Source organism: Hordeum vulgare, chromosome 7H (assembly GCF_904849725.1).
Source record: "Hordeum vulgare subsp. vulgare chromosome 7H, MorexV3_pseudomolecules_assembly, whole genome shotgun sequence".
Lineage (NCBI taxonomy): Eukaryota > Viridiplantae > Streptophyta > Magnoliopsida > Poales > Poaceae > Hordeum > Hordeum vulgare.
The window spans coordinates 116,020,217-116,308,574 of NC_058524.1; positions in this window are offsets into that span (position 1 = coordinate 116,020,217).

Here is a 288,358-nt window from a genome sequence, read left to right on the forward strand (position 1 = left end):
ACCCCCCTTGATCATTCTTATATCGCCTATGTCTTTCTTCCTACTGCTTGCATTAGTATTTTGCTACTGTTGTAGTTAGCTGATTTGTCAGATGCATAGCCTATTTTTCATGAAATGCTAATTTCAGTACTGTACCTTTAATCTGCTTAGTATATGTGGAGCAGTCATCCCTTCTGACCCCGTAGTCTAGTTGCCCCGCTTGTTTTTAAATCTCGATCCCTGATCAACGAGCCATACCCGACACAGCACATACACCCCCCTTAGTTGGACGATGCTACAGAGATACTATCGGGTACCGAGGGTGACACCTCGCTAAGTACTCCTGATGATATCTCTGTAGTATAGCTAGTCGGTCATGGTTATCGAGGGTGATTCCTCTTTCACCATTCCCGGCGATGCCTCTGTCGTGCAACCCCTCAAGTGTGGGACCCCTGAGGGTGATTCCTCTAAGCCCACCTTGACGGATACATCGTTCGGAATCCAACGAGGGTGATACCTCGGATTCCCCTCGATGTTACTACCACACAGTTACTCGACCATGTTACCCGGATCATTGGTGATTAGTTGTTAAGACGGGTCGATTCCCGCGAGATTTTGTCGATGGCCTAACTAAAATTATAATGGATTTGGGTATTTGATATGGGTTGGTCGGAGAACTTTTCGCACTAACCGGCTACGCGGGAATAATTATGGGTACTCGGCGTCGCTGTATCAGCCGAAGCTTTTCACATGTCAGCAACGTAGCGGCGCACACCCGAGTGGTCCCAAGATGCATCGCGCTTGTGATTAAGGGATGCTAGGACTGACGTCGGCCGCCCACGCATCGTGCAGGAGCACGGAGGGGAACTGGGCCCATGAACCCTTTGTGCTTAGGATTTAGACCTACGGGCTGGCCTCTCTGTTGAGTCTTAGGTGGGTCAGTGACGTGTCGATATTCTGAGGCCAGGCAGGACCCAGAAAAGTGTGTACGGCCACAGTGTTATCGAGCATGACGGGACATGTGGTGCACCCCTGCAGGGATGAAAATTAACTATTCGGATAGCTGTGTCCACGGTTACAGTACTTTGGATACCGATGCATACTTAGAATAGTTATGATGTAAGACTTGCGAGTACTTTGGATGAGTACTCACCACTGCTTTTCTCCCCTATGCCCCCTTGATTCGTGCTGCGACCAGATGATGGAGCCCAGGAGATGGAGGTCCCCACCGACGACGACTGCTACCCCGGCGATGCCTACTACTACGTGCAGGCCGCTGATGACCAGGAGTAGTTAGGAGGTTCCCAGGCAGGAGGCCTCGCCTCATTCGATCGTTGTATCTTTTGTGCTAGCCTTCTCTAAGGCACCCCATGTTTTATGTTTGTACTCAGATATTGTTGCTTCCGTTGACTCGTGTGTTTATTGAGCTTCCGCATTCTAGGCCTCGAGGCCCTTGGCTTGTAATATGAAGCTGACATTGTTTTATTTGTGTCTAGAGTTGTGTTGTGATATCTTCCCATGAGTCCTTGGGTTTGATCGTACGCATTTGCGTGTATGATTAGCGTACGATCAAACCGAGGGCGTCACATTCTGTTAATATGGTTAAACCTAGTCAATGTTCTATTCTTGATGGATGTAGTAGTAATGGAATTTGTGTCCATCTAATCTCAAAAAATAGAAAGGAAAGGTGTAAAAGAAGCATCCGTTCAACAACATTTTATAATGTTCATAAGAGGATCTCATGAACAATCAAATAGTATCATGAAACATTATATGGAAAGTAATGAATCTACCTTTTCCACCAATAGTTTGCAAATTCACTCTAGAAATATAACACAACACATAAAGCCTATTTCACTCCTTCTCGTTTTCCCTCCTTTTTCTTATATGGGTAACATTGCTTGATATCATATTAGAAAATCTTCAGATAATTACATCAGTCTTACACGAAAATTAAATATAGAATGGAATTATGAAATTGAAATATCATCGAGTCTCTAGCCAAAACAATAGTGATGGTCTAAATTACAATGATAACCATACTGCTTATGTCAGCAAAACCAAAATATCTGATCTATGCGATCCTCTCATCTTTAGCGAGGGCTTCAATGGCCACCTCCATCAGCCTTGTAGTGTCTTGGAATAGAGCAAACATGGTCCATTCTCCATTATTTTTATCGGTTATCATCTAATTTTGTTATTACAAAAAATGTCATGTACATTTTTTGATACACATGATAGTTTTAGTTGTCACAAACTTTTTTAGAACAAACATTAAACAGTTTACTAATGCATGATAGATATTTTCATTTTTTCTGTGTAAATTGTTCTTCTTAATGGCACAAGTGATAGACCTAAAATGAGAATTCGTATTACATACAAGGAGAAACTTGTGATAGTCGAGGGGTAGATTCTGCTAACCAAATTCCCATCACTAAGACCATCAAGCAAATGTACTATTTTTCCAAGCTTGCCAAATAATTTGTAGCAAGTTAGATAACATCGAAAAAACTCAAGTTCGACGGAAATGATGTCCTTGTGGACGACAAGGAATGGAAATGTACTAACCCATTCATGCTTATAAACTACTACGAGCTGCAACTTCGTTATAATCCCACCACATGAAATAGATGCATGGAAGGAACAGGGTTCCAGTAGCATTCTCATGCTTGTCGAAATTCTGGTAATATGGTTTAACCTAGTTAATGTTCTAGTTGTGATGAATGTAGTAGTAATTGGATCTATTCCCATGTAATCTCCAAAACTAGATTGGAAATGTGTAAAAAACAACATCAATCCAACAACATTTTATACTACTCATAAGAGTATCACATGAAGAAATCAAATAGGATCATAACTCATTATATGGAAACTAACGAAACATCCTTTCCACTAATTGCTTCCGGATCCACCCAAGAAATATAACATAACACATAATAAAGCCTATTTCACCCCTGCCATTTTTTATTTCCTTTGTCTTATATGGGTAACATCGCTTGATATATTAGAGAATCATCACATCATTACATCTGTGTGACATAAAAATTTAATATAGAATGGAAATAAGAAGTTGAGATATGCTCTAGTCTCTAGCCAAATAACTAAAAGAGATGACCAAAATGAATATGATAACTATCTTTAGTGCCCTTTCTACATGGCAAGGGCTTTAGTGGCAACCACCATCATCTTATAGTCTCATGAAAGAGAACAAACATCTTCCATTCTCAATTATTTTTATAAGCTATCATCTTGTGTTCTCTTTTAGAAAACATCTTGTACATATTTTTATATGCACGACATTTTTGTTTTCACAATTGTTTTAGAATTGGCATTGAACATTTTACAAATGCATGATAGATATTTGAATATTTTCTAAGTGAAGTTTTGTCAATAATGGCACAAGTGATCGGCCTCACAATGAGGATTATAATTCCATAGAAGGAGAAAATTGTGATAGGACCAAGGAGGATTGTGCTAACCGAATTCACATCACTAAGATCATCAAGCCAGTGCATTATTTTTGCGAGCTTGCTAGATGATGTGCAACAAGTTTTGATCATCAAGCTTGTACACTATTTTTGCTAGCTGGCTAGATGATATGAAACAAGTTTCTATAAAATCTAGATAAATCGGATCTGATGAGAAGGCGTTTCTCGTGGAAGGTGAGGAATTGAAATATACTAACCCATTGTTACTTATAAACTACTATGGGCTGCACCTTCTTTATAGTCCCACCTCTTAAAATAGATGCATGGAAAGTAGTGGGTTGGAGTAGCATTCTTATGCTTGTAGAAATTCCAACAATATGGTTTAACCTAGTAAACGTTCTAGTTTTGATGAATGTAGTAGTAATACAATGTGTGCCCATCAAATCTACAAAACTAGAATGTAAACATGTAGAAATAGGATCAATCAAACAACAATTTTTACTACATATAAGAGTATCTCATGAAGACGTGAAATAAGATCATGAAACATTATATGGAAAGTAATGAAATTACCTTTTCCACCAAGTTACTAGATTCACTCAAGAAATATAACATAACGCAACGATAAAGTGTATTTCACTCTCTACACTTTTTCTTTGAGTTCTATTATAAGTGAAACATTGTTTGATATCATATTCGAGAATCATCAGATCGTTACATTGGTTTGACACGATAATTAAATATGGAATGGAAATATGATATTGGCACCTCATCCTGTCTCTAGCAAGATAACTAGTAGATGAAAAACATAGTTATGATAACCATCTTGGTTATATTAGAAAAATCAAAATATGAGACCCATGCGATCGTCCCTCTCATCAATTCCCATTCTACATGGAGAAGGTTGCAATAGATACCTCCATCGGTGTTGTTGTCTCACAGAAGAGAGCAAATATCTTCCATTATCCATACTTTTTAAAGGCTATCATCTTATTTTAGTCTTTCAAAAAATGTCATGTACATGTTTTGAAGTGCATGACAGTTTTAATTGACACAAACATTTTAAGAACATACGTTGAACATTTCACTAATGCATGATGGATATTTTGCATTTTATATTTTTTTGTAATGGCACAAATGATAGGCCCCACAATGAGCATTCTCATTCCAAACAAGGAGAAATTATTTCTTAGTCCAAGGGGGGTCTATGTTAACCGAATTTGCATTACTAAGATCATCAAGCAAGTGTACTATTTTTGTGAGCTTGCTAGATGATGTCCAACTAGTTTTGATAACATCCATAAAACTCGGGTCTCATGGAATGGAGGTTCTTGTGGATGACAAGCAATTGAAATATACTAACCAATTGGTGCTTATGAACTACTATGATTTACACCTTCGTTATAGTCCCACCTCGTGAAACACATGCATGGAAGGTACTGGGTTGAAGTAGCATTATTGTGCTTGTATAAATTCTGACAATATGATTTAACCTAGTCAATATTCTAGTTTTGATGAATTTAGTAATGGAATTGGTGCCCATCTAATATCCAAAACTAGAATGGGAAGGTGTAAGAAAGAATCGATCCAACAACATTTTATGCTGCTCATAAGAGTATCTCATGAAGCAATCAAATAGGGTCATGAAATATAATATGGAATGTAAGGGATATACCATATCAACCACTAGTTACAGGTTTCAATCATGATATATAACACAACACAACACAATGATAAAGCATATTTCAATCCCTTCCCTTTTCTTTCCCTTTCCTTATATAGGTAACATCGTTTGATGTCATTTTAGAGAACCTTTATATCATTACATCAGTCTGACACGAAAATTAAATATAGAACAAAAGTACGAAATTGACATATCCTGCACTCTCTAGCCGAAAATTAATAGAGATGAACTAAATGAATATGATAACCATGGTGGTTATGTCAGAAAAACAAAATATCGGACACATGTAATCCTTGCCATATTTCTTGCCCATTTTACATGGCGAGGGCTTCAATTAATGGCAATCTCCATTAGCCTTGCAGTGTCATGGAAGAGACAAAATATCTTCCATTCTCCATTATTTTTATGGGTTATCATCTTATTTTGTTCTTTTAGAAAATGTCATGTACATTTTTTATACGTGTGACATTTTTAATTGTCACAATCATTTGTAGAACATATATTGAACATGTTACTAATGCATGATAGATATTTTCAGTTTTTAACATAAATTGTTTTTTATAGTCCAAGAGTGGATTTTTGAAATCGAATTTGCATCACTAAAACCATCAAGCCAGTGTACTTTTTTGCGAGCTTGCCCGATGATTTGTAGTAAGTTTCAATAACGTACAAATAACTCGGTTCGATGGAAAGAAGGTTCTTGTGGATTACAAGGAATTGAAATGTAGTAACCCATTAGTGCTTATAAAGGACTATGAGTTGCACCTTCGTTATAGTCCTACCTCATGAAATAGATGCATGGAAGGTACTGGGGTGCAACAACATTCTTATGCTTGTGGAAATTCCAGTAATATCGTTTAACCTAGTTAATGTTTTTGTTTTGATGAATGTAGTAGTAATGTAAGGAGTTGATGCATCTCCATCGTATCTACTTTTCCAAACTCTTTTGCCCTTGTTTTGGACTCTAATTTGCATGATTTGAATGGAACTAACCTGGATTGACGCTGTTTTCAACAGATTTGCCTTGGTGTTATTTTTGTGCAGAAATCAAAGTTCTCCAAACGTCCTAAAAATCTACGGGGAGCAGTTTTGGAAAATATAAAAAATATCTGCGCCAAGTTCCACCCCCTAGTGGCGGTGGGCAGGTTTGTGGGGCCCACACGGCTCTGCCGCCCCCAACCTCAGGTCTATAAGTCCCCTTTCATCCCAGAAAAAATAAAAAGAGAAGTTTTCATCGCGATTACGATACGGAGGCGCCACCACCACCTGTTCTTCATCTGGAGGGCAGATCTGGAGTCCGTCTTGGGCTCCGGAGAGGGGAAATCATCGCCATCGTCATCATCAACCTTCTTCCCTCGCCAATTCCATGAAGCTCTTCGTCGTTCGTGAGTAATCTATTCGTAGGCTCGCTGGGCGGTGATGAGTTGGATGAGATCTATCATGTAATCGAGTTAGTTTTGATGGGGATAGATCCCTAGTATCCACTATGTTCCGAGATTGATGTTGCTAGTACTTTGCCATGCTTAATGCTTGTCACTTGGGCCCGAGTGCCATGATTTCAAATCTGAAATTATTATGTTGTCACCAATATATGTGTGTTCTATATCCGATCTCGCAAGTTGTAGTTACCTACTATGTATTTTGATCCGGCAACCCCGGAGTGACAATAACCGGAACCACTCCCGGTGATGACCATAGTTTGAGGAGTTCATGTTTTCACCAAGTGCTAATGCGTTGGTCTGGTTCTTTATTAAAAGGAGAACCTTAATATCCCGTAGTTTCCTTTTGGACCCCGCTGCCACGGGAGGGATGGACAATAGATGTCATGCAAGTTCTTTTCCCTAAGCACGTATGACGACACAGAGAATGCATGCCTACATCACATTGACGAACGGGAGCTAGCCACATATTTCTCCATGTTATAACTGTTGCATGATGAATATCATCCAAACAAATCACCGACCCATTGCCTACGAGTTTGTCCTACTGTTGCTACTGCTGTTACATGTCTTGCTCTGCTGCTGCTACTACTGTTGCTACTGCTGTTACTTGTCTTGCTCTGCTGCTGCTACTACTGTTGCTACTGCTGTTACTTGTCTTGCTCTGCTGCTACTATTGCTACTACTATCGCTTGCTACTGTTGCTACTTGCTACTATTGTCACTACTGCTTTTCCTTGCCGCTTCTATTCCTCGTTACACTGCCGTTACTCGCTACTTTGCTGTTACTACTTTGCTTGCAGATACTAATCTTTCAGGTGTGGTTGAATCTGACAATTCAACTGCTAATACTTGAGAGTATTCTCTCACCTCCCGTCGTGCGAATCAACAAATTTGGGTTGAATACTCTACCCTCGAAAACTGCTGCGATCCCATGCGCTTGTGGGCCGTCAACAACATTATTCTAGTTTCGATTGCCGGAGAGTGCTAGTAGCATTCTTCTGGTGCCGTTGCAAAGGGGAAGAACAGTTGAAATCAAGCATTTTTCTGGCGCCGTTGCCGGGGAGGTATTCCTATATTCTCTGAGTCACGTGGGATTTAGATCTGCTGATCACTATGAAGAATCTGAAGGATCCGAAGACCAAAGTCTTGCCCTCAATTACGAGGGGAGGTAAGGAATTGCCATCTAGCTCCGCACTTGATTCACCTTCAGTTATGAGTAAGTTTGCGACATCACCTCCTGCTAGAAATCTTGATATGTCGCCTGTGCTTGATGATGCTTATGATGCTACTTCTAGAGATGCTATGCTTGATACTATGCCTGATGATGCTATGCTTGATACTATGCCTGATGCTATGCCTGATACTGCTAGAGATGCTATGCTTGATACTGCTTTGCCTGATGATGCTAGAGATGCTATTTTGCGTGATGATGCTATGCTTGATACTGATAGAGATACTACTTTGCCTGATGTTCCACTAGGAGTTTTCCTTGATGCTCATATTGCTAGGGTTACTGCCAATGCTCGTGATGCTTCTGAAACTACCGATACTATTGAGATAGAACCTGCTTTTGCTCCTGCTAGATCTAGCTCTCCTAGATATGAATTGCTTGATATACCTGAGGGTTACGTTATGGAGGGAGAGATAGCTGAGGATTTTCTTTTGTGTAAGGATGCCTATGACGCTGAGAAATTACTTCTCAAGTGGAAGGAAAAATCTTGGGAAGCTAAGATGAAATATGACCCGAAGTTTGCCACTTCACCTATCTTTATCACCGATAAGGATTATGAATTCTCTCTCGATCCTGAGATAATCTCTCTAGTCGAATCTGATCCTTTTCACGGTTATGAGTCTGAGACGGTCATAGCCCATCTTGCCAAACTACACGATATAGCCAACCTTTTCACTAATGAGGAGAAGATCCGCCACTACTATATCCTTAAGCTGTTTCCTTTCTCTCTAAAGGATGATGCTAAATCCTGGTTCACCTCTCTTGCTCCCGGATGTGTGAGTAGTCCCCAGGAGATGGTCTATTACTTCTGTGAGAAATATTTCCCTGCCCATAAGAAGCAAGCTGCCTTGCAGGAAATATACAACTTTGCTCAACTCCAAGAAGAGAGTCTTCCACAAGCTTGGGGGAGGCTCGTCTATCTACAGAATGCTTTGCCTAATCACCCTCCTAAGAAGAACGAGATACTTGATATCCTCTATAATGGACTTACCGATGCCTCTAGAGAACACCTAGATAGTTGTGCCGGTTGTGTTTTTAGGGAATGAACTGTAGAACAAGATGAGACCCTACTGAATAACATCTTGATCAACGATAATGTTTGGACTATTCCCGAACCACCTCCTAAGCCAACTCCTAAGAAAAGAGGTATTCTATTCCTCAGTCCCGAAGATATGCAAGAAGCCAATAAATCTATGCAAGAGACAGGCATTAGATCTGAATGTCACATCCCTGACACCTTAAGCAAGTTAGTCTTGTGCTCATGTCTTCTTTGCATTTGCATCTAAGAATTTTCCAACAAGAACAAGAAAGTGGTAAAGGAAAAAAAACCCAAACCCTAACCACTTCTTTAAACAAAGGAAATCTCAAACTAGTTAAAATCAATGAACCCAAAATGGCCTCAAGAAATGTTCAAACTTTTTGATAAATCATGAAAGTAAATGAGCATTGGAGAAAACTATTTTCTTGACACTTTAAGCATTTTAAATAAATGCAAAAGCTACTGGTTTCAAGTTTTAAATTTGAAATCAGAAACTTTAAATTTTCAAAAATGTTGAAAACTTTGGAAATAGTTGGAAATATTCCAACAAATATTCTAGGGTGCTCAACATAGCTTTTACAATTTATTTGGGAGTTGAAATAAATAGAAAATCAGTGAAATAGCAAAACAGAAACAAAAGCAGAAAAAAGGGAAAAGAAGTTACCTGTCGCTCACCTGGCCCGGCCCATCTCAACTCCTGTTGTCTTCCTCCCCGCGCCAGTGGGCAGCAGGAGGTGGCCGCCGCGTTCTCCGGCGCGGCCACACACCTGTGCGCCTGCCTGGCCGCCGCCTCGCGCTGGCAAGGCCGGGGATAAGCTCCCCGAGCCCGTGGCTATCCATTCCCAGCGCCAGTTCTCCCCCTCCTCTCGGATCTCTCCTCCCTCCTTCTGCCGCCATTGGAGCCCAAGCAGAGCTCGAGCTCGTCGTCGTTCTAGCCGACCTCCCTTCCTTCTGAGCCGCGCATTAGCTCCGCCGCAACCCCCTGAAGCTTCCTAGCCATGAGCCCGACGCCCAGATGCAGTGAATCGACGCGCAACAGTCGTCTTCTTCGTCGGGTGACCGAAGATCGCCGCCGACGTTCTCCGTCTCCAGGCCGTCCCCGAGCAAGCTAGCGCCACCAATGCACTCCCCGTGAGCATGCGGTCTTTTCCCCTAAGATCTCCCCGTCGATCCCCTCCTCTAGCCCTAGTTTCACCGGAGCCCGACAAGATCTGCCGCTGCAGCTCGTCGCCGGTAGCCCTCCGGTGATCAGCTCGTCCTTCCGAGGGCACCAGCAGCTTCAGGCCGTCGCGTAGATGCTGTAGGAGCTAAGAACCGTGCGTAGTTCCCTCTGTATCGATGACCTCGATGACACCCGAACCTTGGCCGCCGCCAAGCTCGTCGCCGGCGTCATCTCCGGCCAGATCAGCTCCGGCTAAGTGTAGAAATGGAGCCGCGGGAGAAGTGTCGTTCTTCTGATGCTCTCCGCGCGGCGTTTGGCCCCCTGTGCGCCGTTTTCGAGCCCCTCCGCCGTTCTGGTGGTCGACGGAGGCTCCCCGCCGGCGAGGACGACCTCGGCTGGCCTGAGACAGTGACTGGTGGGGCCAGCCTCTGGCAAGATTAAAGATAATAAAAATAAATCAGATAAGTTAATAAGTCACTGACATGTGGGACCTGTAAGTTTAATCAACTAATTAAGTTTAAAATTAATCTAAAATTGACCAGAGAGACTGACCAGTGGGTCCCGCTGGTCAGGTTTGACTTTCAACGGCCAGATGGACCTGCTGATGTCATGCTGATGCAATAAAAGTATTTTCCAGTATAAAAATAATTCGAGAAATGTTTAAAACTTCAAAAATTCATAGAAATTAATCTGTAACTCCAATGAAAATAATTTATATATGAAAAAGTATCAGAAAAATTCAAGTAATCTGAATATGCTATTTTCAATCTTGTTTGAAAAAGTTACAGAACCCTAACATGTAGAATAATGAATAAGTCAATTCTTATAATTACTTTATAAATGGAATTTGGAAAATAATTAAATTTCATTATGCTTGACATGATCAAACATTAATCTGATAACAAACCAGTACCTTAACATGACATCTCATGCATGCTAACATCAAGTTGATCTGAGCATCAGGTCGAATCAATTAAATCGGTATCCGAGAATACCTCGTTTGAATTGATATTCGAATGTGATTCAAATCAACTCTAAACCTAATACATGTTGATTATATTAGTTTATCACCAAGTATTCTCATGCCATGCTCATGCATCATCCTTCTTGCATACGATTGTTATTGATTGTTGCCATTCATTTCGGTAGGCTCCGCACCCCCGGATTCCACCGAATATCCGTCTGACGGATATTGTCCCTCCTCTGAGCAACAAGGCAAGCAACCCTTTTGATCATCCCGATAATTCCATGTTCTTGCTCCTGCACTTCTTTATTGCATTAGGATCAAATGCTTCAACTGCTTTTGCCACGTTAGTTGAACCCACTTCCTTTGCATGACCTAACCTTGTCACAGTAAATAGCCGAACCTTGCAACCTAGCATACCTGGTAGTTTCTTGAGCTATGATGTGCCTTATCCTGCTATGCATGCTATGCTTAGAGTTGTGTATGGTCTGTCATCTGGGAGATGAACAGAATTGTGAGAATGTGTTCGGTAAGCAAAGGTTGTGTGTTGAACCTGACTTGGTAAAGGTACCGGTGAAAAGCTGTGTAGGAGTACATGGCGGGTTGTTTCATTGGAACCGTCCATAGGAACTGAGTTCCGTGTATGTAATCCAAGACTAGATACTACCACATGCCGGGCCCTGAAATATGACCCCGCTCGGCCTATTAATCGCTTAGTACTCGGTCCAGGAGTTGCAAGTAGTTTCTGGTGTTTATAGTAATGCTGGAGGCCGTGCATGGTGCTTACCTGAGAGGTAGGCCGTGATGCGGTAGGCAGTGGCACGGTGTACCAAGTGGCACCCGGATGGTGGGCTTGGGAACCCTGCGCACATCGCTTGAGGCCGTGGCGGAAACCTCGGCCGGACTTCCGTACGGGTTACTCTCAGATAGGCAATAAACCGAGACTAGGTACTAGTGTGGTTAACGGTCATGGCCGACTCCCTCGCTGGGCTTCCGCTTGAAGGTTGCCGAGGTGCATGACGTGCACATGGCGATAAGTGGCGAGAGTGTGTGTGACGAAGTACACCCCTGCAGGGTTATGATCTATTCGAATAGCCGCGTCCGCGTATATGGACTACTTGGAGACATATGTTGTTCATAGATAACTTCAATGGCTACTCATAAAATTGCCAAGATAAGCGTGAGTGTCGTGGACGGCATTTCTGTATGGAGACGGAATGATTCCACGATGGTGTATTGTTGTGGTGTTAGTGGACTCGTGTGCGAGAAATCAAGTTGTCAAAATTATTTAAAAATGCAAGTTGTCTAGCCACGAGTCAGATGCTGCCTTTCTGCATGAAACCCCACAATACCTTTTTGATACCTTGCATGAGTAGTTAGTTATCCTAAAGTCTTGCTGAGTACCTTCGTACTCATGTTTTCTTAATAAATGTTGCAGAGGTTGCTAATTACCCTAATGGAGGGTTCTTCGTAGACATCGACGACGACGAGTAGCTGGTGTCCCAGCTACGATCTGGCCCTACGTTGGGTCTGTAGTATAGTCAGGCGATGTGCCTTCTAGTTGCCCTGTCTGTACTCAGAAAGTTTAAACTCTTCCGCTGGCTTGTAACTGAATGACTGCTATTATGGGTCGTGAGACCCTTAATGTGTAATATTATGTGTGTAGCTCTTCCGAGCCTCTTAAATAAAGCTTGTATGTTTACGGTTATGTTGTGATGCCATCGATGTATCTATACATATCGGTATGCCATGCGTACGTGTGTCGTACTTGATATGTATGGGGTTCGATTACCTAGTCGTGAACTTTAGTAGCATTCCTTACAAGGAAATGCCCATTTGTGATCCAACGAGCCTTGGTTGCTCGCTACTGCTCCGGACACATTGGTTGACCGACATGTGTCCTTCTTAGCTGATGTGTCTGTCCTCTTTGGGGAAATGTCACGCGATGTAATGGAGTCCTTGTAGCTTGCTGCGACTCGTCTACACTCGCTGGTGACCGACACCTGCTTTGTTGGGTCATGTATGCCTGTCCTTGTGCGGTACTGCCACTTTGGTTTATGACTAGACATGTCGATCCGGGTTCTTTGACATTGGAATGCTAGCGACACTATTGCATACGTGACGCAAAAGACGCAAACGGTCCCGGCTAAGGTAAGGCTGCAGCCGTGGAGTTAACCGTGCGTGAGACCGCAAAGGGATGCGATGTGTTACAGGCTGGATTCCTATGGCTTAGGATCGGGGTCCCGACACTGAAGATGTCGAAAATCTACCACCTATCGAAGAGATCCATGGTCTCGATAACCCGATACGGGTAGTGGAAGTGAATTCGCTGCGTAGGTTTGATGAGAGTGATATTCCTTTTGATAAACCTGCTAGCCTATGCTTTGATGAATTTGACAACTTTGTTGCCAAACAACAGAGTTTCAATGATTATGTTAGCAGACATTTGGAACAAAGTACTCGTATGCTTAGCCATGTAAGTGCTTGCGTAGACAGAAATGTCAATGATCTGAAGCTTCTAAGTAAACATGCCTCTATGATTACTACTCAGGTAGAGCAAGTACTTAAAGCTCAGAATGACTTGCTCAATGAATTAAATGACACTTCTGTCAGAGTCATTACTAGAGGAGGCAAAATGACTCAGGAACCTTTGTATCCTGAAGGTCATCCTAAGAGAATTGATCAAGATTCTCAAGGAATCAATGCTGATACATCTAGTCATCCTAAGGAGAAGAAGAAGGATGATAGAAGCCTACACGCCAGTTCACCAAGTACTATCACACCTGAAGAACCTAATGATATTTCTATGTCTGATGCAGAAACACAATCTGGTGATGAACATGAACCCGGTGACAATATGGACAGTGATGTTCATAATAATGCTCAACCTAGCAATGATGAGGGTGTGGAGATTGAACCTATGGTTAATCCTGATAACCCACAACCTAAGAAGTACGATGAGAACGACTTCATTGCTAGGAAGCATGGTAAAGAAAGAGAACCATGGGTTCAGAGACCTATGCCCTTCCCTCCTAAGCCATCCAAGAAAAAGGATGATGAGGATTTTGAGCGTTTCGTTGGACATTAAGCTAGTGCTGGAAACTTTTAAGACATTGTCTTCATGTCTATTCATGAGGTATATGTTAGGTGTAAGAAGTGACTTCCTCTAATTCATGTGCACCTGATGCAAGTTGCCGCCGTGAATTCGAGAAAAGTTAATTTGTTTCTTCGGAATCATTCCAAGTCAATCATGCAAGTGCGAAGTATTCTATGGTTTGATAGACTGATCATCTGCACTCCATATGTATATCCTAGCACACCAAGCCACTGATTGATTTGTTCAAGGAAAAGAAGTTAGGTGTCATTCCCGAAGGGCCCAGACGGAGTTGCACATGGCTTCGATATCCGGAATGATGCTTCCCAAATCAGAACTCAGTAGTGTTTTGTTGTAAGACTTTTTCATGTGCTCATCATTGTCTTGGGCAGAGTGTTCACGTGGGTCTTGCAATCCAGATCATGTTTTGGAGATGTCTTCCGTAGTTCATTCCTGAGAGTCTCGCAATGTTATCTCGTCAATTTGTGTCGCAAACCTTCTTTTCGGACATGCTGAGTCTGAAGCATCGTGTCACCAACCAGAGCTGAATCTCAGGCCGTTATAATGGTTGGAAGTTTCCCCAAGAATTATAATATTGGTCTCTATGTAACCCGGTAAAGTGATGTAATGGCTAACACACCTAGCCGGAAGACATAATATTATAATATCTTGTATCAGCAACCTTAGCCATCTCCCCGTGAAGACTATGTATGACTTATTTCAGAAGTTGTACCTCATGGACCTTTTGAGTCCCGAAGTCCGACCTATACTTGATGTGCTAAATATCAAGCATGATCTATAATTGGGTTGTGCTAGTACATCAAGGAGAACATTAGAAGAGGAGTGCTAAATGTCTCTCTATCGATCAACCATATTTCGTTCCCTTGGCACAGCTAAGGTGAAATCTGAGGAAGTGTTGTCTTCCTTTGCATCTGCATCCTCCATCTCTGTTCATCATAGTAGTAGGTTGTGTCACCAAGATCTTGGCACAGATATTGGTAAAACTTTGATGAATATGGAAATGCTCAAGTTCTTGAGAGCACGCTCAGACACTAGGTTATATCCTCGGTAATAATTGGAATGTGCCTTCCTGTCACATCCCTGACCCCTTAAGCAAGTAAGCTTGCGCTCAAGTTTTCTTTGCATTGCATCTAAGAATTTCTCAACAAGAACAAAGCAAATGATGAAGGAAAATGCTAAAACCCTAGCCACTTCTTAAAGTGAGGGAAAATTCAAACTAGTCAAAATCAATGAACCCAAAATGGCCTCAAGAAAAGTTCAATCTTTCTGATAAATCATGAAAGTAAATGAGCAATGAAGAAAACCATTTTCTTAACATCTTAAGCATTTTAAATAAATGCAAAAAGCTACTGGTTTCAAGTTTTAAATTTGAAATCAGAAACTTTAAACTTTCAAAAATGTTGAAAACTTTAGGAATGGTTGGAAATTTTCCAACAAATATTCTAGGGTGCCTAACATAATTTTTACAAACCATTTGGGAGCTGAAATAAATAGTAGATCAATTTCAGTATTTAAAACAAAAACAAAACAGAAAAAAAACGAGAAAACCTTACCTGTCACTCACCTCAGCCCGGCCCAGCTGCTCCTGTCGTCTTCCTCCCCGCCAGTGGGCAGCAGGAGGTGGCTGCCGCGTACTCCGGCGCGGCCACACACCTGTGCGCCTGCCTGGCCGCCGCTTCGCGCTGGCAAGCACGGGGATAACCTCCCCGAGCTCGTAGCTATCCATCCCCGCGCTCATTCCTCCCCCTCTGCCTCGTTTCTTTCTGCCGCCATTGGAGCCCGAGCAGAGCTCGAGCTCGCCGTCGTTCTAGCCTTCCCTCCTTCCTTCTGAGCCGCGCATTAGCTCCGCCGCAACTCCCAGAAGCTCCCTAGCCACGAGCCCGACGCCCAGATGCAGTGAAATGACGAGAAGCAGTCGTCTTCTTCCTCGGGTCACCGAAGTTCGTCGCCGGCGTTCTCCCTCTCCAGGCCGTCCCCGAGCAAACTAGCGCCACCACTGCACTCCTCGTGAGCTTGCGCTTCTTTCCCCCAAGATCTCCCCGTCGATCCCCTCCTCTAGGCCTAGTTCCATCAGAGCCCGACGAGATCTGCTGCAGGAGCTCGTCGCCGGTATCCCTCCGGTGATCAGCTCGTCCATCTGAGGCCACCAGTAGCTTCAGGCTGTCGCGTAGGTGCTGTAGGAGCTGAGACCCGTGCGTAGTTCCCCCTGTATCTAAGACCCCGATGACGCCCGAACCTTGGCCGCCGCCAAGCTCGTCGCCGGCGTCATCTCCGGCCAGATCAGCCCCGGCTAAGTGCAGAAATGGAACCGCGGGAGAAGTGTCGTTCTTCTGATGCTCTCCGCGCGGCGTTTGGCCCTCTGTGCGCCGTTTCCGAGCCCCCCCGACGTTCTGGTGCTCGCCGGAGGCTCCCCACCGGTGAGGACGACCTCGCCGCCGGTGGATCTCAGTTGGCCTGAGCCACTTACGGGTGGGGCCAGCCTCTGGATAGTTTAGAGATAATAAAAATAAATCAGATAAATTAATAAGACACTGACATGTGGGTCCAGTGAGTTTAATTAACTAAATAAGATTAATCCTAATCTAAAATAGACCAGAGACACTGACGAGTGGGTCCCACTGGTCAGGTTTGACTTTCAACGGCCAGTTGGACCTGCTGATGTCATGCTGATGCAGTAAAAGTATTTTCCAGTATAGAAATAATTCCAGAAATGTTTAAAACTTCAAAAATTCATAGAAATTAATCTGTAACTCCAATGAAAATAATTTATATAGGAAAAAGTATCAGAAAAATCCAAGGAATCTGAATATGCTATTTTCAATCATGTTTGGAAAGTTACAGAACCCAAACATGTAGATTAATGAATAAGTCAATTCTTATAAATACTTTATAAATGGAATTTGGAAAATATTTAAATTTCATTATGAATGACATGATCACACACTGTTCCAATTACAAACCAGCAACTTAGCATGTCATCCCATGCATGTTAACATCAAGTTGATCTGAGCATCAGGTCGAATCAATTAAAACGGTATCTGAGAATACCTCGTTTGAAGTGATATTTGAATTTGATTCAAATCAACTTCAAACCTAATACATGTTGGCTATATTAGTTTATCACCTTGCATTCTCATGCCATGCTCATGCATCATCTTGTTTCCATATGATTGTTATTGATTGTTGTCATTCCTTTCGGTAGGCTCCGCTCCCCCGGATTCCACCGAATATCCGTCTGACGGATATTGTCCCTCCTCTGAGCAACAAGGCAAGCAACCATTTTGATCATCCCGATAAATCCCATGTTCTTGCTCCTGCACTTACTTATTGCATTAGGATCAAATGCTTCAACTGCTTTTGCCACGTTAGTTGAACCCACTTCCTTTGCATGACCTATCCTTGTCACAGTAAATAGCCGAACCTTGCAACCTAGCATACCTGGTAGTTGCTTGAGCCATGATATGCCTTATCCTGCTATGCATGCTATGCTTAGAGTTGTGTATGGTCTATCATCTGGGAGATGAACAGAATTGTGAGAATGCGTTCGGTAAGCAAAGGTTGTGTGTTGAATCTGATTTGGTAAAGGTACCGATGAAAGGCTGTGTAGGAGTACATGGCGGGTTGTTTCATTGGAACCGTCCTTAGGAACTGAGTTCCGTGTATGTAATCCAGGACTAGATACTACCACATGCTGGGCCCTGAAATATGACCCCGCTCGGCCTATTAATCGCCTAGTACTCGGTCCAGGAGTTGCAAGTAGTTTCTGGTGTTTATTGTAATGCTGGAGGCCGTGCATGGTGCTGACCTGAGAGGTGGGCCGTGATGCGGTAGGCAGTGGCACGGTGTACCAAGTGGCACTCGGATGGTGGGCTTGCGAACCCTGCGCACATTGTTTGAGGCCGTGGTAGAAACCTCGGTCGGACTTCCGTACGGGTTACTCTTAGATAGGCGATAAACCTGGACTAGGTACTAGTGTGGTTAACGGTCGTGGCCGACTCCCTCGCTAGGCTTTCGCTTGAAGGTTGCCGAGGTGCATGACGTGCACATGGCGATAAGTGGCGAGAGCGTGTGTGACGAACTACACCCCTGCAGGGTTATGATCTATTCGAATAGCCGCGTCCGCGGATATGGACTACTTGGAGACATATGTTGTTCATAGATAACTTAAATGGCTACTCATAAAATTGTCAAGATAAGCGTGAGTGTCGTGGACGGCATTTCCGTATGGAGATGGGATGATTCCACGATGGTGTATTGTTGTGGTGTTAGTGGACTCGTGTGCGAGAAATCAAGTTGTCAAAATTATTTAAAAATGCAAGTTGTCTAGCCACGAGTCAAATGCTGGCTTTCCGCATGAAACCCCACCATACCTTGTTCATACATTGCATGAGTAGTTAGTTATCCTAAAGTCTTGCTGAGTACCTCCTAACTCACGTTTGCTTAATAAATGTTGCAGAGGTTGCTAATGACCCTAATGGAGGGTTCTTCGTAGACATCGACGACGACGAGTAGCTGGTGTCCCAGCTACGATCTGGCCCTACGTTGGGTCTGTAGTATAGTCAGGCCATGTGCCTTCTAGTTGCACCTGTGTGTACTCAGACAGTTTTAAACTCTTCCGCTGGCTTGTAACTGAATGAGTGCTATTATGGGTCGTGAGACCCTTAATGTGTAATATTATGTGTGTGGCTCTTCCAAGCCTCTTAAATAAAGTTTGTATGTTTATGGTTATGTTGTGATGCCATCGATGTATCTATACATATCGGTATGCCATGCGTACGTGTGTCGTACTTGATATGTATGGGGTTCGATTACCTAGTCGTGAACTTTAGTAGCACTCCTTACAAGGAAATGCCCCTTTGTGATCCAACGAGCCTTGGTAGTTCGCTACTGCTCCGGGCACATTGGTTGACCGGCATGTGTCCTTCTTAGCTGCTGTGTCTGTCCCCCTTGGGGAAATGTCACCCGATGTAATGGAGTCCCTGTAGCTTGCTACGACTCATCTACACTCGCTGGTGACCGACACCTGCTTTGTTGGGTCATGTATGCCTGTCCTTGTGCGGTACTGCCACTTTGGTTTGTGACTAGACTTGTCGATCCAGGTTCTTTGACATTGGAATGCTAGCGACACTATTGCATACGTGTATCAAAAGACGCAAACGGTCCCGATTAAGGTAAGGTTGCAGTCGTGGAGTTAACCGTGCGTGAGACCGCAAAGAGATGCGATGTGTTACAGGCTGGATTCCTATGACTTAGGATCGGGGTCCCGACACTTTCGTTCGCTGAGTTGTTCTATAACCCTAGTTTCTTTCCAACTAAGTATGCCATTCTTTCAAATTCATCCAACAATCATTTGTGAATTGCCTTACCCTGGTATGAAGAGTTTCAATGATCTTAGGATCAAAAGTAATTCTTTTTGCCACTTGAGGGGAATAACTCTAAGAGTCACCTTCCTAAGGTGCCCCGTTGTGGTATGAAGGGCAACTTAATCCTTGCTACTTTGAAACCTCGCCAGCATCTGTTTTAAGCCTGGATTTGTTGCCTACCAATTGAACCTCTGTCATATGTCTCATTTCCTCATCCGTGTTATGTGTGTTGTGTCTCAGCTCAAGGGACGTTCCTACGTCTCATTCTATGAGTAGATCTTGAGTTGCTCGATCTTCGAGGAGATCGAATCTTATGTCGTCTCCCTGTTCTTTTGTCGTCAAGCTAGATGAAGACCTCAAGGACAAAGATGTCAAGATCAACATGGTGCCATGAATCAACGTCCTCGGGAGGAGCAAATGAATCGTGAAGATTGTGATAGTTTAGTGTCCCCTCTTCCTCCTCCCGACTACGCTTGAATCTCGGGACGAGATTCTTGTTTAGTGGGGGTGAGTTGTCACAGCCCCAGACCCAGAATTGTTTGTCATTGCATCTCATGCATGCATTCCTATTTTTTTCTTTTGGAAATAAAATGAGGAGTGATAAAGCCTCATCATTTAAAATTTTGTCAAACAAGCAACATAAATATTGCTTCAAATTGATTCAAGGAAATGTCCCTGATTTTCCAATAAAATACTGGACTGAAATAAAAATGTCAACCAATATTTTGGATCACAGAAACTTTTTTATATTGGATTTTTGAATTAATCAAACAACTATTTTAAATGGAATTATATTTTCTATATATAAAATATAGCTTTATAAACATTGAAACTATTATGTGGTATTGGAAATTTATATTTATGCCACATAAAAATAATATAAGGATTTTGCAAAATGATTTGGATTTATTTTCAAATCAACACAAATGTTAGCAAATAGAAAACAGAAAAGAATAAAGAGAAGAAAAAAAAAGAAAGGCTTACCTGTCGCCTAGCCCAGCCCACCACGGGCTTAGGCGTCTTCTTCCACCTGCCAGAAGGCAGAGGAGAAGCTCGCCACGGCGCATGGCCAGCGGCGCCAAGCGTCGTGCCTGCCTGGCCTCCCCGCCGACCTGGTGGCTAGGATAGGCTCGGGAGAGCCGTCTCGATCCCCTCCTCCTCTCCATTTCTCCCTCTCTTCTGTGTTTCCTCTCTTCTCTCATCGCCATTGCCGAGCTCTGCTCAAGTTCGTCGCCGTCGACCCCGGCCACCCCTCGCTTCCCTGTCGCGCTCCACACCTCCGCCTCGACGAGCTGCTTCTCTCCATCAACTCCTCCGAGCTCCCGAGCCCCCGCAGCATCGCCATCGTCGCCGTTTCTCCCTCCGGTCACCGGATCCACCGCCGTCGATTCGGCCTGCTCCTAGCCTCCCCTTCGTCGCCGATGCCAGAAATGGAGCCGCCGTGAGCTCCTGCTCCTCCTCCTATGCTCTCCCCCTCCGTTCCTGCCCTCTAGCGCCAACCCCCACCATGGCCGACTCCGGCCACCGCCCGAGGTTGTCGCCGGCCTCGCTCCAGCCACCTTCTGGCCGGTGTCTTAGTCGGAACGGATGCTGCGCTTCATCAGCTAGCCGTAGAGCCAAACTGCGACCGAAATGGATGCCGGTAGGGATTTTCCGATGAGCTCCGCCGCGTCTGTAGTCGCGGGCATTCAGCCGCCGGTGGTCTTGACTCCCTGTGACCGTGGGTTGACTCCCCTGAGTCACAGACAGGTGGGGCCCAGCCCTGTTTAACTTAAGTCAATCACAAAATTAACTAACCAGATTAACTAACCTAAAGACTCACTGACAGAGGGCCCTACGATTCTAAAACAGGAATTAAAACTAATCTAACCCTCTTAATTAACCTCTGTCAGTGACGTGTGGACCCCACACGTCAGGTTTGACTCTGACCAAGCCAGTTGACTGCTGACGTAGTAATTGATTTTCAATTATAACATAAATCCAGGAAACTGCTAAAACTTGTAAAAATCATAGAAATTAAAATATAACTCGGATGAAAATAATTTATATATGAAAAAGGATCAGAAAAATCCAAAGAATCTGATTATGGCATTTGCATGCATGTTGGAAAAAGTTAACATCACCAAATAGGCAAAATGGTGTATAGGATAAATTTCATATTTAGTTTGGAGATGGAATTTGATACTTATTTGAATTCCACTTCAATTACTATGATCAAACATTAGTCAATGCAAATCAGTACCTCAAAATACTAACTCCATACATGTTGGAACAATTTGTTATGAGCATCAGGTCGAATCAATTATAAGGGTACTTGGAAAAATAACCGGCTTGAAGTGATGTTTGAATCCTAATTCAAACCAACTTCAACTTAAGAAATGATAGACACATTAGCCCTGCCACCTTTCGTTTCATGTCTTGAGCATGCATCATAGTGTTGCATTTTCGTGAAGTGATTGTTGTTCCTTCTTGTTTGTCGGTGTTGTTCCCTCCCGGTAGACGATGTTTCCGATGATGTGATCGTTGACATTGATGAAGACTCATTGCTATCTTCAGACGTGTCAGGCTAGCAAACCCCCCTTGAGCATATTGATATAAACCCACTCTCTCGCTCCTGCTCTCTTTTACTGCATTGGGACAGACACGATTCAACTGTACATGTTATCGTTAGTTGAACCCATTCCTTTGCATGACCTGATTTTGTCACAGTAAATAGCTTAAACCACTTAGCATGAGTAGCAACTGCTTGAGCCTTGTTGTGCTTACTCATCCATGCTTGTTTACAATGCTTGTTTTGCTTAGAGTCGTGCCGGGTCTGATCCATCTGGATGATGAATCGGAATGGTTGTGATCATGTTCTATAGTGTGAGAGTAAAAGTGTGAATCCGATTTGGTAAAGGTAGCGATGAGAGGCCATGTAGGAGTACATGGTGGGTTGTCTCATTGGGACCGTCCTTAAGAACTGAGTTCTGTGTATGTTATCCAAGACAAGATACTACCACACATTGGGATACTTAATTGACCCTCTTGGCTTATTAATCGCCTAGATCTCTGTCCAGGAGTTGCAACCAGTTTCTGGTGTTTGTAGGAAAAGTGTTGGCGGCCGTGTTTAGCTCTGCCCGACGGGGTAGGCTTCTTTGCGGTAGATACAAAGTGGCATGGTGTACCAAGTGGCACCCGAATGGTGGGCTTGGGAACCCTGCGCACATCATTTGGGGCGGTAGAGGAAACCTCGGCCGGACTTCCTTGCGGGTTCAGTCTCAAATAGGCGATAAACCTGGACTAGAGTCTTGTGTGGTTAACGGTCGTGGCCGACACCCACGCCAGTGCTTCCGCTTGAAGGTTGCCGAGATGCATGACGTGCATATGGTGTTAAGTGGTGAGAGCATGTGTGAAGAAGTATACCCCTGCAGGGTGATTTAATCTGTTCGAATAGTTGCGTCCTCGGATATGGACTACTTGGAAACATTACGTGGTACATAGACAATTTAAATGGATACTGTAAAACATGCAAGATAAGTGTGAGTGCTATGGAAGGCCTTCTCGTAGGGAGACGAGAGTGGATCCATAGTGGTGTATTGAATTGGTGAATATGTGGAGTCGTGTGCGCTATCCCACCTCAAAGAAAGAACTTGTAGTCATAGTACATGTTAGCCAAGAGTCAAAGATGGCTTGCTGCAATCAAACCCCACAATCCTTTCATTGAAACATGATGTATATGTAGATAGTTCTGATGTAAGACTTGCTGAGTACGTTGGTACTCACGGTTGCTTTATTTATGTTTTTGCAGAGAAGACTTAGACTCATTAAAAGGTTCTACGCAATGTGTTTGATGTTGACCGGAATAGCTTGGTAATCCCAGACAGAGGTCTGGCTCCTTTGGTAGGGTCGTAGTAGCTTTTCAGGCTCTTCCAGCCACTTTTAGTAGATGTCTGTACCCAGACATGAATTGCTCCGCTTGTGGTTTGTATGACTTGAGTGTCGGGTCACGAGACCCCTGTTTGTAATATCATACTATGTTGACTCTTATGAGTCTTTAATAAATGCTTGAGTCATAGAGTTATGTTGTGATGCCATGTTGTATCTACACATATCGTGCATAATGTGTGTATGTTTGAAATGCATTTTATGTGTGGGATTCGACACCTAGTTGTTTGCCTTTAGTAGTACTCTTTACAGGGAAATGCCTCTTTGTGTTTCCATCGGGCCTTGGTAGCTTGCTACTGCTCGGAACACATTGATTGACCGGCATGTATCCTTCTTTGCTGCTGTGTCTGTCCCCTCGGGGAAATGTCACGCGGTGTAATGGAGCCCTTGTAGCTTGCTACGACTCGTCTACACACGCTGATGACCGACACATGCTTTGCTGGGTTATGTATGCCTGTCCCTGTACGGATGTACCGCTTGGGTTTATAACTATTCATGTCGACCCGGGTTCTTGCCGTTTGAATGCTAGCGACACATTCATATACGTGAGCCAAAAGACGCAAACGGTCCCGGCCAAGGTAAGGTGGCGGCCGTGGAGTTTACCGTGCGTGATGCCGCAAAGTGATGTGATGTGTTACAGGCTGGGTTCTTATGACCTACGATCGGGGTCCTGACATAGTCCCACCTTGTGAAAGAGATGCATGGAATGTACTAGTTTTTAGTAGCATTCTTATGCTTGTGAAAATTCCAGTAATATGGTTTAATCTACTTAATGGTCTAGTTTTGACGAATGCAAATGTAATGGAATGCCTTCTTAATTAATCTGCAAAACAAGAAGGGAAAGGTGTAAAAAACAACAATAATCCGCCAACATTTTATACTTCTCATAAGATTATCTCTTGAGGCAATCAAGTATGATCATGAAACATTGTATGGAAACTAATCAAACTACCTTTCCATCAATATTTACTGGATTGACTCAAGAAATATAACATAAATAATAGAGATGAACTAAATGATTGTGATAACCATTTTGGTTATGTCAGCAAAACAAAAATATCAGACTCATGTGATCCTCCCCATGTTTAGTGCCCATTCTACATGGCGAAGGATTCAATGGCGATCTCCATCACACTTTTAGTCTCATGGAAGAGAGCAAACATCTTTCATTCTCCTTACTTTTTATAGGTTATCATCTTGTTTTGTTCATTCAGAAAACATCATGTACATATTTTTAAACAAATGGCATTTTTAATTATAAAAAATAGAACAAACATTCATCATTTTACTAATGCATGATAGATATTTTAATTTTTTCTATGTATAGTTTTCTTCATAACGGCACAAGTTATAGGCCTCATAATGATGATTCTAATTCCATACATGGAGAAACTTGTGGTAGTCCAAGAGGGGATTGTGCTAACCGAATTCGCGTCACTAAGATCATCAAGCCAGTGCACTATTTTGAGAGCTTGATCGATGATGTGCAACAAGTTTCAATAACATCAAAATAACTTGGGTTCGATCTGAATGAAATTTTTGTGGATGGCAAGGAAATGAAATCTACTAATCCATTGGTTCTTATGAAGTACTATGAGTTGAATCTTTGTTATAGTCCCACCTTGTGAAATAGATGCATGGAAGGCACTGGGCTGCAGTAGCATTCAACCTTGGAACCATTTCCCACGCGCATCGTCACTTCATCCTTTGCCAGCCTTCGCTTATTCCGCAGTTCCTGTTTCGAGTTGCAAATACGAGCAACAGAACCGGTATCGAATACCCACACACTACTACGAGAGCTTGTCAATTACACATCAATAACATGTATATCAAATATACCTGATTTTTCTTTGGCCGCCTTCTTATGAGCCAGATACTTGGGGCAGTTGCGCTTCCAGTGACCCATACCCTTGCAATAATAGCACTCTGTTTCAGGCTTAGGTCCAGCTTTGGGTTTCTTCGTCGTATTGGCAACAGGCTTGCCGCTCTTCTTCGAATTAGCCTTCTTTCCTTTGCCGTTTCTCTTGAAACTAGTGGTCTTATTCACCATCAACACTTGATGCTCTGTACGGAGTTCTGACTCTTTGACTTTCAGCATCGCGAATAACTCGTCGGGTGACTTGTTCATCCCTTGCATGTTATAGTTCAACACAAAGCTCTTATAGCTTGGTGGGAGTGATTGAAGAATTCTGTCAGTGATAGCCTCTTGCTGGAGTTCAATCCCCAGCTCAGCTAGACGGTTTGAGTACCTAGACATTTTGAGCACATGTTCACTCACAGATGAATTCTCCTCCACTTTGCAAGCATAGAATTTATCAGAGGTCTCATACCTCTCGATCCGGGCGTTCTTCTGAAAGATAAACTTCAACTCCTGGAACATCTCATATGCTCCATGACGCTCAAAGCGACGTTGAAGTCCCGACTCTAAGCCATACAAGACTGCACATTGAACTACTGAGTAGTCCTCCTTGCGTGCTAACCAAGCGTTCTTAGCATCTTGATCAGCGGCGGCGGGTGGTCCATCTCCTAGCGCGGCATTAAGGACATAATCCTTCTTCCCAGCTTGCAGTAGCAACTTAAGATTACGAGCCCAGTCAACAAAGTTGCTTCCATCATCTTTCAACTTAGCTTTCTCTAGGAACGTATTAAAATTCAAGGTGACTGTCGCGTGAGCCATTGATCTACAACACAAATATTTTCAAAGTGGACTTAGGCTACATTCAAGATAATTAGATTTTAACTAATCAAATTACTTGCTAAACTCCCACTCAAAAAGTACATCTCTCTAGTCATTTGAGTGGTACAAGATCCAATTCCACTAGCTCAATTTTGATCATCACGTGAGTTGATGATAGTTTCAGTGGTAAGCATCCCTATGGTAATCATATCAACTATATGATTCATGATTGACCTTTTGATCTCATGTGTTTCGAGGGCATGTCTGCACATCCTAGGCTCGTCAAGCTTAACCCGAGTGTTCTGCGTGTGCAACTATTTTGCACACGTTGTATGTGAACGTTGAGTCTATCACACCCAATCATCACGTGGTGTCTCAAAACGACGAACTGTAGCAATGGTGCACAGTCGGGGCGAACACAATTTTGTCTTGAAATTTTTAGTGAGAGATCACCTCATAATGCTACCGTCGTTCTAAGCAAAGTAAGGTGCATAAAAGGATTAACATCACATGCAATTCATAAGTGACATGATATGGCCATCATCATGTGCTTCTTGATCTCCATCACCAAAGCACCGACACAATCTTCTTGTCACCGGCACCACACCATGATCTCCATCATCATGATCTCCATCAACGTGTCGCCATCGGGGTTGTCGTGCTACTAATGCTATTACTACTAAAGCTACGTCCTAGCAATATAGAAAACACATATGCAAGCACAAACGTTAGTTTAAAGACAACCCTATGGCTCCTGCCGGTTGCCGTACCATCGACGTGCAAGTCGATATTAACTATTACAACATGTTCATCTCATACATCCAATATATCACATCACGTCATTGGCCATATCATATCACAAACATACCTTGCAAAAACAAGTTAGACGTCCTCTAATTGTTGTTGCATGTTTTACGTGGTTGCAATGGGTATCTAGTAGATCGCATCTTACTTACGCAAAAACCACACCGAAGATGTGCAAATTGCTATTTAACCTCTCCAAGGACCGCCTTGGTCAAAACCAATTCAACTAAAGTCGAAGAAATCGACACCCGTCAGTCATCTTTATGCAACGAGGTTGCATGTCAAGAGATGAAACCAGTCTTTCGTATGTGTACGAATAATGTCGTCCGGGCCGCTTCAATCCAACAATACCGCTGAATTGAGAAAAGACTAAGGAGGGCAGCAAATCGAACATCACCATCCACAAAACCCTTTGTGTTCTACTCGAGATTACATCTACGCATGAACCAAGCTCATGATGACACTGTTGGGGAAAGTCGCATGGGAAACAAAAAATTTCCTACGCGCACGAAGACCTATCATGGTGATGTCCATCTATGAGAGGAGATTTGGATCTACGTACCCTTGTAGATCGCACAGCAAGAAGCGTTAATAAACACGGTTGATGTAGTGGAACGTCCTCACGTCCCTCGATCCGCCCCGCAAACCGTCCCGCGATCCGTCCCACGATCCACTCCGATCTAGTGCCGAACGGACGTCACCTCCTCATTCAACACACGTACAGGTCGACGATGATCTCGGCCTTCTTGATCCAGCAAGCAAGACGGAGAAGTAGATGAGTTCTCTCGCAGCGTGACGGAGCTCTGGTGGTGGTGAAGGATCTACTCCTGCAGGGCTCCGCCCGAGCTCCGCAGAAATACGATCTAGAAGAAAAACCGTGGTGTTTGTGGTCCGGCTGCCGTGGCAAAAGTTGTCTCAAATCAGCCCTAAAACTCCACTATATATAGGAGGAGGGCAGGGGAGGATTGCCTTGGGGTCCAAGACCCCAAGGGTGCGCCGGCCAAGGAGGTGGAGGAGTCCACCTCCAATCTTAGTCCAACTAGGATTGGAAGGTGGAGTCCTTCCCTTCCTTCCCACCTCTTTTTTTTTGTTTTCTCTTTGATTTTGTTATCTCTTGCGCATAGGCCTTATTGGGCTGTCCCACCAGCCCACCAAGGGCTGGTGCGCCACCCCTAGGGCCTATGGTCTCCCTCGGGTGGGTTGGCCCCCTCCCGGTGAACATCTGGAACCCATTCGCCACTCCCGGTACATTCCCGGTAATGCCCGAAAACCTTCCGACAATCAAATGAGGTCATCCTATACATCAATCTTCGTCTCCGAACCATTCCGGAAACCCTCACAACGTCCGTGATCTCATCCGGGACTCCGAGCAACATTCGGTAACCACACATATAACTCAACTATACTAAAACATCGCCAAACCTTAAGTGTGCAGACCCTGCGGGTTCGAGAACTATGCAGACATGCCCCAAGGTACTCCTCGGTCAATATCCAGTAGTGGGACCTGGATGACCATATTTGATCCTACATATTCTCCGAATAACTTATCAGTTGAACCTCAGTGTCAAGGATTCTGGCAATCCCGTATGTCATTCCCTTTGTCCTTCGGTATGTTACTTGCCCGAGATTCGATCGCCACTATCCGCATACCTATTTCAATCTCGTTACTGGCAAGTCTCTTTTCTCGTGCCGTAATACAAGATCCCATGACTTACACTTTTCACATTTCTTGCAAGGCTTGTGTGTGATGTTGTATTACCGAGTGGGCCCCGAGATACCTCTCCGTCACACGGAGTGACAAATCCCAGTCTTGATCCATACTAACCCAACGGACACCTTCGGATATACTTGTAGAGCACCTTTATAGTCACCTAGTTACGTTGCGACGTTTGATACACACAAGGTATTCCTCCGGTGCAAGTGGGTTATATGATCTCATGGTCATGGATACAAATACTTGACACGTAGAAAACAATAGCAATAAAACGACATGATCAATATGCTACGTTCATAGTTTGGGTCTAGTCCATCACATGATTCCCCTAATGATGTGATCCAGTTATCAAGAAACAACACTTTGTACATAGTCAGAAAACCTTGACTATCCTTGATCAACTGGCTAGCCAATTAGAGGCTTGCCAGGGACATTGTTGTGTTTATGTATCCACACATGTATCTATGATTTCATTCAATACAATTATAGCATGTATAATAAACGATTATCTTTAAACAAGAAATATAATAATAACTATTTATCATTGCCTCTAGGGCATATTTCCAATAATAAGATCAGGAAACATTATATGGAAAATAATGAAACTACCTTTTCCACCAATTGTTACATGATTCACTCAAAAATATAACAGAATGCAACAATAAAGCCTATTTGACTCTCTGTGCTTTTTCTTATGTGTGTAACACTTCTTGATATAATGCTAGAGAATCATCACATCATTACATCGGTGACATGAAAATTAAATATAAAATATAAATATGAAACTGACATATCCTCGAGTCTATAGAAAAATAACAAACACATGAACTACATAATTAGGATAACCATCTTGGTTATAGCAGCAAAATCAAAACAACTAGACTCATGCGATCCCCCCATCTTCACTAGCCTTTTTACGTTGAGAAGGCTTCAATAGAGACCTTCATTAGCCTTGTAGTATCATGGAAGTGAGAAATAATCTTCCATTATTCATACTCTTTATAGCCTGTCATCTTATTTTATTTTTTAGAAAATATCATGTACATTTTTTGAAATGCATGACATTTTTAGTCGACAAAAAAATTTCTAGGACATAGATTAAAGATTTCACTAATGCATGATGGATATTTTTCATAATTCTATGTAAATTGTTTTTGACAATGGAGCAAGTGATAGGTCCCAGAATGAGGATTTTGATTCCATACAAGGAAAAAATTGTGATGGTTCAAGGGGTGATTCTACTAACCGAATTCGCATCCTAAGATCGTTAAGCTAGTGTACTATTTTTGTGGCTTGCTAGCTGATGTGCAACTAGTTCTAATAATATCCAAATAACTCGTGTCCGACGGAATGGAGGTTCTTGTGGACGACAAGGAATTGAAATCTATTAAACCAATGGTGCTTATGAACTACTAGGAGTTGCACCATAGTTATAGTCCCACCTCGTGGAATAGAAGCATGAAAGGTACTGGATTGCAATAGCAATCTTATTCTTGTGCAAATTCTGGTAATATGGTTTAACCTAGTCAATGTACTAGTTTTGTTGAATGTAGTGTTGGGGAACGTCGCATGGGAAACAAAAATTTCCTACGCGCACGAAGACCTATCATGGTGATGTCCATCTACGAGAGGGGATGAGTGATCTACGTACCCTTGTAGATCGTACAGCAGAAGCGTTAGTGAACGCGGTTGATGTAGTGGAACGTCCTCACGTCCCTCGATCCGCCCCGCGAACAATCCCGCGATCAGTCCCACGATCTAGTGCCGAACGGACGGCACCTCCCCGTTCAGCACACGTACAGCTCGACGATGATCTCGGCCTTCTTGATCCAGCAAGAGAGATGGAGAGGTAGAAGAGTTCTCCGGCAGCGTGACGGCGCTCCGGAGGTTGGTGATGACCTTGTCTCAGCAGGGCTCCGCCCGAGCTCCGCAGAAACGCGATCTAGAGGAAAAACCGTGGAGGTATGTGGTCGGGCTGCCGTGGAAAAGTCGTCTCAAATCAGCCCTAAAACCTCCGTATATATAGGTGGGAGGGAGGGGAGGAGGCAGCCTCAAAACCTAAAGGTTTAGCCGAAATTGGAGGTGGAGGAGTCCTACTCCAATCCTACTTGGAGTAGGATTCCACCTTCCCACTTGGAAACTCTTTCCACCTTGTGTTTTTTCCTTCTCAAACCTTATGGGCCTTAGTGGGAACTTATTCCAGCCCACTAGGGGCTGGTTTATCTCTTCCCATAGCCCATGAGACCCCTTGGGGCGTGACACCCCTCCCGATGGTCCCCGGCACCCCTCCCGGGACTCCCGGTACACTACCGATGACCCCGAAACTTTTCCGGTAATGCACGAAAACCTTCCGGTAACCAAATGAGGTCATCCTATATATCAATCTTCGTTTCCGAACCATTCCGGAAACCCTCGTGACGTCCGTGATCTCATCCGGGACTCCGAACAACATTCGGTAACCAACCATATAACTCAAATACGCATAAAACAACGTCGAACCTTAAGTGTGCAGACCCTGCGGGTTCGAGAACTATGTAGACATGACCCGAGAGACTCCTCGGTCAATATCCAATAGCGGGACCTGGATGCCCATATTGGATCCTACATATTCTACGAAGTCTTATCGTTTGAACCTCAGTGCCAAGGATTCATATAATCCCGTATGTCATTCCCTTTGTCCTTCGGTATGTTACTTGCCCGAGATTCGATCGTTAGCATCCGCATACCTATTTCAATCTCGTTTACCGGCAAGTCTCTTTACTCGTTCCGTAATACAAGATCCCGCAACTTACATTAAGTTACATTGCTTGCAAGGCTTGTGTGTGATGTTGTATTACCGAGTGGGCCCCGAGATACCTCTCCGTCACACGGAGTGACAAATCCCAGTCTCGATCCATACTAACTCAACGAACACCTTCGGAGATACCTGTAGAGCATCTTTATAGTCACCCAGTTACGTTGCGACGTTTGATACACACAAAGCATTCCTCCGGTGTCCGTGAGTTATATGATCTCATGGTCATAGGAACAAATACTTGACACGCAGAAAACAGTAGCAACAAAATGACACGATCAACATGCTACGTCTATTAGTTTGGGTCTAGTCCATCACATGATTCTCCTAATGATGTGATCCCGTTATCACGTGACAACACTTGCCTATGGCCAGGAAACCTTGACCATCTTTGATCAACGAGCTAGTCAACTAGAGGCTTACTAGGGACAGTGTTTTGTCTATGTATCCACACAAGTATTGTGTTTCCAATCAATACAATTATAGCATGGATAATAGACGATTATCATGAACTAAGAAATATAATAATAACTAATTTATTATTGCCTCTAGGGCATATTTCCAACAGTCTCCCACTTGCACTAGAGTCAATAATCTAGTTCACATCACCATGTGATTCCAACGAATCCAACACCCATATAGTTATGGGGTCTGATCACGTCTTGCTCGTGAGAGAGGTTTCAGTCAACGGTTCTGAAACTTTCAGATCCGTGCGTTCTTTACAAATCTTTATGTCATCTTATAGATGCTGCTACTATGTGCTATTCGGAAAAGCTCCAAATATCTACTCTACTATATGAATCCGTTTCACTACTCATAGTTATTCGGATTAGTGTCAAAGCTTGCATCAACGTAACCCTTTACGACGAACTCTTTAACCACCTCCATAATTGAGAAAAAATTCCTTAGTCCATCAGTTATTAAGGATAAATTTTGACCGCTGCTAGTGATTCAATCATGGATCACTCTCTGTACCTCTCAACATACTTTGAGTCAAGGCACACATCAGGTGCGGTACAAAGCATGGCATACTTTAGATTCTACAGCTAAGGCATAGAAGACGACCTTCGTCTATTCTCTTTATTCTGCCGGGGTCGGGTTTTGAGTCTTACTCAAATTCACACCTCACAACGCAACCAAGAACTCCTTCTTTGCTGATCTATTTTGAACTCCTTTCAAAAACTTGTCAAGGCATGCATCTTGTTGAAAACTTCCATTAAGCGCTTTTCGATCTATCTCCATAGATCTTTGATGCTCAACGTTCAAGTAGCGTAATCCAGGTACTCCTTTGAAAACTTCTTTCAAAACAACCTTGTATGCTTTACAGAAATTCTACATTACTTCTGATCCACAATATGTCAACCACATATACCTATCAGAAATTCTATAGTGCTCCCACTCACTTCTTTGGAAATACAAGTTTCTCATAAACCTTGTACAAACCCAAAATCCTTGATCATCTCATCAAAGTGTATATTCCAACTCCGAGATGCTTGCACCAGTCCATTGAAGGATCACTGGAGCTTGCATACTTGCTAGTATCTTTAGGATCGACAAAACCTTCTGGTTGTATCACATACAATGTTTGCTCAAGGAAACCGTCGAGGAAACAATGTTTTGACATCCTACGTGCAATATTTCATAAATAATGCATCAACAACTAACATAATTCTAACAGACCTTTAGCATCGCTACGAGTGAGAAAGTCTCATCATAGTCAACTGTTTGATCTTGTCGAAAACATCTTTGCGACAAGTCGAGCTTTTCTTAATAGTGACTTATCACCTATCATCGTCTGTCTTCTTTTAAAGATCCATCTTTACTCAATAGTCCTATGACCATCAAGTAATTCTTCCAAAGTCTACACTTTGGTTTCATACATGGATCCTTTCTCGGATTTCATGGCTTCCAGCCATTTGTCGGAATCCGGGCCCACCATCGGTTTCTCCATAACTCGTAGGTTCACTGTTGCTCAACAACATGACCTCCAAGACAGGGTTACCGTACCACTCTGCAGCAGTACGCGACCTTGTCGACCTACGAGGTTTGTAGTAACTTGATTCGAAGCTCAATGATCATCGTCATCAGCTTCCACTTCAATTGGTGTAGGCGCCAAATGAACAACTTCCTGCGCCCTGCTACACACTGGTTGAAGTGATGGTTCAATAACCTCATCAAGTTCTACTACCCTCCCACTCAATTCTTTTGAGAGAAACCTTTCCACGAGAAAGGATCCGTTTCTAGAAACAAACACTTTGCTTTTGGATCTGAGATAGGAGATGTACCCAACTGTTTTGGATATCCTATGAAGATGCATTTATCCGCTTTGGGTTCGAGCTTATCAGACTGAAACTTTTTCACATAAGTGTCGAAACCCCAAACTTTCAAGAAACGACAGTTTAGATTTCTCTAAACCTCAGTCTATACTGTGTCATCTCAACGGAAATACGCGGTGCCCTATTTAAAGTGAGTGCGGTTGTCTCTAATGCATAACCCATAAACGATAGTGATAATTCGATAAGAGACATCATAGTATGCATCATACCAAATAGTGCGTGGCTATGATGTTCAGACACATCATCACACTATGATGTTCCAGGTGGCATGAACTGCGAAACAACTTCCACATTGTCTTAACTGCGTACCAAAACTCGTAACTCAGATATTCATTTCTATGATCATATCGTAGACAGTTTATCCTCTTGTTACGACGAACTTCACTCTGAAACAGAATTGAACCTTTCAATATTTCAGACTTGTGATTCATTAAGTAAATACTCTAGTATCTACTCAAATCGTCAGTGAAGTAAGAACATAATGATATCCACTGCGTGCCTCAGCACCCATTGGACTGCATACATCAAAATGTATCACTTCCAACAAGTTACTATCTTATTTCATCTCAATGAAAACAAGGCCTTGCTCACGTGGTATGATTTGCATGTCACTAGTGATTCGAAATCAGGTGAGTACAAAGATCCATCAGCATGGAGCCTCTTCATGCAATTTATACTAACATGACTCAAGCGGCAGTTCCACAAGTAAGTGGTACTATCATTATTAACTCGTATCTTTTGGCACCAATGTGTAACACTACAATCGAGATTCAATAAACCATTGAAGGTGATCATTCAAGCAAATAGAGTAACCATTATTCTCTTTGAATGAATAATCGTATTGCAATAAACACGATCCAATCATGTTCACGCTTAACGCAAACACAAAATAACAATTATTTAGGTTCAACACCAATCCCGATGGTAGAGGGAGCGTGTGACGTTTGATTATATCAACCTTGGAAACACTTCCAACACGTATCGTCACCTCGTCTTTCGCTAGTCTCCGTTTATGCCGTAGCTTTCATTTCGCATTACTAATCACTTAGCAACCGAACCGGTATCCAATACCCTCGTGCTACTAGGAGTACTTGTAAAGTACACATCAACATTATGTATATCAAATATACTTCTCTCGACTTTTGCCAGCCTTCTTATCCACCAAGTATCTAGAGTTGCTCCGCCTCAGTGACTGTTCCCCTTATTACAGAAGCACTTAGTCTCGGGTTTTGGGTTTAATCTTGGGTCTCTTCATTAGTGCAGCAACTGTTTTTCCGTTTCACGAAGTATCCCTTCTAGCCCTTGCCTTTCTTGAAACTTAGTGGTTTTACTAACCATCAACTATTGATGCTCCTTCTTGATTTCTACTTTCGCAGTGTCAAACATCGCGAATCACTCAAAAGATCATAGTATCTATCCTTGATATGTTATAGTTCATCACGAAGCTCTCATAGCTTGGTGGCAGTGACTTTGGAGAACCATCACTATCTCATCTGGAAGATTAACTCCCACTTGATTCAAGCGATTGTCGTACTCAGACAATCTGAGCACATGCTCAACGATTGAGCTTTTCTCCTTTACTTTGTGGACAAAGAATCTTGTTTGGAGGTCTCGTACCTCTTAACAAGGGCACAAGCATGAAATCACAATTTCATCTCTTCGGAACATCACTTATGTTCCGTGACGTTTTACAACGTTTTCGGCGCCTTGCTTCCAAGCCATCAAGTATCTTGCACTGAACTATCGTGTAGTCATCAGTAACGTGTATGTCGGATGTTCATAGCATCCACAGACGACGCTCGAGGTGCAGCACACCGAGTGGTGCATTAAGGACATAAGCCTTCTGCGTAGCAACGAGGACAATCCTCGGTTTTACAGACTCAGTCTGCAAAGGTTGCTACTATCAATTTTCAACTAAATTTTCTCTAGGAACATATAAAAACAGTAGAGCTATAGCGCAAGCTACATCGTAATTCGCAAAGACCATTAGACTATGTTCATGACAATTAGTTCAATTAATCATATTACTTAAGAACTCCCACTCAAAAAGTACATCTCTCTAGTCATTTGAGTGGTACATGATCCAAATTCGCTATCTCAAGTCCGATCATCACGTGAGTCGAGAATAGTTTCAGTGGTAAGCATCCCTATGCTAATCATATCAACTATACGATTCATGCTCGACCTTTCGGTCTCATGTGTTCCGAGGCCATGTCTGCACATGCTAGGCTCGTCAAGCTTAACCCGAGTGTTCCGCGTGTGCAACTGTTTTGCACCCGTTGTATGTGAACGTTGAGTCTATCACACCCGATCATCACGTGGTGTCTCGAAACGAAGAACTGTCGCAACGGTGCACAGTCGGGGAGAACACAATTTCGTCTTGAAATTTTAGTGAGAGATCACCTCATAATGCTACCGTCGTTCTAAGCAAAATAAGGTGCATAAAAGGATTAACATCACATGCAATTCATAAGTGACATGATATGGCCATCATCACGTGCTTCTTGATCTCCATCACCAAAGCACCGGCACGATCTTCTTGTCACCGGCGCCACACCATGATCATCCATCAACGTGTTGCCATCGGGGTTGTCGTGCTACTTATGCTATTACTACTAAAGCTACATCCTAGCAAAATAGTAAACGCATCTGCAAGCACATATGTTAGTATAAAGACAACCCTATGGCTCCTGCCGGTTGCCGTACCATCGACGTGCAAGTCGATATTTCTATTACAACATGATCATCTCATACATCCAATATATCACATCACATCATTGGCCATATCACATCACAATCATACCCTGCAAAAACAAGTTAGACGTCCTCTAATTTTGTTGTTGCATGTTTTACGTGGTGACCAAGGGTATCTAGTAGGATCGCATCTTACTTACGCAAACACCACAACGGAGATATATGAATTGCTATTTAACCTCATCCAAGGACCTCCTCGGTCAAATCCGATTCAACTAAAGTTGGAGAAACCGTCACTTGCCAGTCATCTTTGAGCAAAGGGGGTTACTCGTAACGATGAAACCAGTCTCTCGTAAGCGTACGAGTAATGTCGGTCCAAGCCGCTTCAATCCAACAATACCGCGGAATCAAGAAAAGACTAAGGAGGGCAGCAAAACGCACATCACCGCCCACAAAACCTTTTGTGTTCTACTCGAGAAGACATCTACGCATGAACCTGGCTCTGATACCACTGTTGGGGAACGTCGCATGGGAAACAAAAATTTCCTACGCGCACGAAGACCTATCATGGTGATGTCCATCTACGAGAGGGGATGAGTGATCTACGTACCCTTGTAGATCGTACAGCAGAAGCGTTAGTGAATGCGGTTGATGTAGTGGAACGTCCTCACGTCCCTCGATCCGCCCCGCGAACAATCCCGCGATCAGTCCCACGATCTAGTGCCGAACGGACGGCACCTCCGCGTTAAGCACACGTACAGCTCGACGATGATCTCGGCCTTCTTGATCCAGCAAGAGAGATGGAGAGGTAGAAGAGTTCTCCGGCAGCGTGACGGCGCTCCGGAGGTTGGTGATGACCTTGTCTCAGCAGGGCTCCGCCCGAGCTCCGCAGAAACGCGATCTAGAGGAAAAACCGTGGAGGTATGTGGTCGGGCTGCCGTGGAAAAGTCGTCTCAAATCAGCCCTAAAACCTCCGTATATATAGGCGGGAGGGAGGGGAGGAGGCAGCCTCAAAACCTAAAGGTTTGGCCGAAATTGGAGGTGGAGGAGTCCTACTCCAATCCTACTTGGAGTAGGATTCCACCTTCCCACTTGGAAACTCTTTCCACCTTGTGTTTTTTCCTTCTCAAACCTTATGGGCCTTAGTGGGAACTTATTCCAGCCCACTAGGGGCTGGTTTATCTCTTCCCATAGCCCATGAGACCCCTTGGGGCGTGACACCCCTCCCGATGGTCCCCGGCACCCCTCCCGGGACTCCCGGTACACTACCGATGACCCCGAAACTTTTCCGGTAATGCACGAAAACCTTCCGGTAACCAAATGAGGTCATCCTATATATCAATCTTCGTTTCCGAACCATTCCGGAAACCCTCGTGACGTCCGTGATCTCATCCGGGACTCCGAACAACATTCGGTAACCAACCATATAACTCAAATACGCATAAAACAACGTCGAACCTTAAGTGTGCAGACCCTGCGGGTTCGAGAACTATGTAGACATGACCCGAGAGACTCCTCGGTCAATATCCAATAGCGGGACCTGGATGCCCATATTGGATCCTACATATTCCACGAAGTCTTATCGTTTGAACCTCAGTGCCAAGGATTCATATAATCCCGTATGTCATTCCCTTTGTCCTTCGGTATGTTACTTGCCCGAGATTCGATCGTTAGCATCCGCATACCTATTTCAATCTCGTTTACCGGCAAGTCTCTTTACTCGTTCCGTAATACAAGATCCCGCAACTTACATTAAGTTACATTGCTTGCAAGGCTTGTGTGTGATGTTGTATTACCGAGTGGGCCCCGAGATACCTCTCCGTCACACGGAGTGACAAATCCCAGTCTCAATCCATACTAACTCAACGAACACCTTCGGAGATACCTGTAGAGCATCTTTATAGTCACCCAGTTACGTTGCGACGTTTGATACACACAAAGCATTCCTCCGGTGTCCGTGAGTTATATGATCTCATGGTCATAGGAACAAATACTTGACACGCAGAAAACAGTAGCAACAAAATGACACGATCAACATGCTACGTCTATTAGTTTGGGTCTAGTCCATCACATGATTCTCCTAATGATGTGATCCCGTTATCACGTGACAACACTTGCCTATGGCCAGGAAACCTTGACCATCTTTGATCAACGAGCTAGTCAACTAGAGGCTTACTAGGGACAGTGTTTTGTCTATGTATCCACACAAGTATTGTGTTTCCAATCAATACAATTATAGCATGGATAATAGACGATTATCATGAACTAAGAAATATAATAATAACTAATTTATTATTGCCTCTAGGGCATATTTCCAACATGTAGTAGTAATATAAAGTGTGCCCATCTAATCTCCAAAACTAGAATGGAAATGTGTAAAAAAGCATCAATCCAACATCATTTTATACTTCTCATAAGAGTATATCATGAAGCAATGAAATAACATTATATAGAAAGTAATGAACCTATATTTTCCACCAATGGTTACTAATTTGACTCAATAAATATAACATAACACAACACAACAATAAATCATATTTCACTGCCTCTCCATTTACTTCCCGTTTTCTTATATGTTTAACATCACTTGATATCATATCAGAGAATCTTCACATAACTATATGAATCTAAGAAGAAATTTAATATCAAATGGAAATATGTGATTGGCATATCCTCCGGTCTCTAGACAAAAAACCAATATATATGAACTAAATGAATATGATGACCTTCTTGATTATGTGAACAAAACAAAAATATCGTACGCATGTGATCCTCCCCATCTTTAGTGCCCATTATACATAGCGAGGGCTTCAATGGCAACGTCCAACAGCCTTGTAGTCTCATGGAACATAGCATACATCTTCCATTCTCCATTCTTTTTATAGGTTATCATCTTATTTTTTTCTTTTACAAGACGTAATTTACATATTTTGAAATGCATGGTATTTTACTTGTCACAAGTATTTTTAGACATGCATTGAATATTTTACTAATGCATGATAGTTATTTTATTTTTACTAAGTAAGTCTTTTTTCATAATGACAGAAGTGATAGGCCTCACAATGAGGATTCTGATTCCATAGAAGGAGAAACTTGTGATAGTACGAAGGGGCATTGTGCTAACCGAATTCACATCACTAAATACATCAAGCTAGTACACTATTTTTGAAAGCTTGCTAGAAGATGTGTAACAAATTATAATAACATCCAAATAACTCGCGTCAGAAGGGAAGGAGGTTCTTTTGGACGACAAGGAAATTAAATATACAAACCCATTGGTGGTTATAAACTACTACAAGCTGCACCTTTGTTATAGTCCCACCTCCTGAAATAGATGCATGGAAGGTAGTTGGTTGCAGTAGAATTCTTATGCTTCTAGAAATTCCGGTAATATGGTTTAACCTAGAAAATGATCTACTTTTGATGAATGTAGTAGCAATTGAATGTGTTCTGATCTAATCTCCAAAACAAGCAAGGAAAGGTGTAAAAATTAGCATCAATCCAACAACATTTTATAGTACAGATAAGAGTATCTTATGAAGCCATGAAATAAGATCTTAAAACATCATATGGAAAGTAACGAAATTACCTTTTCCACCTATAGTTACCGGATTCACTTGAGAAATATAATATAAGACAATGATAATTTCTATTTCACTCCCTCCCCATTCTCTTTATTTTTCTTATATGTGTAATGTTGCTTGATATCATATTAATTAGAGAGTCATCATATCATTATGTTGGTCTAACACAGAAATTACATATATAATAGAAATATGAAATTGAAATATCCTCAAGTATCTAGAAAAATAACTAACATACATATGAACTAGATGAATATGATAACCATCTTGGTTATAGCAACAAAATCAAAATACCAAACCTATTGATACTCTCCATCTTTAGTGCCCATTCTACATGGACAAGGCTTTAATAGCAACCTCCATCAACATTGTAGTATCATGGAAGAGAACAACAATCATCCATTATCCACACTTTTCATAAGCTATCATCTTAGTTTGTTCGTTTAGAAAATGTCTTGTACATTTTTTAAGTGCATGACATTTTTATTTCTTATAACCATTTTTAGAACATACATTGAACATTTCACTAATGCATGATACATATTTTAATATTTTCAATGTAACTTTTTTCATAATGGCACAAGTGTGGCCCCACAATGAGGATTATGATTCCATACAAGCAGAAACTTGTGATAGTCCAAGGGGGATTTTGCTAGCCGAATTTGCATCACTAAGAACATCACACAAGAGTATTATAATTGTGAGCTTGCTAAATGATATGAAACAAGTTTCCATTACATCCAAATAACTCAGGTCCAATGGAAGGAGGTTTTTGTGGATGAGAAGGAATTGAAATCTACTAACCCATTGGTGCTTATAAACTACTACGAGCTACACCTTCACATATAGTACCACATCATGAATTACGTGCATGGAAGGTACTGGATTGGAGTAGCATTCTTACAATTGTGGAAATTCCGACAATAGGGTTTAAATTTGTAAATATTCTAGTTTTGATGAATATAGTAGTAATTGAATGTGTACCCATCTAATCCCAAAACTAGAAAGGAAAGGTGTAAAAAACAACATCAATCCAACAACACTTTATACTACCCATAAGAGTATATCATTAAGCCATCGAATAAGATCATGAAACATTATATGGAAAGTAAGATAACCACCATTTTCATCTATAGTTACCGGTTTCACTCGAGAAATATAACATAATGCAATGACAATTTCTATTTCACTCCCCCCCTTTTTATTTGATTTTTTTCCTATATGTGTCACATATTGCTTGATATCATATTAGATAATTATCACATCATTACATGGGTCTGACACAAAAATTAAATATAGAATGGAAATATTAAATTTACATATCCTAAAATCTCTAGGAAAATAGCAAACAAATGAACTACAAGAATATGATGACCATCTTGTTTATATAAGCAAAACCAAAATATCATACCCATCGATCCTACCGATCTTTAGTGCCCATTCTATATGGACAAGGCTTCAATAGCAACCTCGGCCATCATTGTAGTCTCATGGAAGAGAGCAAAAATCTTCCATTATCCATAATTTTTACAAGCTATCATCTTAGTTTGTTGTTTTGTAAAATGTCTTGTACATTTTTTTAAGTGCATGCCATTTTTAATTTTATAACCATTTTTAGAACATACATTGAACATTTCACTAATGCGTGATACATATTTTAATATTTTCTATGTAAAGTTTTTCATAATGGCACAAGTGAGGCCCCACAATGAGGATTCTGATTCCATACAAGCAGAAACTTGTGATAGTACAAGGGGGATTTTGGTAACCGAATTTACTTCACTAAGAACATCATGCAACAGTATTATATTTGTGAGCTTGCTACATGATATGAAACAAGTTTCTATTACATCCAAATAACTCGGCTCTGATGGAAAAGAGGTTTTTATGGATGATAAAGAATTGAAATCTACTAATCCATTGGTGCTTATAAACTACTACGAGCTACACCTTCGCATATATTACCACCTCGTGAAATAGGTGCATGGAAGGTACTGGGTTGGAGTAGCATTCTTATGCTTGTGGAAATTTTGATAATAGGTATTAAATTTGTAAATATTCTAGTTTTTATGAACGTAGTAGTAAGTGAATGTGTGCCTATAATCCCAAAACTAGAAAGGAACGGTGTAATAAACAGCATCAATCCAACAACACTTTATACTACCCATAAGAGTATATCATGAAGAAGTCGAAAAAGATCATGAAACATTATATGGAAAATAAGGAAACTACCATTTCCACCTATAGTTACCAGATTCAGTCAAGAAATATAACATAATGCAATGACAATTTCTATTTCACTCCCTCCCCTTTTTATTTGAATTTTCTATATGTGTAACATTGCTTGATATCATATTAGATAACTATCAGATCATTACATGGGTCTCACATGAAAATTAAATATAGAATGGAAATATTAAATTGACATATCCTCAAGTCTCTAAAAAAATAGCAAAGAAATCAACTACAAGAATATGATGACCATCTTGTTTATATAAGAAAAACCAAAATATAATGCCCATCGATCCTCCCCATCTTTAGTGCCCATTCTATCTGGACAAGGCTTCAATAGCAACGTCGATCAACATTGTAGTCTCATGGAAGAGAGCAAAAATCTTCCATTATCCATACTTTATACAGGCTATCATCCTAGTTTATTCTTTTATAAAATGTCATGTACATTTTTTAAATGAATGACATTTTTAATTAACATAAACATTTCTAGAACAAATATTGAACATTTCACTAATGCGTGATATATATTATAATATTTTCTATGTATTTCTTTTAGTAATGGCACAAGTGATAGCCCCACAATGAGTATTCTCATTCCGTGCAAGGGGAAACTTGCGATAGTCCAAGGGGGTTTTCTTCTAACCGAAATTGCATCACCAAAATCATCAAGCGAGGGTACTATTGAGGGAGTCTGGGATTAAGGGGTTCACGGGCCGCTTATTCATTCTTATGGGCCGTACTCCTTGGCCGCTCGATCATCATTAGTGATATTAAAATCAAGATGGACTCTTCCTAAGACTTGGTCTTCAACCAAAGGCCACATGGTGATCTGCATATTCCTTTCCATGATGTAATCGATGTCGTGTAAACACTAGCACCCATAATATCTATATAAGCCAAGGGGCCATAGTTCATAGGAAAAATTAAGCTCATGTGATTAGGGTTTTAGACCGCAACATCCGATCTCGAGGTAGATCAACTTTGTACTCTATACTACGCCCAATACAAAAAAGAGCATGACATAGGGTTTTACGTCCATTAAGAGGGCCCAAACCTGGTTAAATATCGTCTCCCTCATCCCATGTTACCCATCAATCCAAGATCCACGGTTCGTATCCCCTACTCAAGATTAGCCGGTTTTGACACTCAAATTGGTGCTTTCATTGAGAGCCCGTTGTGAAACTACCGAAGGATAAATGGTCTGTCTCTTCGTCAATGGCGACATTGCACTTGGAAATTTTTCATTCCCGGGCCAATCTTCGCGTTCAGAGGCATTGTGTTGCATGCCAATCCAACAGGTCCCTTAGACCGAATTGGAAACTTTGGGCCCGATCAGGAAATCAGGGTCGGGAACTTAGAATTCGTCACCGACTCCAGGGGAGACCTTATTTGGACAACACCTTTTACCCTCGAGGCCTTGACATTGGAGGAGTCGGATCTCGTCCTCGAGGCGAATCTCGTCCAAGCTCTCGCCTCGAGGCCCGAGCCGGATGGTATATGCGGACCATCTTCGGGTGAACACAGCTCCAACACAACTCCGAATATTCTGATAATAGTGGCACCACGGGTTGACCCCATGGATTCTAAAAACATGGACGCCGTGAATGTCATGGAATTATAAGAGTTGCTTGGTCGAATCCAAACCATGGGATTATCCCACAACCAATCGTCACTCTAAAACCAGATGGGGATCAAACCCAACGACAGGGAAATCCACATCCCACCTATCAAGCACTTGATTGCCACCATTGAGAAACCAACGGAAGGTTCGCCCTCTCGACCATCGAAACTCAAAACCGTCTATATCCCGGTATCAAGATAATCCAGACTCCCCTGGTAGTCCGGCAATCGAGCTATGCCCCGAACTCAATACGGGACTCGAGTAGTCATGTATAGCCAGCCGACCAGGTCATGAACCCGGTGTGCCGTACTCTTCAATGGTGTCGGATGAAATTGACAATACCAAAGACTCGTGTTCTGTTGAAGCACCGAGTTTTTTCACACCCACCTCCCAATCTAGGTGCCTCATAACCCACAAGTATAGGGGATCATTTGAAGCCCTTTTCGGTAAATAAAAGTGTCGAACCCAATGAGGAGCAAAAGGTAGAACAAATATTCTCTCAAGTTCTATCGACCACCAATACAACTCTACACACACTTAACGTTTGCTTTACCTAAAACAAGAAGACAACTAGAAGTACTTAGTAGGTGTAGTAGATAGGTTTGCAAGATAATAAAGAACAAGTAAATGAAATTGAGGTGTTGTTTTGCAAGAAAATACAGAGCATGGAAATAAAAGTTAGGGGTTGTTTAGTAGAACGAATTTTGTGTAACTCAAGAAAAAGATTGTCCATAGGCAATTGAATATAACATGATAGATACTTATCATGTGCAATGAGGGAGAGGCATACGCTAATACACTTTCCGTACTTGGATCATATGCACTTATGATTGGACATCTAGCAAGCATCCACAACTACTAGAAATCATTACGGTAAACCCAACCATGGCATCAAACATTAAGTCCTCTTTAGTCCCATACAAGCGCAACTCCCTTACTCGGGTGTAAGTTTATGTCACTCTCGCTACCAACTATAAGCGAATCATGAACATATCGCAAACCCTCCAGCGTGTATCCTTCACGTGTGCGCCTCATGGAAGGAACCTTAGGACAACAACATATCAACACACAACTCATATCAATAACATCATATCACAATTAACCCGTAGGACAAAATGGATCTACTCAAACCTCTTAGGATAGCCACATATCATTGGGAAATAGTATATAGTGTTGAGAACCATTTTTAAGTAGAGATTTACAACGTGAAAAGATATATTACACTGCTGCATAGAGGGGGAGAGACTTGGTGTTGACGATGACAAGATTGTTGATGTAGATCGTCGTCATGCTCCATGACATCACGACAGTCTAGCTCGACCGAGAGAGAGAGGGAGAGAGACCGGTCGTGGGAATGACCCTGTCAATAGTACCAGGGGTACGAACTAAGGGGTGAAGTCTAGATAGGTGCATCAAATGCACTCGGATTTATGATTACAGGCCCCACTCGGAAGTGGGAATAGCCCTATGTCTCGAGCCCTAATGCTCGTGTTTACTTATGGGGGGTGTAAAAGATTACAAGTGCTGAACCATTGAGCTGGAGCCCCGGGAGTGGCTTATATAGAAGTTGCGACGACCGGCGGATCTCCATTACAAGTCAATTAATGGTAACTAGTCGTCAACCCGTGCAATTGCACGGGCTAGTTATTTGGACAAAAGGTTAAAGAATGCCTTTGGTAAGTATTGGATATATGTAAAATAAGAAACCAATTATGAAATTAGACATGCTACGAAGCTCCTAACAGTTTATTAGTTAAAATGACATTTTTCATTTAATTATATGTTTAAAAAATATAATATAGTTAAAATCATGAAAATTTATTTGCATACCGAGGACCATATGAATATTTTTGTGGACATGAGCCAAACTCTCAAGAAGAAACAAAAATGATGGAAATTCTTTGCTTCCGAAAAAGTTCCTCCATTTGGTAGCTCTCCTACGTGAATTGTAAACAATTTTTTAGGGAAACCAAAAGATAACTGTTGCAATAGATATTATGTAAAAGTTCACAAACAACGACAATAAAACTACACAATAATTTCTCAAATATATAGTGATAATGACAGGATGACAAAAGGAGCAACATGATATGTATATATTGATGACATTCCAAAGAGCTAAATAAGCATGAGCCCATGAGCTAATATATTTTTTATTTTCAGAAACACATGTCATCGTGCATACCCTTGCTATATATATTTTCCAAGTGGAATCACCGGAAGGTAGTACAGACTAAACATCACAAAAACAATGAGTCTCCATGTGTTCTCTTCCAAATAAATTGACTTAAGGACGCTATATATTGCACCTTCAATTATAACTACGAAATTAAATCTAGTGTAGAATACTAGTGAAATATTCAGCAATTGTTAAAAAATCACAAACAAATACAAACTCACACAAACCTATCATCTCTTCTCTGAATACACCGGTAGCAGCCAATGAAATAATCTCTATTCCCATCAATTCAATGATAGTATTATCAAAACATTCAGAATGTTATGAAGATCAGACGCATCAAGGTGAACTCGTGTCATGAGATGCACACCACATCATAAACTATTAAACAAAGCTGGCCCATATAGGAGAAAGAATGAGAGATGGAACAGGTGAAGATCTATGTAATATTTAAAGTAGTTTGAGAAACAGTTTTTCCTTGAAACACTCGCCCAAAATCTCATTCTTGTTTTTCTCTGTAAAAAGGAGAAACGAAAAACTTTGTTGTACAAAAAATATCGTAGTAAAATACCTGTCGGATACCTTAGTAACTTCCGAGAAGTAACAGTCTTAGCATACAAAAAAGGTGTACCAAAATGCACCTCCTCCCAATATAAAACGTATGAACAACTTCTATATATAGGCCACTATTCTAGTTTTGTAGTGAGATGTTGATGTTCCTGGAAAGAAAATAAATAGGCACTTACTAACTAATTTAATCAATAGTAATTGTGTGCTATAGAACATATAATAAGGAGTAGTTCGTACACGTGCATAACAGAATAGTCTATGTGTCTACCATTTAACAAAAGACTACATTATCCTTGCCCGACTCTTTTTCATGTATGCAATGACCACTTCACAGACATGTAGAAGATCAAGCAACTAATTTCTAGACTTGTTTAATATAACCAACAAACTATTTGGTAATCCCTGTTCTTCACATTGCTCTAGTGATAGACTGATCTTCAAGAATTGTAAACACGAAGTTTCAAGATGAAAAACATCCTTACACCAAGAAAATGATAAAGAAAATTAGCCATTTGAAGATGTCTTTCTCGTATGTATATGTTATGACGTCTAAACTCTAAGGCTCAAAATAGTCATACATAATTTAATAATATAATGATTTTTTTAAGCAAATAATGTGCACATCAACATAAGTTTCAAGATCAAAGAAACTTTAAAAGGAATAATAATTAAGTAAATCATGTTGTGTCAAGCTGGCGGTAAAGTATCAACATAATCTACTTGTGTGTCCTGGTAACATTTTCATTACTATTAAGAAAGCAAATATATGGATTTATTTTTAAAATGTACAGGAAGTGGTCATAATTAAGAAATCCAGAAACTCTTTCAACGCAGGTTCGGGAGGCAAATATTCCAGGTTTTCGACGGGAGCTGAAATTCCCACATCACCAATAAAGAAACATGTTTCTCTCATTGGTTCCCTTAATATAGTGATTTAATAATTCTACATTGGCATTCTTTGCTGACATCCCTTTTTGCAACACAATTAATTTTAGGTTGCTCACAACCACCTTTTTTCATCAAAGTAGCTACCTAAAATAAATAAAAAGAAGGCATGTGCAAAACTGCATGGAGTACCTACGACACAAAATAAATAATGTAATCAAAATAAATGATATGCACATGAAAGTCAATAATTGATTTTGTCACTTGTTTCCTGAAAATACAGTGTTCTAACACACTTGGTGAAAGCTGAAACGATTATATATGAACCCCAAAGACATTGTTCATGGGAGAACCTTAAATGTGTAACTGCAAAATTAAAGATGTAATAATTCGGACATACTTTCAAAACCTACGTATCACTGTAGACGATTTATTCATAAAAGAGTGTAGACAATTATGTTTTCCATCGAGGTTGTATAAATCGCTGTTTGATGGCGCTAGTCAGATTGACTAATGGGTGTGCTCATTGGTTTGTGTACGTACCACGAGAGATACTATTTCAGGCCATTAGCAAGTCGTACATGCACAAATGACAACGGCTTGGCACATCTACATTGTATTAGAGCAGTAAGTTCATCATCGATGTGTCTAACAAAACCATTCTCGATCTTAGTTGCTAATTAGATAGTTTAGTTGAACTAATTTATAATTATTCAATGAAATAATCAAGAATACTTACATACATATGGTAATCTGTTTGTAGGCATCATCACAAACGCACTGTATGGGATGCAGACAGAGACAAGACATGGGATGTCATCGGCTCTCCGGCGCCGGTGCTGCTGCCGTAGCGCATGTAGTCAAACCTAGTTTGGGTTGTGACTTCTCATGCTGCCAATCCATTATACCGCCCTGACATAGGTCCGTTGCTAGCCGTCGTTGGCTGGGTACGTACCTCCCTGCCAGCAGTCAGCGAGGCTAGCTATTTGTGAGATTGGGTCATGCTTTTGGATTGATGATTGCCCCTGCCAGTAGTCAGCGATGCTAGCTATGTGTGAGATTGGGTCATGCTTTTGGATTGATGATTGCAGCGCGCCGATGAATCTTGATTACTGGATGTCAAGGATAGCAAGAAGGCATCTGTAGACGTAAAGAAAGATGAACACTGGCGCTAGGGCTGGCAGACCTGCGAGGCGATGTTTCTCAGATTCCCACGGCAGAAGAGTTCTTTGTTAAGACGGTCACATGTGGGATACCTAGAGAGCACTCCATGATAACCTTCATTGCATACTTTTTTTTGCAGGGCAGATACACGGATTAATCTCCACCGTAATAACTCGGTCCCACCGAAGATTAGTGGCTCTTAATTTCTAATTAATGCGAGAATTTCTTGAGAGTCTCTAATTAGTATATCTATAGATAGACAAATAAGGAAGCTACTAGAAACGGCAGCCTTAACCCTGGGTGTTACTGGTAATGTGGGTCTTCACTACACTTCACTACACTTCAAATTAACGAAGAGGTGGAACGCTTGAAGGCTCAGGCATGGCGGCTTGAGTGTCAGCGAGTCGCATCTTATGCGGTGCACTAGAGGAGGCATCACAGTTGTATTCTAGCGAATCTTAATCCCACTCGCTTATTTGATAACTCACATACGCCTGGTGCGGAGTATAACCCGCCTCGTCTGACTAATCAATAGGTCGAGTTCGTTCAGCAGCCGGCTAAGCCTCCGCCGATCCAACAGGCGGCTCAGCGTTTTCAAATGCCACAGGGCCACTTCTCCAACCCCGTAGATAATGTGATGGCTTCTACCCGCCACTTGGAGTCTCTCCCTATTCGTGGAAACACCATACTTGACGCGGAAGCAACGAACACCATCGAGATGCTGAAGACGGTGGTGGTTCATCTGACATCCTCAACTTTTGCTACAGTGTTGAATGTAATTAAGCTACAGTGATCACACGCTAATAATGCCACATCACCGTGATTCCCTATCGTTGATCTCGCGTTAGTTCAAAACAATTCAAGTTCGAAATTCAAAAATAAAATCAAACGGGAAAAGTTGTCGAATGTGAAATTAAAGATTTCGGGTGAGTTATGAAAATCCCGTAATGATTTATAAAGTTATATCGGGCATTCTTAAAATTTAGTTGGAACCACATATATATAAAACAGAAATAATAAAAGAATATAAAAAACAAGAAAAAGAAAAAAACCGACCCAACTGGGCCTAGTGGCCCAGCCGGCCACCCCCCATTCGGCCCACCTGATGGGCGGTTGAATAAAGCCCCCCCCACCAGGGGCAACCCTAGCCACCCCATCCACAACTCCCCTGCCCGCCGCCGCCACTAACCCGATCCCCTCGTCAGCCACCCCCACCTCCCCCTCGTTACCGAACCCAGCCCCCCCACGTCGCTCGCTCCCATCCCCACCTCCCACGCGCCTCACTCCCTCACGAGGCCACCGCCTCCGAGATCCACCCCGCTCGCCCCCGAGCTCCCTCCTTCCCTTGCGCCACCGCGCCTCCCTCACCCTCTCGCGCCTTCTCTCCCGGTGACCTCCCGATCCCCACTACGCCTCCACCTCACCCCCACGGCCTCCCTCACCCCCGTCACCCCCATCGGTTGGAGCCCCTCCCTCAACCAGCGTCAGCTCGCTCCTCACCTCCTCCCGTGCTTATCCCCCCAGCACCCTTGGCTGGGGCCCCGCCGGCCATGTCGGCCCCCGCCTCCGGATCCTCTCCCAGCGAGCCCTTTCCCTCCCGCCGACCGGAGCTCCCCACGACGGCCCCGCCACCGGGCCCCTCCCCACCGGTCGCCTCTCCAATGTCGCCACCACCACCGGGAGCTCCTCCACGCCGGAACCGCGCCGCCACCCCGTCGACGTCCTCCTCACCTCTTCCCCAACGGCTCCATCAAGCCTCGCCAAACCCGCCCCCTACAATGTGGATGAGAACGCCCCTCTCCCTCTCCCGGTTCCATTCCGGCGATCGCCGCTGTGTTCCGGCGCCATTAGGCCCCTGTTGGTGGAGGTGGAGTTTTCCTCCTCTCTCTGTGTTGAGAGGTTCGTGTGACACACAAGGATGTTAGGAGATAGAAAAGAGAGTTAGAAGAAAAGAAAAGTGAGAAATGAATGTATTATACGTATGTATGTATCATGTATGTATGTGTGTATGTATTGTGTATGCATGCATGTATGTAGAAGAGAAAATACATTATGTGTATGTACATGTGTGTGTATTAGACCGTATGCCACTTACCGGTGGGGCCAAACCCCCACTCCCACTGACAGGGAGGCCCCACACTCGCTGTTAAAAATAATAATAATATAAAAATATGTTCTTATTAAATAAATAAATAAATAGATATATTATTCAATTAATTAGTTAATTAAGTAAATAGATTAATTAGATAATCTATTAATTAGGATAATTAAATTATCCTATTACACTATGACACATGGGCCCCCACTAAATTAATCTAATTAATTAATAATTAACCCTAATTAAAAAAACTGAGTCTATGACGCATGGGACCCAGTGGTCAGTTGACCAGTCAACGGCTGATGTGAGCATGACATCATGCTGATGTCATAATAGCATTTAATTAAATTAATTAAATCTATTTTTAATTCCTAAATATTAATAAAACATTAAAAATTAATATAAAATAATCCGTAAGTTAGATCAAAATATGTTCAACATGAAAGTTGATCAGCACAGCGAGACAAACCCGGATACACGGTCCATTTGTCTGTCACCCATCCCTAGCATAGCAAAAGTGGAACTTTTCCATCGTTTTCAGTTTGGCCGGTAGTAGCCAAAGACCCGGGAAATATCATCCGATATTTTCTTGACCCGTCTATGATGGATGTTACTGCGTTCGCTCATGCCTAGCCTGCATATTGCCATGTCATGCTTAGTGTTGCACCTGTTGCTATTATTTATTGTTTCACCCCCTCTTACCGGTAGACCCCGAGACTGACGCTGTTGCCTGGTACATCTACGATCCTGCCGACCAGCCCTTTGCCGTAGAGCAACAAGGCAAGCAAACCCCCCTTGATCATTCCTATATCGCCTATGTCTTTCTTCCTACTGCTTGCATTAGAATTTTGCTACTGTTGTAGTTAGCTCCTATATCTGATGCATAGCCTAATTTTGATGAACTGCTACTTTAGTACTGTACTTTTAATCTGTTTAGTATAGGTGGAGCAGTCATCCCCTCTGACCCCGTAGTCCAGTTGCCCCGCTTTGTTTTCAAGTGTCGAACCCTGATTGACGAGCCAGACCAGACACATCACTTACACCCCCCTCTTAGTGTGCGGCGCTACAGAGCTACTATCGGGTACCGAGGGTGACACCTCGCGAAGTACTCCTGATGATATCTCTATAGTACATCTAGTCGGTCGTAGTTATCGAGGGTGATTCCTCTTTCACCATTCCCGACGATGCCTCTGTCGTGCAACCCCTCAAGTATGGGACCCTCGAGGGTGATTCCTCTAAGTCCACCTTGACGGATTACATTGTTCGGACTCCAAAGAGGGTGATACCTCGGATTCCCCCCGATGTTACAACCACACAGTTACTTGACCATGTTACTGGGATCGTTGATGAATAGATGTTAGGCGGGTGGATTCCCGCATGTTTGTGTCGATGAATTAATTAAAGTGATAATGGATTTGGGTATTTGGTGTGGGTTGGTCGGAAGGCCTTATTACAATTTAACTGTGTGCATGGGAAGAATTATGGGTACTCGATGTTGCGGAATCAGCCGAAGCTCTTCGGACGTCAGTGATGTAGCGGCGCGCGCTTGAGTGGTCCCGAGATGCATCGCTCTTGTATTAAGGGGTGCTAGGACTAACATCGGCCGCCCTCGCATCGTGCAGGAGCACGGAGGGAAAGTGGGCCCACGAACCCTCTGTGCTTAGGAGTTAGATCGACGGGCTGGCCTCACTGCTGAGCTTAGGTGGGGCTGTGACGTGTCGATACTCCGAGGCCGGGTAGGACCCAGAAAAGTGTGTCCAGCCAGAGTGTTATCTAGCGCGTCAGGGAATATGTTGTGCACCCCTGTAGGGAAGAACTTACCTATTCGAATAGCCGGGTCCACGGTTATAGGACGACTTGGAGTTGTGCACTGATCTTATACAACTACAATTGTTACTTAACTGGAATTAGTTGCCCCGGGATTGCTTCCTCGCAGGGAGTGGAGGAAGGATCTCTGGGCGTGACCTTATATTAATATTGCTGCAACAATATGACTATTAATTGTGTTACCTTGCTTTACTCTCGTCTATTGCTACAAGACCCCTGAAGATGCTAGTCTTCGATAGGACTAGGCCTTCTCTCTCTTTCTCGCATTGCTGCAGTCAGTTCACATATAAACCCCTTCTTTTATACCGAAGCATACTTAGCATAGTTCTGATGTAAGACTGGCGAGAACTTTGGATGAGTACTCGCCGTTGCTTTGCTCCCACTTTGCCCCTTGATCCGTTGCTGCGACCAGATGATGGAGCTGAGGAGATGTTGTTTCCTGCCGACGCCTGCCACCCCGATGGTGACTTCTTCGTGGAGGCCGCTGAAGACCAGGAATAGTTTAGGAGGTTCCTAGGCAGGAGGCCTCGCCTCGTTTGATCGTGTTTTTTTGTGATAGCCTTCTCTAAGTCACCCCATGTTTCTGTCTATACTCAGATATTGTTGCTTCCGCTGACTCGTGTGCTTATCGAGCTTCTGTATTCTAGCCCTCGAGGCCCCTGGCTTGTAATATGAAGCTGATATTGTTTTATTTGTGTCTAGAGTTGTGTTGTGATATCTTCCTGTGGGTCCTTGAGTTTGATAGTACGCATTTGCGTGTATGGTTAGCGTACGATAAAATCGAGGGAGTCACATTTCAACACGCGCAGTTTTCCTACAGTGCTGATCAACAGCACTCCACACCTCATGCTAGTCACACCAAGAGTCGCCATGACGATCCCCCAGCGGTTTCCAGTATTGGTCGTCGACAGTAGCCTGAAGCCAGCCCGTCCGAGCTGCCAACGTCGAACACTCACGAGCTTGTGAATTCATCTCGAGTTGCCGGACATGCAAAGGAACAGGCGGCGGCAGTGAAGGCGGGTCAGGTAGTTCCGACTTATGCCCAACCGGCACCTGCGGACAGTGGATCAGAAGGAAGAAACATAGGCGTCCCCTGCTTGTCATTTTCTCTTTGCAATGAGCGCCTGCCGAGAGATTCCAAAGGCCCTCGCAAGGTGCCCAATTACAGACCAGATCTTGAGCTAGGTGCGTGGCTTGAGAGTTATGAGCTGGCTATGGATATGCTTGATGCTAGTGATGTAGTTTGCGCCAAGTACTTCACTAAAATGTTGGAGGGGTTGGCTCATACATGGTTGAAAAATTTACCACCCAAGTCCATCAACAGCTGGGCAGAATTGAAGGAGCGATTCATTAATAACTTTCGTGGAACTTGCAAATGCCCAATGACGATTGTAGATCTACAACATTGCGTTCAGCGGATGGATTCGTCCGCCCACCATTAGACACAGCTGGTTGCGGAGATTATCCATTCATCGGATGGCATCCAGACAGCTCTAGCTGTGTTGATCTTGGAGAAGAACTGCCACTTTCAACCCATGGTATTGAAGCTCAGTCGTCTTAAGCGGAATGTGCATGATATGGGAAAATTGGTGGATACCCTCACCAGGTATGCCGAGTCAGAAGACACGAAGGATGCTGGCTCCAATGATGATAAGGTCAGGGTAGTCAAGAAAGGATACGGTACCAAGGGTCACCTCTAAGGTCAAGGACGTAATGGCAACTAGGGAGGTCAACTAAAGAGAAGGCAGCAAGACGACACATCTAATTTTGATGCCAACACCAGCAATGGGACAAGAAACTAGCATCGGAACACTGGTCCAGATCGGGGCTTCAGTGGAAAAAAAGCCACGTAATTATGAGGAGCTGCTCAAGGGGCCTTGTCCTAGGAATAGTACCCCGGATGCCCCGTCTAACCACTCTTGTGAAAACTTCTTCGTGATGCAGGACTTTCGTCTTCAAGCATCCAGAAATCATCAAGGGGGAAATGGCGGCGGACATCCGGGTCAGTTTGGTCCTGGCGGATCACGAGGGGTTCATTAGGTGGCTTCCCTAGTTCTGGCCCTTAGGGGCAAGGCGGCTCAAATAATAATGGTGGACATCAGTGTGGTTAGGGTAATGAACATCACAACAACCAGGGAGGCTTTCAGCAGCAAAACAACCAAGGCGGGTTTCAGCAGCCAAATAACCAAGGCGGTTTTCAGAGCAACCCTAAGCAGGTGAACAATGGCCAGTATCATATTTTCACCACTAACACCTACAAAAGGGACAATAAAATCAAACTAAGGGCGACCAACATGGCTGAGCCGTGGTCCCAGATATCTCAATTGGTCTGAACAACCCATCACATGGAGTAGAGCTGAACATCCGCCTCAGGTTGATAATCCTTGCGACTTGGCATTGCTTGTGGCACCCTAGGTTGGAAGATATACCCTATGTAACGTCCTCATTGATGGAGGTAGCAACATCAACATCTTGTACTACGATACCTTCCGACGGATGAATTTTTCTGAGAACGATTTGATGCCCTCGACTATGGTCTTACACGACATCGTCCCTGGCAAGTCGGTGTACCCGGTTGGGCGGATCAAGTTGAATGTGGCTTTTGGCGACGAAAACAAATACAGGAGTGAGGCTCTGATGTTTAAGGAGGTCAAGATCAAGAGTCCCTACCACGCTCTGTTCGGATGGCCAGATTACGCCTGCTTCATGGATCGTCCTTGCTATGTGTAACTCAAGCTCAAAATGCATGGTCTTAAATGTACCATCATAGTCAATGGGGACCAAAAGCTAGCGCAGGAATGCGAAGAAGAAGACGCCGCATATGCTAAGTTGGCATGCACTACGGAAGAGTTGAAGTTACACAAGGCCAATGTGGACCCGACCAACATGAGCCCGCTTAAAAAACCAACCATTGATTATGAGCCGCCCCACAAGTTTAAGCCGGCAGATGACACCAAGTAGATTGATTTCACCCCCGGCGACTCTTCTAAGCAATTCACTATTGGGACAGACCTGGATCCCAAAGAAGAAGGCGCGCTCATCGAATTTATTTGTGAGAATCGGGACATCTTTGCATGAACGTCTTCTATCATGTGAGGAGTACCGAGAGAATTCGTTGAGCACCATCTCAATGTACATCCCAAGATAAAGCCGGTTTGATAGTACCTCCATTGTTTTAACGAGGAGAGACGCGAGGAAATTGGGGAAGAAGTTGCCCGGCTCTTGGCCACCGGTTCATCATCGAGGTTTTTCATCATTTTGTTTGGACTGATGCAACTAACGAAGCTTTTGAAGCCATAAGTAGCAACTTTCAGAGCCACCTGTGTTAGCCGCCCTGACTGATAAGGAAGCAATGCTCCTTTACATTGCTGCTAACTCTAAAGTAGTCAGTGTGGCGGTGGTGGTTGAGTGCAAGGAAGAAGGCAAAGAATATCTGGTTCAGTGGCCGGTGTATTTTGTTAGTGAGGTGTTAACTACGTCTAAGCAGCAATACCCACAATGGCAGAAGTTGGTCTTTGGGATTTTTATGGCAAGCCGGAAGCTGAAGCATTACTTCCAGGAGCACCTTATCACTAAGGTCAGTTCGGCGCCAATTGGTGATATCATACAGAACCGCGAAGCCACTGGGCGGATTGCGAAGTGGGCAATCGAGCTTGGTCCTCACCATGTGAAATATATGCTTGGCATGGACATCAATACTCAAGCTTTGGTGGATTTCATCAACGATTGGACTGAGTTGCAGATCCCAGAAGATAGGCCTGATAACACATACTGGACTATTCACTTTGACGGTTCTAGGCAGTTGGAAGGCTCAAGAGCTGGTGTGGTGTTATCTTCCCCACGAGGTGACAAATTTTTCTATGTTCCACGACTCATGTTTCCTTGCACAAACAACGCGGCTGAGTATGAGGCCCTACTCCATGGGCTCAGGATAGCTAAGGAGATGAACCTCAGCTGGGTCAGATGTTTGGGCGACTCAGATTTAGTGGCTCAACAAGTCTCTGGAACTTGGGACTCCAAAGATCCACTGATGGGGGCTTACACGCGTGTAGTAACCGAGGTGGCGGTTCATTTTAACGGCTACCAGGTTGATCATATTGATCGGCGATAGAATGAGGCGTTTGATGCTTTATCATGACTCCGATCCCCATCGCCAGCTTGTTCCTCCCAGTGTGTTCCTGGATGTCTTGCATAATCCTTCTGTGAAGTTTCATTATGAGGAGGACATAGCCATTCCTAACCTGGAATCACAACTCGTGACGGCTCTCCGGGTGGTTCATGACTGGACGGTTCCTTATACGACTTATCTGACCAAGGCGACTTGCCAACTGATGAAATCTTTGCTCAGCAGAAAGGGAAACGGCATGTATGTATCGTTTCTATTAAGGATAACTAGATGGGGGTCTATTTCTAAATAAATAGATCTCGTCTACATCATGTCATCGTTCTTATTGCATTACTCCGTTTTTCCATGAACTTAATACACTAGATGCATGATGGATAGCGGTCGATGTGTGGAGTAATAGTAGTAGATGCAGGCAGGAGTCGGTCTACTAATCTTGGACGTGATGCCTATATAATGATCATTGCCTGGATATCGTCATGATTATTTGAAGTTCTATCAATTCCCACCATTAAATGTTTTCCCATCGTTTGTTGTTTTTCTCGGGAGAAGCCACTTGTGAAACCTCCGGCCTCCGGGTCTCTTTTCATCATATTTGCCTTTGCAATCTATTTTCCTTTCAAATCTATTAAATTAAAAATACAAAAATACCTTTATGCAATTTATTTATTCCGTGATCTATTTATCTACCCCTTTTACCTCACGTTATTTGCCTATCTTTAGGCGCCGTACCCGAAAGGGATTGACAACCCCTTTAACACGTCGGGTTGCGAGTATTTGTTATTTGTGTGCACGTGTTGTTTACATGGTGTGAGGAGGTTCTCCTACTGGTTCGATAACCTTGGTCTCATCACCGAGGGAAATACCTACCATCACTATATTGCATCATCCCCTCCTCTTTGGGGAAATACCGACATAGTTCTAGCAAACATCAGGTATTAGGTTGCAATAGCATTCTTATGCTTGTGGAAATTCTGTTAATATGGTTAAACCTAGTCAATGTTCTAGTCTTGATAGATGTAGTAGTAATGGAATTTGTGTCCATCTAATCTCAAAAAATAGAAATGAAAGGTGTAAAAGAAGCATCCGTTCAACAACATTTTATAATGCTCATAAGAGTATCTCATGAAGCAATCAAATAGTATCATGAAACATTATATGAAAAGTAATGAATCTACCTTTTCCACCAATACTTAGCAGATTCACTCTAGAAATATAACACAACACAATGATAAAGCCTATTTCACTCCTTCCCCTTTTCCCTCTTTTTTCTTATATGGGTAACATTGCTTGATATCATATTAGAAAAGTCTTCACATAATTACATCAGTCTTACATGAAAATTAAATATAGAATGGAATGATGAAATTGACATATCATCGAGTCTCTAGCCAAAAAAAAAATAGTGATGGACTAAAGTACAATGATAACCATACTGCTTATGTCAGCAAAGTGAAAATATCTGATCTATGCGATCCTCTCATCTTCAGGGAGGGCTTCAATGGCCACCTCCATCAGCCTTGTAGTGTCCTGGAATAGAGCAAACATGTTCCATTCTCCATTATTTTATAGGTTATCATCTTATTTTGTTATTATAAAAAATGTCATGTACATTTTTTGATACACATGATAGTTTTAATTTTCACAAACTTTTTTAAACAAACATTAAACAGTTTATAATGCATGATAGATATTTTCATTTCTTATGTACTTGTTCTTCATAATGACACAAGTGATAGACCTAAAATGAGAATTCGTATTACATACAAGGAGAAACTTGTAATAGTTGAGGGGTAGATTCTGCTAACCAAATTCGTATCACTAAGACCATCAAGCCAATGTACTATTTTTGCAAGCTTGCCAAATAATTTGTAGTAAGTTTGATAACATCAAAAAAACTCAAGTTCGATGGAAATGATGTCCTAGTGGACGACAAGGAATGGAAATGTACTAACCCATTTGTGCTTATAAACTACTACGAGCTGGACCTTCGTTATAGTCCCACCACATGAAATAGATGCATGGAAGGAAGAGGGTTCCACTAGCATTCTCATGCTTGTGCAAATTCTGGTAATATGGTTTAAACTAGTTAATGTTCTAGTTGTGACGAATGTAGTAGTAATTGTATTTATTCCCATGTAATCTCCAAAACTAGAGTGGAAAGGTGTAAAAAACAACATCAATCCAACAACATTTTATACTACTCATAAGAGTATGACACGAAGAAATCAAATAGGATCATAACTCATTATATGGAAACTAACAAAACTTCCTTTTCCACTAATAGTTTCCAAATTCACTCAAGAAATATAACATAACACATAATAAAGCCTATGTCACCCCTACCATTTTTATTTCCTTTGTCTTATACGGGTAACATTGCTTGACATCCTATTAGATAATCATCACATCATTACATCTCTGTGACATAAAAATTAAATATAGAATGGATATAAGAAATTGAGATATGCTCTAGTGTGACATCCTCAGTTTTTGCTACAGTAATGTATGTAATTAAGCTATAGTGATCCCACACTAATGATGCCACGTCACTGTGAATTATATCGTTGTTCTCATGTTAGTTGAAACCGAGTCAAAATTCGAAATTTAAAAATATAGTCGAATGAGAAAAGTTTTTTTAATGTTAAGATAAAAATGTCGGAGGAGTTATAAAAATTCCCTAATTAATTATGAAAGTGAATCGGGCATTTTTGAAATTAGTTAAAACCCTATATATTTAAAACAGAAACAAAAATAAAATAAAAAAATGAAAATAATAATAACTAAACGAAAGATATAAAAAAAGAAAAAAAATCCCCTGGCCCAACTGGGCCAAATGGCACAGCTGGCCGAATCCCCCCACAACCCATTTCGCCTCGGGGTATAAGACCCCCAGGGGGGAACCCTAGCGCTCGGTCCTCCCCAGTCCCACAACCGCCACCACCCTCCCTACTGTTGGAATTATGCCCTAGAGGCAATGATAAATAAGGTATTATTATAATTCCTGTATCAAGATAATCGTTTATTATCCATGCTATAATTGTATTGAATGAAGAGTTAGATACATATGTGGATACATAGACAAAACACTGTCCCTAGCAAGCCTCTAGTTGGCTAGCCAGTTGATCAAGGATAGTCAGGGTCTTGTGACTATGTACAAGCTGTTGTTGCTTGATAACTAGATCACATCATTGGGAGAATCATGTGATGGACTAGACCCACACTACTAGACGTAGCATGTTGATCGTGTCATTTTGTTGCTATTGTTTTCTGCATGTCAAGTATTTATTCCTATGACCATGAGATCATATAACTCACTGACACCGGAGGAATGCTTTATGTGTATCAAATGTCGCAACGTAACTGGGTGACTATAAAGATGATCTACATGTATCTCCGAAGGTGTTCGTTGAGTTAGTATGGATCGAGACTAGGATTTGTCACTCCGTGTGACGGAGAGGTATCTTGGGGCCCACTTGGTACTACAACAACACACACAAGCCTTGCAAGCAATGTGACTTAGTGTAAGTTATGGGATCTTGTATTACGGAACGAGTAAAGAGACTTGCCGGTAAACGAGATTGAAATAGGTATGCGGATACTGACGATCGAATCTCGGGCAAGTAACATACCGAAGGACAAAGGGAATGACATACGGGATTATATGAATCCTTGGCAGTGAGGTTCAAACGATAAGATCTTCGTAGAATATGTAGGATCCAATATGGGCATCCAGGTCCCGCTATTGGATATTGACCGAGGAGTCCCTCGGGTCATGTCTACATAGTTCTCGAACCCGCAGGGTCTGCACACTTAAGGTTCGACATTGTTTTATGCGTATTTGAGTTATATGGTTGGTTACCGAATGTTGTTCAGAGTCCCGGATGAGATCACGGACGTCACGAGGGTTTCCGGAATGATCCGGAGACGAAGATTGATATATAGGATGACCTCATATGATTACCGGAAAGTTTTCGGTATTACCGGGAATGTACCGGGAGTGACGAATGGGTTCCGGATGTTCTGCATAGGCCTTAGGGGTGCCGCACCATCCCTTAGTGGGCTGGTGGGCAATCCTAAGAAGGCCCCTGCGCAGGATAAGGAAAAATCAAAGAGAAAAAAAAGGGGAAGTGGGAAGGAAGGGAAGGACTCCACCTTGCAATCCTAGTTGGACTAGGATTGGAGGAGGATTCCTCCCCCCCCCCTTCGGTCGACCCCCTTGGGGCTCCTTGATCCTCAAGGCAAGGCCCCTCCCCTCCCACCTATATATATGGAGTTATTAGGGCTGATTCGAGACAACTTTGCCACGGCAGCCCGACCACATACCTCCACAGTTTTTCCTCTAGATCGCGTTTCTGCGGAGCTCGGGCGGAGCCCTGCTGAGATTAGATCACCACCAACCTCTGGTGCTCCGTCACGCTGCAGGAGAACTCATCTACCTCTCCGTCTCTCTTGATGGATCAAGAAGGCCGAGATCATCGTCGAGCTGTACGTGTGCTGAACGCGGAGGTGGCGTCCGTTCGGCACTAGAACGGAGCATATCGTGGGACGGATCGCGGGACGGTTCGTGGGACGGTTCGCGGGGCGGATCGAGGGACGTGAGGACGTTCCACTACATCAACCGCGTTTATTAACACTTCCGCTGTGCGATCTACAAGGGTACGTAGATCTGAAATCCCCCTCGTAGATGGACATCACCATGATAGGTCTTCGTGCGCGTAGGAAATTTTTTGTTTCCCATGCGACGTTACCCAACAGTGGCATCATGAGCTAGGTTCATGCGTAGATGTCATCTCGAGTAGAACACAAAAGTTTTTGTGGGCGGTGATGTGCAATTTTCTTCCCTCCTTAGTCTTTTCTTGATTCCGCGGTATTGTTGGATCGAAGCGGCTCGGACCGACATTACTCGTACGCTTACGAGAGACTGGTTTCATCGCTACGAGCAACTCCGTTGCTCAAAGATGACTGGCGAGTGTCGGTTTCTCCAACTTTAGTTGAATCGGATTTGACCGAGGAGGTCCTTGCATGAGGTTAAATAGCAATTCACATATCTCCGTTGTGGTGTTTGCGTAAGTAAGATGCGATCCTACTAGATACCCATGGTCACCACGTAAGACATGCAACCACAATTAGAGGACGTCTAACTTGTTTTTGCAGGGTATGCTTCCGATGTGATATGGCCAACGATGTGATGTGATATACTAGATGTATGAGATGATCATGTTGTAATAGTTAATATCGACTTACACGTCGATGGTACGGCAACCGGCAGGAGCCATAGGGTTGTCTTTAAACTAATGATTGTGCTTGCAGATGCGTTTACTGTATTGCTAGGATGTAGCTTTAGTAGTAATAGCATGAGTAGCACGACAAGCCTGATGGCGACACGTTGATGGATATCATGGTGTGGTGCCGTTGACAAAGAAGATCGTGCCGGTGCTTTGGTGATGGAGATCAAGAAGCACATGATGATGGCCATATCATGTCACTTATGAATTGCATGTGATGTTAATCCTTTTATGCACCTTATTTTTCTTAGAACGACGGTAGCATTATGAGGTGATCTCTCACTAAAATTTCAAGACGAAATTGTGTTCTCCCCGACTGTGCACCGTTGCTACAGTTCGTCGTTTCGAGACACCACGTGATGATCGGGTGTGATAGACTCAACGTTCACATACAACGGGTGCAAAACAGTTGCACACGCGGAACACTCGGGTTAAGCTTGATGAGCCTAGCATGTGCAGACATGGCCTCAGAACACATGAGACCGAAAGGTCGATCTTGAATCATATAGCTGACATGATTAGCATAGGGATGCTTACCACTAAAACTATCCTCAACTCACGTGATGATTGGACTTGAGCTAGTGGAATTGGATCATGAACCACTCAAATGACTAGAGAGATGTACTTTTTGAGTGGGAGTTTAGCAACTAATTTGATTGAGTTAAACTCTAATTATCTTGAACATAGTCTAAGTCCACTTTGAATATATTTGTGTTGTAGATCATGGGTCACGCGACAATCACCCTGAATTTTAATACGTTCCTAGAGAAAGCTAAGTTGAAAGATGATGGAAGCAACTTTTTAGACTGGGCGCGTAATCTTAAGTTGCTCCTGCAAGCTGGGAAGAAGGATTATGTCCTTAATGTTGCGCTAGGAGATGAACCACCCTCTACGGCTGACCAAGATGTTAAGAACGCTTGGTTAACACGTAAGGAGGACTACTCAGTAGTTCAATGTGCAGTCTTGTATGGCTTAGACCGGGACTTCAACGTCGCTTTGAGCATCATGGAGCATATGAGATGTTCCAGGAGTTGAAGTTTATCTTTCAGAAGAACACCTGGATCGAGAGGTATGTGACCTCCGATAAATTATATGCTTGCAAGATGGAGGAGAATTCGTCTGTCAGTGAACATGTGCTCAAAATGTCTGGGTACTCAAACCGACTAGCTAAGCTAGGGATTGAACTCCCGCAAGGGGCTATCACTGACAGAATTCTTCAATCACTGCCGCCAAGCTATAAGGGCTTTGTGTTGAGCTACAACATGCAAGGGATGAACAAGTCACACGGCGAGTTGTTCGCGATGCTGAATGTCGCAGAGTGAGAACTCCGGAAAGAGCATCAAGTGTTGATGGTGAATAAGACCACTAGTTTCAAGAGAAACAGCAATGGAAAGAAGGGTAATTCGAACAAGAGTGGCTAGCCTGTTGCCAATCCGACGAAGAAACTCAATGCTAGACCTAAGCCTGAAACCGAGTGCTATTATTGCAAGGGTATGGGTCACTGGAAGCGCAACTGCCCAAGTATCTGGCTGATAAGAAGGCGGCCAAAGAAAAATCAGGTATATTTGATATACATGTTATTGATGTGTACTTGGCCACCTCTCGTAGTAGTGCCTAGGTATTCAATATCGGTTCTGTTGCTCATATTTGCAACTCGAAACAGGAACTGCGGAATAAGCGAAGGCTGGCAAAGGATGAAGTGACGATGCGCGTGGGAAATGGTTCCAAGGTTGATGCAATCACCGTCGGCACAGTTTCAGTTCAGTTACCATCAGGATTAGTTATGAACTTAAATAATTGTTATTTAGTGCCTGCGTTAAGCATGAACATTATATATGGATCTTGTTTATTGCGAGACGGTTACTCGTTTAAGTCAGAGAATAATGGTTGTTCTATTTCTATGAGTAATATCTTTTATGGTCATGCACCCAATGTGAGAGGATTGTTCATATTTAATCTTGATAGTGATAATACACATATACATAACATTGAGACCAAAAGAGTTAGAGTTAACAATGATAGCGCCATGTTTTTATGGCACTGCCGCTTAGGTCATATTGGTGTAATGCGCATGAAGAAACTCCATCCCGATGGACTTTTGGAGTCACTTGACTTTGATTCACTTGACACGTGCGAACCATGCCTCATGGGCAAGATGACTTAAACTCCGTTCTCCGGAACAATGGAGCGTGCAAGTGACTTGTTGGAAATCATACATACCGATGTGTGTGGTCCGATAAGTGTGGAGGCACGCGGCGGATATCGTTATTTTCTCACCTTCAGTGACAATTTGAGTAGATATGGTTATGTCTACTTGATGAAGCACAAGTCTGAAACATTTGAAAAGTTCAAGCAATTTCAGACTGAAGTTTAAAATCATCGTAACAAGAAGATCAAGTTCCTACGGTCTGATCGTGGGGGTGAATATCTGAGTTTCGAGTTTGGTGCTCACTTAAGACAATGTGGAATTGTTTCACAGTTGACACCGCGTGGAACACCACAGCGTAATGGTGTGTCTAAACGTCGTAATCGTACTTTATTCGAGATGGTGCGATCTATGATGTCTCTTACTGTTTGCCTTTATCGTTTTGGGGTTATGCATTAGAAACAGCTGCATTCACTTTAAATAGGGCATGATCAAAATGCGTTGATACGACACCATACGAACTGTGGTATGGCAAAAGACCAAAGTTGTCGTTTCTTAAAGTTTGCGGATGTGATGCTTATGTCAAAAAGCTTCAGCCTGAAAAGCTGGAACCCAAAGCGGAAAAGTGCATTTTCATAGGTTACCGAAAAGAGACAATTGGGTATACCTTCTATCTCAAATCCGATGGCAAAGTCTTTGTTGCTAAGAACGAAGCTTTTCTCGAGAAGGAGTTTCTCTCGAGAGAATTGACTGGGAGGAAGATAGAACTAGATGAGGTTGTCGAACCTCTCGTCCCTCTGGATGGTGGCGCAGGGCTAGGGGAAACCCATGTCGTTGCGACGCCGGTTGAGGAGGAAGTTAATGATGATGATCATGATACTCCGGATCAAGTTCCTGTCGAACCTCGCAGGTCGACGAGACCACGTACTACTCGAGAGTGGTACGGTAATCCCGTCTTATCAATAATGTTGTTGGGCAACAATGAGCCTGCGAATTATGAAGAAGCAATGGTGGGCTCGGATTCCAACAATTGGCTGGAGGCCATGAAGTCTGAGATAGGATCTATGTATGAAAACAAAGTGTGTACTTTGGAAGTACTACCTGAAGGCCGCAAGGCTATTCAGAACAAATGTATCTTTAAGAAGAAGACGGACGCTGACGGTAATGTGACCGTTTATAAAGCTCGACTTGTGGCAAAGGGTTTTTCACAAGTTCAAGAGTTGACTACGATGAGACGTTCTCACCCGTAGCGATGCTTAAGTCCGTCTGAATCATGTTAGCAATAGCTACATTTTTCGATTATGAAATCTCGCAGATGGATGTCAAAATGGCGTTCCGTAACGGTTTCCTTAAGGCAGAGTTTTATATGATGCAACCCGAAGGTTTTGTCGATCCTAAAAATGCTAACAAAGTGTGCAAGCTCCAGCGATCCATTTATGGACTGGTGCAAGCATCTCGGAGTTGGAATAAACGCTTTGATGAGGTGATCAAAGCATTTGGGTTTATACAAATGGTTGGAGAATCTTGTATTTGCAAGAAAGTGAGTGGGAGCTCTGTGGCGTTTCTAATATTATATGTGGATGACATATTGCTGATTGGAAACAACGTGGAGTTTTTGGAGAGAATAAAGGATTACTTGAATAAAAGTTTCTCTATGAAGGACCTAGGAGAAGCTGCTTACATTCTAGGCATAAAGATCTATAGGGATAGATCAAAACGCCTGATAGGACTTTCACAAAGCACATACCTTGATAAAGTTTTGAAGAGGTTCAAAGTGGAACAGTCCAAGAAGGGGTTCTTGCCAGTTTTACAAGGTACGAGATTGAGTAAGACTCAGTGCCCAGCAACTGATAAAGATAGAGAGCATATGAGCACCGTCCCCTATGCTTCAGCCATAGGTTCTATCATGTATGCAATGCTGTGCACAAGACCGTACGTTAGTCTGGCCATAAGTATGGCAGGCAGGTTCCAGAGTAATCCAGGAGTGGATCACTTGACGGCCGTCAAGAATATCCTGGAGTACCTGAAACGGACTAAGGAGATGTTTCTCGTGTATGGAGGTGACGAAGAGCTTGCCGTAAAAGGTTACGTCGATGCAAGCTTTGACACAGATCCGGACGACTCTAAGTCACAGACCGGATTCGTATTTATTCTTAATGGGGGTGTGGTAAGCTGGTACAGTTCCAAGCAAAGCGTCGTAGCTGATTCTACATGTGAAGCGGAGTACATGGCTGCCTCGGAAGCGGCTAAGGAGGGTGTCTGGATGAAGCAGTTCATGACGGATCTTGGACTCGTGTCGAGCGCACTGAATCCAATAACCCTGTTTTGTGACGACACGGGTGCCATTGCCTTAGCAAAGGAACCACGGTTTCACAAGAAGACCAGACACATCAAACGACGCTTCAACCTCATCCGCGACTACGTCGAAGGGGAGGACGTAAATATATGCAAAGTGCACACGGATCTGAATGTGGCAGACCCGCTGACTAAACCTCTTCCATGGGCAAAGCATGATCAACACCAGAACTGTATGGGTGTTAGATTTATTGCAATGTAATTCGCATGGAGATGTGAGGGCTAGATTATTGACTCTAGTGCAAGTGGGAGACTGTTGGAATTATGCCCTAGAGGCAATGATAAATAAGTTATTATTATAATTCCTGTATCAAGATAATCGTTTATTATCCATGCTATAATTGTATTGAATGAAGACTTAGATACATGTGTGGATACATAGAAAAAACAATGTCCCTAGCAAGCCTCTAGTTGGCTAGCCAGTTGATCAAGGATATTCAGAGTCTTCTGACTATGTACAAGGTGTTGTTGCTTGATAACTGGATCACATCATTGGGACAATCATGTGATGGACTAGACCCAAACTAACAGACGTAGCATGTTGATCGTGTCATTTTGTTGCTACTGTTTTCTGCGTGTCAAGTATTTATTCCTATGACCATGAGATCATATAACTCACTGACACCGGAGGAATGCTTTGTGTGTATCAAACGTCTCAACATAAGTGGGTGACTATAAAGATGCTCTACAGGTATCTCCGAAGGTGTTCGTTGACTTAGTATGGATCGAGACTGGGATTTGTCACTCCGTGTGACGGAGAGGTATCTCGCGGCCCACTCGGTAATACAACATCACACACAAGCCTTGCAATCAATGTGACTTAGTGTAAGTTACGGGATCTTGTATTACGGAACGAGTAAAGAGACTTGCGGGTAAACGAGATTGAAATAGGTATGCGGATACTGACAATCGAATCTCGGGCAAGTAACATACCGAAGGACAAAGGGAATGACATACGGGATTATATGAATCCTTGGCACTGAGGTTCAAACAATAAGATCTTCGTAGAATATGTAGGATCCAATATGGGCATCCAGGTCCCGCTATTGGATATTGACCGAGGATTCCCTCGGGCCATGTCTACATAGTTCTCGAACCCGCAGGGTCTGCACACTTAAGGTTCGACGTTGTTTTATACATATTTTCGTTATATGGTTGGTTATCGAATGTTGTTCTCCCGGATGAGATCACGGACGTCACAAGGGTTTCCGGAATTGTCCGGAGACGAAGATTGATATATTGGATGACCTCATTTGATTACCAGAAATTTTCGGCATTACCGGGAATGTACCGGGAGTGACCAATGGGTTCTGGATGTTCACCGGGGGGGCAACCCACCTCGGGGAAGCCCATAGGCCTTAGGGGTGCCGCACCAGCCCTTAGTGGGCTGGTGGGCAAGCCCAAGAAGGCCCCTGCGCAGGATAGGGAAAAATCAAAGAGAAAAGAAAAAAAGGGGAAGTGGGAAGGAAGGGAAGGACTCCACCTTCCAATCCTAGTTGGACTAGGATTGGAGGAGTATTCCTCCTCACCCCTTTCGGCCGACCCCCTTGGGGCTTGTTGGGCCTCAAGGCAAGGCCCCTCCCCTCCCACCTATATATATGGAGGTATTAGGGCTGATTTGAGACAACTTTGCCACAACAACCCGACCACATACCTCCACGATTTTTCCTCTAGATCACGTTTCTTCGGAGCTCGGACGGAGCCCTGCTGAGATTAGATCACCACCAACCTATAGAGCGCCGTCACGCTGCCGGAGAACTCATCTACCTCTCCATATCTCTTGCTAGATCAAGAAGGCCGAGATCATCGTCGAGCTGTACGTGTGCTGAACGCGGAGGTGTCGTCCGTTTGGCACTAGATCGGAGTGGATCGTGGGAGGGATCATGGGACGGTTCGTGGGATGGTTCGCGGGGCGGATCGAGAGACGTGAGGACGTTCCACTACATCAACCGCGTTTATTAACACATCTGCTGTGCGATATACAAGGGTACGAAGATCTGAAATCCCCCTCATAGATGGACATCACCATGATAGGTCTTCGTGCGCGTAGGAAATTTTTTGTTTCCCATGCGACGTTACCCAACACCTCCACCCCTTGCTACCAGGCCCTCCCAGCGCCTCCCGCTCGCCCGTCTAGATCCTACCACCCCATGATCTCCCTCTCCCACATGCGAGCGAGCCACCCACCCCCCCCCCCCCGCCCCACACACACACCAAACCGAGCTCCCAACGCATTGTCTTGATCTCCCTCTCCCTCCTCCAGTGCCACTCCACCTCACCCCCGCTCCCTGCCACACGGTGCCGGCCCACACTGCCTCTCCCCTCATCGCATCACCCTCCGCCGTCGGGCCCCTCCACCGTGCCACCCTCCTCCTCAGGCCGACCCCGCAGCCAACCAGCCGGCCCTTCGGCGGCCCTTCACCGGCAGCCTCCCTCCTCCACGGTGCCACCTCGCCCCGGACAGCCCCTTCACTGCGCCACCCCGCGGACTGCATCGGCCCGGTGCCACCTTTACCTCAGTGGAACCGCTCCTCCTCCCCTCATCGCCGGCCTCCTCGCCCCTCCCCGGGAAATCCGGCTACACCGTGCTACCTCTTGAGCTTGCGTTGGTTTTTCCCTTGAAGAGGAAAGGGTGATGCAGTACAGTAGCATTAAGTATTTCCCTCAGTTTGAAAACCAAGGTATTAATCCAGTAGGAGTATCAAGATGAGGCACCAATGTACCTGCACTAAAACAAACAAACTTGCACCCAACGCTATAAAGGGATTGTCAATCCCTTCACGATTATTTGCAAGGTGAGATCTGAAGGTGCAAAGTGCAACAAAGTAAAAGTGTAGATGTGAAAATATGATGTGAAGTAGATTCGGGGCCCATAGTGTTTACTAGAGGCTTCTCTCATGAAAGAAAGTATTACGGTGGCTGAAAGAATTACTCTCGAGCAACTGATAGAATCGCGCAAAGTCATCATGATATCTAAGGCAATGATCATACATATAGGCATCACGTCCGAGACAAGTAGACCGATACTATCTGCATCTACTTCTATTACTCCACACATCAACCGCTATCCAGCATGCATCTAGTGTATTAAGTTCATAACAAACGGAGTAACGCCTTAAGAAAGATGACATGATGTAGAGGGATACATTCATGCAATATGATATAAGCCCCATATTTTTACCCTTGATGGCAACAACATGATGCGTGCCTGGCTACCCCTTCTGTCACTAGGTGAGGACACCGCACGGTATGAACCCAAAACCAAGCACTTCTCCCATTGCAAGAATTATAGATCATGTTGGCCAAACAAAACCCACAACTCGAAGAGAATTACAAGGATAAGAAATCATCCATATAAGAGATCAGAGGAGACTCAAATAATATTCACAGATAATCTGATCATAAATCGACAATTCATCGGATCCTGACAAACAAATGCAAAAGAAGATTACATCGGATAGATTTCCATGAAGATCATGGAGAAGTTTCTATTGAAGATCCAAGAGAGAGACGAAGCCATCTAGCTACTAGCTATGGACCCGAAGGTCTGTGGTGAACTACTCACGCATCATCGGGGAGAAAATTGTGTTGATGAAGAAGCCCTCCGTGTCCGAATCCCCCTCCGGCAGGGCACCAGAACATGCCCCAGATGGGATCTTGCGGAGACAAAAGCTTGCGGCGGCGGAAAAGTATTTTCGTGGCTCTCTCTCGTGGTTTTGGATTTTTTGAGAATTTATAGGCGGAAGAAGTAGGGCAAAGGAGCCAGCGGGGCCCACAAGCCTGCTAGGCGCGACTCCCCAGGCCGCGGCTAGGGGTCTTGTGACCTCCCCCAAGGTTCTTTGCCTTGATTCTCAAGTCCCCTGCGTATCTTCTATTATGGAAAAAATCATTCCGCAGGTTTTATTCCGTTTGGACTCCGTTTAATATTCGTCTCTGAAAAAGGTCAAAAACACAGAAAAAAACAGAAACTAGCACTTGGCACTGAGTTAACAGGTTAGTCCCAAAAAAGATATAGAACAACATAATCATGCATACAAAACATCCAAAGTTGACAAGATAATAGCATGGAACCATAAAAAATTATAGATACGTTGGAGACGTATCAAGCATCCCCAAGCTTAACTCCTGCTCGTCCTCGAGTAGGGAAGTGATAAAGACTGGATTTTTGATGTGGAATTCTACCTAACATTTTTGTCCTTTGTAACTTCTTTCTTGTGGCATGAATGTTGAGATCCGTAAGATTCAAAACAATAGACCACTATTGACATGAAAACAATAATACTTCAAGCTTACTAGCAAAGTGATCATGAACTTTTGAAGTAACAAGGCCAAAGAAAGTTATCCCTACAAAATCATATAGTCTGGCTATGCTCCATCATCCCCACACAATGAATTTAAATAATACACAACCTCGGTATTGGCCAAGTAATTGTTTTCGCACTCTTAATTTCTCAAACCTTTTCGACTCTTACACAATACATGAGCATTAGCCATGGATATAACGCTATAGGTGGAATAGAGTGTGGTGGAGGTTGTGAGGCAAAAAGGAGGAGATGGTCACATTGACTTGGCGTATTAATGGGCTATGGAGATGCCCATCAATAGATATCAATGTGAATGTGTAGGGATCACCATGCAACGGATGCACTTAGAGCTATAACTGTGAAGGCTCAAAAGGAGAACTAGTGGGTGTGCACCCAACTTGCTTGCTCACGAAGACCTAGGGAAATTTTGAGGAAGCCCCTCATTGGAATATACAAGCCAAGTTATATAATGAAAATTCCCACTAGTATATGGAAGTTTCAAAACAAGAGACTCTCTATCATGAAGAACATGGTGCTATTTTGAAGCACAAGTGTGGAAACAGATAGTAGCATTGTCCCTTCTCTCTTTTTCTCTGTTTTTTTGTTTGGGCTCTTTGGCCTCTTTTTATTTTTTTGGTGGGCATCTTTGGCCTCTTTTTTTTTATTTCCTCACATGGGAAAATGCTCTAATAATGATGATCATCACACTTTTATTTACTCACAACTCAATACTTAGAGCAATGATGACTCTATAGGAAATGCCTCCAGCAGTGTACCGGGGTGTGCAACGATCTAGCTTAGCGTATGACGTTGAAACATCTCGCTAGCTATCTTATGATCATGCAATGGCAATTTGAAAGCGACGACACAAGTCATGAGATGGAACAGTGGGAGTTGCATGGCAATGTATCTCGAACTGGCTATGAAAATTCCATAATAGGTAGGTATGGTGGCTGTTTTGAGAAAGTTATATGGTGGGTTTGTGCACCGGCGAAAGTTGCGCGGCACTAGAGAGGCTAGCAGTGCTGGAATGTGAAAGTGCATCTATACCATGGACTCACATTAGTCATGAAGAACTCATATACTTATTGCGAAAGTTTTATTAGTAATTGAAACAAAGTGCTAAACGCATACTCCTAGGGGAAGGGTTGGTCGGTGTTAACCATCGCGCGATTCCGACCGCCACACAAAGGATGACAATCAATAAATCAATTATGCTCCGACTTCCTAAAATAGCAGTTCACCATACGTGCATGCTACGGGAACCACTAACTTCAACACAAGTATTTCTAGATTCACAACATCCTACTAACATAACTCTAATATTACCAAATCTATATCTCAAAACTTAATTGTTAGGAATCAAACTTTTCTTACTAATCAATGCACTTGAATATGGAAGTTTTTATTATATCTTCTTTGGATGCCTATCATCTTTAGGACTACTTTCATAGCACAAGCCAATTACCAAGTTACTTAGAGAGAGCACTCTCAAAAAGATATAAGTGCAGATCGAGAGTTTTTATTTCTTTAAAATATGACGCCGCCGTGCTCTAAAAAGATTTAAGTGAAGCACTAGAGCAAAATTGCCTAACTCAAAAGATATAAGCGAAGCTCAATGAGTATTCTAGCAAATGCACGATGAGTGCATGTCCCTCTCAAAAAGGTGTGAAGCAAGGATGATTGCGACAAAACAAAAATAAAAATACTCCTATAATAGACGACGTTGCAAGCAAACCACATATCATGTGGTGAATAAAAATATACCTCCAAGTAACATTACAGATGGATTGAAGACGAAAGAAGGGATGCCTTCCCGGGGCATCCCCAAGCTTAGGCTTTTTGGTGTCCTTTAATTTGGCTTGGGATTCCTTGGGCATCCCCAAGCTTAAGCTCTTTCCACTCTTTCTCCCATTGTCCATGAGAACATCACCCAAAACTTGAAAACTTCACAACACAAAACTTAAACAGAAACTCGTGATATCATTAGCATAAGAAAAAAATCTACCAACTCTTTAGATACTGTAATAAACTTGATTTCTATTTAGATTGATGTTAGATTACTGTATTATCACTTTTCCATGGCTAGTACCCCCCCCCCCCCCCCCCCCGATACTATCCATAGTTTCATCAAAATAAGCAATCAACACAACAAAAAACAAAATCTGTGAAAAACAGACCACTCTGTAGAAATTTGTATACTTCGTATACTTCTGGTATCCCAAAAGTTCTGAAAAATTATGAAAATTAGGGCAATTTGAATATCAACCAGAATCAACTCAAAATCTCTTTCTGGATAGGAATTAAAAATAATTTCGTGAGCACAAAGTTTGTGTCTTTTTCAGCATGATCAAACAACCATCACCAAAACTAATCATAAAGGTTTTACTTGGCACAAACACGAAAAGAAACACAAAAAACACAATAATAAAATAATTATGATGTTGTGGACACAACAAAACAGAAAGTAAAAAAGCAAAGATAAATTCATTGGGTTGCCTCCCAACAAGCGCTATTGTTTAACGCTCTTAGCTAGGCATAAGGCGATAGAATCAAGTGTCGTCGTCTTTGGTGCTCAAACCATAAGTAGCCCTCATCATGGCTTCATAAGGCAGTCTTATTTTATTTCTAGGAAAGTGTTCCATGCCCTTCTTTAATGGAAATTGAAATCTAATATTCCCTTCCTTCATATCGATGACAACACCAATAGTCCTAAGGAAATGTCTACCAAGAATGATGGGACATTTCGGATGGCAATCAATATCAAGCACAATGAAATGTACGGGTACATAGTGTCGGGACCCCGATCCTAAGCCACAGGAATCCAGCATGTAACACATCGCATCCCTTTGTGGTCTCACGCACGGTTAACCCCACGGCTGCAGCCTTACCTTAGCCGGGACCGTTTGCGCCTTTTGACTCACGTATGCAATTGTGTCGCTAGCAATCCAATGACAAAGAACCCGGATCGACATGTCTAGTCATAAATCAAAGTGGCAGTTCCGCACAGGAACACGCATTCATGACCCAGCAAAGCAGGTGTCGGTCACCAGCGAATGTAGACGAGTCGTAGCAAGCTACAAGGACTCCATTACATCGCGTGACATTTCCCCAGAGGGGACAGACACAGCAGCTAAGAAGGACACATGCCGGTCAACCAATGTGTCCTGAGCAGTAGCGAAATACCACGGCTCGTTGGATCACAAAGGGGCATTTCCCTGTAAGGAGTGCTACTAAAGTTTACGGCTAGGTAATCGAACCCCATACATATCAAGTACGACACACATACGCATGGCATACAGATATGTATAGATACATCGATGGCATCACAACATAACCATAAACATACAAGCTTTATTTAAAAGGCTCGGAAGAGCCACACACATAATATTACAAAATAAGGGTCTCACGACCAGTCAAAGCAGTCATTCAGTTACAAGCCAGCGAAAGTGTTTAAAACTGTCTGAGTACAGACAGGTGAAACTAGAAGGTACATGGCCTGACTATACTACAGACCCAACCTAGGGCCAGATCATAGCTCGGAGACCAGCTACTCGTCGTCGTCATTGTCTAGGAAGAACCCTCCGTTAGGGCCATTAACCACCTTTGCAACAATTATTAAACAAACATGAGTACGGAGGTACTCAGCAAGACTTTAGGATAACTATCTACTCATGCAATGTATCAATAAGGTATTGTGGGGTTTCATTCGGAAAGCCAGCATTTGACTCGTGGCTAGACAACTTACATTTTAAAACAATTTTTGACAACTTGATTTCTCGCACACGAGTCCACTAACACCACAACAATACTCCATCGTGGCATCATTCCATCCCCATACGGAAATGCCGTCCCTGACACTCACACTTATCTTGACAATTTTATGAGTAGCCATTGAAGTTATCTATGAACAACATATGTCTCCAAGTAGTCCATATCCGCGGACGCGGCTATTCGAATAGATCATTACCCTGCAGGGGTGTACTTCGTCACACACGCTCTCGCCACTTATCGCCATGTGCATGTCATGCACCTCGGCAACCTTCAAGCGGAAGCCCAGCGAGGGAGTCGGCCACGACCGTTAACCGCACTAATACCTAGTCCAGGTTTATCGCCTATCTGAGAGTAACCCGCACGGATGTCCGGCCGAGGTTTCCGCCACGGCCCCAAACGATGTGCGCGGGGTTCCCAAGCCCACCATCCGGGTGCCACTTGGTACACCGTGCCACTGCCTACCGCATCACAGCCCACCTCTTAGGTCAGCACTATGCACGGCCTCCAGCATGACTATAAACACCAGAAACTACTTGCAACTCCTGGACCGAGTACTAAGCAATTAATAAGTCGAGTGGGGTCATATTTCAGGGCCCAGCATGTGGTAGTATCTAGTCTTGGATTACATACACGGAACTCAGGTCCTAAGGACGGTTCCAATGAAACAACCCGCCATGTACTCCTACATAGCCTTTCACCGGTACCTTTACCAAATCAGGTTCAACACACAACCTTTACTTACTGAACACATTCTCACAATTCAGTTCGTCTCCCAGATGACAGACCATACACAACTCTAAGCATAGGATGCATAACAGGATAAGGCACATCATGGCTCAAGCATCTACCAGGTATGCTAGGTTGCAAGGTTCAGCTATTTACTGTGACAAGGAGAGGTCATGCAAAGGAAGTGGGTTCAACTAACGTGGCAAAATTATTTGAGCATTTGATCCTAATGCAATAAGTAAGTGCAGGAGCAAGAACATGGGATTTATCGGGATGATCAAAATGGTTGCTTGCCTTGTTGCTCAGAGGAGTGACAATATCAGTTAGACGGATATTCGGTGGAATCCGGAGGAGCGGAGCCTACCGAAAAGAGTGATAACAATCAATCACAAGCATATGCAACAAGATGATGCATGAGCATGGAATGAGGATGCAAAGTGGTATACTTTTATAACTAAAATTTATTAGGTTTGAAGTTGATTTTAATCAAATTCAAATATTACTTCAAACGAGGTATTCTCGGATACCATTTTAATTGATTCGACCTGATGCTCAGATCAACTTGCTTTTAACATGCATGGAGATGACATGTTAGGTTGCTGGTTTGTGATTTGGACGGTGTTTGATCATATCATTTGAAGTGGAATTTAAATAATTTCCAAATTCCATCTCCAAAGTATTTATAAGAGTTAACTTATTCATTAATCTATCTGTTTGGGTTCAGTAACATTTTGAAACATGTTTGAAAATGACATATTCATATTCCTTGGATTTTTTTGATACTTTTTCATATATAAATTATTTTCATTGGAGTTACAGATTAATTTCTATGATTTTTAGAAGTTTTGGCATTTTTCTGGAATTCTTTTAAATTAGAAAACACTTTACTGCATCAGCATGACATCAGCAGGTCCTACTGGCCGTTGAAAGTCAAACCTGACCAGTGGGACCCACTGGTCAGTGACTCTGGTCATTTTTAGATTGGTTTTAATCTTAATTAGCTAATTAACCCCACTGGACCCACATGTCAGTGACTTATTAATTTATTTAATTTTATTTTTATTAGTCCAAATTATCCAGAGGCTAGCCCCACACGTCAGTGGCTCACGCCAGTTGAGAGCCACCGGCGGCGAGGTCGTCCTCACCGGCGGGGAGCCTCCGGCGACCACCAGTACGGCGGAGGGCATCGGAAACTCGCCTCCGACGACCAAACGCACGACGGAGACCACGGGGAGAACGGCCACTCGACGGCGCGTACAATGGGGCAAACCCCAGGGGCTGGGGTAACCAGAATTGACGCCGGCGATGAGCTCTTCAGCGACCAAGTTCGGCCATCGTCGAGGTCATCGGATACAGGGTCAAATCGCACGGGGCTGGGCTCCTAAAGCATCTACGTGACGTCCTGAGGCTGCTGGTGGCCTCAGACGAACGAGACGTTCACCGGAGGGCTGCCGGCGACGAGCTGCAGCGGCGGTCATCGTCGGGCTCCGGTGAAACTAGGCCTAGAGGAGGAGATCGACGGGGAAAAGTTGGGGAAAAGCTGCGCAGGTTCACGAGGAGTGCAGAGGAGGGCTTAGACGGCTCGGGGAAGCGCAGAGGGCGACGAATCGAGCAGAGATCACCGGCGGCCGAAGGTTGAAGACGACGGTGCCGTGGGCGTTGCAGGGCTCGGGGAGGCTTCGTCTTCTGCAGGGAGGACCAGCTCGTCGAGGCAGAGCTAATGACACACTCGGGAGGAAGATCCTGTGGCTAGGGGCACGGGCAGCTCGAGCTCGAGCTCCTGTCAATGGCGGCAGTGGGGATCGGAAGAACCGAGAGGAGAGGGGGAAGATGGAGCACGGGAATGGATAGATACGTGCTCGGGGAGGTTATCCCCGTGCTCGCCAGCGCAAAGCGGCGGCCAGGCAGGGAGAGAGCTGCGTGGAGGCGCACGGCGTCGCGGCGGCCAGCTCCTTCTCCTACTGGCGAGGAGGAAGATGACAGCACAACTGCGCCTGGGCTGAGGTGAGCGACAGGTAATTCTTTCCTCCTTTTTTCTGTTTTGTTTCTGTTTTGCTAACTATTTGATTTTCTATTTATTTCAGCTCCAAAATAGTTTGTAAAAAGTATTTTGAACACACCAGAATATTTTTTGGAATATATCCAACCATTCCTGGAGTTTTCAACATTTTTGAAAACTTAGAGTTTTTGAATTCAAATTTTAAACTTGAAACCAGTACCTTTTTGCATTTATTTAAAATGCCAAATGTGTTAAGAAAATGGTTTTCTTCATTGCTTATTTGCATTCAAGAATTATCAGAAAAGTTGAACTTTTCTTGAGGCCATTTTGGGTTCATTGATTTGAACAAGTTTATAATTCCTTTGAATTTGAGAAGTGGCTAGGGTTTTTGAGTTTTCCTTCACCACTTGCTTTGTTCTTGTTGAAATTTTCTTGGATGCAATGCAGAGAAGATATGAGCACAATGCTAAGCCTTGGTTAGGGTTCCAGGGATGTGACACATAGTTCCTATTTGCACTAATAAGAACATCATTGAACCTTGGAAAGATGCGGAGGAAGATCCAACTGGTAGGCAACTTCTCCTCGTTTGGAAAGAATGCGAAAAGGACCAATGTAACGAGGAGCCAACTTGCCCTTGATACCGAAGCGATGGGTACCCTTCAAAGGTGTAACCCGAAGGTAAGCCTTCTCATCAAATTCAAAGGTCACAGCCTTATGATGACGATCATATTGACTCTTTTGACGAGACTGGGCTGTTTTCAACTTTTCACGAATAATGCGAACCTGCTCTTCTGCATCCTGGATCATATCCGGGCCAAAGAGTTGCCTCTCTCCGGTTCCTGACCAATTAAGAGGTGTTCGACATCTTCGTCCATAGAGAACTTCAAAAGGAGCTTTGCCCAAGCTTGATTGATAACTATTGTTATAAGCAAATTCGGCGAATGGAAGGCACTTCTCCCAATTCATACCAAACGATATAACACAAGCTCGGAGCATAGCTTCTAGAATTTGATTCACTCTTTCTACTTGACCACTTGATTGAGGATGGAAAGCAGTGCTAAAAGATAAGTGAGTCCCCATAGCATTCTGAAAAGTTTCCCAGAAGCGAGAAGTAAAGATACTCCCACGGTCCGAGTTAATCTCCAGGGGAACACGATGAAGAGACACTATTCGAGAGATATATAACTCCGCTAGCTGGCTAGCTATTATACTCTCAGGAACGGGAAGAAAATGAGCTACTTTGGAGAGACGGTCAATGACCACAAAGATAGCATTATTTCCTTTCTTGGTCTTGGGAAATCCGGTAATGAAATCCATACTAACTTTATCCCATGTCCATTTAGGAATAGCTAAAGGTTGAAGGGTGCCAGCAGGCCTTTGATGTTCTGCCTTAACTCGACGACAAATGTCGCAGTTAGCAACGAACTCAGCAATTTCTCTCTTCATCCTAGTCCACCAGAACCTCTGGCGTAGGTCCTGATACATCTTAGTACTATCGGGATGAATGGTGAGAGGAGAATCATGGGCCTCCTTAAGAATTAACTGCCTTAGATGTAGCTTCTTAGGAACCACTAGCCGATTTTGGAAGAACACAACACCTTGATCACTCATGGAAAATTCTTTAGCGTTTCCGCTAATAATATTCTCCTTGATCCGTGATATACCCTTGTCACGCTTCTGGCCAGCTATAATTTGATCCTTAAGGGTAGGCTTCGCCACCAGGGTAGAAAGGAATCCTTGAGGAACAATATGAAGATTCAACTTCCGAAATTCCTCATAGAGATGTGGTTGACCTTGTTGTAGCATCAAATTGTTACAATAAGATTTACGACTTAGTGCATCAGCCATAACATTGGCCTTCCCCGAGGTGTAAGTTATCCCTAAGTCGTAATCCGAGATCAACTCAACCCACCATCTTTGCCTGAGATTCAAATCCGGCTCGGTGAAGATATATTTCAGACTTTGGTGATCAGTGAATATTTTGCAACGATTACCCAGAAGGTAATGTCGCCAGGTTTTTAGTGCATGGACCATAGCTGCAAGCTCAAGGTCATGTGTGGGATAGTTATCCTTATGTGGACGCAACTGTCGAGATGCGTATGCGATCACATGACGATCTTGCATGAGGATGCAACCTAATCCTTGTCGCGAGGCGTCACTGTAGATAACAAAGTCCTTAGAAAAATCTGGTGGTAGCAACACAGGTGCGGAAGTCAGGCGTCTTTTTAGTTCCTGAAAACTATGCTCACACTGTGGTGTCCACTCGAACTTTATATCCTTCTTGAGGAGTTCAGTTAGAGGCTTTGCAACCTTGGAGAAATTCTTGACAAAGCGGCGACAATAGCTCGCTAGACCAAGAAAACTCCTAACTTGCTTAACCGATTCAGGTTGAGTCCAATCAAGGACGGCTTGAACTCGCTCGGGATTGACAGCAATACCCTTACCAGAGATTACGTGACCTAGATAGGTCACTTCTGGTAACCAAAATTCACATTTTGAAAACTTGGCATAAAGGCGATGCTCTCGAAGTTTCATCAATACCAGCCTTAGATGCTCGGCATGTTCTTGTTCGTTCTTCGAATAGATGAGATTATCATCGAGGTACACCACGATGAATTTATCCAAATACTCCATGAAGATTGAATTCATTAGACGAGAGAAAGTGGCTGGGGCATTGGTTAACCCGAAGGACATGACGGTGTACTCGTATTGTCCATAGCGAGTAACAAAAGCCGTTTTTGGAATGTCCCCGTTCTTGATCTTGATTTGATGGTATCTCAACCTCAAATCCATTTTGGAGAAGACCGAGGATCCAGCGAGTTGATCGTATAGGTCGTTGATCCTGGGGACCGGATACTTGTTCTTTATGGTGACCAGATTAACTGGTCGACAATCTACAACCATCCGATCCGTTCCGTCCTTCTTCTTGACAAAGTGGACAGCACAAGCCCAAGGAGAAGAGCTAGGACGAATGAAACCTCTATTCAAGGCCTCATCTAGTTGCTTCTTAAGTTCGACTAGCTCCAGGGGTGCCATCTTATATGGTCTTCTGGCTATTGGGATAGTTCCCGGAACAAGATGTATTATGAACTCTACATCTCTGTCAGGTGGAATTCCCTGCAGTTCCTGTGGAAAAACATCCGGGAAGTCACGGACTACCGGAATGTCTTCAAGTTCCGGAAGAGGGTTGGCATTCAGGGAATAGAGTTGGCATTTGGCAACTCGAGTAGAGACATTGACTATCTCACCAAAGGGATGGGTAAGCTGAACATTTCTAGAATGAGTATCAATCTTGGCATAGTGAGCTGACATCTAGTCCATACCCAAGATGATATTAATATCCGAAGATTTCAGGGCTATCAATGAGGCTAGAAAAACTAGCCTGTCTACTAGAATTTCATTGTCATAGGTTATCCTAGAGGTTTTCCATTTACTACCAGGAGTTTGGACAACCAATGGAATTGGCATATCACAAAAAGACATGTTATGCAACTGTGCACAACTTTCTGAAATGAAGGAATGAGAAAACCCAGTGTCAAAGAGAACAAACGCTGGGTGATGATTAACAAGAAGCGTACCCAGTATGACGTCGGGATCCTCTACAGCTTCTTCTGCTGAGACATAGTTCACACGGCCATGTGCATGAGTTGGCTTCACATAGTAAGCTTTCCCGACTTGCCTTGTCCGATGGACATTCCGGGTTGCTTGGCACGCACATTTTGAGGACACTCACGGGAATAGTGCCCTGGTTCTCCACACTTGTAGCATATCACTTGGTTGGCACGTGGTAGAGCATTGCTAGCTGGACCACCATAAGTTTTGCTGGAGGGTTGGTCTGATTCGTCTGACGCGCCACGTAGGATGGCTTCGGAGTGTATCTTGGCGGCAGAGAATTGTTCGGAACCCACAACATGCGTTTTGGAAATGCGGAACCAGATGACAAGCCAAAGTCACTGGAGTGCTTCCTTGTGGCTTCAAAGTCGGTATGGCCAGTCTCGGCACTGATCTCCTTGTTGACTAGGGCTTGAAAGCTTGCACACTCGTGGAGGCGCAAATCACGACGAAGCTCAGGACTCAGACCCTTACGGAATATTGCTTGCTTCTTGGTGTCAGTAGACACCTCCTCTGTTGCATAGCGGGCGAGGTTACCGAACTCGCGGCTATAGGAATCCACGGTCAACTTGCCCTGGGGGAAAGCACATAACTCCTCTCTCTTTCTGTCCATCAGGCCCTCTGGAATACGGTGCAGACGGAAGGCTGCACTGAAATCTGCCCATGTGGCCGCTGGTTCAGTAGGACGCATAGCTTCAAAGTTCTCCCACCACAGCTTGGCGGGTCCTTCCAGAAATTATGCCGCAAAGGTCACCTTGTCGGCCTCAGAAACATTCGCAGAGTGAATCTTGCGTGAGATGCTGCACAGCCAGTCATCAGCATCGAGGGGATCGACGGAGTGATGGATCTTTGGAGGATTCAGCTTCAGAAAGTCGTTGAGGGACATTGCAACATTCCTAGGCTGACGAGCCGTATTCTGCTCAATACGCTCTAACAGTCGGTTGGTCTCTCTTTTGATCCTCTCTGCCTCAAGCATAACTTCTGCCAGAGAGGGCGGGTGAGGCAGGTCTTCCTGCGACGCTTGTCTACCTTCGCCTTGCTCATGAGCAGGAGCACGGTTCAACCTGGTGAACACCATCCTGGCAAACAAACTCACAGCTTAGACCAATATCATATCAATACTAGCTATGGATTAAGAATGTACTGAACACACGGAATGCGGAAATGAATATCCGAACAACATGGTAACAAGCATCTGCTATATATACACCATGGTTCATACACACCCTTACATAGTTCAGCACAACCTTAATCGAAGAGCAAACTACTGAAATTATGAAACTACTCATCAGAGGCTTACAAGCTTCCTATACATTATTTATCTAGGCCTCCGGAATTCACTTCACATCCCAATCATACTTCACAAGTCACGCACGACTGTGAACGTACAACTACTATCATACTATCCTTCCACACACAGCTCAGGCATCCGCATAGAATATCTCATAGAGATTGCCTCCATGGCCTGGAAGCTCAACCTGCGGATCAGGAAACACTCTGGCCTGAGATCCCTGGGATCCATAAGGACACGGATGTGGCCTCGGTCCCGTGACTGGTGGTAATAGAGGTCCCCGAAGAGGGGTGACTCCTCCTATAGCGGGCCAGTGAACATGGTTCAGAAGATGGGTCCTAACAGGGTTCAACATCACCATATCTCCGTACCCTATCTGGACTACCGGTGCCAGCTGCGTCAAAGCCGTCCATAGACGGGCACGAGTAGCATAAAGCTCCATGCGGAGAGCACGACCATCCCTGTCTCTGTTCTCTAGCATCTCACCAGTGGACTGCAGTAGCGGGTCCTCCATAGAAGAATCAAAATAGACTCCGCTGAGGTATCCCTCTTCACCAGGCTGAGAGGTAGGAACATAGCAGAACTCTGAAATTTGCAGCAGTGCATGTCTCGCCCTCATAATGGTCAGCATTGAATAGGCAGTATCTTGTACTGCCATGTCAACAGTGACTCCCAACCCATAGGACCAATGGATTGGCTCCTCAGCTCCGGGGTAGTCTGGAAATACCCTAACAGTGCAGATATACTGGCTCTGGCTGAAGTCTCGGTACTGTTCCTCCACTGTGTACTCGGGGTACCAGCGGTAACCGCACACCGACATCACCCTGACCAGCATGGCTGTATGACTCGGCATATCAATGCACCTGGTCAGACGTACCACCTGACGAGAAGGACGTCCAGGCATATGAAAATAGAGAGTAATGCAAAAGCATTAGAGCTCCGAATGCAAAATTGGGCAGCATAACGGCTGTAAATGCTCAAAAACAAATTTTGAGACAACCCAAAATGGAATAGCGTAACCACTCAACTATCAAGTTCAATTCTCTGATCATCAAACTTACTTCCTTTTTCCTAGGAATAAAAGGAACCAAATATAACTCTTGACCCGTAGTCTTATAATCTATCGATCAGAAACACGAGCCTAGAAGAAGATGAGTAACTTAGTCCTTAATTCCCGCAGACAAGACGAGGATGACCAAAATAGAATAACTTGAGAAGAGAACAAGAGCCTTACGTTCCCTTCCACAAACAATTCCCTTATGTATAACTAAAGCAATTATAGACTCAACTTCGACCAGTTTGGCTTAGTAGTCCTACAGTCAGTCAGGCTCTGATACCAACGCTGTCGGGACCCCGATCCTAAGCCATAGGAATCCAGCCTGTAACACATCGCATCCCTTTGCGGTCTCACGCACGGTTAACCCCAGGACGGCAGCCTTACCTTAGCCGGGACCGTTTGTGCCTTTATACTCACGTATGCAATTGTGTCGCTAGCAATCCAATGACAAAGAACCCGGATCGACAGGTCTAGTCATAAATCAAAGTGGCAGTTCCGCACAGGAACAGGCATTCATGACCCAGCAAAGCAGGTGTCGGTCACCAGCGAATGTAGACGAGTCGTAGCAAGCTACAAGGACTCCATTACATCGTGTGACATTTCCCTAGAGGGGACAGACACAGCAGCTAAGAAGGACACACGCCGGTCAACCAATGTGTCCGGAGCAGTAGCGAACTACCATGGCTCGTTGGATCACAAAGGGGCATTTCCGTGTAAGGAGTGCTACTAAAGTTTACGGCTGGGTAATCGAACCCCATACATATCAAGTACGACACACGTACGCATGGCATACCGATATGTGTAGATACATCGATGGCATCACAACATAACCATAAACATACAAGCTTTATTTAAAAGGCTCGGAAGAGCCACACACATAATATTACACAATAAGGGTCTCACGACCCATCAAAGCAATCATTCAGTTACAAGCCAGCGGAAGTGTTTAAAACTTTCTGAGTACAGACAGATGAAACTAGAAGGCACATGGCCTGACTATACTACAGACCCAACCTAGGGCCAGATCGTAGCTGGGACACCAGCTACTCATCGTCGTCGATGTCTAGGAAGAACCCTCCGTTAGGGTCATTAACCACCTCGGCAACAATTATTAAACAAACATGAGTACGGAGGTACTTAGAAAGACTTTAGGATAACTATCTACTCATGCAATGTATCAATAAGGTATTGTGGGGTTTCATGCGGAAAGGCAACATTTGACTCGAGGCTAGACAACTTACATTTTAAAACAATTTTTGACAACTTGATTTCTCGCACACGAGTCCACTAACACCACAACAATACTCCATCGTGGAATCATTCCGTCCCCATACGGAAATGTCGTCCACGACACTCACACTTATCTTGACAATTTTATGAGTAGCCATTGAAGTTATCTATGAACAACATATGTCTCCAAGTAGTCCATATCTGCGGGCGCGGCTATTCGAATAGATCATAACACTACAGGGGTGTACTTCGTCACACACGCTCTCGCCACTTATCGCCATGTGCACGTCATGCACCTCGGCAACCTTCAAGCGGAAGCCCAGCGAGGGAGTCGGCCACGTCGGTTAACCGCACTAATACCTAGTCCAGGTTTATCGCCTATCTAAGAGTAACCCGCAGGGAAGTCCGGCCGAGGTTACCGCCACGGCCCCAAACGATGTGCGCAGGGTTCCCAAGCCCACCATCCGGGTGCCACTTGGTACACCGTGCCACTGCCTACCGCATCACAGCCCACCTCTTAGGTCAGCACTATGCACGGCCTCCAGCATGACTATAAACACCAGAAACTACTTGCAACTCCTGGACCGAGTACTAAGCAATTAATAAGTCGAGCAAGGTCATATTTCAGGGCCCAACATGTAGTAGTATGTAGTCTTGGATTACATACACGGAACTCAGGTCCTAAGGACGGTTCCAATGAAAAAACCCGCCATGTACTCCTACATAGCCTTTCACCGGTACCTTTACCAAATCAGGTTCAACACACAACCTTTACTTACTGAACACATTCTCACAATTCTGTTTGTCTCCCAGATGACAGACCATACACAACTCTAAGCATAGCATGCATAGCAGGATAAGGCACATCATGGCTCACGCATCTACTAGGTATGCTAGGTTCCAAGGTTCAGCTATTTACTGTGACAAGGACAGGTCATGCAAAGGAAGTGGGTTCAACTAACGTGGCAAAATTATTTGGGCATTTGATCCTAATGCAATAAGTAAGTGAAGGAGCGATAACATGGGATTTATCGGGATGATCAAAATGGTTGCTTGCCTTGTTGCTCAGAGGAGTGACAATATCAGTCAGATGGATATTCGGTGGAATCCGGAGGAGCGGAGCCTACCGAAAAGAGTGACAACAATCAATCACAAGCATATGCAACAAGATGATGCATGAGCATGGAATGAGGATGCAAAGTGGTATACTTTTATAACTAACATTTATTAGGTTTGAAGTTTATTTGAATCAAATTCAAATATTACTTCAAACAAGGTATTCTCGGATACCATTTTAATTGATTCGACCTGATGCTCAGATCAACTTGCTTTTAACATGCATGGAGATGACATGTTAGGTTGCTGGTTTGTGATTTGGACGGTGTTTGATCATATCATTTGAAGTGGAATTTAAATAATTTCCAAATTCCATCTCCAAAGTATTTATAAGAGTTAACTTATTCATTAATCTATGTGTTTGGGTTCAGTAACATTTTCAAAGATGCTTGAAAATGACATATTTAGATTCCTTGGATTTTTGTGATACTTTTTCATATATAAATTATTTTCATTGGAGTTACAGATTAATTTCTATGATTTTTAGAAGTTTTGGCATTTTTCTGGAATTCTTTTAAATCAGAAAACTCTTTACTGCATCAGCATGACATCAGCAGGTCCAACTGGTCGTTGAAAGTCAAACCTGACCAGTGGGACCCACTGGTCAGTGACTCTGGTCATTGTTAGATTGGTTTTAATCTTAATTAGCTAATTAACCCCACTGGACCCACATGTCAGTGACTTATTAATTTATTTAATTTTATTTTTATTAGTCCAAATTATCCAGAGGCTGGCCCCACACGTCAGTAGCTCAGGACAACTGAGATCCACCGGCGGCGAGGTCGTTCTCGCCGGCGGGGAGCCTCCGGCGACCACCAGTATGGCGGAGGGCATCGGAAACTCACCTCCGACGACCAAACGCACGACGGAGACCATGGGGAGAACGGCCACTCGACGGCGCGTACGATGGGGCAAACTCCAGGGGCTGGGGTGGCCGAAATCGACGCCGGCCACGAGCTCGGCGGCGACCAAGTTCGGCCATCGTCGAGGTCATCGGATACAGGGTCAAATCGCGCGGGGCTGGGCTCCTAAAGCATCTACGTGACGTCCTGAGGCTGCTGGAGGCCTCAGATGGACCAGCCGTTCACCGGAGGGCTGCCGGCGACGAGCTGCAGCGGCGGTCATCGTCGGGCTCTGGTAAAACTAGGCCTAGAGGAGGAGATCGACAGGGAAAAGTTGGGGAAAAGCTGCGCAGGCTCACGAGGAGTGGAGAGGAGGGCTTAGCCGGCTCGGGGAAGCGCTGAGGGCGACGAATCGAGCAGAGCTCGCCGATGGCCGAAGGTTGAAGACGATGGTGTCGTGGGCGTTGCAGGCCTCGGGGAGGCTTCGGCTTCTGCAGGGAGGACCAGCTCGTCGAGGCGGAGCTAATGACACACTCGGGAGGAAGATCCTGTGGCTAGGGGCACGGGCAGGTCGAGCTCGAGCTCCTGTCAATCGTGGCAGTGGGGATCGGAAGAACCGAGAGGAGAGGGGGGAGATGGAGCACGGGAATGGATAGATACTGCTCGGGGAGGTTATCCCCGTGCTCGCCAGCGCGAAGCGGTGGCCGGGCAGGCAGAGAGCTACGTGAAGGCGCGCGGCATCGCGGCGGCCACCTCCTGCTCCTACTGGCGAGGAGGAAGACGATAGCGCGGCTGCGCTTGGGCTGAGGTGAGCGACATGTAATTCTTTCCTCCTTTTTTTTCTGTTTTGTTTCTGTTTTGCTAACTATTTGATTTGCTATTTATTTCAGCTCCAAAATAGTTTGTAAAAAGTATTTTGAACACACCAGAATATTTGTTGGAATATATCCAACCATTCCTGGAGTTTTCAACATTTTTGAAAACTTGGAGTTTTTCAATTCAAATTTTAAACATGAAACCAGTAGCTTTTTGCATTTATTTAAGATGCCAAATGTGTTAAGAAAATGGTTTTCTTCATTTCTTATTTGCTTTCAAGAATTATCAGAAAAGTTGAACTTTTCTTGAGGCCATTTTGGGTTCATTGATTTGAACAAGTTTATAATTCCTTTGAATTTGAGAAGTGGCTAGGGTTTTTGAGTTTTCCTTCACCACTTGCTTTGTTCTTGTTGAAATTTTCTTGGATGCAATGCAAAGAAGATATGAGCACAATGCTAAACCTTGGTTAGGGTTCCAGGGATGTCACACATAGTTCCTATTTGCACTAATAAGAACATCATTGATTCTTCCCATATGTTTCTTAACAGTAGAATCCGCAAGATGCAAATTAAGAGAGCACTCATCAATCTCATTGAAGCCTAGAACATCACATAAAGACTTTGGAATAGCGGAAACACTAGCACCCAAATCAGACAAAGCATTGCATTCGTAGTTTTTAATCTTGATTTTGATAGTTGGTTACCACTCATCATGAAGTTTGCTAGGAATAGATATCTCCAACTCAAGTTTCTCTTCAAGAGATTTCATCATAGCATCAACGATATGATCGGTAAAGGCCTTATTTTGGCTATAAGCATGTGAATAGTTTAGCATGGATTGCATCAAGGAAATACATTCAATCAAAGAGAAACTATCATAATTGAATTCCTTGAAATCCAAAGTAGTAATTTCATTACTACTCAAAGTTTTGATATCCTCTATTCCACTTTCAGTGCTTTTAGCATCAAGATAAATAGACTCCGAATCATTGGGGCGTTTCTCAACCAAAGTGGATTCATATCCAGCCCCATCGTCATTAGGATTGACATTAGAAAACAAGGATTCAATAGGAGTCACACCAAGCACTTTAAGATCTTCGTGATTCTCATCACGAGAACACGCCTTTGTAAGACATTCATGTCTAGCATGAATGTGGGCGGTTCTTTCTTTACTCTCATTCATGGAAACACGCATAGCTTTCAAAGTTTTATCCATATTAATCTTGGGAGGAGCGCATCTCAATTTCAAAGCATCAATATCAAGAGACATTCTATCAACGGTCCTAGCCAAGTCATCAATTTTGAGCAGTTTTTCTTCTATGGACGCATTGAAAATCTTTTGCGAGTTGATAAAATCTTTAATATTACTCTCAAGATGATAGGGTAATTTATTGTAATTTCCATGAGCATTGTTGTAGGAATTGCCAAAGTTATTAGGGGGATTACTAGGAAAAGGCCTAGGAATAAAGTTACCTCAGTAAGCATTGTTGTTGCCAAAATTATTCCTACCAACAAAATTAACATCCAAGCTTTCATTGCTATTCTAAATCAAGGAAAACGAATGCATATCATTTGGATCTAAAGGAGCACCTTTGCTAGCAAACAATTTCATTAACTCATCCATCTTAGCACTCAAAGTGTTAATTTCTTCTATAGCATGCACTTTTTTACTAGTAGGTGACCTTTCAGTGTGCCATTGAGAATAGTTTGTCATGATATTATCTAGGAGTTTTGTGGATTCCCCTAGTGTGATTTCCATGAAAGTTCCACCGGAGGCGGAATCCAAGATATTTCTAGAAGCAAAATTCTAACGAGCATAGAAGGTTTGTATAATCATCCAAAGACTCAAGCCATGAGCGGGACAATTTCTAATCATCAATTTCATTCTCTCCGAAGATTGTGCAACATGTTCATGATCTAGTTGCCTAAAATTCATGATATCATTACAGAGAGAGATAATCTTAGCCGATGGAAAATACTTGGATATATAAGCATCTCTACACTTGTTCCAAGAATCAATACTATTTTTGGGTCAAGATGAAAACCAAGTTTTTGCTCGATCTCGTAATGAGAACGGAAATAGCTTCAATTTAATCACATCATTATCCACATCTTTCTTCTTTTGCATATCGCATAATTCAATGAAGGTATTAAGATATGATGAGGCATCTTCACTGGGAAGGCCGGAAAATTGCTCTTTCATAACAAGATTCGGCAAGGCAGCATTGATTTCATATGATTCCGCACTAGTGGTGGGAGCAATTGGAGTACTAATAAAATCATTATTATTAGTATTCGAGAAGTCACACAATTTGTGGTTTTCAGTCATGGTGACTCAGCAAGCAGACAAGCACACAGGCGAACGGAAAGCAAGCGAAAGAAAAAGGCGAACGAAAAACGAAAATATTTTTGTAAATTTTGTTTTTTCAGAAGTGGGGGAGAGGAAAACGAGAGGCAAAAGGAAAATAATGTAAATGCAAGAGATGAGTTTGCGATAGTTACTTGGATATGCTTCACTTTGAATACTCCCCGGCAACGGCGTCAGAAATTCTTCTTGCTACCTCTTGATCTTGCGTTGTTTTTTCCCTTGAAGAGGAAAGGGTGACGCAGCACAGTAGCAGTAAGTATTTTCCTCAGTTTGAGAACAAAGGTATCAATCCAGTAGGAGTATCAAGATGAGGCACCAATGTACCTGCACAAAAAACAAACAAACTTGCACCCAACGCTATAAAGGGGTTATCAATCCCTTCACGATTATTTGCAAGGTGAGATCTGAAGGTGGAAAGTGCAACAAAGTAAAAGTGTAGATCCGAAAATATGATGTGAAGTAGACCTCGGAGCCATTGTGTTCACTAGAGGCTTCTCTCATGAAAGCAAGTATTATGGTGGGTGAAAGAATTACTGTCGAGCAATTGATAGAATCGCATAAAGTCATGATGATATCTAAGGCAATGATCATACATATAGGCATCACGTCCGAGACAAGTAGACAGATACTGTCTGCATCTACTACTATTACTCCACACATCGATCGCTATCGAGCATGCATCTAGTGTATTAATTTCATAACAAACGGAGTAACGCCTTAAGCAAGATGACATCATGTAGAGGGATAAATTCATGCAATATGATATAAACCCCATCTTTTTACCCTTGATGGCAACAACACGATGCGTGCCTCGCTACCCCTTGTGTCACTAGGTGAGGACACCGCACGGTATGAACCCAAAACCAAGCACTTCTCCCATTGCAAGAATTATAGTTCAAGTTGGCCAAACAAAACCCACAACTCGAAGAGAATTACAAGGATACGAAATCATGCATATAAGAGATCAGAGGAGAGTCAAATAATATTCATAGATAATCTGATCATAAATCCACAATTCATCGGAACTCGACAAACACACCGCAAAATAAGATTACATCGGATAGATCTCCATGAAGACCATAGAGAACTTTGTATTGAAGATCCAAGGGAGAGAAGAAGCCATCTAGCTACTAGCTATGGACCCGAAGGTCTGTGGTGAACTACTCACGCATCATCGGAGAGGAAATGGTGTTGATGAAGAAGCCCTCCGTGTCCGAATCCCCCTCTGGTAGGGCACCAGAACGTGCCCCAGATAGGATCTTGTGGAGACAGAAGCTTGCGCCGGCGGAAAAGCATTTTCGTGGCTCTCTCTCGTGGTTTTGGATTTTTCGAGAATTTATATGCGGAAGAAGTAGGGCAAAGGAGCCACGGGGGGACCACAAGCTTGCTAGGCGCGGCCCGCTAGGCCGCGGCTATGGGGCTTGTGAGCTCCCCCAAGGTCCTTTTCCTTGGTTCTCAAGTCCCCTGCGTATCTTCTGTTATGGAAAAAATCATTCCGCAGGTTTTATTCAGTTTGGAGTCCGTTTAATATTCTTCTCTGAAAAAGGTCAAAAACACGGAAAAAATAGAAACTGGCTCTTGGCACTGAGTTAATAGTTTGTTCCAAAAAATATATAGAACAACAGAATCATGTATACAAAACATCCAAAGTTGACAAGATAATAGCATGGAACCATAAAAAATTATAGATACGTTGGAGACGTATCACACCGGGCCTTCCCGTCAACGTCGGTGAGCTCCAGGCCCCGGCCACCGTCTCCCCCTCTTCCCCCTCTGGTTCCGTTCTGGAGTTCACCGCCTCGTCCCGGCACCGTTGACCTCTCCTGTGAGAGGAGGAGGTGGAGGTTGCCTCTGTCTCTCGTCTGTGTGTTGACTGAGAGAGGAAGAGAGGGTTGGAGATGAGAGTTAGGAAAGAAAATAAAAATGGATGTATTAGATGCATGTATGTATTATGCATGCATGTATGTATTAGATGCATGTATGTATTATGTATGCATGTATGTATTAGATGCATGTATGTATTATGTACGAGAGACAGAGGCTCCCATGTTATGTTAGCCAATGCCACCAAGACCCTTCATGGTAGCATATGCATGTATGTTAGCCAGTGCCGACCCGCCATGGTCTTTCCCAATGTCCCCATTGAAATTGAAGGATTGGAATTCCTTGCCGCTCCCATGTTATTGAGTTCTTCCAACATTGATCTCATACTGGGGTTGGACTGGTCGAAAGCTTACGGCATCGGTCGTTTGTACCACCAAGACCGTCCACCTCCTACACCCTTCAGATCAATCAATAAGCTACCATGCTCATCTCGTCCGAGATGCTGAGGCACGGCTATATGCCTTGAATGCATTAAGTGCGTCGCCTCTTGAAGGGATTGAAATCATTCTAGTCTTAGAATTCCAAGATGTCTTTCCAGAGGAACTTCCGGGTATTCCCCCTGCTCGAGCTGTCAAGTTTGTCATTGACTTGGTAACCGTTACCACCCTTATCGCCAAGCGTCCTTATAAAATGCCACCCCATGAACTTCTTGAACTTAAGCAAGAAATTGACAACTCGCTTCATCTGGGTTTCATTCGCCCGAGTACCTCTGCTTGGGGAGCACCTTCTCTCTTTGTTAAGAAGAAGGATGGGACAAATCGATTGGTTCAAGACTATCGTCCTATCAACCAGGCCACTATTCAAAACAAATATCCTCTCCCTCGGATAAATGATCTGTATGATCAACTTGCTGGTTCCACCGTCTTCTCTAAGCTCGACTTGAGGTTGGGATACCACCAGATCCGTGTTCGCAAAGAGAATATTCCAAAGACCGCCTTTGTTACTTGTTATCGATCATACAAGTACACCGTCATGTCCTTCGACTTAACCAATGCACCGACAACCTTCTCTCGATTGATGAATTATATATTCATGGACTACCTCGACAAATTCGTCGTGGTATATCTGGATGATATTTTGGTATATTCGAAGAATAAAGAAGAGCATGCTGAACATCTTCGTGTTGTACTGGATAAGCTTCGGGAGCATAAACTCTATGCGAAGTATTCCAAATGTGAATACCGGCTGGACGGAGCGACATACCTTGGTCATGTGATTTCCAAGGATGGTATTGCAGTCAAACCTGAACGAATTCAAGCTATTCTTGACTGGACTCCCCCGAAGAATGTCAAGCAAGCCAGAAGTTTTCTCGGAATCGCCAACTATTAACGTCGATTCGTCGAGAACTTCTCCAAGATTGCGAAGCCCTTAACCAATCTGCTTCACAAAGGTGTTAAGTATGAGTGGAATGATAAATGTCAGGAAAGTTTCCACGCACTCAAGGACGAACTGACGTCCACTCTAGTACTTGCACCTCCGGATACGAAAAGGAATTTCGTCATATATTGTGACGCTTCTCGTCAAGGAATAGGCTTTATCCTTCTGCAGGATTGCAAGGGGATTGCTTATGCCTCACGCCAGCTGCGTGCTCATGAAGAGAATTACCGAGTCCATGATCTCGAACTTGCTGCAGTTATTCATGCACCGAAAGAATGGCGACAATACCTTGTCGGTAATCGCTATGAAATCTACACCGACCATCAAAGTCTGAACTATCTGTTCACTCAACCGGAGTTGCATCTACGTCAACAAAGATGGATGGAGCGTATAGCAGATTTTGACTGTAGTATATCATATAGCCCCGGCAATGCTAACGTAATGGCTGATTCCTTGAGTCGCAAGTGATACTGCAACCAGCTCTAGGTTCATAAGGTTGACGATCGTCTACAAGAGGAATTCTGTAAGCTGAACCTCCATATTGTTTCTCAGGGTTACCTTGTTCCCCCTCCTGAAGAGTATCGAAAGATGAACCTTCGTGTTGTTAATCAGGGTTCCCTTAGCAACCTGGTTGTTGAACCAGATCTTGTGGGCTCCATCAAGAATCTGGAATGCTTTGACGATGATGTCCACATGATTAAAAGCTATATTACGAAGGGTAAACCCTCCTTTTTCACTGGTTGCCTATTTGTCCCAAATAAGATGGAAAATCTTAGAATGACCGTAAGGGTGATGAAATAAGCTCACGACACACCATTGTCTATTCACCCGGGTAGTACCAAGATGTACCAAGACATCCGTCAAAGATTCTGGTGGCCCAATATGAAACAAGAGATTGCAATATATGTGGTAGAATGTGATATTTGCCGGTGGACCAAAGCAGAACATCAAAAGCCTGCTGGAACTCTGCAACCTTTCTCTATTCCTGAGTGGAAATGGGACCATGTTGAAATGGACTGTGCCATTGGTTTTCCCAAATCTCATAAACGTAATGATGCTATTCTTGTCGTCATTGACCGACTGTCCAAAGTTGCTTATTTCCTGGCCGTCAAAGAAACAATTAATGCTAGTCGGCTGGCAGATCTTTATATGTCAAGAGTTGTTTCACTTCACGGTACTCCATTGGTAATCAGCTTGGACCGTGGCAGCTTGTTCACTTCAAAATTCTAGGAAAGCTTTCAGAAGGCTATGGGGACTCATCTGTCCTTCAGCACTGCATTTCATCCTCAATCTGAGGGACAAGTTGAACGAGTCAACCAAGTTTTCGAGGACATGCTTCGAGCGTGTGTCATTTCTTTCGGTAAGAAATGGGAGGTATCTCTCCCGTATGCCGAGTTCTCTTACAACAATAGCTATCAAGCTAGTCTGAAGATGGCCCCTTTCAAAGTATTGTATGGACGAAGGTGTCAAACTCCTCTGAATTGGTCAGAAACAGGGGAACTACCACTCTTCAGTCCGGATATTATCCAACATGGTGAAGATCAAGTCCGCATTATTCATGAGAATCTGAAAGCTGCTCTGTCTCGCCAAAAGAGTCAGTATGAGCGTCATCATCAAGATATGGTCTATCAACCTGGCGAAAAGGTTTATCTTCGTGTCACACCAATGAGAGGTGCACATCGTTTCGGGATCAAGGGGAAGTTAGCTCCTCGCTATATTGGTCCTTTCACAGTTCTCGAAAGGCGTGGAAGAGTGTCTTATCAATTGGAATTGCTGGCAAATCTTTCTCAGGTTCACGATGTCTTACATGTGTCTTAGCTCCACCACTGTTCCAAGGATCCTATTCGAGTAGTTGATCATGATATGCTTGAGCTACAACAAGACCTCTCTTATAAGGAGGATCCGGTCCGCATTCTCGACCAGGCTGAACGTCAGACTCGTCGCAAAGTCACCAAGTTCCTTAAAGTGCAGTGGTCAAATCATTCTCAAGATGAAGCCACTTGGGAACGCGAGGATCATCTTCGTGATGAATACCCCAAGCTCTTTCCTTCTACCTCTTAATTCTTGCGACGATAATTCTTGTTAGTAGGGGAGAGTTGTGACATCCTCAGTTTTTGCTACAGTAGTGTATGTAATTAAGCTATAGTGATCCCACACTAATGGTGCCACGTCACCGTGAATTATATCGTTGATCTCGTGTTAGTTGAAACCGAGTAAAAATTCAAAATTTAAAAATAAAGTCGAACGAGAAAAGTTTTTTGAATGTTAAGATAAAAATGTCGGAAGAGTTATAAAAATCTCCTAATAAATTATGAAAGTGAATCGGGCATTTTTGAAATTAGTTAAAACCCTATATTTAAAACAGAAAGAAAAAAATGAAAATAATAATAACTAAAAGAAAGATATAAAAAAAAGAAACGACAAAAAAGAAACAACAAAAAAAGAAAAAGAAAAAAGCCCCTGGCCCAACTAGGCCAAATGGCTCAGCTGGCCGAATCCCCCCACAACCCATTTCGCCTCGGGGTATAAGACCCCCAGGGGGAACCCTAGCGCTTGGTCCTCCCCATTCCCACAACCGCCGCCACCCTCGCTCCACCCCTCACTACCAGGCCCTCCCAGCGCCTCCCGCTCGCCCCTCCAGATCGCACCACCCCACGATCTCCCTCGCCCCCATGCGAGCAAGCCCCCCCCCCACCACCGAACCGAGCTCCCACCGCATCGCTTGGATCTCCCGCTCCCTCCTCCAGCGCCACTCCACCTCGCCCCCGCTCCCTGTGGCGCGGTGCCGACCCGCACTGCCTCTCCCCTTGTCGCGTCACCCTCCGCGGCCGGGACCCTCCCACCGACCGGCCCTCCGAGGGCCCTTCACCGGCCACCTCCGTCCTCCATGGTGCCACCTTGCCCCGGACAGCCCCTTCACCGCGCCACCTCTACCTCATAGGAACCGCTCCTCCTCATCTCATCGACGGCCTCTTCCGCCCTTCCCGGGAACTCTAACTACACCGGACCTTCCCGCCAACGCTGGTGAGCTCCGGGCCCCGGCCACCCTCTCCTCCTCTTCCCCCTCCGGTTCGGTTCCGGCGTTCACTGCCTCATCCCGTAGCCGTTGACCTCTCGTGTGAGAGGAGGAGGTGGAGGTTGCCTCTTTCTCTCGTCTCTCTATTGGCAGAGAGAGGAACAGAGGGTTGGAGATGAGAGTTAGCAAAGAAAATAAAAATGGATGTATCAGATGCATGTATGTATTATATATGCATGTACGTATGTATTAATGTGTATATGTATGTACAAGTGTGGATGTATGTAAAACAAAGTGTGTATGTGTATAAAATTTATGTACAGGAGATGTGTGTGTGTTTTGTGTGTGCGTGGCCATTGAGCCATTGCCATGTGGGGCCAACCCCCCATTCCCACTGATAGGGAGGCCCGACACCCTATGTAAAAAAAAGAAAAAAGAAAATAACATTTAATAAATAGTTTAAATTATTTATTGAACTAATTAATTAATTAATATATGATTACGAGTAATTAGAATAATTAGTAATCTGTTAATATACATAAATAATTATCCTATTAGAGTATGACACGTGGGTACCCATTTAATTAATATGATTAATTAATATTTAACCTAATTAATAAATTGTGTCAATGACACGTAGGACCCACTGGTCAGTTGACCAGTCAACTACTGATGTCATAATAGCATTAGTTGACTTAATTAAATTTCTTTTTAATTCCTAAATATTAATAAAACTTTGAAAATTAATATAAAATAAACCGTAAGTCAGATCAAAATATTTTCAACATGAAAGTTGATCAGCAGAATGAGACGAACCGGTATACGTGGTCCATTCGTTTGTCACGCGTCCCTGGCATAGCAAACGTGGAAGTTTTCCATCGTTTTCAGTCTGACCAGTAGTAGCCAAAGACCCGGGAAATATCATTTGATATTTTCCCGACCCGTCTATGATGGATGTTACTACGTTAGCTCATGCCTAGCGTGCATATTGCCATGCATGCTTAGTGTTGCACCTATTGCTGTTATTTATTGTTTCTCCCCCCTCTTCTTACCATTAGACCCCGAGTCGTTCACTGCTACCGGGTACGTCTACCCTCCTGACGATCAGCCCTTTGCTGCAGGGCAACAAGGCAAGCAAACCCCCTTGATCATCTCTATATCGCCTATGTCTTTCTTCCTTCTACTTGCAGTAGAATTTTGCTACTGTTGTAGTTAGCTCCTATATCTGATGCATAGCCTAATTTTGATGAACTGCTACTTTCAGTACCACACTTTAATCTGTTTAGTATAGGTGGAGCAATCACCCCTCTGACCCCTTAGTTCAGTTGCCTCGCTTTATTATCAAGTCTCGATCCCTGATCGACGAGCCACACCCGACACAACACTTACACCCCCCTTAGTTGTGCGACGCTACAGAGATACTATAGGGTACCGAGGGTGACACCTCGCAAAGTACTCCTGATGATATCTCTGTAGTACAGCTAGTCGGTCATGGTTATCGAGGCTGATTCCTCTTTCACCATTCCCGATGATGCCTCTGTCGTACGACCCCTCAAGTGTGGGAAACTCGAGGGTGATTCCTCTAGATCTACCTTGACGGATACATCATTTGGAATCCAATGAGGGTGATACCTCGGATTCCCCCTGGTGTTTCTACCCCACAGTTACTTGACCATGTTACTGGCATCTTTGATGAATAGATGTTAGGCGGGTGGATTCCCGCATTTTGTGTCGATGACATAATTAAAATGATAATGGATTTGGGTATTTGATCTGGGTTGGTCGGAGACCTTTTCGCACTAACCGGCTACGCGGGAAGAATTATGGGTACTCGACGTCGCGGTATCACCCGAAGCTCTTCAGACATCAGCGATGGAGCGGCGCGCGCCCGAGTGGTCCCGAGATGCATCGCTGTTGTTTTAAGGGGTGCTAGGACTGACATCGGCCACCCATGCATCTGTAGAAGCGCGGAGGTCAAGTGGGCCCATGAACCCTTTGTGCCTAGGAGTTAGACCGGCGGGCTGGCCTCTCGCTGAGCTTAGGTGGGGCTGCGATGTGTCGATATTCCGAGGCCGGGCAGGACCCAGAAAAGTGTGTCTGACCAGAGTGTTACCGAGCGTGAGGGAAACTTGGTGCACCCCTGCGGGGATGAAAATTAACTATTCGGATAGTCATGTCCATGGTTACAGGACGACTTGGAGTTGTGCCCTGATATTATACAACTACAACTGTAACTTAACTGGTTTTGTTGCCCCGGGATTGCTTCCTCGCAGGGAGTCGAGGGAGGATCTCTGGGCGTGACCTCATTTTATTATAGCTGCAACAATAAGACTATAATATTTGTCTTACCTAGCTCTACTCTCGTCTATTGCTGCAAGACCCTAAAGATGCTAGTCTTCGATAGGACTAGGCCTTTCTCTCTCTATTCTCGAATTGCTGCAGTCAGTCCACATATAACCCCTTCCTTGATACTTATGCATACTTAGCATAGTTCTGATGTAAGACTTGCGAGTACTTTGGATAAGTACTCACCGTTGCTTTGCTCCACCTTTGCCCCTCGATCTGTTTCTACGACCACATGATGGAGCCCAAGATATGGAGTATCCCGTCGACGACGACTGCTACCCCGACGGTGCCTACTACTACGTGGAGGCCGCTGAAGACTAGGAGTAGTTAGGAGGTTCCCAGGAAGGAGGCCTCGCCTCATTCGATCGTGTATCTTTTGTGCTTCTGGAAGGTAAGGAATTGAAATCTACTAACCCATTGGTGCTTATAAAATACTATGAGCTGCACCTTCTTTATAGCCCCACCTCTTAAAATAGATGCATGGAAGGTAGTGGGTTGGAGTAGCATTCTTATGCATGTAGAAATTCCAACAATATGGTTTAACCTAGTAAATGTTCTAGTTTTGATGAATGTAGTAGTAATAGAATGTGTGCCATCAAATCTACAAAACTAGAATGTAAAGATGTAAAAATAGGATCAATCGAACAACATTTTATACTACACATAAGAGTATCTCATGAAGACGTGAAATAAGATCATGAAACATTATATGGAAAGTAATGAAATTAGCTTTTCCACCAATAGTTACTAGATTCACTCAAGAAATATAACATAACGCAACGATGAAGTGTCTTTCACTCTTTACACTTTTTCTTTGAGTTTTATTATATGTGAAACCTTGTTTGATATCATATTCGAGAATCATCAGATCGTTACATTGGTTTCACACAATAATTAAATATAGAATGGAAATATGAAATTGACATATCCTCCTGTCTCTATCAAGATAACTAGTAGATGAAAAACATAGTTATGATAACCATCTTGGTTATATTAGCAAAATCAAAATATGAGACCCATGCGATCGTCCCTATTTTCAATTCCCATTCTACAAGTAGAAGGCTGTAGTAGAGACCTCCATCGGTGTTGTAGTCTCACAAAATAGAGCAAATATCTTCCATTATCCATACTTTTTATAGGTTATCATCTTATTTTAGTCTTTAAAAAATGTCATGTACATTTTTTGAAGTGCATGACAATTCTAATTGACACAAACATTTTAAGAACATACATTGAACATTTCACTAATGAATGATGGATATTTTGCATTATATATTTTTTAATGCCACAAATGATAGGCCCCACAATGAGTATTGTCATTCCATACAAGGAGACATTATTTATTAGTCCAAGGGGGGGGTCTATGTTAACCGAATTTGCATTACTAAGATCATCAAGCAAGTGTACTATTTTTGTGAGCTTGCTAGATGATGTCCAACTAGTTCTGATAACATCCATAAAACTCGAGTCTCATGGAATGGAGGTTCTTGTGGACGACAAGAAATTGAAATATACTAACCAGTTGGTGCTTATGAACTACTATGATTTACACCTTCGTTATAGTCCCACCTCGTGAAACACATGCATGGAAGGTACTGTGTTCAAGTAGCATTCTTCTTCTTGTATGAATTCCTGCAATATGATTTAACCTAGTCAATATTCTAGTTTTGATGAATTTAGTAATGAAATTGGTGCCCATCTAATCTCCAAAACTAGAATGGAAAGGTGTAAAAAAGAATCGATCCAACAACATTTTATGATGCTCATAAGAGTATCTCATGAAGCAATCAAATAGGGTCACAAAATATAAGATGGAATGTAACAGATATACCATATCGACCAATAGTTACCGGTTTCACTCATGATATATAACACAACAGAACACAATGATAAAGAATATTTCAATCCCTCCCCTTTTCTTTCCCTTTCCTTATATAGGTAACATTGTTTGATGTCATTTTAGAGAACCTTTATATCATTACATCAGTTTGACACGAAAATTACATATAGAACAAAAGTACGAAGTTGACATATCCTGCAGTCTCTAGCAAAAAATTAAGTAGATATGAACTAAAAGAATAAAATAACCATGGTGGTTATGTCAGAAAAACAAAATATCGGACACATGCGATCCTTGCTATATTTAGTGCCCATTCTACATGGTGAGGGCTTCAATTAATGGCAACCTCCATTAGCCTTGCAGTGTCATGGAAGAGAGAAAATATCTGCCATTCTCCATTATTTTTATGGGTTATCATCTTATTTTGTTCTTTTAGGAAATGTCATGTACATTTTTTGTACGTGTGACATTTTTAATTGTAACAAACATTTGTAGAACATATATTGAACATGTTACTAATGCATGATAGATATTTTTAGTTTTTAATGTAAATTGTTTTTCTTAATGGCACAAGTGATAGACCCCAAAATGAGGATTCTTATTCCATACAAGGAGAGTGTTGTTATAGGCCAAGAGTGGATTTTGGAAATCGAATTTGCATCACTAAGACCATCAAGCCAATGTACTTTTTTTGCGATCTTGCCTGATGATTTGTAGTAAGTTTCAATAGCATCCAAATAACTCGGTTCGATGGAAAGCAGTTCTTGTGGATGATAAGGAATTGAAATGTAGTAACCCATTAGTGCTTATAAATTACTATGAGTTGCACCTTCATTATAGTCCTACCTCATGAAATAGATCTATGGAAGGTACTGGGGTGCAAGAACATTCTTATGCTTGTGGAAATTCCAGTAATATCTCTTAACCTAGTTAATGTTTTTGTTTTGATGAATGTAGTAGTAATGTAAGGTGTGCCCATCGAATCTCCAAAACTAGATTGGAAAGGTGTAAAAAACAACATCAATCCAACAATGTTTTATACTACTCATAGGAGTATCGCCCGAAGCAATAAATATGATGATGACACATTATATAGAAAGTAATGAAACTAGATTTTCCACCAATACCTACCGGATATAGCCCATGTGGTACCCTAGGGGCGGCGAGGAGTCTCGCGGCACGAGTCTTCCGGGCAGCGAACGCCGGGGCAGTGCAGCAGCCTTGCTGCGCAGAGGAGTACGAGGAAGAACCCACTGCCTGTGGGCAACGGGGTCTCTACGGCGGCCTCCAGCTTGGCGCCGGACGGGTGGAGGTGACCATCATGGCCCCCGGGCATAGCCCAGGGGGCACAAACTGTCTATCACCCGTCTCGCGCACGACGGGCATCTGCTACAGGGCCGGCGCAGCTGAAGTTGAACCGAAGCAGGAGAGCGATGGCACACCACTACCCGACATGCCAAATGTTGGAATAGGGGATCCGAGGACCCCAAAAGGTTCGAACTATGGGGTGTGCAGGCTCTCCTGCCCTACTCTACAACGCCGCCTCATGACAATACCCCTACGCTTTGGAGGTTGAGGAAGAAGAAAAGTGGACACGGCCGTTTACCCAGGTTCGGGCCACCTCGTGGTGTAAGGCCCTACAACTGCTTTTTTATCACTCGAGTATTGAGGGGAATACAATGGTGTGTTATTGTTAGCTCTCTCCCCCCTCTACGGTGATAGCCTGTCACCTCTTATACTGGCCCTGGTCCACTTCCCGTGAAAACAGAAGGCGGGAAGGGTTGCCACAACACAAATGTCAGAATCGGGGCTCCCGGGACCCAAAAGGTTCGAACTCTCGGGTGTGCATGCTCTCCTGCCCTACTCTATGATGCCGCCTCACGGCAACACCATGATGTGTTGGAGGTTGAGGAAGAAGAGAAGTGGATACGGTCGTTTACCCAGGTTCGGGCCACCTTGCAGTGTAAATCCCTACTCTTGCTTGTTTTTATCACTCCAGGATTGAGGGGAATACAATGGTGTAAAATTGCCAACTCTCTCCCCCTTTACGGTGGCAGCTTGTCCCGTCTTATACTCGCCCTGGTCCTCTTCCCCGAAAACATAAGGCGGGAAGTTTTGCCACAATGGACAGTATGAAGGGGGACATGCCTGAAGCCTATCCTGACTAAAGCGGCCTTCTTGTGCAAATGCTTCCTGCTACGACATGCAAGCGGGCTAAGAGATGACCTCTGCCCTGGCAACCCTTTCACCCCGGTCTTCTTATACCAACGGGGAAAACTTTGGGATTCACTTTAGGGGCTAGTGGTGGACTAGCCCCGTTTGTACGAAACGGGAAAAACTACTGGCGTGACGCCCAGCATAGCGCACATTGCCAACATGACGGTGCGAGGCTGCTCGCCATCCCCCAAGCTGCCCTCAGTCAGGCTGCCCCGTGAGTGCTTAGCGAGTAGACCCGGGAGAGACCCTTGCAAGGGGACTTGAGAGAGTCCGTGCAATACTGATTGACATCCCCCTTATTAGACGGAGGCCCTCTCAAGGGCTTTGGTCGGGGGTCCGAAAAGGGTTACGTTTGACCCGTAGGCATGCACCGTGCCTGGTCCCGTAAGCATACTGGTCGTGATACCCCCACTGCCACGGGCCCGACACACACTACTCGGAGGTCTGGTTCTGAGGCACCCACGAGTACCCATTGGATGGTTGTGAGATGGAGTAGGCCAATACTCATGCAGAAAGTTCCATCCAAAGTCAAAGGGACAAAAAAATACTTCATGCCCGGAGGCTTACCTGTGCAACCACAAGTCATTATGGGCTATGGCTTGGTTGATCATCGGAGTGACTCTGACTGGTCTAGTGATACGAGATGTAGAACTACAGTAGGATGGGATGGGAACTAGCAGTAGTTAGAGAAACTCCTTGAAAGACCATGTTTTGTTCGTCTTGATCTCAAACACCCGACAGTGCGCGGACTTACCAGGAGGGAACGAATCTTGTGGTAAATTGGAAAACACACTACAGAGTTAAAACCTAATTTTTTAGTCATGTCCCGGTTATTGACAATTTGCGCCTATGGACTTGGATCTATCTCTGAACTCTCAACACCAGACTGATAATTTAAATTTCGGATACTTATAAGGATTTGGGCTATGAGATATCCATGGGGGGAACCATGCATATTAGATAACTCTTTAATGAAAACTCCGGACATTCCTTTGTTGTAATAAAAAGAAAATTGAACCAGCTTTTGTTCCAAAGCTCAAACACACAGCATAAAACCTTATTGCATATAGTATGGACTTTTCATCTGCTTTCTTTTTGTGATCTTGCCGGTATAATCAATATACTGACCTACATAGCTGCAACGTCTCATGTTGCACATACTTCTACGATGAGTAAGAGTAAAATATAGGGTTATGGTCTACACTCAACTTGCCATTGGCATTGATGGGACTCCACTCCCGTTTGATTGTTTCCGCTGAGACTCATGAGGTGTATATCAATTTTACGTCATTTACATTTGATTGTTCTTTGATATATACACTGATGTACTGTGTGTGCTAGCACGCCGATCCAGGGATACGATAGATTCACAGAGGCTTCACTGGTTTTGAGTCTGGTCGCTATAGTACTGGGTTGCATTAGCATTCTTATACTTGTGGAAATTCTGGTAATATTGTTTAACATTGTTAATGTTCTAGTTTAGATGAGTGTAGTCATAAAGGAATGTGTGCCCATCTAATGTGGAAAACTAGGATGGAAAGGTGTAAAAAAGCAGCATTAATCTAACTACATTTTATACCACTCATAAAAGTATCTCATGAAGCCATCAAATAAGATCATCAAACATTATATGGAAAGTAATGAAAACACTTTTCCACCAATTGTTACCTCATTTAGTCAAGAAATATAACATAAGGCAACCATAAAGCCTATTTCACTCCCTCCCCCTTTTCTCTCATTTTTCTCATATGCGTAACTTTGCTTGATATCATATTAGAGAATCATCAAATAATTATATTGGTCTAACACAAAAATTAAATATTGAAAAAATATGAAATTGACATATACTCAAGTCTCTAGAAAAATAACTAAGAGATGAACTACATGAATGTGAAAACCATCTTGGTTATGTTAGTACAACAAAAATATCAGTCTCGTGCGATCCCCCACATATTCAGTGCCCATTCTACATGGATAAGGCTTCAATTAATAGCGAGCTCCATCAACCTTGTAGTCTCATTTAATATAGAAAACATCTTCCATTATCTGTACTTTTTATAGGCCATTATCATATTTTGTTCTTTTAGAAAATTTCATGTCCATTTTTTGAAATGCAATTACATTTTTAATTGTCACAAACATTTTTAGGACACACACAAAACATTTTACTAATGAATGATATATGTTTTAAATTTTTACAATGTAAAGTGTTTTTGATAATGGCACAAGGGATAGGACCCTTAGTGAAGATTATGATTTCATACCAGGCGAAACTTGTGATAGTCCAAGGGGGTATTCTGCTAACCCAATTCGCATCACTAAGCTTATTAAGAAAGCCTACTATTTTGCGAGCTTGCTAGATGATGTGAAACAAGTTTCTATAACATCCAAATAACCCGGGTCCGATGTAAAGGAGGTTCTTGTGGATGACAAGGAATTGAAATGTACTAACATATTGTTGCTTATAAACTACTATGACTTGGAAATTCATGGAATGTACTAGTCCCACCTTGTGAAATAGATGCACGGAATGTACTGGTTTTTAGTAGCATTCTTATGCTTGTGAAAGTTCCAGTAATATGGTTTAATCTACTTAATGGTCTAGTTTTGACGAATGCAGATGTAATGGAATGTCTTCTCAATTAATCTCCAAAACTAGAAGGGAAAGGTGTAAAAAACAACATCAATCCGCCAACATTTTATACTACTCATAAGTGTATCTCTTGAGGCAATCAAATATTATCATGAAACATTGTATGGAAACTAATGAAACTACTTTTCCAGCAATATTTACCAGATTCACTCAAGAAATATAACATAACTAATAGAGATGAACTAAATGATTGTGATAACCATCTTGGTTATGTTAGCAAAACAAAAATATCAGACCCATGTGATCCTCCCCATGTTTAGTGCCCATTCTATATGGCGAATGATTCAATGGCTATCTCCATCGGATTTGTAGTCTCATGGAAGAGAGCAAAAATCTTTCATTCTCCATACTTTTTATAGTTTATCATCTTATTTTGTTCATTCAGAAAAAATCATGCACATATTTTTAAACAGATGGCATTTTTAATTATAAAAAAATTAGAACAAACATTCAGCATTTTACTAATGCATGATAGATATTTTATTTTTTCTATGTATAGTTATCTTCATAACGGCACAAGTTATAGGCCTCACAATGATGATTCTAATTCCATACATTGAGAAACATGTGATAGTCCAAGAGGGGATTGTGCTAACCTAATTCGCGTCACTAAGATCGTCAAGCCACTGCACTATTTTGAGAGCTTGATCGATAATGTGCAACAAGTTTCAATAACATCCAAATAACTTGGGTTCGATCGGAAGGAAATTTTTGTGGATGACAAGTAAATGAAATCTACTAATCCATTGGTTCTTATGAAGTACTATGAGTTGAATCTTTGTTATAGTCCCACCTCGTGAAATAGATGCATGGAAGGAACTGGGCTGCAGTAGCATTCTTATGCTTGTGGAAATTCAGGTGATATGGTTTAACCAAGTTTATTTTCTAGGTTTGTTGAATATAATAGTAATGGAATGACGTTTTTACAAATACTTACCAGATTCACTCAAGATATATATAAAAAAGACAACATAAAAACTATTTCACTCCCTCCCCTTTTTCTTTCCCTTTTCTTATATGGGTAACAACGCTTGATATCACATTAGAGAATCATAAGTTCAATACGTTAGGCTGACACGCAAATTACTTATAGAATATAAAGATGAAATTGACATATCCTCCAGTATCTAGCCGAATAACTAATAGAGATGAACTAAATGATTATGATAACCATCTTGGTTATGTCAGGAAAACCAAAATACCAGACCCATGCGATCGTCCGCATCCTTAGTGCCCATTCTACATGGCACATGATTCAATGATGACATCCATCAGCCAAGTAGTCTCATGGAAGAGATAAAACATCTTCCATTCTCCATACTGGTTATTATATTATTTTGTTCTTTTATAAAATATCATGCACATATTTTGAAATGCACGATATTTTTATTTGTCACCAAAAAGTTAGCACATGCATTGAACATTTCACTAATGCATGATAGGTATTTTAATTTCTTCTAAGTAAAATTTCATTTATAATGGCACAAGTGATGGGCCTCAAGATGAGGATTTTGATTCGATACATGGAGAAACTTGTGATAGGACCAAGGATGGATTGTGCTAACCAAATTCGCATCACTAGGATACTCAAGCCAGCACACTATTTTTGCGAGCTTGGTAGTGATGTGCAACAAGTTTCGATAACATCAAAATAACTCGTGTCTGATGGGAAGGATGTTCTTGCGGATGGAATGGAATTGGAATCTACTAACCCATTGGTTCTTATAAACTACTACAAGATGCACCTTTGTTATAGTCCCACCTCATGAAATGGATGCATGGAAGGTATTGGGTTTCATTAGCATTCTTATGCTTGTGGAAATTCTGATAATTTCGTTTAACATAGTAAATATTCTAGTTCAAATTAATGTAGTAGTAATGCAATGTGTTCCCTTCTAATCTAAAAAACTAGAATGGAAAGGTGTAAAAAATAGTATCAATCCAACAGCATTTTATACTACTCACAAGGGTATCTGATGAAGCCATCGGGTAAAATCATGAAACCTTACATGGAAAGTAATGGATCTAGCTTCTACACTAATAGTTATAGGACCCACTCAATAAATATAGTATAATGCACCAATAATTCCTTTTTAACTCCGACCCTTTTTTCTTTCATTTTTCTTATAGGTATAACATTGATTGATATCATATTAGACAACCATCAGATCATTAAATTGGTCTGACACAAAAACTAAATATAGACTTGAAATATGAAATCGACATATCCTTAAGTCTCCAGAAAAACATTTAACAAATGAAATAGATGAATATGATTACCTTGTTTGTAATTTCAGAAAAACCAAAATACCAAACCCATGCGATCCTCCCAAACATGAGTGCCCATTCTACATTGAGAAGGCTTTAATAGAGACCTCCATCAGCCTTGTAGTCTCATGGAAGAGAGAACACATCTTCCATTATCCATACTTTTTATAGGATATCTTCTTATTTCGTTCTTTTAGAAAATGTCATGTACATTTTCGGAAACTCATTAATTTTTTACTTGGCACAAACATTTTTAGCACACACATTGCACATTTCACTAATGCATGATATATGTTTCAATTTTATCTATAGAAATTGTTTTTCATAATGGCACAAGTGACATGCCCCACAATCAAAATTATGATTCCATAGAAGGAGCAACATTTGATAGTCTAAGGGGGAATTTTTCTAAGTGAATTCACATCACTAAGACCATCAACCCAGTGTACTATTTTTGCGAGCTTGCTAGATGATGTGCAACAAGTTTTTATAACATCCAACTAACTCGGGTCTGATGGATAGGAGGTTCTTGTGGACGATGAGGAATTGAAATCTACAAACCCATTGGTGCTTATAATTTACTACGAGTTGCACCTTAATTACAGTCCCACCTCGTGAAATATTTGCATGGAAGGTACTGGGTGGTAGTAGAATTCTTATGAACTAAATGTATATGATAACCATCTTTGTTATGTTAACAAAACAAAAAAGTTAGACCCATACGGTGCTCTCCCCATCTTTAGGGCCTATTCTACATGGTGAAGGCTTCAATGCCGACCTCCATCACATTGTAGTTTCATGCAAGAGAGCAAACATCTTCCATTATTCATAATTTTTATAATTTATCATCTTATTTTATTATTCTAGAGAATTTCATTGTCCGGACCCCGATCCTAAGCCATAGGAATCCAACCTGTAACACATCACATCTCTTTGCGGTCTCACGCACGGTTATCCCCACGGCTGCAGCCTTACCTTAGTCGGGACCGTTTGTGCCTTTTGACTCGCGTATGAAATTGTGTCGCTAGCAATCCAATGTCAAAGAACCCGGATCGACATGTCTAGTCATAAACTCAAGCGGCAGTTCCGTACAGGGACATGCATACATGACCCAGCAAAGCAGGTGTCGGTCATCAGCGAATGTAGACGAGTCGTAGCAAGCTACACGGACTTCATTACAACGCGTGACATTTGCCAAAGGGACAAACACAACAGCTAAGAAGGACACATGTCGGTCAATCAATGTGTCCGGAGCAGTAGCGAACTACCATGGCTCGATGGAATCACAAATGGGCATTTCCCCGTAAGGAGTGCTACTAAGGCACACGACTAGGTATTCAAACCCCATACATATCAAGTACAACACACGTACGCAAGGCATACCAATATGTATAGATACATCGATGACATCACAACATAACCATAAACATACAAACTTTATTTAGAAGGCTCGGACGAGCCACACACACAATATTACACAGATAGGGGTCTCAGGACCCATCATCACAATTCATACACACAAAGTCTTACAAGCTAGCGGAAGATTAAAATTGTCTGAGTACACATAGCTGGAAATATAAAGGCACATGGTCTGACTATCTACAGACCCAACCTAGGGCCAGATCGTAGCTGGGACACCAGCTACTCGTCGTCGTCAACGTCTAGGTAGAACCCTCCATTAGGGTAATTAACAACCTCTGCAAGAAATTATTAACCAAACGTGAGTAGAAAAGTACTCAGCAAGACTTTAGGAAAATCTATCTACTCATGCAATGTATCAAGAAGGAGTTGTGGGGTTTCATGCGGGAAGCCAGCATTTGACTCTTGGCTAGACAACTTGCATTTTCAAATAGTTTTGACAACTATGTTTTCTCGCACACGAGTCCACTAACACCACAACAATACTCCATCATGGAATCATTCCGTCACCCTACGGAAATGCCATCCACGACACTCACACTTATCTTGACAATTTTATGAGTACCCATTATAGTTATCTATGAACAACATATGTTTCCAAGTAGTCCATATCCGCGGAAACGGCTATTCGATTAGATCATAACCCTGCAGGGGTGTACTTCTTCACACACGCTCTCGCCACTTATCGCCATGTGCACGTCATGCACCTCGGCAACCTTCAAGCGGAAGCCCAGCGAGGGAGTCGGCCACGACCGTTAACCACGTTAATACTTTGTCCAGGTCTATCGCCTATCTAAGGGTAACCCGCACGGAAGTCCGGCCGAGGTTTTCTCCACGGCCCCAAACGATGTGCGCAGGGTTCCCAGGCCCACCATCCGGGTGCCACTTGGTACACCATGCCACTGCCTACCGCATCATAGCCCACCTCTAAGGTCAACACCATGCATGGCCTCCAGCATGACTATAAACACAAGAAACTACTTGCAACTCCTAGACCGAGTAGTAAGCGGTTCGTAAGTCGAGCGGGGTCATATTTCAGAGCCCAGCATGTGGTAGTATCTTGGATTGGATTACATACACGGAACTCAGTTCCTAAGGACGGTTCCAATGAAACAACCCGCCATGTACTCCTACATAGCCTTTCACAGGTACCTTTACCAAATCAGATTCAACACACCACCTTTACTAACTGAACACATTCTCATGATCCTGTTCATCACCCAGATGAGAGACCATACACAACTCTAAGCATAACATGCATAGCAGGATAAGGCACATCATGGCTCAAGCAACTACCAGGTATGCTAGGTTGCGAGGTTCAGCTATTTACTAACGTGGTAAAAGTATTGAAAGCATTTTGACCTAATGCAATAAATAAGAGCAGGAGCAAGAACGTGGGATTTATCGGGATGATCAAAATGGTTGCTTGCCTTGTTTCTCAACAGAGGGGTGATATCTGTCACTCGGATAATCAGATGTATCCGGAGGGGCGGAGCCTTCCGGAATAATAACAATCAATCAATATCAAACATATGCAACAAAATTATGCATGAAATGCAATGTAGCATGGTTTGAGATGACTAACAGAACCTTTTGGGTGATCTTGATTTAAGATCATAATTCAAATATAATTTGAATTATAATTCAGCAAATTCTTTTAATTGATTTGACCTGAAACTGTTTCGTAACTTTGTTTTTCATGCATGAAAATAGCACCATTGGATTGCTTGAATTTTTCTGATCTTTTTACATAAATTATTTGTCAAATTTGGAGTTATATTCAATTTTCTATGAATTTCCAAAGTTTTGAACTTATTCTGGAATTATTTTTAAACAGAAAAGGCTTTATTGCATCAGCAGGTCCAACTGGCCGTTGAAAGTCAAACCTGGACAGTGGGACCCACTTGTTAGTGACTCTGGCCAGTTTTTAATTTAGATTTAACTTAATTAGCTAATTATCAAGGTTGGACCCACATGTCAGTGACTGTTTAGGTTTTTAATTAATTAATTATTTTTATTAACCTAAACTTAATTAGCCAGGGGGCGAGATGGATCTCACTGGCGATGAGCCTCCGGCGACCACACAAACGGCGGAGGGGCTCGGGATTTTCATTCCGGTGACCAAAAGCACGACGGAGGGCACCAAATGAACCAGCACACAGCCGCAGTTCCATTCCTGCAAAGAACCGAGGCTAATATGGCTGGAGATGACGCCGACGACGAGCTTGGAAGAGGCCGAAGCTCGAGCTATGTCAGGATCATCAAAACAGAGGGCATTTCGCGTGTGGCTGGGCTCCTACAGCATCTACATGATGCACTGAAGCCATTGGTGGCCTCAGATGGACCAGCCGATCACCGGAGAGCTACCGGCGATGAGGTCCCGCGGCGGATCTCGTCGGGCTCCGGTGGAGTCGGGGTCTAGAGCTCGGGACCGAAGGGGGAAATGAGGGGGAAAGAACCCTGAGCTCACGAGGAGTGCAGAGGCGACTAGAGTAGGCTCGGGGATGGCCTAAGGAGGGAGAACGACGGCGGCGAGCTCCGGTGACCCGAGGAGGAAGATGACGGCATCACGGCGTCTCAGGGGTTCTTGGCGTCGCGCGACTGGCTGGAGAGCTTCACGGAGCTTCAGTAGAGCTGTTGTGCGGATCAGAAGAGAGGAAGAGAGGTGAGAGCGACTGCTAGCTCGAGCTCGAGCTTGCGGTCATGGCGGCCGAGAGGGGAAGAAAGCAGGGGGCGAATGAGGCGAGGAGGTGCTCGGGGAGGTCTTCGGGGAGGTTATCCCCTTCGCGCCAGCACGACGCAGTGGCCAGGCAGGCACACAAGTGCGTGGCCGCGCCGGAGGGAGCGACGGCCACCTCCTGGTGCCGACTCGCACAAGGAAGACCACGGGGAGCAGCTGGGCCTGGGCCAGGTAAGCGTTAGATAGGTTTTTTTCTATTTTCTTTCCTTTTTGTTTCTGTTATTTACTTACGGACTTTGCTTCATTTATTTTTGGTTCCAATTATTCCTAAAAATAGTTTGAAAAATACCAAAGTGTTAGTTGAAATACTTCCAACCACTCATAATGTTTTCAACATTTTTGGAAACTTTGAATTATCTGAAATCAATTATATTGTTGATTTCAGTAGCTTTTAACTTAAATTTAAAATGCCAAATGTAGTTTGAAAATAAGTTTCACCTCTGATATTTTGTTTTCAACATTTATCAGAAAAGATGAACTTTTCTAATGGCCATTTTGGATTCATTGATTTTGGCAATAGTTGGATTTCTTTTGAATAAAGAGTGGTTAGGGTTTTGCTTTGGTTTTCTTTCTTTCCTTGAGTGCAATTCAAATTCTTAAGATGCAATGGAAGAAAACATGAGCTCAAACTTGCTAAACCCTAATGGGGATCAGGGATGTGACAACTCACCCCCACTCAAAAGAATCTCGTCCCGAGATTTGGAAGTCGTTGGGAATAGCGCGGAATACTCAAGTGAGAGACGATCCTCTCTTTCCCATGTTGCTTATTTTTCAGAATGATTTGACCATTGAAATTTAAGAAACTTGAGGTTTCGATGTCGAGTGGTACGCTCAGCTTAATCAAGAATACGCACAGGGTATTCTCGGTATGAAAGGTTATCTTGGAGATCAAGCGTTTCGTGATCCACTTCGTGGATAGTATCCGAAAAGCAATGCCTGAGTTGCGAGACGTGGAATACGTTATGAACCTTGGAAAGATGCGGAGGAAGTTCCAATTGGTAGGAAACTTCTCCTTGTTTGGCAAGAATGCGAAAAGGACCGATATAACGAGGAGCCAACTTGTGGTTGATACCGAATTGATGGGTACCCTTCCAAGGTGTAACCCGAAGGTAAGCCTTCTCATCAACTTGAAAGGTCACAGCCTTATGATGACGATCATATTGGCTCTTTTGACGAGACTGGGCTGTTTTCAACTTTTCACGAATAAAGCGAACTTGCCCTTCTGCATCCTGGATCATATCCGGACCAAAGAGTTGCCTCTCTCCGGTTTCTGACCAATTAAGAGGTGTTCGACATCTTCGTCCATAGAGAACTTCAAAAGGAGCTTTGCCCAAGATTGATTGGTAACTGTTGTTATAAGCAAATTCGGCGAATGGAAGGCACTTCTCCCAATTCATACCGAACGATATGACACAAGGTCGGAGCATATCTTCTAGAATTTGATTCACACTTTCTACTTGACCACTTGATTGAGGATGGAAAGCAGTCCCCATGGCATTCTGAAAACACTCCCAGAAGCGAGAAGTAAAGATACTTCCACGGTCTGAGTTAATCTCCAGAGGACCACCATGAAGAGACACTATTCGAAAGATATATAACTCTGCTAGCTGGCTAGCTGTTATGCTCTCACGAACTGGAAGAAAATGAGCTACATTGGAAAGACGGTCGATGACCACAAAGATAGCATTATTTCCTTTCTTGGCCTTGGGAAATCCGATGATGAAATCCATACTGACTTTATCCCATTTCCATTAACGAATAGCTAAAGGTTGACGGGTGCCAGCAGGCCTTTGATGCTCTGCCTTAACTCGATTACAAACGTCACAGTTAGCAACGAACTCAGCAATTTCTCTCTTCATCCTAGTCCACCAAAACCTCTGGCGTAGGTCCTGATACATCTTAGTACTACCAGGATGAATGGTGAGAGGAGAATCATGAGCCTCCTGAAGGATTAACTGCCTTAGATGTGGATTCTTAGGAACCACTAGACGATTCTCGAAGAACACAACATCTTGATCATTCATGGAGAATTCCTTGGCGTTTTCGCTAGTAATATTCCCCTTGATCCGTGATATACTCTTATCACGCTTCTGGATAGCTATGATTTGATCCTTAAGAGTAGGCTTCACCTCCAGGGTAGAAAGGAATCCTTGAGGAACAATGTGAAGATTTAACTTCCGAAATTCCCCATAGAGATGTGGTTGACCTCGTTGTAGCATCAGGTTGTTACAATAAGACTTATGGCTTAGTGCATCAGCCATAATATTGGCCTTCCCCGGGGTGTAAGTTATCCCTAAGTCGTAATCCGTGATCAACTCAACCCATTGTCTTTGCCTGAGATTCAAATCCGGCTGGGTGAAGATATATTTCAGACTTTGGTGACCAGTGAATATTTCGCAACGATTACCAAGAAGGTAATGTCGCCAGGTATTAAGTGCATGGACTACTGCTGCAAGGTCAAGGTCATGTGTAGGATAATTATCCTCATGTGGACGCAACTGTCGAGATGCGTATGCAATCACATGACGATCCTGCATGAGAATGCAACCTAATCCTTGTCGCGAGACATCGCAATAGATACCGAAGTCCTTAGAGAAATCTGGTGGTAACAACACAGGTGTGGAAGTCAGGCGTATTTTCAGTTCCTGAAAACGATGCTCACACTTTGGTCTCCACTCAAAATTTTTATCTTTCTTGAGGAGTTCAGTTAGAGGCTTTGCAACCTTGGAGAAATTCTCGACAAAGCAACGACAATAGCTCGCTACACCAAGAAAACTCCTAACTTACTTAACCAATTCAGGTTGAGTCCAATCAAGGACAGCTTGAACTCTCTCGGGATTGACAGCAATACCCTTACCAGAGATTACGTGGCCTAGATAGGTCACTTCTGGTAACCAAAATTCACATTTTGAAAACTTGGCATAAAGGCGATGCTCTCGAAGTTTCATCAATACCAACCTTAGATGCTCGGCATGTTGTTGTTTGTTCTTCGAGTGGATGATAATTTCATCGAGGTATAATACGATGAATTTATCCAAATACTCCATGAAGATTGAATTCATCAGGCGAGAGAAGGTGGTTGGGGCATTGGTTAAACCGAAGGACATGATGGTGTACTCGTATTGGCCATAACGAGTGACAAAAGCCATTTTTGAAATGTCCCCGTTCTTGATCTTGATTTGATGGTAAGCCAACCTCAAATCCATTTTGGAGAATACTGAGGATCCAGCGAGCTCATCATACAGGTCGTTGATCCTGGGGAGCGGATACTTGTTCTTTATGGTGACCAGGTTAACTGGTCGATAATCTACAACCATCCGATCCGTTCCGTCTTTCTTCTTAACGAAGAGGACGGGACAAGCCCAAGGAGAAGAGCTAGGACGAATGAAACCTTTATTCAAGGCCTCATCTAGTTGCTTCTTAAGTTCGGCTAGCTCAGGGGTGCCATCTTATAAGGTCTTCTGGCTATTGGGACAGTTCCCGGAACAAGGTCTATCACAAACTCTACATCCCTGTCAGGTGGAATTCCTGGCAGTTCTTTTGGGAAAACATCCGGGAAGTCACGGACTACCGGAATGTCTTCAAGTTCTGGAAGAGGGTTGGCATTGAGGGAATAGAGTTGACATTTGGCAACTCGAGTAGATACATTGACTATCTCACCTGAGGGATGGGTAAGCTGAACATTTCTAGAATGAGTATCAATCTTGGCATAATGAGATGACATCCAGTCCATAGCCAAGATGATATTGATATCCGAAGATTTCAAGGCTATCAAAGATGCTAGAAAAACTAGCCTGTCTACTAGAATTTCATTGTCATAGGTTATCCTGGAGGTTTGCCCCTTACTACGAGGGGTTTGGACAACCAATGGGATTGGCATATCACAGAAAGACATGTTATGCAACTGTGCATAACTTTCTAAAATGAAGGAATGAGATGACCTAGTGTCAAAAAGAATAGACGCTGGGTGATGATTAACAAGGAGCGTACCCAAAATGACGTCGGGATCCTCTGCAGCTTCTTCTGCTGAAACATAGTTCACACGGCCACGTGCAGGAGTTGGCTTCACATAGTAAGCTTTGCCCGACTTGCCTTGCCCAACAGACTTACCGGGTTGCTTGGTACCCATATTCTGAGGACACTCTCGGGAATAGTGCCCTGGTTCTCCACACTTGTAACTGATCACCTGATTGGCACGTGGTGCAGCATTGCTAGCTGGACCTGCATAGGTTTTTGATGGAGGGTTGGTCTGATTCGCCTGAGGCGCCACATAGGATGGCCTCGGGGTATATCTTGGCGGCAGAGAACTATTTGGAACACACAGCCTGCATTTTGGGAACACGGAACCAAATGACGAGCCAAAGTCACACAAGTGCTTCTTTGTGGCTTCATAGTCGGTATGACCAGTCTCGGCACTGATCGCCTTGTTGACAAGAGCTTGAAAGCTTGTACATTCGTGGAGGCGCAAATCACGATGAAGTTCAGGGCTCAGACCCTTACGGAATCTTGCTTGCTTCTTTGCATCAGTAGACACCTCTTCAGTTCCATAGTGGGCGAGGTTACTGAACTCGCGGTTATAGGCATCCACGGTCCATTTTCCCTGGGTGAATGCACAGAACTCCTCTCTCTTTCTGTCCATCAGACCCTCTGGAATATGGTGCAGACGGAAGGCTGCACTAAATTCTGCCCATGTGGCTACTAGTCCAGCAGGACACATAGCTTCAAAGTTCTCCCACCACAGATTGGCGGGTCCTTCGAGAAAGTACGCCGCAAAGGTCACCTTGTCGGCCTCAGAAACATTTGCAGAGCGAATCTTGCGCGATATACTGCACAACCAGTCATCAACATCGAAGGGATCAATGGAGTGATGGAACTTCGGAGGATTCAGCTTCACAAAGTCGTTGAGGGACACTGCATCATTCCTAGGCTGACGAGCCGTATTTTTCTCAATACGCTCTAACAGACGGTTGGTCTCCCTTTTGTTTCTTTCTGCCTCAAGCATAACTTCCGCCAGAGAGGGCGGGTGAGGCAGTTCCTACTGCGATGCTTGACTACCCTCTCCCTGCTCATGAGCAGGGGCCCGGTTCAACCTGGTGAACACCATCCTCACAAACAAACTCACAGCTTAGACCAATATCAACATCAATACTAACTATGGATTAAGAATGCACTGAACACATGGAATGCAGAAATGAACATCCGAACAACATGGTAACAAGCAACTGCTATATATACACCATGGTTCATACACACCACTACATAGCTCAGTACAACCGTAACTGAAGAGCAAACTACTTAAAAGATGACACAACTCATCAGAGGCTTTCCAAGCTTCCTATACAATATTTATCTATGCCTCCAGAATTCATCTCTCGACATAATCATACCCCACAAGACACACAGGACTGTGGAAGTATAACTACTACCATACAATCCTTCCACTCACGGGTTCAGGCATCCGCATAGAACATCTCATAAAGGTTGCCTCCACAGCCTCGGAGCTCAACCTTCGGATCAGGAAATACTCCAGCCTGAGACCCCTGGGAACCGTAAGGGCACGGGTGTGGCCTTGGTCCCTTGACTGATGGTAGTAGAGGTCCCCGAAGAGGGGTGAGTCCTCCTATAGCAGACCAGTCAACATGAGCCGGAAGATGGGTCCTAACAGGGTTCAACATCTCCATATCTCCATAGCCTATCTGGACTACAGGTGCGAGCTCTGTCAGAGCCGTCCATAGACGGGCACGTGTAGTATAGACCTCCATACGAAGGGCACGAGCATCCCTGTCTCTATTCTCTAGCATCTCAGCAGTGGACTGCAGCAGCAGATCCTCCATAGAGGAATCAAAGTAGACCCCACTGAGGTATCCTTCTTCTCCTGGCAGAGAGGCAGGAACATAGCAGAACTCTAAATTTGGCAACAGTGCATGTCTAGCCCTCATGATGGTCAGCATTTAATAGGCAGCATCTTGTACTGCCATGTCAACAGTGACCCCCAATCCATAAGACCAATGGATCGGCTCCTCAGCTCCTGGGTAATCTGGGAATACCCTAAGAGTGCAGAGATACTAACTCTGATTAAAATCCCGGCACTGCTCCTCCACTGTATACTCTGGGTACCAGTGGTAACCCGATAATGATATCATCCTGACTAGCATGGCCGTATGACCTGGCACATCAATGCACCTAGTCAGACGGACCACCTGACGAGAACGATGGCCAGGCATCTGAAAATAGAGAGTAATGCAAAAGCATTAAAGCTCTGAAGACAAAATTTGGGCAGCATAACGGTTGTAAATGCTCAAAAACAATTTTGAGTCAACCCACAAAGATAGGATAGCATAACCACTCAACTATCAAGTTCAATTCCATGGTCATCATAACTTACTTTCTTTTCCTTGAAATTAGAGAAACTCAGAGTAACTCTCGACTCGTTGTCCTATAACCTACCGATCAATAACACACGATCCTGAGAGAAAGATAAGTAACCTAATTCTTAATCCCCGCAGAAAGACGAGGATGACCAGAATTGAATAACTTGAGAAGAGAAGCAAGAGTCTTACGTTCCATTCCACAAACAATTCCCTTATATATAACTAAAGCAATTCTAGACTCAACTTCGACCATTTTGGCTTAGTAATCCTACAGTTAGTCAGGCTCTGATACCAACGCTGTCGGGACCCCGATCCTAAGCCATAGGAATCCAGCCTGAAACACATCACATCTCTTTGCGGTCTCACGCACGGTTATCCCCACGGCTGCAGCCTTACCTTAGCCGGGACCGTTTGCGCCTTTTGACTCGCGTATGCAATTGTGTCGCTAGCAATCCAATGTCAAAGAACCCGGATCGACATGTCTAGTCATAAACTCAAGTGGCAGTTCCGTACAGGGACATGCATACATGACCCAGCAAAGCAGGTGTCGGTCATCAGCAAATGTAGACGAGTCGTAGCAAGCTACAAGGACTTCATTACAATGCGTGACATTTCCCAAAGAGACAGACACAACAGCTAAGAAGGAAACATGCCGGTCAACCAATGTGACCGGAGCAGTAGCGAACTGCCATGGCTCGATGGAATCACAAAGGGGCATTTCCCCGTAAGGAGTGCTACTAAGGCATACGACTAGGTATTCGAACCCCATACATATCAAGTACAACACACGTATGCATGGCATACCGATACGTATAGATACATCGATGGCATCCCAACATAAGCATAAACATACAAACTTTATTTAGAAGCCTCGGACGATCCACACACACAATATTACACAGATAGGGGTCTCACGACCCATCATCAAAATTCATACACGCAAAGTCTTACAAGCCAGCGGAACATTAAAACTGTATGAGTACAAACAGATGGAAAGATAAAGGCACATGGCCTGACTATCTACAGACCCAACCTAGGGCCAGATCGTAGCTGGGACACCAGCTACTCGTCATCGTCAACGTCTAGGTAGAACCCTCCATTAGGGTCATTAACAACCTCTGCAACAAATTATTAAGCAAACGTGAATACAAAAGTACTCAACAAGACTTTAGGATAATCTATCTACTCATGCAATGTATCAACAAGGAGTTTGGGGTTTCATGCGGGAAGCGAGCATTTGACTCTTGGCAAGACAACTTGCATTTTTAAATAGTTTTGAAAACTATGTTTTCTCGCACACGAGTCCACTAACACCACAACAATACTCCATCATGGAATCATTCCGTCACCCTACGGAAATGCCATCCACGACACTCACACTTATCTTGACAATTTTATGAGTAGCCATTATAGTTATCTATGAACAACATATGTTTCCAAGTAGTCCATATCCACGGACGCGGCTATTCGAATAGATCATAACCCTGCAGGGGTGTAATTCTTCACTCACGCTCTCACCACTTATCGCCATGTGCACGTCATGCACCTCGGCAACCTTCAAGCGGAAGCCCAGCGAGGGAGTCGGCCACGACCGTTAACCATGCTAATACTTAGTCCAGCTCTATCGCCTATCTGAGGGTAACCCGCACGAAAGTCCGGCCGAGGTTTCCACCACGGACCCAAACGATGTGCGCAGGGTTCCAAGCCCACCATCCGGGTGCCACATGGTACACCGTGCCACTACCTACCGCATCATAGCCCACCTCTAAGGTCAGCACCATGCACGGCCTCGAGCATGACTATAAACATCGGAAACTACTTGCAACTCCTGGACCGAGTACTAAGCGGTTAATAAGTTGAGCGGGGTCATATTTCAGGACCCAGCATGTGGTAGTATCTTGTCTTGGATTACATACACAGAACTCAGTTCCTAAGGACGGTTCCAATGAAACAACCCGCCATGTACTCCTACATAGCCTTTCACCGGTTCCTTTACCAAATCAGATTCAACACACCACCTTTACTAACTGAACACATTCTCACGATTCTGTTCATCACCCAGATGACAGACCATACACAACTCTAAGCATAGCATGCATAGCAGGATAAGGCACATCATGGCTCAAGCAACTACTAGGTATGCTAGATTGCAAGATTCAACTTTTTACTATGACAAGGACAGGTCATGCAAAGGAAGTGGGTTCAACTAACGTGGTGAAAGTATTGAAAGCATTTTGACCTAATGCAATAAATAAGAGCTGGTGCGAGAACATGGGATTTATCGGGATGATCAAAATAGTTGCTTGCCTTGTTGTACAGCAGAGGGGTGATATCCGTCAGTCGGATAATCAGATGTATCTGCAGGGGCAGAGCCTACCGAAATAACAACAATCAATCAATATCAAACATATGCAACAAAATGATGCATGAAATGCAATGTAGCATGGTTTGAGATGACTAACAGAACCTTTTGGGTGATCTTGATTTGTAATCATAATTCAAATATCATTTGAATTATAATTTAGCAAATTCTTTTAATTGATTTGACCTGATGTTGTTTCATAACTTTGTTTTTCATGCATGAAAATAGCATCATTGGATTCCTTGAATATTTCTGATCCTTTTACATAAATTATTTATCAAATTTGGAGTTATATTCAATTTTCTATGAATTTCCAAAGTTTTGAACTTATTCTGGAATTGTTTTTAAATAGAAAAGGCTATATTGCATCAGCATGACATCAGCAGGTCCAACTGGCCGTTGAAAGTCAAACCTGACAACTGGGACCCACTGGTCAGTAACTCTGGACAATTTTTAATTTAGATTTAACTTAATTAGCTAATTATCAGGGTTGGACCCACATGTCAGTGACTGTTTAGGTTTTTAATTAATTAATTATTTTTATTAACCTAAACTTAATTAGTGAGGGGGTTGGCCCCACCCGCGAGTAACTCTCGGGAGTCTGATCCGCCGGCGGCGAGGTGGATCTCACCGGCGATGAGCCTTCGGCGACCATAGAGACGGCGGAGGGGCTCGGGATTTTCATTCCGGTGACCAAAAGCATGGCGGAGGGCACCAAACGAACTAGCACACAGCCGCAGTTCCATTCCAGCAAAGATCCGATGCTAATATGGCCGGAGATGATGCCGGCGACGAGCTTGGAGGCTGTCAAAGCTCGGGCTATGTCGGGATCATCGAAACAGAGGGCATTTCGCGCGGGGCTGGGCTCCTACAGCATCTACACGATGCACTGAAGCCATTGGTGGCCTCAGATGGACCAACCGATCACCGGAGAGCGACCGGCGACGAGGTCCCGCGGTGGATCTCGTCGGGCTCCGGTGGAATCGGGGTCTAGAGCTCGGGATCGAAGGTGGAAGTGAGGGGGAAAGAACCGTGAGCTCACGAGGAGTGGAGAGGCGATGAGAGTAGGCTCGGGGATGGCCTGAGGAGGGAGAACGATGGCGGCGAGCTCCGGTGACCCGAGGAGGAAGATGACAGCGTCACGACGTCTCAGGGTTTGTTGCCGTCGCGCAACTGGCTGGAGAGCTTCAGGGAGGTTTGGTGGAGCTGTTGCACAGATCACAAGAGAGGAAGAGAGGCGTGAGCGACTGCTAGCTCGAGTTCGAGCTTGCGGTCATGGCGGCCGAGAGGGGAAGAGAGTATGGCTCGAATGAGGCAAGGAGGTGCTCGGGGTGTTCTTCGGGGAGCTTATCCCCATTGCGCCAGCGCGACGCGGTGGCCAGGCAGGCACACGGGTGCGTGGCCGCACCGGAGGGAGCGGCGGCCACCTCCTGGTGCTGACTGGCACAAGGAAGACGACGGGGAGCAGCTGGGCCTGGGCTAGGTAATCGTTAGATAGGTTTTTTCTATTTTGTTTCCTTTCTGTTTCTGTTATTTACTTACTGACTTTGTTTCATTTATTTTTTGCTCCAACTATTCCTAAAAATAGTTTGAAAAATACCAAAGTGTTAGTTGGAATATTTCCAACCACTCATAAAGTTTTCAACATTTTTGGAAACTTTGAATTATCTGAAATCAATTATATAGTTGATTTCAGTAGCTTTTAACTTAAATTTAAAATGCCAAAAGTAGTTTGAAAATAAGTTTCACGTCTGATATTTTGTTTTCAACATTTATCAGAAAAGATGAACATTTCTATTGGCCATTTTGGATTCATTGATTTTGGCAATAGTTGGATTTCTTTTGAATAAAGAGTGGTTAGGGTTTTGCTTTGGTCTTCTTTCTTTCCATGAGTGAAATTCAAATTCTTAAGATGGAATGGAAGAAAAAATGAGCTCAAACTTGCTAAACCCTAATGGGGATCAGGGATGTGATAGTCATGTTCATATTTTGAAACGCATGGCATTTTAATTGTCACAAAAAATTAGAACATGCATTGCACATTTTACAAATGTGTGGTATCTATTTTAAATTTTTTATATGTAAAGTTTTTAAATAATGGCACAAGCTATAGGCCTCATAATAAGCATTCTGATTCCATACAAGCAGAAATTTCTCATAACACCAAGGGGGATTCTGGTAACTGAAATTTCATAATTAAGATCATCAAGCTAGTGCATTGTTTTTGATACCTTGATAGATGATGTGCAACAAGTTTTGATAACATCCAAATAACTAGGGTGCGATGGGAAGGCAGTTCTTGTGGACGACAAGGAATTGAAATGTACTAACCTATTGGTGCTTATAAATTACTACGAGGAACACCTTCGTTATAGATGCATGGAACGTACTGGGTTGGAGTAGCATTCTTATGCTTGTGGAAATTCGGGTAATATGGTTTAACCTAGTTAATGTTCCAGTTGTGATGAATGTAGTAATAATGGAATGTGTGCCCATATAATCTCGAAAACAAGAATGAAATATGTAAAAACAACATCAATCCAACAACATTTTATACTACTCATAAGATTATCTCATCGAGCCATCAAATAAGATCATGAAACATCATATGGAAAGTAATGAAACCACCATTTCCACCAATAGTTATCCGATTCATTCAAGAAATATAACATAACACAACGGTAAAATATATTTCACTGACTCCCCTTTTTATTTCCATTTTATTATATGGGTAACATTGCTTTATATCATATTAGAGAATCATCACATCAATACATCACTCTAACATGAAAATTAAATATGGAATGGAAATAAGAAATTGACATATCCTCCAATCTCTATCCAACTAAGTAATAGATATAAACTAAATGGATATGATAACTATCTTGGTTATTCCAGGAAACCAAAATATCAGACCCATGTGATCCTCCCAATCTTTAGTAGCCATTCTATAGGGCAAGGGCTTCAATTGTAAGCTCCATCAACCTTTTAGTCTCATGGAACAGAGAAAATATATTCCTTTATTTATTACTTTATAATTTATCATCTTATTTTATCCTTTTATAAATGCCATGTACATATTTTGAAATGCATTGCATGTTTAGTTGTCACAAATTTATTTAGAAAACGCATCGAACATTTTACTAATGTATGATTCGTATTTTAATTTTTCTAAGTAATTTTTTCTTCATAATGGCACAAGTGGTAGGCCTCGCAATGAGGATTATGATTCCATCCAAGGAGAAACTTGTCGTAGGACCAAGGGGGATTGTGCTAACCGAATTCGCATCACTAAGATCATCAAGCCAGTGCATTATTTGTGCGAGCTTGGTAGATGATGTGCAACAAGTTTTGATAACATCAAAACTTGTTGCACTTCATCTACCTTTTCCACCAATAGTTACAAGATTCATTTAAGTATTATAACATAATGCAACGATAAAGCCTATTTCACAAACCACCACATCGGTCTCACATGAAAATTAAATATATAATGGAAATATGAAATTGACATATCCTCGAGTCTCTAGAAAAATAACTAAGAGATGAACTACATGAATATGATAACCATCTTTGTTATATCATAAAATCAAAATATCGTACACATGTGATCCTTCCCATCTTCATTGCCCATTCTACATGGAGAAGGCTTAAATAGTGACCTCCATCAGCCTTCTAGTGTCATGGAAGAGAGCAAACATCTTTGATTATCCATACTTTTTATAGGTCGTCTTCTTATTTTATTTATTTAGAAAATGTTATGTACACTTTTTGAAAGTCATGACATTTTTAATTGACACTAACATTTTCGGAACAAACATTGAACATTTCACTAATGCATGATAGATATTTTACCTTTTTCTATGTAAATTATTTTTCATACTAGCACAAGTTATAGGCCCCACAATGAGGATACTCATTACATAGAAGGAGAAACTTGTGATAGTCCAAGGGGGGATTCTGAATTCGATCACTAAGATGATAAAAGCTCGTGTACAATTTTTACGAGCTTGCTAGATGATGTGCAACTAGATTCAATTACATCCAAAGAACTCGGGTACGATGGAATGGAGGTTATTGTGGATGACTAGGAATTTATATCTACTAACCAATTGGTGCTTATGAACTTCTAAGAGCTGCACCTTCGTTATAGTCCCTCCTCGTGAAATAGAAGGATGGAAGGTAGTCGGTTGCAGTAGCATTCTTATGCTTGTCAAAATTCTAGTAATATGGTTAAATCTAGTCACTGTTCTAGTTTTGATGAATGTAGTAGTAACGGAATTTGTGTCCATCCAATCTCCTAAACTAGAATGGAAAGGTGTAAAAAAGCATGAGTTCAACAATATTTTATAATGCTCCTAAGAGTATCTCATGAAGAAATAAAATACGATCATGAAACATTATATGGAAAGTAATTAATCTACCTTTCCAACAATAGTTAGAAGATTTACTCAAGAAATATAAGACCACGCAACGATAAAGCCTATTTTACCCCCACCCCCTTTTATTTCCTTTTTCTTATATGGGTAACATCGCTTGATATCATATTAGACAATCTTCATATCATTACATCAGCCTGTCACCAAAATTAAATATAGAATGGAATTACCAAATTAAAATATCAACTAGTTTCTAGACAAAAAAGAAATAGAGATGAAATAAATGAATTTGATAACCGTCATGGTTATGACATCAAAGCCAAGGTATGTGACCCTTGCGATCCTCCCCATATATAGTGCCCATTCTACATGGCGAGGGCTTCAATGGCCACTGATACGTGTGATATGCGTTGGGTTTTCTGTGAAGAGGAATGGGTTATCACAACATAATGTGGGCAAGTATTTCCTTCAGTTATGAAACCACGGTTTACCGAACCAATTGGAATATCAACCACAACCGTCTTCACCAACTTCACACAAAAAACAAACAACTTGCACCCCACGCGGGAAAGAGGGTTGTCAGTCCCCTAGTACTTATTATTTGTAAGTGAGTAATGTGTGTAGATAATTATAGATAGCAAGATAAAATAACAACAAGTAAATGGAAGCAAGGTATTGTATATTTCGTAAATATGTTGTGAATAGACCCGGGGGTAGTTTTCCCTAACGGCATCTCTCATGAAAAATAGCATACGATGGGTAAACAAATTACTGTTGGGCAGTTGACAGAAAAGCAGATAGTTAAGCGATATTCACGACAACGATCATGTGTATATAAGCATCACGTCCATAAAAAAATAAGTTGACTCCTGCCTACACCTATTACTATTACTCCACTCATCCACCGCTATCCACCATGCCTCTAGAGTATTAAGTATAACAAAGTAATGCATGGAGAACACTGACGTGATGTAGACAAAGTAAACTAAAGCAATATGAATAAACCTCATAGTTTTTATCCTTAGTAGAAGCAACACAAAGACACATCTTGTCACCTTTTGTCACTAGGATATATAAATTTGCTAGGTTAAACCTACTACAACGCACCTCTCTCACCGAAGAAATATCAATCCAGTTGGCCAAACTATTTCAATAGATCAGAGATAATTATGAAGCTATCATAATCAGGCACATAAGATGGGATGATCATTGTATTGAATATTAGGATAAAGAGAGTGATTGCCATTTAGGTACTAGCTATGGACTCGTAGGTCTGTGGTGAACTAATCACACATCACCATGAGGACAACAAGGTTAATGAAGAGGCCCTCCATGATTGATCCCCCCTTCGGCAAGGTGCCAGAACAAAGTTCGAGATGCCCTCCGTTAGAATAGAGACTTGCGGCAGCGCAAAAAGTGTTTTGGGACTGCTTCTGGGTTTTTAGGTCATCTAAGAATTTATAAGGAGGAGAATGGAGTGAGGAGGGTCTCTAGGGGCCCACAAGGCAACAGGGCGCCCCGAGGCCGCGCTAGATTGGATTTTTGGGCCCTCGTGTAGCCCCCAGCCTTCCTCCAATGCTATTTGGTCTTCTTTTGGTCCAAAAAAATCTAAAAAAAGTTTCAAGTCAATTAGACTTCGTTTGGTATGAAAAACCTGAAAAGTGAAAAATGGAGAAAACAACACTCACACGCGGCACTGGGTCAATAGGTTAGTGCTAAAATATATTCTAAATTGGTAAATAAATAACCCACAAGTATTCTAGAATGATAATATATCAACATGGAACAATAAAAAATTATAGATACATTGGAGATGTATCAAGCATCCCCAAGCTTAATTCCTGCTCGTCCTAGAGTAGCTAAATGATAAAACGGAATTTTTTATGTAACATGCTATCCATAATGTAACCTTATGCATGTATGCTTACTGAGCAACGATGAATTGACAAATATTAATACATTAATACTTATAGGTATAAGCAGAAAAATCATTAATCTCTCAAAGTATCCTCAAAGATTGTTTCACCCTATTCATCTTATTATATTAGCAAGACATGGCTCCATATTCACCACATTGATACAAATGTTAAGCACCACAGTGCCCAAGTCACGCAATTGGATCGTACGTTTTCAATATGCATCAAGTTTTTATTATTCATGCAATACATGAGCGTCAACCAATGGACATAGCATATCGGTGGAATAGAATATGGTGGTAGGTTTCAAAGGGGTAAAAAGTGGAGAAGATAGTCTCACATCAACTAGGCGTACCAATGGGTTATGGAGATGCCCGTCGATAGATATCGATGCAAAGAGTAGGTATTTCCATACAAATAATGCACCAGAGCTATAAGTGTATGAAAGCTCCACTGAAGCTAAGTGGGGTGTGAATCCAACTTGCTTTCTCATGAAGACCTCGGTCATTTGAGGAAGCCCGTCATCGGAATATACAAGCCAAGTTTATGAAAATGTGATTCCCACTAGCATATGAATGATATAACATGAGACTCTCTATATGAAGAACAAGGTGCCACTTTTAGGCACAAGTGTGGTAAAGGATAGTATAAAACTCCCTTCTCACTTTTTCTCTCATTCATTTGGTTTACATTTTTTTATTATGGTGGTCTCATTTGGCCTCCCCCAATTTTATTTACTCATTGGGACAATGCTCTAATAATGAGGATCATCACACTTTTATTTAGTTAGAACTCCATATGAAAACTAATAGGGCGATATGACTCTGTATGAATGCCTCTAGCAGTGTACCAGGATGTGCAAAGATCTAGAATGACATGTATCAAAAATATAATGAATGGTGGCTTTGCGACAAACACTATGTCATCTCTATATGATCATGCAAAGCATTATGATGATGAACGAACTAGTCATGTGAAGTGAAGATGGAATTTTTATGGCAATATATCTTAGAATGGCTATGGAAATGCCATGATAGGTTGGTATGGTGGCTGTTTTTAGGAGGTTATAAGAAGGCTTATGTGCAACAAAGCATGTCATGTCATGGTGGTTTGGATGCACCGTCGAAAGTTGCACCGATCCTCGAGGTTAGAACGGGTGATGCATGGTACCGAAGAGACTAGCAAATATAAGGAGGTGAGATTGCGTATGTCCATGGTGTCAAATTAGTTATGAATAACTCATATACTTATTGCAAACTTTTATTAGTTTTATCACAAATCAAAGTAATACTCGCAAGCCTCGAGGGAGAGGGTTGGTAGGAATTAATCATCGCGCGACTCTGACTCAAAACAACACTAGGATTTCAACGAGGAATATAAGTGCTCACACATCATCAACATGACCTTTTAATTTTTTGTATGAACAAGAAGTTTAACATATCTTAATATGGACATCTCTATGAATTAATAATAATGCACTCACACATTTTTCATATCACGACATCTATATCATTAACCCATAATTTTTGTATATATGTCCTACATGATGGTTTTAATTATCATTCATTTAACACCTATTATTTTTTATGTAGTCTTATGACCCATGCAAATTACCATCGCTGTTTATTCAATTCTCACACAAATATAAGTGAAGAGAGGGAGTATAATACTTCTATGAAATCAACATGCCACCGTGCTAAAAAATATATAAGTGAAGTACTATAGCAACTGCTAAGCTCAAAAGATATAAGTGAAGCGTATAGAGTTTTCTAACAAATTATGATGATGTCGTATCTCTCTCAAATAGGTGTGTTGAGCAAACAATAATTGTGGAAAACTTGAAGTGTAAGCAATAAAAGAAAACGACGCTCCAAGCAAAACTCATATCATGTGATGAATAAAAATGTAGCTCCAAGTGACATACCGATGGATTGAGACAAAAAGAGGGGATGCCTTCCGGGGCATCCCTCCCCAAGCTTAGACACTTTAGTATTCCTAGACTATTACCTTGGGGTGCCTTGTAAATCCCCAATCTTAGGCTTTTGTTTCTCCTCATTCCTTTGTCCATCGGGATAATACCTAAAACTTGAAAACATCAATCACATAAAACACAACAAAACTTCTTGAGATCCGTTAGTATAAGCAACATATCAAATACTTTGAGGTACTGTTATGAGTTGATTATTATTTTATTTTAGCATAAATTACTGTATTCTAACTTCTCCATGGCTTATACCCCCCGGTAAAATCCATAGTATCATAAAAACAAGCAAACTATTCAAGCAAAAACATAATCTGACTGAAATAGAACATTCTGTAGTAATCTGTAATGAACCTACCCCTATGTTATTCGAAAACTACAGAAAAATTAGGACGACCTGAGGAATTTTTATAGCAATACTTTATAAAAATGTCAGCTTAAAAAGATGTTTGAATAAAATCAAATAAAATCCGCACTGGGCGTCAAAGTTTCTGTTTTTACTTTGTATCAATTCTACTCATCATACAAATCATCCTAAAGGCTTTACTCGGCACAAACACTAATTAAAAAATAAAAACACAATCATTACAGAGCAAATAATCATATTAGCACAAACAAACATAAAGTACAAGACAAAAGTAAAGATAACTATTGGTTGCCTCCCAATACAAGGATAAACTTGTGATAGTCCAAGGGGGATTGTGCTAACCGAATTCACATCACTAAGATGATCAAGCTAGTGTACTATTTTTGTAAGCTTTATAGATGATGTTCACCTAGTTTCAATTGCATACAAAGAACTCGGGTCTAATGGAATGGATGTTCATGTCGACGACAAGGAATTGAAATCTTCTAACCAAGTGATGCTTATGAAGTACTACGAGCTACACCTTTATTATAGTCCCACCTTTTGACATATATGCATGGAAGGTAATGATATGTCTCCAACGTATCTATAATTTTTGATTGTTCCATGTTGTTATATTATCATTCTTGGATGTTTTACCATCATTTTATGTCATCTTTTGGTACTAACCTATTGACATAGTGCCCAGTGCGAGTTGCTGTTTTCTGCATGTTTTTTACATCGCATGAAATCAATACCAAACGGATCCAAACACAACGAAACTTTTTGTGATTTTTTTGGGCAAGAAGACATCTAGTGGGCCAGGAACGCACCTAAGGGGAGCTCCGATGGGAGCACAACCCACGAGGGCGCGCTTGGGGGCCCATGCGCGCCCCGGTGGGTTGTGCCCTCCTCGTTGGCCTCCCGCACCGCCTCTTTGCTCTATAAATACCCCCAATATTCCTGAAACCCTAAGAAGGGGACCGAAATCAATTCCAGCCACCACAGAGTCCAGAAACACCATATCCAATCTAGACACCATCATGGAGGGGTTCATCACGTCCATTGGTGCCACTCCGATGATGCGTGAGTAGTTCTTTGTAGACCTACGGGTCTGTAGTTAGTAGCTAGATGGTTTCCTCTCTCTCTCTCTCTCTTTATTATCAATACAATGGTCTCCTGGAGATCCATATGATGTAAGTCTTTTTGCGGTGTGTTTGTTGGGATCCGATGAACTTTGAGTAATTGATCAAATCTATGTTTTTATCCATAAAAGTTATTTGAGTCTTCTTTGATATCTTATATGCATGATTGATTATAGCCTCGTATTTCTTCTCCAATATTTGGGTTTTTTTTGGCCAACTTGATCTATTTATCTTGCAATGGGAAGAGGTGCTTTGTGATGGGTTCGATCTTACCGTGCTTGATCCCAGTGATAGAAAGCAAAACGTCACGTATGTATCGTTGCTATTAAGGATAAGAAGATGGGGTCTATTTCTAAATAAATAGATCTTGTCTACATCATGTCATCGTTCTTATTGCATTACTCCATTTTTCCATCAACTTAATACACTAGATGCATGCTGGATAGGGTCGATGTGTGGAGTAATAGTAGTAGATGCAGGCAGGAGTTGGTCTACTAATCTTGGATGTGATGCCTATATAATGATCATTGCGTGGATATCATCATGATTATTTGAAGTTCAATCAATTTCCCAACATTAATTTTTTTCCCACCGTTTGCTATTTTTCTCGAGAGAAGCCACTTGTGAAACCTACGGCCACCGGGTCTCTTTTCATCATATTTGCTTTTATTTTCAGATATATTAGACCAAAAATACAAATATACCTTTGTGCAATTTATTTATTCAGCGATCTATTTATCTACCCCTTTTACCTCACGTTATTTGCCTATCTTGGGCGATGTACCCGAAAGGGATTGACAACCCCATTAACACGTTGGGTTGCGAGTATTTGTTATTTGTGTGCAGGTATTGTTTACGTGGTGTGAGGAGGTTCTCCTACTGGTTTTATAACCTTGGTCTCATCACTGAGGGAAATACCTACCATCTATATACTGCATCATCCCTTCCTCTTTGTGGAAATACCGACGTAGTTCTAACAGACATCAGGTACTAGGTTGCAATAGCATTCTTATGCTTGTGGAAGTTCTGTTAATATGGTTAAATCTAGTCAATGTTCTAGTCTTGATGGATGTAGTAGTAATGGAATTTGTGTCCATCTAATCTCGAAAAATAGAAAGGAAAGGTGTAAAAGAAGCATCCGTTCAACGACATTTTATAATGCTCATAAGAGGATCTCATGAAGCAATAAAATAGTATCATGAAACATTATATGGTAAGTAGTGAATCTACCTTTTCCACCAATAGTTAGCAGATTCACTGTAGAAATATAACACAACACAATGATAAAGACTATTTCACTCCTTCCCCTTTTTCCTCCTTTTTCTTATATGGGTAACATTGCTTGATATCATATTAGAAAATCTTCAGATAATTACATCAGTCTTACACGAAAATTAAATATAGAATGGAATGATGAAATTGACATATCATCGAGTCTCTAGCCAAAAAAATAGTGATGGACTAAATTAATATCATAACCATATAGCTTATGTCAGCAAAACCAAAATATCTGATCTATGCGATCCTCTCATCTTTAGCGCCCATTCTTCATGGCGAGGGCTTCAATGGCCATCTCCATGAGCCTTGTATTGTCCTGGAATAGTGCAAAAATGTTCCGTTCTCCATTATTTTTATAGGTTATCATCTTATTTTGTTATTATAGAGAACGTCATGTACATTTTTTCATACACATGATAGTTTTAATTGTCACAAACTTTTTTAGAACAAACATTAAACAGTTTACTAATGCATGTTAGATATTTTCCATTTTTCTATGTAAATTGTTCTTCAAAATGGCACAAGTGATATACCTAAAATGAGAATTTGTATTACATACAAGGAGAAACTAGTGATAGTCGAGGGGTAGATTCTGCTAAGCAAATTCCCATCACTAAGACCATCAAGCAAATATACTATTTTTGAAAGCTTGCCAAATAATTTGTAGCAAGTTTGATAACATCGATAACACTCAAGTTCGATGGAAATGATGTCCTCGTGGACGACAAGGAATGGAAATGTACTAACCCATTCGTGCTTATAAACTACTACGAGCGTGTAGTGCCCCAAGTGTAAGACTTTCCCTTTTTGTAACCTTCCATGTGGGACCACCTTGACTTTGTCATGAGAGTTATCTATGCATGTATGATTTCGTGTGTCACCTTGTGTTCTTCTTTTGCATGCATGCATCCATGTCATACCATCCTTGCCATACCTTATGATGCTATGTCTTGATATGATTGCATGTGATCTTGCTAGGTGTGATTTATGTGATCTTGTGATTTCATGCTTGTGTGGCTTGAGTGGAGTGGTGCATGTGATAGTAAGTGCTTAGGTTTCAAAACCATCTCCACCCCTCCTCTCTATTTCTCCTATGTCAAGATTCCCTTCTCCCTTCCCTCTTTTAAAAATGCCCATGGTTTAGCAGGTTTTGTGTGGGATATGGAGTGGTGTGTTTGCTATTTTTAAAACATGTTTTGAGGGGCATATAATTACAAAACAGACCAAGTAAATTCTGTTTTGTAAAATATTTACGTGCTCCTAAACTCTTGTTTCTATTTTTATTAATTAGGTTTAGATCTTACATGTCCAATGCAAGTGCCATTTTTATTTTAGCACTTGTAGTTTATCTTGGGCTTTTCTTTTCTCCCTGTTATTTCTGTAAACAGGAATAAGCTTAGGATGTTTTTTTTCTTCCTTATGTGGCGCCTAAGGTGGGCTCCCTCTCCCTCGCAGCCCATTCCCTCTCTTTCTCTCGCTGCAACTCCTCTCCCTGGCCGTAACTCTTTGCTGTAGCAGCCCAGCTAGCGGCGCATCTTCTTCTTCCCCGATGTCATGCACGTACGATCAACGCTCCACCACTGATCTCCCTTCCCATCGATCTGGTGGCTCCAAGTGTGCCTCCCGAGGATACTTAAGCGACCGGCCCTCCTCCCCGCAACCCTAGGGTGCCGTTTTCCCCTCCCCTCGTCCCTCGCGCCGTCATGGCAGGACCCTGAAGGCCACGCCATGAGAGGAGCTCGATGAGCTCGTAGCGGCAGCAGGAGTCGACTTCTCGCCCCGTCAGCAATACCAGGAGGACGCGGTGACCGAGGAGGTTGCGTTCCCGCAGCCACCTGACGGCTTCCTCCTCGACATCCTCGACGTCCTCTTCTTCCCCGGCCGGCCACCTCCTCTGCATCGGCTCGCTCCCCTCCTTCCTCTCTGTTCGATCCCGTAGGTGAGCCGAGGTCAGCTGCAGTGCCTCTTTCGCTCCCCCTCTCGGCTTAGCGTGCGTAGGATAGGAGCGGCCGACGCCCTGCCGGAGTAGACGGTATACCACGGCGATAGTGCAGCAGCAGCTCCGGTGCAGTAACATGGTGCCAATCGGGCACCTTTTCCCGTGCTTAGTGCGAAAACGGAACCCCTGGGTTCCCCGCGTCCCCCGCCAAGGTTTCTTCCTGCCGTAGATGGTCGTGAGAGGCGCCGCCAGCTCCCTCTGGTTTGGTCGCCGGCGGGACGCCTCGTAGAAGCACAGAGGTCCTTCTTCTGTTTTCACCACGTGCATTTGTCAGTCGTCGAGCCGTAGCGTAGTGGTAGTGGTGCGTGTGCCTGATGAGGAGGGTGTGGGTTTCAGTCCCCCCCTCGGCACTGTCTTTTATTTGTTTTTCGGTATAGAGGTCTTCAGGGAAGCCTTACCCTGCACGTTTCCTTCCCCTTGACAACAGTAGTAGCAGTAGCGCAGTGGTAGTGTGTGGTGTGTTGCACCAGGGGCTCTGGGGTTCGAATCCCAGAGAGGCCTCATTTTTTTTTCTTTTCCTTCTTTCTAATTTTCTTTTCCTTTGCTTTGTTTGCTACCCTTGTGCCTAGATCAATGGGTTACAAGTGCCCTCATATATTTTTTCCCTGCTGTTTGTTAGAGGAGTGAGAGAGAGCATGTATGTAGTGTCCTTGTGTGTTAGGGTAGATGTGTAGATTTATGTGTATGTGAGTGAGTGCTTGAGGGTGAGAGTGTGTGCAAGTGTGTGTGTGACCCTACACACATGCTTGTGCAATTGCACAAGCCCTTGAGTTTAAGCTTTGGTGGTAGTAGTTTTGTGCGTGTGTGTGTGTCTCCCCACACACTTATGCATACACACCCATGTGAGCATGAGTGTAGGTTTGAGCTACACCATGATGTGTGTGTATTAGCTTGGGTGCGTAGGTGTTGGAGTCATGATGTGAGTGTAGTTAGTGTATGTTATAACTAGCATGGGTAGGACTAGCTATATGTTGTGGTTGACATATGTGTGTGTGTGGACCTTCCCACCTTTGCAAGTTGTGCACCTCCTCATGTTTAATATGAGAGAGAGCATGTTGTGTGTGGGGTTGGCTTGTGATAAGTATTGGTGTTGTTGATGTGCATGACAGAAACAAGGGGTTCAAACCCCCATGTGACTTTGTCATTGTGCACATGAACTCAACCTTTAGTTGTTGTCTTAGTAGGATACTCTATGGAGTTGACATATTCAGATTTGTTGCAAGTTTGATCTTTGATTCCATGCAATAGGTGGAGCCCAAGGGCATGAGCTTTTGTGTGATAGTAGTAGGGGTTTTGCTCTACACCATAGTGGTGTCATTTATCACTTGGTGTTAGGTGTGTGCAATCTATGCCTAGACAAAGTGGGCATGTGGCTGAAAATTCCAGATTAGTGAAATGTGTAATTTCACTAAGTTTGGAATTGTGGAAACATTTTCTTCTCTTTAGATGAGGATGTGCTGGTCATTCTGTTGAGAACTAGCCTTAGTTCAGTGCTAGGATTTTGAACCTAATATGTTTTTGAAGCTCCCTGTAAAATTTCAAATCATTTGGAGTCCAGTAGGTTGTGTTTTGATTGCTGTCAAAAAGCTTCAGAACAAAGACAGAAACTCAGGTGCAGGAATTTTCACTAAGTCCCTGAGATCTGATGGTTTTGGGAAAGTTTGTGGCCTTGTATCTTCTAGAGTTTAATCCCTTTTTCTGTGATTCTTGCTGGTGCTTGTAGTGTTCTTGATGGGCTACAACCACATATATTATTTGTCATGTTTGGAGGCCTGTAGCTTTGTTGCATGTAGCTCCCAAAGAGCGAAGATGCAGATTGTGGCAGATTATGTAGTGTAGTCATTTTGATCAATGTGTGTGCTTAGTTGATGTTGTGGTGTTCTCCCTTGCCCCAACCCATTCATCTTGGGTTGTTATATGTCTTGGCAACCTGGGAATACCAGATTTGTGCAAATTGTGAGTGTGGTGTTGAATCTTCCACGTAGAGCTTCATATCTTGTTCCGTTGATTCCTGTTGATCCGTAGCTCCGTTTGCAATGTTCTTTATATGGTTTTGCATCGTTTTCACGAGCCGCATACGTTCATGTCATCCTCATGCATGTCAAAATATCTTAGTGTACAGTTCTGTCCAGAAACTTGCAGTAGTTTATTTTGCTTGTGCTAGTGATAGAATTAGTGATGCATGCCCATTTTTTTCGTCTCATGCATCATGTGTTTGAAGCATCTTGTGTTTCTGCTGTTTATTGGTTGTTATTCTCATGTTGGGTAGCACCGGGATTGGAGAACGAATACGTGGAGTCAGGAGAGTACGTGCAGGACGAACAAGATCCATTCCAAGCTGAGGATATCACAGGCAAGATGATATGACCTTGATTATATCTCTAGACTTGTTATGTTAGTTTCGTTTCCATGTCATATTGCTCGCTGCCTACCACTGAATTAAATATCCTCTTCATATTCCATGAACCCAAACACCGTTCTCCTTCCTAGCAAAACTTGTATGGCTAAGTAGGCTTTGCCCAGCTACTAATGTTAGCATTGCTAGTTGCAGGTGCTTTGACTCATGTGATAACATGAGCTTTGATATCATTCTTTTAAATTATGTTATTTCATTAATGCACCTATACACTTGGTAAATGACGGGAGGCCTAGCCTTTTGCCGGGTGCTTTGTTCCGTCATTGCCACCTTAGTTACCGGTTACCGGTGTTTGATTCCATAATGATCGCTCCTAACACGTTCGGGGTTGTTATGGGGCCCCCTTGATAAATCGCTTAGTGCTAAGGCTTGACCGGCAGGACCCAACATTGGTGTTAATTTGATAATAACTTAATAATAATCTGCATAGGGAGTAGCTACCCCGAGGATCTTTAATCAACAACCCGGGCCAGTGCTCCTCATGAGCGTTGGTCCAAACTGGTCTGCCTGCGGGGCCACCACAAGGAAACTTGAGGTTTGGTACCTGTAGCTCGTTCCATCCGGCGTGTCCTGAGACTGAGATACGCGACTCTTATCGGGGTCGTCGACACGTCGGGAGGTCCTGCTAGCCTTGTCTTACCTTAGCGGTATATCTTGCGTATAGGAATCCCAGTGAAGCTTTGGTTTTCCCTAGAGTTGAGGTTTTACTCTAAGGAATCCGACGAGATCACAAGATTCGTGATAGAGGATGCCTTTGCGGCCTGTGTTCGTTTGTGATGGACTAGTTGGAGCACCCTTGCAGGGTTTAATCTTTCGGAAAGTCGTGCCCGCGGTGATGTGGCAACTTGGAATATTTTGTTAACATCCGGTATTAGAGAACTTAAACATAAACCAATAAAACTGCCAACTGTGTGCGTAACCGTGACTGTCCCTTCGAAGATCTCCCTTCGATCGGGAACACGGTGGGGTTATGAATGCCGTAGGTAGGTGTTCCGGATCACTTAGTGATCAAGTAAATCCGACCGCTAGTGTAGACCACCTTTACTTCTACTTTGCGTAAGTTAGCCACTTAATCAAGCAATAGGATGCTGCAGCCTGATACACTTCTCCCTTACCCTACCCAATAACATGACTAGTTCTCGCACCAAGGTATTAGATTGATGAGTCCCCGTGGCTCACGGATTCCTCCGAAACTCCTAGCAGGTACATGTACCCCAGAGACAGATGAGCACGATGTCACCCAGCTGGCGTGGCAGTATGACGAGGAGACAGACCGCCTCTACGTGATCTATCCAGAGGACTGAGGCATGGTCGTGATCGTGGGCCTGCAGCAGGGTAGCATAGCATTTTCCATGTTTTGTAGTCCATAGCGGAACTACCTTGATTGTATCTGCGTTGTACTCTGAGTTATTAATAAGAAGACAGTTGAATCCCGAATTGTCTACTTGTATTATTATTTGTGCTATGTTACTTGCTTGCGAAACGCTTAGATGCGCTTCTTTCCTATTCGTGGGCCTCGACCCCCAGATCGGAAAGGACCGCATCTTGGTCGTTACAGAGCGGCACCTTCGTTATAGTCCCACCTCATGAAATAGATGCATGGAAGGAATGGGGTTGCAGTAGCATTCTCATGCTTGTGGAAGTTCCGGTAATATGGTTTAACCTAGTTAATGTTCTAGTTGTGATGAATGTAGTAGTAATTGGATCTATGCCCATGTAATCTCCATAACTAGATTGGAAAGGAGTAAAAATAACATCAATCCAACAACATTTTATACTACTTATAAGAGTATTGCATGAAGAAATCAAATAGGATCATAACTCATTATACAGAAACTAACGAAACAACCTTTTCCACTAATAGATTCCGGATTCACTCAAGAAATATAACATAACACATAATAAAGCCTATGTCACCCCTACAATTTTTATTTCCATTGTCTTATATGGGTAACATCGGTTGATATCATATTAGAGAATCATCACATCATTACATATGTGTGACACAAAAATTAAATATAGAATGGAAATATGAAATTGAGATATGCTCTAGTCTCTAGCCAAGTAACTAAAAGAGATGACCAAAATGAATATGATAACTATCTTTAGTGCCCATTGTACATGGCAAGGGTTTCAGTGGCAACCTCCATCATCTTGTAGTCTCATGAAAGAGAACAAACATCTTCCATTCTCCATTATTTTTATAAGCTATCATCTTGTGTTCTCTTTTAGAAAACATGTTGTACATATTTCTATATGCATGACATTTTTTGTTGTCACAATTGTTCTAGAATTGGCATTGAACATTTTACAAATGCATTATAGATATTAGAATTTTTTCTAAGTAAAGTTTTGTCAATAATGGCACAAGTGATCGGCCTCAAAATGAGTTTATAATTCCATAGAAGGAGAAACCTGCGATAGGACCAAGGGGGATTGTGCTAACCAAATTCGCATCACAAAGATCATCAAGCTAGTACACTATTTTTGCTAGCTGGCTAGATGATATGAAACAAGTTTTGATAAAATCTAGATAAATCGGATCTGATGAGAAGGAGGTTCTCGTGGAAGGTAAGGAAATGAAATATACTAACCCATTGGTGCTTATAAACTACTATGAGCTGCACCTTCTTTATAGTCCCACCTCTTAAAATAGATGCATGGAAGGTAGTGGGTTGGAGTAGCATTCTTATGCTTGTAGAAATTCCAACAATATGGTTTAACCTACTAAATGTTCTAGTTTTTATGAATGTAGTAGTAATAGAATGTGTGCCCATCTAATCTACAAAACTAGAATGTAAAGATGTAAAAATAGGATCAATCGAACAACATTTTATACTACACATAAGAGTATCTCATGAGGACATGAAATAAGATCATGAAACATTATATGGAAAGTAAAGAAATTACCTTTTCCACCAATAGTTACAAGATTCACTCAAGAAATATAACATAACGCAACGATAAAGTGTATTTCACTCTCTCCACTTTTTCTTTGACCTATATTATATGTGAAACATTGTTTGATATCATATTCGAGAAACATCAGATCGTTATATTGGTTTGACACGATAATTAAATATTCAATGGAAATATGAAATTGACATCTCCTCCCGTCTCTAGCAAGATAACTAGTAGATGATAAACATAGTTATGATAACCATCTGGGTTATATTAGCAAAATCAAAATATGAGACCCATGCGATTGTCCCTATCGTCAATTCCCATTCTACATGGATAAGGCTTCAATAGAGACCTCCATCGGTGTTGTAGTCTCCAAGAAGAGAACATATATCTTCCATTATCCATACTTTTTATAGGCTATCATCTTATTTTAGTCTTTCAGAAAATGTCATGTACATTTTTTGAAATGCATGACAGTTTTAATTGACAAAAACATTCTAAGAACATACATTGAACATTTCACTAATGCATGATGGATATTTTACATTTTTTATATAATTTTTTTGTAATGGGACAAATTATAGTCCCCATAATGAGCATTCTCATTCCATACAAGGAGAAATTATTGTTAGTCCAAGGGGGGTCTATGTTAATCGAATTTGCATTACTAAGATCATCAAGCCAGTGTACTATTTTTGTGAGATTGCTAGATGATGTCCAACTAGTTTTGATAACATCCATAAAACTTGGGTTTCATGGAATGGAGGTTCTTGTGGACGACAAGCAATTGAAATCTACTAACCAATTGGTGCTTACGAACTACTAAGATTTACACCTTCGTTATAGTCCCACCTCCTGAAACACATGCATAGAAGGTATTGGGTTGAAGTAGCATTATTGTGCTTATATAAATTCTGGCAATATGATTTAACCTAGTCAATATTCTAGTTCTGATGAATTTAGTAATGGAATTGGTTCCCATCTAATCTCCAAAACTAGAATGGAAAGGTGTAAAAAAGAATCGATCGAACAACATTTTATGCTGCTCATAAGAGTATCTCATGAAGCAATCAAATAGGGTCATGAAATATAAGATGGAATGTAACGGATATAGCATATCGACCAACAGTTACAGGTTTCACTCATGATATATAACACAACACAACACAATGATAAATCATATTTCAATCCCTCCCCTTTTCTTTCCCTTTCCTTATATATGTAACATCGTTTAATGTCATATTAGAGAACCTTTATATAATTACATAAGTCTCACACGAAAATTAAATATAGAACAAAAGTATGAAATTGACATATCCTGCAGTCTCTAGAAAAAATAAATAGAGATGAACTAAATGAATATGGTAACCATGGTGGTTATGTGAAACAAATAAAATATCGGACACAAGAGATCCTTGCCATATTTCGTGCCCATGCGACATGGCGAGGGCTTCAATTAATGGCAACCTCCATTAGCCTTGCAGTGTCATGGAAGAGACAAAATGTCTTCCATTTTCCATTATTTTTATGGGTTATCATCTTATTTTTGTTCTTTTAGGAAATGTCATCTACATTTTTTATACGTGTGACATTTTGAATTTTCACAAACATTTTTAGAACATATATTGAACATGTTACTAATGAATTATATATATTTCAGTTTTTAAATTAATTTTTTTTCATAATGGCACAAGTGATAGACCCCATAATGAGGATTCTTATTCCATACAAAGAGAGTGTTGTTATAGTCCAAGAGTGGATTTTGGAATTCGAATTTGATCACTAAGACCATCAAGCCAATGTAATATTTTTGCGAGCTTGCCCGATGATTTGTAGCAAGTTTCGGTAACATCCAAATAACTAGGTTTGATGGAAAGCAGGTTCTTGTGGATGATGAGGAATTGAAATGCAGTAACCCATTAGTGCTTATAAAGTACTATGAGTTGCACCTTCGTTATAGTCCTACCTCATGAAATAGAGGCATGGAAGGTACTAGGGTGCATCCACATTCTTATGTTTGTGGAAATTCCAGTAATATGGTTTAACCTAGTTAATGTTTTTGTTTTGATGAAGGTAGTAGTAATGGAAGGTGTGCCCATCTAATCTCCAAAACTAGATTGGAAAGGTTTAAAAAAACAACATCGATCCAACAACATTTTATACTTCTCATAGGAGTATCGCCCGGAGCAATAAAATATAATTATGACACATTATATACAAAGTAATGAAACTAGCTTTTCCACCAATACCTACCGGATTCAGTCATTAAATGTAACATAACACAATGATAAAACCTATTTCACCCCTCCCCTCTTTCTTTCCTTTTTCTTATATGGGTAACATCGCTTGATATGACATGAGAGAATCCTCACATCATTACATTAGTTCACAAGAAAAAGAAATATAGAATGGAATTTTTTTTGACATATCCTCGATTCTGTAGCCAAATTACTAATAGAGATGAATTAAATGAATACGATGACTATCTTGGTTATGTTAGAAAACCAAAATATCAAACCATGCGGTACTACCCATCTTTAGTGCCCATTCTAAATTGCAAGGGCACCAATGGAATCCTCCGTCGACCTACCACTCTCATGAAAGAGAGAAAACATCTTCCATTATCCATTATTTTTATAAGTAATCATCTGTTTTTGTTCATTTTGAAAATGTCATGTACATATTTTGAAATGCATGGAATTTTTAGTTATCACACAGTTTTTTAGAACATGCATTGAACATTTTAATAATGCATGATAGATATTTATATTGTTTTTCTAAGTAAAGTTTTTCCATAGTGGCACAAGTGATAGGACTCACAATGTGGATTGTGATTCCATACAAGGAGAAACTTGTGATAGGACCAAGGGGAGTTGTGCTAATTGAATTCACATCACTAAGATCATCAAGCTAATGCACTATGTTTACTAGCTTGCTAGATCATTGTGCAACAAGTTCCAGTAACATCCAAATAACTCGGGTCTGATGGGAAGCAGGTTCTTGTGGACAACAATGAATTGAAATCTACTAATCCATTGGTTCTTATAAACTACTACGAGTTACATCTTCATTTTAGTCCCACCTCGTGAAATAAAAGCATGTAACATATTGTGTTGGAGTAGCATTCTTATGCTTGTGGAAATTCTTGTAATATGATTTTACCTAGTTAATATTCTATTTTACAGGAATGTAGTAGTAAGTGAATGTGGGCCCATCTAATCTCCAAAAGTAGAATGTAAATGTGTAATAAGCTGGACCAATCCAACAACATTTTATACTACTCATAAGAGTATCTCATGAAGCCATCAAATAAGATGAGGAAACATTATATGGAAAATAATGAAACTACCTTTTCCCCCAATAGTTACATGATTCACTCAAAAATATAACGGAATGCAACAATAAAGCCTATTTCACTCTCTCTGCTTTTTCTTATGTGTGTAACAATTCTTAATATAATGTTGGAGAATCATCACATGATTACATCGGTGACATGAAAATTAAATATAAAATATAAATATTAAATTGACATATCCTCGAGTCTATAGAAAAATAACAAACACATGATCTACATAATTAGGATAGTCATCTTGGTTATATCAGCAAAATCAAAACAACTAGACTCATGCAATCCCCCTATCTTCACTGGCCTTTTTACATTGAGAAGGCTTCAATAGAGACCTTCATCAGCCTTGTAGTATCATGGAAGTGAGAAATAATCTTCCATTATTCATACTTTGTATAGCCTATCATCTTATTTTATTTTTTAGAAAATTTCATGTACATTTTTGGAAATGCATGACATTTTTAATCGACAAAAACATCTCTAGGACATACGTTGAAGATTTCACTAATCCATGATGGATATTTTTCTTATTTCTATGTATTTTCTTTCACAATGGAGCAAGTGATAGGTCCCAGAATGAGGATTTTGATTCCATTCAAGGAAAAAATCGTGATGGTTCAAGGGGTGATTCTCCTAACCGAATTCGCATCCCTAAGATCATTAAGCTAGTGTACTATTTTTGTGAGCTTGCTAGCTGATGTGCAACTAGTTCTGATAACATCCAAATAACTCGTGTTTGACGGAATGGAGGTTCTTGTGGACGACAAGGAATTGAAATCTACTAAACCAATGGTGCTTATGAACTACTACGAGTTGCACCTTCGTTATAGTCCCACCTCGTGGAATAGAAGCATGAAAGTTACTGGATTGCAGTAACATTCTTATGCTGGTGGAAATTCTAGTAATATGGTTTAACCTAGTCAATGTACTAGTTTTGATGAATGTAGTAGTAATATAAAGTGTGCCCATCTAATCTCCAAAACTAGAATGGAAAGGTATAAAAAGCATCAATCCAACATCATTTTATACTTCTCATAAGAATATATCATGAAGCACTGAAATAACATTATATAGAAAGTAATGAATCTATATTTTCCACCAATGGTTACTGATTTGACTCAAGAAATATAACATAACACAACACAACAGTAAAGTATATTTCACTGCCTCCCCGTTTACTTCCCTTTTTCTTATATGTTTAACATCGCTTGATATTATATCAGAGGATCTTCACATAATTATATCAATCTAACAAGAAAATTAAATATCAAATGGAAATATGTGATTGGCATATCCTCCGGTCTCTAGAAAAAACCAATAGAGATGAACTAAATGAATATGATGACCTTCTTGATTATGTGAACAAAACAAAAATATCGTACCCATGTGATCCTGCCCATCTTTAGTGCCCATTCTATATAGAGAGGGCTTCAATGGCAACGTCCAACAGCCTTGTAGTGGAATGGAACATAGCAAACATCTACCATTCTCCATTCTTTTTATATGTTATTATCTTATTTTGTTCTTTTACAAGACGTCATTTACATATTTTGAAATGCATGGTATTTTACTTGTCACAAATATTTTTAGAACATGCATTGAATATTTTCCTAATGCATGAAAGATATTTTATTTTTACTAAGAAAGTCTTTTTTCATAATGACAGAAGTGATAGGACTCACAATGAGGATTCTGATTCCATAGAAGGAGAAACTTGTGATAGTACGAAGGGGCATTGTGCTAACTGAATTCACATAACTAAGTACATCAAGCTAGTACACTATTTTTGAAAGCTAGATAGAAGATGTGTAACAACTTATAGTAAAATCCAAATAACTCGCGTCACAAGGGAAGGAGGTTCTTCTGGACGACAAGGAATTGAAATATACTAACCCATTGGTGGTTATAAACTACTACAAGCTGCACCATCGTTATAGTCCCACCTCCTGAAAGAGATGCATGGAACTTAGTGGGTTGCAGTAGAATTGTTATGCATGGAACTTTTGATGAATGTAGTAGCAATTGAATGTGTTTCGATCTGATCCCCAAAACAAGAAAGGAATGGTGTAAAAAACAACATCAATCCAACAACATTTTATACTACACATAAGAGTATCTTATGAAGCCATGAAATAAGATCGTGAAACATCATATGGAAAGTAATGAAATTACCTTTTCCATCTATAGTTACCGGATTCACTTGAGAAATATAACATAACAAAATGATAATTTCTATTTCACTCCCCCCGCATTCTCTTTATTTTTCTTATATGTGTAATGTTGCTTGATAGCTTATTAATTAGAGAATCATCATATCATTATGTTGGTCTAACACGGAAATTGAATATAGAATATAAATATGAAATTGAAATATCCTCAAGTATCTAGCAAAATAACTAACATACATATGAACAAGATGAATTTGATAACCATCTTGGTTATAGCAACAAAATCAAAATACCAAACCTATTGATACTCTCCATCTTTAGTGCCCATTCTACGTGGACAAGGCTTTAATACCAACCTACATCAGCACTGTAGTATCATGGAAGAGAGCAACAATCTTCGAGTATCCACACTTTTCATAGGATATCATCTTAGTTTATTCTTTTAGAAAATGTCTTGTACATTTTTTTAAGTGCATGCCATTTTTATTTGATATAAGAATTTTTAGAACATATATTTAACATTTCACTAATGCGTGATACATATTTTAATATTTTTAATGTAACTTTATTCATAATGGAACATCCGTGGAACCCTAACCAAAGTATAGCATTGTGCTCATATATTCTTTGCATTGCATCCAATAAAATTGCAAGAAGATCAAAGCAAGTGGTGAAGCAAAACTCAAAAACCTAGCCACTTCTCAATTTAAAGGAAATTCCAAACTTGTTAAAATCAATGAACCCAAAATGGCCTCAAGAAAAGTTCAACTTTTCTCATAATTCCTGAAAGCAAATAATCAGTGAAGAAAACTATTTCCATAACACATTTGACATTTTATTTAAATACAAAAGGCCACTAAATTCAAGTTTAAATTTGAATTAAAAAACTTTAAGTTTTCAAAAATGTTGAAAACTTCAGGAATGGTTGGATATATTCCAAGTAATATTCTGGTGTGTTCAAAATAATTTTATAAACTATTTTGGAGCTGAAATAAATGGCAAATCAAAATAGTTAGCAAATCACAAAACAAAACAAGAAAAAAATGCAAAACACTTACCTGTCGCTTACCTGGCCCACGCCCACCTCCCCTGTCGTCTTCCTCCTTGCCAGTAGGCAGCAGGAGGTGGACGCCGCGACGCCCGGCGCCTCCACGCAGCTCCCTGCTTGCCTGGACGTCCCGGTGCGTTGGCAAGACGGGGATAACCTCCCCGAGCATGGCCCTATCCATCCCCACGACCCATTCGTCCCCTCTCCTCTCGGTTGCTCTGTTCCCCACTGTCGCCATTGACATGAGCTCGAGCTGGAGCTGCCCGAGCCCTCTAGCCACGGTTTCGTTCCCCCGAGTGCTCCATTCAATTCGCCTCGACACGCTGGACGTCCTTGCCCAAGAAGAAGGTCCCTCGAGCCGTGCAACACCCACGGCACCATCGTCTTCAAGCTTCGGCTGCCGGCGAGCTTCGTTCGATTCATCGCCCACAGTGCCTCCCCGAGCCGTCTAAGCCGTCCACTCCACTCCCCGTGAGATTGCGCTCATTTCCCCTCTTCTTCCCCTCGGTTTCGTGCCCCCTAGACAGTGGATCGACGAGCCCGAGCTCCGGCCGTCGCCTCAGCTCGTCACCGATGACATCCGGTCCTCCCCAGTCCTCCCTGAGGCCAGTACTGGATGAGGCCGAGCCTGGGGATCCTCCCAGTGCTCTCGGCTCTCGATCCCGAGCACTACAACTAACTCTGGCGACTCTCCGAGAGAGATTCAGCATGGATCTGGTTGCCGCCGGTCAGTTCCGGCAGGATCTAACCTCGCCCCGCTAATCCACCCAATTAAATGCTAATTAGTCACTGACCAGTGGGCCCAGGCATAAGTCAAACGCAATCAGGGGCTGGTCAGCGCGGGATTATTCGTGTGAGGCTGACCAGTGGGTCCCCCTGTCGGGTTTGACCTGACCAGGTCAGCCGACGGCTGACGCCATGCTGAATTGGGCCTGACGCAATAAGTAGTTTTTCTGATTTAAAAGAACTCCAGAAAATGCCCAAAACTTTTAAAAATCATAGAAATTAATCTGTAACTCCAATGAAAATAATTTATATATGAAAAAGTATCAGAAAAATCTAGGGAATCTAAATATGTCATTTTCAAACATGTTTGAAAATGTTACTGGACGAAACATGTAGAATAATTAATAGGTTAAATTTAATAAATGCTTTGGAGTTGGAATTTGAAAATCATTTGGATTCCCCTTCAAATGCTACGATCAAACATTTTGCAATCACGACCAGAAACTTAACATATCATTCCCATGCATGTTAAAGACAAGTTAATCTGAGCATCAGGTCGAATAAATTAAAATGGTATTCAAGAATACCTCGTTTGAAGTGATATTTGAAACTGATTCAAATCAACTTCAAACTTAATAAATGATAGCTACATTAGCATACCACCTTGCATCTTCATGCCATGCTCATGCATCATTTTGTTGCATATGATTGTTATTGATTGTTTTCATTTCTTTCGGTAGGCTCCGCTCCTCCGGATTCCACCGAATATCCGACTGACGGATATTGTCGCTCTTCTAAGCAACAAGGCAAGCAACCATTTTGATCATCCCGATAAATCCCATGTTCTCGCTCCTGCACTTACTTATTGCATTAGGATCAAATGCTTCAAATGCTTTTGCCACGTTAGTTGAATCCACTTCCTTTGCATGACCTGTCTTTGTCATAGTAAATAGCTGAACCTTGCAACCTAGCATACCTGGTAGTTGCTTGAGCCTTGATGTGCCTTATCCTGCTATGCATGCTATGCTTAGAGTTGTGTATGGTCTGTCATTTGGGTGATGAACAGAATTGTGAGAATGTGTTCAGTAAGTAAAGGTTGTGTGTTGAACCTGATTTGGTAAAGGTACCGGTGAAAGATTATGTTGGAGTACATGGCGGGTTGTTTCATTGGAATCGTCCTTAGGAACTGAGTTCCGTGTATGTAATCCAAGACTAGATACTACCACATGTTGGGATACTTAATTGACCCTCTCGACTTATTAATCGCTTAGTACTCCGTCCAGGAGTTGCAAGTAGTTTCTGGTGTTTATAGTCATGCTGGAGGCCGTGCATAGCGCTCACCTGAGAGGTGGGCTGTGAGGCGGTAGGCAGTGGCACGGTGTACCAAGTGGCACCCGGATGGTGGGCTTGGGAACCCTGCGCACATCGTTTGGGGTCGTGGCGGAAACCTCGGCCGGACTTTCGTGCGGGTTACCCTCAGATAGGCGATAGACATGGACTAAGTATTAGCGCGGTTAACGGTCGTGGCCGACTCCCTTGCTGGGCTTCCGCTTGAAGGTTGCCGAGGTGCATGACGTGCACAAGGCGATAAGTGGCGAGAGCGTGTGTGAATAAGTACACCCCTGCAGGGTTATGATCTATTCGAATAGCCGCGTCCCCAGATATGGACTACTTGGAGACATATGTTGTTCATAGATAACTTTAATGGCTACTCATAAAATTGTCAAGATAACCGTGAGTGTCGTGGACGGCATTTCCGTGTGAAGACGGAATGATTCCACGATGGAGTATTGTTGTGGTGTTAGTGGACTCGTGTGCGAGAAATCAAGTTGTTTAAAATTATTTTAAAATGCAAGTTGTCTAGCCACGAGTCAAATGCTGGCTTTCCGCATGAAACCCCACAATTCCTTATTGATACATTGCATGAGTAGATAGTTATCCTAAAGTCTTGCTGAGTACCTCAGTACTCAAGTTTTCTTAATATTGTTGCAGAGGTTGTTAATGACCCTAATGGAGGGTTGTTCCTAGACATCGACGACGACGAGTAGCTGGTATCCCAGCTACGATCTGGCCCTAGGGTGGGTCTGTAGTATAGTCAGGCCATGTGCCTTCTAGTTTCATCTGTCTGTACTCAGACAGTTTATCTACTTCCGCTGGCTTGTAACTTGAATGACTGCTATGATGGGTCGTGAGACCCCTACTGTGTAGTATTATGTGTGTGGCTCTTCCGAGCCTTTTAAATAAAGCTTGTATGTTTATGGTTATGTTGTGATGCCATCGATGTATCTATACATATCGGTATGCCATGCGTACGTGTGTCGTACTGATAAGTATGGGGTTCGATTACCTTGTCGTAGGCTTTAGTAGCATTCCTTACAGGGAAATGCCCCTTTGTGATCCAACGAGCCATGGTAGTTCGCTACTGCTCCGGACACATTGGTTGACCGGCATGTGTCCTTCTTAGCTACTGTGTCTGTCCCCGTTGGGGAAATGTCACGCAATGAAATGGAGTCATTGTAGGTTTCTACGACTCGTCTAGATTCGCTGGTGACCGACACCTGCTTTGTTGGGTCATGTATGCCTGTCCCTGTGTGGAACTTCCACTTTGGTTTATGACTAGACATGTCGATCCGGGTTCTTTGTCATAGGATTGCTAGCGACACAATTGCATACGCGAGTCAAAAGGCGCAAACAGTCCCGGCTAAGGTAACGCTGCAGCCATGGGGATAACCATGCGTGAGACCGCAAAGAGATGAGATGTGTTACAGGCTGGAATCCTATGGCTCAGGATCGGGGTCCCGACAACAAGTGAGGCCCCACAATGAGGATTCTGATTCCATACAAGCAGAAACTTGTGATAGTCCAAGGGGGGTTTTGCTAACCGAATTCGCATCACTAAGAACATCACACTAGAGTATTATTATTGTGATCTTGCAAAATGATGTGAAACAAGTTTCCATTACATACAAATAACTCAGGTCCAATGGAAGGAGGTTTTCGTGGATGAGAAGGAATTGAAATCTACTAACCCATTGGTGCTTATAAACTACTACGAGCTACAGCTTCTCATATAGTACCACCTCGTGAATTAGGTGCATGGAAGGTACTGGGTTGGAGTAGCATTCTTACGCTTGTGGAAATTCCGATTATAGGGTTTAAATTTGTAAATATTCTAGTTTTGATGAATATAGTAGTAATTGAATGTGTGCCCATCTAATCCCAAAACTAGAAAGGAAAGGTGTAAAAAACATCATCAATCCAACAACACTTTATACTACCCATAAGAGTATATCATTAAGCCATCGAATAAGATCATGAAACATTATATGGAAAGTAAGATAACAACCATTTCCATCTATAGTTACGAGTTTCGCTCGAGAAATATAACATAATGCAATGACAATTTCTATTTCACTCCCTCCCCTTTTTATTTGATTTTTCCTATATGTGTAACATGTTGCTTGATATCACATTAGATAATTATCAGATCATTACATGGGTCTGACACAAAAATTAAATATAGAATGGAAATATTAAATTTACATATCCTCAAGTCTCTAGGAAAATAGCAAACAAATGAACTACAAGAATATGATGACCATCTTGTTTATATAAGCAAAACCAAAATATCATACCCATCGATCCTACCCATCTTTAGTGCCCATTCTATATGGACAAGGCTTCAATAGCAACCTCGACCATCATTGTAGTCTCATAGAAGAGAGCAAAAATCTTCCATTATCCATACTTTTTACAAGCTATCATCTTAGTTTGTTCTTTTATAAATGTCATGTACATTTTTATAAGTGCATGCCATTTTTATTTTTATAACCATTTTTAGAACATACATTGAACATTTCACTAATGCATGATACATATTTTAATATTTTCTATGTAAAGTTTTTCATAATGGCACAAGTGAGGCCCCACAATGAGGATTCTGATTCCATACAAGAAGAAACTTGTGATAGTCCAAGGGGGATTTTGGTAACCGAATTCACTTCACTGAGAACATCATGCAAGAGTATTATTTTAGTGATCTTGCTACATCATATGAAACAAGCTTCTATTACACCCAAATAACTCGGCTCTGATGGAAAAGTGGTTTTTGTGGATGAGAAAGAATTGAAATCTACTAACCAATTGGTTCTTATAAACTGCTACGAGCTACACCTTTGCATATAGTACCACCTCATGAAATAGGTGCATGGAAGGTACTGGGTTGGAGTAGCATTCTTATGCTTGTGGAAATTCCGATAATAGGTATTAAATTTGTAAATATTCTAGTTTTATGAATGTAGTAGTAAGTGAATGTGTGCCTATCGAATCCCAAAACTAGAAAGGAAAGGTGTAAAAACAGCATCAATCCAACAACACTTTATACTACCCATAAGAGTATATCATGAAGAAATCGAATAAGATCATGAAACATTATATGGAAAGTAATGAAACTACCATTTCCACCTATAGTTACGAGATTTAGTCAAGAAATATAACATAATGCAATGACAATTTCTATTTCACTCCCTCCCCTTTTTATTTGATATTTCCTATATGTGTAACATTGCTTGATATCACATTAGATAATTATCAGATCATTACATGGGTCTGAAATGAAAATTAAATATAGAATGGAAATATTAAATGGACATATCCTGAAGTCTCTAAAAAAATAGCAACCAAATGAACTACAAGAATATGATGACCAACTTGTTTATATAATAAAAACCAAAATATAATGCCCATCGATCCTCCCCATCTTTAATGCCCATTATATCTGGACAAGGCTTCAATAGGAACCTCGATCAACATTGTAGTCTCATGGAAGAGAGCAAAAATATTCCATTATCCATACTTTTTACAGGCTATCATCTTAGTTTATTCTTTTATAAAATGTCATGTACATTTTTTAAATGAATGCCATTTTTAATTAACAAAAATATTTCTAGAACAAACATTGAACATTTCACTAATGCGTGATAGATATTTTAATATTTTCTATGTATTTCTTTTAGTAATTGCACAAGTGATAGGCCCCACAATGAGTATTCTCATTCCGTGCAAGGGGAAACTTGCGATAGTCCGAGGGGGTATTGTTCTAACCGAAATTGCATCACCAAAATCATCAAGCGAGGGTACTATTGAGGGAGTCCGGGATTACGGCATTCATAGGCCGCTTATTCATTCTTATGGCTGGACTCTTGGGCATTTCGATCATCATTAGTGATATTAAAATCAAGATGGACTCTTCCTAAGACTTGGCGTGCAACCAAAGGCCACATGGTTATCTGCATATTCCTTTCCATGATGTAATCGATGCCGTGTAAACACTAGCACCCATAATATCTATATAAGGCTAGGGCCATAGTTCATAGGAAAAATTAAGCTCATTACGATTAGGGTTTTAGACCGCAACATCCGATCTCGAGGTAGATCAACTTTGCACTCTATACTACGCCCAATATAAAAAAGAGTATGACATAGGGTTTTAACTCCATTAAGAGGGCCCACACCAGGGTAAATATCGTCTCCCTCATCCCATGTTACCCATCGATCCAAGATCCACGGTTCGTACCCCCTACTCAAGATTAGCCGGTTTTGACACTCACATTGGTGCTTTCATTGAGAGCCCGTTGTGGAAGTACCGAAGGATAAATGGTCTATCTCATCGTCAATGGAGACATTGCACTAGGAACATTTTCATTCCCGGGCCGATATTCCCATTCGGAGGCATTGTGTTGCATGCCCATCCAACTGGTCGCTTAGACCGAATTGGAAACTTTTGGCCCGATCAGGAAATCAGGGTCTGGAACTTAGAGTTCGTCACCGACTCAAGGGGACACCTTATTCCGACACTGCCTTTTACCCTCGAGGCCTTGACATTGGAGGAGGCGGATCTTGTCATCGAGGCGAATCTCGTCCAAGCTCTTGCCTCGAGGCCCGAGCCAGATGGTATATGCGGACCATCTTCGGGTGAACGCAGCTCCAACACAACTCTGAATATTCTGATAATAGTGGCAACACGAGTTGACCCCATGGATTCTAAAAACATGGACGTCGTGAATGTCATGGAATTAGATGAGTTGCTTGGTTGAATCCAAACCATGGGATTATCCCACGACCAACTGTCACTCTACAACCAGATGGGGATCAAACCCAACGACAGCGAAATCCACATCCCACCTATCATGCACTTGATTGCCACCATTGAAAAACCAATGGAAGGTTCGTCCTCTCGACCATCGAAACTCAAGACCACCTATATCCCAGTATAAGGATAATCCAGACTCCCTAGGTAGTCCGGCAATTGAGCTACGCCCCGAACTCAATTCGAGGCTCGAGCAGTCATGTACAGCCAGCCCACCAGGCCCTGAACCTGGTGCACCGTACTCTTTAATGGTGTCGGATGCAATTGAAAATACCAAAGACTCGTGTACTGTTGAAGCACCGTGTCACATCTCTGACCCCTTAAGCAAGTTAGTCTTGTGCTCGTATCTTCTTTGCATTGCATCTAAGAAATTGTCAACAAGAACAAGAAAGTGGCAAAGCAAAACTCAAAACCCTAGCCATTACTTTAAATAAAGGAAATCTCAAACTAGTCAAAATCAATGAATCCAAAATGGCCTCAAGAAAAGTTCAAACTTTCTGATAAATCATGAAAGTAAATGAGCAATGAAGAAAACATTTTTCTTGACACTTTAAGCATTTTAAATAAGTGCTAAAAGCTACTGGTTTCAAATTTTGAAATTGAAATCAGAAACTTTAAACTTTCAAAAATGTTGAAAACTTTAGGAATGGTTGGAAATATTCCAACAAATATTCTAGGGTGCTTAACATAGTTTTTACAATTTGTTTGGGAGTTGAAATAAATAGAAAATCAGTGATATAGCAAAACGGAAACAAAAACTGAAAAAAAGGGGGAAAGAGTTATCTGCCGCTCACCTGGCCCGGCCCATCTAAGCCCATGTCGTCTTCCTCCCCGCCAGTGGGCAGCAGGAGGTGGCCTCTGCGTTCTCCGGCGCGGCCACGCACCTGTGCGCCTGCCTGGCCATCGTCTGGCGCTAGCAAGGCCGGGGATAAGCTCCCCGAGGCCGACCCTATCCATTCCCAGCGCCAGATCCTCCCCCTCCTCTCGGATCTCTCATCCCCCTTCTGCCGCCATTGGAGCCGAGCAAAGCTCGAACTGCCCGTGCCCCTAGCCATAGGATCCTCCTGCTGAGCATGCCGTTAGCTCCGCCTCGTCGGTCTGGTCCTCCCTGCAGAAGCCGAAGCCACCCCGAGCCCTGCAACACCCACGGCACCGTCGTCTTCAACCTTCGGCCGCCGGCGAGCTCTTCTCGATTCGTCGCCCGAGGCCTTCCCCGAGCCGTCTAAGCCCTGCTCTACACTCCCCGTGAGCATGCGGTCATTTCCCCTAAGTTTTCCCCGTCAATCCCCTCCTCTAGCCCTAGTTTCACCGGAGCCCGACGAGGATCGCCGCTGCAGCTCGTCGCCGGTAACCCTCCGATGAAGTGTTGGTCCGTCTGAGGCTACCAACAGCCTCAGGACGTTGTGTAGATGCGATAGGTGCCCAACCCCGAGCGTTTTGACCCCGTATACGATGGCCTCGACGATGACCGAACTTGGTCGCCGCCAAGCTCGTCGCCGGCATTGATTCCGGCCACCCCAGCCCCTGGGGCTTGTCCCATCGTGCGCGCCATCGAGTGGCGGTTCCTTTCATGGTCTCAGCCGTGCGATTGGCCCTCTGTGCGCCATTTCCGAGCCCCCCCGAGGTTCTGGTGCTCGCCGGAGGCTCCCCGCCGACGAGGACGACCTCGCCGCCGGTGGATCTCGGCTGCCCTGAGCCACTGACTGGTGGGGCCAGCCTCTGGCAAGTTTTAAGTTAATAAAAATAAATCAAATAAGTTAATCAGTCACTGACATGTGGGTCCAGTAAGGTTAATCAGTTAATTAAGTTTAAACTTAATCTAAAATTGACCAGAGAGACTGACCAGTGGGTCCCACTAGTCAGGTTTGACTTTCAACGGCAAGATGGACCTGCTGATGTCATGCTGATGCAACAAAAGTATTTTCCAGTATAAAAATAATTCAGAAATGTTTAAAACTTCAAAAATTCATAGAAATTAATCTGTAACTCCAATGAAAATAATTTATATATGAAAAGGTATAAGAAAAATTCGAGGAATCTGAATATGCTATTTTCATTCATGTTTGAAAAAGTTACATAACCCAAACATGTAGATTAATGAATAAGCCAATTCTTATAAATACTTTATAAAAGGAATTTGGAAAATATTCAAATTTCATCATCAATGACATGATCACACACTGTGCTAATTACAAATCAGTAACCTAACATGACATCTCATGCATGTTAACATCAAGTTGATCCGAGCATCAGGTCGAATCAATTAAATCGGTATTCGAGAATACCTCATTTGAATTGATATTTGAATGTGATTCAAATCAACTTCAAACCTAACACATGTTGATTATAATAGTTAGTCACCTTGCATTCTCATGCCATGCTCATGCATCATCTTGTTTGCATATGATTGTTATTGATTGTTGCCATTCATTTCGGTAGGCTCCGCACCCCCGGATTCCACCGAATATCCGTCTGACGGATATTGTCCCTCCTCTGAGCAACAAGGCAAGCAACCCTTTTGATCATCGCGATAATTCCCATGTTCTTGCTCCTGCACTTATTTATTGCATTAGGATCAAATGCTTCAACTGCTTTTTCCATGATTTGTTGAACCCACTTCCTTTGCATGACCTAACCTTGTCACAGTAAATAGCCGAACCTTGCAACCTAGCATACCTGGTAGTTGCTTGAGCCTTGATGTGCCTTATCCTGCTATGCATGCTATGCTTAGAGTTCTGTATGGTCTGTCATTTGGGAGATGAACAGAATTGTGAGAATGTGTTCGGTAAGCAAAGGTTGTGTGTGAACCTGATTTGGTAAAGGTACCGATGAAAGGCTGTGTAGGAGTACATGGCGGGTTGTTTCATTGGAACCTTCCTTAGGAACTGAGTTCCGTGTATGTAATCCAAGACTAGATACTACCACACGTTGGGATACTTAATTGACCCTCTCGACTTATTAATCGCTTAGTACTCGGTCCAGGAGTTGCAAGTAGTTTCTGGTGTTTATAGTAATGCTGGAGGCCGTGCATGGTGCTGACCTGAGAGGTGGGCCGTGATGCGGTAGGGAGTGGCACGGTGTACCAAGTGGCACCCGGATGGTGCGCTTGGGAACCCTGCGCACATCGTTTGAGGCCGTGGCAGAAACCTCGGCCGGACTTCCGTACGGGTTACTCTCAGATAGGAGATAAACCTGGACTAGGTACTAGTGTGGTTAACGGTCGTGGCCGACTCCCTCGCTGGGCTTCCGCTTGAAGGTTGCCGAGGTGCATGACGTGCACATGGCGATAAGTGGCGAGAGCGTGTGTGACGAAGTACACCCCTGCAGGGTTATGATCTATTCGAATAGCCGCGTCCGCGGATATGGACTACTTGGAGACATATGTTGTTCATAGATAACTTCAATGGCTACTCATAAAATTGCCAAGGTAAGCGTGAGTGTCGTGGACGGCATTTCCGTATGGAGACGGAATGATTCCATGATAGTGTATTGTTGTGGTGTTAGTGGACTCGTGTGCGAGAAATCAAGTTGTCAAAATTATTTAAAAATGCAAGTTGTCTAGCCACGAGTCAAATGCTGGCTTTCCGCATGAAACCCCACAATACCTTTTGATACCTTGCATGAGTAGTTAGTTATCCTAAAGTCTTGCTGAGTACCTTCGTACTCATGTTTGCTTAATATATGTTGCAGAGGTTTCTAATGACCCTAATGGAGGGTTTTTCGTAGACATCGACGACGACGATTAGCTGGTGTCCCAGCTACGATCTGGCCCTACGTTGGATGTGTAGTATAGTCCGGCCATGTGCCGTCTAGTTGCCCTGTCTGTACTGAGACAGTTTTAAACTCTTCCGCTGGCTTGTAATTGAATGACTGCTATTATGGGTCGTGAGACCCTTAATGTGTAATATTATGTGTGTGGCTCTTCCGAGCCTCTTAAATAAAGATTGTATGTTTATGGTTATGTTGTGATGCCATCGATGTATCTATACATATCGGTATGCCATGCGTACGTGTGTCGTGCTTGATATGTATGGGGTTCGATTACCTAGTCGTGAACTTTAGTAGCACTCCTTACAAGAAAATGCCCCTTTGTGATCCAATGGGCCTTGGAAGTTCGCTACTGCTCCGGACACATTGGTTGACCGGCATGTGTCCTTCTTAGTTGCTGTGTCTGTCCCCTCTGGGGAAATGTCACGCGATGTAATGGAGTCCTTGTAGCTTGCTACGACTCGTCTACATTCGCTGATGACCGACACCTGCTTTGTTGGGTCATGTATGCCTATCCTTGTACGGTACTGCCACTTTGGTTTATGACTAGACATGTCGATCCGGGTTCTTTGACATTGGAATGCTAGCGACACTATTGCATACGTGAGTCAAAAGATGCAAACGGTCCCGGCGAAGGTAAGGCTGCAGCCGTGGAGTTAACCGTGCGTGAGACCGCAAAGGGATGCGATGTATTACACGCTGGATTCCTATGGCCTAGGATCGGGGTCCCGACAGCGTTGGTATCAGAGCCTGACTGACTGTAGGATTACTAAGCCAAACTGGTCGAAGTTGAGTCTAGAATTGCTTTAGTTATATATAAGGGAATTGTTTGTGGGAGGGAACGTAAGACTCTTGTTCTCTTCTCAAGTTATTCTATTCTGGTCATCCTCGTCTTATCTGCGGGAATTAAGGACTAGGTTACTCCTCTTCTCCTAGGCTCGTGTTTCTGATCGGTAGATTATAGGACTACGGGTCGAGAGATGTTGGGTTTCTGACATTCCTAGGAAAAAGGAAGTAAGTTTGATGATCAAAGAGTTGAACTTGATAGTTGAGTGATTACGCTATTCCATTTTGGGTTGTCTCAAAATTTGTTTTTGAGCATTTACAGCCGTTATGCTGCCCAATTTTTCATTCGGAGCTTTAATGCTTTTGCATTACTGTCTATTTACAGATGCCTGGCCGTCCTTCTCGTCAGGTGGTACGTCTGACCAGGTGCATTGATGTGCCGGGTCATACGGCCATGCTGGTCAGGGTGATGTCGGTGTGCGGTTACCGCTGGTACCCCGAGTACACAGTGGAGGAACAGTACCGAGACTTCAACCAGAGCCAGTACATCTGCACTGTTAGGGTATTTCCAGACTACCCTGGAGCTGAGAAGCCAATCCATTGGTCCTATGGGTTGGGGGTCACCGTTGACATGGCAGTACGGATGCAGCCTATTCAATGCTGACCATTATGAGAGCGAGACATGCACTGCTGCAGAATTCAGAGTTCTGCTATGTTCCGGCCTCTCGGCCTGGTGAAGAGGGATACCTCAGTGGAGTCTATTTTGATTCTTCTATGGAGGATCCACTACTGCAGTCCACTTTTGAGATGCTAGAGAACAGAGACAGGGATGCTCATGCTCTCCGCATGGAGCTTTATGCTACCCGTGCCCGTCTGTGGACGGCTTTGACGCAGCGGGCACCGGTAGTCCAGACAGGGTATGGAGAGATGGAGATGCTGAACCCTGCTAGGAACCATCTTCCGGCTCACGTTGACTGGCCAGCTATAGGAGGAGTCACACCTCTTCGGGGACCCCTCTTGCCACCAGTCAGGGGACCAAGGCCACATCTGTGTCCTTATGGATCCCAGGGATCTCAGGCTAGAGTGTTTCCTGATCTGCAGGTTGAGCTTCCAGGTCATGGAGGTAATCTCTATGAGATGTTCTATGCAGATGCCGGAGCTGTGAGCGGACGGATAGCACGGTAGTAGCCGTCCGTTCACAGTCCTGCGTGACTTGTGAAGTATGTCTGTAATGTGAAATGAATTCCGGAGGCCTAGATAAATAATGTATAGGAAGCTTGTAAGCCTCTGATGAGTAGTTTCACAATTTCAGTAGTTTGCTCTTCGAGTAAGTTTGTACTGAACTATGTAAGGGTGTGTATGAACCATGGTGTATATATAGCAGTTGCTTGTTACCATGCTGTTCGGATATTCATTTCCGCATTCCGTGTGTTCAGTACATTCTTAATCCATAGCTAGTATTGATATGATATTGGTCTAAGCTATGAGTTTGTTTGTCAGGATGGTGTTCACCAGGTTGAACCGTGCCCCTGGTCATGAGCAAGGCGAGGGTAGTCAAGCGTCACAGGAAGACCTGCCTCACCCGCCCTCTCTGGCGAAAGTGATGCTCGAGGCAGAGAGAAACAAAAGGGAGACCAACCGTCTGCTAGAGCGTACTGATCAGAATACGGCTCGACAGCCTAGGAATGCCGCAGTGTCCCTCAATGACTTTGTGAAGCTGAATCCTCCAAAGTTTCATCATTCCGTCGATCCCCTCGATGCTGATGACTGGATGTGCAACATCTCACGCAAGATTCGCTCTGCGAATGTGTCTGAGGCCGACAAGGTGACCTTTGCGACGTATTTCCTGGAAGGACCCGCCAATCTGTGGTGGGAAAATTTTGAAGCTATGCGTCCCACTGAACCAGTAGCCACATGAGCAGACTTCAGTGCAGCTTTTCGTCTGCACCATATTCCAGAGGGCCTAATGGACAGAAAGAGAGAGGAGTTCTGTGCCTTCACTCAGGGCAAGTTTTCTGTGGATGCCTATAGCCGCGAGTTCGGTAACCTCGCCCGCTATGCAACAGAGGAGGTGTCTACTAACGCCAAGAAGCAAGCAAGATTCCGTAAGGGTCTGAGCCCTGAGCTCCGTCATGATCTGTGCCTCCATGAGTGTGCAAGCTTTCAAGCTCTGGTCAACAAAGCGATCAGTGCCGAGACTGGTCATACCGACTTCGAAGCCACAAGGAAGCACTCCCGTGACTTTGGCTCGTCTTCTGGTTCCGCGTTTCCAAAACGCAGGCTGTGGGTTCCGAATAGTTCTCTGTCGCCAAGATACACTCCGAGGCCATCTTACGTGGCGCCTCAGACGAATCAGGCCAACCCTCCAGCAAAAGCTTATGGTGGTCCAGCTAGCAATGCTGCACCACGTGCCAACCAAGTGATATGCTACAAGTGTGGAGAACCAGGGCACTATTCCCGTGAGTGTCCTCAGAATGTGGGTGCCAAGCAACCCGGAAAATCCATCGGGCAGGCCAAGTCGGGCAAAGCTTACTATGTGAAGCCAACTCCTGCACGTGGCCGTGTGAACTATGTGTCAGCAGAAGAAGCTGCAGAGGATCCCGACGTCATGCTGGGTACGCTTCTTGTTAATCATCACCCAGCATCCGTTCTCTTTGACACTGGGTCTTCTCATTACTTCATTTCAGAAAGTTATGCACAGTTGCATAACATGTCTTTTTGTGATATGCCAATCCCATTGGTTGTCCAAACCCCTGGTAGTAAATGGCAAACCTCTAGGATAACCTATGACAATGAAATTCTAGTAGATAGGCTAGTTTTTCTAGCCTCATTGATAGCCTTGAAATCTTCGGATATTAATATCATCTTGGGCATGGACTGGATGTCAGCTCACTATGCCAACATTGATACTCATTCTAGAAATGTCCAGCTTACCCATCCCTCGGGTGAGATAGTAAATGTCTCCACTCGAGTTGCCAAATGCCAGCTCTACTCCCTAAATGCCAACCCTCTTCCGGAACTTGAAGACATTCCGGTAGTCCGTGACTTCCCGGATGTTTTTCCAGAGGAACTGCCAGGAATTCCACCTGACAGAGATGTAGAGTTCGTGATAGATCTTGTTCCGGGGACTGTCCCAATAGCCAGATGACCTTATAAGATGGCACCCCTGGAGCTAGCCGAACTTAAGAAGCAACTAGATGAGGCCTTGAACAAAGGTTTCATCGTCCTAGCTCTTCTCCTTGGGCTTGTCCCGTCCTCTTTGTCAAGAAGAAAGACAGAGCGAATCGGATGGTTGTAGATTACCGACCAGTTAATCTAGTCACCATAAAGAACAAGTATCCGCTCCCCAGGATCAACGACCTATACGATCAGCTCGCTGGATCCTCAGTCTTCTCCAAAATGGATTTGAGGTTGGGATACCATCAAATCAAGATTAAGAACGGGGACATTCCAAAAACGGCTTTTGTTACTCGTTATGGCCAATACGAGTACACCGTCATGTCCTTCGGTTTAACCAATGCCCCAGCCACTTTCTCTCGACTGATGAATTCAATCTTCATGGAGTATTTGGATAAATTCGTCGTGGTATACCTCGATGATATTCTCATCTACTCGAAGAATGAACAAGAACATGTCGAGCATCTAAGGCTGGTATTGATGAAACTTCGAAAGCATCGCCTTTATGCCAAGTTTTCAAAATGTGAATTCTGGTTACCAGAAGTGACCTATCTGGGTCACGTAATCTCTGGTAAGGGTATTGCTGTCAATCCCGAGAGAGTTCAAGCTGTCCTTGATTGGACCCAACCTGAATCGGTTAAGCAAGTTAGGAGTTTTCTTGGTCTAGCGAGCTATTGTCGCCGCTTCGTCGAGAATTTCTCCAAGGTTGCAAAGCCTCTAACTGAACTCCTCAAGAAGGATAAAAAGTTCGAGTGGACACCACAGTGTGAGCATAGTTTTCAGGAACTGAAAAGACGCCTGACTTCCGCACCTGTGTTGCTACCACCAGATTTTTCTAAGGACTTTGTTATCTATTGCGATGCCTCCCGACAAGGATTAGGTTGCATTCTCATGCAAGATCGTCATGTGATCGCATACGCATCTCGACAGTTGCGTCCACATGAGGATAATTATCCCACACATGACCTTGAGCTTGCAGCTGTGGTCCATGCACTAAAAACCTGGCGACATTACCTTCTGGGTAATCGTTGCGAAATATTCACTGATCACCAAAGTCTGAAATATATCTTCACCCAGCCGGGTTTGAATCTCAGGCAAAGACGGTGGGTTGAGTTGATCTCGGATTAGGACTTAGGGATAACTTACACCCCGGGGAAGGCCAATGTTATGGCCGATGCACTAAGTCGTAAATCTTATTGTAACAATTTGATGCTACAACAAGGTCAACCACATCTCTATGAGGACTTTCGGAAGCTGAATCTTCATATTGTTCCTCAAGGATTTCTCCATCAATGAGAAAGGTGTTGTGTTCTTTCAGAACCGTTTACTGGTTCCCAAGAGCAAACATCTGCGGCAATTGATCCTTAAGGAGGCTCATGATTCTCCTCTCACCATTCATCCCGGTAGTACTAAGATGTACCAGGACCTACGCCAGAGGTTCTGGTGGACTAGGATGAAGAGAGAAATTGCTGAGTTCGTTGCAAACTACGACGTTTGTCGTCGAGTTAACGCAGAACATCAAAGGCCTGCTGGCACCCTTCAACATCTAGCTATTCCTGAATGGAAATGGGATAAAGTTAGCATGGATTTTATTACCGGATTTCCCAAGACCAAGAAAGGAAATAATGCTATCTTTGTGGTCATTGACCGTCTTTCCAAAGTGGCTCATTTTCTTCCTGTTCGTGAGAGTATAACAGCTAACCAGCTAGCAGAGTTATATATCTCCCGAATAGTGTCTCTTCATGGTGTTCCCCTGGATATTAACTCGGACCGCGGGAGTATCTTTACTTCTCGCTTCTGGGAAAGTTTTCAGAATGCCATGGGGACTCACTTATCTTTTAGCACTGCTTTCCATCCCCAATCAAGTGGTCAAGTAGAAAGAGTGAATCAAATCCTAGAAGATATGCTCCGAGCTTGTGTTATTTCGTTCGGTATGAATTGGGAGAAGTGCCTTCCATTCGCCGAATTCGCTTATAACAATAGTTATCAATCAAGCTTGGGCAAAGCTCCTTTTGAAGTTCTCTATGGACGAAGATGTCGAACACCTCTTAATTGGTCAGAAACCGGAGAGGCAACTCTTTGGCCCGGATATGATCCAGGATGCAGAAGAGCAGGTTCGCATCATTCGTGAAAAGTTGAAAACAGCCCAGTCTCGTCAAAAGAGCCAATATGATCGTCATCATAAGGCTGTGACCTTTGAAGTTGACGAGAAGGCTTACCTTCGGGTTACACCTTTGAAGGGTACCCATCGTTTCGGTATCAAGGGCAAATTGGCTCCTCGTTACATTCGTCCTTTTCGCATTCTTGCCAAACGAGGAGAAGTTGCCTACCAGTTGGAACTTCCTCCTCATCTTTCCAAGGTTCATGATGTTTTCCACGTCTCGCAACTCAAGCGTTGCTTTTTGGATCCTATCCGTGAAGTGGACCACGAAACGCTTGATCTCCAAGATAACCTTTCATACCGAGAATACCCCGTGCGTATTCTTGATCAAGCTGAGCGTACCACTCAACGTTGAAACCTCAAGTTTCTTAAAGTTCAATGTTCAAATCATTCTGAAAAGGAGGCAACTTGGGAAAGAGAGGATCGTCTCCCACTTGAGTATCCCGCGTTATTCCCGACGACTTCTGAATCTCGGGACGAGATTCTTTTGAGTGGGGGTGAGTTGTCACATCCCTGACCCCTTAAGCAAGTTAGTCTTGTGCTCATATCTTCTTTGCATTGCATCTAAGAAATTGTCAACAAGAACAAGAAAGTGGCAAAGGAAAAACTCAAAACACTAGCCATTACTTTAAATAAAGGAAATCTCAAAGTAGTCAAAATCAATAAATCCAAAATGGCCTCAAGAAAAGTTCAAACTTTCTGATAAATCATGAAAGTAAATGAGCAATGAAGAAAACATTTTTCTTGACACTTTAAGCATTTTAAATAAGTGCTAAAAGCTACTGGTTTCAAATTTTAAAATTGAAATCAGAAACTTTAAACTTCCTCCCCGCCAGTGGGCAGCAGGAGGTGGCCGCCGCGTTCTCCGGCGCGGCCACGCACCTGTGCGCCTGCCTGGCCACCGTCTCACGGTGGCAAGGCCGGGGATAAGCTCCCCGAGGCCGACCCTATCCATTCCCAGCGCCAGATCCTCCCCCTCCTCTCGGATCTCTCATCCCCCTTCTGCCGCCATTGGAGCCGAGCAAAGCTCGAGCTGCCCGTGCCCCTAGCCATAGGATCCTCCTGCTGAGCACGCTGTTAGCTCCGCCTCGTCGGTCTGGTCCTCCCTGCAGAAGCCGAAGCCACCCCGAGCCCTGCAATGCCCACGGCACCGTCGTCTTCAACCTTCGGCCGCCGACGAGCTCTACTCGATTCGTCGCTCCCAGGCCTTTCCCGAGCCGTCTAAGCCCTGCTCTGCACTCCCCGTGAGCATGCGGTCATTTCTCCTAAGTTTTCCCCATCAATCCCCTCCTCTAGCCCTAGTTTCACCGGAGCCCGACGAGGACTGCCGCTGCAGCTCGTCGCCGGTAACCCTCCGATGAAGTGTTGGTCCGTCTGAGACTACCAACAGCCTCAGGACGTTGTGTAGATGCGATAGGTGCCCAACCCCGAGCGTTTTGTCCCCGTATCCGATGGCCTCGACGATGACCGAACTTGGTCGCCGCCAAGCTCGTCGCCGGCGTTGATTCCGGCCACCCCAGCCCCTGGGGCTTGTCCCATCGTGCGCGCCATCGAGTGGCCGTTCCTTCCATGGTCTCAGCCGTGCGATTGGCCCTCTGTGCGCCATTTCCGAGCCCCCCGAGGTTCTGGTGCTCGCCGGAGGCTCCCCGCCGGCGAGGACGACCTCGCCGCCGGTGGATCTCGGCTGGCCTGAGCCACTGACTGGTGGGGCCAGCCTCTGGCAAGTTTGAAGTTAATAAAAATAAATCAAATAAGTTAATCAGTCACTGACATGTGGGTCCAGTAAGGTTAATCAGTTAATTAAGTTTAAACTTAATCTAAAATTGAGCAGAGAGACTGACCAGTGGGTCCCACTGGTCCGGTTTGACTTTCAACGGCCAGATGGACCTGCTAATGTCATGTTGATGCAATAAAAGTATTTTCTAGTATAAAAATAATTCCAAAAATGTTTAAAACTTCAAAAATTCATAGAAATTAATCTGTAACTCCAATGAAAATAGTTTATATATGAAAAAGTATCAGAAAAATTCAAGGAATCTGAATATGCTATTTTCATTCATGTTTGAAAAAGGTACAGAACCCAAACATGTAGATTAATGAATAAGCCAATTCTTATAAATACTTTATAAAAGGAATTTGGAAAATATTCAAATTTCATCATCAATGACATGATCACATACTGTTCTAATTACAAATCTGTACCCTAACATGATATCTCATGCATGTTAATACCAAGTTGATGTGAGCATCAGGTCGAATCAATTAAATCGGTATTCGAGAATACCTCGTTTGATTTGATATTTGAATGTGATTCAAATCAACTTCAAACCTAACACATGTTGATTATAATAGTTTGTCACCTTGCATTCTCATGCCATGCTCATGCATCATCTTGTTTGCATATGATTGTTATTGATTGTTGCCATTCATTTCGGTAGGCTCCGCACCCCCGGATTCCACTGAATATCCGTTTGACGGATATTGTCCCTCCTCTGAGCAACAAGGCAAGCAACCCTTTTGATCATCCCGATAATTCCCATGTTCTTGCTCCTGCACTTATTTATTGCATTAGGATCAAATGCTTCAACTGCTTTTGCCACGATTAGTTGAACCCACTTCCTTTGCATGACCTAACCTTGTCACAGTAAATAGCCGAACCTTGCAACCTAGCATACCTGGTAGTTGCTTGAGCCTTGATGTGCCTTATCCTGCTATGCATGCTATGCTTAGAGTTGTGTATGGTCTATCATCTGGGAGATGAACAGAATTGTGAGAATGTGTTCGGTAAGCAAAGGTTGTGTGTGAACCTGATTTGGTAAAGGTACCGGTGAAAGGCTGTGTAGGAGTACATTGCGGGTTGTTTCATTGGAACCGTCCTTAGGAACTGAGTTCCGTGTATGTAATCCAAGACAAGATACTACCACACGTTGGGATACTTAATTGACCCTCTCGACTTATTAATCGCTTAGTACTCGGTCCAGGAGTTGCATGTAGTTTCTGGTGTTTATAGTAATGCTGGAGGCCGTGCATGGTGCTGACCTGAGAGGTGGGCCGTGATGCGGTAGGCAGTGGCACGGTGTACCAAGTGGCACCCGGATGGTGGGCTTGGGAACCCTGCGCACATCGTTTGAGGCCGTGGCGGAAACCTCGGCCGGACTTCCGTACGGGTTACTCTCAGATAGGCGATAAACCTGGACTAGGTACTAGTGTGGTTAACGGTCGTGGCCGACTCCCTCGCTGGGCTTCCGCTTGAAGGTTGCCGAGGTGCATGACGTGCACATGGCGATAAGTGGCGAGAGCGTGTGTGACGAAGTACACCCCTGCAGTGTTATGATCTATTCGAATAGCCGCGTCCGCGGATATGGACTACTTGGAGACATATGTTGTTCATAGATAACTTCAATGGCTACTCATAAAATTGCCAAGATAAGCGTGAGTGTCGTGGACGGCATTTCCGTATGGAGACGGAATGATTCCACGATAGTGTATTGTTGTGGTGTTAGTGGACTCGTGTGCGAGAAATCAAGTTGTCAAAATTATTTAAAAATGCAAGTTGTCTAGCCACGAGTCAAATGCTGGCTTTCCGCATGAAACCCCACAATACCTTTTGATACCTTGCATGAGTAGTTAGTTATCCTAAAGTCTTGCTGAGTACCTTCGTACTCATGTTTGCTTAATATATGTTGCAGAGGTTGCTAATGACCCTAATGGAGGGTTTTTCGTAGACATCGACGACGACGAGAAGCTGGTGTCCCAGCTATGATCTGGCCCTATGTTGGATCTATAGTATAGTCCGGCCATGTGCCGTCTAGTTGCCCTATCTGTACTCATACAGTTTTAAACTCTTCCGTTGGCTTGTAATTGAATGACTGCTATTATGGGTCGTGAGACCCTTAATGTGTAATATTATGTGTGTGGCTCTTCCGAGCCTCTTAAATAAAGCTTGTATGTTTATGGTTATGTTGTGATGCCATCGATGTATCTATACATATCGGTATGCCATGCGTACGTGTGTCGTGCTTGATATGTATGGGGTTCGATTACCTAGTCGTGAACTTTAGTAGCACTCCTTACAAGGAAATGCCCCTTTGTGATCCAATGGGCCTTGGTAGTTCGCTACTGCTCCGGACACATTGGTTGACCGACATGTGTCCTTCTTAGCTGCTGTGTCTGTCCCCTCTGGGGAAATGTCACGCGATGTAATGGAGTCCTTGTAGCTTGCTACGACTCGTCTACATTCGCTGATGACCAACACCTGCTTTGTTGCGTCATGTATGCCTCTCCTTGTACGGTACTGCCACTTTGGTTTATGACTAGACATGTCGATCCGGGTTCTTTGACATTGGAATGCTAGCGACACTATTGCATACATGAGTCAAAAGACGCAAACGGTCCCGGCTAAGGTAAGGCTGCAGCCGTGGAGTTAACCGTGCATGAGACCGCAAAGGGATGCGATGTGTTACAGGCTGGATTCCTATGGCCTAGGATCGGGGTCCCGACACACCGAGTTTTTTACACCCACCTCCCAATCTTGGTGCCTGATAACCCACAAATATAGGGGACCGTTTGTAGCCCTTTTTGGTAAATAAAAGTGTCGAACCCAAATACAACTCTACGCACACTTAGCATTTGCTTTACCTAAAACAAGAATACAACTAGAAGTACTTAGTAGCTGTAATAGATAGGATTGCAAGATAATAAAGAACAAGTAAATGAAATTGAGGTGTTGTTTTGCAAGAAAATATAGAGCATGGAAATAAAAGTTATGGGTTGTTTAGTAGAACGAATTTTGTGTAACTCAATAAAAACATTGTCCATAGGCAATTGAATATAACATGATAGATACTTATCATGTGCAATTTGGGAGAGGCATACGCTAACACATTTTCGGACTTGGACCATATGAAATTATGATATGACCTCTAGCAAGCATCCACAACTACTAGAAATCATTACGGTAAACCCAACCATGGCATCAAACATTAAGTCCTCTTTACTCCCATACAAGCGCAACTCCCTTACTCGGGTGTAAGTTTATGTCACTCTCGCCACCCACTATAAGGGAATCATGAACATATTGCAAACCCTCCAGCGTGTATCCTTCACGTGTGCGCCTCATGGAAGGAACCTTAGGACAACACCATATCAATACACAACTCATATCAATAACATCATATCACAATTAACCCGTAGGACAAAATGGATCTACTCAAACATCATAGGATAGCCACATATCCTTGGGAAATAGTATATAGTGTTGAGAACCATTTTTAAGTAGAGATTTACAGGGTGAAAAGATGTATTACACTGTTGCATAGAGGGGGAGAGACTTGGTGTTGACGACGGCAAGATTGTTGATGTAGATCGTCGTCATGCTCCTTGACATCACGACACTCTAGCGCTACCGGGAGAGCGAGGGAGAGAGCCCGGTCGTCGAAATGACCCTGTCAATAGTACCAGGGGTACGAACTAAGGGGCGAAGTCTACCTAGGCGGATCAGATGCACTCGGACTTACAATTTCATGCCCCACTCGGAAGTGGTAATAGCCCTACGTCTCGAGCCCTAATGCTCGTGTTTTCTTATCGGTTGTGTGAAAGATTACAAGTGCTGAACCATTGAGCTGGAGCCCCGGGAGTGGCTTATATAGAAGCTGCCACGATCGGCCGAGCTCCATTACAAGGCAATAAATGGTAACAAATAAGGAAGCTACTAGAAACGACAGCCTTAACCCTGGGTGTTACTTGTAGCATGGGTGTTCACTACATTTTATGTGGTGGGTTAAGTCCTTAGCCGTTGTGTAGCGACCCGACTCAAAATGACTCAAGCCTCTGTGTGTCTGTGCCATCCCTGGATCAGTATGCTGGCACACACAGTACATCAATGTATATATCAAAGTGCAATCACATGTAAATAACGTAAAATCAGATATATACCTCAAAATCTCAGCGGAAATAGTCAAAGGGAGTGGAGTCGCAATAAACACCAACGGCAGGTTGAGTGCAGAAAGTAACCCTGAATCGTACTCTTACTCGTCGAAGAAAGTATCTGCAACATAAGACGTTGCAGCCGCGTAGGTCAGCATATTGAATATGACGGCAAGTCACAAAAGAGAGTGGTAAAAATATCATCTATACTATATATTCATTTATCGTAGGTGGGGCAGTAGTTTAAGTTTTGCGTAAAGAAATTTTTTCCTACAACAAGAGACAGGTTAAAAGAAAAAATTACTACATCGTTGGTTGTTAATGAGAAGGTTCCACCAACCATTTGTCATACCCAAGTTATAATATTACCCACATCAAATAGATTTAATCGTGTTGAGAATTCCTGATAGTTTCAGTTCCTTTGGCTCAAGTTGTCCATGACCGTAGCACGGCTAATCGATTAGGTTTGAGTACTCTGCAGAGTTTTGTACACGTTTCCCACAAGATTTGATCGCCTCCGTTGAAGTCCTCGCACTTTAGGGTGTTTGAGAACCAGATGATCAAAACATGGTCTTTCAACGGGTTCCTCTGAGCCTCTGACGGTGCCCATCCAATCCTACCGTTCTTCTACATCTAGTAGCACCACCTGTCCAGAGTCACCACATTGTCCAACTAAGCCAGAGCCCATAATGACTTGTGGTTGTGCAGGTAAGCCTTGGGTCTTGAAGTATCCATCCATATCTTTGTGCGTGGGTGGAGCTTTCCGCAAGATGTCATGGCGCTTCTCCATGCATCCCGGGTCCTCCGCTTGTTTCCCAGGGAGCCCATCTAAACCATCCTTCACCCAGAGGTATATTTCGTTCTGAGGTCTTGCAAGTCTTTGAGTCTTCAGGTCTTGATTATTAAGTTCTCGCAACTCTCATGATAAACACTCAAGCAAACCCCGTCTACTAGGAGCATAGCACAATAACGTCCCGGCCAAAGTAACAAGGGTGATGGGTGCCTACCACATGATACTACATCAAGATCCAAATTTCCAAGTACCTACTTTGCATGCAATTGGGTGAAGAAGGTAGAACTACTATGCATATAAAACATAGGTAGAATATGATCAACATGACTTGCCTGGTATTACTTGATGAAGATAGTCGCTCTCATAATCCTGATAATTCTACTCGCCACACTCCAAGCAATCTATCATAAACGAGTAGCATTCAAGAAACATTCATGCCAAAAGGAAGAACCAAAAGAACATAACAACAAAACATGTCTTGGTGCAAAATAACAACATACCAAGATTTAATAAGAAAAGATAGGGCCTTATGGTGTTGTAAAAGGAAAGGTGAAAGGGGTCAACTCAAAAGAGTCAAAGGATGATCAACTATCGCTATATAAGCTCGACTTGCATACACTGTGGAAGATGATCAAAAATATTGGGCGAACAACATGAATGTTGTTTGACAAATAGTATAAGACATAAGAATTTATTTGTAGAAAGAATTTCTTGAAATGGAGCACTACAACTACAACACAAGTTATAGCAAATTGAAGTATGAATTGAATTTGCATTCAGAAGGTCAAAAGAAGTTGAACTGAAGTACGATGGTTATGTACAAAAATATATGACATGAGTATTTAGGGGTAATAGGAACCAATTGAAAAGGTGCTACGATTTGCAAGATAAGATCAAATGAATGTTCGAATACAAATTTGAATCGCTCAAATTTCTAAGGTTCAAAGGCCTAAACTAATGATGCTACTGAATATAGGAGATCAATATGAACATATAGAAAAAAAGAATTACTAGATTTGAAATAGCGGATCAAAAGATACAAATACTTCAATATAACATTGAATCAGCTTAGAACGATGTGAACACTTTTGGGCACTAATAGATAAATCTGATTTGATCAAGATTATAAGTTTAAAATAATGGTTCAAACGGGAATATTACTTTGATACGAATCAGACGCAATTGGATTCATCTAAAACGGAGCTACGGATAAAAAGATATGATCAAAAGAAGTTTGAATATGAGTGTGAACAAATTTTGAAATTTGAAAATTTCAAAAAGTTGATACGATAGGGCCACCGGATAGGTGGGATCAAGACGAAACTCTAGGCGTTGGTTTCATCTAATTCGGATAAACGAGTAAAAATTTATAGCTATTTCAAAAATCAGGGTCAAGCTGTTTTATCAAAGAAAAGTGCTATGTCTAAAAGAATTCTAGGACTAATGTGTAAATACAGAGACTAACTGATAAATCTAATTACTCTACCGTATACTAGTGTAGGAATACTAGTCTAGAAATAATAAACTACGGGGGTATAAAAGAAAAATACGAAGAGAAATACCTTTATAATGGAGAGTAAGAATAAATTCTAATAAGGAGACGACTTCCAGAAATCCCGCCGAGGAGAAGAAAATATTTTTATTTAATAAATCTAGTTAAACCAAAAGATTGATTTAACCCTAAGTAGATGATTTTTGGATGCTTCTATGGGTCTATATTTATAGGTAAAAGAGAGGTCCAAAAATTAATGGATAGATAGTGTGGGACTAAATATATACGTAATGTGGAGAAAAGAGAAAAAAGGAAGAAAGTTGCTGCATGGGCCAATTACGACTCGGCCGGCCGCACGAGCAAATCAGCCAGCCTTGTTTGTTTTTCTTTTATTTTAAACAGTGTTTTGTTGTGAATAGTGACTTTTTTTAAATAAACTGCAAAAAGAAATATAAACAAAATTAACAGAATATTTTATATAGGTATATTATATATCAAAAATTTCAGAATAAATTTTCCTACAACATGAACATATTTTCAAGACCAAATAAAATACTTTTGAAAAAATTATTTTTTTGCAATAACTTTAAAATGAAAAGAAATTTGAATTTCAAATAAATTGAAAATACTTAAAATTCGAATCAAGACATTGTCTCAGATTTTGGAGTGTCATTTTCCTCCTCTCATTTGATTTTTTTATCAAAGGGTTTTGAAAATATTCAAACTCAAAATTGAATAGGGATTCAAAATAGAAAAATTTGGGAAAGTCATTTTATTCCCTCTCACTGATTTTTTTGAAAAGTTTCATATACCACTCAATTTCAAACAATCAATCACACATCATTCAAGCAAAGAAAATCCTAATTATTTATTTGTTATAACATTCCCAAATTTATAATTTTGGGATGTTACATGTTGCTGCCTCTTAGTCGCCTTAACCTTGCTGTGGACCAAGTGATGAGATGCATCTGACTGATGCAAGGTGGGCCGAGTGACTCTTAGCAGGCCGAGTGACGGTTGCAGAACCGAATGAGGTCGAGGCTTCAACGGTGACTTTAAGGACACTGATGTCCGTAAGGGGTCCTAGGTGGGACTTAGGAAGGACGTCCGTAGGCCTATCCCTAATGTTCAACCCCATCAGTAGCCCCCGAATCGGTTAAGGTTTTGCAGATTGAGTGAATGACTCCCTTCGATGTCTTCGATGTCTTGGAAATTATTGAGCTGCATCGCGGAGCTGGGTTATTCGGGCTTTTCGCAAACCTCCACGGATTCAAGAGTGACGAATTTCGACTATTCAGTCATATGGTGTTAGGGATATTATCCCGCCATGTGACACGCCCCAAGAGGTCAGGTCAAGATTATGGTGGCTCAACGTTCATATTCAAGATGGGCACTGTCTTATGAAGAAGAAGGCACAAGGCAGTTACCAACGAGAGCCAGCTGTGGCCCAAGACACGAAGATGGCGACTCATGTCCCACGTGATAGAAGGTTCGCCAGGAGTTTCCTTGCTTCAGAAGCAAGGCGAGTAAGAGACATACCAGGTCACAAATCATAACTTGACCCGGACTCTTGTAAACCTAGGGCCTCGACCTGTTTATAAAGGCAAGTCTCTAGGGCTGGTAGACATAAGTTACAATCAATCGAGAGCTAGGTCAGGCGAAACCACACCCTTGTAATCAATTTCATCATCAATACACACAAAGAAGGACATAGGCTTTTACCTCCATCGGAGGGGCCGAACATGGGTAGACTCGTCTCTCCTTCCCGATCAACCCCTTTGAGTCACCACGGAGTTGCGATGGCTCTCCTCTAAGTCCTTTCACGAGGACATCTGCCGTGACAAAACCACGACAGTTGGCACCCACTATGGTGCCAGCGCATGGTGGAGTTGAGTTCTCAAAGGGAGCCCTTCCAGGGTTCGGGAGCTACGCGGTTGGTCCCATGACCAAGAGCATCCGTGGAAAGTGCTACATCGACAATTCGAGCTAGGGTCCCGAGGCCGGTTCAATCGAATCAGGTTATCGGGTCCCCTTCATTAAGATTCACGTCTTCATCGGCAAGATCGGAGCGCCCGTCCCCGAGCCGGAGATCTACACTGACATCATCGAGCCGGCTTTGTTCGCCCAACCCACCAAGCATCAAATCGGGCGGCGTCGCGTATTTGTTGGCTTTACACAGGGGTCAGCCTCCCGGATGAGCCGACAATTGATGGAGACACCCCCATCAACTCAAACGACGATTCATCCATGGGGGACACAGATTCGATCAGCCCCCACGATGAGGGAAGGCTTAGGGGTGATTTCTGAAGGTCCATAGGGACCACGTCGCCATGTTGCCATCTACATGGTGGGAGCAGCGATGGCTCAGAATCAGCCAGATGCAGCGACCACCAATGGAGCCATGACGGATCTGATGGTCGAGATGTCAAAACTCGTGGCACTCGCCATGGTGGCTAAAAATCAGGAGGAAATCAATGCTGAACTAGTAAAACTGCGTGAGGAGATGGCTAAGATACATCATGAGATTTACGCCGAGAACACCCGGATGGCGAGTCAACAAGCTCAAATTAACGAAGAGGTGGAAGACTTGAAGGCTCAGGCAGGGCGGCTTGAGCGTCAGCGAGTCGCATCTTATGCGATGCACTAGAGGAGGCATCACAGTCATATTCCGGCCAATCTTAATCCCACTCTCTTATTTGATAGCTCACATATGCATGGTGCAGAGTATAACACCCCTCATCTGACTAATCAATAGGTCAAGTACGTTCAGCAGCCGCCTCAGCCTCCGCCGATCCAACAGGCGGCTCAACATTTTCAAAATGCCACACGGCCACTTCTCCAACCCCGTACATAATGTGATGGTTGCTACCCGCCACTTGGAGTCTCTCCCTATTCATGGAAACACCCTACTTGACGCGGAAGCAAGGAACGCCATCGAGATGCTGAAGACGGCGGTGGTTCAGCACGCGCAGTTCTCTTACGGTCGTGATCAACAGCACTCCACACCTCATGCTACTCACATTAGAGCTGCCATGACGATCCCCCAACGGTTTCCAGTATTGGTCGACGACAGTAGCCTCAAGCCAACCCGTCCGAGCTGCCAACGTCGAATGCTCAGGAGCTTGTGAATTCATCCCGAGTCGCCCGACAAACAAAGGGACAGGCGTCGGTGGTGAAGGCGGGTCAGGTAGTTCCGACTTATGCCCAACCGGCACCTGCGGATGGTGGATCGGGAGGAAGGAACGTAGGCGTCCCCTGCTTGTCATTTTCTATTTGCAACGAGCACCTGCCGAGAGAATCCAATTACATGACTGATGCTCTGATGTTTGAGGTGGTCAAGATCAAGAGTCCCTACCACACTCTGTTCGGATGGCCAGATTACGCTTGCTTCATGGATCGCCCTTGCTATGTGTACCTCAAGCTCAAAATGCATGGTCTTAAAGGTACCATCATAGTCAATGGGGACCGAAAGCTAGCGCAGGAATGTGAAGAAGGAGACGCCGCTTATGCTGAGTTGCAGTGCGGTGCTGAAGAGTTGAAGTTACACAAGGCCAATGTGGACCCGGCCAACATGAGCCCGCTTAAAAAACCAACCATTGATTATGAGCCGCCCCTCAAGTTTTAGCCGGCAGATGACACCAAGCAGATTTATATCACCCCCGACGACTCTTCTAAGCAATTCACTATTGGTACAAACCGGGATCCCAAATAGGAAAGCACGCTCAATGAATTCATCCATGAGAATAGGGACATCTTTGCATGAAAGTCCTCTATCATGCCAGGAGTACCGAGAGAATTCACTGAGCACCATCACAATGTAGATCCCAAGATGTAGCTGATTCGACAGTACCTCCGTTGTTTTAACGAGGACAGACGTAAGTTAATTGGGGAAGAAGTTGCCCGGCTCTTGGCCATCGGTTCATCATCGATGTTTTTCATCCTGAGTGGTTGGCTAACCCGGTTTTGGTTCACGGAGACGTTTGAGAACCTTCGAGTGTACCAGATGAAGCTTAACCCGACCAAGTGTGTCTTTGGGGTTCCTGCAGGCAAGTTGTTGGGTTTCCTGGTGTCATAGCATGGCATCGAAGCTAACCCGTACAAGATCAAGCTGATAACCTCGCTTGGTAAACCGGCCAGCATAAACTAGGTCCAGTGCATGGCAGGTCGCATTGCGGCATTGAGCCGTTTCATAAGTCGCCTCGGTCAGAAGGCCATCCCCCTTTATCAGTTGCTCAAGAAAACGGATCATTTAGTTTGCACTGATGCAACTAACTAAGCTTTTGAAGCCATAAGTAGCAACTTTCACAGCCGCGTGTGTTAGCCGCCCCGACTGATAAGGAACCAATTCTCCTTTACATTGCTGCTAACTCTAAAGAAGTCAGTGTGGCAGTGGTGGTTGAGCGCAAGGAAGAAGGCAAAGAATATCCGATTCAGCGGCCGGTGTATTTTGTTAGTGAGGTGTCAACTATGTCTAAACAGCGATACCCACAATGGCAGAAGTGGGCGCACCCAATCACTGTGGTCAGTTCGGCGCCAATTGGTGATATCATACATAACCGCGAAGCCACTGGGCGGATTGCGAAGTGGGAAATCGAGCTTGGTCCTCACCATGTGAAATATATGCCTGACATGGACATCAAGACTCAAGCTTTGGTGGATTTCATCAACGATTGGACCGAGTTGCAGATCCTAGACGATAGGCCTGATAACACATACTGGACTATTCACTCATGTTTCCTTGCACAAAAAACGCGTCTGAGTATGAGGCCCTACTCCATGGGCTCAGGATAGCTAAGGAGATGAACCTCAGCTGGGTCAGATGTCTGGGCGACTCAGATTTAGTGGCTCAACAAGTCTCTGGAACTTGGGACTCGAAAGATCCACTTATGGTGGCTTATAGGCGTGTTGTAACCGAGGCGGCGGTTCATTTTAACGGCTACTAGGTTGATCATACTGATCGGCGACAGAATGAGTCGTCTGATGCTTTATCATGACTCCGATCCCAACGCAAGCTTGTTCCTCCCAATGTGTTCCTGGATGTCTTGCATAATCCTTCTGTGAAGTTGCTTTATGAGGAGGAGATAGCCATTCCTAACCCAGAATCACAACTGGTGGCGGCTCTCCGGGCGGTTCCTGACTGGACGGTTCCTTATACGACTTATCTGACCAAGGCGAGTTGCCAACTGATGAAATCTTTGCTCGGCAGAAAGTGAAACAACATGTATCTATCGTTGCAATTAAGGATAACAAGATGGGGGTCTATTTCTAAATAAATAGATCTCGTCTACATCATGTCATTTTTCTTATTGCATTACTCCATTTTTCCATGAACTTAATACACTAGATGCATGCTGCATAGCGGTCGATGTGTGGAGTAATAGTAGTAGATGCAAGCAGGAGTCGGTCTACTAATCTCGGACGTGATGCCTATATAATGATCATTGCCTGGATATCATCATGATTATTTGAAGTTCTATCAATTGCCCAACATTAAATGGTTTCCCACTGTTTGCTATTTTTTCTCGAGAGAAGCCACTTGCGAAACCTACGGCCCCGGGTCTCTTTCCATCATATTTGCATTTGCGATCTATTTTCCTTTGCTTTTATTTTCAGATATATTAAACCAAATACAAAATTATCTTTCTGCAATTTATTTATTCCGCGATCTATTTATCTACCCCTTTTACCTCACGTTATTTGCATATCTTGAGGCGCCGTACCCGAAAGGGATTGACAACCCCTTTAACATGGGTTGCGAGTATTTGATTTGTGTGTAGGTGCTATTTACGTGGTGTGAGGAGGTTCTCCTACTGGTTCGATAACCTTGGTCTCATCCGTGAGGGAAATACCTACTGTCGCAATACTGCATCATCCCTTCCTCTTTGGGGAAATACCGACGTAGTTCTAGCAGACATCAGGTACTAGGTTGCAATAGCATTCTTATCCTTGTGAAAATTCTATTAATATGGTTAAACCTAGTCAATGTTCTAGTCTTGATGGATGTAGTAGTAATGGAATTTGTGTCCATCTAATCTAAAAAAATAGAAAGGAAAGGTGTAAAAGAAGCATCCGTTCAACAACATTTTATAATGCTCATAAGAGTATCTCATGAAGCAATCAAATTGTATGATGAAACATTATATGGAAAATAATGAATCTACCTTTTCCACCAATAGTTAGCAGATTCACTCTAGAAATATAACACAACACAATGATAAAGCCTATTTCACTCCTTCCCTTTTCCCTCCTTTTTCTTATATGGGTAACATTGCTTGATATCATATTAGAAAATCTTTAGATAATTACATCAGTCTTACACGAAAATTAAATATAGAACGGAATGATGAAATTGACATATCATTGATTCTCTAGCCAAAAAAATAGTGATGGACTAAATTGCAATGATAACCATACTGCTTATGTCAGCAAAACCAAAATATCTGATCTATGTGACCCTCTCATCTTGAGCGAGGGCTTCAATGGCCACCTCCATCGGCCTTGTAGTGTCCTGGAATAGAGCAAACATGTTCCATTCTCCATTATTTTTATAGGTTATCATCTTATTTTTTATTATAAAAAATGTGATGTATATTTTTTGATACACATGATAGTTTTAATTGTCACAAACTTTTTTTAGAACAAACATTAAACAGTTTACTAATGCATGATAGATATTTTCATTTTCTCTATGTAAATTGTTCTTCATAATGGCACAAGTGATAGACCTAAAATGAGAATTCGTATTACATAGAAGGAGAAACTAGTGATAGTCGAGGGGTAGATTCTTCTAACCAAATTCCCATCACTAAGACCATCAAGCCAATGTACTATTTTTGCAAGCTTGCCAAATAATTTACAGCAAGTTCGATAACATTGAAAAAACTCAAGTTCGATGGAAATGATGTCCATGTGGACGACAAGGAATGGAAATGTACTAACCCATTCATGCTTATAAACTACTACGAGCCGCACCTTCGTTATAGTCCCACCACATGAAATAGATGCATGGAAGGAACAGGGTTCCAGTAGCATTCTGATGCTTGTGCAAATTCTGGTAATATGGTTTAACCTTGTTAATGTTCTAGTTGTGATGAATGTAGTAGTAATTGGATCTATTCCCATGTAATCTCCAAAACTAGATTGGAAAGGTGTAAAAAACAACATCAATCCAACAACATTTTATACTACTCATAAGTGTATCACATGAAGAAATCAAATAGGATCATAACTCATTATATGGAAACAAACAAGGCATCCTTTTCCACTAATAGTTTCCGGATTCACTCAAGAAATATAACATAACACATAATAAAGCCTTTGTCATCCCTACCATTTTTTATTTCCTTTGTCTTATAGGGGTAACACCTCTTGATATCATATTAGAGAATCATCACATCATTACATCTGTGTGACATAAAAAATAAATATAGAATGGAAATAAGAAATTGAGTTATGCTCTAGTCTCTATCCAAATAACTAAAAGAGATGACCAAAATGAATACACAAATAAAACAATATCAACTTCATATTACAAGCAGGGGCCTCGAGGGCTAGAATACAGAAGCTCGATAAACACACGAATCAGCCGAAGCAACAATATCTGAGTACAAACATAAAACATGGGGTGCCTTAGAGAAGGCTAGCACAAAAGATACAACGATCGAACGAGGCGAGGCCTCCTGTCTGGGAACCTCCTAACTACTCCTAGTCTTCAGCGGCCTCCACGTAGTAGTAGGAACCGCCGGGGTAGCAGTCGTCGTCGGCGGGATACTCCATCTCCTGGGCTCCATCATCTGGTCGCAACAACGGATGAAGGGGGCAAAGGGGGAGCAAAGCAATGGTGAGTACTCATCCAAAGTACTCGCAAGACTTACATCAGAACTATGCTAAGTATGCATCAGTATCAAAGTAGGGGGGGTTATATGTGGACTGACTGCAGCAATGCGAGAATAGAGAGAGAAGGCCTAGTCCTATCGAAGACTAGCATCTTCAGGGTCTTGCAGCAATAGACGAGAGTAGAACAGGTGTAACACAATTAATAGTCATATTGTTGCAGCAATATTAATATGAGGTCACGCCTAGAGATCCTCCATCGACTCCTTGCGAGGAAGCAATCCCGGGGCAACTAAATCCAGTTAAATAACAATTGCGGTTTCATAAGATCAGGGCGCAACTCCAAGTCATCCTGTAACCGTGGACACGACTATCCGAATAGTTAATTTTCATCCCTGCAGGGGTGTACCAAGTTTCCCGTCACGCTCGATAACACTCTGGCTGGACACAGTTTTCTGGTCATGCCCGTCCTCGGAATATCGACACGTCGGAGCCCCACCTAAGCTCAACAGAGAGGCCAGCCCGCCGGTCTAACTCCTAAGCACAAAGGGTTCATGGTCCCACTTGCCCTCCGCGCTCCTGCACGATGCAGGGTGGCCGATGTCAGTCCTAGCACCCCTTAATACAAGAGCGATGCATCTCAGGACCACTGGGGCACGCGTCGCTCCATCGCTGACGTCTGAAGAGCTTCGGCTGATACTACGACGTCGAGTACCCATATTTCTTCCCGTGTAGCCGGTTAGTGCGAAAAGGTCTCCAACCAACCCAGATCAAATACCCAAATCCATTATTATTTTAATTACATCATCGACACAAACACGCGGGAATCCACCCGCCTAACATCTATTCGTCAAAGGTCCGAGTAACATGGTCAAGTAACTGTGTGGTTGTAACATCGGGGGGAATCTGAGGTATCACCCTTGTTGGATTTCGAACGATGTAACCGTCAAGGTGGACTTAGAGGAATCACCCTCGGGGGGCCCACACTTGAGGGTTTGCACGACAGCGGCATCGTCGGGAATGGTGAAATAGGAATCACCCTCGATAACCACGACCGACTAGCTATACTACACAGATATCATCAGGGGTACTTCGCGAGGTGTCACCCTCGGTACCCGATAGTATGTTTGTAGCGTCATACAACTTAGGGGGTGTAAGTGTTGTGCCGGGTCTGGCTCGTCGATCAGGGATCGAGACTTGAAAACAAAGCGGGGCAACTAGACTACGGGGTCAGAGGGGATGACTCCTCCACCTATACTAAACAGTTTAAAGTGCGGTACTGTAAGTAGCAGTTCATCAAAATTAGGCTATGCATCAGATATATGAGCTAACTACAATAGTAGCAAAATTCTAATGCAAGCATGAGTAAGAAAGAATAGGCGATATAAGGATGATCAAGGGGGTTTGCTTGCCTTGTTGCTCTGGGGCAAAGGGTTGGTCGATGGGAGGGTAGATGTACCCGGCAGCATCGTCAGTCTCGGGGTCTACCAGTAAGAAGAGGGGGGAGAAACAATAAATAACAGCAACATGTGCAACACTAAGAATGACATGGCAATATGCAGGCTAGGCATGAGCTAACGCAGCAACACATGTCGCAGACGGGTCGAAAGAATATCAAATGATATTTTTCGGGTCTGTGGCTACTACCGTTTAGACTGAAAACGATGGAAAAGTTCCACGTTTGCTATGCTAGGGACGGGTGACGAACGAATGGACCGCGTATCCGGGTTCGTCTCGTTCTGCTGATCAACTTTCGTGTTGAAAATATTTTCATGTAAGCTACGATTTATTTTGATAATTTTAAAAGTTTTATTAATATTTAGGAATTAAAAACAGATTTAATTAATTATTAAAAGCTATTATGACATCGGCATGATGTCATGCTGACATTAGCAGTTGATTGGTCAAATTGACCAGTGGGTCCCACGTGTCATACACTCAAATTTTAATTATGTTTAATTATTAATTAAAAAGATTAATTTAGTGGAGGACCCACTTGTCATACTCTAATAGGATCATTCAATTATCCTAATTAACAGATTATCTAATTAATCTATTTATTTAATTAACTAATTAATTAAATAATATATCTATTTATTTATTTACTTTATTAATAAAAACACATATTTATTTTTATATTTATTTTTAACAGGATTTGTGTGGGGCCTCCCTGTCAGTGGGAGTGGGGGGGGGGGTTGGCCCCACCGGTAAGTGGCACAATGGCCACACACAAACACAAAACACACACACATCTACATATACCTATACATAATGTATTTTTTATATACATGCATACATACATACATACAAAATATATACATGCATCTAATACATACATACATACATGCATACATACACAAATACATCATCCTTTTCTTTTTATTTTCTTTTCTCTCCCTCACACCTTTCTGATAATCTATCTGCATCTCTCTCAACAAAGAGAGGAAGGAGGCAACCCCATCTCCACCGGCGGAAACCCAACGACGCCGGAATGCGGTGCTGTTCGCCGGAACGGAACCGGGGTAGGGAAAGGAAAGAAGGGGCGGCTGGGGCCCGGAGCTCACCGGCGTTGCCGGGGAACGGGGCGGCGAGGCTTGGTCGAGCCGTTGAGGAGGAGGTCAGGGAAGTCGGTGGAGGAGGCCGATGTGTAGGTGGAGGGAGCCGGCGCCGTGGCGGTTTTGATAGGACAGGAGGAGGCACCGAGGAGGGGGGTCCCGGCCGAGGGCGCCGGTTGCTGGAGGAGGCAGGCAGCGGGGCGCAGCGACGGGATGCGGCGGCGCCAGGGTGGCACGGGGAGTGGAGGGGCCGAGCGGGAGGCTCGGCCGATAGGGTGAGGTGGGGCGTCGGCGATCTGGAGGCAGTGGGGCGTGGGGCGACGAGCGCTCCAGGGAGGGGAGAGGAGCGACGGGAGGATGGGGTTGGCCGACGGGGGTCGCACGGTAGGTGATGGGCGACGGCGCTGCGTGCGTGGTGGGACGGGACGAGGGAGAGGAACCCCTCGTGGGGTTGGTGGCGGGGAGTTGACGAGGGGGGTCGTTCCCCTCGTTGGTGAGGCTAGGGTTTGCCCTGGGGGGTAAATACATCGAGCGGATGGGTGGGCTGATGGGTGTAGCCGACTGGGCCATTTTCGCCCAGTTGGGCCAAGGGCTTTTGTTCTTTCCTTTTTGTTTAGATTATTTATTTTATTTTTCTAACAGTTTCTGTTTTAAATATTTAAGTATTTTAATTAACTCTAAAAATATCCAATGCACATTTATAATTTATTAGGGAATTCTTATAAGTCCCTCACATTTTTACTTTAACATTATAAAATTTTCTCGTTCGACTTATTTTAAAATTTTGAATTTAACTCAGTTTTGACTAACACTAGATCAACGATATAATTCATGCTGACGTGGCAGCATTAGCGCGGGATCACTGTAGCTTAATTACATTCAACACTGTAGCTAAAGCTGAGGATTTCACAACTCTCCCCTACTAATAAGAATGCTCGTCCCGAGAATTAAGAGGTAGAAGTAAATGATCCTCACGTTCCCAAGTGGCTTCATATTCAGAATGATTTGACCATTGCACTTTGAGGAACTTGGTGACTTTGCGACGAGTCTTACGTTCAGCTTGGTCGAGAATGTGGACCGAATGCTCTTTATAAGTGAGGTCTTGTTGTAGCTCAAGCATATCTTGATCCACTGCTCGAATAAGATCCTTGAAACAACGGCGGAGCTGAGACACATGGAAGACATCATGAACCTGAGAAAGGTTCGCCGACAGTTCCAATTGATAAGACACTTTTCCACGCCTTTCGAGGACAGTGAAAGAACCAATATTGCTAGGAGCTAACTGGCCCTTGATCCCAAAACGATGTGCACCGCTCATTGGTGTGACACGAATATAAGCCTTTTCGCCAGGTTGATAGACCATATCTTGATGATGACGGTCATACTGACTCTATTGACGAGACTGAGCAGCTTTCAGATTCTCATGAATAATGCGGACTTGATCGAAGAGTGATCGTTCCCCAGTTTCTGACCAATTCGGAGGAGTTCGACACCTTCGTCCATACAATACTTCAAAAGGGGCCATCTTCAGACTAGCTTGATAGCTATTGTTGCAGGAGAACTAGGCATACGTGAGAAATCCCTCCCATTTCTTACCGAAAGAAGTGTCACAAGATCGAAGTATGTCCTCAAGAATTTGGTTGACTCGTTCAACTTGTCCGTGGGATTGAGGATGAAATGCAGTGCTGAAGGACAGATGAGTCCCCATAGCCTTCTGAAAACTTTCCCAGAATTTCAAAGTGAACAAGCTGCCATGGTCTGAGCTGATTATCAATGGAATACCGTGAAGTGAAACAATCCTTGACATATAAGATCTGCCAGTTGACTAGCATTAATTGTTTGTTTGACGACCAGGAAATGTGCAACTTTGGATAGTCGGTCAATGACGACAAGAATAGCATCATTACCTTTGTGCGATTTGGGAAAACCAGTGACAAAGTCCATTTTAACATGGTCCCATTTCCACTCAGGAATAGAGATAGGTTGCAGAGTTCCAGCAGGCTTTTGATGTTCCGGTTTGATATGCCGGCAAATATCGCATTCTCCCACATAGCATGCAATGTCTTGCTTCATATTGGGCCACTAGAATCTTTGTGGATGTCTTGGTACATCTTGGTACTACCCGGGTGAATAGACAAAGGTGTGTTGTGAGCTTCTTTCATCACCCCTCCGGTCATTCTGAGATTTTCCTTCTTATTTGGGACGAATAAGCGACCCTTGAAGTACAAGGCACCATCTTCAGCAATAGTGAAAAAGGAGGGTTTACCCTTCGTAATATAACTTTTAATCCTGTCGACATCATCGTCAAAGCCTTGCAGATTCTTGATGGTGCCCACAAGATCTGGTTCAACAACCAGGTTACTGAGGGAACCCTGATTAACAACACAAAGGTTCATCTTTCGATACTCTTCAGGACGGGGAACAAGGTAACCCTGAGGAACAATATGGAGGTGCAGCTTGGGAAATTCCTCTTGCAGACGATCGGGAACCTTATGAACCTGGAGGTGGTTGTAGTATGACTTACGACTCAAAGCATCGACCATTACGTTAGCCTTGCTGGGGGTATATGATATACTACACTCAAAATTTTCTATACGCTCCATCCATCTTTGTTGACGTAGATTCAGCTCCGGTTGAGTGAACAAGTACTTCAGACTTTGATGGTCGGTGTAGATTTCATAGTGATTACTGACAAGGTATTGCCGCCATTCTTTCAGTGCATGAATAACTGCAGCAAGCTCAAGATCATGAACTGGGTAGTTATGTTCATGAACACGCAACTGACGTGAGGCATAAGCAATCACCTTGTGATCCTGCATCAGGATATAGCGTATTCCTTGACGAGAAGCGTCACAATATATGACGAAATCCCTTTTCGTATCCGAAGGGGCAAGTACTGAGGCGGATGTCAGTTTGTCCTTGAGTACCTGGAAACTTTCCTGACATTTATCAGTCCACTCATACTTCACACCTTTGTGAAGCAGATTGGTTAAGGGCTTTGCAATCTTGGAGAAGTTCTCGACGAATCGACGACAATAGCTGGTGAATCCGAGAAAACTTCTGACTTGCTTGACATTCTTCGGGGGAGTCCAGTCAAGAATAGCTTGAATTCGTTCGGGGTTGACTACAATACCATCCTTAGAAATCACATGAACAAGGTATGTCACTTCGTCCAGCCAGAATTCACATTTGAAATACTTCGTATAGAGTTTATGCTCCCGAAGCTTATCCAGTACAAGACGAAGATATTCAGCATGCTCTTCTTTATTCTTCAAAAATACGAGAATATTATCTAGATATACCACGACGAATTTGTCGAGGTAGTCCATGAATATATAATTCATCAATCGAGAGAAGGTTGTCGGTGTATTGGTTAAGCCGAAGGACATGACGGTGTACTTGTATGATCCATAACGAGAAACAAAGGCAGTCTTTGGAATATCCTTTTTGCGAACACGGATCTGGTGGTATCCCAACCTCAAGTCAAGCTTAGAGAAGACGGTGTAACCAGCAAGTTGATCATACAAATCATTTATTCGAGGGAGAGGATATTTGTTTTTAATAGTGGCCTCGTTGATAGGACGATAGCCTTGAACCAATCGATTTGTCCCATCCTTCTTCTTAATAAAGAGAGAAGGTGCTCCCCAAGCAGAGGAACTCGGACGAATGAAACCCAGATGAAACGAGTTTTCAATTTCTTGCTTAAGTTCAAGGAGTTCATGTAGTGGCATATTGTAAGGACGCTTGGCGATAGGAGTGGTACCGGGTACCAAGTCAATGACAAACTCGACAACTCGAGCAGGGGGAATCCCCGGAAGTTCTTCTGGAAAAACATCTTGGAATTCTCGGACCACTGGAATGTTTTCAATCCCTTCAAGAGGCAACACATTTAATGCATTCAATGCATATAGCCGTGCCTCAGCAATTCGGACGAGATGTGCTTGGTAGCTTATTAATTCATCAGAAGGTGTAGGAGGTGGACGGTCTAAGTGCCACAAACGACCGATGTAGTATGAGCTTTCAACCAGTCCATCCCCAGTATGAGATCTATGTTGGAAGAACTCAATAACATGGGAGCGGCAAGGAATTCCAATCCTTCAATTTCAATGGGGACATTGGGTAGACCCTGGAGGGTTGGCATTGGCCCAAGGTGGTTCTTACCACTATTGGGACATTCATCTCTTCGTACTTAATGCCATGCATGAATGCAAAATTTTCCAACATAAAGGAATGCGATGCTCCTGTATCAAACAATACGGAAGCAGGTACTGAGTTAGCGAGAACTGTACCCATCATGGTAGCAGGATGGTCTTGAGCTTGACCCATATCAATGTTGTTGGCCTGACCACGAACAAAAGCAGGCTTGGCATTGTAGTTGCGGGTCTGGTTGTTGCCACTGCCAGTTGAGGGAAGTGTCAGCTGATTCGGATTCTGCCTGCAGTCTCTAGCACGGTGACCTGCACGGCCACACTTGAAGCACAGCCCATCCTCAGGATGGGAAGGAGGAACTCGAGGCGGTGGAGCTGGAAGCCTCGGCTGCCTAGGTGGTGGAGGAGGCATGCGAGGTGCAGCATAGGACGGCCTCGGAGCAGGAGCAGGTGCATGGTACATGTTGTTGGGAATCCAGATCTTCTTCTTCTGTGCAGATTAGCCCGAAGATGAGACCATGTCACGGTTGCGCTTGCTGCTATCCTTGTATTCCTGCACACCAGTCTCAACCTGAATATCCTTGTTTACCAGGGTGGCGAAATCAGCATAGTCCTGAACAAGGAGTGCCAGCTTGATATCAGGGTGAAGGCCCTCACGGAATTTCTCCTGTCTGCGTGCATCAGTTGCAATGTCTTCTTCAGCATAGCGAGATAAGTCCAAAAATTCCCACTGATAAGCATCCACAGTCTTGTTGCCCTGGACAAGGTTGTGGAACTCACACTTCTTCCAGTCCATGATCCCCTGAGGAATGTAGCGAGCACGGAAAGTAGCCTTGAACTCCGCCCAAGTGATGATAGTTCCAACGGGCTAAGAGTGCATGTGACTGTCCCACCATTGAGGAGCGGGACCCTTCAGGAATTAGGCGGCAAAGTTAACATAGCTCGCCAGGGGCACGTTGGCAGACTCCAGCTCATAAGCAATGTTACGGAGCGAGTCATCACCATCAAGAGGCTGAGTTGAGCTCCGGTAGATTGCAGGGTTGAGGCGGCAGAAGTCTTGCAGTGTCACGCCTTGCTGTTGGTTCATGTTCGGCCTTTGGAACTGATCCATGAGCCCTTGCATAAACTGACGTTTTAGTTCAAACTGTTGGATCATCCCCGCCATATACTCAGGAGGCAGGGGTGGGGCGTCGTTGGCGGGGCCACGCGGGCGGCCAGCTGGTCTAACCATCCTGCTAAATATTAGACATGGGTAGTTTAGCTTAAAGTAATTGCAAAGGCATCGCACGCATCCATGAAGTAATCAAGCATGATGAAAGGGAAATGCGATAGATACTTCATAGTAGTTGAGTTCGACATACAGACCCATACATTAGTTCAATTACAGACCAACTATTACAAATTCGAAATTTGGCGATAACATGGACGCATTAGACGATACCCAGGACTCACTTGGTGGCACGTAGGCACGTGGTGGACATGTACCACAACAAGACATAGCGATAAGGCAACATCAACGTTGGAGAGGACGAACAAATCCTGGTAGCTGGCAGTGATAGAAGGTAGGAACACGCCCTGCGTTCCATGGTGACTCTGGTCAGGGTACCGCATCCAGTCGAGGAGCTGAGGTGCAAGCGCAGTGGTTCTACCCCCCAACATCAGTCCACTCGAGACCTAATGGTAGCTCTGTCCTGCTCGGCTCGTGGATGTGCACAGGCCGAACCCTCGGGTGGTGTGCTGGCTGCAGCTCTGTCAATGCGTCGTAATGACAAGCACGCGTAGCGTACAACTCCACAGTCAGAGCTCGAAAAGCATGATCCAGTGCCTCAGTGTTCTGCACCAGAACCCACGCGTCATAGCGACGTGTCACGTAGGGGGCGCAAACAGCAACGCAGGACCGGTCGTTGCGCTCCCGAACGCTAGCAGTGTAGGCAGTGAGATCAGACCCACTCTCATCCCCAGCAGGAGCATGCGGGATGTATCTGAAAGCACTCTCCTCTAGGTGAGGGTATGCTCCACGGAGACGGGTGGTAGCGATGTAGGCCGCATCATGGACGACCATCTCGACCGACAATCCAATACCGCAGAAGACGTGGTGCTCGAGGGTGGAGCCTCCCATCTGGTCGAAGATGCGAACCTCAGCCTGGTACTGGCACTGGTTGTACTCGCGGAAGTCCTCGTACACAGTGTACTCGGGGTACCAGCGATATCCCTACCTGGTCACGAGGTCGACCAAAATGGCCGGGAACCCAGTCGTCTCAGTTGCTTGTGTCAGGCGCACATGTTGTCTTGCGGGACACATCTAAAAATAAGATTGACGGATGTCAAATGAGAGTGTGTGTAATATATATTCAGAAGAACAGAGTAGATAGTCCAACGCTCCGGGTCAATGTGATTATGAGAACCTAATGTTAGAGTTAGTAAAACCTTTAACCCTAAAGAGAAGAGAGAGTAAAGACCAGAGTATAGGAAAGGAGTAAAAGATACTAATACCACCCAATTGAGATGTGGGCCCGTAAGCCACAACATTAGTGTTAGTAAAGTTTTTCAAACACTAGACTCAACTTCGGCCAAGGACATGGAAAGGGGGCTACCTACAGGCAGTCGGCTCTGATACCAACTTGTGACGCCCTCGATTTAATCGTACGCTAATCATACACGCAAATGCGTACGATCAAACTCAAGGACTCACACGAAGATATCACAACACAACTCTAGATACAAATAAAACAATATCAGCTTCATATTACAAGCCAGGGGCCTCGAGGGCTAGAATACAGAAGCTCGATAAACACACGAGTCAGCGGAAGCAACAATACCTGAGTACAGACATAAAATATGGGGTTCCTTTGATAAGGCTAGCACAAAAGATACAACGATCGAACGAGGACATACGCCTCCTGCATGAGAACCTCCTAACTACTCCCGGTCTTCAGCGGCCTACACGTAGTAGTAGGTACCGTTGAGGTAGCAGTCGTCATCGGCGGGATACCCATCTCCAGGGCTCCATCATCCGGTCGCAGTAACGGATCAAGGGTGCAAAGGGGGAGCAAAGCAACGGTTAGTACTCATCCAAAGTACTCACAAGACTTACATCAGAACTATGCTAAGTATGGATCAGTATCAAAGAAGGGGGGTTATATGTGGACTGACTGCAACTATGCGAGAATAGAGAGAGAAGGCCTAGTCCTATCGAAGACTAGCATCTGCAGGGTCTTGCAGCAATAGACGAGAGTAGAACAGGTGTAGCAAAATTAATAGTCATATTGTTGCAGCAATATTAATATGAGGTCACGCCCAGAGATCCTTCCTCGACTCCCTCCGAGGAAGCAATCTCGAGGCAACTAAATCCAATTAAGTAACAATTGTAGTTGTATAAGATCAGGGCACAACTCCAAGTTGTCTTGTAACCGTGGACACGACTATCCGAATAGTTAATTTTCATCCCTGCAGGGCTGCACCAAGTTTCCCAGCATGCTCGATAACACTCGATAACACCGAGTTTCCCTGCAGGGGTCATGCCCGGCTCGGAATATCGAAACGTCGCAGCCCCACCTAAGTTCAATAGAGAGGCCAGCCCGCCGGTCTAACTCCTAAGCACAAAGGGTTCATGGGTCCACATGCCCTCCGCGCTCCTGCACACGATGCGTGGGTGGCCGATGTTAGTCCTAGCACCCCTTAATACAAGAGCGATGCATCTCGGGACCACTCGGGAGCGTACCACTCCATCGCTAATGTCCGAAGAACTTCGGCTGATACCGCGACGTCGAGTACCCATAATTCTTCCCGCGTAGCCGGTTAGTGCGAAAAGGTCTCCGACCAACCCAGATCAAATACCCAAATCCATTATTATTTTAATTATGTTATCGACACAAACAGGAGAGAATCCACCCGCCTAACGTCTATTCGTCAAAGATCCCGGTAACATGGTCAAGTAACTGTGTGGTTGTAACATCGGGGGGAATCCGAGGTATCACCCTCGTTATATTTCGAACAATGTAACCGTCAAGGTGGACTTAGAGGAATCACCCTCGGGGGTCCCACACTTGAGGGGTTGCATGATAGAGGCATCGTCGGGAATGGTGAAAAAGGAATCACCCTCTATAACCACGACCGAGTAGCTATACTACACAGATTTCATCAGGGGTATTTCGCGAGGTGTCACCCTCGGTACCCGATAGTATCTCTGTAGCGTCCCACAAATAAGGGGGTGTAAGTGTTGTGCCGGGTCTGGCTCGTCGATCAGGGAGCGAGACTTGAGAACAAAGCAGGGCAACTGGACTACGAGGTGAGAGGGGAAGACTGCTTCACCTATACTAAACTGTTTAAAGTGCAGTACTGAAAGTAGAAGTTCATCAAAATTAGGCTATGCATCAGATATATGAGCTAACTACAACAGTAGCAAAATTGTAATGCAAGCATGAGGAAGACAGAATAGGCGATATAGGGATGATCAAGGGGGTTTTCTCGCCTTGTTGCTCTATGACAAAGGTGTGACGCCCTTGATTTAATCGTACGCTAATCATACACGCAAATGCGTACGACCAAACCCAAGGATTCACGGGAAGATATCACAACACAACTCTAGACATAAATAAAATAACATCAGCTTCATATTACAAGCCAGGGGCCTCGAGGACTAGAATACGAAAGCTCGATAAAAACACGAGTCACCGGAAGCAACAAATATCTGAGTACAGACATAAAACATGGGGTGCCTTAGAGAAGGCTAGAACAAAAGGAACACGATCGAACGAGGCGAGGCCTCCTGCCTGGGAACCTCCTAACTACTCCTATCTTCAGCGGCCTCCAAGAAGAAAACACCATCGGGCCGGCAGGCGTCGGTAGGAAACTCCATCTCCTGGGCTCCATCATCTGGTCGCAGCAACAGATCAAGGGAACAAAGGGGGAGCAAAGCAACGGTGAGTACTCATCCAAAGTACTCACAAGACTTACATCAGAACTATGCTAAATGCACCAGTATCAAAGAAGGAGTTTTATATGTGGACTGACTGCAGCAATGCGAGAACAGAGAGAGAAAGCCTTGTCCTATCGAAGACTAGCATCTTAAGGGTCTTGCAGCAAAAGACGAGAGTAGAATAGGGGTAACACATTAATAGTCATATTGTTGCAGCAGAATTAAAGTGAGGTCATGCCTAAAGATCCTCCCTCGACTCCCTGCGAGGAAGTAATCCCGAGGCAAACTAATTCCAATTAAGTAACAATTGTAGTTGTAAAAGATCGGGGCACAACTCCAAGTCGTCCTGTAACCGTGGACACGGCTATCCGGATAGTTAATTTTCATCCCTGCAGGGGTGCACCACATGTCCCGTCACGCTCGATAACACTCTGGCCGGACATACTTTTCTGGGTCCTGCCTGGCCTCGGAATATCGACACGTCGTAGCCCCACCTAAGACTAATCACAGAGGCCAGCCCGCCGGTCTAACTCCTAAGCACAAAGGGTTCGTGGGCCCAGTTCCCCTTCGCGCTCCTGCACGTGGCGCGGGCGGCCGACGTCAGTCCTAGCATCCCTTAGTCACAAGAGCGATGCATCTCGGGACCACTCGGGCGCGCGCCGCTACATTGCTAGCATCTGAAAAGCTTCGGCTGATACCGCGACGCCGAGTACCCATAATTCTTCCCGCGTAGCTGGTTAGTGCGAAAAGGTCTCCGACCAACCCAGATCAAATACCCAAATCCATTAACATTCTAATTAGGCCAACAACACAGTCTCACGGGAATCCACCCGGCTTACAACTAATCACCAAAGATCACAATAACATGGTCGAGTAACTATGTGGTTGTAACATCGGGGGGAATCCGAGGTATCACCCTCGTTGGATTCTGAACGATGTACCCGTCAAGGTGGGCTTAGAGGAATCACCCTCGGGGGTCCCACACTTGAGGGGTTGCACGACAGAGCCGACATCGGGAATTGTGAAAGAGGAATCACCCTCGATAACCATGACCGACTAGCTATACTACAGAGATATGACCAGGAGTACTTAGCGAGGTGTCACCCTCGGTACCCGATAGTATCTCTGTAGCTCGTACAACGAAGGGGGTGTATGTGCTGTGTCAGGGCTGGCTCGTCGATCAGAGATCGAGATTTGAAAACAAGCGGGGCAACTGAACTACGGGGTCAGAGGGGATGACTGCTCCACCTATACTAAGCAGATTAAAGGTACAACACTGAAAGTAGCACTTCATAAAAAATAGGCTATGCATCAGATATAGGAGCTAACTACAACAGTAGCAAAATACTAATGCAAGCAGTAGGAAGAAAGACATAGGCGATATAGGAATGATCAAGGGGGGTTTGCTTGCCTTGTTGCTTTGCTGAAAAGGACGGGTCGTCGTCGACGTAGTCGTACTCGGGGTCAACAGCAATCTCGGGGTCTACCGGAAAAGAAGTAAAGGAGGGAGGAAACAAATAAATAATGGAGCAATCAAATGCAACACAAACGTAATGACACAACAAGATGTGTGGGTGACATGCTCTAATGCATCCTTGAGCATTTTAAAAGAAGAGGGAAAATATCCGGTGATATTTTTCCCGGCTCCAAGTATTTTTCGAACAGACGATCCTGATGCAAAATGTTCATATGCATCAACTTAGGGCATGTGACAGCTATGTGCATAGCATATTTGGATTCGTTAGATTTTCCTGAACATTTTTCATATATAAATTATTTTGATTCAAGTTTGTATGAATTAGTTATGATTTTCTGAAGTTTATTTGATTTTCTGAAATTGTTTAAAATGAGTTTGACCAAGTCAACTTACTAGTCAAATGGGATGGGTGTGGCCCACATGTCATAGACAGCAACTAAACTATGGTACTTAGTTAAATTAACTTAGCCAAGGCTCCACTTGACATAGGCTATTAGTTAGACTAACTACTAATTACTACTATCCCAGTAAGCTACACACAGCTCACACACTCACGCACACACACAAGCACGCTCCACACTCACAGGCACGCACGCCCGTGGCCTTTGCCATGGCTAGACGCAGAGGTAGCCGGTGGCAATAGCAGCAGCACACATCAACCGCAGCGAGCAGGATCCATCGGCAGTGAGCAACAGCTAATGGAGCAAGCAGAGCAGCATAGCAGCGACGAGCAGCAATGCAGCAGGAAGAGCAGTGGCGGCAAGCAGCAGTAGTAAGCAAGCAGCGGCAGTTCAGCACCGGAGCAACGAGTGCGCACACGGTCGGACGCGGCCACGGACGCGACCGAGAGCAACAAGAGCCCATGGCTGGGCATGCGCGCACACGAGCTCCGGTTTCGGCCATGGAGGCCACGAATGAGCACAGGATTGCCGCAAACGGAACGGATCGAAGTGAAGAACAAGGGGAATCGGTCGAGTGGCTCACTGCGAGTGTGATGGCGAGGTCGGGGAGGCCGGGGAGGTCGCGGTGGGGCAGATTGAGGAGGTCAACGGCGGCGGCCGGATGGCTATGGCAGCAATGCAGGGCGGCTCCGGTCAAGCGGATCCCCATAGACAACGTAGCACTCGACGGATGTCCTACTGGACATGCCCTTGCGGCATAGGGAGGCCTCGGTACACGGCAACGACGAGGTGACGGCGACCATAATGTTCTGTGGCGACGAAAACGAGAGAGGGGGACGCGAGTGAGGGAATGAGGGGGGGCTACGGTTAGCAGCAGGCTCGGGGGGTCTTTAGCTGGCGCGTTGAGTCGTCGGATGATCGACAGCGAGGGATCGGGGAAACGGACGGCGTGCGCGCACGCTCTCTGCGCCATGGCTTCCGCCTGGTTGAAGGAAGGAGAAGGCCTCGCTGTGCTGGGCCCTTTTTGCATTGTAACACTTAAGCCCAAACGAACATGTATGCCCCACTTTTTCTTTTACATTTTTTTGTGTTAATTTATCACTCTATTTTGGATTTAGTTAGTGCGCTTAATAATGTTTGTAAAATGTGGGACTTGGTCCAACAAACACTAGGTAATATTCTACACTGCCACCAAAAATGTTTGGGATATTAGAATTCATTTGATTTTTGTTTAAATGAAAATGGATTAACTAGTGCTATTTTGGCACTTTTTATATGTGTTAAGGGCATCTTAGTAATTTAAACAATGTTGGTTTAAATTTTACAATTACTTAATTATTATTTTCAAAATTATGAACATTTTAGTTTTGCGGTTTGAAGAAATAATTTATTTGACTTTATTTTAAATTTGAATTTAGTTTTTCCGTTTATCAAGTGGCAATTTGGCTTAGTTAATCTTGATGACATGGAACCATTAGGGTGTGATTACTATAGCCTAACTACATTGGTTACTGTAGCTTAATCCGGGGATGTCACAAAAGGGCTGGTCGGCAGGGACGTAGATGTACCCGGCAGCAGCGTCAGTCTCGGGGTCTACCGGTAAGCAGAGGGGGGACAAACAATAAATAACAGCAACACGTGCAACACTAAGCATGACATGGAAATATGCAGACTAGGCATGATCTGACGCAACAACACATGTCGCAGACGGGTCGGAAGAATATCTAACGATATTTCCCGGGTCTCGGGCTACTACCAGTCAGATGGAAAACAAAGGAAAAGTTCCACGTTTGCTATGCTAGGGACACGTAAGAGACGAATGCACCGCGTAACCGGGTTCGTCTCGTTCTGCTTATCAACTTTCATGTTGAAAATATTTTGATGTGACGTACGGTTTATTTTATATTAATTTTTAAAGTTTTATTCAATAATTAGGAATTAAAAACAGATTTAGTTAATTATTTATATACTATTATGACATCAGCATGATGTCATGCTGACATCAGCAGTTGACTAGTCAACTGACCAGTGGGTCCTACGTGTCATACACTCAATTTTTAATTAAGGTTTAATTATTAATTAATGAGAATAATTTAGTGGGGGACCCACGTGTCATACTCTAATAGGATAATTTAATTATCCTAATTAACAGATTATCTAATTAATCTATTTATTTAATTAACTAATTAATTAAATAATATATCAAATTATTTATTTATTTATTTTATTAATAAAAGCACATATATATGTTTACATTTATTTTTAACAGGGTTTGTCTGGGGCCTCCCCGTTAGTGGGAGTGGGGGGGGGTTGGCCCCACTGGTAAGTGGCACAATGGCCACACACACACACAAAAGACACACACATCTACATATACCTATACGTAATGTATTTTTTATATACATGCATACATACATAATAATATATACATACGTACAAAATATATACATGCATCTAATACATACATACATGCATACATACACAAATACATCATCCTTTTCTTTTTATTTTCTTTTGTCTACCTCACACCTCTCTGCTAATCTCTGTGCATCTCTCTCAACACAGAGAGGAAGTAGGCAACCCCATCTCTACCGGCAGGAACCCAATGGCGCCGGAACGAAGGGGTGGGGAAAGGAAAGAAGGGGTGGCCGGGACCCGGAGCTCACCGGCGTTGCCGAGGAACGGGGCGGCGAGGCTCGGTGGAACCGTTGAGGACGAGGACGGGGTAGCCGATGGAGGAGGCCGATGCGATGGTGGAGGGCGCCAGCGCCATGGAGGTTCTGGTAGGAGAGGAGGAGGCGCCGAGGAGGGGGGGGTCCCGGCCGAGAGCGCCGGTTGCTGGAGGAGGCCCGGAGGCATGGCGCAGCGACGGGATGCGGTGGCGCCGGGGTGGCACGGGGAGAGGAGTGGCCGAATGGGAGGCTCGGCCGGCGGGGTGAGGTGGGGCATCGGTGATCTGGAGGCAGTGGGCGCGGGGCGGCGAGAGCTCCAGGGAGTGCCGAGGAGCGACGGGAGGATGGGGTCGGGCGACGGGGGTCGCGCGGTAGGTGAGGGGCGACGGCGCTTGGTGCGTGGTGGGACGGGACAAGGCACAGGAACCCCTCGTGGGGTTGGTGGCGCGGGGGTTGACGAGGGGTTTCGTTCCCCTCGTCCTGGCGGCGGGGGCAGGGAGAGAGTGGGGCGGTTGGTGAGGCTAGGGTTTGCCGTGTTGGTTAAATACCCCAAGTGGATGGGTGGGATGATGGGTGTGGCCGACTAGGCCATTTTGGCCCAGTTGGGCCAGGGGCTTTTCTTCTTTCCTTTTTTTAAATTATTTATTTTATTTTTCTAACAGTTTCTATTTTAAATATTTAAGTGTTTTAATTAACTCTAAAAATATCCGATTCACATTTATAATTTATTAGGGAATTCTTATCACTCCCTGACATTTTTATTTTAACATTATAAAACTTTTCTCGTTCGACTTATTATTAAATTTTGAATTTAACTCGGTTTCGATTAACACGAGATCAACGATATAATTCATGGTGACGTGGCATCATTAGCGCGGGATCACTGTAGCTTAATTACATTAAACACTATAGCAAAAGCTGAGGATGTCACACATATCTTTCCGTGATTCCTTGAGTTTGATCGTAGGCATTTGCGTGTATGGTTAGCGTACGAGTAAATCGAGGACGTCACTAGTCGCAACCTCCATCATCTTGCAGTCTCATGAAAGATAACAAACTACTTCCATTCTCCATTATTTTTATAAGCTATCATCTTGTGTTCTTTTTAGAAAACATCTAGTACATATTTTTATATGCACAACATTTTTTGTTGTCACATTTGTTTTAGAATTGGCATTGAACAATTTAGAAATGCATGATAGATATTTGAATTTTTTCTAAGTGAAGTTTTTTCAATAATGGCACAAGTGATCGGCCACACAATGAGGATTATAATTCCATAGAAGGAGAAACTTGTGATAGGACCAAGGGGGATTGTGCTAACCGAATTCACATCACAAAAATCATCAAGCTCGTATACTATTTTGCCTAGCTGGCTAGATGATATGAAACAAGTTTCGGTAAAATCTAGATAAATCGGATCTGATGAGAAGGAGGTTCTCGTGGAAGGTAAGGAATTGAAATATACTAACCCATTGGTGCTAAAAAACTACTATGAGCCGCACCTTCTTTATAGTCCCACCTCTTAAAATGGATGCATGGAAGGTAGTGGGTTGGAGTAGCATTCTTATGCTTGTAGAAATTCCAACAATATGGTTTAACCTAGTAAATGTTCTAGTTTTGATGAATGTAGTAGTAATAGATGTGTGCCCATCTAATCTACAAAACTAGAATGTAAAGATGTATCACATGAAGATTATCTCATGATATATAACATTTTATACTACACATAAGAGTATCTCATGAAGACGTGAAATAAGATCATGAAACATTATATGGAACGTAATGAAATTACCTTTTCCACCAATAGTTACTAGATTCACTCAACAAATATAACATAACGTAACGAGTATTTCACTCTCTACACTTTTTATTTGAGTTTTATTATATGTGAACCATTGTTTGATATCATATTTGAGAATCATCAGATCGTTACATTGGTTTGACACGATAATTAAATATGGAATGGAAATATGAAATTGACATCTCCTCCTATCTCTAGCAATATAACTAGTATATGAAAAACATAGTTCTGATAACCATCTTGGTTATATTAGCAAAATCGAAATATGAGACCCATGCGATCGTCCATATCTTCAATTCCCATTCTACATGGAGAGGGCTTCAATACAGACCTCCATCAGTGTTGTAGTCTCACAAAAGAGAGCAAATATCTTCCATTATCCATACTTTTTATAGGCTATCATCTTATTTTAGTCTTTCAGAAAATGTCATGTACATTTTTTGAAATGCACGACAGTTTTAATTGACACAAATATTTTAAGAACATATATTGAAAATTTCACTAATTCATGATGGATATTTTACATTTTATATTTTTTTGTAATGTCACAAATGATAGGCCCCACAATAAGTATTCTCATTCCATACAAGGAGAAATTATTGCTAGTCCAAGGGGGTCTATGTTAGCCGAATTTGCATTACTAAGATCATCAAGCTAGTGTACTATTTTTGTGAACTTGCTAGGTGATGTCCAACTAGTTTTGATTACATCCATAAAACTCAGGTCTGATGGAATGGAGGTTCTTGTGGACGACAAGCAATTGAAATCTACTAACCAATTGGTGCTTATGAACTATTACGATTTACACCTTCGTTATAGTCCCACCTCGTGAAACACATGCATGGAAGGTACTCGGTTGAAGTAGCGTTATTATGCTTGTATAAATTCTGGCAATATGATTTAACCTAGTCAATATTCTAATTTTGATGAATTTCGTAACGTAATTGGTGCTCATCTAATCTCCAAAACTAGAATGGAAAGTTGTAAAGAAGAATCGATCCAACAACATTTTATGATGCTCATAAGAGTATCTCATGAAGCGATCAAATAGGGTCATGAAATATAAGATGGAAAGTAACGGATATACCATACCGACCAATAGTTACAGGTTTCACTCATGATATATAACACAACACGACACAATGATAAAGCCTATTTCAATCCCCCCTTTTCTTTCCCTTTCCATATATAGGAACATCGCTTGATGTATTTTAGAAAACCTTTATATCATTACATTAGTCTGACACGAAAATTAAATATATATAATGGACATAAGAAATTGAGATATGCTCTAGTGTCTAGCCAAATAACTAATAGAGATGACCAAAATGAACATGATAACTACTTTAGTGCCCATTCTAGATGGCAAGGGCTTCAGTGGTAACCTCCATCGTCTTGTAGTCTCATGAAAGAGAACAAATATCTTCCATTCTCCATAATTTTTATTAGCTATCATCTTGTTCTCTTTTATAAAACATCTTGTACATATTTTTGTATGCACGACATTTTTTGTTGTCACAATTGTTTTAGAATTGGCATTGAACATTTTACAAATGCATGATAGATATTTTAATTTTTTCTAAGTAAAGTTTTGTAAATAATGGCACAAGTGATCGGCCTTACCATGAGGATTATAATTCCATAGAAAGAGAAACTTATGGTAGGTCCATGGGGGGTTGTGCTAATCGAATTCGCATCACAAAGATAACAAGCTAGTACACTATTTTTGCTAGTTGGCTAGATGATATGAAACAAGTTTTGATAAAGTCTAGATAAATCGGATCTGATGTAAACGAGGTTCTCATGGAAGCTAAGGAATTGAAATCTACTAACCCATTGGTACTTATAAACTACTATGAGATGCACCTTCTTTCTAGTCCCACCTCTAAAAATAGATGCATGGAAGGTAGTGGGTTGGAGTAGCATTCTTATGCTTGTAGAAATTCCAACAATATGGTTTAACCTAGTAAATGTTCTAGTTTTGATGAATGTAGTAGTAATAGAATGTGTGCCCATCTAATCTTGAAAACTAGAATGTAAAGATGTAAGGATCAATCGAACAACATTTTATACTACACATAAGAGTATCTCATGAAGACGTGAAATAAGATCATGAAACATTATATGGAAAGTAAAGAAATTACCTTTTGCACCAATAGTTACGAGATTCTCACAAGAAGTATAACATAACACAACGATAAAGTGTATTTCAATCTCTCCACTTTTTCTTTGAGTTTTATTATATGTGAAACATTGTTTGATATCATATTCGAGAATCATCAGATCGTTACATTGGTTTGACACGATAATTAAATATGCAATGGAAATATGAAATTGACATCTCCTCCTGTCTCTAGCAAGATAACTAGTAGATGAAAAACATATGATAACCATCTTGGTTATATTATCAAAATCAAAATATGAGACCCATGCAATCGTCCCTATCTTCAATTCCCATTCTACATGGAGAAAGCTACAATAGAGACCTCCATCGGTGTTGTAGTCTCACAGAAGAGAGCAAATATCTTCCATTATCCATACTTTTTCTCGGCTATCATCTTATTTTAGTCTTTCAAAAAATTTCATGTACATTTTTTGAAGTGCATGATAGTTTAAATTGAAACAAACATTTTAAGAACATACATTGAACATTTCACTAATGCATGATGGATATTTTGCATTTTACATTTTTCTTGTAATGGCACAAATGATAGGCCCCACAATGAGAATTCTCATTCCATACAAGGAGAAATTATTTCTTAGTCCAAGGGGGGTCTATGTTAACCGAATTTGCATTACTAAGATCATCAAGACAGTGTACTATTTTTGTGAGCTTGCTAGATGATGTCCAACTAGTTTTGATAACATCCATAAAACTCGGGTCTCATAGAATGGAGGTTCTTGTGGACGACAAGCAATTAAAATATACTAACCAATTGGTTCTTATGAACTACTACGATTTACACCTTCCTTATAGTCCCACCTCGTGAAACACATGCATGGAACATACTGGGTTGAAGTAGCATTATTGTGCTTGTATAAATTCTGGCAATATGATTTAACCTAGTCAATATTCTAGTTTTGATGAATTTATTAATGGAATTGGTGCCCATCTAATCTCCTATACTAGAATGGAAAGGTGTAAAAAAGAATCGATCCAACAACATTTTATGCTTCTCATAACAGTATCTCATGAAGCAATCAAATAGGGTCGTGAAATATAAGATGGAATGTAACGGATATACCATACCGACCAATTGTTACAGGTTTCACTCATGATATATAACACAACACAACACAATGATAAAGCATATTTCAATCCCTCCCCTTTTCTTTCCCTTTCCTTATATAGGTAACATCATTTGATGTCATTTTAAAGAACCTATATATCATTACATCAGTCTGACACGAAAATTAAATATAGAACAAAAGTATGAAATTGACATATCCTGCAGTCTCTAGCCAAAAATTAAATAGAGATGAACTAAATGAATATGATAACGATGGTGGTTATGTGAGGAAAACAAAATATCGGACAGATGCGATCCTTGCCATATTTAGTGCGCATTCTACATGGTGAGGGCTTCAATTAATGGCAACCTCCATTAGCCTTGCGGTGTCATGGAAGAGAGAAAATATCTTCCATTCTCCATTATTTTTATGGGTTATCATCTTATTTTTTTCTTTTAGGAAATGTCATGTACATTTTTTATACGTGTGACATTTTTTATTGTCACAAACATTTCTAGAACATATATTGAACATGTTACTAATGTGTCACATCCCTAAATCCCTAATAGAATATAGCAAGTTTGTGCTCATGTCTTCTTCATTGCATCCAAGTAAATGAAATGAAATCAAAAGAAAAGCCAAGAAAACAAAAGGAAACCCTAGCACCTCTATATTCAAAATCAATTCAAATTTGGTGGCAAATTAAAGAATCCAAAATGGCCAATAGAAAAGTTCATCATTTCTGATAAATGTTGAAAACAAGATATCAGGGGTGAAATATATTTTCAAAATGCTTTTGGCATTTTATTTTAATTTTAAAACCTACTGAAATCAACTATATAATTGTTTTCAAATAATCCAAAGTTTTCAAAAATGCTGAAACTTTTGTTTATATTTGGAAATATTCCAAATAACAATACAACATGTTTCAAACTATTTTAGGAATAGTTTGGAGCAAAAAATAAAACAAAATCCATATCAGAAATGTTTTAACAGAAACAGAAATAGAAAGAAAATAGAAAATACCTATCTGACGCTTACCTGGCCGAGGCCTAGCTCTCCCGTGTCTTCCACCTTATGCCAGTCGGCAACAAGAGGTGGCCGCCACTCCCTCCGGCGCGGCCACGCACCTGCGTGCCTGTCTGGCCGCCGCTTCGCATTGGCGAGGAAGGGATAAGCCTCCCACACTCGTTCCCATCCTCTCCCCTCCTCATTTGCTCCCTGTCCTCTCCTCTCTCGGCCGCCATTGCTGCGAGCTCGAGCTCGAGCTAGCCATCGCTCCGGCCGTCGTCCCTCGCCTCTGTGCGTGCCGTTCACTCCGCCTCGACGAGCTGGTCGTCCCTGCCAAAGGAGAAGAGCCCCCAAGCCCTGCAACGCCCTCATCATCGTCGTCTTGAACCTTCGGCCACCGGCAAGCCACCGTGGATTCGCCGGATCCAGTGCCTCCCCAAGCAGCCTGAGCATCCCCTCGTCGCTGCAGTGAGCTCCGGAGTGTTTACCCCATCTTGCCCCCTCTTTCCCGAGCTCTAGGCCTAGTTTCACCAGAGCCCGACGAGGACCGCCGTTGTAGCTCGTCGCCGGTGACCCTACAGTGACCAGTTGGTCCATCTAAGGCCTGCAACAGCCGTGTGTGTTTTTCCCTCGTTTACGATGACCTCGACGATGGCCGAGCTTCGGCCGCCGCCAAGCTCGTCACCGACATTGATTCCTGCCACCCCATCCCCTGGGGTTTGTTCCATCGTGCGCGACATCGAGTGGCTGCTCTTCCTGTGCCCTCTGCCGCTCGAATGGTCCTCGGAGACGCGTTTCCGATGCCCTCCGTCGTCTGTGGTGCTGCCACAGGCTCACCGCCGGCGAGATCGACCTCGTCCTCAGTGGCTTCAACCCCCGTGAGCCTATGACACGTGGGGCTAGCCCAAGACTAATTGAGTTTAGTTAAATTAAAAATATAAGTTCTATTAAAAGCTAAATAGCCACTGACATGTGGGTCCAACCCTGTTAAATAGATAATTAAGTTTAAACCTAATTTAAAACCGGCCAGAGTCACTGACCAGTGGGTCCCACTGGTCAGGTTTGACTTTCAACGGCCAGCTGACCTACTGATGTCATGCTGATGCAATAAATCTAGTTCTGGTTTTAATATAATTCCAGAATATTTGCAAAACTTTGGAAATTCATAGAAATTTGAATATAACTCCACATGTCGGGACCCCGATCCTAAGCCATAGGAATCCAGCCTGTAACACATCGCATCCCTTTGCGGTCTCACGCACGGTTAACTCCACGGCTGCAGCCTTACCTTAGCCGGGACCGTTTGCGTCTTTTGACTCACGTATGCAATAGTGTCGCTAGCATTCCAATGTCAAAGAACCCGGATCGACATGTCTAGTCATAAACCAAAGTGGCAGTACCGCACAAGGACAGGCATACATGACCCAACAAAGCAGGTGTCGGTCACCAGCGAGTGTAGACGAGTCGTAGCAAGCTACAAGGACTCCATTACATCACGTGACATTTCCCCAGAGAGGACAGACACAACAGCTAAGAAGGACACATGCCGGTCAACCAATGTGTCCAGAGCAGTAGCGAGCTACCAAGGCTCGTTGGATCACAAAGGGGTATTTCCTTGTAAGGGATGCTACTAAAGTTCACGACTAGGTAATCGAACCTCATACATATCATGTACGACACACGTACGCATGGCATAGCGATATGTATAGATACATCGATGGCATCACAACATAACCATAAACATACAACCTTTATTTAAGAGGCTCGGAAGAGCCACACACATAATATTACACATTAAGGGTCTCACGACCCATAACAGCAGTCATTCAGTTACAAGCCAGCGGAAGAGTTTAAACTGTCTGAGTACAGACAGGGCAACTAGAAGGCACATGGCCTGACTATACTATAGACCCAACGTAGGGCCAGATCGTAGCTGGGACAGCAGCTACTCGTCGTCGTCGATGTCTATGAAGAACCCTCCATTAGGGTCATTAGCAACCTCTGCAACATTTATTAAGCAAACATGAGTACGAAGGTACTCAGCAAGACTTTAGGATAACTAACTACTCATGCAAGGTATCAAAAGGGTATTGTGGGGTTTCATGCGGAAAGCCATCATTTGACTCGTGGCTACACAACTTGCATTTTTAAATAATTTTGACAACTTGATTTCTCGCACACGAGTCCACTAACACCACAACAATACACCATCGTGGAATCATTCCGTCTCCATACAGAAATGCCGTCCACGACACTCACGCTTATCTTGGCAATTTTATGAGTAGCCATTGAAGTTATCTATGAACAACATATGTCTCCAAGTAGTCCATATCCGCGGACGCGACTATTCGAGTAGACCATAACCCTGCAGGGGTGTACTTCGTCACACACGCTCTCGCCACTTATCGCCATGTGCACGTCATGCACCTCGGCAACCTTCAAGCGGAAGCCCAGCGAGGGAGTCGGCCACAACCGTTAACCACACTAGTACCTATTCCAGGCTTATCGCCTATCTGAGGGTAACCCGCACGGAAGTCCGGCCGAGGTTTCCGCCACGGCCCCAAACGATGTGCGCACGGTTCCCAAGCCCACCATCCGGGTGCCACTTGGTACACCGTCCCACTGCCTACCGCATGACGGCCCACCTCTCAGGTCAGCACCATACACGGCCTCCAGCATTACTATAACCACCAGAAACTACTTGCAACTCCTGGGCCGAGTACTAAGCGATTAATAGGCCGAGCGGTGTCATATTTCAGGGCCCAGCATGCGGTAGTATCTAGTCTTGGATTACATACACGGAACTCAGTTCCTATGGACGGTTCCAATGAAACAACCCGCCATGTACTCCTACACAGCCTTTCACCGGTACCTTTACCAAGTCAGGTTCAACACACAACCTTTGCTTACCGAACACATTCTCACAATTCTGTTCATCTCCCAGATGACAGACCATACACAACTCTAAGCATAGCATGCATAGCAGGATAAGGCACATCATAGCTCAAGCAACTACCAGGTATGCTAGGTTGCAAGGTTCGGCTATTTACTGTGACAAGGTTAGGTCATGCAAAGGAAGTGGGTTCAACTAACGTGGCAAAAGCAGTTGAAGCATTTGATCCTAATCCAATAAATAAGTGCAGGAGCAAGAACATGGAATTATCGGGATGATCAAAAGGGTTGCTTGCCTTGTTGCTCAGAGGAGGGACAATATCCGTCAGACGGATATTTGGTGGAATCCGGGGGTGCGGAGCCTACCGAAATGAATGGCAACAGTCAATAACAATCATATGCAAGCAAGATGATGCATGAGCATGGCATGAGAATGCAAGGTGATATACTATTATAATCAACATGTATTAGGTTTGAAGTTGATTTGAATCACATTCAAATATCAATTCAAACGAGGTATTCTCGAATACCGATTTAATTGATTCGACCTGATGCTCAGATCAACTTGATGTTAACATGCATGAGATGTCATGTTAGGGTACTGATTTGTAATTAGGACAGTGTGTGATCATGTCATTCATAATGAAATTTGAATATTTTCCAAATTCCATTTATAAAGTATTTATAAGAATTGGCTTAATCATTAATGTACATGTTTGGGTCCTATAACTTTTTCAAACATGATTGAAAATAGCATATTCAGATTCCTTGAATTTTTCTGATACTTTTTCATATATAAATTATTTTCATTGGAGTTACAGATTAATTTCTATGAATCTTTGAAGTTTTAAACATTTCTGGAATTATTTTTATACTGGAAAATACTTTTATTGCATCAGCATGACATCAGCAGGTCCATCTGGCCGTTGAAAGTCAAACCTGACCAGCGGGACCCACTGGTCAGTCTCTCTGGTCAATTTTAGTTTAAGTTTAAACTTAATTAGTTGATTAAACTTACTGGTCCCACATGTCAGTAACTTATTAACTTATCTGATTTATTTTTATTATCTTTAATCTTGCCAGAGGCTGGCCCCAACAGTCAGTGGCTCAGGCCAGCCGAGATCCACCGGCGGCGAGGTCGTCCTCGCCCGCGGGGAGCCTCCGGCGACAACCAGAACGGCGGAGGGGCTCGGAAACGGCGCACAGGGGGCCAAACGCTGCGCGGAGAGCACTAGAAGAACGGCACATCTCCCGCAGCTCCATTTCTGCACTTGGCCGGGACTGATCTGGCCGGAGATGACGCCGGCGACGAGCTTGGCGGCGGCCAAGGTTTGGGCGTCATCGAGGCCATCAAAACAAAGGAAACTACGCACGGTTCTTAGCTCCTACAGCATCCAAGCGACGGCCTGAAGCTGCTGGTGCCTTCGGGAGGAGGAGCTGATCACCGGAGGGCTACCGGCGACGAGCTGCAGCGGCGGATCTTGTCGGGCTCCGGTGAAAGTAGGCCTAGAGGAGGGGATCGATGGGGAGATCTTAGGGGAAATGACCGCATGCTCACGGGGAGTGCAGTGGTGGCGTTAGTCTGCTCGGGGACGGCCTGGAGAGGGAGAACGTCGGCGGCGATCTTCGGTAACCCGAGGAAGAAGACGACTGCTGCGCGTCGATTCACTGCATCTGGGCGTCGGGCTCGTGGCTAGGAAGCTTCAGGGGGTTAAGGCGGAGCTAAAGCGCGGCTCAGAAGGAAGGGAGGTCGGCTAGAACGACGACGAGCTCGAGCTCTGCTCGGGCTCCAATGGCGGCAGAAGGAGGAAGAAGAGATCCGAGAGAGGGGAAGAACTGGCGCTGGGAATGGATAGCCACGGGCTCGGGGAGCTTATCCCCGCCCTTGCCAGCGCAAGGCGGCGGCCAGGCAGGCGCACAGGTGCGTGGCCGCGTCGGAGAGCGCGGCGGCCACCTCCTGCTGCCCACTGGCGGGGGAGGAAGACGACATGAGATGAGATGGGCCGGGCCAGGCTAGGCGACAGGTAAGAGTTTTCCACTTTCTTTCTTTTTTTTTGTTTCTGTTTTGCTATTTCACTGATTTTCTATTTATTTCAACTCCCAAAAAAATTTGTAAAAGCTATGTTAAGCACCCTAGAATATTTGTTGGAATATTTCCAACTATCTCCAAAGTTTTCAACATTTTTGAAAATTTAATGTTTCTGATTTCAAATCTAAAACTTGGAAACCAGTAGCTTTTACATTTATTTAAAATGCTTAAAGTTTCAAGAAAATAGTTTTCTCCAATGCTCATTTACTTTCATGATTTATCAGAAAGTTTGAACATTTCTTGAGGCCATTTTGGGTTCATTGATTTTAACTAGTTTGAGATTTCCTTATTTAAAGTAGTGACTAGGGTTTTGAGTTTTTCCTTTACCACTTTCTTGTTCTTGTTGGAAAATTCTTAGATGCAAATGCAAAGAAGACATGAGCACAAGACTAACTTGCTTAAGGTGTTAGGGATGTGACACCAAATCAGACAAAAAATATATGCAAATTGATCAGAAAATTCAATGAACACAATGGTGCTACTTTCATGCATGAAAAACAAAGTTATGAAATAGCATCAGGTCAAATCAATTAAATGCTTAAGGTAATTATGCCATTTCAAATGATAATTTAATTTGGATTCCAAACCAGATGCAAACTAAGGTTTCAAAAACCATTTTGAAACATATCACCTTTCATCTCATATCATGTTCATACATCATGAGTGTTGCATATGATTGTTAATATTTGTATGTTGTTATTCGGTAGGCCCCGCCCCTTCGGATACGACTGATTACCCGGCCGACGGATATTACCCCTCTGCTGAGCAACAAGGCAAGCAACCATTTTGATCATCCCGATAAATCCCATGTTCTCGCTCCTGCTCTTATTATTGCATTAGGTCAAAATGCTTCAAGTGCTTTTACCAGGTTAGTTGAACCCATTCCTTTGCATGACCTATCTTTGTCACAGTAACTAGCTAAACCTTGCAACCTAGCATACCTGGTAGATGCTTGAGCCATGATGTGTCTTATCCTACTATGCATGCTATGCTTAGAGTTGTGTCTGGTCTATCATCAGGCTGATGAACAGGATCGTGAGAATGTCTTCAATTAATAAAGGTTGTGTGTTGAACCTGATTTGGTAAAGGTACCGGTGAAAGGCTATGTAGGAGTACATGGCGGGTTGTTTCATTGGAACCGTCCATAGAAACTGAGTTCCGTGTATGTAATCCAAGACTAGATACTACCACATGTTGGGATACTTAATTGACCCTATAGTACTAGATACTACCACATCGCCTAGTACTTGTTCCAGGAGTTGCAAGTAGTTTCTTGTGTTTATAGTCATACTGGAGGCCGTGCATAGTGCTGACCTTAGAGGTGGGCTATGATTCGGTAGGCAGTGGCACGGTGTACCAAGTAGCTCCCGGATGGTGGGCTTGGGAACCCTGCGCACATCATTTGGGGCCGTGGCGGAAACCTCGGCTAGACTTTCGTGCGGGTTACCCTCAGATAGGCGATAAACCTGGACTAGGTATTAATGTGGTTAACGGTCATGGCCGACTCCCTCGCTGGGCTTCCGCTTGAAGGTTGCGGAGGTGCATGACATGCACATAGCGATAAGTGGCGAGAGCATGTGTGAAGAAGTACACCCCTGCAGGGTTATGATCTATTCGACTAGGTGCGTCCGCAGATATGGACTACTTGGAAACATATGTTGTTCATAGACAACTATAATGGCTACTCATAGAAATGTCATGATAAGTGTGAGTGTCGTGGATGGCATTTCCGTAGGAAGACGGAATGATTCCATGATGGTGCATTGTTGTGGAGCTAGTGGACTCGTGTAAGAGAAAACAAAGTTGTCAAAACTATTTAAAATGTAGTTGCTCTAGCCAAGAGTCAAAGTTGGCTTTCTGCATGAAACCCCACAACTTCGTGTTGATACATTGCATGAGTAGATAGATTATTCTAAAGTCTTGCTGAGTACTTTTGTACTCACGTATGCTTAATATTTGTTGCAGAGGTTGTTAACCCCTAATGGTGGTTTCTATCTAGATGTTGACAATGACGAGTAGGTGGTGTCCAAGCTACGATCTGGACCTAGGTTAGGTCTGTAGATAGTCAGGCCATGTGCCTTTTACCTTTCCATCTGTCTGTACTCAGATAGTTTTAACCTTCTGTTGGCTTGTAAGACTTGTTTGAATGACTTGTGCTGATGGGTCGTGAGACCCCTATCTGTGTAATATTATGTGTGAGGCTCTTCCGAGCCTTCTAAATAAAGTTTTTATGTTTATGGTTACGTTGTGATGCCATCAATGTATCTATGCATATCGGGTATGCGATGCGTACGTGTGTTGTACTTGTTATGTATGGGGTTCGAACACCTGGTCGTATGCCTTAGTATGACTCCTTACGGGGAAATGCCCCTTTGTGTTTCCACCGAGCCATGGTAGTTCGCTAATGCTCCGGACACATAGGTTGACCGGCATATGTCCTTTTTAGCTGTTGTGTCTGTCCATGTCATGCGGTGTAATGGAGTCCTTGTAGCTTTCTACGACTAGTCTACACTCGCTGATGACCGACACCTGCTTTGCTGGGTCATGTATGCCTGTCCCTGTACGGAACTGCCACTTGAGTTTATGACTAGACATGTCGACCCGGGTTCTTTGACATTGGAATGCTAGCGACACAATTGCATATGCGAGTCAAAAGGCGCAAACGGTACCGGCTAAGGTAAGGCTGCAACCGTGGGGATAACCATGCGTGAGACCGCAAAGAGATGTGATGTGTTACAGGCTCAATTCCTATGGCTTAAGATCGGGGTCCCTACAGCGTTGGTATCAGAGCCTGACTAGCTGTAGAATTACCAAGCCAAACTGGTCGAAGGAATTGTTTGTGGAAGGGAACGTAAGATTCTTGCTTCTCTTCTCAGGTCATTCTATTCTGGTCATCCTCGTCTTTTCTGCGGGGTTAAGAACAAGGTTACTTATCTTTCCCTCAGGTTCGTGTATTCTAATCGGTAGGTTATAGGATAACGAATAGAGAGTTACTTCGGGTTTCTTTTATTCCAAGGGAAAGAAAGTAAGCTTTGATGACCATGGAATTGAACTTGATAGTGGAGTGGTTATGCTATCCTATCTTTTGTGGGTTGTCCCAAAATTGTTTTTGAGCATTTACAGCCATTATGCTGCCCAATTTTGTCTTCAGAGCTCTAATGCCTTTGCATTACTCTCTATTTCAGATGCCTGGCCGTCCTTCTCGTCAGGTGGTCCGTCTGACTAGGTGCATTGATGTGCCGGGTCACATGGCTATGCTACTAAGGATGATGTCAGTAGCCGGTCACCGCTGGTACCCAGAGTATACAGTGCAGGAGCAGTACCGGGATTTTAATCAAAGTCAGTATCTGTGCACTGTTAGGGTATTACCAGATTACCCTCGAGCTAAGGAGCCGATCCATTGGTCTTATGGATTGGGGGTTACTGTTAACATGGCAGTACAAGATGCTGCCTATTCAATGTTCACCATCATGAGACCCAGACATGCACTGTTGCAGAATTGAGAGTTCTGCTATGTTGCCGCCTCTTGATAACCCACAAGTATAGGGGATCAATTGTAGCCTTTCTCGATAAGTAAGAGTGTCGAACCCAACGAGGAGCTAAAGGCAGGAGAAATATTCCCTCAAGTTCTATCGACCACCGATACAACTCTACGCACACTTTACGTTCGCTTTACCTAGAACAAGTATGAAACTAGAAGTACTTTATAGGAGTGATAGGATAGGCTTTCAAGAAAGTAAAGAACACGTAAATAAAACTAGGGGCTGGTTAGAAAAATAAAAAAATACGAGTGTCTAACGAGTGTGGAAAAGTGGTGGTAGGAGTTGCAGAATTGTCCCTAAGCAATTGACTACGTTACTAGATCGATAGCAAGTATTATGTGGGAGAGGCCTCTGCTAGGATGTCATCCCTTACTTGGAATTCTATGCACTTATGATTGGAACTATTAGCAAGCGTCCGCAACTACTAACGTTCATTAAGGTAAAACCCAACCATAGCAATAAGATATATTGGTCCCCCTTCAAGCCCATATGCATCAATTTCTATGCTAGGTCTGAAGCTTGTGTCACTCTAGCCTGCCAATACATAGTCCTGTCAACATACAACTAACCCTATGGTGTGATCCACGCGCGCGATCATATGATGGGCACCAAAGGACATCAACAGAACCACAAGCAAATTAAACCAACCATAGCAATTCATCAATCACCGGTAGGACAACGATAATCTACTCAGACATCATAGGATACCAACACATCATTGGATAATAATATGTAGCATAAAGCACCATGTTCAAGTAGAGGGTACAGCGGGTTGCAGGAGAGTGGACCGCTGAATATAGATGGGGGAAGGTGATGGAGATGTTGGTGAAGATGACGGAGGTGGTGGTGTAGGTCGCCGTCACACAATGATGTCCCGGGCGACGTTCCGGCGCCGCCGGGAGAGAAGGGGAGAGAGCCCCCTCCTTCTTCTTCTTCCTTGACCTCCTCCCTAGATGGGAGAAGGGTTTCCCCTCTGGTCCATGGTCTCCATGGCGGCGGAGGGGCAAGAGCCCCTCCTAGATTGGATCTCTCTCTCTGTGTCCTTCTGGTTCTACGCTCCCAGATTCTACGTTTCATTGTTTCTTAAATACCCAGAGATCCGTAACTCCGATTGGACTGAAATTTTAACACGATTTTCTTCCGGATATTATCTTTATCGTGGCGAAAGAAGGGCTCCAACTTCCTTAAGGAGTGACCACAATCCTGCCTGCCGTGGCCCACCCCCTCGCCGTGGCGACAGCGCTTGTGGGCACTCCGTGCATCGCCTCGCGTTGATTCTTCTTCCCAAAAATCATACATATTCCAAAAAAATCCCTGTAAGTTTTTATTACGTTTGGACTTCGTTTGGTCTGGATATTCAGCGAAACAAAAAACATGCAACAAACAGGAACTGGCACTGGGCACTGGATCAATATGTTAGTCCCAAAAATAATATAAAAAGTTGCCAAAAGTATATGAAAGTTGTAGAATATTGGCATGAAACAATCAAAAATTATAGATACGATGGAGACGTATCAACATCCCCAAGCTTAATTCCTGCTCGTCCTCGAGTAGGTAAATGATAAAAAAGTTATTTTTTGTTGTGGAATGCTACCTAGCATAATCTTGATCATATAATCTAATCATGGCATGAATACTAAAACACGAGTGATTCGAAGCAATAGTCTATCATTTGACATAAAGACAATAATATTTCAAGCATACTACCAAAGCAATCATGTCTTCTCAAAATATCATGGCCAAAGAAAGTTATCCCTACAAAATCACATAGTCTGGCTATGCTCCATCTTCCCCACACAACGTGTTTAAATCATGCACAACCCCAGTTTTAGCCAAGAAATTGTTTCATACTTTAGTGTTCTCAAAGTTTTTCAACTTTCATGCAATACATGAGCGTGAGCCATGGACATAGCACTATAGGTGGAATAGAATATGGTGGTTGTGGAGAAGATAAAAAGGAGGAGATAGTCTCACATCAACTAGGTGTATCAACGGGCTATGGAGATGCCCATCAATGGATATCAATGTGAGTGAGTAGGGATTGCCATGCAACGGATGCACTAGAGCTTATAAGTGTATGAAAGCTCACAAAAGAAACTAGTGGGTGTGCACCCAACTTGCTTGCTCACGAAGACCTAGGTCAATTTTGAGGAAGCCCATCATTTGAATATACAAGCCAAGTTATATAATGAAAATTTCCCACTAGTATATGGAAGTGACAACATAGGAGACTCTCTGTCATGAAGATCACAGTGCTATTTGAAGCACAAGTGTGGAAAGAGGATAGTACCAATTGTCCCTTCTGTCTTTTCTCTCATTTTTTTGTGGACTCTTTGGCCTCTTTTTTTAATTTTTTTTATTTTGGTGGGCATCTTTGGCCTCTTTTTTATAAATGGGCTTTACTGGCCTCTTTTATTTCCTCACATGGGACAATGCTCTATTAATGATGATCATCACACTTACAACTCAATACTTAGAGCAATGATGACTCTATATGAAATACCGTGATAATGATCTAGCATAACAATGACATCAAAAAAATGGACAAGCCATGGAAACATCATGCTAGCTATCTTTCGATCATGCAATGGCAATATGGAAGTGGTGGCACATGTCATGAGACGGAACGGTGGTAGTTGCATGGCAATATATCTTGGAATGGCTATGAAAATGCCATAATAGGTAGATATGGTGGCTGTTTTGAGAAAGGTTATATGGTGGGTGTAATGCACCGGCGAAAGTTGCATGGTACTAGAGAGGCTAGCAATGGTGGAAGGGTGAGAGTGCGTATAATCCATGAACTCAACATTAGTCATAAAGAACTCACATACTTATTCCAAAAGTCTATTAGTCATCGAAACAAGGTACTACACGCATGCTCCTAGGGGAAAGGTTGGTAGGAGTTAACCATCGTGCGATCCCGACCTCCACACAAAGGATGACAATCAATAAATAAACCATGCTCCAACTTCATCACATAACGGTTCACCATACGTGCATGCTACGGGAATCACAAACCTTAACACAAGTATTTCTACGAATACACAATTACTCACTAGCATGACTCTAATAACACATATTCATGTCGCAAAACTATAGCAAGGAATCAAACATATCATATTCAGTGATCTACAAATTTTATGTAGGATTAAATGACTAGCCATGTGAATGGCCAACTCCTGTTAACTCTCTAAATAGGTATAAATGAAGCATGAGAGTTTAATTCTTTCTGCAAAAGATATGCCCCGCTCTAACAAATATAAGTGAAGCAAAAGAGCATTCTACAAATGGCGGTTTTCTATGTGTAGGGAAACAGGCAATCCAAACTTCAAATGATATAAGTGAAGCACATGAAGCATTCTACAAAGCCAACCAAGGACTATCTCATACCAGCATGGTGCAGAAAAGAAAAAGGAAAAATAAACACAAAAGACGCTCCAAGCATTTGCACATATCATGTGACGAATAAAAATATAGCTCCGAGTAAAATTACCGATAGATTGTAGATGAAAGAGGGGATGCCTTCTGGGGCATCCCCAAGCTTAGACGCTTGAGTCTTCCTTGAATATTACCTTGGGGTTCCTCGGGCATCCCCAAGCTTAGAATCTTAACTCTCCTTATTCCTTCATCCATCGTGGTCTCACCCAAAACGTGAAAAATTTCAATCACACAAAACTCAACAAAACCTTTGTTAGATCTGTTAGTATAATAAAGTAAATCACCACTTTAAGTACTGTTGTGAACTCATTCCAAATTCATATTAGCATTATATATACTGTAATCCAACTTCACCATGGTTCATACCCCCCGATACTACCCATAGATTCATCAAAATAAGAGAACAATGCATAGAAAACAGAATCTGTCAATACAGAACAGTCTGTAGCAATCTGTATATTCCCTATACCTCTGATATCTCAAAAAATCTGAAACATTACGAACATCTGGAAAATTTGCATATCAATCATAAGAAAAAAAGGATCAACTCAAAAGCTCTTCCATAATAAAAATGAAAATTAATTTCTTGAGCAGAAAGTTTCTGTCTATTCTTAGCGTGATCAAACAACTATCACCCAAACTAATCGTAAAGGTTTTGCTTGGCACATTATTTTTAAAAATACAAAGGAATTGTACAAGGGGATAATTATTTTTGTGAGAAACTTCCATGAAAAATTCTACATTGTTTCCATGAGCATGAACACAAGTGTTCAAGGTCGACCCTCACTTCCACAATGCATCACCTTTCAATCACTTCTCTTTTTGAAAAAGTGTTAAGTTCCCCTCTATATTTTTTTGTTTTTAAACTAAATAAAAGAACTCAATAGAAATAAATGACTCTCTAAAACTTCCGGGTTGTCTCCCAGGCAGCGCTTTCTTTAAAGCCATTAAGCTAGGCATAAATTGCTCAAGTAATGGATCCACCCGGATCCCAAGGTATATCAAAGCCAATTTTAATTAGCAATGATTTGAAATTTAGTAGTGAGCACAAGGTAACATATATCAAGCAATGACGAAATCTAACTCTCTTCCTATGCATTGTCATGTCATAAAAGAACAATTCATGCACATCAACTAAAGGCCAATACATAGCATAAGCAGTTTCTTGCAATTTTATCGTATTGGAAACATAGAGAGGAGGAGATGTAGTTCCTCTCTCATAATAATTGCAAGTAGGAGCAGCAAGCACATGCATATTATATTCATCAAAATCATCATGTGTAACATTTAGAACTATAGCTATCTCATCTTCATAAGCATCATTCATATTGGCATCATGGCCACAAGCATAGCAAGCATCAAGTTCATCAAGAAGGGATATTTCAAACGAATCCAAGGGATCATAGCATTCATCCTTCGGTAGGAACGAAGGGAAATTAAATAATGTATGAGTAGAAGAGTTACTCTCATTAGAAGGTGGACACGGGTAGCTAGTCCGTTCTTCCTCCTTTTGTTCTTCGCTCTCCTCGTCATCTTTTTCATCTAATGAGCTCCCAGTTTCAGCATTTTCTTCTTCCATAGTTACCTACAAAATAATAGTCTCTTCTTGGGCAGCATAGAATTTCTCCTTAAATCGTTCAATATGGGCATTATATTCATAATTAGTATAAAAATAACGAAGAATAGCCAAATTTTCAGATTGGTAAGGAGCATCATCATTATCATCACACATTTTAAACAGAGCCTCAATTTCATAAGCACCCATAAAAACAACAAACTCTTCTATTTGATCCACATCATAGTAATCATATATACCATTGGCATAAGAAGCCAAGGTTCTATGATCATTAAACTCACAAGAAAAGGGAAGGTGTGGAGCCTTCATCCTAGAGCAACAATTAACACCATGTCTCTTGCATAGTTCCCAAGCATACCATTTCAACAAATGGATTTGATCCCATAAAAGGTTCCCTTTTTGAGTCAAGCAATAATCCCTAAAGTATTCACGTTGATCCAACGTGTATCCCGTTATATAATTGAATGGGGCTTTCTCAGGATTATTTAAGAAGTATATAATATTTTCCACGTAATGAGCATCGAGGGTTTTAGGAAGTTCCCCATCTCCATGAGTAGCAAGTACACCTAATTTTTTTAGTATTTCGAGTTCCATATCGATAACTAAAGATTAAGAACAGCTTAGAACAACAAATAAATCTACTTAGTGATAAAGCAAACAAACACACACGAGAATATTCACCCCACGCTATTGCTCCCCGGCAACGGCGCCAGAAAAAGGTCTTGATAATCCACAAGTATAGGGGATCAATTGTAGCCTTTCTCGATAAGTAAGAGTGTCGAACCCAACGAGGACCTAAAGGCAGGACAAATATTCCCTCAAGTTCTATCGACCACCGATACAACTCTATGCACACTTTACGTTCGCTTTACCTAGAACAAGTATGAAACTAGAAGTACTTTATAGGAGTGATAGGATAGGCTTGCAACAAAGTAAAGAACACGTAAATAAAACTAGGGGCTGGTTAGAAAATAAACAAATATGAGTGTCTAACGAGTGTGGAAAATTGGTGGTAGGAGTTGCGGAATTGTCCCTAAGCAATTGACTACGTTACTAGATCGATAGCAAGTATTATGTGGGAGAGGCCTCTGCTAGTATGTCATCCCTTACTTGGAATTCTATGCACTTATGATTGGAACTATTAGCAAGCGTCCGCAACTACTAACGTTCATTAAGGTAAAACCCAACCATAGCAATAAGAAATATTGGTCCCCCTTCAATCCCATATGCATCAATTTCTATGCTAGGTCTGAAGCTTCTGTCACTCTAGCCTGCCAAGACATAGTCCTATCAACATAAAAATAACCATATGGTGTGATTCACGCGCGCGATCATATGATGGGCACCAAAGGACAGCAACATAACCACAAGCAAATTAAACCAACCATAGCAATTCATCAATCACCGATAGGAAAACGATAATCTACTCAGACATCATAGGATAGCAACACATCATTGGATAATAATATCTAGCATAAAGCACCATGTTCAAGTAAAGGGTACAACGGGTTGCGGGAGAGTGGACCGCTGAATATAGATGGGGGAAGGTGATGGAGATGTTGGTGAAGATGACAGAGGTGTTGGTATAGATCGCAGTCACACGATGATGTCCTGGGCGGCGTTCCGTCGCCGTCGGGAGAGAGGGGGAGAGATCCCCCGTCCTTCTTATTCGGCCTTGACCTCCTCCCTAGATGGGAGAAGGGTTTCCCCTCTGGTCCATGGTCTCCATGGCGGCGGACGGGCGAGAGCCCCTCCTAGATTGGATCTCTCTCTCTGTGTCCTTTTGTTTTTGCGCTCCCAGATTCTGCATTTCACCGTTTCTTAAATTCCCGGAGATCCGTAACTCCGATTGGACTGAAATTTGAACACAATTTTCTTACGGATATTATATTTATTTCGGCAAAAGAAGGGCTCCAACCGCCTTAAGGAGTGGCCACAAGCCTGCCTGCCACGGGCCCACCCCCTGGTCGTGGCGACAGGGCTTTTGGGCACTCCGTGCGTCGCCTCGCGTTGATTCTTCTTACCAAAAATCATAAATATTCCAAAAAAATCCCCGTAAGTTTTTATTACGTTTGGACTTTGTTTGGTATGGATATTCTGCGAAACAAAAAACATGCAACAAACACGAACTGGCACTGGGCACTGGATCAATATGTTAGTCCCAAAAGTAATATAAAAAGTTGCCAAAACTATATGAAAGTTGTAGAATATTGGCATGAAACAATCAAAAATTATAGATACGACGGAGACGTATCACCTCTCAGCCAGGATATGAAGGATACCTCAGTGGGGTCTACTTTGATTCCTTTATGGAGGATCTGCTGCTGCAGTCCACCACTGAGATGTTAGAAAATAGAGACATGGATGCTCGTGCCCTTCGTATGGAGCTCTATGCTACACGTGCTCGTCTGTGGACGGCTTTGACACAGCTGGCACCTGTAGTCCATACAGGGTATGGAGATATGGAGATCATCAACCCTGTTAGGACCCATCTTCCGGCTCATGTTGAGTGGCCTACTACCACCAGTCAAGGGACCAAGGCCACACCCGTGTCCTTACGGTTCTCAGGGGTCTCAAGCTCGAGTATTTCCTAATTCATAGGTTGAGCTCCCAGGCCATGGAGGCATCATTATGAGATGTTTGATGCGGATGCCTGAACCCGTGAGGGGAAGAGTAGTATGGTAGTAGTTGTACTTCCATAGTCCTCTGTGTCTTGTGGAGTATGCCTATGTCATGAGATGAGTTCCGAAGGCATAGATAAATAATGTATACAAAGCTTGGAAAGCCTCTAATGAGTAGTATCATCTTTTCAGTAGTTTGCTCTTCGGGTTGAGGTTGTACTGAACTATGTATTGGTGTGTATGAACCATGGTGTATATATAGCAGTTCCTTGTTACCATGTTGTTCGGATGTTCATTTCCGCATTCCATGTGTTCAGTGCATTCTTAATCCATAGTTAGTATTGATGTTAATATTAGTCTAAGCTGTGAGTTTGTTTGCCAGGATGGTGTTCACCACGGTGAACCGTGCCCCTGCCCCTGAGCAGGGAGAAGGTAGTCAAGCATCGCAGAAGGAACTGCCTCACCCGCCTTCTCTGGCGGAAGTTATGCTTGAGTCGGAAAGAAACAAAAGAGAGACCAATCGTTTGCTAGAGCATATTGAGAAAAATACAGCTCGTCAACCGAGGAATGATGCAGTGTCCCTAAATGACTTCGTGAAGCTGAATCCTTCGAAGTTCCATCACTTTGTCGATCCCCTCGACGCTTATGACTGGTTGTGCAGTATATCGCTCAAGATTCGCTCTGCAAATTTTTCTGAGGCCGACAATGTAACTGATACGTCCATTTTGCATCATGTTTTCATGTTGATATTTATCGATTCTTGGGCTGTTATTTCACTTCACGGTACAATTCTTATGCCTTTTCTCTCTTATTTTGCAAGGTTTACATGAAGAGGGAGAATGCCGGCAGCTGGAATTCTGGCCTGAAAGTGGAGCAAGTTTGAGCTACCTATTTTGCGCAACTCCAAATGCCGTAAAAATCAACGAGGAGTTTTTCCGGATTTATAAAAATACTGGGCTGAAAAAGCGCCATAGGGGCGCATGCAGGTGGCCACAAGCCTGCACCCCCAGGTCGCGCCATGAGGGCTTGTGGGTAGCCTGCTGGCCCACTGGCCCCCCTCATCTGCTATATGAAGGGTTTCATACAGAAAAAAATGAAGGAGGAGGATTTCGTGCATTCGCGGCCGCCACGAGGCGAAACTTGAGTGGAACCAATCTAGAGCTCCGGCAGGACGATCCTGTCGGGGAAACTTCCCTCCGAGAGGGGGAAATCGTTGCCATCGTCATCACCAACACTCCTCTCATCGGAGGGGACTCGTCACCATCAACATCTTCATCAGCACCATCTCATCTCCAAACCCCAGTTCATCACTTGTAACCAATCTCCGTCTGGCGACTCTGATTTGTACTTGTAAGGTTGCTAGTAGTGTTAATTACTCTTTGTAGTTGATGCTAGTTGGATTATCTGGTGGAAGAGTTTATGTTCAGATACTTGATGCTACTCATTACATCTCTCGTCATGAATATGATTATGCTTTGTGAGTAGTTACTTTGGTTCCTGAGGACATGGGATAAGTCATGCTAATAGTAGTCATGTGAATTTGGTATTCGTTCGGTATTTTGATATGTTGTATGTTGTTTTTCCTCTAGTGATGTTATGTGAACGTCGACTACATAACACTTCACCATTATTTGGGCCTAGAGGAAGGCATTGGGAAGTAGTAAGTAGATGATGGGTTGCTAGAGTGATAGAAGCTTAAACCCTAGTTTATGCGTTGCTTCGTAAGGGGCTGATTTGGATCCACTAGTTTAATGCTATGGTTAGACTTCGTCTTAATTCTTCTTTCGTAGTTGTGGATGCTTGCGAGAGGGGTTAATAATAAGTGGGATGCTTGTCCAAGTAAGGGCAGTACCCAAGCGCCGGTCCACCCACATATCAAACTATCAAAGTAACGAACGCGAATCATATGAACATGATGAAAACTAGCATGACAGAAATTCCCGTGTGTCCTCGGGAGCATTTTTCCTCCTATAAGTCTCTATCCAGGCTTGTCCCTTGCTAGAAAATGGATTTGGCCACTTTGCTGCACTATTGCTACTTTTGTTACTTGTTCCTTGCTACGAATCATCTCACCACACAATCACTTGTTACCGACAATTTCAGTGCCTGCAGATTTTACCTTGCTGAAAACCACTTGTCAGATCCTTCTGCTCCTCGTTGGGTTCAACACTCTTACTTATCGAAAGGACTAAGATTGATCCCCTATACTTGTGGGTCATGAAGACTCTTTTCTGGCGCCGTTGCCGGGGAGTGAAGCGTCTTTGGTAAGTGGAACTTGGTAAGGAAACATTCATATAGTGTGCTGAAATTTATTGTCACTTGTCACTATGGATACTAATCCTTTGAGGGGCTTGTTCGGGGTATCTTCCCCTCGAACGGAAGCACAAAGAGTTGCTCCTCAACCTTCTGCACCTACTGAAAATATTTAGTTTTAATTTCGTTCGGGTATGCTTGAGAAACTGCTGGCTAATCCTTTTACAGGAGATGGAACATCACATCCAGACTTGCATCTAATCTATGTAGATGAAGTTTGTGGTTTATTTAAGCTTGCAGGTTTGCCCGAGGATGAGGTCAAGAAGAAGGTCTTTCCTTTATCTTTGAAGGATAAGTCGTTGACATGGTATAGGCTATGTGATGATACTGGATCATGGGACTACAATCGGTTGAAATTGCAATTTCATCAAAAGTTTTATCCTATGCATTTAGTACATCGTGATCAGAATTATATTTATAATTTTTGGCCTCGTGAGAGAGAAAGCATCGCTCAAGCTTGGGGGAGGCTTAAATAAATGCTATATTCATGCCCCAATCATGAGCTCTCGAGAGTAATTATCATTCAGAACTTCTATGCTCGGCTTTCCCATGATGATCGCACCATGCTTGACACTTCTTGTACCGGTTCTTTTATGAAGAGAGATATTGACTTCAAATGGAATTTATTGGAGAGAGTTAAACGCAACTCTGAAGATTGGGAGCTTGAAGAAGGTAAGGAGTTAGATATGAATTTCACGTCTCATTGCGTTAAATCCTTTGTTGAGACAAATACTTTTTGTGACTTTAGTGCTAAGTATGGACTTGACTCTGAGATAGTAGCTTCACTATGTGAATCTTTTGCTGCTCATATTGATCTCCCCAAAGAGAAGTGGTTTAAATATCATCCTCCCTTAGAAGTCAATGTAGTTAAACCCAATCCAGTTGAAGAGAGAGTCATTGCCTATAATGATCCTGTTGTTCCCAGTGCTTACATTGAGAAACCAACTTTCCCTGTTAGGATAAAGGATCATTCTAAAGCTTCAACTGTGATACGTAGAGGCCACATTAGAACACCTACACCCCCTAAGCAAATTAGAGTGGAACCTATCGTTGCTATCACCAAAGATCTTCTGTCCGACGATGTTGAGGGACATAATATTCACTTCTGTGAAGATGCTGCTAGAATTGCTAAACCTCACGTTAGAGACAAACATAGGCTTGTTGTTGGCATGCCTGTGGTTTCTGTTAAGATAGGAGATCATTGTTATCATGGTTTATGTGACGTGGGTGCTAGTGTTAGTGCAATACATCAATCCTTATATGATGAACTCAAAGATGAGATTGCACCTGTTGAGATAGATCCTGTTGATGTCACTATTCAGCTTGCCAATAGAGATACTATCTGCCCTATGGGAATTGGTAGGGATTATGAACTCTTGTCTGGTAAAACAAAGTATCCTGCTGATTTCCTCGTTCTTGCTACCGCACAAGATAGCTTTTGTCCCATCATATTTGGTAGACCTTTTCTCAATACCGTCAATGCTCATATTGACTGTGAGAAGCAAACTGTCACTGTTGGCTTTGAAGGTGGGTCACATGAGTTCAATTTCTCCAAGTTTGGTAGACAACCTCATGAAAAGGAGTTGCCTAGTAAGGATGAAACTATTGCCTTAGCTTGTATTGCCATGCCTCATACTGATCCCTTAGAGCAATACTTGCTTGAGCATGAAAATGATATGCATATGGATGAAAGGGATGAAATAGATAGAGTTGTCTTAGAAAAATATCCTATCGTTAAGAATAACTTGCCTGTTGAACTGCTCGGGGATCCACCTCCACCAAAGGGTGATCCTGTGTTTGAGCTTAAACAGTTGCCTGATACTCTTAAGTATGCCTATCTTGATGAAAAAGAGATATATCCTGTCATTATTAGTGCGAGCCTCTCGGAGCATGAAGAATAGAAGTTACTAATAACTCCGAGGAAGCACCGTGCTGCTATTGGATATACTCTTGACGATCTTAAGGGCATTAGTCCCGCTCTATGCTAGCACAAGATTAAGACTGATCCTGATTTCAAACCAGTTGCTGATCATCAAAGGATATTAAATCCTAAGATGAAAGAGGTAGTAAGAAAAGAAATCCTAAAGCTTCTGGAAGCGGGTATTATCTATCCTGTTGCTCATAGAGATTGGATGAGTCCGGTGCATTGCGTCCCTAAGAAGGGAGGCATTACCGTTGTCCCCAACGATAAGGATGAGTTGATCCCACAGAGGATTATTACTGGCTATAGGATGGTGATCGATTTTAGGAAATTGAATAAAGCCACTAGGAAAGATCATTACCCTATGCCTTTTATCGACCAAATGCGAGAAAGGTTGTCTAAACACACACACTTCTTCTTTCTAGAAGGTTATTCTGGTTTGTACCAAATACCAGTTGCACAATCTAACCAGGAGAAAACCACTTTCACATGTCCTTTCGGTACCTTTGCTTATAGACGTATGCCTTTTGGCTTATGTAATGCACGTGCCACCTTTCAAAGATGTATGATGGCTATATTCTCTGACTTTTGTGAAAAGATTGTTGAGGTTTTCATGGATGACTTCTCCGTTTACGGGTCTTCTTTTGATGATTGCCTCAGCAACCTTGATTGAGTCTTACAGAGATGTAAAGACACCAATCTTGTCTTGAATTTGGAGAAGTGCTACTTTATGGTTAATGAAGGCATCGTCTTAGGACATACAAGTTCTGAAAGAGGTATTGAAGTTGATAAGTGTAAGGTTGATGCAATCGAGAAAATGCCATACCCCACAGATATCAAAGGTATAAGAAGTTTCCTTGGTCATGTTGGTTTCTATAGAAGGTTCATTAAAGACTTCTCTAAGATTTCTAGGCCTCTTACCAATCTCTTGCAAAAGGACATTCCTTTTGTTTTTGACGATGATTGTGAGGAAGCCTTCGAAATACTTAAGAGGGCCTTAATAACTACACCTATTGTTCAACCACCTGATTGGAACTTGCCTTTTGAAATCATGTGTGATGCTAGTGATTATGCTGTTGGTGCTGTTCTAGGGAAAAGAGTTGATAAGAAGTTGAATTTTCACTACGCTAGTAAAACTCTAGACAGTGCCCAGAGAAACTATGCTACTACTGAGAAGGAATTTCTAGGAGTCGTGTTTGCATGTCAAAAGTTCAGGTCTTACATAGTTGATTCCAAAGTCACTATTCACATTGATCATGCTGCTATTAAGTACCTCATGGAGAAGAAGGACGCTAAACCTAGGCTTATCAGATGGGTTCTCTTGCTACAAGAATTTGATTTGCACGTTGTCGACAGAAAGGGTCCTGATAACCCCATAACAGATAACTTGTCTAGGTTGGAGAACGTTCTTGATGACCCACGACCTATTGATGATAGCTTTCCTGATGAGCTAATGCTTCACCTAGTGCACCGTGGTATGCTGATTATGCAAACTATATTGTTGCCAAATATATACCACCTAGTTTCACGTACCAGCGAAAGAAGAAATTCTTCTTTGACTTGAGACACTACTTTTGGGATGATCCTCACCTTTATAAGGAAGGAGTAGATGGTGTTACTAGACGTTGTGTACCTGAACATGAACAAGGACAGATCCTAAAGAAGTGTCACTCCGAGGCCTACGGAGGACACCATGCGGGAGATAGAACTGCACACAAGGTATTGCAATCAGGTTTCTATTGGCCCACTCTCTTCAAGGATGCCCGTAAGTTTGTCTTGTCTCGTGACGAATGTCAAAGAATGGGCAATATTAGGAAACATGAGGAAATGCCTATGAACTATTCACTTGTCATTGAATCATTTGATGTCTGGGGCTTTGATTATATGGGACCTTTTCCAAAATCCAACGGGTATACTCATATCCTAGTTGTTGTTGATTACGTCACTAAATGGGTAGAAGCTATCCCCACTAGTAGTGCTGATCACAACACTTCTATCAGGATGCTTAAAGATGTTATTTTCCCTAGATTTGGAGTCCCTAGATATCTAATGACCGACGGTGGTTCACATTTCATTCATGGTGCTTTCTGTAAAATGCTTGCTAAGTACGTTGTCAACCATAGAATTGCGTCTCCCTATCACCCTCAGTCCAGTGGTCAAGTAGAGCTAAGCAAAAGAGAGATTAAACTAATTCTGCAAAAGACTGTCAACAGGTCTAGAAAGAATTGGTCTAAGAAGCTCGATGATGCACCATGGACTTATAGAACTGCCTATAAGAATCCCATGGGCATGTCTCCGTACAAAATGGTGTACGGTAAAGCATGTCATTTACCTCTTGAGCTAGAGCATAAAGCTTATTGGGCTATCAAAGAGCTCAACTTTGATTTCAAACTTGCCGGTGAGAAGAGGTTATTCGACATTAGCTCGCTTGATGAATGGAGAACTCACGCATATGAGAATGCCAAGTTGTTCAAAGAGAAGGTTAAAGGTGGCATGATAACAGGATACAAAAGCGTGAGTTCAATGTAGGTGATTATGTCTTGCTATATAACTGTCGTTTAAGATTCTTTGGAGGCAAGTTTCTCTCAAAATGGGAAGGTCCCTATGTTGTTGAGGAAGTATATCATTCCGGTGGTATCAAGATCAACAACACGGAAGGTAATTGTCCGAGAGTTGTAAATGGGCAGAGAATCAAGCATTATATCTCAGGTACTCCCATAAATGTTGAGAGCAATATTATCAATACCATAACTCCGGAAGAATACCTAAGGGATATTTATCAGCCTGTTTCAGACTCCGAAAACGAAGATCTATGTGATTCGTAAGAAAACAGAGTCCAAATTATTTCTAGTAGGAAATTTTCTCCGTTTTGGAATATTTGAAAAAATATAAAAATTGGAAGTAGTCCGGAAAGTGCGCGAGGAGGCGACAAGCCAACACGGCGCGGGCCCACCCCCTGGTCGCGCCGTGAGGGCTTGTGGCCACCTCGTGCGCCTCTTGGACTCTGTTTTCGTGCAAGTTACTCCTTCTGGTCTGGAAAAAATCATTATATATACTCCCGTTTGGTCTGACCCCTGCATCATGCAGATCTCTTCTTTTTTTCATTTCGAGCATATTTCTGTTGCAGATCTAGATCGCTATGACTTCCCCAAAACCTCCGACGGACAAGATCTTTGAGAAGGTCATCAATCCCTACCTCATGGGAGTGCTACAACACCCTCAATCTATTGAGACGCGTGAGGGGATGTTGCACATCTGTGATGTTGAGCGGCCCAAGAAGACCGGAAGCGTGGAGACAAGGCTCAAAGCAATGGAGCAACATGTCTTCAAGTGCCAAGGGATGGTGGAGCATGAACTCAACGCCAACCACATGATGATGATGGAGTTCACCAGCAAGCACAGGATTGGTTCCAATGACATTGGGAAGCACCTCTCCAGGCTTTAGGACAGGATTGATCAACTCCAGGCCCATATCTATGACCTGCATAACCAAAACTGTGTGTATGAGTATAGATTTAAATCAATATGGTTGGCTGCAAATTTGAGGATTCTAGAGACTCGTTCGTCTTTTCATGATGGAGCACCTATGCCTTGGAAGACGGAGGATCAAGCCCATGTTGCAACAACTCCTCCACCATCACCACCAAAGGAAGACAACTAAACATGAGTATGGGCAATCCCCTTGGCTTGTGCCAAGCTTGGGGGAGTTGCCCCGGTATCGTATCACCATCACATCTTTTGCCTTTACCTTTGTTTTAGTTTTCCTTTTCAGTTTTCTCTTTCTCTAGTAGATTAAAGGTCTTAGTGTTTTAGTCTTGAGTTTTGCTTTGTGTCACCCCCGATGTATTCGATCTCGTGAGCCATATAATAAAGAGTGTCTTTGTTGAAGGGCTTTGCCTCTTGCCATGATCAAAAGAGTGAGGATAGAACAAAAGCATGAAAGATCATGTAATGATCTTATGGGAAGTGATGGCTTCACATATAAAAAGAATGATGATAGAAACTTGTTGGGGTAGGCAAACGTAGACCTTGGTCATGGTTGCAATTAATAGGAAGTGATGAAGAAGGAGAGGTTCACATATAAATATATCATCTCTGACACCATCCATGATTGTGAACACTCACTAAACTATTACATGCATAGAAGTAGATGTTGGACAAGGAAGACAACATAATGAATTGTGTTTGCTTGGCTCCGAACAATGTTATATGATTAGAGATCCCTTAGCATGTGACGATTGCTTCCACCTCACATTAGCCAAACCTCCCGCACTAAGTAGAGATACTACTTGTGCATCCATAAACCTTCAACCCAGTTTTGCCATGTGAGTTCATCATACCTACCTATGGATTGAATAAAATCCCTCAAGTAAGTTGTCATCGGTGCAAGCAATAAAAATTGCTCTCTAATATGCATGATCTATTAGTGTGTGGAAAATAAGCTTTGTACGAACCTGTGATGAGGAAGACATAAAAGCGACAGACTGCATAATAAAGTTCTTTATTATAGGAGGCAATATAAAGTGACGTTCCTCCGCAATAAGAGGACATGCATCCAAACCTCAAAAGCGTATGACAACCACTGCTTCCCTCTGCGAAGGGCCTATCTTGTACCTTTACATTTTGCCCTTGAAAGAGTCATGGTGATCTTCACCAATTCCTTATCTCGCCTTTATCTTGGCTAACGTCATATGCTTGGGAAAGATCTATATTCATATGTTAACTTGGAAGTAAGTATTCATGAATTATTATTGTTGACATTACCCTTGAGGTAAGCAGTTGGGAGGCAAAACTATAAGCCCCTATCTTTCTTTGTGTCCAGCTGAAACTTTGATCTCATGAGTACCACGTGAGTTGTAGCAATTGTAGAGAATGAAAGAATGACTGAGTATGTGGATTTGCTTTACAAGCTCTTATTTGACTCTTTCTGATGTTGTGATAAATTGCAATTGCTTCAATGACTAAAGGCTATCGGTTGTTACTTCTCGGTAAGGTTCTTCATCCATGCTTTACTTTGTGAAGGAATTATCACTTTAGCATGAGAGAGTATATGTTGGTATTGCTGTTCTGATCATGATCATGATGCATGCATGTTCGTATCTTGTTTTGTCGACACCTCTCTCCATAAACATGTGGACATATTTATTGAGCTAGGCTTTCGCTTAAGGACAAGCGAGGTCTAAGCTTGGGGGAGTTGATACGTCCATTTTGCATCATGTTTTCATGTTGATATTTATCGCTTATTCGGCTGTTATTTCACTTCACGGTACTATTCTTATGCCTTTTCTCTCTTATTTTGCAAGGTTTACATGAAGAGGGAGACTGCCGGGAGCTGGAATTCTGGCCAGGAAGTGGAGCAAGTTTGAGATACCTATTCTGCACAACTCCAAATGCCGTAAAAATCAACGCGGATTTTTTTCCGGATTTATAAAAAATACTGGACCGAAGAAGCACAAGAGGGGCACGTGCAGGTGGCCACAAGCCTTCATGGTGCGGCCACCCCCAGGCAGCGCCATGAGAGCTTGTGGGTAGCCTGCTGGCCCATTGGCCCCCCTCTTCTGCTATATGAAGGGTTTCATCCAGAAAAAAATGAAGGAGGAGCTTTTTCGTGGATTCCCCGCCGCCACGAGGCGGAACTTGAGCAGAACCAATCTAGTGCTCCGGTAGGACGATCCTGCCGGGGAAACTTCTCTCCCGGAGGGGGAAATCATCGCCATCGTCATCACCAACACTCCTCTCATCGGAGGGGACTCCTCACCATCAACATCTTCATCAGCACCATCTCATCTCCAAACCCTAGTTCATCACTAGTAACCAATCTCCGTCTGGCGACTCCGATTGGTACTTGTAAGGTTGCTAGTAGTGTTAATTACTCTTTGTAGTTGATGCTAGTTGGATTATTTGGTGGAAGAGTTTATGTTCAGATCCTTGTTGCTACTCATTACCTCTCTGGTCATGAATATGATTATGCTTTGTGAGTAGTTACTTTGGTTCCTGAGGACATGGGATAAGTCATGCTAATAGTAGTCATGTGAATTTGGTATTCGTTCGGTATTTTGATATGATGTATGTTGTTTTTCCTCTAGTGGTGTTATGTGAACGTCGACTACATAACACTTCACCATTATTTGGGCCTAGAGGAAGGCATTGGGAAGTAGTAAGTAGATGATGGGTTGCTAGAGTGACAGAAGCTTAAACCCTAGTTTATGCGTTGCTTCGTAAGGGGCTGATTTGGATCCACTAGTTTAATGCTATGGTTAGACTTTGTCTTAATTATTCTTTCATAGTTGTGGATGCTTCCGAGAGGGGTTAATCATAAGTGGGATGCTTGTCCAAGTAAGGGCAGTACCCAAGCGCCGGTCCTCCCACATATCAAACTATCAAAGTAACGAACACGAATCATATGAACATGATGAAAACTAGCATGACAGAAATTCCTGTGTGTCCTGGGGAGCAATTTCCTCCTATAAGACTTTGTCCAGGCTTGTCCCTTGCTACAAAAGGGATTGGGCCACTTTGCTGCACCGTTTCTACTTTTGTTACTTGTTGCTTGCTATGAATCATCTAACCACACAATCACTTGTTACCGACAATTTCAGTGCCTGCAGATTTTACCTTACTGAAAACCACTTGTGAGATCCTTCTGCTCCTCGTTGGGTTTGACACTCTTACTTATCGAAAGGACTACGATTGATCCCCTATACTTGTGGGTCATGAGTAACCTTTGCGGCATACTTTCTGGAAGGACCCGCCAATCTGTGGTGGGAGAACTAGGAAGCTATGCGTCCTGCCGGACCAGCAGCCACATGGGCAGACTTTAGTGCAGCCTTCCGTCTCCACCATATTCCAAAGGGTCTGATGGACCGTAAGAGAGAGGAATTTTGTGCCTTCACCCAATGAAAACTGATCGTGGATGCTTATAGCCGCGATTTCGGTAACCGCGCCCTCTATGCAACTGAAGAGGTGTCAACCGATGCCAAGAAGCAAGCAAGATTCCGCAAGGGTCTGAGCCCTGAACTTCGTCATGACCTGCGTCTCCACGAATGTACAAGCTTTGAAGCTCTAATCAATAAGGCGATCAGTGCCGAGACCGGCCATACCGATTGTGAAGCCACGAAGAAGCACTCCCGTGACTCTGGCTCCTGATCTGGTTCCGTGTTCCCAAAACGCAGGCTGTGAGTTCCAAATAGCTCTGTGCCGCCAAGATACCCCGAGGCCATCCTATGTGGCGCCTCAGGCGAATCAGACCAACCCTCCAGCAAAGACCTATGGTGGTCCAGCTAGCAATGCTGCACCACGTGCCAATCGGGTGATCTCTTACAAGTGCGGAGAACCGGGGCACTATTCACGAGAATGTCCCCAGAATATAGGTGCCAAGCAACCTGGAACGTCCGTTGGGCAAGCCAACTCGGGCAAATCTTACTATGTGAAGCCAACTCCTGCATGTGGCTTCGTGAACTATGTTTCAGCAGAAGAGGCTGCACAGGATCCCGACGTCATATTGGGTATGCTCCTTGTCAATCATCACCCAGCGTCTGTTCTTTTTGACACTGGGTCATCTCATTCTTTCATTTCAGAAAGTTATGCATAGTTGCATAACATGTCCTTTTGTGATATGCCAATCCCACTGGTTGTCCAAACCCCTGGTAGTAAGTGGCAAACCTCCAGGATAACCTATGACAATGAAATCCTAGTAGACAGGCTAGTTTTTCTAGCATCTTTGATAGCACCGAAATCTTCGGATATCAATATCATTTTGGGTATGGACTGGATGTGAGCTCATTATGCCAAGATTGATACCCATTCAAGAAATGTTCAGCTTACCCATCCCACGGGGGAGATAGTTAATGTCTCTACTCGAGTTGCCAAATGCCAACTCTATTCCCACAATGCCAACCCTCTTCCAGAACTTGAAGACATTTCGGTAATCTGCGACTTCCCGGATGTTTTTCCAGAAGAACTGCCAGGAATTCCACCTGACAGGGATGTAGAGTTTGTAATAGACCTTGTTCTGGGAACTGTCCCAATAGCCAGAAGACCGTATAAGATGGCACCCCTGGAGCTAGCCGAACTTAAGAAGCAACTAGATGAGGCCTTGAATAAAGGTTTCAATCATCCTAGCTCTTCTCCTTGGGCTTGCCCCGTCGTCTTCGTCAAGAATAAATACGGAACGGATCGGATGGTTGTAGATTATCGAGGAGTTAACCTGGTCACCATAAAGAAAAAGTATCCGCTCCCCAGGATAAATGACCTGTATGATCAGCTTGCTGGATCTTCAGTCTTCTCCCAAATGTATTTGAGGTTGCGTTACCATCAAATCAAGATCAAGAACAGGGACATTCCAAAAACGGCTTTTGTCACTCATTATGGCCAATACGAGTACACCGTCATGTCCTTCGGTTTAACCAATGCCCCAGCCACCTTCTCTCGCTTTATGAATTCAATCTTCATGGAGTATTTGGATAAATTAGTCGTGGTATACCTCGATGATATTCTCATCTACTCAAAGAACGAACAAGAACATGCTGAGTATCTAAGGCTGGTATTGATGAAACTTCGAGAGCATTGCCTTTATGCCAAGTTTTCAAAATGTGAATTTTGGTTACCAGAAGTGACCTATCTAGGCCACGTAATCTCTGGTAAGGGTATTTCTGTCAATCCTGAGAGAGTTCAAGCCGTCCTTGATTGGACTCAACCTGAATCGGTTAAGCAAGTTAGGTGTTTTCTTGGTCTAGCGAGCTATTGTCGCCGCTTTGTCGAGAATTTCTCCAACGTTGCAAAGCCTCTAACTGAACTCCTCAAGAAAGATAAAAAGTTCGAGTGGACACCACAGTGTGAGCATAGTTTTCAGGAACTGAAAAGACGCCTTACTTCCGCACCTGTGTTGCTACCACCAGATTTTTCGAAGGACTTTGTTATCTGTTGCGACGCCTCGCGACAAGGATTAGGTTGCATTCTCATGCAAGATCGTCATGTGATTGCATACGCATCTCGACAGTTGCGTCCACATGAGGATAACTATCCCACACATGATCTGGAGCTTGCAGCTGTAGTCCATGCACTTAAAACCTGGCGACATTACCTTCTTGGTAATCGTTGTGAAATTTTCACTGATCACAAAAGTCTGAAATATATCTTCACCCAACCGGATTTGAATCTCAGGCAAAGACGATGGGTTGAGTTGATCACAGATTATGACTTAGGGATAACTTACACCCCGGGGAAGGCCAATGTTATGGCTGATGCACTAACTCGTAAATCTTATTGTAATAATTTAATGTTACAACGAGTTCAACCACATCTCCATGAGGAGTTTTGGAAGTTAAATCTTCACATTGTCCCTCAAGGATTCCTTTCTAACCTGGTGGCGAAACCTACTCTTGGGGATGAAATCATAGCCGTGCAAACATATGATAAGGGTATATCCCGGATCAAGGAGAATATTGCTAGCGGAAACACTAGGGATTTCTCTATTAATGAGCAAGGTGTTGTGTTCTTTCAGAACCGTCTAGTGGTTCCTAAGAGCAAACGTCTGCGGCAGTTGATCCTTAAGGAGGCTCATGATTCTCCTCTCACTATTCATCCTGGTAGTACTAAGATGTATCAGGACCTACGCCAGAGGTTTTGGTGGACTAGGATGAAGAAAGAAATTTCTTAGTTCGTTGCTAACTGCGACGTTTGTCGTCGAGTTCAGGCAGAACACCAAAGGCATGCTGGAACCCTTCAACCTTTAGCTATTTCTGAATGGAAATGGGATAAATTCAGTATGGATTTCATCACTGGATTTCCCAAGACCAAGAAAGGAAATAATGCTATCTTTGTGGTCATTGACCGTCTTTCCAAAGTAGCTCATTTTCTTCCAGTTCGTGAGAGTATAACAGCCAGCCAGCTAGCAGAGTTATATATCTCTCGAATAGTGTCTCTTCATGGTGTTCCTCTGGAGATTAACTCAGACCGTGGAAGTATTTTTACTTCTCTCTTCTGGGAGAGTTTTCAGAATGCCATAGGAACTCACTTATCTTTTAGCACTGCTTTCCATCCTCAATCAAGTGGTCAAGTAGAAAGAGTGAATCAAATCCTAGAAGATATGCTTCGAGCTTGTGTTATATCGTTCGGTATGAATTGGGAGAAGTGCCTTCCATTCACCGAATTTGCTTATAACAATAGTTATCAATCAAGCTCGGGCAAAGCTCCTTTTGAAGTTCTCTATGGACGAAGATATCGAACACCTCTTAATTTGTTAGAAACCGGAGAGAGGCAACTCTTTGGTCCGGATATGATCCAGGAAGCAGAAGAGCAAGTTCGCATTATTCGTGAAAATTTGAAAACAGCCCAGTCTTGTCTAAAGAGCCAATATGATTGTCATCATAAGGCTGTGACCTATGAAGTTGACGAGAAGGCATACCTTTGGGTTACACCTTTGAGGGGTACCCATCGTTTCGGTATCAAGGGCAAGTTGGCTCCTCGTTATATCGGTCCTTTTCGCATTCTTGCCAAACAAGGAGAAGTTGCCTACCAATTGGAACTTCCTCCGCATCTTTCCAAGGTTCATGATGTATTCCACGTCTCGCAACTCAGGCGTTGCTTTTCGAATCCTATCCGTGAAGTGGACCACGAAACGCTTGATATCCAAGATAACCTTTCATACCAAGAATACCCTGTTCGTATTCTTGATCAAGATGAGCGTACCACTCGATGTCGACACCTCAAGTTTCTTAAAGTTCAATGGTCAAATCATTCTGAAAAAGAGGCAACATGGGAAAGAGAGGATCGTCTATGACTTGAGTATCCCGCGCTATTCCCAACGACTTGAGTGGGGGTGAGTTGCTATCGGGACCCCGGTCCTAAGTCATAGGAATCTGGCCGGTAACATATCGCATCTCTTTGCGGTCTCACGCACGATTCACCCCACGGCTGCAGCCTTACCTTAGCCGGGACCGTTTGCGCCTTTTGACTGGCGTATGCAATTGTGTCGCTAGCAATCCAATGGCAAAGAACCCGGATCGACATGTCTAGTCATAAACCAAAGTGGAAGTTCCGCACAGGGACAGGCATACATGACCCAGCAAAGCGGGTGTCGGTCACCAGCGAATGTAGACGAGTCGTAGCAAGCTACAAGGACTCCATTACATCGCGTGACATTTCCCCAAAGGGGACAGACATAGCAGCTAAGAAGGACACACGCCGGTCAACCAATGTGTCCGGAGCAGTAGCGAGCTACCATGGCTCGTTGGATCACAAAGGAGCATTTCCCTTTAAGGAATGCTACTAAAGTCTACGGCTAGGTAATCGAACCCCATACATATCAAGTACGACACACGTACGCATGGCATACCGATATGTATAGATACATCGATGGCATCACAACATAACCATAAACATACAACCTTTATTTAAAAGGCTCGGAAGAGCCTCACACACAATATTACACAGTAGGGGTCTCACGACCCATCATAACAGTCATCATGGCGTCAGCCGTCGGCTGACCTGATCAGGTCAAACCCGACAGGGGGACCCACTGGTCAGCCTCACAAGGATAATCCCGCACTGACCAGCCCCTGATTGCGTTTGAATTGGCCTGGGGCCCACTGGTCAGTGGCTGATTAGTGTTTAAAACATGGATTAGAGAGGCCAGGTCATTCCCTGCCGGAGACTGACTGACGGCGACCAGATCCGCGGTGGATCTGTGCCGGAGTGTCGCCGGAGATGGCTGTAGTGCTCGGGATCGAGAGCCGAGAGCACTGGGAGGATCCCCAGGCTCGGCCTCATCCAGTAGTGGCCTCAGGGAGGGCTCGGGAGGACCGGAGGTCACCGGTGACGAGCGGAGGCGACGGCCGGAGCTCGGGCTCGTCGGTCCAGTGGCTAGGGGGCACGAAACCGAGGGGAAGAAGAGGGGAAATGATCGCAATCTCACGGGGAGTGCAGTGGAGGGCTTAGACGGCTCGGGGAGGCGCTGTGGGCGACGAATCGAACGAAGCTCGTCGGCGGCCGAAGCTTGAAGACGACGGTGTCGTGGGCGTTGCAGGGCTCGGGGGGACTTCTACCTCTGCAAGGAGGACCAGCTCGTCGAGGCGGAGCGAATGGGGCACTCGGGGGAAAGAACTAGTCGCCAGAGGCATGGGCAGCTCGAGCTCGAGCTCCTGTCAATGGCGGCAGAAGGGGAGGAAGGAACCGAGAGGAGAGGGGGGAAATGGTGCACGGGAATGGATAGGCCAGTGCTCGCGGAGGTTATCCCCGCGCGCGCCAGCGTTAAGCGGCGGCCAGGCAGGCAGGGAGCTGCGTGGAGGCGCCCGACGTCGTGGCGGCTCTCCTCCTCCTACTGGAGAGGAGGAAGATGACACAGGGACTGCGCCTGGGCCAGGTAAGCAACAGGTAGGTGTTTCTTCATTTTTTCTGTTTTGTTTTCTGTTTTACTAACTATTTTGGTTTGCTATTTATTTCAGCTCCAAAATAGTTTACCAAAAATATTTTGAACACACCAGAATATTTGTTGGAATATATCCAACCATTCCTGAAGTTTTCAGCATTTTTGGAAACTTAAAGTTTTTGAATTCAAATTTAATCTTGAATCAAGTAGCTTTTTGCATTTAAATAAAATGCCAAATGTGTTATGAAAATAGTTTTCTTCCCTGCTTATTTGCTTCCATGAATTATCAGCAAAGTTAAACTTTTATTGAGGCCATTTTCGGTTCATTGATTTGAATAAGTTTAGAATTTCTTTGAATTTGAGAAGTGGCTAGGTTTTTTGAGTTTTGCTTCACCACTTGTTTGATCTTGTTGAAATTTTCTTGGATGAAATGCAAAGAAGATATGAGCACAATGCTATACTTGATTAGGGTTTCAGGGATGTGACAACTCACCCCCACTCAAAAGAATCTCGTCCCGAGATTCAGAAGTCGTCGGGAATAACGCGGGATACTCAAGTGGGAGACGATCCTTTCTTTCCCATGTTGCCTCCTTTTCAGAATGATTTGACCATTGAACTTTAAGAAACTTGAGGTTTCGACGTCGAGTGGTACACTCACCTTGATCATGAATACGCACAGGGTATTCTCGGTATGAAAGGTTATCTTGGAGATCAAGCGTTTCGTGGTCCACTTCACGGATAGGATCCGAAAAGCAACCCCTGAGTTGCGAGACGTGGAAGACATCATGAACCTTGGAAGAAGCGGAGGAAGTTCCAACTGGTAGGCAACTTCTCCTCGTTTGGCAAGAATGCGAAAAGGACCAATGTAACGAGGAGCCAAATTGCTCTTGATACCGAATCGATGGGTACCCTTCAAAGGTGTAACCCGAAGGTAAGCCTTCTCGTCAACTTCAAAGGTCACAACCTTATGATGACGATCATATTGGCTCTTTTGACGAGACTGGGTTGTTTTCAACTTTTCACGAATAATGCGAACCTGATCTTCTACTTCCTGGATCTTATCCGGGCCAAAGAGTTGCCTCTCTCCGGTTTCTGACCAATTAAGAGGTGTTCGACATCTTCATCCATAGAGAACTTCAAAAGGGGCTTTGCCCAAGCTTGATTGATAACTATTGTTATAAGCAAATTCGACAAATGGAAGGCACTTCTCCCAATTCATACCGAACAATATAACACAAGCTCGGAGCATATCTTCTAGGATTAGATTCACTCTTTCTACTTGACCACTTGATTGAGGATGGAAAGCAGTGCTAAAAGATAAGTGAGTCCCCATGGCATTCTGAAAACTTTCCCATAAGCGAGAAGTTAAGATACTCCCACGGTCTGAGTTAATCTCCAGGGGAACACCATGAAGAGATACTATTCGAGAGATATATAACTCTGCTAGCTGGCTAGCTGTTATACTCTCACGAAATGGAAGAAAATGAGCTACTTTGGAGAGACGGTCAATGACCACAAAGATAGCATTATTTCCTTTCTTGGTCTTGGGAAATCCGGTTATGAAATACATACTGACTTTATCTCATTTCCATTCAGGAAGAGCTAAAGGTTGAAGGGTGCCAATAGGACTTTGATGTTCTGCCTTAACTCGACGACAAACGTCGCAGTTGGCAACGAACTCACCAATTTCCCTCTTCATCCTAGTCCACCAGAACCTCTGGTGTAGGTCCTGGTACATCTTAGTACTACCGGGATGAATGGTGAGAGGAGAATCATGAGCCTCTTTAAGGATTAACTGCCTTAGATGTGAATTCTTAGGAACCACTAGACGATTCTCGAAGAACACAACACCTTGATCATTCATGGAGAATTCATTAGCGTTTCCGCTAATAATATTCTCCTTGATCCGTGATATACCCTTATCACGCTTCTGGCCAGCTATAATTTGATCCTTAATGGTAGGCTTCGCCACCAGGGTAGAAAGGAATCCTTGAGGAACAATATGAAGATTTAACTTCCGAAATTCCTCATAGAGATGCGGTTGACCTTGTTGTAGCATCGAATTGTTACAATAAGATTTACGACTTAGGGCATCAGCCATAACATTGGCCTTCCCCGGGGTGTAAGTTATCCCTAAGTCGTAATCCGAGATCAACTCAACCCACCGTCTTTGCCTAAGATTCAAATCCGGCTGGGTGAAGATATATTTCAGACTTTGGTGATCAGTGAATATTTCGCAACGATTACCGAGGAGGTAATGTCGCCAGGTTTTTAGTGCATGGACTACAGCTGCAAGCTCAAGATCATGAGTGGGATAATTATCCTCATGTGGACGCAACTGTCGAGATGAGTATGCAATCACATGACGATCTTGCATGAAAATGCAACCTAATCCTTGTCGCGAGGCGTCGCAATAGATGACAAAGTCCTTAGAAAAATCTGGTGGTAGCAACACAGGTGCGGAAGTCAGGCGTCTTTTCAGTTCTTGAAAACTATGCTCACACTGTGGTGTCCACTGGAACTTTTTATCCTTCTTGAGGAGTTCAGTTAGAGGCTTTGCAACCTTGGAGAAATTCTCGACAAAGCGGCGACAATAGGTCCCTAGACCAAGAAAACTCCTAACTTGCTTAACTGATTCAGGTTGAGTCCAATCAAGGACAGCTTGAACTCTCTCGGGATTGACAGCAATACCCTTACCAGAGATTACGTGACCTAGATAGGTCACTTCTGGTTACCAAAATTCACATTTTGAAAACTTGGCATAAAGGCGATGCTCTCGAAGTTTCATCAATACCAGCCTTAGATGCTCGGCATGATCTTGTTCGTTCTTCGAGTAGATGAGAATATCATCGAGGTATACCAGTAGACACCTCCTCTATTGCATAGCGGGCGAGGTTACTGAACTCGCGGCTATAGGTATCCACGGTCAACTTTCCCTGGGTGAATGCACATAACTCCTCTCTCTTTCTGTCCATCAGGCCCTCTGGAATATGGTGTAGACGGAAGGCTGCACTAAAGTATGCCCATGTGGCTGCTAATTCAGCAGGACGCATAGCTTCAAAGTTCTCCCACCACAGATTGGCGGGTCCTTCCAGAAAATACGCCGCAAAGGTCACCTTGTCGGTCTCAGAAACATTCGCAGAGCGAATCTTACATGAAATACTGCACAGCCAATCATCAGCGTCGAGGGGATCGACAGTGTGATGGAACTTTGGAGGATTCAGCTTCACAAAGTCATTGAGAGACACTGCAGCATTCCTAGGCTAACGAGCCGTATTTTGCTCAATACGCTCTAACAGTCGGTTGGTCTCCCTTTTGTTTCTCTCTGCCTCAAGCATCACTTCCGCCAGAGAGGGCGGGTGAGGCAGGTCTTCCTGCGACACTTGACTACCCTCGCCTTGCTCATGAGCAGGGGCACGGTTCAACCTGGTGAAGACCATCCTGACAAACAAACTGACAGTTTAGACCGATATCATCATCAATATTAGCTATGGATTAAGAATGCACTGAACACATGGAATGCGGAAATGAATATCTGAACAACATGGTAACAAGCAACTGCTATATATACACCATGGTTCATACACACCCTTACATAGTTCAGTACAACCTTAACCGAAGAGCAAACTACTGAAGTTATGGAACTACTCATCAGAGGCTTACGAACTTCCTATACATTATTTATCTATGCCTCCGGAATTCATTTCACATCACAAGCATACTTCACAAGTCACACAGGACTATGAACGTACAGCTACTACCATACTATCCTTCCACTCACAGCTCAGGCATCCGCATAGAACATCTCATAAAGATTGCCTCCATGGCCTGGAAGCTCAACCTGCGGATCAGGAAATACTCTGGCTGAGATCCCTGGGATCCGTAAGGACACGGATGTGGCCTTGGTCCCGTGACTGGTGGTAGTAGGGGTCCCCGAAGAGGGGTGACTCCTCCTATAGCGGGCCAGTCAACATGGGCCGGAAGATGGGTTCTAACAGGGTTCAGCATCTCCATATCTCCGTACCCTGCCTGGACTACCGGTGCCAGCTGCGTCAAAGCCGTCCACAGACGGGAACGTGTAGCATAAAGATCCATGCGGAGAGCACGAGCATCCCTGTCTCTGTTCTCTAGCATCTCAGCACTGGACTGCAATAGCGGATCCTCCATGGAGGAATCAAAATAGACCCCACTGAGGTATCCCTCTTCACCTGGCTGAGAGGCAGGAACATAGCAGAACTCTAAATTCTGCAGCAGTGCATGTCTCGCCCTCATAATGGTCAGCATTGAATAGGCAGCATCTTGTACCGCCATGTCAACAGTGACTCCCAATCCATAGGACCAATAGATTGGCTCCTTAGCTCCAGGGTAGTGTGGAAATACCCTAACAGTGCAGATATACTGGCTCTGGTTGAAGTCTCGGTGCTGTTCGTCCACTGTGTACTCTGGGTACCAGCGGTAACCGCACACCGACATCACCCTGACCAGCATGGCCGTATGTCCCGGCACATCAATGGACCTAGTCAGACGAACCACCTGACGAGAAGGACAGCCAGGCATCTGAAAATAGAGAGTAATGCAAAAGCATTAGAGCTCTGAATGCAAAAATTGGGCAGCATGATGGTTGTAAATGCTCAAAAACAATTTTGAGACAACCCAAAAATAGAATAGCGTAACCACTCAACTACCAAGTTCAATTCTCTGATCATCAAACTTACTTCCTTTTTCCTAGGGATAAAAGAAACCCAAAAAACTCTCGACCCGTACTCTTATAATCTACCGATCAGAAACACCAGCCTAGAAGAACATGAGTAACCTAGTCCTTAATTCCCGCAAAAAAAACGAGGATGACCAGAATAGAATAACTTGAGAAGAGAACAAGGGTCTTACGTTCCCTTCCACAAACAATTCCCTTATATATAACTAAAGCAATTCCAGACTCAACTTCGACCAGTTTGGATTAGTAGTCCTACAGTCAGTCAGGCTCTGATACCAACGCTGTCGGGACCCCGATCCTAAGTCATAGGAATCCAGTCGGTAACACATCGCATCTCTTTGCGATCTCACGCACGGTTAACCCCACGGCTGCAGCCTTACCTTAGCCGGGACTGTTTGCACCTTTTGACTCGCGTATGCAATTGTATCGCTAGCAATCCAATGACAAAGAACCCGGATCGACATGTCTAGTCATAAACCAAAGTGGCAGTTCCGCACAGGGACAGGCATACATGACCCAGCAAAGCGGGTGTCGGTCACCAGCGAATGTAGACGAGTCGTAGCAAGCTACAAGGACTCCATTACATAGCGTGACATTTCCCAAAGGGGACAGACACAGCAGCTAAGAAGGCACACGCCGGTCAACCAATGTGTCCGGAGCAGTAGCGAGCTACCATGGCTCGTTGGATCACAAAGGGCATTTCCCTGTAAGGAATGCTACTAAAGTCTATGGCTAGGTAATCGAACCCCATAGATATCAAGTACGACACACGTACGCATGGCATACCGATATGTATAGATACATCGATGGCATCACAACATAACCAGAAACATACAAGCTTTATTTAAAAGGCTCGGAAGAGCCTCACACACAATATTACACAGTAGGGGTCTCACGACCCATCATAACAGTCATTCAAGTTACAAGCCAGCGGAAGTAGATAAGCTGTCTGAGTACAGACAGATGAAACTAGAAAGCACATGGCCTGACTATACTACAGACCCACCCTAGGGCCAGATCGTAGCTGGGATACCAGCTACTCGTCGTCGTCGATGTCTAGGAAGAACCCTCCATTAGGGTCATTAACAACCTCTGCAACAAATATTAAGCAAACATGAGTACGGAGGTACTCAGCAAGACTTTAGGATAACTATCTACTCATGCAATGTATCAATAAGGAATTGTGGGGTTTCATGCGGAAAGCCAGCATTTGACTCGTGTCTAGACAACTTGCATTTTAAAACAATTTTTGACAACTTGATTTCTCGCACACGAGTCCACTAACACCACAACAATACTCCATCGTGGAATCATTCCGTCTCCATACAGAAATGCCGTCCACGACACTCACGTTATCTTGACAATTTTATGAGTAACCATTAAAATTATCTATGAACAACATATGTCTCCAAGTAGTCCATATCCGCGGACGCGGCTATTCGAATAGATCATAACCCTGCAGGGGTGTACTTCTTCACACACGCTCTCGCCACTTATCGCCATGTGCACGTCATGCACCAGGTCAACCTTCAAGCGGAAGCCTAGCGAGGGAGTCGGCCACGACCGTTAACCACACTAATACTTAGTCCAGGTCTATCGCCTATTTGAGGGTAACCCGCACGGAAGTCCAGCCGAGGTTTCCGCCACGGCCCCAAACGATGTGCGCAGGGTTCCCAAGCCCACCATCCGGGTGCCACTTGGTACACCGTGCCATTGCCTACCGCATCACAGCCCACCTCTCAGGTCAGCACTATGCACGGCCTCCAGCATGATTATAAACACCAGAAACTACTTGCAACTCCTGGACCGAGTACTAAGCGATTAATAAGTCGAGCGGGGTCATATTTCAGGGCCCAGCATGTGGTAGTATCTCATCTTGGATTACATACACGGAACTCAGTTCCTAGGGAAGGTTCCAATGAAACAACCCGCCATGTACTCCTACATAGCCTTTCACCGGTACCTTTACCAAATCAGGATCAACACACAACCTTTACTTACTGTACACATTCTCACAATTTTGTTCATCTCCCAGATGACAGACCATACACAACTCTAAGCATAGCATGCATAGAAGGATAAGGCACATCATGGCTCAAGCATCTACCAGGTATGCTAGGTTGCAAGGTTCAGCTATTTATTGTGACAAAGACAGGTCATGCAAAGGAAGTGGGTTCAACTAACGTGGCAAAAGCATTTGAGCATTTGATCCTAATGCAATAAGTAAGTGCAGGAGAGAGAACATGGGATTTATCGGGATGATCAAAATGGTTGCTTGCCTTGTTGCTCAGAGGATGGACAATATCCGTCAGTCGGATATTCAGTGGAACCCAAAGGAGCGGAGCCTACCGATAGAAATGACATCAATCAATAACAATCATATGCAAAAAAATGATGCATGAGCATGGCATGAGATTGCAAGGTGGTATGCTAATATAGCTAACATTTATTAAGTTTGAAGTTGATTTGAATCAGATTCAATATCACTTCAAACGAGGTATTCTTGAATACCGTTTTAATTGATTCGACCTGATGCTCAGATCAAATTGTTTTTAACATGCATGGGAATGATATGTTAAGTTGCTGGTAGTGATTGAACAAAGTTTGATCATAGCAATCTGAAGCGGAATTCAAATGATTTTCAAATTCCAACTCCAAAGCATTTATTTAATTTAACCTATTCATTATACCACATGTTTGGTGCAGTAACATTTTCAAACATCTTTGAAAATGACATATTCAGATTTCCTGGATTTTTCTGATACTTTTTCATATATAAATTATTTTCATTGGAGTTACAAATTAATTTCTATGATTTTTAGAAGTTTTGGGCATTTTCTGGAATTCTTTTAAAACAGAAAATCCACTTATTGCGTGAGGCCCACGTCATCATGGCGTCAGCCGTCGGCTGACCTGATCAGGTCAAACCCGACAGGGGGGACCCACTGGTCAGCCTCAGAAGGATAATCCCGCGCTCACGAGCCCATGATTGCATTTGACTTGGCCTGGGGCCCACTGGTCAGTGGATGAATAGTGTTTAAAACATGGATTAGAGAGGCCAGGTCATCCCTTGCCGGAGACTGACCGACGGCGACTAGATCCGTGGCGGATCTGTGCCGGAGTGTCGCAGGAGATGGCTGAAGTGCTCGGGATCGAGAGCCGAGAGCACTGGGAGGATCCCCAGGCTCGGCCTCATCCAGTATTGGCCTCAGGGAGGGCTCGGAAGGTCCGGAGGTCACCGACGATGAGCGGAGGCGACGGCCGGAGCTCGGGCTCGTTGGTCCAGTGGCTAGGGGGCACGAAACCGAGGGGAAGAAGAGGGGAAATGATCGCAATCGCACAGGGAGTGTAGTGGAGGGCTTAGAAGGCTCGGGCAGGCGCTGTGGGAGACGAATCGAACGAAGCTCGCCGACGGCCGAAGCTTGAAGACGACGGTGCCATGGGCGTTGTAGGCTCGGGGGGCTTCTACTTCTGCAAGGAGGACCAGCTTGTCGAGGCGGAGAGAATGGGGCACTCGGGGGAAGGAACTAGTGGCTAGTGGCACGGGCAGCTCAACCTCGAGCTCTTGACAATTGCGGGAGAAGGGGAGGAAGGAAGCGAGAGGAGAGGGGGGAAATGGTGCGTGGTAATGGATAGGCCAGTGCTCGGGGAGGTTATCCCCGCGCGCGCCAGCGCGAAGCGGCGGCCAGGCAGGCAGGGTGGCCACCTCCTGCTCCTACCAGCGAGGAGGAAGACGATACAGGGACTGGGCCTGGGCCAGGTAAGCGACAGGTAGGTGTTTCTTTATTTTTTTTTCGTTTTGTTTTCTGTTTTACTAACTGTTTTGGTTTGCTATTTATTTCAGCTCCAAAATAGTTTACCAAAAATAATTTTAACACACGATAATATTTGTTGGAATATATCCAACCATTCCAGAAGTTTTCATCATTTTTGAAAACTTAAAGTTTTTGAATTCAAATTTAAACTTGAATCTAGTAGCTTTTTGCATTTAAATAAAATGCCAAATGTGTTATGAAAATAGTTTTCTTCACTGCTTATTTGCTCCCATGATATAAGAAAAGTTGAACTTTTCTTGAGGCCATTTTGGGTTCATTGATTTGAACAAGTTTAGAATTTCTTTGAATTTGAGAAGTGGCTAGGGTTTTTGAGTTTTCCTTCACCACTTGCTTTGATCTTGTTGAAATTTTCTTGGATGCAATGCAAAGAATAGATGAGCACAATGCTATACTTGATTAGGGTTTCAGGGATGTGACAGTTGTCACATCCCCGAATCCCCGAATAGAATATAGCAAGTTTGCGCTCATGTCTTCTTCATTGCATCCAAGTAAATGAAATGAAATCAAAAGCAAAGCCAAGAAAAGAAAAGCAAAGCCTATCAACTGTATATTCAAAAGCAATTCAAATTTGGTGGCAAATTAAAGAATCCAAAATGGCCAATAGAAAAGTTCATCATTTCTGTTAAATGTTGAAAACAAAATATCAGGGGTGAAATATATTTTCAAAATACTTTTGGCATTATATTTTAATTTGAAAAGCTACTGAAATCAACTATATAATTGTTTTCAAATAATCCAAAGTTTTCAAAATTCTGAAACTTTTGTTTATATTTGGAAATATTCCAAATAACACTACAACATGTTTCAAACTATTTTAGCAATAGTTTGGAGCCAAAAATAAAACAAAAACCATATCAGAAATGTTTTAACAGAAACAGATATAGAAAGAAAACAGAAAATATCTATGTGACGCTTACGTGGCCCAAACCCAGCTCTCCCCTGTCGTCTTCCTTCTGCCAGTCAGCAGCAGGAGGTGGTCGCCGCTCCCTCCGGCACGGCCACGCACCTGTTGTTGGAAATATGCCCTAGAGGCAATAATAAATTAGTTATTATTATATTTCTTTGTTCCTGATAATCGGTTATTATCCATGCTATAATTGTATTGATTGGAAACTCAAATACATGTGTGGATACATAGAAAAAACACTGTCCCTAGTAAGCCTCTAGTTGACTAGATCATTGATCAAAGATGGTGAAGGTTTCCTAACCATAGAAAAGTGTTGTCACTTGATAAGGGGATCATATCATTGGGTGAATCATGTGATGGACTAGACCCAAACTAATAGACGTAGCATGTTGATCGTGTCATTTTGTTGCTACTGTTTTCTGCGTGTCAAGTATTTATTCCTATGACCATGAGATCATATAACTCACTGGCACCGGAGGAATGCCTTGTGTGTATCAAACGTCACAACGTAACCGGGTGACTATAAAGATGCTCTACAGGTATCTCCGAAGGTGCTTGTTGAGTTAGTATGGATCAAGACTGGGATTTGTCACTCCGTGTGACGGAGAGGTATATCGGGGCCCACTCGGTAATACAACATCACACACAAGCCTTGCAATCAATGTGACTAAGTGTAAGTCATGGGATCTTGTATTACGGAACAAGTAAAGAGACTTGCCAGTAAACGAGATTGAAATAGGTATGCAGATACTGACGATCGAATCTCGGGCAAGTAACATACCAAAGGACAAAGGGAATGACATACGGGATTATATGAATCCTTGGCACTGAGGTTCAAACGATAAGATCTTCGTAGAATATGTTGGATCCAATATGGGCATCCAGGTCCCGCTATTGGATATTGACCGAGGAGTCCCTCGGGTCATGTCTACATAGTTTTCGAACCCGCAGGGTCTGCACACTTATGGTTCAACATTGTTTTATGCGTATTTGAGTTATATGGTTGGTTATCGAATGTTGCTCGGAGTCCCGGATGAGATCACGGACGTCACGAGGGTTTCGGGAATGGTCCGGAGATGAAGATTGATATATAGGATGACCTCATCTGATTACTGAAAAGTTTTCGACATTACCGGGAATGTACCAGGAGTGACGAATGGGTTCTGGATGTTCACCAAGGGGGCAGCCCACACCTGGGAAGCCCATAGGCCTTAGGGGTGCCGCACCAGCCCTTAGTGCGCTGGTGGGAAAGCCCAAGAAGGCCCCTCCGTAAGAGAGAAAGAAAATCAAAGAGAAAAAAAGGGGAAGTGGGAAAACAGAGAAGGACTCCACCATCCAATCCTAGTTGGACTAGAATTGGAGGAGGAATCCTCCTCCCCCCACTTCGGCCGACCCCTTGGGGCTCCTTGAGCCTCAAGGCAAGGTCCCCCCCTCCCTCCTATATATACTGAGGTACTAGGGCTGATTTGAGAAAACTTTTGCCACGGCAGCCCGACCACATACCTCCATGGTTTTTCCTCTAGATCGCGTTTCTGCGGAGCTTGGGCGGAGCCCTGATGAGATAAGATCACCCCAAACCTGCGGAGCACCGTCACACTGTTGGAGAACTCATCTACCTCTCCGTCTCTCTTGCTGGATCAAGAAGGCCGAGATCATCGTCGAGCTGTACGTGTGCTGAACACGGAGGTGCCGTCCGTTCGGCACTAGATCGGCGCGGATCGTGGGACGAATCGCGGGACAGTTCGCGGGGCGAATCGAGGGACGTGAGGACGTTCCACTACATCTACCGCGTTTATTAACACTTCCTGCTGTGCAATCTACAAGGCTACGTAGATCTGAAATCCCCCTCGTAGATGGACATCATCATGATAGGTCTTCGTGCGCGTCGGAAACTTTTTGTTTCCCATGCGACGTTCCCCAATAGTGGAATCATGAGCTAGGTTCATGCCTAGATGTCATCTCGAGTAGAACATAAAAGTTTTTGTGGGCGGTGATGTACGATTTGCTGCCCTCCTTAGTCTCTTCTTGACTCCGCGGTATTGTTGGATTGAAGCGGCTCGGACCGACATTACTCGTATGCTTACGAGAGACTGGTTTCAGCGCTACGAGCAACCCCGTTGCTCAAAGATGACTGGCGAGTGTCAGTTTCTCCAACTTTAGTTGAATCGGATTTGACCGAGGAGGTCCTTGGATGAGGTTAAATAGCAATTCATACATCTCCGTTGTGGTGTTTGCGTAAGTAAGATGCGATCCTACTAGATACCCCTGGTCACCACGTAAAACATGCAACAACAATTAGAGGTCAGCTAACTTGTTTTTGCAGGGTATGCTGGTGATGTGATATGGCTGACGATGTGATGCGATATATTCGATGTATGAGATGATCATGTTGTAATAGTTAATATCGACTTGCACGTCGATGGTACGGCAACCGGCACGAGCCATAGGGTTGTCTTTAAACTAATGTTTGTGCTTGCAGATGCATTTACTATATTGCTAGTATGTAGCTTTAGTAGTAATAGCATGAGTAGCACTACAACCCCGATGGCAACACGTTGATGGAGATCATGGTGTGGCGCCAGTGACAGAAGATCGTGCTGTTGCTTTGGTGATGGAGATCAAGAAGCACGTGATGATGGCCATATTATGTCACTTATGAATTGCATGTCATGTTAATCCTTTTCTGCACCTTATTTTGCTTAGAACAATGGTAGCATTATGAGGTGATCTCTCACTAAAATTTCAAGATGAAATTGTGTTCTCCCTGACTGTGCACCGTTGCTACAGTTCGTCGTTTCGAGACACCACGTGATGATCGGGTGTGATAGACTCAACGTTCACATACAACGGGTGCAAAACAGTTGCACACGCGGAACACTCGGGTTAAGCTTGACGAGCCTAGCATGTACATACATGGCCTCAGAACATATGAGACCGAAAGGTCAAGCATGAATCATATAGTTGATATGATTAGCATAGAGATGCTTACCACTGAAACTATTCTCGACTCACGTGATTATCGGACTTGAGATAGTGGATTTGGATCATGTACCACTCAAATGACTAGAGAGATGTCCTTTTTGAGTGGGAGTTCTTAAGTAATATGATTAATTGAACTAATTATCATGAATATGGTCTAATGGTCTTTGCGAATTACGATGTAGCTTGCGCTATAGCTGTACTGTTTATTATATGTTCCTAGAGAAAATTTAGTTGAAAGTTGACAGTACCAACTTTGCGGACTGAGTCCGTAAAACTGAGGCTTGTCCTCATTGCTGCGCAGAAAGCTTATGTCCTTAATGCACCACGCGGTGTGCTGCACCTCGGGCGTCGTCTGTGGATGTTGCGAACATCTGACATACACATCTTTGATGACTACATGATAATTCAGTGCGCAATACTTAATGGCTTAGAAGCAAGGCGCCGGAGACATTTTGAAAATGTCGCAGAACATAGGAGATGTTCAAAGAGATGAAATTGATATTTCATGCTCGTTCCCTTGTTGAGAGGTATAAGACCTCCGACAAGATTCTTTGCCTACAAAAGTAAAGGAGAAAAGCTCAAATCGTTGAGCATGTTCTCAGATTGTCTAAGTATAACAATCGCTTGAATCAAGTGGGAGTTAATCTTCCAGATGAGATAGTGATGGTTCTCCAAAGTCACTGCCACTAAGCTGCTAGAGCTTCGTGATAAACTGTAAACAAATCAAGGATAGATATGATGATCCTTGAGTGATTCGCAATGTTTGACACTGCGAAAGTAGAAATCAAGAAGGAGCATCAATTGTTGATGGTTAGTAAAACCACTAGTTTTCAACAAGGGTAAGGGCTAGAAGGGATACTTCATGAAACGGCAAACCAATTGCTGCTCTACTGAAGAAACCCAAAATTGAACCCAAACCCGAGACTAAGTGCTTCTGTTATGAGGGGAACGGTCACTGAGGCGGAGCTACCCTAGATACTTGGTAGATAAGAAGGCTGGCAAAGTCGACAGAAGTATATTTGATATACATGATATTGATGTGTACTTTACTAGTACTCCTAGTAGCACAAGGGTATTGGATACCGGTTCGGTTGCTAAGTGATTAGTAACTCGAAATGAAAGATACGGTATAAACGGAGACTAGCTAAAGGCGAGGTGACGATACATGTTGGAAGTGTTTCCAAGGTTGATGTGATCAAACATCGCACGCTCCCTCTATCATCGGGATTGGTGGTAAAACCTAAATAATTGTTATTTGGTGTTTTCATTGAGCATGAACATGATTGGATCATGTTTATTGCAATACGATTATTCATTTAAAGAGAATAATAGTTATTCTATTTTCTTGAATATTTACCCTCAATGGTTTATTGAATCTTGATTGTAGTGTTACACATGTTCATAATATTGGTGCCAAAAGATACAAAGTAATAATGATAGTGCCACTTAGTTGTGGCACTGCCACTTGAGTCATGTTGGTATAAAATGCATGAAGAAGCTCCATGCCGATGGATCTTTGTACTCACTCATTTTTGAAACGTTTGGGACATGCAAACCATACCTGTTGGTATAAAATGCATGAAGAAAATCCATAGATATGGATCGTTTTGACTCACTTGATTCTGAATCAATTGAGACATGCAAAACATGCCACATGAAACAAGAGAGTAACTTGTTGGGATCAATGCATTTTTGATGTGTGCAGTCCAATGAGTGCTAAGGCACGTAGTGGATATCGTTATGTTCTTACTTCACTGACGATTTGAGTAGATACAGGAGTATTTACTTGATGAATCACAAGACTGAAATATTGAAAAGTTCAAAGCAATTTCAGAGTGAAGATTGTCGTGACAAGAGGATAAACTGTCTATGATATGATCATAGACATGAATATCTGAGTTACGAGTTTTTGGTACGCAGTTAAGACAAAGTGAAAATTGTTTCGCAGTTCATGCCACCTGGAACACCATAGTGTGATGATGTGTCTGAACGTCATAGCCACGCTCTATTTGATATGGTGCATACTATGATGTCTCTTATCGAATTACCACTATCGTTTATGGGTTACACATTAGAGACAACCGCATTCACTTTAAATAGGGCACCGCGTATTTCCGTTGAGATGACACTGTATAGACTATGGTTTGGAGAAGCCTAAGTTGTTGTTTCTTGAATGTTTGGGGCTACGATGTTTATGTGAAAAAGTTTCAATCTGATAAGCTCGAACCCAAAGCGGATAAATGCATCTTCATAGGATATCCAAAACAGTTGGATACATCTCCTATCTCAGATCCGGAAGCAAAGTGTTTGTTTCTAGAAACGGGTCCTTTCTCGAGGAAAGATTTCTCTCGAAAGAATTGAGTGGGAGGGTGGTGGAACTTGATGAGGTTACTGAACCGTTACTTCAACCAGTGTGTAGTAGGGCGCAGGAAGATGTTCCTGTGGCGCCTACACCAATTGAAGTGAAGCTGATGATGGTGATCATTAGAGATTCGGATCAAGTTACTACAAACCTCGTAGGTTGACAAAGGTCGCGTACTACTACAGAGTGTTACGGTAACCTTGTCTTGGAGGTCATGTTGTTGAACAACAATGAACCTACGAGTTATGGAGAAGCAATGGTGGGCCCGGATTCTGACAAATGTCTGGAGGCCATGAAATCCGAGAGAGGATCCATGTATATAACAGAGTGTAGACTTTGGAAGAACTACTTGATGGTAGTAAGACTATTAAGTAATGATGGATTTTTAAAAGAAAACAGATGATGGTGGTGACTATTCACTATTAGAGAAAAGCTCGACTTGTCGCAAAGATGTTTTCGACAAGATCAAAGAGTTGACTATGATGAGACTTTCTCACTCGTAGCGATGCTAAAAGTTTGTCGTAATTATGTTAGTAGTTGCTGCATTATTAGTGAAATATTGCACATAGGATGTCAAAACATTGTTTCCTCAACGGTTTCCTTGAGGAAAGAGTGTATGTCCTACAATCAGAAGGTTTTGTCGATCCTGAGGATACTAACCAGTATGCAAGCACCAACGATCCTTCCACGGACTGGTGCAAGCATCTTGGAGTTGGAATATATGCTTTGATGAGTTGATAAAAGCTTTTGGGTTTATACAAGGTTTATGAGAAACTTGTATTTCCAAAGAAGTGAGTGGGAGCACTATAGAATTTGTGATAAGTATATGTAGTTGACATATTGTTGATCAGAAGTAATGTAGAATTTCCGTGAAGCATAAAAGGTTGTTTGAAAGGAGTTTTTCAAAGGAATACCTGGATTGAGCTACTTGAACATTGAGCATCAAGATCTATGTAGATAGATCAAAACGCTTGATAGAAGTTTCAACAAGATGCATGCCTTGACAAGCTTTTGAAGGAGTTCAAAATAGATCAGAAAAGAAGGAGTTCTTGGTTGTATTGTAAAGGTGTGAATATGAGTAAGACTAAAAAAATCCGACCACCGCAGAAGAAAGAGAAAGGACGAAGGTCGTCCCCTATGCCTTAGCCATAGACTCTATAGTATGCCATGCTGTGTACCGCACCTGATATGTGCCTTGTCACAAGCCTGTTAAGAGGTACAGAGAGTGATCCAGGATTGAATCACTGAACAACGGTCAAAGTTATCCTTAGTAATTAATGGACTAAGGAATTTTTCTCGATTATGGAGGTGGTTAAAGAGTTCGTCGTAAATGGTTACGTTGATGCAAGCTTTGACACTAATCCGAATAACTATGAGTAGTGAAACGGATTCGTATAGTAGAGTACATATTTGGAGTATTTCCGAATAGCACGTAGTAGCAGCATCTATAAGATGACATAAAGATTTGTAAAGAACACACGGATCTGAAAGTTTCAGAACCGTTGACTAAAACCTCTGTCACGAGCAAGACGTGATCAAACCCCAGAACTATATGGGTGTTGGATTCGTTGAAATCACATGGTGATGTGAACTAGATTACTGACTCTAGTGCAAGTGGTAGACTGTTGGAAATATGCCCTAGAGGCAATAATAAATTAGTTATTATTATATTTCTTTGTTCGTGATAATCTTTTATTAACATATAGGCATCACGTCCGAGACAAGTAGACCGATACTGTCTGCATCTACTACTATTACTCCACACATCGACCGCTATCCAACATGCGTCTAGTGTATTGAGTTCATGATGAACAAAGTGACGCCTTAAGCAGGATGACATGATGTAGAGGGATAAATTCATGCAATAGATATAAACCCCATCTTTTACCCTTGATGGCAACAACACGATGCGTGCCTCGCTACCCCTTCTCTCACTAGGTGAGGACACCGCATGGTATGAACCCAAAACCAAGCACTTCTCCCATTGCAAGAATCATAGATCAAGTAGGCCAAAAAAAACCCACAACTCGAAGAGAATTACAAGGATATGAAATCATGCATATAAGAGATCAGAAGAAACTCAAATAATATTCATACATAATCTGATCGTAAATGCACAATTCATAGGATCTTGACAAACACACCGCAAAAGAAGATTACATCGGATAGATCTCCATGAAGATCATGGAGAACTTTGTATTGAAGATCCAAGAGAGAGAAGAAGCCACCTAGCTACTAGTTATGGACCCAAAGGTCTATTGTGAAATACTCATGCATCATCGGAGAGGCAATGGTGTTGATGAAGAAGCCCTCCGTATCCGAACCCCCCTTCGGCAGGGCACCAGAATGTGCCCCAAATGGGAACTTGCGGAGACAGAAGCTTGCGGCGGCGGAAAAGTATTTTCGTGGATATCTCGCGGGGTTTTGGATTTGTCGGGGATTTATAGGCGGAAGAAGTAGGGCAGACGAGCCACAGGGGGCCCACAAGCGTGCTAGGTCCGCGCCTAGGGGGCTTGTGGCCTCCCCTGGTGGCATCTGCCTTGGCTCTCATGCCCCGTGCGTATCTTCTGTTTCGGAAAAAATCTTTTCGGAAGTTTTATTCTGTTTGGACTCCGTTTAATATTCTCCTCTGAAAAGGGTCAAAAACACGGAAAAAATAGGAACTGGCACTTGGCACTGGGTTAATTAGTTAATCCCAAAAAATATATAAAAGGCATACAAAACATCCAAAGTTTGACAAGATAATAGCATGGAACCATCAAAAATTATAGATATGTTGGAGACGTATCAAGCATCCCCAAGCTTAACTCCTGCTCGTCCTCGAGTAGGGAAGTGATAAAGAATGAATTTTTGATGTGCAATGCTACCTAGCATATTTGTCCTTTGTAACTTCTTTCATGTGACATGAATGATCAGATCCGTAAGATTCAAAACAATAGTTTGCTATTGACATGAAAACAATAATACTTCAAGCAAACTAGCAAGGTAATCATGAACTTTCGAAATAACAAGGCCAAAGAAAGTTATCCCTACAAAAGCATATAGTCTGGCTATGCTCCATCATCCCCACACAACTAATTTAAATCATGCACAACCCCGGTATTGGCCAAGTAATTGTTTTCGCACTCTTACATTCTCAAACCTTGTTCAACTCTCACGCAATACATGAGCGTGAGCCATGGATATAACACTATAGGTGGAATAGAGTGTGGTGGAGGTAGTGAGACAAAAAGGAGGAGATGGTCACATCGACTCGGCATATCAAAGGGCTATGGAGATGCCCATTAATAGATATCAATGTGAAAGAGTAGGGATTAGCATGCAATGGATGCACTTAGAGCTTTAAGTATGTGAAAGCTCAAAAGGAGAACTAGTGGGTGTGCATCCAACTTGCTTGCTCACGAAGACCTAGGGAAATTTTGAGGAAGGCCATCTTTGGAATATACAAGCCAAGTTATATAATGAAGATTCCCACTAGCATATGGTGGTGACAAAACAAGAGACTCTCAATCATGAAGAACATGGTACTATTATAAAGCACAAGTGTGGAAAAGATAGTAGCATTGTCCCTTCTCTCTTTTTCTCTCTTTTTATATTTTTTTGTTTGGGCTCTTTGGCCTCTTTCCATTTTTTTTATTTTTTTTGTGGGCAACTTTGGCCACTTTTTTTTATTTACTCACATGGGACAATGCTCTAATAATGATGATCATCACACTTTAATTTACTCAAATCTCAATGCTTAGAATGATGATGACTCTATAGGAAATGCCTGCGGCAGTGTACCGGGATGTGCAACGATCTAGCTTGGCGTATGACTCGCTAGCTATCTTACGATCATGCAATGGCAATATGAAAGTGACGGCACAATTCATGAGACGAAACGGTGGGAGTTGCATGGAAATATATCTCGGAATGGCTATGAAAATGCCAGAGTAGGTAGGTATGGTGGCTGTTTTGAGGAAGGCATATGGTGGTTTTGTGTACCGATGAAAGTTACGTGGCACTAGAGAGGCTAGCAATGGTGGAAGGTGAAAGTGCATCTATACCATGGGCTCACATTAGTCTTGAAGAACTCACATACTTATTGCAAAAGTTTTTATTAGTAATCGAAACAAAGTGCTAAACGCATACTCCTAGGGGAAGGGTTGGTAGGTGTTAACCATCACGCGATCCCGACCACAAAACAAAGGATGACAATCAATAGATCAATTATGCTCCGACTTCCTAACAAAGCGGTTCACCATACATGCATGTTACGGGAATCACTAACTTCAACACAAGTATTTCTAGATTCACAACACCCTACTAACATAACCTTTAATATTACCAAATCCACATCTCAAAACTAATTGAGAGGAATCAAACTTCTCTTTCTAATCAATGCACAAGAAGATGGAAGTTTTATTGTATCCTCTTTGGGTGCCTATCACCTTTGGGACTACTTTCATAGCACAAGCCAACTACCAAGTTACTCACAGAGATCACTCTCAAAAAGATATAAGTGAAGATCGAGAGTTCTTATTTCTCCAAAATATAACACCGCCGTTCTCTAAAAGATCTAAGTGAAGCACATGTGAGCTAAATTGCCTAACTCAAAAGATATAAGCGAAGCTCAAAAAGTATTCTAGCAAATTCACGATGAGTGCATGTCTATGTCAAAAGGTGTGCAGCAAGGATGATTGTGACACAACAAAAATAAAAGACTCCTACGATACAAGACTCTCCAAGCAAAACACATATCATGTGGTGAATAAAAATATATCTCCAAGTAATGTTACCGATGGATTGAAGACCAAAGAGGGGATGCCTTCCCGGGGCATCCCCAAGCTTAGGATTTTTAGTGTCCTTGAATTTGGCTTGGGATGCCTTGGGCATCCCCAAGCTTGAGCTCTTTCTACTCTTTATCCCTTTTTCCATGAGAACATCACCCAAAACTTGAAAACTTCACAACACAAAACTTAAACAAAAACTCGTGATATCATTAGCACAAGAAAACAAACTACCACCTCTTTAGGTACTGTAGAAATCTTGAGTTCTATTTATATTGGTGTTAGATTACTATATTCTCACTTTTCCATGGCTAGTACCCCCTGATACTATCCATAGTTTCATCAAAACAAGCAATCAACACAACAAAAACAGAATCTGTCAAAAACATACCAGTCTATAGCAATCTGTATACTTCGTATACTTCTGGTATCTCAAAATTTCTGAATCATTACGACAATTTAGGGAAATGGCATATCAACCAGCAGCAAAAATAATCAACTCAAAGTCTCTTTCTGGATATAAAAGAAAAATAATTTCGTGAGCGAAAAGTTTCTGTCTTTCTCGAGCAGGATCAAACAACCATCACCAAACTAGTCATAAAGGTTTTACTTGGCTCAAACACAAAAAGAAACAGAAAAGACACAATCATAACAGAATTATGATGGTGTGGACGCAACAAAACATAAAGCAAAAAATCAAAGATAAATTCATTGGGTTGCCTCCCAACAAGCGCTATTATTTAACGCCCTTAGCTAGGCATTGATAATTCAATGATGCTCACATAAAAGACAAGAATTGAGGCACAACGAGAGCATCATAAAGCATGTGAAAATCACATCTAAGACTAACATACTTCCTATGCATAGGCATTTTATAGAAAAACAGATTGTCAAGACAACCAATAGTTACCATATGCAAGGAAGAAGAAAGAGACAATAGCAATCTCAACATAAAGAGAGGTGATTTAGTGATATGGAAGTTTCTACCACAATATTTTCCTCTCTCAGAACAATTACATGTGGGATCATAATCAAATTCAACCATATAGCTATCACATAGGATATTCTTTTCATGATCCACATGCATGCAAAGTTGGCACTCTTCAAAAATAGTGGGAATATCATCAACTAAAGTCATGACTTCTCCAAACCCACTTTCAGTAGTTTTGCAAATATCATATTCATCATGAGGCTTAAACAAATTTTCAAGATCATAAGAAAAATAATCGCCCCAATCATGATTATTGCAACAAGTAGTGGATATAGCAAAACTAGCATCCCCAACCTTAGGGTTTTGCATATTTTTAGCATGATTGACACTAATAGGATTTATAGTGAAACCATTGCAATCATGCTTTTCATTCAAGGAGCCCTCGTGAAACACTTCATCAATTTCTTCATCACGATTTTTAGATTCACGCATCTCAAGCAAAACTCCATAAATATAATCTAGTGCACAAAACTCACTAGCAATTGGATCAACATAATTGGATCTCTTAAAGAGAGTAGCAAGTGGGTGAGGATCCATATCACTAGATATTCAGCAAGCGAATATGCAAGCATATTGAAGGCACATGGCACACAAGAAAAGGAAGGGAAAACGAAAAAGGCAAATATTTTTGTAAATTTTTATTTTTCAGAAGTGGGGGAGAGGAAAACGAGAGGCAAAAAAGTAAATGCAAGAGATGAGTTTGCGACACTTACTTGCATAAGCTTCACTTGATGCTCCCCGGCAATGGCGCCCGAAATTCTTCTTGCTACCTCTAGAGCTTGCGTTAGTTTTTCCCTTGAAGAGGAAAGGGTGATGCAGTACAGTAGCAGTAAGTATTTCCCTCAGTTTGAGAACCAAGGTATCAATCCAGTAGGAGAATCAAGCCAAGTGTCCAGAGTACCTGCGCAAACACAAACGAGCTTGCACCCAACGCTATAAAGGGGTTGTCAGTCCCTTCAAGATTGATTGCAAAGTGAGATCTGAAGGTGGAAATTGCAACGAAGTAAAATTGTAAGGCTGAAAATATGATGTGAAGAAGACCCGGGGGCCATAGTGTTCACTAGAGGCTTCTCTCAAAATAGCAAATATTACGGTGGGTGACCAAATTACGGTCGAGCAATTGATAGAACCGCGCAAAGTCCCGACGATATCTAAGGCAATGATCATACATATAGGCATCACGTCCGAGACAAGTAGACCGATACTGTCTGCATCTACTACTATTACTCCACACATCGACCAATATACAGCATGAATCTAGTGTATTGAGTTCATGACGAACAGAGTAACGCCTTAAGTAAGATGACATGATGTAGAGGGATAAATTCATGCAATAGATATAACCCCCATCTTTTTACCCTTGATGGCAACAACATGATGCGTGCCTCGCTACCCCTTCTGTCACTGGGTGAGGACACCGCACGGTATGAAGCCAAAACCAAGCACTTCTCCCATTGCACGAATCATAGATCAATTTGGCCAAACAAAACCCACAACTCGAAGAGAATTACAAGGATATGAAATCATGCATATAAGAGATCAGAAGAAACTCAAATAAGATTCATAGATAATCTGATCATAAATCCACAATTCATCGGATCTCGACAAACACACCGCAAAAGAGGATTACATCGGATAGATCTGCATGAAGATCATGGAGATCTTTGTATTGAAGATCATGGACCAGAAGGTCTATGGTGAACTACTCACGCATCATCGGAGAGGCAATGGTGTTGATGAAGCAGCCCTCCGTATCCGAATCCCCCTCCGGCAAGGCACCAGAACGTGCCCCAGATGGGATGTTGGGGAGAGAGAAGCTTGCGGTGGTGGAAAAGTATTTTCTTGGGTCTCTCTCGGGGTTTTGGATTTTTCGGCGATTTATAGGCGGAAGAAGTAGGGCAGACGAGCCACAGGGGGGCCACAAGCCTACTAGGAGCGGGCCCCCCTGGCCATGCCTAGGGGGCTTGTGGCCTCCCTTGGTGGCCTCTGCCTTGGTTCTGACACCCCCTGCGTATCTTCTGTTCCGGAAAAAAATATTTTCGGAAGTTTTATTCCGTTTGGACTCCTTTTAATATTCTCCTCTGAAAAGGGTCAAAAACACGGAAAAAACAGGAACTAGCACTTGGCACTCAGTTAATAAGTTAGTCCCAAAAAAGATATAAAAGGCATACAAAACATCCAAAGTTTGACAAGATAATAGCATGGAACCATAAAAAATTATAGATACGTTGGAGAAGTATCAGTAATCGCTGTGAAATCTACACCGACCATCAAAGTCTAAAGTATTTGTTCACTCACCCGAAACTGAATCTATGTCAACAAAGATGGATGGAGCATATAGCAGATTTTGACTGTGGTATATCATATACCCCCAGCAAGGCTAATGAAATGGCTGATGCCTTGAGTTGCAAGTCATACTGCAACCACCTCCAGGTTCATAAGGTTCACGATCGTTTGCAAGAGGAATTCTATAAGCTGAACCTCCATATTGTTCCTCCGGGTTACCTTGTTCCCCCTCCTGAAGAGTATCGAAAGATGAACCTTCGTGTTGTTAATCAGGGTTCCCTTAGTAACCTGGTTGTTGAACCAGATCTTGTGGGCACCATCAAGAATCTGCAATGCTTTGACGATGATGTCAACAGGATTAAAAGCTATATTACAAAGGGTAAACCCTCCTTTTTCACTTTTGCTGAAGATGGCGCCTTGTACTTCAAGGGTCGCCTATTCGTCCCAACTAGGAACGAAAATCTTAGAATGACCGGAGGGGTGATGAAAGAAGCTCACGACATAACATTTTCTATTCACCCGGGTAGTACCAAGATGTACCAAGACATCCGGCAAAGATTCTGGTGGCCCAACATGAAACAACACATTGCACGATATGTGGCAGAATGTGATATTTGCCGGCGGATCAAAGCAGAACATCAAAAGCCTGCTGGAACTCTGCAACCTATCTCTATTCCTGAGTGGAAATGGGACCATGTTGAAATGGACTTTTTCACTGGTTTTCCCAAATCTCATAAAGTTAATGATGAAATTCGTGTCATCATTGGCCGACTGTCCAAAGTTGCACATTTCCTGGCCGTTAAAGAAACAATTAATGCTAGTCAACTGGCAGACCTTTATATGTCAAGAGTTGTTTCGCTTCACAGTATTCCATTGATAATCAGCTCGGACCGTGGCATCTTGTTCACTTCTAAATTATTGGTAATTTTTAGAAAGCTATGGGGACACATCTGTCTTTCAGCACTGCATTTCATCCTCAATCTCAGGGACAAGTTGAACGCGTCAACCAAATTCTCGAGGACATGCTTCAAGCTTGTGTCATTTCCTTCGGTAAGAAATGGGAGAAGCCTCTCCGGTATGCCGAGTTCTCCTACAACAATAGCTACCAAGCTAGTCTGAAGATGGCCCCTTTTGAACTATTATATGGACGAAGGTGCCGAACTCCTATGAATTGGTCAGAAAATGGGGAACGATCACTCTTCGGTCTGGATATTATCCAACATGCTGAAGATCAAGTCCGCATTACTCATGAGAATCTGAAGGATGCTCAGTCTCGTCAGAAGAGTGAGTATGATCGTCATCATCAAGATATGGTCTATCAACCTGGCGAAAAGGCTTATCTTCGTGTCACACCAATGAGAGGTGCACATTGTTTCGGGATCAAGGGCAAGTTAGCTCCTTGCTATATTGGTCCTTTAACTATTCTCGAAAGGCGTGGAAGAGTGACTTATCAATTGGAACTGCTAGCGAACCTTTCTCAGGTTCACGATGTCTTCCATGTGTCTTAGCTCCGCCGCTGCTTCAAGGATCCTATTCGAGCAGTGGATCGTGATATGCTTGAGCTGCAACAAGACCTTTATGATAAAGAGCATTCGGTCCGCATTCTCGACTAGGTTGAACGTCACACTCGTTGAAAAGTCACCAAGTTCCGTAAAGTGCACTGGTCAAATCATTATGAAGATGAAGCCACTTGGGAACGCGAGGATCATCTTCGTGATGAATACCCCAAGCTTTTTCCTTCTACGTCTTAATTCCTGGGACGAGAATTCTTGTTAGTAGGGGAGAGTTGTGACATCCTCAGCTTTTGCTACAGTAATGAATGTAATTAAGCTTCAGTGAACCCACACTAATGATGCCACGTCATCGCAATTTCTATCGTTGATCTCGTGTTAGTCGAAAACCAAGTCGAATTTAAATTTTAAAAATAAATTGAACGAGAAAAGTTTTTGAATGTTAAAATAAAAATGTCGGATGAGTTACAAAGATTCTGTAATAATTTATAGAAATGAATAGGGCATTTTTGAAATTATTAAAAACCTATATAATTAAAAACAAAAACTATTAGAAAAATAAAATAAATAACAAAAGAAAAAAACAAATCAAAAGCCCCTGCCCAACTAGGCCAAAGTGGCCCAGGCGGCCACACCCACCAGCCCACCTACTATGGGGCTATAAAACCCCCAGACAACCCTAGCAACAGCCACCCCGCTCCCATCTCCCTGCCCCCGCCGCCAGCGACGAGGGGAACGAACCCCCTCGTCAACCCCCTCGCCACCAACCCCACGAGGGAACCAAGGGGTTCCCCCTGCCTCGCCCGACGCCCCTCCCTCGCTACTCCTGTCGCTCCACTCCCCAGACCCCGTCCACCTCACTCACACCCCGTCCACCGGCCCTCCTACATCCTCCCCCGCCTCCGGCTGAACCCCCAGCACCGACCAACTCCTCCTGTTCCCTCGCGCGCCGCCGCCCCATCCCCTTGCACCGCCGCCCCTCCCTCTCCTGCGCCGGTCGCCCCGCCGACCGCCCCGCCGGGCTCCACCGGCACCCCTACACCGCCCCCCTCGCCGGACTGCACCGCCCCCCTCGCCGGATGCCTACCACCTCGCGCCTCTGCTATCACAACAACGGTGGTGAGCCTCGGGCTCCTCCCACCCCTCTCCTCTCCCTCGCTTCAGCTATCACTCCGACGATCCCGACCCCCATGTGCCTCAGGCCGCTGCGCAGCCCCTTGCCAACCACCGCTGCCGCCCTGCGGCCTGACTCCGTAACAGCAGACCTTCCCTTGCAACGGGACAAGAAGAATGCTGCAAGCACTCTACGGCAATCGAAACTAGAAGAATGTTGTTGATGGCCCACCAGCGCGTGGGATCGTAGCAGTTTTCGAGGGTAGTGTATTCGACCCAAATTTGTTGGTACGCATATAGGAGGTGAGAGGATACTCTCAAGTATTAGCATCTGAATATGTCAGATTCAACCACACCTGAAAGATTAGTATCTGCAAGCAAAGTAGTAACAGCAAAGTAGCGAGTAATGGCAGTGGCAAGGAACATAAGTAGTGACATCAGTAGCAAGTAGCAACAGTGGCAAGCGACAGTAGTAGCAACAGTAGCAGCAGATATGGACAAGTAACACAGCAGCAACAGTAGTAACAGCAGCAGAGCAAAATAAGTAACAGCAACAGTAGGACAAACTCGTAGGCAATGGGTCCGTGATTTGTTTGGATGATATTCATCATGCAACAACTATAACACGGAGAGATATGTGGCTAGCTCCCGTTCGTCAATGTGATGTAGGCATGTATTCCGTGTGTCGTCATACGTGCTTAGGGAAAAGAACTTGCATGACATCTACTGTACATCCCTCATGTGGCAGCGGGGTCCAAAAGGAAACTACGGGATATTAAGGTTCTCCTTTTAATAAAGAACCGGACCAACGCATTAGCACTTGGTGAACACATGAACTCCTCAAACTATGGTCATCACCGGGAGTGGTTCCGGTTATTGTCACTCCGGGGTTGCCGGATCATAACACATAGTAGGTAACTACAACTTGCAAGATCGGATGTAAAATACACATATATTGGTGACAACATAATAATTTCAGATCTGAAATCATGGCACTCGGGCCCTAGTGACAAGCATTAAGCATGGCAAAGTTGTAGCAACATCAATCTCAGAATATAGTGGATACTAGGGATCAATCCCCATCAAAACTAACTCGATTACATGATAGATCTCATCCTACTCATCACCACCCAGCGAGCCTACGAATAGATTACTCACGAACGACGAAGAGCTTCATGGAATTGGAGAGGGAAGAAGGTTGATTATGACGACAACGACAATTTCCCCTCTCCGGAGCGCAAGACGGATTCCAGATGGAGACGTATCAACTCCCCCAAGCTTAAAACCTTGCTTGTCCTCAAGCAACTCAGTTGAGAAACTGAGAGAGAAAGAAAAACTTCGACAAACTCTGTTTGATCTTGTTGTTGCAACTATGTCTAACTCATAATCAGAATTTCAGAAAGATCACAAGTTAACCACATAAGCAAATGACACAAAGGTCTCACGGTAAACTGATATCAATGGCATAATCAGCTAACAAGCAAATAATAAAGAGTTTCAAATACCAACACTTCAATCAAAACAAGCATGAAGCAATATGAATAGGTGGTATCTCGCTAGCTCTTTTTGAGACCGCAAAACATAAATGCAGAGCACTTTCAAAGATCAAGGGCTGACTAAACATTGTAATTGATAGCAACGAAGATCCAGTCATAGTCATACTTAATATCAATCAAAACCAAAGCATAAAAATGACAGAGGTGCTCTCTAATTGGTGCTTATAAAAGAGGAGGATGACTCGACAGGAAAATAAATAGACAGGCCCTTCGCAGAGGGAAGCATTGATTTGCGGAGGTGCCAGAGCTCAAGCTTTGGAAACAGAGATAATAATTTTGGGTGGCATGATTTCATTGTCAACGCAATGACCAAGAGTTCTCAATACCTTCCATGCTACTCATGCTATAGGCGGTTCCCAAACAGAAAAGTAAAGTTTTAGCTCCCCCACCACCAATCATTCACACTCCACGGCTAGCCGAATCCTCGGGTACCGTCCATACTAACATCAATCCGAGGGGAGTCTTGTTTTACAGTTATGTTTTCGATTTAAGCGTGGAACTGGGCATTCCAATTACCGGCCCCTTTCTCGTGAATGACAGTGAATAAACACATGTCGAGGATAACACTCCTAGCATGGAAGATACCAATAGCCACTTGTCACCACAGGAGCGGTTCGGGCATGCAAAACAGATTATTTCTTGAAGGTTTAGAGAATGGCACATGCAAATTTACTTGGAACGGCAGGTAGATACCGCAAATAGGTAGGTATGGTGGACTCTCATGGAAAAAGTTTTGTGTTTAGGGAAGTGGATGCACAAGCAGTATTCCGCTTAGTACAAGTGAAGTCTAGCAAAAGACCGGGAAGCGACCAACTAGAGAGCGACAACAGTCATCAAGATGCAATGAGTTTGACTAACATTAAATGCAAGCATGAATATGATATAAATCACCATGAACACGAACATCATAGAGGCTATGTTGATTTTGTTTCAACTACATACATGAACATGCGCCAAGTCGAGCCACTTGAAACATTCAAAGGAGAATACCATCCTATCATACTACATCATAGTCATCTCAAAATCTATGTTGGCATTCAAGACAAACCATTATAAACTCTGATCTAGTTAAGCATGGCATCAGAAACTATGATCTCTAAGTTGTCATTGCAAACATGGTTCTCTCACAACAAAGCTGAATCTAGGTCGACAAGCTAGTCATATTTACAAAAACAAAATAGATAGAGTTCATACCAGCTTTTCCAGTCTCAGTCTCTTCATCATATATCATCATTATTGCCTTTAATTTGCACGATCGAACGATGTGAACGATAATAAGCACATTGGACTAAGATGAATCTGCAGGCAAACACAAAGGAGAAGACAAAGTAATATGGTTGTTTGAAAGCAAAACAGGTAAGCATGCAAGAACCACTAAACATTGTAACAAATATCTTCTACCTTGACCCAAAGAAAAAGAAAACTATTTACACGAGAAAGCTCCCAACAAGCAAAATAAGAAAGAAAAAGCTTTTTGGGTTTTCTCAAAAGGACACAAAACAAGAAAACAAGAAAACAAAAATAAACTAGCATGGATAATATAGTGGCAAAGTGTAAACACCGGCTAACAAAGTGAAAGCATAAGCATGAATGTAAAGCCAGTGAGAACACGTACTCCTCCAAGTTTAGGCTTTTGGCCTAGCTTGGTCTACTCCCATGGTGGGAAATCACCAGCTCCAGCATACTCTGGAGCAGACTATGGATGCCACTGCTGTGTGAGCTCCTCTGGCTCCCACTGATAAACTGGCGACTGGTACTCGACTGGCGGCTCAGGCACGGGTGCCTGTGGTTGGGCCAAGCCCCAATATGCGTAGATGTCCGAGGGCATAATAGTGTACCTGCCTGCATGGAGATCGAACAAAGAAGGAGCGGGCAAAGTAATAGTCTCTCGAATACCCTGACTAAATACGAGGTTATAAATCATCCGTCTACTAGCATCTCTATCCAGAAAATCATGGCGAACCATGTTGTCATAATCCAGATATTTCTCAGGGAGAAGCATCTCTCCTTCCTGTCCCAGTCAAATGGCTATCTCAATGTGTGTGGCAAGACGGGTAGCGTAGATACCTCCATAGACGACACCCTTGGAACGGTTGATGTTCATACATTGAGATCATAGCGCCTAGGATGTAAGTCTTATCGTTATAAAGGCCTTCGTGCAAAACCGCAAGGTCTTGAGAACTAAGTGATACAGCCTCCCCACGGCCAATCAAACATTTTCCCACAAATATTGAGAAATACCGAAGCATAGGAAAATGTATGCTAGCAATTCTAGCACGAGACACTCCTCTCTCCTCTCCAACAACAATAGTACCAATGAAATCCTCCAAGTCCTGTGGATGAGGGTCACGGATATCCCCAACATAAGGTAATTTCCATACATTGCAAAAATCCTGTAGTGTCATGCACTGGGGAACATCGTATATCATGAACTCAGCCATGGGAGGATTCTTCCTCGGATAAAAGTTGAAGCTTTGAACGAAAATATTGGTGAGGAGGAGGTATTGTGAGCACTTATCTGCAATGAACGCAGTAAGACCTGCGTTCTCCACCAAGTAATAAAAGTCTTCATAAAGCCCAACGGCGCGCAAGAATTCATCACTTGGCCACTCGCACGCTCGAACTTCTGTGACTCGAGGGACTACGTACTTGGGGTGGTTCTTCTCATCCTCCTTGGGATTACGGCTTGAAGAGCCTCTTAAGAACCTCCTCATCTTTTCCTTTTTCTAGCTCTGAAAAATTCTAATATTTTTAGAGACCTCAAAAGAAAAGTGAATAAAGATTAACCCAACTTGTAGCAACTACTCCTACTAGTGCCTAGAAATCGTATCACGCGCTAAAACTACTTGGGACCAGCTAAAATCAACATTTCTAGCTCAAGAACAGGGTCACCAAGGTAGCAAGAATACGCGAAGGATAAAGCACTAGAGCAAAAACTAATTGGACCAATGGAGGAGTCAGTTACCAAGGAGTAATTTCCCCAAAATGGTTCGGAGAATGGTGCTTTGAGCAAGGAGATCGAAAATCACAGCCAAAAGAGCAAGAACACGGGTTTGAGCTGCGAAACAATTTTTTCTGGAGGTGGAAGAAGAGGCTGGGAGCTGGAATAAGTGGAGGGGGTCCCTATGGGCCCCACAAGCTTGCTCTCCGCCACGAGGGGGTGGCGGTGGCAGGGCTTCTGGCCCACTGGTCTGGCCCCTAGGCCAGCTCTCAGGCCCAGTAATTTTCAAAAATTACATAAAAAATCATACTAAATTTTCAGACCATCGGTGAACTTTTATTTTCGAGGTATTTTTCTCCGGGACGCTAAAACAGAAAACAGGAAAACTAAACTAATTCTATCATTTTTCTTCTAAGCAACAGAAAATGAAAGCTCAAAAACAGAGGTATGTGACTCTTTGATTCATCCATTTCATGGTCATCGAAAGAAATCCGTCAATGGGGTTGATCAAGTCCTCATGACAAAACCTTCTCGAATCGCAAGAGAGAACGGAGAATTTTCAAATAGCCACTAGGTCACCTCAATGGGGATATGTATCTCCCCAACAAGCAAATCATACTTCATCTTGACACGAGGAATAGGGCATTCAAAGCTCCCAATAAGAATCTATGAAGTTTTTTCGATAGCATTGATGCAATGTACTTGATATCGTTTTTCAGAAAGTGCATTGTGTGCTCATTACCATTGACATGGAAAGTGACATTGCCTTTGTTGCAATCTATAACAGCCCCCGCAGTGTTTAAAAAGGGTCTTCCGAGGATGACAGCCATGGCATCGTACTCGGGAATATCCAAGATAACAAAGTCAGTTAAGATAGTGGTGTTAGAAACCACAACAGGCAGATCCTCGCAAATGCCGATAGGGAAAGCAGTTGATTTGTGGGCCATTTGCAAAAAACAATCAGTGGGTGTCAACTTATCCAATTCAAGTCTACGATAAAGAGAGAGCGACATAACACTAACACCGGCTCCAAGGTCACATAAGGCAGTTCTTACGTAGTTTCCTTCAATAGAGCAAGGTATAGTGGGCACTCCGGGATCACCAAGTTTCTTAGGAGTTCCACCTTTGAAAGTGTAATTGGCAAGCATGGTGGAGATCTCAAGATCCGGTATCTTCCGTTTATTAGTCACGATATCTTTCATGTACTTGGCATACGGAGACATCTTGAGCATATCAGTTAACCGCATCTGCAGAAAGATGGGTCTTATCATCTCAACAAAGCGCTCAAAACCCTCAGCATCCTTTTTCTTGGATGGCTTAGGAGGAAAGGGCATAGATCTCTGAACCCATTGTTCCCTTTCTTTACCATGCTTCCTAGAAGTGAAGTCATTCTTATGTATCTCTTAGGTTGTGGGTTATCAGGATTAACCGTAGGTTCAATCTCCACATCCTCATCATTACTAGGTTGAGCATTATTATGAACATCATTGCCATATTGTCACTAGGTTCATGTTCATCACCCGATTGTGTTTCTGCATCAGACGCAAAAATATTATTAGGTTCTTCACGTGTGATAGTATTTGGTGATCTCAAATGCAGGCTTGTATCATCCTTATTCTTGTCCTTAGGATGACTGGGTGTATCAGCATTGATTCCTTGAGAATCTTGATCAATTCTCTTAGGATGACCTTCAGGATACAAAGGTTCCTGGGTCATTTTACCTCTTAAGTAATGACTCTAACAGAGTTGTCATTTAATTCATTGAGCAGGTCATTATGAGCTTTAAGTACTTGTTCTACCTGAGTAGTAATCATAGAGGCATGTTTACTCAGAAGCTTCAGATCATTGACATTTCTGTCTACACAAGCACTTAAATGGCTAAGCATACGAGTACTTTGTTCCAAATGTCTGCTAACATAATCATTGAAACTCTGTTGTTTGGCAACAAAGTTGTCAAATTCATCAAAGCATAGGCTAGCAGGTTTGTCAAAAGGAGTATCACTCTCATCAAAGCTACACAGGGAATGCACTTCTACTACCTGTATCGGGTTATCGAGACCATGGATCTCTTTGATAGGTGGTAGATTTTTGACATCTTCAGATCTAATGCCTTCCTCTTTCATAGATTTCTTGGCTTCTTGCATATCTTCAGGACTGAGGAATAGAATACCTCTTTTCTTTGGAGTTGTCTTAGGAGGTGCTTCGGGAATAGTCCAAGCATTATTGTTGATCAAGATGTTATTCAGTAGAGTCTCAGCTTGTTCTACAGTTCGTTCCCTAAAAACACAACCGGCACAACTATCTAGGTGGTCTCTACAGGCATCGGTAAGTCCGTTATAGAGGATATCAAGTATCTTGTTCTTCTTAAGAGGGTGATCAGGCAAAGTATTTTGTAGCTGGAAGCCTCCCCAAGCTTGTGGAAGACTCTCTTCTTGGAGTTGAGCAAAGTTGTATATTTCCTGCAAGGTAGCTTGCTTCTTATGGGCAGGGAAATATTTCTCACAGAAGTAATAGACCATATCCTGGGGACTACTCACACATCCAGGAGTAAGAGAGGTGAACCAGGCTTTAGCATCATCCTTTAGAGAGAAAGGAAACAGCTTAAGGATATAGTAGTGGCGAATCTTCTCCTCATTAGTGAAAAGGGTGGCTATATCATGTAGTTTGGCAAGATGGGCTACGACCTTCTCAGACTCATAACTGTGAAAAGGATCAGATTCGACTAGAGAGATTATCTCAGGATCGACAGAAAATTCATAATCCTTATCGGTGATAAAGATAGGTGAAGTGACAAACTTCGGGTTGTCTTTCATCCTAGCTTCCAGAGCTTTTTCCTTCCACTTGAGAAGTAATTTCTCAGCGTCATAGGCATCCTTACATGCAAGAAAATCCTCAGCTATCTCTCCCTCCATAACGTAACCCTCAGGTATATCAGGCCATTCATATCTAGGAGAGCTAGATCTTCCAGGAGCAAAAGCGGGTTCTATCTCAATAGTATCGGCAGTTTCAGAAGCATCACGAGCACTGGCAGTAACTCTAGCAATATGAGCATCAAGGAATACCCCTAGTGGAACATCAGGCAAAGTAGTATCTCTAGCAGTATCAATCATAACATAATCAGGCAAAATGGCATCTCTAGCATCACCAGGCAAAGTAGTATCAAGCATAGCATCTCTAGCAATATGAAGCATAACATCTCTAGCAGTAGCATCATAAGCATCATCAAGCACAGGCGACATATCAAGATTTCTAGCAGGAGGTGATGTCGCAAACTTACTCATAACTGAAGGTGAATCAAGTGCAGAGCTAGATGGCAATTCCTTACCTCCCCTCGTAGTTGAGGGAAAACTTTGGTCTTCGGATCCTTCAGATTCTTCATGGTGATCAGTAGATATAAATCCCAAGTAACTCAGAGAATATAGCAATACCTCCCCGACAACGGTGCTAGAAAAATGCTGACTCCGTAACAGCAGACCTTCCCTTGCAACGGCACCAGAAGAATGTTGCTAGCACTCTCCGGCAATCAAAACTAGAATAATGTTGTTGATGGCCCACCAACGCGTGGGATCATAGCAGTTTTCGAGGATAGAGTATTCGACCCAAATTTGTTGGTACGCCTATAGGAGGTGTGAGGATACTCTCAAGTATTAGTAGCTGAATATGTCAGATTCAACCACACCTTAAAGATTAGTATCTACAAGGAAAGTAGTAACAGCAAAGTAGCGAGTAATTGCAGTGGCAAGGAACAACAGTAGTGACAACAGTAGCAAGTAGCAACAGTAGCAAGCGACAGAAGTAACAACAGTAGGAGCAGAGCAAGACAAGTAACAGCAGCAGCAACAGTAGTAACAGCAGCAGAGCAAAACAAGTAACGGCAACAACAGGACAAACTCGTAGGCAATGGCTCGGTGATTTCTTTGGATGATATTCATCATGCAACAACTATAACACGGAGAGATATGTGGCTAGCTCCCGTTCGTCAATGTGATGTAGGCATGCATTCCGTGTGTCGTCATACGTGCTTAGGGAAAAGAACTTGCATGACATCTATTGTCCATCCCTCCCGTGGCAGCGGGGTCCAAAAGGAAACTACGGGATATTAAGGTTCTCATTTTAATAAATAACCGGACCAATGCATTAGCACTTGGTGAACACATGAACTCCTCAAACTATGGTCATCACCGGGAGTGGTTCCAGTTATTGTCACTCCGGGGTTGCCGGATCATAACACATAGTAGGTAACTACAACTTGCAAGATCGGATCTAAAACACACATATATTGGTGACAACATAATAATTTCAGATCGGAAATCATGGCACTCGGGCCCTAGTGACAAGCATTAAGCATGGCAAAGTAGTAGCAACATCAATCTTAGAACATAGTGGATACTAGGGATCAATCCCCATCAAAACTAACTCGATTACATGATAGATCTTATCCTACTCATCACCGCCCAGCGAGCCTACTAATAGATTACTCACGAACGACGAAGAGCTTCATGGAATTGGAGAGGGAAGAAGGTTGATGATGACGATGGCGACGATTTCCCCTCTCCGGAGCCCAAGACGGACTCTAGATCTGCCCTCCAGATGAATAACAGGTTGTGGCAGCGTCTCCGTATCGCAAACGCGACGAAGTCTTCTCTTTTTATTTTTTCTGGGACGAAAGGGAACTTATAGAGCTGGAGTTGGGGGCGGCAGAGCCGTGTGGGCCCCACAAGCTTGCCCACCGCCACCAGGGGTTGGCGGAGCCAGGGCTTGTGGCCAACTGGCCCACTCCCTCAGGTGGAACTTGGTGCAGATATTTTTCATATTTTCCAAAAATGCTCCCCGTAAATTTTCAGGACGTTTGGAGAACTTTGATTTCTGCACAAAAATAACACCAAGGCAATTCTGCTGAAAACAGCGTCAGTCCAGGTTAGTTCCATTCAAAACATGCAAATTAGAGTCCAAAACAAGGGCAAAAGAGTTTGGAAAAGTACATACGATGGAGACGTATCACGGCCGCCGATGAGCCCTGTGGCTGGCCTGGTATCGCCACCTGCTTGTGCATGTGTGTGTGTGCGTGTGGCCATGGGCCACTCACCAGTGTGGCCAGCCCCCCCTCATTGTATATGACACGGGGGCGCCCCCCTAAACGGATTAGTATAAAAAAATAAAATATAAAAATATATATGTGTTTTTATTAATAAAATAAATAAATTATTAATTAATTAATTAAAAAAATTAAGATAATATGTTAATTATGATAATTAAAATATCCTATTAGAGTATGACACGTGGGTTCCCCACTAAATTAATCTGATTAATTAATAATCAAACCTAATTAAAAATTTGTGTCTATGACACATGGGACCCACTAGCCAGTTGACCAGTCAATTACTGATGTCAGCATGACATCATGCTGATGTTCCCCCTTTGCTCCCTTGATCCGTTGCTGCGACCAGATGATGGAGCCCGGGAGATGGAGGATCCCGCCGACGACGACTGCTACCCCGACGGTTCCTACTACTACGTGGAGGCCACTGAAGACCAGGAGTAGTTAGGAGGTTCCCAGGCGCAGGAGGCCTCGCCTCGTTCGATTGTGTATCTTTTGTGCTAGCCTTCTCTAAGGAACCCCATGTTTATGTCTGTACTCAGATATTGTTGCTTCCGCTGACTCGTGTGTTTATCGAGCTTCCGTATTCTAGCCCTCGAGGCCCCTGGCTTGTAATATGAAGCTTGGAGTGATAGCAACTCTCGAATTGGTTTTTAGACTCGGATCCACAAACCCATTCACCAACGTGTGCTTGATGTCTTGTTCTTGAACCTCTCTTGGTGTACTTGTCCTTCTTTTCCGATTCTTTGCCTCTCCGGGAGTGTTTTCGTTCATAATGATCTTCTCTACTCCTTCTCTCTCTGTAAGGTGATTCATCTCTTGAGCTTCTTCTTCTAGGTGACTCTTCTCTTCATTTGTGACGACCCGAGCACTCATTGGAATAGTGTCTGGGCTTTCCACGGTTGTAGCAGTTTCGGTCATGACTAGACAAATGCTTCTCATCATATCTTGAGCTTGAGCTTCTCTCTTTGCCACTACTCTTGTAGAACTTGTTCAATTTTCTAACCTTGAGACTACTAGGGAAAACCCTAGTAGTAGCGCTGGTTTTACCCTTACTAGTAGCGCTGGGGCCAGTGCTACTGCTAACACGCTACATCTAAATCTTAGCAGTAGTGCCGGATTGAAAGCGCTACTGGTATCTACGTTAGAAGTAACACTGGAATAAATAGAGCGCTACTGCTAAGCCAGTGCTACTATTAATATTCCAGCGCTACTGCTAATATTCCTGCTTTTTATATTTAATTCACATCGTATTTATGTCCCCTACGTATTTGTGCATGCTCTATACCGTGGTTTCATCATATCATAACAAACATGCATAATTTGCATCACATCATACACATAAAGTACTTCCTTCGTCCCAAATTCTTTCTTATATTTGTTTAGATATGAATGTATCTAGTCAAATTTATTATTTAGATACATCCATTTCTAGACAAAGCTACGACAAGAATTTTGGGATGGAGGGAGTATCATGTCATATAACTCATAATCATCTTATGTACTCATATAACAACTCATCATCATCTTAATCATATACCAAGTTATCATATGATACACATAAAGTAAAACAGAAAAACATCATAATAGTCATCATATGCATGCATCCTAATCGATCATGTCAAGTCAATATAAACCAGAATAACTTGTCTCTCATTAGACCTAGTCCTCGCTCCTAGGTATAATGTCATAAAACAGAATAACACCTATGTCTCCATGATGAAGCACGAAGATCCAACGGTCTCCAACTTGTGGCTTGCGATCCTTGTTTATTTCTCTCCATGCTTCAATTTGGAGCCTTTTTGATTTTGATTTGCGGTTACTCGGGTATGGAGCATCAAACTCAGCCCTCAGCGGGCTTTTAATTTTCATATGACCTTCTGGGTGCATAAACAGAGGCAATACATCATGTGGCAATTATTGTTGAAGAACATAATAATACACGACTAGGAAAAACCTTATAGGCAGGACCTCACTAGTAGCGCTAGAAAACATAAAACGCTGCTGCTAATTAGCAGTAGCACTTCTCCTGCTAAGCTCTACTACTAACACCTTAGCAGTAGCGCTAGTTATATATCCAGCACTACTGTTAAAGGAGGCCCAACGAGGTACACATACGGTAGCATTAATAGCAGTGCGCGCTTGTGTAAAGCGCTACTGATAAGTTGAATAGCAGTAGCGCTTTCCTTAAACGAGCGCTGCTCATACATATATCTTATCCACTTTTGCACCTACTCCCCTTTCCACTCCAATTCACTCTCCCCTCGTCTGTGCACCTCGCCCATCGTCTGTCGCCGCCGCCCGTCATCTGCCACCGCCACTGTTCCCGTTGCCCATCGTCCGCCGCCGCCACCGTTCCCGTCGCCCGCCGCCCTCCGCTACCGCTCCTGGTTCTCCTCCTCCCTCCTCCTCCTCTCTCCTCCCTCCTCCCGTGCGAGTTCATCAATGTCGTTCTTGTATATGTGAAATCAGTATCTTTTTCCTTTCAACTTTTTGTATGGGAAATATGCTTCACTTTTGTGCTGCCCCTAGGTATATTAATATAACCCTACGTATATGAACTTAATCCTATTAGATATGCTAGGTATATGAACTTACACTACTAGAAAAAAGGCTATTAGTGGCGCACCACTTTTTTGCTATTAATGGCGCACTATAGGTGCGCCACTATTACCACACCACTAGTAACAAATACTAATGGCGCACCTCTAGTGCGCCATTTGTATTGCAGGTAACAGTGGCGCACCTTGTAGTGCGCCACTGGTAACTTTTTTTTTGATTTTTATTTATTTTTTTGAATTTTGAAGTCGGGCAAATAGTAGTGGTGCACCGTCTAACCCACATCGTGCGCCATTGCTATTTTTGAATTTTGAATTTGGATCTGGATCTAGATCTGGCTCATTTTTTTGGCTTGTTTTTTTGCTCTTTTTTGTTGCTTGAATTTTTTTCAAATTTCATTCTCGACCTGGATCTGGTCCGTTCTTTGTGCCTGGGCAGCTCCACATGTGGCCGGAAGTAGAGGAGGAGGGAGGAGAGACCGTGAGGAGGAGAGGAGGGAGGAGAGACCGTGAGGATCAGGACAGGAGGGAGGAGTTGGTCGCCGGAGAGGAGAAGGAGGACTGTGAGCAGGAGAGGAAGGAGGAGCACCATGAGGAGGAGAGGAGGGAGGAGGAGGTCGCCGGAGGAGGAGCACCGTGAGGAGGATAGGAGGGAGGAGGAGGTCGCCGGAGGAAGAGCACCGTGAGGAGGAGGTCACCGGAGGAGGAGCACTGTGAGGAGGAGGTCACCGGAGGAGGAGCACCGTGAGGAGGAGTTCCCCATAGGAGGAGCACCGTGAGTAGGAGGAGGTCGCCGGAGAGGAGGAGATGGAGTGGAGGAGAGGAGGAGAGCAGGAGATGGAGTGGAGGAGAGGAGGAGAATAATGAACGTGTAAGTGGTTGGCCGGCCCTTTTAGCCCAACTTAGGAGTGGCGCATCGTGCACTGGTGCGCCATTGCTATTTTTTGAATTGTGAAGGCGGGAAAATAGTAGTGGCGCACTATTTACTGATGCGCCATTGCTATTTTTTTATTTTTGCAAACTTTTTTGCCTCCAGATCTTAAAAGCATCATAACTTTTTTTCTGTTAGGTTTTTGGGCATTCTTAAAATCTTCAATGGGACCCCCGATTGAATTCGGATGTAACTTCTCGAGTAGATGATTTTTCATATAAAAAACTTTTTCATCGGTTGTCGTATGCAAAAGTTACGGCCATTTTCCCGAAACACGGCGGCCTTTTGCAAAAAAATTCAAAATTCATGTTTGTTAATTTTCCTAACAACTAGAACACATAACACATGGGCATCTATTTTTTGAATATTTTTTGAATCTTTTATCATTTTCTTTTATTTTTTTAACCTAAAAGGCGATCCACAGGGGGGGTGTTTGTGTGTGTGTGACGTTAGTAATGGCGCACCACACCCAGGTGAGCCACTACTATGTAGCATCGGAGTGGCGCACCTAGGTGTGGTGCGCCATTGCTATGTCTTGTGGGAGGGGGATGGACCAAAAAATAGCAATGGCGCACCACGCCTAGGTGCGCTACTACTATGTAGCATAGCAGTCGCGCACCTAGCTGTGGTGCGCCATTGCTATGTATGGTGGGAGGGATGGACCAAAAAATAGCAATGGTGCACTCCTCATGTGGTGCGCCATTAGTAAAAACATAGCAATGGCGCACCTGATTCTGGTGCGCCACTGCTATATAGCAGTGGCGCACCACCATCAGGGTGCGCCACTAATAGTGATATTGGGGATAAGCCTTTTTCTAGTAGTGTTAATGCTAGGTATATGAACTTAATCGTATTAGATATGTTAGGTATATGAACTTAATCCTAGTAGTTAAGGTTTTTCCTAGTAGTTAGCATTACGCTTGAAAGATGATATATTTTATATGAGGTGGAACTTAATCCTATTAGATATGCTATTGATATGAACTTGTAGCATATTGATATGACCCTAGGTATATGAACTTAATCCAATTAGATATGCTAGGTATATGAACTTAATCCTAGTAGTTAAGGTTTTTTCTAGTAGTTAGGGTTAGGCTTGAAAGATGATATATTTTATATGAGGTGGAACTTAATCCTATTAGATATGCTATTGATATGAACTTGTAGCATATAAATATACAACAATTTATTTTTGATAATTATACAGAAAATTAGAAGGAAAGGAAAATTACTAAGAATATACTAGCGTCAATATAAGTAGAATAGAAATATAAGTATAATGAGAATCACAACAACAGTCTTTTAGTGGGAAAATCACTAATTTCTTCGTTTATTTCCTTGTGCTACATTATATTTCAATATAAGTATAATGTAGTTTTTTACTGTTTTTAGTAAGTGTTTATTAGAAATAGTTTATTTAGTAAGTGTTTAATAGAAATAGTTTAATCGGTGAGGGAGTGTCAACCATAAATGAGAGAAGAAGGATGTCGACTGTTGTCGTGGGGGTCGCTTCTCCTTCTTCTCCTTCTGCTAGATATTTGTTATGCATTAGGGGAAGTAGGAGTAGTGACCATCATCGTCGGTCGAAAAGTCGGTGAGGGAGTGTCCACCATATATAAGAGAAGAAGAATGTCGACTGTTGTCGTGGGGGTCGATTCTCCTCCTTCTCCTTGTGCTAGATATTTGTTATGCACTATGGGAAGTATGAGTAGCGACCATCATCGACGATCGAAAAATCGGTGAGGGAGTGTCCACCATACATGAGAGAACAATGTCCATCATATGTCGGTTATTTAAGTTCCTCAACCATATTTATTAAGTAATTTATGTCGTTTATTTAAAAATATTTGACAACTAATTTCTATTGACAACTTATTTTCATCCCCTCTCGGCGATTCTCATTCTCCTAGGGTTAGCGTCGCCGCCTCCGGCCACCTCCGACGTCGCCACCGGCCACCTCCCACGTCGGCCCCGAACGGTACTACCACGCTCTCGCTTCCCTCTAGTTCATACTACCTCAAACTTGCAAACATGCACAATCATATTTGGTTAATTTGTCATATGATGTTGTCATGAGCGTTCATCCCGTGAACATGAGCTAATTAGTTTTTGTCATATGAACTTGGTTAATTTGTTATATGATGTTGCCATGTTCTCTTGAGATAGCCTATGTAATATTTGGTTAATTTGTCATATGATGTTGCCATGTCATATTTGGTTGAAACAATAAACAATAAGAAAATTTTCTCAGAGAAATTTGTCTCGACGTCGACGATGCTCATCCCACATCCTCGTGGTCGACTCGTTGGCGACCACCTGCTTGATAGGCGCCAGCATGTGCGGGACTGAGCTCCGTCGGGCTGGCACTGGGAGGTGCTACCTTCCAGGGGGCGCACCTTGGTGCAGAATCCGGGTCTCATCATTGACCCGGAGCTTCTTTGGTGGCGGTTGCTTGGGCCATTATCGGTGACGGGGGAGCCGGCCCCCACGGAGGTGATACGTCGTCGTGTCAGGGAAGAGGTCGAGCACGTCTATCGCTACATGGCTGCGTTGGATGCTAGATTCTCCAGGGACATCACCCGAGCTATGATCCGGTGATGGTTCCTTATCTCTGGGTTGCCACCGCCTGCACCGTGAGGCGTCAACTGGATTATTATTAGTGATATGAGTATGAGTTATATGAGTATGAGTTATGTGAGTATGAGTTATATGAGTATGAGTTATATGAGTATGAGTTATATGAATATGAGCTATATGAGATGAGTTATACAAGTATGAGCTATATGAGTATGAGTTATATGAGTATGATTGATATGAGTATGAATTATATGAGTATGAGTTATATGAGTATGAGTTATATGAGTATGAGCTATATGAGTATGAGTTATATGAGTATGAGTTGTATGAGTATGAGTTATATGAATATGAGTTATATGAGTTGTTAAATGAGTATGAGTTATATGAGTATGAGCTACCGATAATCCGATCCCCATGTTGTTGATATAGATGATGATGATGCAAATATTGTCGATGATGATGATGATGCTAAATACGTTGAGCTTGAAAATATTCTGAATACTACGAATATTATTGATGATGATGATGCATTCTGATAGTAAAAGTTAGCAGTAGCGCTCGAACATATTAGCAGTAGCGCTGCTTAGCAGCAGCGCTTTCTATGAGCAAGCGCTACTACTAAACTTACCAGTAGCGCTAACGTTACACGCTACTACTAGTTTTTCGTTGTAGTGCGATAGCAGTAGCACTTGGACCAGCGCTACTGCTACTCATATATCCAATGCTACTAGTAGGGTTTTCCCTAGTAGTGATAACCTAGTTAGCAATGTAATCAACACCATTTATGCAATAGTAGAGCGTATTTAGTTAGGAAACTCTTACCAACATATTTCGGTGAATGTCATCCGGCCTCAACCTATGCACTAGTGGCATGTAAAATGTATAATTTTGTCCAATTCACAAATTATACGGGAAGTTATCTCTAGGTATCAGAACACTGATACGTCTCCAACGTATCTATAATTTTTGATGGTTCAATGCTATTATCTTGTCAAACTTTGGATGTTTTGTATGCCTTTTATATCTTTTTTGGGGCTAACTTATTAACTCAGTCCCAAGTGCCAGTTCCTGTTTTTTCCGTGTTTTTGACCCTTTTCACAGGAGGATTTTAAACGGTGTCCAAATAGAATAAAACTTCCGAAAATATTTTTTCCAGAACAGAAGATACGCACGCGACTTGAGAACCAAGGCACAGGCCACCATGGGACCCCACAAGCCCCCTAAGCATGGCCACGGAGGCCCGCGCCTAGCAGGCTTGTGGGCCCCCTGTGGCTCGTCTGCCCTACCTCTTCCGCCTATAAATTCAGGAAAAATCCAAAACTCCGCAAGAGATCCACGAAAATACTTTTCTGTCGTCGCAAGCTTCTGTCTCCCCAAGATCCCATCTGGGCATGTTCTGGTGCCCTGATGGAGGGGGGATTCGGATATGGAGGGCTTCTTCATCAACACCATGACCTCTCCGATGATGCGTCAGTAGTTCACCATAGACCTACGGGTCCATAGCTAGTAGCTAGTTGGCTTCTTCTCTCTCTTGGATCTTCAATACAAAGTTCTCCATGATCTTCATGGAGATCTATCCGATGTAATCTTCTTTTGCGGTGTGTTCGTCGAGATCCGATGAATTGTGGATTTATGATCAGATTATCTATGAATGTTATTTGAGTTTCTTCTGATCTCTTATATGCATGATTTCATATCCTTGTAATTCTCTTCGAGTGGTGGGTTTTGTTTGGCCAAATTGATCTATGATTCTTGCAATGGGAAAAGTGCTTGGTTTTGGGTTCATACCGTGTGGTGACCTCTCCCAGTGACAGAAGGGGCAGCGAGGCACGCATCGTGTTGTTGCCTTCAAGGGTAAAAAGTTGGGGTTTACATCATTGGTTTTAGTTTATCCCTCTACATCATGTCATCTTCCTTAAGGCGTTACTTTGTTCGTCATGAACTCCATACACTAGATGCATGCTAGATAGCGGTCAATGTGTGGACTAATAGTACTAGATGCAGAAAGTATCAGTCTACTTGTCTCGGACGTGATGCCTATATGTATGATCATTGCCTTAGATATCGTCATAACTTTGCGTAGTTCTATCAATTGCTCGACAGTAATTTGTTCACCCATCATAATATTTGCTATTTTGAGAGAAACCTCTAGTGAACACTATGGCCCCTAGGTCTACTTCACACCATATTTTCAGCATTTCACTTTTGCTTCGTTGCACTTTCCGCGTTCAGATCTCACTTTGCAATCATTCTTGAAGGGATTGACAACCCCTTTATAGCGTTGGGTGGAAGCTCGTTTGTGTTTGCGCAGGTACGCTCGACACTTGGCTTGATTCTCCTACTGGATTGATACCTTGGTTCTCAAATTGAGGGAAATACTTACTGCTCCTGTGCTGCATCACCCTTTCCTCTTCAAGGGAAAAACCAACGCAAGCTCAAGAGGCTGTCGGGGATTCCTGGCGCCGTAGCAGAAGGATTTCTCGCGCTGTTGCCGAGGAGGATCAAGTTCTAGGTGAAACTGATCCAAGTAAGTGTCGCAAACTCATCTCTTGAATTTACTTTTTGCCTCTCGTTTTCCTCTCCCCCACTTCTGAAAAACAAAAATTTACAAAAATATTTTCCTTTTTCGTTTGCCTTTTTCGTTCGCCCTTTTCTCTCGCTTTCTTTCTGTTCGCTTGTGTGCTTGTTTGCCTTCTGAAGTCACAATGACTGAAAACACCAAACTTTGTGACTTCTCGAATACTAATAATAATGATTTTATTAGTACTCCGATTGCTCCCGCCACTAGTGCGGACTCATACGAAATCAATGCTGCTTTGCTGAATCTTGTTATGAAAGAGCAATTCTCCGGCCTTCCTAGTGAAGATGGCGCATCCCATCTTAATACCTTGATTGAGCTTTGCGATATGCAAACGAAGAAAGATGTGGATAATGATGTGATTAAATTGAAGCTTTTTCCTTTCTCGTTGCGAGATCGAGCAAAAACTTGGTTTTCATCTTTGCCCAAAAATAGTATTGATTCTTGGAACAAGTGCAAAGATGCTTATATATCCAAGTATTTTCCGTCGGCTAAGATTATCTCTCTCCGTAAAGATATCATGAATTTTAAGCAACTTTATCATGAACATGTTGCACAATCTTGGGAGAGAATGAAATTGATGATTAGAAATTGTCCCGATCATGGCTTGAGTCTTTGGATGATTATACAAATATTTTACGCTCGCTTGAATTTCACTTCTAGAAATATCTTGGACTCCGCCTCAGGTGGAACGTTCATGGAAATCACACTAGGAGAAGCGACAAAACTCCTAGACAATATCATGACAAAATGCTCTCAGTGGCACACTGAAAGGTCACCTACTAGTAAAAAGGTATACGCTATAGAAGAAATTAACTCGTTGAGCGCTAAGATGGATGTGTTAATGAATTTAGTTGCTAGTAGAAGTGCTCCTTTAGATCCTAATGATATGCCCTTGTCTTCCTTGATTGAGAGTAGCAACGCGAGCTTGGACGGTAATTTTGTTGGTAGGAATAATTTTGGCAACAACAATGCTTTTAGAGGAAACTATGTTCCTAGGCCTTTTCCTAGTAACCCCTCTAATAACTTTGGCAATTCCTACAACAATACTCATGGAAATTACAATAAATTACCCTCTAATCTAGAGAGTAATATCAAAGAGTTTATCAACTCGCAAAAGATTTTCAATGCTTCCATAGAGGAAAAACTACTCAAAATTGACGATTTGGCTAGGAGCATTGATAGAATGTCTAGTGATATTGATGCTTTGAAAGTAAGATGTGCTCCTCCCAAGATTAATATGGATGAAACATTGAAATCTATGCATGTTTCCATGAATGAGAGCAAAGAAAGAACCGCCCAAACTTGTGCTAGACATGAATGGCTTAAGAAGGCGTGTTCTCGTGATAAGAATCACGAAGATCTTAAAGTGCTTGGCGTGACTCCCATTGAATCCTTGTTTTCTAGTGTCAAACCTAATGATGGTGGGGCTGGATATGAATCCACTTTGGTTGAAAAACGCCCCAATGATTCGGAGTCCATCTATCTTGATGCTAAAATCATTGAAAGTGGAGTAGAAGATATCAAAACTTTGAGTAGTAATGAAACTACTACTTTGGATTGCAAGGAATTCAATTATGATAGTTGCTCCTTGATTGAATGCATTTCCTTGATGCAATCCATGCTAAACTCTCCACACGCTTATAGCCAAAACAAGGCCTTTACCGATCATATCATCGAAGCTATGATAAAATCTCTTGAAGAGAAACTTGAGTTTGAAGTTTCTATTCCTAGAAAGCTTCATGATGAGTGGAAACCTACTATCAAAATAAAAATCAAAAACTATGAATGCAATGCTTTGTGTGATTTGGGTGCTAGTGTTTCCGCGATTCCAAAGTCTTTATGTGATGTTCTAGGCTTTAATGAAATTGAGGAGTGCTCTCTTAATTTGCATCTTGCGGATTCTAGTGTCAAGAAACCCATGGGAAGGATCAATGACGTTCTTATTATTCCTAATAGGAACTATGTACCCGTGGATTTCATTGTGCTTAACATTGATTGCAATCCTACATGCCCTATCATTCTTGGTAGACCTTTCCTAAGGACTATTGGTGCTATTATAGATATGAAGGAAGGGAATATTAGTTTTCAATTTCCTTTAAATAAGGGCATGGAGCATTTTCCTAGAAATAAAATAAGATTGCCTTATGAATCCATGATGATGGCTACTTATGGTTTGAGCACCAAAGACGACGATACGTGATTCCATCACCTTATGCCTAGCTAAGGACGTTAAACAATAGCGCTTGTTGGGAGGCAACCCAGTGAATTTATCTTTTTCTTTCTGTTTTGTTGCGTCCACACCATCATAATTATGTTATGATTGTGTTTTTTGTGTTTGAGCCAAGCAAAACCTTTATGACTAGTTTTGGTGATGGTTGTTTGATCCTGCTCGAAAAAGACAGAAACTTTTCGCTCACGAGATTATTTTTCATTTTTATTCAGAAGGAGATTTTGAGTTGCTTCTTTTTTAGGCTGGTTGATATGCCTTTCGCCCAGGCTTTCGTAAGTTTTCAGAATTGTTGAGGTATCATAAGTATACAAAGTATACAGATTGCTACAGACTGGTCTGTTTTTGACAGATTTTGTTTTTGTTGTGTTGGTTGCTTGTTTTGAAGAAACTATGGAAAGTATCTGGGGGTACTAGCCATCGAAAAGTGAGAATACAGTAACCTAAAACCAATATAAATAGAAATCAAGATTGCTACAGTACCTAAAAAGGTGGTAGTTTGTTTTCTTGTGCTAATGATATCACGAGTTTCTGTTTATGTTTTGTGTTGTGAAGTTTTCAAGTTTTGGGTGATGTTCTCATGGACAAAGGGATAAAGAGTGGAAAGAGCTCAAGCTTGGGGATGCCCAAGGCATCCCAAGACAAATTCAAGGACACCAAAAAGCCTAAGCTTGGGGATCCCCCGGGAAGGCATCCCCTCTTTCGTCTTCAATCCATCGGTAACATTACTTGGAGCTATATTTTTATTTTGCACATGATATATGTCTTGCTTGGAGCATCTTGTATCGTAGGAGTCTTTTCTTTTTGTTGTGTCACAATCATCCTTTCTGCACACCTTTTGAGAGAGACATGCACTCATCGTGAATTTGCTAGAATACTCTTTTTGCTTTACTTATATCTTTTGAGCTAGGCAATGTTGCTCTATGTGCTTCACTTAGATATTTTAGATCACGGCGGTGCGTAACTTGGTAGTTTGCTTGTGTTATGAAAGTAGTCCCAAAGGTGATAGGTATCCAAAGAGGATACAATAAAACTTCCATCTTCATGTGCATTGAGAAGAAGAGAAGTTTGATTCCTCTCAATTAGTTTTGACACGTGGATTTGGTAATATTAAGAGTCATGTTAGTAGGGTGTCGTCACTCTCATATTGCCATTGCATGATTGTAAGATAGCTAGCGAGATGTTTCAACGTCATACGCCAAGCTAGATCGTTGCACATCCCGATACACTGTCGGAGGCATTTCCTATAGAGTCATCATCGTTCTAAGCTTTGAGCTGTGAGTAAATAAAAGTGTGATGATCATCATTATTAGAGCATTGTCCCATGTGAGGAAATAAAAAAAAGATGCCAAAGTTTCCCACATAAAAAAAGAGAAAAAAAATAGGCCAAAGAGCCCAAACAAAAAAAAGAGAGAAACAAAGAGAAGGGACAATGCTACTATCTCTTTCCACACTTGTGCTTCATAATATCACCATGTTCTTCATGATTGAGAGCCTCTTGTTTTGTCACCACCATATTCTAGTGGGAATTTTAATTATAATAACTTGGCTTGTATATTCCAATGATAGGCTTCCTCAAAATTGCCCTAGGTCTTCGTCGGCAAGCAAGTTGGATGCACACCCACTGGTTCTCCTTTTGAGCTTTCACATACTTATAGCTCTAGTGCATCCTTTGTATGGCAATCCCTACTCATTCACCTTGATATCTATTAATAGGCATCTCCATAGCCCTTTGATATGCCGAGTCAATGTGACCATCTCCTCCTTTTTGTCTCACAACCTCCACCACACTCTATTCCACCATAGTGTTATATCCATGGCTCATGCTCATGTATTGCGTGACAGTTGAAAACGGTTTGAGAAAGTAAGAGTGTGCAAACAATTACTTGGCCAATACCGGGGTTGTGCATGATTTAAATTAGTTGTGTGGGGATGATGGAGCATAGCCAGACTATATGATTTTGTAGGGATAACTTTCTTTGGCCTTGTTATTTCGAAAGTTCATGATTACCTTGCTAGTTTGCTTGAAGTATTATTGTTTTCATGTGAATAGCAAATTATTGTTTTGAATCTTACGGATCTGAACATTCATGTCACATGAAAGAAGTTATAAAGGACAAATATGCTAAGTAGCATTCCACATCAAAAATTCATTCTTTATCACTTCCCTACTCGAGGACGAGCAGGAGTTAAGCTTGGGGATGCTTGATAAATCTCCAACGTATATATAATTTTTGATGGTTCCATGCCATTATCTTGTCAAACTTTGGATGTTTTGTATGCCTTTTATATCTTTTTTGGGACTAACTTATTAACTCGGTGCCAAGGGCCAGTTCCTATTTTTTCTGTGTTTTCAGAGGAGGATTTTAAACGGTGTCCAAACGGAATAAAACTTCCAAAAATATTTTTTCCAGAACAGAAGATACGCGCGGAACTTGAGAACCAAGGCACAGGCCACCAGGGGACCCCACAAGCCCCTAGGCGCGGCTAGGGGGACCCACGCCTAGCAGGCTTGTGGGCCCCCTGTGGCTCGTCTGCCCTACCTCTTCCGCCTATAAATTAAGGAAAAATCCAAAACTGCGCAAGAGATCCACGAAAATACTTTTCCGCTGCCGCAAGCTTTTGTCTCCGCAAGATCCCATCTGGGGCACAATTCTGGTGCCCTGCCGGAGGGGGGATTCGGATACGGAGGGCTTCTTAATCAACACCATGACCTCTCCGATGATGCGTGAGTAGTTCACCATAGACCTACGGGTCCATAACTAGTAACTGGATGGCTTCCTCTCTCTCTTGGATCTTCAATACAAAGTTCTCCATGATCTTCATGGAGATCTATCCGATGTAATCTTCTTTTGCGGTGCGTTTGTCGAGATCCGATGAATTGTGGATTTATGATCAGATTATCTATGAATCTTATTTGAGTTTCTTCTGATCTCTTATATGCATGATTTCATATCCTTGTAATTCTCTTCGAGTTGTGGGTTTTGTTTGGCCAACTTGATCTATGATTCTTGCAATGGCAGAAATGTAATGCCCCAAGAGTGTATCTTGCCATATTTGGAACCTTCTCTATGTGGGTCCATCTTGGAATTGCAATGAGAGCATATTGCATGTGTTATTTCATGTGTCTCCTTGTAATGTTTCCTTTTGCATGCATGCATCTATTTCTTCCATGCCTAATTGTGTTTGTTGTTCTTGTGATTGATGTTGTGGTGTGATGTCATGTGATGATATGTGGTTTATGTGAAGGTGTGAAGTGGGTGTTGCTTGAGTAGAAAGCTTCTATGTTAGTTCCAACTAGGTTTTAAAACTCCCCCCCCCCCACTCTTTTATCTTAAGCCCAAAATTCAATTGCTCCATCCCTATTTCTAAATGCCCATGCTTTAGTTATATTTGTGGCGGATGTGATGCTTGGTTTTACTGAATTGATACTTTGTTTGAGAGGTGTTAAATATTCACAAAACAGTGGATTAAATACTGCTTTGTAAATATTTACTTGCTCCTAAAATTCCTTTTCTATTTTATTTAAATGGGTCATAATTCCCTTATGACGAGGGGTATTTTGTTTTATTTTTAACCCCAACAGATTTGCGTTGGCTTATTTCTTTTCTCTGTTTTCTGGTAATTAGAAAACCCCAGGGGTTTTATTTTTCTTCCTATCAGGCACCACCTAGTGGGCTTCCTCCCACTAGCATGCCCAACTTCTTCCAGTTCGTCAGTAACAGAGAGACATCGAGCAGACGTCGTCACGGACGTCGAGGCGCATGTCCCTCGCCTCCTCCTCCTCCATATAAGCCCCCCTTGGTGTCCGTGCAGCCTAGGGTTCCTCCCGTTGTGATGCCACCTCTTTCCCATCTCCTCCTCCCTCTTTGTCGACGGCTTCAGGTAAGGGGATCGAGCTCCTCCGCCATGGCCGCAAACTAAGGAGGTCCTCGCCGTCGTGCCCGTACACCAGCATCCTCTCCGACCCCTCAGCGAGCAAGCGGGATCTCCAAGGGACCCATTCTCGCAGCTAGGACGACGAGCTCGGCCCTGCTACCACTACTTCGACGGCGGCTGCTTCCTACCCGACGTTCTTCCCCGCCGCGACTTCTTTCCCTTCTTCCTCTACATCCTCTCCGGCCAACGCGTCGACCTCGTCCAGAGGGTGAGCTAGATCCCTTGCCCCCTTCTTCCCTGTCCCAGATCGCGAGCCGTATCTCGTAGCCTCGCCGTGTACCTTCTCTGTCGCCAGCACCACCGCGCGACATGGATCGGTAGATGTAGGCCGTCTCATGGCATGCTAGTTAGTGAAATGGAACCCTGGGGATCTGTGTTCCCTTCCATCGACGAGTCGTTGGCTGATTTAGCATGTAACGCCGGCGAGATCCTTCCCTGTTCCGGCCACCGTCGGGCAGAGGAATACACGAGGGGGTTGCTCAAGAGGGTCTACTCCCCTCCTCTGTTAAGATCCGAAGCAGTAGCAGAGTGGTAGTGGTGTTTTGGTGTAGTGGCAAGTCGTGGGTCCGAATCCCCTCGACGTACCCTTTTGGTTTTGTGGATTTATTTGGCGCAGTAGCGCAGGGAATTCTTAACCTGTTTTACCTCCCTATTCTGTCGAGCAAATGGACAGTAGGAGAGTGGTGTCCTCCTGTGTTGTTGACCAGGGGGTCTGGGGTTCGAATCCCTCCCCAAACCTTTTATTTTATTTGTCTTTTCTTTTCTGTTTTGCATTGTTCACTTTCTTACTTGATGTGCTAGTCTTGGCACCTTGTGTGTATATTTTTTCTCCTCACAAACAGTATGTTGTTCCTAGAACTGTTGCTAGCATGATAGAGTGCATGTCTAGGCTTGTTGTGCTAGTGTAGGTGGATCAAGATCACATGTATGTGAGTGTGATTAGCATGTGAGTAGTGTAGTGATGACATGTGTGTGATACTTGTGCTCATGGGTGATGACCTTGAGTACCTGTTAGTGCAAGTGTGTGTATGTGAGTGTGTGTGGGTTTCCCCCCCCCCACCTACTTTGTGTGTGTGTAGGTGCTCATATGTGTGTGTGGTATAGTTGTTCATGGGATGTTGTGTGTGTGTGTGTGACACACACATGCCCAAGGCATGGTGTGCCTTGTCATTCACTTGGGTGCAAGCATGGATGTGTAGGTGTAGTACAGATGATGTGGTGTAAGCTAAGGTGTATGTGATAACTAGCATGTGTAGGTATTATTATGTGTGTGCTTGTTGTATGTGTGTGTGTGGTGGTGTGCTAAGGCACATGAGCATGAGGTCTAACCCTCATGTGTACCATTGGATATGTGAGAGTGTGCTTATGCATGTGTAGGTGATGAGCTAGTGGAAGCACATGTGATGATGCACTATTCACCTCTATGTGATTCCATGCTTATTTTCTTCTTAGCTTTGTGCTCTTTTGTTCTATGCAAGTGCTTATGTATCATATATGTTTTTGGGGTAGAATCATCCCAGGAATCCAATGGTGGGTTCAGATTCCACTTTGGAACACTTTCTGGGAATGTCATATTTCTGTTTTGTTCAATGTTTAGAGCTTGGTTCCATGTGATGTGATGAGCCCAAGAGGTTGGTTCCTTGTTGTGGCAGTAGAGGGTGACCCCCTCTATAACATGTTGGGTTTGTTTCAAGCTTAGTAGTTAATATGTGAAAGTTGTGCCTAGTCAAAGTAGGCATGTGGCTGAAAATTCCAGTTTAGTGAAAATCTGTGATTTTCACTAAGTCCGAGAATCTGCTTATATTTTCTTCCCATGTAGTTGTGCTTGTAGAAGTCCATGTGTTGAGAATCAGCCCTGGCTATAAACTGGAAAGTTGTAGCTTTTGTGTTTGTATAGCTCTTTATCAATTTTCATTCCATTTGGATTCTTGTAGATATTGTTTTGGGTGCTGTCAAAATGCTCCAGAGCATAAACAGCTAGTGAGAATCTGGAATTTTCACTAAGTCCCTGAAAACTGATATTTTTGTCCAAGTTAGCAGATGTAGAACTTTCTGTGTGAAACTCCTTTGTATTATCTTGTTGCTCATGCTTGTAGATCTTTTGAATAGCTTCTGCCACATATCTTATTTGGCACATTTGGGTAGTTGTAGGTGCTTTGCATGTAGCCCTCAAACTGCTATGATGCTGTTTGATATTTCTTTGCACCACCCCATCCATACTTGTTTGTTTTGTGATATGGCAACCTGGGAATACCAGAAGTATGCCATTGGAGTGTGTTGTGTTGGATTTGATCCGTAGGACTCCTTTTCTTGTTTCGTTGTTTCCGGTTGATCCGAGATCCGTTTGTAACATTCTTTATATTTTTTGCATCATTTTCACGTGACGCACCTGTTCATGACATTCCCGTGCATGACAAGATAGCTTAGAGTGCATTTCTGTCCAGGAGCTTGTATTTTCTTCTCATGCATGTTCAAGTGACTAGAATAGAGATGCATGTTCATTTTCTTCTCATGCATCATGTGCTTGTTGCATCTTGTTGTGATGTTGTTCGTTGGATGCTATTTTTATGTTGGGTAGCACCGGGATCAGAGAACGAGTACGTGGATCCGGGAGAGTATGTGCAGGACGAACAAGAGCAGCTCCAAGCTGAGGACATCACACGCAAGATGATATGACCTTGATTCCATCTCTAGACTTGTTATGCCAGATTCATGTTTCTTTCGTCATATGCTCGCGGCCTACCACTGAAATAATTGCCTCCTGATATTGCCATGAAACCCAAACACTTAACCCCTCCTAGCAAATATTGAATGGCTAAGTAGGCTTTGCTCAGCTACTAATGTTAGCGTTGCTAGTTGCAGGTGCTTTGTCTCATGTGATAACATGAGTTTGATATCATTATATTAAATCTGTTATTTAATTAATGCATATATATACTTGGTAAATAACGAAAGGCCTAGCCTTTTGCCGGGTGTTTTGTTCCATTATTGCCGCCATAGTTTCCGCCTACCGGTGTTTGATTCCATAACTGATCGCTCCTAACACGTTCGGGGTTGTTATGGGGACCCCCTTGATAAATCGTGTAGTGTTAAGACTTGTCCGGCAGGACCCAACATTGGTGTTAATTTGCTAATCACTTAATAATAATCTTCATAGGGAATAGCTACCTCGAGGAATTAATCAAAACCCTCATGAGTGTTGGTCCAACCCAGAGCAGCTTATTACGCTCCCCGGGGCAACTCGGTGTTTTGGCGTGGTAACCATCACTCATCTGTCGTGTCCTGAGACTGAGATACGCGGCTCTTATCGGGGTCGTCGACACGACGGGAGATCCTGCTAGTCTTGTCTTACCTTAACAATATATCTTGCGTATAGGAATCCCGGTGAAGCTTTGGTTCTCCCCAGAGTTGAGGTTTTCCTCTAAGGAATCCGACGAGATCACGAGATTCGTGATAGAGGATTACTTTCCGGCCCGTGACCGCTTGTGATGGACTAGTTGGAGCAGCCCTGAAGGGTTTAATCTTTCGGAAAGCCGTGCCCGCAGTTATGTGGCAACTTGGAATATTTTTTAACATCCGGTTACCAACTGTGTGCGTAACCGTGACTGTCACCTTCGAAGACCGCTCTTTGATCGGGAACACGGTGGGGTTATGATTGACGTAAGTAGGTGATCAGGATCACTTAGTGATCATCTAGTCATCTACCGCTAGTATAGACTGTTGGAAATATGCCCTAGAGGCAATAATAAATTAGTTATTATTATATTTCTTAGTTCATGATAATCGTTTATTATCCATGCTATAATTGCATTGATTGGAAACACTGTGCATGTGTGGATACATAGACAAAACACTGTCCCTAGTAAGCCTCTAGTTGAGTAGCTCGTTTATCAAAGATGGTCAAGGTTTCCTGACCATAGGCAAGTGTTGTCACTTGATAACGGGATCACGTCATCAGGAGAATCACGTGATGGACGAGACCCAAACTAATAGACGTAGCATGTTGATCGTGTCATTTTGTTGCTACTGTTTTCTACGTGTCAAGTATTTGTTCCTATGACCATGAGATCATATAACTCACTGACACCAGAGAAATGCTTTGTGTGTATCAAACGTCGCAACGTAACTGGGTGACTATAAAGATGCTCTACAGGTATCTCCGAAGGTGTTCGTTGAGTTAGTATGGATAGAGACTGGGATTTGTCACTCCGTGTGACGGAGAGGTATCTCGGGGCCCACAAGGTAATACAACAACACACACAAGCCTTGCAAGCAATGTGACTTAGTGTAAGTTGCGGGATCTTGTATTACGAAACGAGTAAAGAGACTTGCCGGTAAACGAGATTGAAATAGGTATGCGGATACTGACGATCGAATCTCGGGCAAGTAACATACCGAAGGACAAAGGGAATGACATACGGGATTATATGAATCCTTGGCACTGAGGTTCAAACGATAAGATCTTCGTAGAATATGTAGGATCCAATATGGGCATCCAGGTCCCGCTATTGGATATTGACCGAGGAGTCTCTCGGGTCATGTCTACATAGTTCTCGAACCCGCAGGGTCTGCACACTTAAGGTTCGACGTTGTTTTATGCGTATTTGAGGTATATGGTTGGTTACCGAATATTGTTCGGAGTCCCGGATGAGATCACGGACGTCACGAGGGTTTCCGGTATGGTCCGGAAACGAAGATTGATATATAGGATGACCTCATTTGATTACCGGAAGGTTTTCGGAGTTACCGGTGTACCGGGAATGACGAATGGGTTCCGGCAGTTCACCGGGGGGGGCAACCCACCCCAGGGAAGCCCATAGGCCTTGGGGATGGCGCACCAGCCCTTAGTGGGCTGGTGGGACAACCCAAGAAGGCCCTATGCGCCATAGGAAGAAAATCAAAGAGAAAAAAAAAGAGGAGGTGGGAAAAAGGGGAAGGACTCCTCCTTCCAAACCTAGTTGGATTCGGTTTGGAAGGGGAGGACTCCCCCCCTTGGCTCGGCTGACCCCCTTGGGGCTCCTTGAGCCCCAAGGCAAGGCTCCCCCTCTCCCCCCTATATATACGGAGGTTTTAGGGCTGATTCGAGACAACTTTGCCACGGCAGCCCGACCACATATCTCCACGGTTTTACCTCTAGATCACGTTTCTACGGAGCTCGGGCGGAGCCCTGCTGAGATAAGATCACCACCAACCTCCGGAGTGCCGTAACGCTGCCGGAGAACTCATCTACCTCTCCCTCTCTCTTGCTGGATCAAGAAGTCTGAGATCATCGTCGAGCTGTACGTGTGCTGAACGCGGAGGTGTCGTCCGTTCGGCACTAGATCGTGGGACTGATCGCGGGACGGTTCGCGGGGCGAATCGAGGGACGTCAGGACGTTCCACTACATCAACCGCGTTCACTGACGCTTCTGTTGTGCGATCTACACGGGTACGTAGATCGAATATCCCCTCTCTTAGATGGACATCACCATGCTAGGTCTTCGTGCGCGTAGGAAAATTTTTGTTTCCCATGCGACGTTCCCAACAGTGGCATCATGAGCTATGTTCATGCGTAGATGTCTTCTCGAGTAGAACACAAAAGTTTTTGTGGGCATTGATGTGCGTTTTGCTGCCCTCCTCAGTCTTTTCTTGATTCTGCGGTATTGTTGGATCGAAGCGGCTTGGACCGACATTACTCGTACGCTTACAAGAGACTGGTTTCATCGCTACGAGTA